The sequence below is a fragment of the Acipenser ruthenus genome, chromosome 23 (genome assembly GCF_902713425.1).
Source record: "Acipenser ruthenus chromosome 23, fAciRut3.2 maternal haplotype, whole genome shotgun sequence".
Lineage (NCBI taxonomy): Eukaryota > Metazoa > Chordata > Actinopteri > Acipenseriformes > Acipenseridae > Acipenser > Acipenser ruthenus.
In genome coordinates this window covers 24,181,378-24,469,735 of record NC_081211.1, presented here as the reverse complement: position 1 = coordinate 24,469,735, position 288,358 = coordinate 24,181,378, and the positions used below count along the sequence as shown (strand labels likewise).

At 38.0% G+C, this 288,358-nt stretch overlaps 15 protein-coding genes and 1 long non-coding RNA gene across 39 annotated transcripts in view; 8 read left to right on the top strand and 8 right to left on the bottom strand.

Moving 5' to 3' along the window:
- Positions 1-889, top strand: part of LOC117413390 (biorientation of chromosomes in cell division protein 1-like) — a 3,767-nt gene extending 2,878 nt beyond the window's left edge. For all 5 annotated transcript variants that reach the window (XR_004546042.3, XM_034022524.3, XM_034022523.3 and 2 more), the window contains exon 4: positions 1-889. This exon is cut by the window's left edge and continues 320 nt beyond it. The gene's annotated coding sequence lies outside the window, so the exon portion shown is untranslated.
- A 44,507-nt stretch (positions 890-45,396) lies between these two features.
- Positions 45,397-52,238, top strand: LOC131699654 (stanniocalcin-2-like). Its single transcript, XM_058996910.1, has 4 exons — positions 45,397-45,727; positions 48,025-48,167; positions 48,790-49,001; positions 50,281-52,238. The coding sequence occupies exons 1-4, from the start codon at positions 45,568-45,570 to the stop codon at positions 50,696-50,698; spliced, it is 933 nt and encodes a 310-aa protein (XP_058852893.1). The 5' UTR covers positions 45,397-45,567; the 3' UTR covers positions 50,699-52,238.
- A 13,413-nt stretch (positions 52,239-65,651) lies between these two features.
- LOC117973622 (homeobox protein Nkx-2.5-like) lies at positions 65,652-68,185 on the top strand. The gene is made up of 2 exons (XM_034926540.2): positions 65,652-66,106; positions 67,032-68,185. Exons 1-2 carry the CDS (start codon positions 65,806-65,808, stop codon positions 67,628-67,630), a joined length of 900 nt encoding a protein of 299 aa, XP_034782431.2. The 5' UTR covers positions 65,652-65,805; the 3' UTR covers positions 67,631-68,185.
- A 6,064-nt stretch (positions 68,186-74,249) lies between these two features.
- On the bottom strand, positions 74,250-77,890 carry LOC117413033 (vesicle transport protein SEC20-like). The gene is made up of 6 exons (XM_058996913.1): positions 77,733-77,890; positions 77,385-77,477; positions 77,086-77,177; positions 76,658-76,762; positions 75,909-76,027; positions 74,250-75,536 (listed from the first exon to the last, which is right to left on the bottom strand). The coding sequence occupies exons 1-6, from the start codon at positions 77,814-77,816 to the stop codon at positions 75,340-75,342; spliced, it is 690 nt and encodes a 229-aa protein (XP_058852896.1). The 5' UTR covers positions 77,817-77,890; the 3' UTR covers positions 74,250-75,339.
- A 1,023-nt stretch (positions 77,891-78,913) lies between these two features.
- Positions 78,914-100,205, bottom strand: LOC117431437 (CREB3 regulatory factor-like). The gene is made up of 9 exons (XM_034908714.2): positions 99,844-100,205; positions 90,624-90,804; positions 90,087-90,212; positions 88,701-89,793; positions 87,748-87,942; positions 87,417-87,606; positions 86,486-86,559; positions 85,962-86,084; positions 78,914-85,682 (listed from the first exon to the last, which is right to left on the bottom strand). The coding sequence occupies exons 2-9, from the start codon at positions 90,630-90,632 to the stop codon at positions 85,564-85,566; spliced, it is 1,929 nt and encodes a 642-aa protein (XP_034764605.1). The 5' UTR covers positions 90,633-90,804; positions 99,844-100,205; the 3' UTR covers positions 78,914-85,563.
- Positions 100,206-103,861: 3,656 nt separating this feature from the next.
- Positions 103,862-110,480, bottom strand: LOC117412883 (V-type proton ATPase subunit e 1-like). Its single transcript, XM_058996916.1, has 4 exons — positions 110,230-110,480; positions 108,503-108,550; positions 105,736-105,863; positions 103,862-104,278 (listed from the first exon to the last, which is right to left on the bottom strand). The coding sequence occupies exons 1-3, from the start codon at positions 110,331-110,333 to the stop codon at positions 105,770-105,772; spliced, it is 246 nt and encodes an 81-aa protein (XP_058852899.1). The 5' UTR covers positions 110,334-110,480; the 3' UTR covers positions 103,862-104,278; positions 105,736-105,769.
- Positions 110,481-114,234: 3,754 nt separating this feature from the next.
- On the bottom strand, positions 114,235-116,758 carry LOC117413115 (large ribosomal subunit protein uL24). The gene is made up of 4 exons (XM_034021871.3): positions 116,660-116,758; positions 115,403-115,575; positions 114,980-115,120; positions 114,235-114,412 (listed from the first exon to the last, which is right to left on the bottom strand). Exons 2-4 carry the CDS (start codon positions 115,568-115,570, stop codon positions 114,284-114,286), a joined length of 438 nt encoding a protein of 145 aa, XP_033877762.1. The 5' UTR covers positions 115,571-115,575; positions 116,660-116,758; the 3' UTR covers positions 114,235-114,283.
- Positions 116,759-118,275: 1,517 nt separating this feature from the next.
- Positions 118,276-119,783, top strand: LOC117412789 (interleukin-17B-like). Its single transcript, XM_034021361.3, has 3 exons — positions 118,276-118,390; positions 118,711-118,970; positions 119,348-119,783. The coding sequence occupies exons 1-3, from the start codon at positions 118,367-118,369 to the stop codon at positions 119,592-119,594; spliced, it is 531 nt and encodes a 176-aa protein (XP_033877252.2). The 5' UTR covers positions 118,276-118,366; the 3' UTR covers positions 119,595-119,783.
- An 869-nt stretch (positions 119,784-120,652) lies between these two features.
- On the bottom strand, positions 120,653-124,644 carry LOC117413050 (prenylcysteine oxidase-like). 2 transcript variants are annotated; one of them, XM_034021767.3, is made up of 6 exons: positions 124,347-124,644; positions 123,335-123,541; positions 122,871-123,045; positions 122,112-122,323; positions 121,838-121,975; positions 120,653-121,558 (listed from the first exon to the last, which is right to left on the bottom strand). In XM_034021767.3, exons 1-6 carry the CDS (start codon positions 124,459-124,461, stop codon positions 120,903-120,905), a joined length of 1,503 nt encoding a protein of 500 aa, XP_033877658.3. In that variant the 5' UTR covers positions 124,462-124,644; the 3' UTR covers positions 120,653-120,902. The 2 variants fall into 2 exon arrangements, with proteins under 2 accessions (XP_033877658.3, XP_033877657.3); XM_034021766.3 differs by having other exon boundaries at positions 120,653-121,561; positions 124,347-124,643.
- A 1,793-nt stretch (positions 124,645-126,437) lies between these two features.
- Positions 126,438-134,860, bottom strand: LOC117412758 (grpE protein homolog 2, mitochondrial-like). The gene is made up of 4 exons (XM_034021321.3): positions 134,717-134,860; positions 129,514-129,670; positions 129,209-129,290; positions 126,438-128,085 (listed from the first exon to the last, which is right to left on the bottom strand). Exons 1-4 carry the CDS (start codon positions 134,833-134,835, stop codon positions 127,733-127,735), a joined length of 711 nt encoding a protein of 236 aa, XP_033877212.3. The 5' UTR covers positions 134,836-134,860; the 3' UTR covers positions 126,438-127,732.
- Positions 134,861-137,069: 2,209 nt separating this feature from the next.
- LOC131699652 (uncharacterized) lies at positions 137,070-140,281 on the top strand. Its single transcript, XM_058996907.1, has 8 exons — positions 137,070-137,178; positions 137,704-137,843; positions 138,403-138,528; positions 138,789-138,837; positions 139,082-139,189; positions 139,567-139,634; positions 139,917-139,962; positions 140,147-140,281. Exons 1-8 carry the CDS (start codon positions 137,116-137,118, stop codon positions 140,183-140,185), a joined length of 639 nt encoding a protein of 212 aa, XP_058852890.1. The 5' UTR covers positions 137,070-137,115; the 3' UTR covers positions 140,186-140,281.
- Positions 140,199-143,727, top strand: LOC117412896 (uncharacterized). The gene is made up of 6 exons (XM_058996908.1): positions 140,199-140,592; positions 140,837-140,938; positions 141,077-141,218; positions 141,310-141,408; positions 142,055-142,204; positions 142,648-143,727. The coding sequence occupies exons 1-6, from the start codon at positions 140,381-140,383 to the stop codon at positions 142,810-142,812; spliced, it is 870 nt and encodes a 289-aa protein (XP_058852891.1). The 5' UTR covers positions 140,199-140,380; the 3' UTR covers positions 142,813-143,727.
- A 98-nt stretch (positions 143,728-143,825) lies between these two features.
- On the bottom strand, positions 143,826-181,465 carry LOC117413094 (actin filament-associated protein 1-like 1). Of its 4 annotated transcripts, none has more exons than XM_034908479.2 (19): positions 180,435-181,465; positions 162,154-162,282; positions 161,484-161,567; positions 161,117-161,208; positions 160,288-160,399; positions 158,127-158,225; positions 157,605-157,816; positions 156,850-157,029; positions 155,999-156,091; positions 155,267-155,360; positions 154,498-154,653; positions 153,562-153,773; positions 152,357-152,502; positions 151,857-151,935; positions 149,783-149,894; positions 148,369-148,533; positions 146,339-146,514; positions 145,620-145,748; positions 143,826-145,373 (listed from the first exon to the last, which is right to left on the bottom strand). In XM_034908479.2, exons 1-19 carry the CDS (start codon positions 180,448-180,450, stop codon positions 145,347-145,349), a joined length of 2,313 nt encoding a protein of 770 aa, XP_034764370.2. In that variant the 5' UTR covers positions 180,451-181,465; the 3' UTR covers positions 143,826-145,346. The 4 variants fall into 4 exon arrangements, with proteins under 4 accessions (XP_034764370.2, XP_034764368.2, XP_034764369.2 ...); XM_034908477.2 differs by lacking the exon at positions 180,435-181,465 and adding an exon at positions 167,951-168,114; XM_034908478.2 differs by lacking the exon at positions 180,435-181,465 and adding an exon at positions 167,951-168,114 and having other exon boundaries at positions 161,117-161,205.
- A 139-nt stretch (positions 181,466-181,604) lies between these two features.
- On the bottom strand, positions 181,605-261,550 carry LOC117413095 (actin-binding LIM protein 3-like). Of its 11 annotated transcripts, none has more exons than XM_058996895.1 (22): positions 260,902-261,549; positions 243,086-243,226; positions 226,253-226,436; positions 212,992-213,107; positions 209,343-209,469; positions 208,272-208,365; positions 204,400-204,487; positions 200,384-200,442; positions 200,085-200,156; positions 199,107-199,262; positions 198,109-198,138; positions 197,254-197,383; positions 195,563-195,661; positions 194,266-194,316; positions 190,290-190,451; positions 189,671-189,735; positions 189,170-189,323; positions 185,258-185,287; positions 184,801-184,859; positions 184,060-184,120; positions 183,016-183,764; positions 181,605-182,621 (listed from the first exon to the last, which is right to left on the bottom strand). In XM_058996895.1, the coding sequence occupies exons 1-21, from the start codon at positions 260,912-260,914 to the stop codon at positions 183,673-183,675; spliced, it is 1,983 nt and encodes a 660-aa protein (XP_058852878.1). In that variant the 5' UTR covers positions 260,915-261,549; the 3' UTR covers positions 181,605-182,621; positions 183,016-183,672. The 11 variants fall into 11 exon arrangements, with proteins under 11 accessions (XP_058852878.1, XP_058852881.1, XP_058852883.1 ...); XM_058996898.1 differs by having other exon boundaries at positions 190,290-190,427; XM_058996900.1 differs by having other exon boundaries at positions 190,290-190,409.
- LOC131699653 (uncharacterized) lies at positions 259,778-262,627 on the top strand. Its single transcript, XR_009308243.1, has 2 exons — positions 259,778-260,248; positions 262,416-262,627. It is a non-coding gene; the product is annotated as an uncharacterized LOC131699653 (long non-coding RNA).
- A 3,063-nt stretch (positions 262,628-265,690) lies between these two features.
- On the top strand, positions 265,691-281,092 carry LOC117412743 (SH3 domain and tetratricopeptide repeat-containing protein 2-like). 6 transcript variants are annotated; one of them, XM_034021299.3, is made up of 18 exons: positions 265,691-266,060; positions 269,820-269,876; positions 270,671-270,769; positions 271,245-271,372; positions 271,481-271,586; positions 272,122-272,265; positions 272,985-273,177; positions 273,891-273,964; positions 274,227-274,422; positions 274,832-274,965; positions 275,643-275,693; positions 275,971-277,683; positions 277,876-278,056; positions 278,462-278,612; positions 278,820-278,942; positions 279,623-279,773; positions 279,998-280,188; positions 280,330-281,092. In XM_034021299.3, exons 1-18 carry the CDS (start codon positions 266,042-266,044, stop codon positions 280,537-280,539), a joined length of 3,921 nt encoding a protein of 1,306 aa, XP_033877190.3. In that variant the 5' UTR covers positions 265,691-266,041; the 3' UTR covers positions 280,540-281,092. The 6 variants fall into 6 exon arrangements, with proteins under 6 accessions (XP_033877190.3, XP_058852875.1, XP_058852876.1 ...); XM_058996892.1 differs by having other exon boundaries at positions 265,691-266,123; XM_058996890.1 differs by lacking the exon at positions 265,691-266,060 and adding an exon at positions 268,191-268,635 and having other exon boundaries at positions 275,974-277,683.
- Positions 281,093-288,358: the final 7,266 nt, after the last annotated feature.

The following is a 288,358-nucleotide window of genomic DNA, read 5'->3' as shown; positions in this document are numbered from 1 at the left end:
GTTTACTCAAACTTTCTAACCCTCATTTTTTGCTGCTAAATGGAAAATTGCACTTAACTTTAATACTGTCCCTCAATTGGAAAAATATAATACTGTAGCCAAATAGTTTATGCAGTGGCTTTAAAATGTGTAAGAATCTGGCCAGCTGTGTGTGTGTGGGGTTTTTTTTTCCTTTGTTTTTTTAATGCCTTTGGTGTTATGGGATTTTTTGTTTTGCAGAAATACTTTTTTTCAGTTTGTAAAATTTGAATACATCTAGGAAACAAAGAATACTGTCGACATTTTGGACCGACATCACTGTTTGGGATTTTGAAGCGTAAATCAGCAATGGCATGGACGTGATGTAAATAACACATACACGTTTTGGACCATATGATTCTCGTAAAAATCAAAGTTTGCATTTAAAATCTAATATTTCAGCCTGTGTGCTATTTGCTGGTTGTTGAGATGTTTTGTATTACAGACGTGGAAGAGTCATTCAGATCTGGGGTGCAGCTGCCAGCTAACCCATCCTGTGTGGTCCACAGAAAGCTCGATGCTTCTCATGTGTAGCATGAGGGCCATTTGAAGTCATTACTGCATGTCTGACGCTCAGTTCTCAGTATAGGCAATGGGTTAATCTGCTGTAAAGTGTTTTCTATGACTTTAAAGCCTTGGTCAATGTTGATCACAACAATGTAAATGCTTATGTACATTATTGTGAGAAAGAAACAAACTCCTTTTGTAGTAAAACTTTTATTTCAAAATAATAAATGTAATGGTAAATGAAACAGCTTTATTATTGCATATCTGGTACAATTACCAAAAAAACTGATGTGTAGTAGGTTTGGAAATTTTAAATAAAAACTTGAGTACACTAGCTTGGAGTACTCAAATACAGGCAGAGTAACTAGTGCAGTGTTGGTTTTCCTTTTGTATCTGTGCTTGCATGAACAACAGGCTGTACTACCTTACACTAATCAAAATATGTACTAAGAGCAGGCAATTAACAAAGTAAGCCAAAGCCAGTGGGGTAGCAAAGGGGAGTGATTGATATTCTGAACTGTCGAATTACAATTTGTGTGGAACCACAGCCACCCCCCAAAAGAAATACCCTCCCCTTTAGTGTTGCTTGGTTGTAGCCAGCGCATTCTGCCACTTGCTTTCAAGTGAATTGAATCAGTCGCTGCGAAGGTGGGATAGATTAATACATGCATGATGAAAGGGGCGAAACATTTGTTGCATTTCACACAAGCCCCTTTCTAAACAATCACCTCCCAAGTTCCATACAACTTTAAACATATGAGAAATCCATCAACCACAAATGCAGTGGTATCCTAAATATGTTTGTTTCATTCACTATCAAGCCATGCACAATAGTTCTCCATTTTACCCTACAAAAACGGTGACTGTCAAGGATGATGTTACCTTCTGCTATGACATATGGTTATTGAACAGGTTAAATGGGTGTACTGAAAAATAAAACCTAACTATAGGTTCTGTTGATAAGGGCAGTAGTGTGGAGTAGTGGTTAGTGCTCTGGACTCTTGACCGGAGGGTCGTGGGTTCAGTCCCAGGTGGGGACACTGCTGCTGTACCCTTGAGCAAGGTACTTTACCTAGATTGCTCCAGTAAAAACCCAACTGTATAAATGGGTAATTGTATGTAAAAATAACGTAAAAAAAATAATGCAATTGTATGTAAAAATAACGTGATATCTTGTAACAATTGTAAGTCGCCCTAGATAAGGGCATCTGCTAAGAAATAAATAATAATGATAATAATATTAAGGTTTTTATCATATTGCATTCTTCGCATTGCTGAGAGTGTTGGTCTGACCAGACTTGCTCATTTCATCCACTATAAAAATATAGCCTTGAGCTGTTGGCAAAAGTAACTATTACTTTTTGCATTATATTCCATATTATTTAAGTGGTACCTTTAGGACCGTACACTGCCACTTCCTTTAAAAAAATACAGGTTATAAATTTCCTGTTGCATTATCAGTCCCTATTCACAAGACAGTTTTGAATAATGTTTTGTAAGGGACTGTTTTTAAAAGCCTATTTTGATAAATAAAGTTAAAAAAAACAACATTTTGAACTATTTTGGAGGGTTTATATTAGTTTATTCATTTTTTTTTGCTAATCAGAATAAGAAGCTAGTTAGGTTGAATGAAGTGATATATTTGTTTTCTGTTCTAGTTCATTTTGAGTGTTCTACAGTAATTCAAACTGTATTCCAGCACAGTTATGGCTTTTGGAATGAAGTGTCATTGCCAGTAAGCAGTTCCACTGACAGGCAGCCTGTACATCCTGCGTCAATGAGATGTCTGAAGGTTTGGAATAATGTTTTTTTTCATACAGATGTTATATTTCTTCTGCAGTTGTTGCACACGTACATGAGGCTGTCTTAGTTTACCCAAGCGGTTGCAATTACATAGCAAAAGTGGTCAGACAGACTTGTATAAAAAATTGCTTTGTCTTGTCTACAGTATATCCATTCCAGCTGCGGTTATCCACCACTTTCTTGCTCGCAGTACAAGACACTGGCTGAATTTTTAAGCAGAGAAGCAATGCAAAGAAATCCTCAAGAGTAGAAAAACAAAGTTGTACATGGAATATTTTATCAGTGAATATTCAATCAGGTTAAGTGATTTGCTCTGTGGTGTCACCGAAAAATACTTAGTAATGCCAGCTGAAATAAAATCATGCAGACTTATGTAATGTAAAACTATTTTTAAACCGAATCACTTGGACACAACAACAGTGTACAAGATTTCTTACATTTTTTAAGTACATTTAATTTATCTTCTAATTGGTGCATATATGCTGTTAATGGGTTTTCTCTGCATAGAGAAATACAAATCGGGACAGGAGAGGGATATAATATAATTGGCTTTAGTTACACTCTTTCTTTGAACTCTTGGCTAAGGGAATCACAAACAGTAGTCTTCAGTATCTTGAGGCCCCTACTGCATTCATCAGTTTCTAACTAAAATGGAATATCTCCCCTTCGTTTTAACTTCATAGGAATTCGTCGTAACGAGACCAACGTATCCTGACTTTGTGACAGACTCAATTAGCAGGTCTACTCATACCTCATTTTATTATATTACTTTTTGCTTAAGCAAAAAACATGTTATGCTTTCCCACTGCATCTCTGTAGACAAGTCCTGGTATTTGGTCAGACTGAAGCTTTCAAATGTAAAAACAGACCCAATAAAAGGTCCTGAAGAATTCATAATATTATTATTATTTATTTCTTAGCAGACAGGCTTGTCTTGGCAAAATCCAAAGGGGCACATGGTTCGAACAGAAAACCCCCAATGAACTCCCGGTCTTGCTGGATAAAAAATTGATGTTTGCTTTACCTCAAGCATGTTATGTCTTAATGCGTGACCCTAAATTAGCTAGTTCTTACATTCATTTGTCATTATATCTCAAGAATCCCTTATCCAGGTTATCAAACCTGTATATATCCTTGCTGGGGTTCACGTAAGTTACTGACATAGTTTTAACTGTTACAGTCAATTACTGATATTATTGTTTACCACTAGGTGGAGACATTGCTAGCAGAATCAAAACATAAGTGAATGTGATGGAGTTGCCACCTTTTGAGGGATTAAAACCAGGACAGAAGGTTAGCGGTTTAGGCTTAAAAATGTTAGCAGTCTGCAATTTCAGACTTTGTCTGGTAAATTCAGAGTCCTATTTACATATTTACATACAATGAATATAAAAAAATATGTGTGACACACATAAACAAGTGCATCACTGTATCTGAAAGCAACAAACATTTCAAATGTGAGATCCGTTCAAATAATTGCTTTCATTCAACTATCATGGCAAGTCATTTTCGAGCGCTTGGCACCATTAGCTGTACTCCAGGAAGTGGTAGATTTCCTCATGTGCAGCCTGACCACGTAATTGCCTTGAGCTTTCTTAAAAGCAGGCTTGTGGCGAGGTTGTAGCATCGTTCTTGAGATAGAGCTGGTCTCGTTTCGACAGTTAAAAACCCTTGGAAGTAGATCATTTTCCCCATCAGGATTTTTGGGGGTGGGGGGGGGGGGGGGAGGTGATGCATTTGCCTTTGTCTTTCCATGGACACATAAAGACATTGACAAAGACCACTAGTCAAAAAGTTTGTCATAGATTTTTTAAAGTTTATTTTGACATCGATGTGATAAATCATGAACGATTGGGTTATAATGAAATTGAATTTGAGTTGATGAAATGTAATTCTCTAATGCAGGTCGATTAGAAGATTTGGTTGACACCTAGATTGTTGGGGTGAAAGCCTTAGGGTTGGGTATGAGCAATATTAATATTACAGATACAATGGGGTGTTCTGTTGTACTGCAGAAAGAAGTGACCCAGCATTTTACTCACCAAGTGCAAGAACTTTTCTGTTAAATAGGAGTAAGATTCTTGTTTTTGTAATATGTATTTTTATGTTATTATTAGTAGTAGAAGTAGTAGTAGTCATAGTTATTGCTATTATTATTACCATCATGATTAAAGTCATGTATTTATTTACTCAATATAAATCATATACTTAATTGTATTAATCTTGAATTTTCTTTATGAATTAAATTGTTCCTTGGTTCCTAACCAAACAGCTGTATCAAAATTTGCAAGTGTAAACTTAATTTACGTATTAGAACATTAACAGCTGCTGTGATTAGTGACATTGGTCGGGATGCCTTGACTGCAAACATGATAGTACTCTTCATGGTTTCCACACATTAGACTATAATGGAGCCAGTGAGCATGAACTCTTCAGGACAACTGTGCAGTGCTGAATCTGATACTCGCCGATATGTAGGAACTAAACTTTACTCTCAGCACTTGATCCATCGTGATATTAGGTTTCACCACGAGGATCCAGCTATGTGACTCAAACATTCGTTCTGACGTCAGGAGTGCTCCACGGCTATTAAGACATTTTGCTGATGTGCCCCCATCTCTGGAATATGATCCTGTAATATTAAAGCGTGAGAATTTTCAGCTGTCTGGTGTGAAAGCTGGACAAGGGACTCCCCTTAGTACTGTAGATACCATCCAAGAACTTCAGCTTGCGTGATTTCCACTTCATAAAACTGCTGAATGTTTCCTGGATGTTCTTTTCCTTTGAGCTTCCCTCCCAGTAACCCCACATTGATAGAGACAGATTTGTCCATCATATGTTATCGATTTCCTAAATATCTAAGGGCTGTCCCTTATGGTTTCAATGGATCCAGTTATATTTTGCAATACTTCTTTACTTCTTCCACTGAGAAACAGCTGCATAGCAAAGATTACATCAGTGTACAGTTGGCTAATTACAAAGAGACTTCAGATGCAGACTTTGTGGCTGAGACTTGCCTAGAAGTTTGGAAGCTTATAAAGTAGAACGAGAAAGGTTTGTAAGACTGAAATTAAACAGCAATTAAATGCCATCATCAGATTAGTGACGGTGTGCAGTTACCAGTGGGCAATCTCCTGATACATTCCACTATAAATCCAGAGGTTCAATTTCTGTGGTCCTCTTACATTTCTTAAAGCTATATGACTATTACCCTGTATCTCTACACATTTGACCTTTAACATTGTTATAACACTAACAGCAGTCAGACCCCAGGTGGCCAGTCCTCTATGTGTGGAGTGAAACTCAATCTGTTTTAATATGAGGACTGGTTAGTTGGAGTGGTACAGAGAGGATTGGAAAATTGACTTTTCAATGGCATCTGAAGCACTTTAAGCACAGAAAGGCTCCTCATTTACTGTAAATAATCACAATATCTACCTGGATGATGGATTTGTGGTCATCACAATGCAGTATACTGTGCAACATCCATATGATAGTTGTGTAAATCTGGAGTCAAATTTCAACAAACATAAAGCAAATATTAATTAGTCATTTAACACCTCTCAAACTACTACTGTGTCTTAATTCAGTCAGTGACTAATATAAATGTCTAATGACGTGAAATAGGCGGTGGAATATTATTGAATAATAGCATTTACTTTTTTTTTTTTTTGGTTCACCTTAGGTACCGCTCTCGTTCGGTTGATGTTCAACACACAATAAAACTGTTGAACACCAGTTTACCTTGACCCCTCCTGTTATATGGTCTGCATCAAGGATTGCGGTGTATATCTGAAACAACACTAACACAACCAATGTGGAAGTTCAAATGGAAACTGTAACTCTCCACATCATATTTTTTACTTTATGTGAAGAGATACAGTGAAAACGGAGTTATCCGGTCCCCAAATGGAATTGAATGGTTGTGGCTGATTATTCAAGTGTCATTTTATAACCCTGACAGAAGGGTGTTTGTATACATACCTGAATCATCAGTACTAGTAAATAGAAAAGGATACATTTATTTAACTTGTTTGTCTTGGTTCAAGAAACATCGTTGTTGCTTCATTGTTAAACGATATCCTAATCTGATGAGATATTGTAGTTGGGGGTGGAATGTCCTACATCTCACTGAATGTTTTAACAGCAATAGTAAAAACTGGCAAATTATTAGTTGTAGACAGAGTTGTCTGCTACAATAGTCATGCAGCTAATGACAGACCAGCACTATTCATTGTAGCACAAAGCGGTTACATCTCATATAAATGTGGGGTTAACTAAAAAAAAAGAAAAAGAAAAAGAATGCTTTACAGTAGAAAAGTAATTGCATTCAAACTTGTTTTTCCTATCTGGTATTACTTTATAATCCTGTGCTGGGGGTGAGCCCATAGCTATTCATAAAACGTGTGTAAGAAAATATTGGGATTGCTTAATTGTAGCTACTGTGTAATCATGTGGTAATAGTGATGTAACACTACCAGTTATGTATTTGGCCAAGTACATAGTCAGGTAACTGCAGCAATGTAAGCATGTCAAGGCAGCTTCCGCACGTGGTGTGACACACACACTTCAGTACTGACTATTCGTTTTCAAGCTTACTAATCTTTTCTCCCACGGAGTGTTTAGTAACAACCTGATATTTACACTCCACAAATATGGGTAATCCTTCAAAATAATGATTCGGTCTCCACGACTACATCATGAATTCCTTTGAAATAACATATGCTTTCAACCAAATATTTTCCAACGCAACGTTATTTCAGGTTATCTGACCATCAAAGCATTGCCATTGAGATGCACCACAAGGGGGCATCATGTTCTAAGTTAATGTGAACCCCTCTAGCTTTACAACAATGACTATTTCCCCTGTGATTCAACAATGTGTCGTCTGCAAGCTTCTTCACAGAAAAAAACTACTGGGCCACACACGCAGTTGATAAGGGCCATGATTGGCATCATTGTAAAAAGGTTCTAAGGTGGCATTGTGAGAAGTTTACTGCAGTATATCATGGCAAAAGTGTTGTAAAGCACAGTGCAAATTATAGGTTGTTAAAAAATATATATATCCAAAATGCTTAGAAAAGGCAAAAAGGCATGGTTCTGCAAATAGAACATTAGCGTGCAAATGTGACATAATATAGGCCACTTTATCAGTATGGGAGTTCCTAATAAAACAATCAGTACTGTGCAGCTCTATAACTGTATAGAGGGGTATTTGCCATTCCTAAATAAACACAGCGATCCCTGATTTCCTGGTTGATTTTGCAGACGCTGATACTGGTGCTCTGACTTGTCAGAGGCCCACTATCCTGCCCCTTTAAGACACTGATTTAGCTTGGGTTCAGATTATTTTAAATCCAGCTAACTAATCTAGGCCTTACATATGGCATGGCATGTGATATGGGTCAGGTCCGTTGGGCAATTTTGTATCACATATATACACACACACACACACACACACACACTTTTAATGGTTTCTAATAGGGGACATTACAATATAATAGATTATTACTGGTATATATATTTTCACCAACTTGCTTCAAGCTTATCAATGCTACTAGAGTTATAATATGTGAATAATGGTAACGTTCTAGTAACCCTGCATAAACCTGCAGGCAGTGGTGCTGTGTCACCTGACCTCCACTACATTCTACATTTGTTCTTGTCATCTTGTCTGCTTAATTAGATGTGGACGTAACATGCAGCACATTGTTGAATACCTGAAGAATAAGAGAACAAAACATTCCTCATTTCATCCAGCAGCCTCGGGTCTTTAAGTAATAAACTTCCAGCAATCTCTTTTAAAGAATCAAGTAACTATAATAAACTGTTATTAATCTGCAAAATCCCATGCGTCGACCACAAAAACATTCTGTACAGGTCAATGATGGATGACATTAGTAACAGTGTATTCTGGCATCAGAAACTATTGTAATGATAAAAAAAAAAATTAAAAAAATTAAAAAAGGATTTAAAAATGGTGCAGTGAAAGGTGAAGGCGTTGACCAAAACGTTTGTTTACTTGACTTCAAATATGAATTTATGTTTGATTGTTTTAACACATGCATAATGTAACGTGAAAGAATTGACAGGGGTAATTTACTGGTTTCATGAAAGATGGGAGAGATCCCATCCAGCTGTCTTGAGTTTGTGTTCCACACCAGTAAAGAGTCACTGTCAGATTTGACAACGCTTTGCAACCTGCACCAGTGCATATGCTCCTTAAGCTTGAAGTTAAAGCTATTTGGTTTCAACATGTAATTTAACAATACAATAGATTTTACTGCACAAAAACACACACACATTGGTACAATTCCTTTCATTTCTTCCATCCCAAAGTTCTGGCTTGTGGTTTGGGTGTTTTCAAGTTTCTGGTTGTGAACACACTCTCAAACGTGGTTGTGTGGTCACTACCATGCTTTAGCAGATGGTTGAGGAGAGTGAGGTTTGGGTTGCTCAGCCTAACCATGCTTTCATTAGAGTGCAATTTCTGTAGCCTAGTTTTCATTATTCACAAACAATTGAAGCCACCAGCACTTTAGTACCCTTGTAGTAAATGGTTTCAACGGTAGACATAAGACAAAAGTTTTCATGTGCCAACGTACCAAACCCTTCTGAGCAATATTTATGGTAGCTAATCAGACCAAGAACCAATTACACTTACAGCGTGAAGGACACTTCAAACAACAGTTTCTCTGTTTTAAAAAGTAAGTCATGTAAAGATCTTGCACTGGCAGCTTCAATGATGTGTTTTTATGGTTGCTGTTTTCAAGTTCACTGTTAAACCCAGTTGCTGCTGTGCTGGGTCTGGAGGTAAATCCCAATTGAAGCAGATTTTATTTTGGCTGTGTTCATGTTAGCCTCCCACCGTGTGGCCCCTTCACTGCAGTGGTGACATTACTGCAGTAAGGAATGAGAGGTTGCAAGTGAGTGATGTAATATGCAAACTGGGACACTACAATTACATGTTCTGCTCCCAAGCAGTTATCACTCACCTAGATCATTGTTTAACGCAGGGACCTGTAGAAACAGGTTTCAGGAAACTGGAAAGTTGTGAGAGGAACACAGGTGTGTAAAGTAACTAAAGACGTTAAGCAATAGGGCACTCAAAGGGGTGGGTGAATATTAGACAACTAAACCCCTAGGGTGTTAGGAGGCACGAGACATAACCAAGTGCCTGAAATTGGGTTCTGTTTACCAACCAAATCACATGTATTGCTTTAACCCTTTGTGCATTGCACCCTGCAGATTGAAAGTGTATTACAGAATACTGTATCACAGTAAAAAGAAAAGCAAAATGTAGTAAAGCCAGGTGCCCAGTGAGCTGAAGCAGACACCTTCAGGGCTAATCTTTGTCCTCCAGGGACCGGATGATCCCTGACATGCACTCTATTAGAAGAGACTGTATTTATAAAAAGTTTATATAGTCATCATAGTTTATTCTCAACAGGTCCTGAAAACACACCTCTTAATCAGTAATTTCCAAATGTGTATTACAAAAGAACTTAATATCATTACTAGTCATTTTAGAATAGCAGGTTACTTCTATTGTGGGGAGCAGGTCTTAATTCCTGCAGTCTGTTGAAACAAAGTCAGTGCTATTTTTAAGTAGCACTTTGATGCCTGGCAGTTGATTTACAGGTTTTCGAAAAAGCACGAAGCAGTCTCTCAGGTAACCCAATAAGGAGGTGGGTCTCCAAAATGGGGAAAAAGAGAGAACGGCAAAACAGCACAGAAAAGGTTAATAATTGAAAAAGCATGCATGTACAACACCATGCAGTTTAAAACTAGGATACTTGGTCTTTAAGCAGCAAGTATGTACCAGTATGGATGTTGCTGTGTACTTTATCATATAACTTCAGCTTCAGTATCTGTTGTGTGCAGGATAAGAATTGTCAGTTTGGCTTTTGATTACTTAATGCCAACACTTTGGCTTCTGAACTATGTGTTTGTTAAAATGACAGAGAGGCCACTGGTTTATTTACTGTTGTAGTGCACGCTATTAAACCCATATTTAACAACCCAAGAATTCAGAGAACACATCACAATTACAATTCCAGATACATTCAAACTTTACGAGGAAACGGGAGAAGCCAAAAAAAAAAAAAATTCACTCTCTCGGTTTATGTTTAAAATCCCAGAAGATATGTGGTGCATTTTAATGCTACAAATATGTCGTTTTCACCCACCAGTAAGGTTTTTTTGAACATAATTTATCATAATTATATGCATAGTTTGGCAAATTTCAAATTAAACACAGCTGAAAGGAAAGGAGCTGAAGTGGTTGCCAACTTGTATCAAAAAACAGTACATGTTTTACAAAGAGCAGATGTAACACCCTTCGTGAAAGAACAAATTTGTAATTAAAGGGTCACATTTGGAGTAGATAAATATGGCATAATAGCTAGCTTGGCGTGAAATACAAGTATTTCAGTTGAGAGGTTTTGGGTCTGAAGCCATTACTAGTATGCACTGGTTTTAGAATAAAAACACTGTGTAAGTATCACTTTTCTAAGAGGAGACGATGAACAGAAGTGTAAAGAAAATAGGTAGCTTTGTTTCCGTAAAAGGAGTTAATGAAGGTGCAACATTTTTAAACAACGTTGGGTTGACATTTCTGACCATACAGCTTGTATGGCAGTTAAGAGGAGTGGTGGGTTTTGTTAACCATGTGGTTTGATAACTGGCATAAAACATACATACACCAGTATAATGTACTACTTTATAACAAGTTAATCTAGTGCAATAACCAGACATAAAGGAATTAGAGATGGAAATATCCTGAAGCTTAATGTGATTGTGTCAACCAGGATACATTTTTAATGGATGACATTTTAATTAAATCAAGATACTGTTTCTCTTTTTTTCTCACTATTGGTGAAACAAAACTATAATATTCAGCCCAAACAGTTCATGAAATTGGTAAAGGAACACAAACTTTTACACAAACATATTATATATTTAATTTTACAGTTGTCAGTGTAGGTTCATGATGGAATAACCACTGTCTGTAGTTCAGCTAGATTTCCAGGTTGACTGGAAAAAAAAAAACACTGTACTGTATCTAGTCAGTGCAAATACTAAGCTGGGGAAAGGAAAAGCGTTCCACTGTTTTTTCGGGCCGGGTCGGATTAGGGTCTAATAACAAGAATTTTACATGGGGTCGGGTCGGGTAAATAATTGTCAGTTCGTGGTCAGGTCGGGTTGATAATGTAGAGGCTTATATCTGTTTATATATGAATTGATTCCTATCCCACTCATGCATGTCTGTTTACGAGTATCATTGTCTCCCTTCATTGGTCACCTTTTTACATACGTTTTAGAATATCACATTCTCTGCTTTTGGCTTAGGGGGTCAGGAAGGTAGACCAGCAGGGTAAGAAGAGTTGTGCTTCAATCCAAACTGTTAGTAGCTATTTTGGCATGATTAGCAGCAGTTCTCTCAAATTAGTGAGGGATTCAGGTTTCACCTTCGGGCACATGCCTAACACAACTTTCAAAGCAATTTAACAACTCTATTAAACTGAGAATATCGGCAGGCAACTAATGTTGTAACCAACTGTCAGAACTGTATCCAATACTTTGAAGTGCACATGTTATATGTTTGAACAGTCAAATGTAATGCGCTGAAGGGTATGGAAGGCGAGAGCAAGGGGCCAACTTGCGGCAATTACAATCACGCAGCATAACAAATGCAGAAATATTTTCCATATGACTGTTGTTAGGTACTTTGAATAGAATGGAACATGTCGGGCTCCCGAGTGGCGCATCCAGTAAAAGCACTTGCATAGAGTGCCTGATGCGCTCTATAGTCTGGACGTCTCGAGTTCGAGTCCAGGCTATTCCTTTGCCGACCGAGGATGGGAGCTCCCAGGGGGCGGCGCTCAATTGGCTGAGTGCCGCCCGGGGGGAAGGAGGGTTAGGTCGGCCAGGGTGTCCTCGGCTCACCGCGCACCAGCGACCCCTGTAGTCTGGCCGGGCGCCTGCGGGCTTGCCTGTAAACTGCCCAGGAGCTGCGTTGTCCTCCGACGCTGTAGCTCTTGGGTGGCTGCATGGTGAGTCCGCAGTGTGAACAAAAGCGGCCGGCTGACGGCACACGCTTCGGAGGACAGTGTGTGTTCGTCTTCGCCCTCCCGAGTCAGCGCAGGGGTGGTAGCGGTGAGCTGAGCATAATAAAATAATTGGCCATTCCAAATTGGGAGAAAATAATAAAAAATAATTGGCAAAGACTAAATTTATAAAAAAAAAAAAAAGAAAAAAAAAGAATGGAACATGTCATCTTGACCCTTGACCTTATCTCTAGCATACAGTTTCTACCGTTTTACCACACAAGAGGGTGATTGTGAGGAGAACACAATTGCTATGGATCCACTGAGCGGGGGTTCCTCAGGCAGGATGGCTGGTGCCATTGCAAGCCTCCAGCCAAGACAGTAAGCTCATGTGATCTTTCCCTTAAATCTACCCTGCAGACATGACATAGCATTACACATTCCATCTTTATATCATTCAGTCCACCTACAACAAGGTCATGCTACAGAAACGGACCATAATATCATTGCTATTTATAACTTAATACTGTTGAACTCAAAGAAGATATAATTATTGGCATAATTAAATAAACAACGTTGTTTTCACTGTAAATATACCTTGCTGTAAAAGCTATTTAAAGTACAACAGGAATAACAACAGTGAGGTTATAAAGCCTGTCATTTAAATGCAGGCCTGCTGAAATGTTTTGTGGGTTTATGTTGGTATGTCTCCTTAGAAAAACCTGGAGATCCTTAAAAAAAGGGTTTTATAATACAAAAAGGCATTTAACATAATTCTAAAAATAAATAAGGGCATTGTCTTTATAGAGAACAAATCCCTGATCTTATTACCTGTCTGTACTCTTTAAGCAGAATGTATTGCACAGCAATGCACTCTACTCACACTTACTGTAAGCTTATTGAATACAGCCTCCGTCATCATAATTCATTAGGGCCTCGAAATAAACTCTATGTGGTCTATTTAATTCTTGCATAACAAAAACAGATGAATATCTTGACATAACTCGTGGGGGAAATATTGTAAATAATTTGTGTTTTTTTTTTTTTTTAAATAGGTAATTGCAGAGTGATTTCCATGACAACCATAACGAACCTTAGATCCTTGTAGCAAACCCTGCCAGTTGCCAGTTATTTTAAGAAACTATTTAAACAGAATTAGCTCTTTATGTATAATCATAGGCCTTATTTCCCCAGACTATTCCTCGAATATACAGTACATTGTTTTTATGTCCATAGTGACCTATTGTACCAGTGTTGTCTGTTTCCAATAACTTTAAAACCACTGTCACTAATGCTTAACTCATCTATTATATAGAAAACTTTGGGCAGTTAATGCATGGCATTTCAGAGTGCTTAAAGTTTGCTGGAATTACATCATCATAAGATTGAGATTCACAGCAATGCCATGTATATTAAACATTTTGTAATTTTGTAATTACATGATATAGTGTTTTTTTTTTTAATTACATTATATTTTAGGCTTTAGTCAAAAAGACATAACATCACATAATGGCAGATATCACTGGTCTCCTGTTCCAAGTTTAAATGGTTTAAATGCAATTGATGGTCTAAGGTTCAAAGTCAGCATGCACAATGTATGAAAAGGCTCATGTAACAGATTACTATCATAATTCACATTGAAGCTCATAAACTAATCCCTTTAAAAAAAATCACATACCATCTGTACATCTTTTAGCATCCAACTAATTAAATGCTGCAAACATATGCATGTATTAGTTTTTGTTTTGAAAGGAGCTCAAGTCAAGTAGACAAATGTACAGTGTTATGTAAAGGCATTAGTGAAAAATGTGTCTATCTGGCTTTGCTTCTTACAGTTTTACCTCAGAGCTTATGATTGAGTGGTTGAAGATCTGAATAAAAACAATTGTTTGCTTTTCTTGCCCAATGAAAACTCTCCTGCAGGTATATTTTTAGAAATCCCTGTGTTAATGAATACAATGCAAACAGTACCATTATTAAAAAAATACACTTCTGGATCATTAAAGGTAGATTCATTTTTGTAAATGATAATATTAATTTAAAAAAAAACAAAAAAAAACTGCAACCTGAGGCATGGCAATGCGAGTTTTTCAGTTTGTAAGAGACAACAGAGGCTACTTTAATGATCTAAATGGTTACCGATCTTAATACTGATGATCTTAAATGTAATCTGATTTCACAGTATTCAGATTGTATGTAATAATGTTAATAACTAAATCTATAAATCAGCACTGAGGGGAAACCCCAGCTGGATTCATCTGCAGTTAATGAATGGCAGCATATAGCTCTCCCACTGATTAAAATATGAAAGTAGACCCCAGTATATGGGGGGTGTAGTTACACAAGTTGAATTATCCTAATAGTATAATTGTATATATTGGTTAATATATTGTTAATTATCAAATATATTCCAGAATGTATTAAACAATGTATAGTATGTGACTATATTCCAATATAGCTGGGGTCTTTTAAAATCTGGGTTTGAGGCAGGGCGTCAGCAGCAGCTTTCTAAAATGACTGCCACATAATACATTTTATACCAGAACTAGCAGAGGTAGGATCTGTGTTTATTCCATCTCGGGAGTTACCTTGCTGTGTGGGGGATGGGACTGTTTTACTTACCTTTGATTGATATCAGCGCCTGTTAACCCAAGGCAGGTGTGTCCAATCACAGTCCCGGAGGCCCATTCCCCCTCCCAGTTTAACAGGTAAAATGATATCATTAACTACTTCAGTGTCTGGATGGAGGGTTAATTGGTTCAATTAAACAATTTACAACAGACCAGGAGTGGAAGGGCCGACTTTGGACACCCCTGTCCTAAGGTGTTGGTGTAGAATAGATAAGTGGATTAGTGGTTGCTCATATTTTACTAGTCTTCCTGAAGCCCATTAGGAGCTCTGAGGCCTACGTTAACAAGCAAAATAAAAAAAACAACACCAATGCATTTTAAATTAAATTTTATAAGCAAAAAGGACCACTCTCATTGTGAAGCCATTCTAGCGCATATAAAAGCATTAAAAAAAAACTCCCTGCAGTTCTAGTTGAGTCCTTTCCCAGGCCAAGGAACTCTTATTCGTCAGTCAGCATGGTGGCTCCGCAGTCCCAAAACCTCATGGGTCTGCAGTACACACAGTTCCAGCATGAAACCATGTGCAGTTTTAATACTTTTTTTCATGGCTTCTATTGTAAGACTAACCCCTGAGTACCCTCGGAGAAGAAGATCAGCACAGTTCAGCAGAGCATTCCCTCGTTTGTTCTTGCAGAGTGAACGATGACCCTGGCGGTGCGTGTGTCTCACCTGGTGTCTGCACACACTGTTGTTTTTCACTGCTTTCCCCTGGATATTCACGGCAGCGTTACTTGTCCGCAGTCCAGGTGGCAGTCTGAAACGAAATAATAGAAAAATATTGTTTTTTCGTGCGTGGTTCTTGTCATTTTGTGAACTGATAATGCAGATCTACCAGAAAGCAAAGGCTAAGGAGTTCACAAACAACATTGTTTTTATTTATTTATTTATTTTTATTTTATACACGTATACAATGACAACAATGATGGACTTATATAGCACCTTTCACAGCTGAAGCCGTCCCAAAGCGTTTTATAAAAAGAATACCTGAAAAGATTAAAAATGAATTTTCTTTTTTGTCAGCGCTTTTTTATTGATGAGAGTTTACGTTGATTTAAGTTTCAATACCTGTATTATTAAAAGCCTGTTGTCTGCACATTTCAGATGAATTATGTTTAGTCAAACAAAAGTACCTTATTCATTGTCAGCTCATGGGCATGTTAATAATTCATATCTCCACATGAAAGTTCCTCCCAGGCCTGGAGATACAGTTCCTATTCAAGTTAGTCATTGGGGTGAATGTGTCAGCCAGAAGATTAAGAATCAATCTAAAACAGTGCTTCTGCACAGTCACAGGAAATTTACAGAAGGGAATTTTATTGCAGCGTGTTTTTGAGTCAGTGTCCCATGTTTTTGAGTCAGTGTCCCATGTTTTTGGATACCAATCTGTGACAGTGTGCTATTATAACTTTTTGAATTGTTGAGTATTTGTACCAAATCATATTTCATATTACAATTTAATTCCAGATTTGAATCAACAGCAGCAAAACCAGACTGTTTGAATAAAAACATGACCATTATTTTGTAAATGGAGCAGGTATTTTTTTTTTTTTATATTTCTAGTGTGACACTTATTATTGTTTTTAGGATCTTGTTTTACGCAGAGGGATCAGAAATCTATTTATTTACTTGTTAGGCCATATTGCTAATTCGTAAAATAATTATTTTCAGTTGGGCCCTGGCATATTCCCTATACTGTGTATGTATACTTTTTGGGGTCTGTTTGGGGTTTAGTTTGCTTAGTCAGTTGTTTTATTTCTGCTGCTTTAATAACATTTATGATCTGAAGAATTACATAGTAATTTTGCTCTTAGAAAATACATATAGTTATTTAAATGTCTGTTAATTTTGATATGTGCTGTGATTCATTTATTTGTAAGCTAAAGCTGATTTTTGCAACCTTTAGGGCTGATTATTGTAACCGTTCTCTCCGATGCCTCAGTGAATAGGTTGCAGCTGATACAAAATGCCGCAGCAAGAATACTTCCACACACTAAGTCTATTTGCCATATTTCCCCAGTTTTAAGGTCACTACATTGGCTTCCTGTGAAGCAGTGCATTGATTTCAAAACACTGCTCCTCCCTTGCAAGGCTAGTCATGGTTCTGGCCTTGCCTGTCTGCGTCAGTTACTTATTCCCTATAAACCGGCTCCTGCTTTGAGATTGGCAAATGATGGCCTCTTGGTTATTCCAAGAACTCGATTAAAAACCTATGCTTCAAGGGCTTTTCCTTTTCGAGCTCCTTCCCTTTGGAACTCACTTTTAGATTTTATCCGAAATGCTGAGTCGGTCAGTCGTTTTTAATCTAAGCGCAAAACATATCTCTTTCATTTGGCCTTTCACTAGCAAGTAGTGTGGAGCTCTTTTGGTTTCCTGTTTATTTTATTTGTATGCCTCCTGACCTGTGTGTTTCTAAATGCTACGCCTCCTTCCTATACAGTCAAGCCAGGCAGTGCAGGAAATAACAGTCGTGTTAACCTCTAACACTAGAATAATAACCTGGTAATAATAACCTTGCTCTACATTACCACCTCTTGAAATGTAATACTATATGGTGTATTGGTCTCTGTTATTGCATCCAGAATTCACAGCTGATGCTTCACACCACCAGCTTTCTATGTTTTGAAACAGAGTCCTTGTGGTGTCTCAAAGCAACCTAATATTCACTGTACAGCAGCACTGGTTACCCTATTCCACTGCTTTAGAATGATGAGCGTTGCATTTCTTTTAAGGGAGGTCTTATATTTCTGTTAATAGGAGCTTTGGCCACTTAAAAACCTTGCAAACCTTGAAATAATAGCCTGTGTGCTGATTAAAGAGGTCCTGTTGCCAACACGGGTTTGTTGTGTCTTGCTTACTCTGTAAGGTTACCCATTTGATGTCTTTAAACTATTATGATGAAGACGTGTAAATTAAAAAAAATAAAATAAAAAGTGTTGTGAAGAATCCTGATATAGAACTGAAAAAAGAAACTTTTGAAATAGGCAGTGTAAGTATGCTAATGTCATTCATTCGTCTGTGTGTGCATCGGTTGTTTAAACTCAAAGATAATTTTATCATTTATTGTACTGGGTTAATAACACACTTGAATGCCAGTTGAACCGTACTACATGATACAGAATGTGTGTTTCAATGTTTTGTTCTTGTTAACACTAAGATATTGTATTTTTAAACCTTCTACTTCAGTGCACAAAAGAAGAGATTCATGGATCTGATTGTAAACCGCAACCCCACCTTTAACATTTGCTATGTATCCTATACCTTTTCCTAGAACCCTGAAGCAGAAATAAAGGTTACAAGTATTCCAGAGGCTTGCTTCCTGGAATACTGCGCAGTGCCTTGCTTCTGCTGTGATAGGAATGGGGAACACGTGTAGTCATATCAGGGAAGCAAACAATTTAGATTTCTATGGTGTCACCCCCCCCCCCCCCCCCCCCCCCCGCCCACCCACCATACACACACTGGAAAGTGACAGGCAATAAATGAAACATTTGCAGCACATTGTATTCCCACCAGGAGGTAAAGACACACCACAGGGAGCGTTGGTCGTGACTGCACTTCTGCTGCTGTCAGGTCTGCTGGATGAATGTGAATCATGTTTGGAAGAGCTTAAAGCTGTCTTCACATGGACAGCTGCTGCTCTGGCTGTAATGAACTCACTATTTTAACATCGCAACACTGCCTGGCTCCTCGTGTCCTTAATATCATTTTGCATAACCCTATCATTTTCATTGGTTTTCCACACAGCACGACATCAGTAAACTTTGGGCTGTATTTCTAACAATGGCATGGATTTACTACCCTGTTAGTAATATGATTCTGGGAGTTGTTTCTATGAATTAGCCTTAATGTTCAATGTTGACAAATTGTATAAAATATTAACATATTTTCTCATGCTGAAAAAGCATGCAAGTTACTCCCTGTGTATTGTTGTATACGTTTAGTAAAACTGTAATTATAATACCACCACTGTCTCTAATATTACCATTGATTTTCAGAAATGGTCAGATTGTTTTAAACAAGTACAAGTGTATGCTGGAGGCAATTCTTAGTGCAATTGAAAGGTCATTTGTGACTAAAAAGGTCTTATGGCTATAGGAAACCTAGTGCTTGTTTTAACTGGTCTCAGGCAGCCTTCTTGGGATTTGGTTCCCTAATGGATGCAATGTGAGGCATAATTATTTCCCACTCAACTTCTCAGCAATGAAGCTGGATTTGCACCTATTCTTAGCAGTGTGAATTGCTGAGCCCCTAATAGCCAGTGAGGAGGAGAGCTGGGAACAAGCAGTATTGATTTGCTCTGCTTAGTCAGTTCATCAACTCGTATATATATTAAACATCTGGAACTAGGTATACAGTACATCAGATTTCCATTTAAACTACCCTTCCAAGCACTGCATGGCTGACAGTAATGGGAATAATTTGTATTGCTGCCAGCTCAGACTTAGCAGTCACCTGATCTGGCATGGCCCAGAGCCAGGCTCCTATATCACTGTCTTGCTCATCTTTATAAGATTCAAATGTCATCTTCATGCAAGCATACTGTAATGCTCCTTTTAAAGGAGAGGATTACTCCTGTACAGTGCACATGTGACATTGCACAATGGATAGCAGGATGCACTTATTAAACCAACCAATGGGCTGAGATGTAATTGCATTTAAATGTATTGGTCAATTCCTTGTAAGATTTTTAATCTTAGGCAAAACCATGCAAAAGATAGATATGCCCCACTCAGTAAGTCAGCTGCAAAGCATGGCAGTCATTAGGGGAATGCATGATTGACATGCTGTGCATTTAATTGTGACCTTTTCTTTTGTTTAAGCTCGTATCTGATCCGACCTGGAAGACTAACTAAGAAAGCATACAGACTTTCCTTTGAAAAAGTACAGTACCAAATAGAAACACACTTCTCTAGATATATGTAAAAATGTAAGTGTGACATGCAGTCAAACAATTGCAAACAGTCTCCCAGTAAAGTTAGAAAACCCAGTTCCTTGGAAACAGATGATTCCGAATTATTATTGTTATTTGTTTATTTAGCAGACGCCTTTATCCAAGGCGACTTACAGAGACTAGGGTGTGTGAACTATGCATCAGCTGCAGAGTCACTTACAACTACGTCTCACCCGAAAGACAGAGCACAAGGAGGTTAAGTGACTTGCTCAGGGTCACACAGTGAGTCAGTGGCTGAGGTGGGATTTGAACCACAGGACCACACAGCCTTCTATAATCATGTTGGGGGGCGTGTTGGGGCGAATGTTGGGGGGCGTGCAGGAAGTAGAGGAAACTTTTAAGCAACTCTTCCTCTGTTTTCAAGCATTGTTGCTCTACATCTAAATGACTTTAAAACAGAGTACCCTTTCAAATGTTGCACTTACTGTTACATTATATGTGATCTGTTACTGCTGTCTTTCTTAATAACAGTTCAGACAGTTCGGAAATCTGTAATTGTGGATAGCCACACTAATCATCCATGCACAATGCTGACATTTTAGGTTAAAAAACAAACCACAGTAATAATAGGGTAAATATGCTAATTAGAACCCCAGACTCAGAAATAAACATGGCTGAAAAACATAACTAACAATTATGGTTTCCATGCCTAGATGTAGAATTTAAAAGAACTCAATTTTCATGTTGCAGTTTTGAGTTACTGGCTACGTCTTAACATAAACTCACTGAATAATGCTGAATAATGATAGTATAACACCCTAGGATTCTATGTTATGAAAGATGCAATAGTGGTGTTGTTTTGTTGCCATTGTTACTGTAACATGGTGGGATTTGAGAACGGTTTTGTGTACTTTGCAGCTTGGATATTACAGGGTGTATGAATTTCATTTTCTAATGGCTGCAAATCCAAAAATTGCCATGCTAACTCAAGAATTCATGGTCTGCATCTCAACTTCACTTCCAGTACTTAAAATAAGAAACCTGATGTAGATGGGTAAACCAAGGAAGACTACAGTAAACAAAATACAGCATAAGGCAGCTTTGCAGTAAGTATACATTGTTATATGGTTTTACCTGCAGTTCCAAACTAAATGTACACTACAGAACACCTGCCCCCTTGTAATGGCCAATCCATGAGTAACATTACATACAACTTATAGATTTTTATAATAAGCTTTTCAACATTTTAACATTTTGATTGCTTGTTAATAAATGTCCAAATGAGGGGGGAAAAAACTGTTAACACATGCAAAAAAAATGTAACATATTTTATAATATTTAATTTCATCTTAACAAAACAGTAGATTCATGATAGAGGAATTTTTATGAGGAAAAAAAAAACTGTGCCTTCAACATAGACATAGTGTTGACACATGTTAAAATAAAAATATTTTCTAGTCTCTATTTTTAGTAGCTGAAAAAAACTGTTGATATAAATATGCATGCATGTGGATGGTTTAGAACGTGCATTTCACAGCAATGTGGTCTTTGTTACAATGCAGTCTTTCTGCCATGCTGTCCATTATATGGCAGAGGTACAAACCACAGATTAGATCTGCAACATGCAGAGTAACCAAATTAACAATCTCTACCAAAACATCTGATGTTATTTTTTTTTTTTCATGCTCTAAATGGAATGCAATCCTCTTTTTTAAGTTTATTTTTTGCCCGAACCTATCAATTTTATTGAGTACTGGCAACCTTATAGTTCTGAAGTAAACTTTTGTAGCATGTACTTGGTTCCAAGGCACCTTGCCAAAGCTACTAATGCAGATTCGGAGCCAGGACTCGGGAGAATCTTGGCACTGGCCCAGTGTTTTCTTTGGCCAGCTGCAGTGGATTCTCAGCCTGGCAGGACAGCCTCAGCTCTGAAAGTACTGGCAAATGACCTGTGGCCTGTCACACAACAGGGTAATGATTTAGGGCCCAAATTAGGGTTGACACTATACTCTATTTGTTCCACCATATTGGTAGATCATTTGCAACTTAGCATTGGTCAATAACCAGTCGTTTTGTAACGCAATTCTTCAAAGTGGAAAGTATTGGTATAATATGTGGTTTATTATGATATTTATTTTAAAATGTATTTAAGAGAGAGGTCCTAAAATATTTCTGCACACGGAGGACAACTGTACTTGTCATCATAGAGCACTTAAAATGTTGTCTGGAATGGATCTGTGAACGGCCTATGATTTATACTTAGCTCTTTTCGCATTTCAGTTTTGCTCTCAGACCTGAATGGATTTTTAAAAAAGAATATACATGCATTAACTTTTAGTATTTCACTTTCAACACGGAATGTCCCTAAACAAAGAGAATAAACTGTTATTGATGTGTGAGAACAGAAGAGGTAGTGGTGCAGTGCACTTAGGTTCTCATTTTGTGAGGACCGCATTTAATTCAATGTCCCTGTAAATCGTGAGCATGTGGGAGTCTGTAAAATATTGCTTATTGACGCTAGGTCAGCTGCATCACTTTAAGATTATCAGCCCTTCAGACAAAGGGATCTCTATGGGGGCCTTCTTCATAGAGCTGAATGTTTAAATTATCTTTACCATTTATTACACATTACCTATAATTCATCACACAATGATTTTTGTAGGCAATGTGAAAGGAGGTTTTTTTTTTTCTTTCTTTCCTATCACTCATAGGAAAGCATAAAAGAAGAGAAAACAAATTAACAAACACATGGCCTTGATTAACTTATGCATGACATCACACAAGCAAGCATGTGACCAAGATTACCTCAGCTTAGCTTCTGAGATCTGACTAAACCAGAAGGCAACTTGTTATCGGTTTTTAAAATGCTTATAAATCACTTATTATTAAGACCCATCATTTTTTCCATAATATTAGACATATTAAGAAATCCCTTCGTGCCATATAATGGAAACATTGTACCTTTAGATAACCATTCTAGCAAACAGTAAAGTAACGATGTGCTCAAATTGTGGGGTTATGGAACATAAAATATGTATAATAAGCAAAAGATGGGTCTACTAAATGGGGTTGAATGAGATAAAATGGCTATCCTTTTTGGAAAACTAGTGATTACGATGAATTATCAGCAATGAGTTTATTCACAAACAAATGCTTCAGACCTTAGATCATTCCTAGTGCGCAATGTTTGTTCAACTAAAAATGTCTATAAAACCACCGGTAAACCAGCGCGCTCTTGAGAATGAACAAATGACATTAGTGGCAGTACACAGTGCAACACTGGCACTTCTGCTCTCTAAACACGTATTTGTGTTTTATGCTTTTGAATGATAACACAAATGTAAACTGCAGAGTAAATAAAAAGAAAGGATTATGCCATGGCGACAATCTAGGAAAGAAATAGGTTTGTCGTTGACATTTCAGTCAGTGTAGCATTCTTCTTGGTTAACCTTGAAGAAAGCTATAGAGTCGAAAACTGACTGATAGCAAGGCAGCTTTCTATTCAATTCAATGGCTGAGATGCCAATTCATTAGCATGGCGCTCTGTGGGAAATAATCCTGACCACTGTTGTTGAAACAGGTAATTACAATCTGTGTTCTTTGCATTAGCTCCAGCATGTACACTGGCTTGCAAGACAACATGTCATTTTAAGTCACTCTGAATGCTGGGGAATATATGATTTGCGGTTCGCATCCAGCACTTTCCATTGATGTTAATGGAATGGGATGCCAATTAATTACAAAGCCAGCCAAAATGTGATTGAATTCAACCCAAAGATCTCTGGGCTCTTAAGAACATAAGTTTACAAACGAGAGGAGGGCATTCAGCCCATCTTGCTTGTTTGGTTGCTAGTAGCTTATTGATCCCAGAATCTCATCAAGCAGCTTCTTGAGATCTTAGACCTGTGCTCTGGACCAAATCAACACCCAGGACAATATGTATACTACTACAATATTATATTACATGTACCATTGGTAATACAGTGCCTTGCGAAAGTATTCGGCCCCCTTGAACTTTGCGACCTTTTGCCACATTTCAGGCTTCAAACATAAAGATATGAAACTGTAATTTTTTGTGAAGAATCAACAACAAGTGGGACACAATCATGAAGTGGAACGAAATTTATTGGATATTTCAAACTTTTTTAACAAATAAAAAACTGAAAAATTGGGCGTGCAAAATTATTCAGCCCCCTTAAGTTAATACTTTGTAGCGCCACCTTTTGCTGCGATTACAGCTGTAAGTCGCTTGGGGTATGTCTCTATCAGTTTTGCACATCGAGAGACTGAAATTTTTGCCCATTCCTCCTTGCAAAACAGCTCGAGCTCAGTGAGGTTGGATGGAGAGCATTTGTGAACAGCAGTTTTCAGTTCTTTCCACAGATTCTCGATTGGATTCAGGTCTGGACTTTGACTTGGCCATTCTAACACCTGGATATGTTTATTTGTGAACCATTCCATTGTAGATTTTGCTTTATGTTTTGGATCATTGTCTTGTTGGAAGACAAATCTCCGTCCCAGTCTCAGGTCTTTTGCAGACTCCATCAGGTTTTCTTCCAGAATGGTCCTGTATTTGGCTCCATCCATCTTCCCATCAATTTTAACCATCTTCCCTGTCCCTGCTGAAGAAAAGCAGGCCCAAACCATGATGCTGCCACCACCATGTTTGACAGTGGGGATGGTGTGTTCAGGGTGATGAGCTGTGTTGCTTTTACGCCAAACATAACGTTTTGCATTGTTGCCAAAAAGTTCGATTTTGGTTTCATCTGACCAGAGCACCTTCTTCCACATGTTTGGTGTGTCTCCCAGGTGGCTTGTGGCAAACTGTAAACGACACTTTTTATGGATATCTTTAAGAAATGGCTTTCTTCTTGCCACTCTTCCATAAAGGCCAGATTTGTGCAGTATACGACTGATTGTTGTCCTATGGACAGAGTCTCCCACCTCAGCTGTAGATCTCTGCAGTTCATCCAGAGTGATCATGGGCCTCTTGGCTGCATCTCTGATCAGTCTTCTCCTTGTATGAGCTGAAAGTTTAGAGGGACGGCCAGGTCTTGGTAGATTTGCAGTGGTCTGATACTCCTTCCATTTCAATATTATCGCTTGCACAGTGCTCCTTAGGATGTTTAAAGCTTGGGAAATCTTTTTGTATCCAAATCCGGCTTTAAACTTCTCCACAACAGTATCTCGGACCTGCCTGGTGTGTTCCTTGTTCTTCATGATGCTCTCTGCGCTTTAAACGGACCTCTGAGACTATCACAGTGCAGGTGCATTTATACGGAGACTTGATTACACACAGGTGGATTCTATTTATCATCATTAGTCATTTAGGTCAACATTGGATCATTCGGAGATCCTCACTGAACTTCTGGAGAGAGTTTGCTGCACTGAAAGTAAAGGGGCTGAATAATTTTGCACGCCCAATTTTTTCAGTTTTTTATTTGTTAAAAAAGTTTGAAATATCCAATAAATTTCGTTCCACTTCATGATTGTGTCCCACTTGTTGTTGATTCTTCACAAAAAATTACAGTTTCATATCTTTATGTTTGAAGCCTGAAATGTGGCAAAAGGTCGCAAAGTTCAAGGGGGCCGAATACTTTCGCAAGGCACTGTACATCAAAATTAGAATGGAAGATACCAAGAAAAACGTTACCTGTTTTATCATTTATGGTCTGTTGGTTCAAGTGGATATTATCCTTCTTTAGCTACCTTCTCGTTTGTGTTTGGAGTATTTCTTTCTTAATTTTTTTTAAACACATAGGCAATATAAAAGCAATGTTTTTTTGTCCTGCTGCATTGTCTGTTGAGGACATCTGAAATGCATCAGGAAAATTCCACATGTAACATGATTAGTAAGCACCATAAATAAAAGCCAAGGAGGTAGCATGCAATAGCTGGACTTTTATTTGGAACTGGATTTAATTGAGAGTGCTTGTGATTTAAGATTGAAATGGAAAAGTCCATCCACATCTTTCGTGTGAATTGCTCATTTGCTGCATATTTTCCAGAAGACTACAGAAATATAATAGATCTATCAACTAGATACATAACTTAGTTTTTTTTTCTGTTCACATATTTTCAAGTAAATAAAAAGATTTGAAGCAGATCTAGTTAAAGATGCAGCATGACTATAACAGAGAATGAGTGATTGGGTGAGCATCTAATTTGAAGCCTTGGCAAGAAGTTGGGCTGGACAGTGTCCAGGTGTGGACAGATAATAGCCGCCGTTGTTGCCGACAATGATGATTAAAGTAACAGATATCATGCACTTGTGGCAGATCTTTGGTTTGAAGATGCACAAATAGCTTCATCTTCATTCCCATGCTCTTGTCCTAATTGAATGACTCTAACCCAATGTCCCTGCACCACGTCCTCCAGATAATTAAAAAGCAGAACAACATGTACATCCTTGATTCAAGGCCAATCAATATTAGTTCTTATTGAAGCCATCTATGTTTTAATTTAGGCACTTTTGCTATAGACAGAGCAAATCAGATTTAATGTGTTACTGAATTATGTTGTGGAGATCCTGAGACCAATTCAATGTAAAAAAAAATACAGATAAATTATATATAATGCTGTGAACGAGTGTGTGATTCATATTAACACAGATCTATTGAGAGAAACTATAGTGTAGCACATTACCATTACATGGAAAGGATATGGGACAAACAAATTCTGGTACTAAGAATTGTTAAATAAAGAAAATGTGTTGTCTGACAGAAACGTCTGATGTACAGTGACTAGTACTACATTTACAGGCCCAACTAGAAGGGATGCCATTAATCACAATTGTATGGAATTATGCTATGTCTAAAAACATGAATAATGGTAGAGGATATGTGGTTTTTGTTTCCAGACAGATAAGTATTTATTATGGGTTAAAATGAATCTTAAACTAAAACTTAAAGCTCCCCTCACAGACATTTATTTTTTGGCAGAAAGCATGCATATTAAATCTGCCCAGAGGTATTTTAGTAATAAAGCTACCCTGCATCTGTTTAGTCAAATGTACAAACTATTTAGCCTCCACAAGAGAAAAAAATAGTGAAGTGATCATAATGAAGTGCACCCACTGTCTATGAAGTTCAAACAGAGAATTACAAAAATGCTTCTCTGGCCATGCAGTCAAGAAGCATTAGCATAGAATTGTCAAACGCTGTGAGGCCAGTATGAAAGCTGTAGTGATACTTCTGTTCATTGCTTCAAGGGATTTTTCAATGTAGCCTTTAGTTGGTGTGTTCTGAATTGTAAATTAGTCTTTCCTAGTGAAAATGGGAACATGTGAAGAAAACGGAATGTTTATTTATGAGCATAATATTTATAGTTAAATACCTTGTGTGATCTCAAAGAAGTGTCATCAGCACATTTTGTAGTTTATGTTCAGGAGAGGCCCATCACTGGATGGCAGGGGAGGTTTTTCAAGAGGATTGTGGGAGATTGTGGTGAAGCTCACATAGCACATGTCTTCCCCATGTCCAGCTATAGCCATAGTGCAGCCATAGTGCACTTCCCATTTCATAAGCGCTGAAAATATCACAAGCACTCTCACCTATACTGTAAATCTGGTTACATGCAGGTCAAGTTTTCATACACTTTAGCATAGTTCTACTGAAATACTGACATCTTAAAGGAAAGGAGATAACAGCAATGGTCATTTTAAGTCTGGTCATCTTGGGAATAGACACAGTTATTTAAACTTCAAGAAAAACTTTTTAAAAAGTTTCTAAATTGTAGCAGCCAACAATGACTAGCGTTAATTATTGATCACAGAAAATTTGAGTAACTTAATGTGGCCAGATGCTGCAAGTGATCGTCACAGCAGACAGTGTCAATATGATTGCGTTCTTGTGGTTTAGATGACTTTTTCTTGGGGATCCTTTGGGGACTGAGGTGTCCAGTTTTAGAACGGTTGCTGATTTGGAAACTGCAATTGAAGAAGTCTTTGGAACTGATACTGACACTCTTTCTGTATTGATGGACAGCTCCAGCATGTGGCATGGTTTCTTTGAACATTTGTTATAATATCTCAAAGATACTCTGTCACCCTGCAATCCTCACTGAATCATTTCTGAGATCCGAGCAGCCAGCATTCAATAGACGAACATTAAATACAAAATGAGAAGATTACAGTCTATATTTTGTGTGTGTCAACATATATATATATATATATATATATATATATATATATATGGTAACCTTATGTTTGTCACAATGTAATTGGACGTTATGTAGTTAATCACTAGATGACTGGATCAGTATGAGAACATAGGGTATGATTTGGCCAAGGAGGTCAAGACAGAGCCTCCAAGGAAGGGAGGAGAGGATGTGACATCATCCCCAGAAAAGGATCACCTGTTGCAAAGCAGACTGAGAGAAAGGGGAAAGGGCAAACCAATGCAGATAAAAAGCACAAGACAAACCACAGAGATTATTAAACTGGGAGCCTGGTTCGTGACGTGAGGAAGCCAGTGCTCCTCTGCCTCCTGAACCTCACAAAGGCTACAACATAAGTTCCCACAACCTTTAAAGCTTGTCCTTATTTGTTAGCCAAAGCAGACTAATTGTAGGCAAAATTGGATTTCCAGCATCTACAACATGTCTGTCATGTAAAGAATGTCAAAAGTGTTCATTCACTGAGCTCTCTGCTAACACATTATTATTATTTGTTTAATTAATTGTATATGAGGGCAGGTGTATAGAGGTAAGGTATGAAAGTTCCCAATGTCCAGTCCTTGGTCATTGCTGATCAACAGAAAATAGGAGGCACTTTTTTACACAGAGAATTGTGAGGGTCTGGAACCAACTCCCCAGTAATGTTGTTGAAGCTGACACTCTGGGATCCATCAAGAAGCTGCTTGATGAGATTCTGGGATCAATAAGCTACTAACAACCAAACAAGCAAGATGGGCTGAATGGCCTCCTCTTGTTTGTAAACTTGCTTATGTTCTTATGTTCTTAACTCCTTGTTTTATATTCTTTGGCATGCGCTAACTGTTTTATTAACCACTTTTTATTAACTGCGTGATACAACAATTTTAATAACTACATAATAACTAAAGCAATGCTCCGACAACTCATGCACTGAGCATAACCTAATTTAGTGGTACATTAATGGTGACCATCTGTTCTGAATGCAAATATGTCGCCGCAGATATGTGCAAATATCAGGGATTAATCATCTACTCATAACACTGGCCACTTTGAAAACCACAGGCACTCTGTATATTTATTTCCATTATGTGTGGTGGCATTGGCACTCTCATTTGTTACACATTCTAGGCGCTGACTTTCAGCAGATAGCAAACCATATGGGGCCGAAGGCAGCTACTGACACACGTAAAGCTAACCCTGCCAGCAATGCTAATGTTTTTCCACATCACTGAAGACGAAATGGAAACTTCATAAACTTCAGAAAAAAAGAAAATCTTAATTATGTAAATGGTACCCCGTTGCCTTTTATATAAAGGAGAAGTATCCAATAATATCCAATAATGAAAGACATGTCTCTTACCTCTAATATGCATCGGCAGTCTCTAATGGACCCTCTCTGTTCACGGAAGATGTTTAGCTTATTTTTGTTTTGACTTAAAACATTTTTTTTTCTAAATTCTGACGTTCTGGCACAGGTAAAAAGGAACTGCAGTGTTTTACTAACAAGTCAATTTGTTTAATCAAAATGTTCTGTAAGTTTCACTATTGTCCCTTGATGAAATCAATAACCCCAATAACAGAATGATGACATTGAAAAGAAATGTTCTGAAGCGCATGTGCAAAAACCAAGGGGAACCAAAGATTTTGTTTAGTGCGTAAAAACAGATGGAGTTTAAACCCCGATGCTCCAGTTTTAAAACTATACCAGTACAAAAGTGGCCCCGCATGTTATGACAGCAATTGTGTACTTACTACTCACAAAACATTGCAGGTCTTTCTATGCTTTTTTTCTTCCTTTGGGACCTTTTACACTGCATTACAATCCTATATGTACAACGTTTTAAATGACCATGTATGGAACATTTTCAAAGGCAATTCCATCACAGTAGACCTAACCCTGGGTATCTACAGACACTTCTGAATATCAAGCAAAATCTGGACCAAGATGCCATAGGACAGTGAAAGGACAGTGGCAAAGAGCCACTCTGATACAGTTGTGAAGCCAGTGGTGGGAGGTATGCAGGTATAGATCACTTGCAGTTTGCCACAGAATTAGATTCCTACTTACACTACATAATTTCTGAATCTGATGCACTGTGAACAACGTGGTAAGTTTGAGATTAAAAATCCATTTGAAAAGGAAAGCACTACTTTTAACATAGCAGGGTAGGTCAGATACTAAGGCCCTGTGTGCTCATTGCTTAATTATGAAACAAGACCAACACCGTTGTTCTGCTTCCCAGAGACTATTGCCAGGAGAGAATGAACTGGCAAGTTCAATAGGTTCTACATTGCCAAAGTCTTCCTGTGCCCAGCCATTCGTCAGCAGTAGACTGTGAAACAGAGGCAGGCACTCTGCTCCAACAATGACCAGATTGCGTAAGTGAGTTCTCGACAGTTCACAACCAAACTGCCAACTCTGAGGTGCAGACTCAGGAGATTTGATCCACCATCAACCTGATGCATTGTGGATGATCTAAATAAAGCTGTTTTTCAGATCCCTAAATATGACTCTCCCTGGCATTTTTACAAGCTCACATGCACTTTCAGGTGTTAGATTTTGATAACCTCAATGCACACATTTTAATTATCTCAGTGCAATACTTGCCCTGTTGCACTATTTGGACTATTTAAAATGCCGTCAGTTCTCAACCCAGCTGCCAACCTTTCTATAAAGTAATATGTAATGTTATCCCGTTCACCTCAAATGTGCTCATTCGAGGTTGGAAACAAGACTCTTTTGTAAGATAATGTAAAAGGTATGCCTTGATAGATTATACCAGATAACCTTTTCGAAGGCAAAATAAATAAAATGCATGTTTGCTATTTGTGTTTTGCTCATGTACCCTTACTGGGTTTGTGGTTTTTTTTGTTTTTTGTTTTTTTTTTTGCTTTTTTTGTTGGATTTTTTTACTTTTGGTTTTATCTCACCCGGTAATACTTGTCAGGGAAAATATGACATCATTTTGCAAGATTTTAGACATTTTGCATGACTCATCTACTGTAAAATATATGCTAATATTTGTTATACAACTTTTGTAAATAACTTTGGACATAACTATGTTCGAGAACCAGCTTTGGGCTGTTTCCAGATGTTTAGTTTGCCTCTTTGTTAACTTAACGCTTCATATCAGCTTCAGGACGCAGTATTTAGTACTGCCTGATAGAAATGGCTAGCTGTTGTCAATTCCTTCGCTTTTCGGTAAATTTACAGTGACTGCTAAACAAGACTGTTTCATCATATGCCTGTGTGTGAAGATGAACATCTTTTATTCACTAACTGGATTGACATAATCTTTAGAACCTTGTCAGCTGGAACATTAAGAAAAGAAGTGAAAATAACTGTGAAGTAAAAATTTGGTCTGTTGAATACGCTTATCAGAACTCATACAAGCTTCACTGTCGGGTATTATGATATGTATCCCTTTATGTGCTGGAAATGTCTATGTACAAAGCCACAGCTCTCCACCAAGGCTACTGGAATAATTTATAGTTTTGCAAGCAAAGTTACTTTTTTTTTTTATTGCTGCAAACTTGGTGGACAGATACGAATTCACAAAGACACATTCAAATGCAAGTGTAGATTTGTGTTTTATTTTATCCTGGGTTTAAAGGATTAAAGCATTTTGAATAGTGAGAACTGAGTACTTGCAGTATATCCTATACCAGATACCTCTGCCACAAAAAGTACATGTCTTAAGCAGAGATCTGTCTGTACTTTCTGAAATGTACGGTTAAAGTCAATCTCACAGCAGAAGCAGCACTTACTGACTTTTTAAAAAAACAAGACCTTAAAGGAAGAAGTAATGTATATTGAGAAGATCATATGAAGCTATCTAGCACTTAGGATCTCATGTTATTAACTTTTTAGCTGAGTAAAAGCATCACATGGAGTGAGGTTGGAGTGATCTCTTCAATTAACACACTACAGTGCTCCATGTGTATCTCATGAGCTTATAATTAACACATGCTCCCAGCTCATTGAATTGGGCTGAAACCACTCCATGACAGAATGCCACTATTACCAGTTTCTTTCTGTGCCTTTTATAGCATCGATGGGCCCGTAAATTCACCTGAATCATGAAATCACCTCTTTTACAGTTAGTTTACCGAAAGCCAAATTGATTTGAATAGTAATTTTATTTGCTCTTACCAATGTGCTTTTTATTGAGGTTTCACTAAGATTTTTTTTTTTTTTGGCAAGCTGACTGTTTATATAAAGTCTTCCATCTAATTTAATTCGCAGCCTTTGCAACAGTGCCATGTTAACAGAATTACATTTACAAATGCACCAACAAAGCAGGTTTGGATTGGATGAGCAAGCAGATAAATAAATATGCACTGCCTCTTATTGTTTCTCCCTTGTAATTAAATGGAAATACAATGTACAATATCCTCATTCCTGGTCAATCACAGAAGCATACCCTGTGTGAAAGGATATGGCTGTACAGTATAGTGGATACTGTGTAATGAGTCACCCTGTCAAACATCTCAAGTTAAGAACATCTGTTTCTTTTTTATAATACTATACTCTTTATTATATTTATAGTTCAAATTGTATGCAGGGAATCAGAAAGGCTCTTGTGGCACCCTGGCGTCTTAATGATTTTATTAATGCAGTGCTTTGGGAGAAGCATATATTAAAAGTAATGGCTCAAAGCCTGGACAAAATAAAAAAAAACTTGCACTGGCACAATTGAATCTAATTAGATGTTGATATAGCTGGCTCTGGACAATAAGTGATGAAGCCCTGTTACATCTTATTGTCTGAAAAAAAAAAGTGCAATGCTATAAATCAAGTAAAGTGGGTTGTGCAGGGTGAAGATTTCGGTTTCATTGTGGCCACTGAAGCTTTTCAGGGACATGCTGATTTCCATTTGACCCTACCACGTTAGATCCTATGTTGTTCTATTTGTCGACACAGATGGCTGAAATGACCAGGCTGGTATATGAGACACTTACTCTTCGTGAGGGTTGAGTACTGCATCAAAGATTGTTGTGAAATTATTCATGAACACAAAGGATGTTTTAGCCTTTTCATTATGTGAATAGTATTGACTCCTATGTCCTACATGCGGACCGTATTAGATCAGCAGCTGATTTCGTGAACAAGGTCAAACACTGGGCGCAGAGCAACTGACAGTACATTTAAAACATTATAAAACAATTAACTGTCCAGAGATAAAAGTAATAGTAAAAAAAAGTTTTATTTTGCACTGGGACTGTGTTGAAAGCAATTTGAAATCAGTTTGGTTTGCTTCTATTGGCAACAGACCAAGATCAAATTGGCTTGAACTGGGACTGCATGAGCCCCAGTTAGGATTGAGGGCTGTCTCTTCAACTCACTCTCATGGGGAAAGTCACCTAAAGAGGTCTCTGCCAAATGGTGGGTCATCAACTAAATATATTAGATTAATTTATAATTGGGAATCATACTGTACTAAAACAGGATACATATTGGCAATTTCTTTTACTTTTTGTGTAACCTTTCAGACGAGATTGTAGACTGCAGCCCTGGTTTGATATTGGAATGGCCAGACTTGATCACTCCAAATCACTTTGATGGAGGGAGTGATTTAAGTGAATATCGATTGTAAATGATGCTGGAGATTATCAAACAAGTTAAAGCTGCAGCAGAAAAAGCTGTTGATTAGTTAAACAATCAAGTTAGGTGAAGAAACTAATCCCAATGTGTCCCCCTTCATGTTAAAGGAGCATGTCATGCACTATTGGAAATATTAGTGGCAACCTTTTCTACAAGCTTGTCCATGCATATCACTTGTCAAAGCTCGCTTTAATTTAGTGTTGGTGCCATCTCTGTTCCTGGCAACTGCACAAGGTCTTGACCCATGAGTAACCCCACATTATTTACTTGTCACAGTGATTAATCCACTTCCTTTTTCTGAGCTCATGTGCGGTGGGACCAGGTGGAAATAACAGGTGCTTTAATTATCAAAGTGACTTTGGGGAATGTGACCTGTGGTTGGAGAGTGGGGGGGGGGGTGCCTATGGGAGCACAGGTAGTTCTGGAACACTATTTTTCCTCTCTTCTCTTCTGTGACCCTGGCTCTAGGGAAGGAAGATGTTAAATATGAGATCACATGGCAGCTTCCACACTGGCCTTGTGGTGGGCAGATTGAGTTTCATGCCTTCTGTTTTATGGCCTTGGGAAAGCACGCCCCTGCTTTGCTGCATGGGAATCGAATCAAGTCAGCTTTCGCTGCGGCTGGATCCAGTGGTCAGGTGACTGACCCCCTCCCAGTTAACCTTTTACCTGAATGTGTACTTACATAACCATGTGATCTTTCAGTTTACAAAGTCAACAATCTTTAATGCATGATGGAAAGTGTAGTAAAGGGGAAAGTGTGTAAATATATTACAAAATAAGTCACCTTCCTTTAAATTAACCACTATTCTATTATCTGCGATTGTGGGTCTACTGACAGCATTTCTTTTACAGATGTAGTACAAAGTGTATGTCAATTCTGTGTACAATAGCTCATAGATATTCAGTTTCCAGTGTTGGTGGTGTCCAAGTATTTAAATAATACTAATTTTATATTTTCAGCAATAGCAGATGTGTTAATGTAACAGTTATAATTAACTACGCATGTAATAAAGATATTTGTGATTGTGGCTGAAAATTAAGCAAAAACATCTGGCCTGCCTTGAACGTGGTTATGTTTCTCGGCTCAAGCTTTGTGGTTATAGCGATTATTCAAGCTTTAACGGGTATTATATGGAACACAGTTAAAATGTTATATATTTAAACAATAGAGCCCAGGACGTTTGGTAGCTGACTATATCATTATGCTTTTCTAAAGATAGACATCAAATCTTGAAAGTTCCGTGGTCAAAATTGTGTGGTAGTGCCCTGCAATGGGAAAGCTCTGCGGTTTCTAATAGATTTGCTATATTAACCAATACACTGTATTATGCAATGCTTTTTCAATATATTGCCATACATTATGTTTCCCTTTTGTGTATTGTTACAGCACAGCATCAGTGATTTCTTACCATTAGGCATAATGTCTTATTCGCTTACATAATGAAACAAACAAAGGTGTACAAAGAGAGCTCGGCAGTGGTGCTGTTTACATGTAAGTCATTATTTAACCCTGACATAGATATGTTAGCACCGTTGAGCCGGAATCTGCCATTAGCATTGCTTTGAGAGGCCAGGGACAAGGGAAGCGGGAACTGGAAAAGTAACAAGAATAATGAAAGGAACAATAATAATAAAAAAGCAGGACAATTAACTTTGAAAACTAGTTGGAACAAGAAGCAAATAACTTGAAAAAAGCTAACCTCACCCCCAGGGACACTGTGAGGTGCAAGGCATAGCTAGGTTTCAGTGAACACCCAAGAGACTGGATTATACAGGTTTGTACTGCATGTGGGATAGTCATGCAGCCGCTCCTGGTACCCAAGGTATTGCCTCTTCAAGATGTCATTGAGGCCACCATTTTGAATAAAAAGACAAAATGTGAGGGAAACACTAAGATGAACTGTATTTTAAAGTCTGAGGGGCAAGGTTGTATTTACTTAGATTTTGTTTACCGTCTCTATTGAATGGAAGTCACTGTTATTCTTATAAGGTTCTTCATGGATTAGGGCTATCCTATCTCCAAGAACTACTAACTCTGTATATTCCTAGTCGTTCTTTGAGATCAGAAAATGCAGAACCTTTAATAGTTCCAAAAAGTTGTCTTAAAACAGCTGGAATTTTTTGCTGTTGTGCTGCTCGGTTGTGGAGCTCTGTTCCGATTACCATTAGGCAGGCTGAAACACTGGATTCTTTTAAATCAAAATTGAAAACATACTTTTTTTAATGTGCTTTTAAACAATTTGTTATAACTGGAGTGTATTGTATACATGAGCTGTTTTATTTCGTTTTTAACTTTGTACAGCACTCTGGGGTGCCTTGGCGTGAAGGGCGCTATATGAAAATACATTTCAGTTCAGTGTTACTGGTGTAGTGCCTTTCCTTTTGAATTTGTTCACAGCAAAATCAGTCCATTTGTTATTTGTTAATAGCTGAGCTTCTGTAACAGGATCATATAATAACCTGTAAACACGTATGTCACGTTTGATAAAAAATAATTCCATCTTTCTTCAGGTGTATTGTTTTTATTTGAACTCCTAATATGAGGACATGCCCAACATATTACAAATGGTGAAATGTTTGCCAGCCAAAATAGGAAACACTTCAATAAACTACTGGTGAAAATAGCACCAATATACACGGGTGAATGCAAGTCAAAACTGTCTTTTTTTTTTATTGAATTCCTAAAGTCGATTGAAGATGTGTGACCAGCAATTGCCTGAGACCCATAAATGTACATCACCTTTCTAATCAAACTTTTCTATTTTTTGACCACCCATTTCCAGTTGAATGAATCTGAACAACAGTCGTCTGTTTTATAAATGTTATACTGAACATAAATGTTATTTCTAGGTACTGTGGTTGACACAGTTCAGTTGTCTGAAGCCCATCATTGCTTTTTTTTTTCATGCAAAGTCTGTAAACAGGGTGGACGAGTTGGGTCTTTAAATGGATAGCGCTGTCCAAAGTCATCATTCATTGGGGGTTTTATTGCAGTAACTTATGATTCTGACATAAAGATATACAACACACATGTAGAAATGAGAAACATGTACCATTACTGCTTACACGATAGCTGGATATCATTTCCTAACCTAAGACTATTGCGTATCCTGTGCATGTCCGTGTGCGCTGGAGTATGAAGGGTACATGTTTTACATTTTTGATACTAAACTGTCATCTTTTTTGACATTATGGGCTGTATTTCTAAAGCATTAGCACGCTGAAAAATTCACTGTGCTGCAAATTATAATTTTAATCACAATCTTCCTGGTTTCATTTACACTGATTTCATTTAATTACTTGTATACATAAATAGATGATTTTATGCTAACTTTTGTTGAAGAGAACTGCAAGATTTCAATGTAACAGTACCTGGAGACTAGTGCAATACAGGTTCCAGAGCGCTGAAATGTAGTTTTCTCTTTTTAATAGCATATTGTAGCTGTGGTACAGCACAGCAGATCCATTCATTGTTTTGCACTGTATGTTTCTCCAGTGATTCAGCATCCCTGACAGCTTCTTCAGACAGTTCCTGCTTTCTCTCTTCTCATGGTGTTGAAGGACCAGCAACACTGAGCTCTGCAACAAATCAGTTCCTTAAATCAATCACAGCTCTGGGGCTTTCACATTTAAACTGACAATAGAGAAATCAGCTCTTTGATCTACACAGTGCTGGAGAAGGAATTCCTATCCCTGTCATACAATATCAAAGAGTTACTTTTCTCTACTGCTATAGCAAAACGTTGTTATAAGAACATGTGACTCTAAACCTTATAATTACCTTGCAACATGACATGAGGGTTTACACAAGTAATGTGCTAATTAAAATGTTCAAGTGCACGTACACTAGATGCATCCTCTAGTTGAAATATGGCATGTGCTGTAATAATAATAATAATATTACTGAATAACCAGGTGCACCTGTCTCACAGATTCTTAAAGCAAATTCTTCAGAAACAGATTCTCATCCAGGAGCATCTAATCTATGCCTAAATCTAATCCTAACCTTGAATCAAAATGTAACCCCAAACCTTCAAAGTGATTATCTTCAGTCCCCAGCAGTACGATTGAAAGAGGACAGGTGGGTCGCAGGATATGAATTTACAAGACAGTTGCCCACAGGATATTTAGGAATCTACAAGACAGGGTTAACAAGGATTGCTGGGCTTGTTATAGCAGTGAAGAACTTGGAACAGGTTTGAAGATCCGAATATGCAATTTCATGGGAGGGGCTGCGGTGAGATGGTATATGTTTAACGTCAGTCAGTGACGTTAGTCTTTAAATGAATAACCTGCTGTGTATGTATAGAGACAGCCTTGCCAAAATGATGAAATCATGATATAAGGTGCTATATAGAAGGTGTGGCACACAGGAGTGGCTGATTTCTGCATCCTCGTTTTTTCCAGAGGTATTTTCCTCCCATAATCAAGTCTCAACTAAAGTTTGGGCTCAGTAAGGGCCCTAAGAGGTACCATATGCTTCATATCATTGTCTGAGCTCTTCCTATGATATTTGTTAACCTTGATTTATCTTTAAAGTTCTGTAGCTACTAAAACTGTATTTTACTGGGAAGACCCAGATTAATATGTATATTTCTTATTTGTTTTACACAGCTCTTACACAGCTTGTAGAGGTCTAGAGGATCACATGACATGTGCAAGTGACATCATGCATTTGCATACATTACACACAGTATAGCTTAAATAATTACATTTCAGGTTATGACAGGTACATAACTTAATACAATATTATAAATGTTACTTAGCAGCCATTTGTGTAGGTGTGATATTATTCATACATTAAAATAAAATCATGCAAGTACTTGCAAAATAGAGTCATTCCAAAGTTATTTCCACACCACCCTCATTCTTTGTCTTTGTGGGGCCCAACTGTAATAAAAGTTTGAAAAGATTTAAATAAATCATCGTGCAGGAGGTACACCCGTGGGCACGGGTCCCATGTAAAAAGTGTATTTGCTGTGAATTCCATAAAAAGTGTATTTGCTGTGAATTCCATAAAAAGTGTATTTGCTGTGAATTCCATGAACATCCATTTCTGCAAGGGTGTCTGGTAAAATGCACAAAGTTCACCAAAACATGCAGACTATATTAATGATCTAAACAGCATCAGAACTCAGTACCACCGCCTTAAAAAGATCAAACCTCATTTCAAACCTCATTTCACTGTACGAGGTTCGAAATCTGAGATTAAAAATAATGCGAGATCAACGTGCATTGAAACCTTGTGATTGCTGTTCTCTTCTTTCACAATCATGTTTTCTGAATGCAATGACGGCACATCATTTTTTAGAGTGAGAATGGGTTATTATAAGTGGGTAAATCAATCACCCGGAGGAAAAAGCTTGATTAACGCAGTTAAGGAGTGACGCTATTTAGATCTGCCATTGATTACCTTATTAAATTAGACGCCGCAATGATGACACAATTGTAAGCCTATTATACTAATTAATGCTAAAGAGCAATTTAGAAGTAGTCGTGCAAGCAACCTTAAGCAGCTTTTCTTTTATTGGTGCTTTATGATTTATGAAGTATTACACGGTTTTAACATGAGGGTTTCAAAGGCTAAGATGACATGTAGGAATGCCGCATAATGGCTATCTGATTGAGAATGTGTCAATGGTTTGAAGTGTATCTAAATGCAGCACCTGAAATAGTCATTGAGTGGCATGAATATCGCTACAAAAAGGATATTGCTGCTCTAGAAAGAGTGCAAAGAAGAGCGACCAGAATTATTCCGGTTTTAAAAGGCATGTCATATGCAGACAGGCTTAAAGAATTGAATCTATTCAGTCTTGAACAAAGGGCGGCGATCTGATTCAAGCATTCAAAATTCTAAAAGGTATTGACAATGTCTTTTTTCGACCTGAAAAAAGAAACAAGGACCAGGGGTCTCTAATGGAGATTAGATAAAGGGGCATTCAGAACAGAAAATAGGAGGCACTTTTTTACACAGAGAATTGTGAGGGTCTGGAACCAACTCCCCTGTAATGTTGTTGAAGCTGACACCCTGGGATCCTTCAAGAAGCTGCTTGATGAGATTCTAGGATCAATAAGCTACTAACAACCAAATGAGCAAGATGGGCCGAATGGCCTCCTCTCGTTTGTAAACTTTCTTATATTCTTATGTTCTTATGTATTTAGCCCTGTTTTTATGGAGGGGTGGAGGATGAATGTTAGTTTGAAGGGACAATGCAAATAAAATAATCTCAGGGACCTTGGGGTCTATTCAATTGCTCTATCGCTGGTAGATCAAAATACTGCCACTGAGATAATATACATACTACCACGGCTATACATTCAAACATGTAACAGCGCATGCATGTCTGTGCATTTCAATATTGGAAATAGCAGGGGGAGTCTTTTTAGTGATTTAAAGGAGGGCAGTGTTTAGACCAGTTGAATACATCCTCTTGTATTTTGTGTTGCTGTGCGCAAGGTTGAGGTTGAATGTTTGCTCCCAGTTTAACATGGGGAAAGTGGGAAGTGCTGCACAAGTTCACTCGTGAATGCTGTTCCTCCTCGGTGTTCAGCTAACCCAACAACACAGCCAGTAATGTGAAGAGAGTTCGGGTTTATGTATTTCACAGACTCGGCAGATTCACATGGCTTCATAATGTTTAAGCAAATTTAGGTTCAACAGACTACTTTTATCAACGCATTAGAATTTCTGTGGAATGTCATATTCAAGGGATGGATTCCAAGCCAAGCAATATGTGAGGATTTAATTCAAAATAAACAGCAGAAAGGTGACAAGGAACCACCCATGTCAGTACTAGGCTGTGTGTTGCAATGTACATACCCCCAATGCGTATATGTATTTGTAAGGCATGTTAAAATGTGCATTAGATTTGTCTTAATTGGTCTTAATTCACCATCATTTAACATAATTATGTTTTTTTTTTTTATTGTATATGCAAGTGTTTTGTTTTTTTTCCAAAAAATATTAAAAGATAGTAACGCTAAGGAGTCAACTCCCCTGCAAACCTAAATATAATCCTCAACTTGTATGAGAAACATTTATTTTCACTTGCCACAGTGGAGCAGCAGCTGATGTGTCTATAACAGGGAAAACAAACTGCTGCAGTTAAATAGATGTCCAGGTGAGCAATTATGCCCTCTGTATTTAAAATGATATTTATAAAGCAAAATAATATGTGTGGAATTGGGTTATAACAGAGAAGTTTTAGCATTGTAGTTTTATATTGGAAATTGCAGCTGTTATAATTTAAAGTGCTTGCTACTTCTGTGTAGTTACACATACTGTGCATGAATTATAATGTATAATAATGAAATAGTATGCAAAGTGTTTAATCATAACATAAACATACAGCTTGCTGAAAAAATAAAATCAGATAGTTAAAACAATTCAATGCCGTGTATGATTCCTGCTATAAACCCGTCGGTGGGCATACGTCTGTCCGGCTCACTGCTGCAGCAAACTGTGCCATTGTGGGGGCTGTGGGAGCCTGCGGCTTCAGGCCATCGCTGATTGGTCAGCTCTGAGGGTGTGTTCTTCAAGAAGGTTGGATTTTTGTAACTCGAGGGGGCTGGAGAGACATTCCTTTCAGAAAATAAAGCATTCTCTACCACAACCCAGTCACTGCAGCTAAAGGGGACCCGTTCCTAACAAAGAGAAAGCTTTGCATTCCAACTTCAGTGTTTACCTTGCCGTGGTTATGCGGCAGTATAAGTAGACGCCATGCATGCTGAACACCACAATATCTATTTGGATTACTGAGAGACACGTTTAGGTAACAGAACCACCAATACATGTGAATGTGTTAGCAGCGGGTTACAGTGATACAGTACTGCTGAGTTAGTTTTTGTGTAATTTACACACCTGATAAATACATTCTGGATCGCACAAAAAGGATAGTGTGTGTTTGTGATTTGGACAAGATCGTGATTAGGAGTTGTAGCCTACAATACTGTAGTTAATTGTGTTTGTTCGTCAATATGAATATGAGTAGACACAAAGTACTGTACTGCAAACTTACTGGTGTGTGTTCTATTATCGTCATTATTCCGAAACAGATAGTTCAATGTTATATATGTCCCTTACAAAAAAGTACTATACTGCAAGTATACCTGTGCCAAAATAGTTTAGGTATATTATAAGGACTATTATATTATCCTATTTTAGCACAAGTATACTTTAAAACATGTGGGTATAGCGAGATAAATGTACATTATTCTGTACTTGTCTAGATCTCGATTTACCACATAACCTTATGTTTTATTTTGTTATGTATAATTGACTTGGTTTACTGCAACTCATCTGAAGGCAAAAGGTGTCTGGTTGTATCACAATGACATTTGCGACGTCTACAACTTTATGTGAACACGTGTTCAAAATGAACAAAACAGCCATTGCAATGATTGTCCCATCACTGATGTTACTTTTGTCAATGTTACTCTAACGTCAGCTATGTTACTTGCAAATATATTATTCCACAATGTCTTATTTTATGGTTTATAATAACATAACTTGCTTTGTTGATTGACAAAAGGGAAGTGAAAATGACCCATCCCAAATATTATGTGGAAAATATGCTGATAACACATTTCTATAAAAATGTAAGTGCTTCAAAGTGCAGTTTATAGATTCTACAATGTTATTTAAACTAAAAAGTGAGTTCTTTGACAGCAGTTATTTTATATTTCAAGAACTGCATTTCGGCACATGGTAACTGTATAAAACTGTTTGTTTTCAAATGCAAATACCCTGAACACTGTCAAATTTTTACTTGTATATCCTTAACACAGTTGACGCAAAATACAGTTTAAAGCAGGATGTGTGGCTTGTTATTCACAGTTATTAGATTGTATTACCCTTAACATAATGAACAGTTTGCAGAGAGAAAGCTATTTTTATAGCCTGTCCTGTTGTGAATGGGACGTAGTGTTATGCATTGACTGGTCATGGAGTGCCCTGCTTAGCCCGCTCTTGGTGTCACATGACGTCTGATGCTGTATTCTCGTCTTTGTTGGGCGATGTGTTGAGTGGAACAGCTGCCATTCCAAAGAGATGGGTGACGGATGTAACTCATGCCAAGAATGGCAGCGGTGCCCCCTTTTTGTTGCGAACTTGGCAACACTTACTATTGCAGTACAATGAACATAACACATGATGTACCTTTTTCTCAAACATTTTCTGTTACATAAAGAATAACAAACGATCGACTCTTTAGACTGCAGACCACACACACATCGGCGCAGATTCGGGGAGGGGGGGCGAGTGGGTCAAGTCCCACCCACTCTTAGTAGTGGGGGGGACATGGATTTGTCCAGTCCCCACGCCCTTTCACGACTCCTTAACAATATTTTCAAACGGTTTTATGATTCAGATGGTTAACTTGTTTTGTTGGGACGGAACACACCAGATTTTCCACCCCTCCTTATTTTACACAATGAACTAGTCCGAGCCTGTGACCCTGACACGCATCATTGCTTGAACACGTGCCATTGAGAAAATTGATGCCTGCAATAATGTTTTTAATTTTAGAAATGGAAATTCGATTTTGTTTTAGGAAGCTACCTGCAAAACAAGCAAACAAAAAATAGAGTGGAACAAGTAGATGTTGAAAAACTTCCAGAAGTTAGTGAGTTAGGATTTTTTTTGTTTGTTTTGTTTTGTATAAAATATTATAATGAGCTAGAAAATGTTTTGATGAAATGTAGTCTTTCGTTTTGCGAAGGTAATCGCTGAGACGAGTGTAATTTCGACCCGATACACAACTTGTTTCCAACTTGTATTATCTAGCTAGCTAGAACACATATGAAACCTATGCATAGATAGTGGTGATAAACAGTTTAATAACGAACTCTATAAATCAGAGTAGATGTATACAGGGTCGGCTATATCGACTACTTATTGGAAACCTGCTGCCTGCAGATGCGAATAATGAACAAGTTGGTAGCAAATAAATTTAAGCATCGTTTTGCTGCAAAACCCAAAACAGCCTGCGCCATTTACCAATATATACTGATTTTTAACAATAAAACATTGTTTTTCGAACATTTTCAAACCGACTGGTTCACAGGATACCCCTGGTTTAAGGGTGTGCTTTTTCTATGCAAAGGCGTGATAAATGAAACTAATATGTAGTTGTCGTTAAGGCAACAAACAAGTGTGTGTGTGTGTGTGTTGGCAGGGCTGAAATTACAGCGATTAACATTAGGTACATTAAAAACATTTCTTATCGCTACCGTTTCAATACTCGCCATCTGTGTTTATAAGAATTTGTCGTTACGTCATGCCTTATTTTCATAAATTGCCACACGTTTCTTCACCCTCACCTTACAGATATCGGCGCAGCGCGCACACACACACATTGTAAACTACACAAAAAAGAAAAAGGCATATCCCCCTCTATTGTATTTTTTTCTTCATTATTATTCCAGATTGTGCCCTGTACCTCCAAGCAGTTTCCAGATGAAGAGCATTGTCCGGTGGATATGACTAGAGTAATGTTGCTGTGAGATTGCATCATCTTAAATTCAGATTAGGTACTATAGTCGTGCTCATCCATTGAGCAGATAAACCAGTGAATGCGAATCTAGACTTCTGACGTGTGTGTGATCAGGATTCTATAAAAATACATCACCAGCCTGGAGAACCCAAGGTCCAAGGGACAGTTAGAGAATATATTTCCTAAAGGGGTTAAACGTTTAATACCTCCGCATCTGACGAATAGTGTTACACGTCTGGCAGCAAGGTGGTACTGTATATACAGCTGTGGCCAAAAGTTTTGCATTACCTATAATTCTAAGATTGAGACAATTATATATATATATATATATAATATATATATATATATATATATATATATATATATATATTAGCTCAAAGAGCCAGCTGCCCAACGTTTCGATATGTTGTACATATCTTTCTCAAGGGAGCCATATCGTCTCGTAATTTAAGACGTCACAGAAACCCTAGATGGAATTATTTAACTCACTGAAGCACATCTATTCTCTCTCTCTCTCTCTCTCTCTCTCTCTCTCTCTCTCTCTCTCTCTCTCTCTCTCTCTCTCTCTCTCTCTCTCTCTCTCTCTCCACTACTTACCAACACTGTGTAGTTAAAATAACTTGTAGGTATGCATTGACTAGTGAATTGAAATTACAAGGTTTATGAAACCCAGCACTGGATAAGTAAAAAAAAAAAACACAAACTGACTGACTTTCAAATAGTCACACGCCATGCCCGACAGGAATGTGATGGGAACTAGCACATTGTACAACTACTTCCAACAATACAAGTCACTCCGCTTAATAATGCTAAGGCTTTTTTGTTTTTTTAATTTGTGTTTTCTAAAGTTCACTGTTTCCTTATAAAGGCTGCATCGCAACGAGACTTTTACAATGAGCAACAAATCATAGGGAAGGATTGTTGCGCATTGAAGTCTTCGTCTTAATGAAATATTGTTATATATTATATATTGTTATATGTATAAGCAAATGTATATGTACTACACATTATAAAACATTATTGGACAATCAAATTACCAAACAAAGAAGTCTTGTATACAAACATTTGTAAAAAGCTCACCGCCCTCTGACCATAGCTGAGAAAGTTTGGACTTTAAGTATCTTGCGACTGGAGAACTTTCAGATCAGCCACGCCCCTCAAACTTGGATATGGACGCTTCTGTTTGTGATTGGTCAGGAGCCCCGAATGACAACACCTGCTTTACTCCTTCATTCAAACTGACACCAGAGCTCTGGAAATATAGGCAGCATCTCTTACAGTTCCAGTCACTTTTCAGCAATACATTGAACAGCGACCACCTCACAGCTAGCTAATGTAAGCAGTGGTAAATTAAACCTACGCAAAAAAATAAAAATTATAATAATTAAAATTCTGCTAGTTTTAAATCTAAACTATGCAAGCAGAAATGTTGGTTACATTAGCAACAATCCTGCTGATTTTCCCAGTCATTGAGCAAGTGGCGGCGATGGATGTTACAGATCTTCCAGATAACCAGCAAGACAGGGAAAAATTGTCCAGCCAACAAAAAGGACGCCTTTCTCTGCAGAATACAGGTAAGGCGGCTCAAATGCGTGAGTGTAGCGCGTGACAGATGCTGGTGGAAGTATTGTATGCGCTTACACTTGTTTTGCAAAGAGCAAATTGATGTTTTCTAATAGCTTTGTGTCGCTTTAAAAATGCTAAATATTATACAACATATTTGCATAGGCCACTTAAGTTTAAACAAATAGTAATAAAAGAAAACCGATGCCTCGTAAATACACGAGGAAAGCCATTCAGTATCTCAGTAAACTAATAATAGCACAGGCTACGGTTACGGTTGCTTATGTTAAAGGCACAGTAATCTTTTTTAAATACATCTAAACTCTCCCAAACAACCATGGTACTAGTTACTAAGCCAGTATTAAAAAGAAATATCAATAATGCCGAATATCTGATGTATTAACTATTAGTTTGTCAACCGTTCAGTTGATTGTATAGATGGCTGAATCTGGAGACTACAGTTCATCCGCAATACCCAACATGACATAAGGGCACAGTATTACAAGTTTAAAATCTTTGAAAGTGGGCTGAACTTTTTTTCGTGTAATTCATACAATGCGAAATGATGCAATGACCCAAGGACAACTGTGCGCGTCTCATGATTTGATCCCTTTTGTATTGTCTATAGAGGTCCTCCTTGGCTTACACCAACTGGAGCTGTTCCAAAACCCGCAGAATCCATTTGTGAACAAATGAATTAGGATGTAACCATTCGCGTTCCTTCTCCAAACCCTACCAAAACGAGCCGAACTGCACGATTGCTCATTAGAGACTTTTCCCACATGTGAATTACAACACTGTGCAATTCACAGCACGTTGGGGCCAGCTCGTGCGATCCAAGCACATTCCCGTTCAAATGCCAATACAAGCAAAGCGGCTCAGTTTCCAGCACAGAAGAAATTAAAGCTAAACTCTATACTCTCTTTCATAGAGGACCGTTTTGTTGATTAGAAGGATTTTTTTTAATCCAGAAGCCAGCCCAGAAATCCTAATTTTCTTTGGCTGATATTTTACTCTGCTCCTGTCTGTAAAAATATATATTTATAACCTAAAACAAAATCATTATTTTAAACGATTGTGAAATATCTAAATACGTTTCTTCGTTTTTTCTGGAGATTATTTTAGGACTCTTCACCAGGTTTCTTCACCAGGCTCAGAATGAATATTTTTGCGCACAATAAAAACTATAACCTTTTTTTTTTACAGCTGTTTTTTTTTTCTTCTCAAGTTTGGTTTATTTATTATTGTATTTATATAAAATGTAATGAAATCGTATTTAAATTCACATTTACAAATACAAGCACCCCGTCATCCGGTCGCGATTAACCAGTTAGCTCTCCTACAACGATTTACAATCAATTTCCCAAGTCCTTAATTTGAATTTATCTGTGGTCTTGTATCTTACAACGTTTCTCTTAAGGCACTTGAATAGTGTCAGCCGTACACTATCATGGAAAACTGAAAAGTTTCAGCGGTACACTATCAGTGGAAATGTATTGCAATCCTCGTTTCTTTATATCAGTTCAAAATACATGTCATCTACAGAAATGTACAATTAAATACGTTGCGTAATATTTTTGAAACGTTTCGCCATATATAATCAATTTAAGCCATATATCTGTACTGTAGAACAGCAGCATCTTATTAAAAGTATCTAAAACTGTTTTTTTTATCAAAGTGTTGTCTATGTTGCTATATCTTTTATTTTACCACAGTTACAACGGTAGGCTGCAGCAGAGAACACACGGCGTCAGGTGCCATGTGTATGTCATTTCAGATAGGATCTTTCCTCACGCCTTCATCTCTCTCCGACCAACCGTGTTTCTGAAATTAGTGGTTAAGTAGTATTGGTATTGAGCTGCAACAGCTCTCGAGGGCCTTGGACGTCGTTGAAACAAGACAGCAAAGCAAAGTCGTTATAAAGGATGAATAAAATCTGTGTCACGCAAAATTTGTTTAGTTACATGAAATAGTAGTGTATAGATTCTGAAGTTACATTCCAATTCATATATGTTTGAATTTAGTTATGTTACTTACATAGTGCTATATCATGTTGAATATAAATTACCTTCTGGCCCTGGGGTTGGGATAATCTGCTGATGTGCTCAGATATAATCACGGATAAATAACTAGGTAAGTGCCTTGTTATAGGAATAAAACTGTCTGACTTTACAATACATGGTGGCAGGCTAATCAAAGTTCATGATATGAATCCCACAAGTCCTCAAATGAACAGCCTTACGTGAAAGGTATGAGTTTGAATGTATTGGTGAGTATCTAATTGCAACCCTCCTGTCCTTCTTTCTAGCTGAGATACAACACTGCCTGGTCAGTGCTGGCGACGTTGGATGTGGCGTTTTTGAGTGTTTTGAAAACAACTCCTGCGAAATCCAAGGACTGCATGAGATATGCATGAATTTTCTCCACAATGCAGGAAAGTTTGATGCACAGGTAAGCATTTATTACTTTGTTTAGATGTTATTAGGGAGAATTGATAATTGCATGGCACAGACCACAAAGTATACATTGTAATAAGATCAAAGCAAACGTGTTTTATACAGCAGCTACGGTTGGGTGCAGTATAAGCTATGCCAAGTTACAAGGCAGAAAAAAAACATGATGCTCAACTTTTTGTGCATATTCATTGATTCCTTTTTAGGTGTCACTGTCCTCTGCAGCTGTCATCTTCCCCAGTCAGTTGCTAGCTGCTACTGGACCACATCTGTGCCGCTTAGGTGGCTTGAAACAGTGGTCTTTGTTTTTTCTGGTTGCAGCTTGCAGCTGTAGCGTTCTGTCTATCTAACAGCTAAATGTTATATGTTTTATACACTGCAGAGTTTTGTGCTTCTAGCAGTCAATAAAGACCCTGCACTCATACCCGCTTAGCAGCTCCAGCAGTTCACAGTACAGCTTGTTCCATCAGGAATGCTGGGTATCATGAGCCTTCCAGTGCACCTTTCAAGCCATAGGGAGGCTGCCGAGCAATGCCAAGTGAGACCATAGTGAAAATCTTTGCTGTTGATAAAAATGGAAAGTATGAATTGAATTGCATTTTTTTTTTTTATCTTCCCAGGGTAAGTCATTTATCAAAGACGCGCTCAAATGCATGGCTCATGGTCTGAGACAAAAATTTAGCTGCATCAGCCGCAAGTGCCTGGCTATCAAGGAGATGGTGGTTCAGCTGCAGAAAGAGTGCTACCTCAAGCATAACCTGTGCTCAGCAGCGAAGGAGAACGTCATTGTCATGGTCGAGATGATCCACTTTCAAGACCTCATTCTGAAGGGGTAGGCTTCTGACTTACGTCTTGAATGTTTAGAATACAAGTGAGCATGTTGGTCCTTGAGCAGCCATGTAAGCAGGTATGACTGTGTCTATATTCCAGCTCTGATTTTCAGTTCTCTTTGTGAAATGAATACCGGTAAGGAAAATAATGAGCTGAAACAGAAAGGCGGCTGTTGCATTTGTAAGGAAAACACCCTCAAGACATTCAAAACAACCCAAGCGAATGAAGTTAGTTAATTTCCTTCAAAAGAAGACGTGGGATAACTGCCGCGTGTCTGGAACATATCTCCAGAAACGTAACTGCTTGTAGATGTTGACTGAGGTGGTTGTTCTCCACATGTGTTGCGTTGAAGTAACACTTCAAGTTAAATTAACTTCAAGGAGGACTTACAGTTAAACTTCTACTACATCCTCGGGTGCCACACAGCAGAGACTGAATTCAGAGAGAATTGAATTTCAGACATACAATCACAGTGGCATTTCTTGATAATGTAAAACTATAAGGTCTGGTTTCTGGTTGAGAACTAGTGTGTGGTTTCTTTTTCTTGGTATGCAGAGTGTTAAGTGGTAAGTGTATGTGGAGGGCTATTGGGAGTTCTGGACTGGTCAAAAGCATCCTATAACCATAGGCCTATTTCATTCAAAGGGTAGACCACACCATTACCCACAGTTATTTGTCTTATATTGATGTTTATTTTCATCTCACTCCAAAAGAGACACTTCCAGAAACAGGACCACACTCCACGTTTAGGCCACCAAGCATTCCTTCAGAGTGTGGTCTCTTGTTTGAATGATTAAGACCTTGCTCATATGATATCATGAAGGTTTGGGCAGTGGATCTGTCTTGGTTTTTTACTCATAAGCTTGTTTTATTAATGACTGTTGTAGACTGCCCAGTTAGTCAAAAATAATTCACAATGCCAACATTCACCTGGAAAGGCCTCTAGCTATAATACTTTTTTTTATTTAATCAATGCATTAATGATGTCTGAAATAAATAGCACACAGTCTTCTGTACAGAAGACAGTTTCTTCCCTTACTTTAATTTGACGGGGTGCCAGGTTTCTTTAGCGTAATACGGTACATCCGTTTATTCATTTAAATTCTGAAAGAATGTTCACACATGCAAAACCCCGCGTTCGTTTAGCGCTGATAAGTCTTCAACACTGTAACGAGCTTGTAACATGTTTTGTAATTACAGTGCATGTGTTGGATTGATTACGGTCATTAAAAACGAGGTGTTGCGTGATCATTCAACGTGTGTTTCTTTCTTAATTGCAGACCTTACGTGGAGCTGGTGAACATCCTGCTGAGCTGTGGGGAGGAGGTGAAGGAGGCCATCACCCGGAGCGTGCGTGTCCAGTGTGAGCAGAACTGGGGCGCTCTGTGCGACAGCTTGGGCTTCTGTGCGTTCAGCAAGCAGGGAGAGCAGAGTGCAGCAACCAGGGCCCCGGAGAAGAGGCACGGAGAAGGTAGCAATAAGAGTGGCAGTAGAGACCCCGCTGACCCGAGCCATCAGCACCCTGAACCCGAGCGAGACCACACCAGGACCTCCAGAGGAGACAAAGAGAAAGGCAGCAAGGTCCACCTGAACGCTCACACCCGAGTTCGCTCCAGCAGTCCGAGTTCAAGACGTCTCAGCGGGGAAACCGACATCGCAGATGAAGAAGACCCTTTAACGACAGACATCAGGAGGTGAAGGAGAGAGACGCAGACTCCACCAGAACTTTTCAGCATTTTTTTTTTTTTTTTTTTAAACACAAAAACTCAGATTTCCCATCAACGGACATTCCAAAATCATACACAAGAAAGCTTAGGTTATGTGTGGTGCAGTGCGTTATGAATGGCCTGATTATTCTCAATCCATTTCCAGATACTGTAATCTCTTTTCTTTAAAATCATATAACATCTTTCTATTATTATAATATTATTATTATTATTATTATTATTATTATTATTATTATTATTATTATTGTTATTATTTATTTCTTTCTTTACCTTTACATTTTTTTTAAAACTATATGTATCCAAGCGTTGATAGAGCTTTGGTTAATAATGCTGCTTATAGTTAAAAGTTTCTTTAGAATAGTGCAGGTTTGTCAGTAGATGTGTGTCATATATTTTATGTCAGTATATAACTTGAGATCTGTTTGTATATTAATTATATACTTGATTGAATACCAACTTGCACTGGTTTTTAGTCCTGTTTTGGCACATATAACATATAGTGCACAAGGGTACTGGCATAAATAAGAAGCCTCAATTAAACAAAATTGATTTTTTGCCAGAGGAAGAGTTTGAAAATAGTTCAGTACAATAGTTCTACGCTGGCATTTCCCTCCCTTATGTCGCTGTCTGATATTAACACGATCAATTGCAAACAATACATCATTATCAAATGTCATTGAAACCAACCAGTTTTTTGTTTTAATGTTATATTTATTTATTTTTTCGGCATTTCAAATTCAGGGAAACAATCGTCAAAAGGTATATCATAACTGCACACATATTCCATATTACTTTACTTGAAACCTTTTTTTTCTTTTTTTAAAACAAGGTTGTTTTTTGTATAATTGGTAGCACCCCCACACCCCCCTGTCCCAACTAAACCAGAATAAAGTGTCTCTAGAGGTATTTACTGTTCAATACCGGCAAAGTAACGTAACCAATGGATCAGCTTCTGGAATTAGGCTATGCCTTCACGAGGCACTTCATGAGTTCTGTGATTCAAAATGTAATATTTACCAAGGCCATTCCTGGAATTCCGCTGGGAGACGGCAGGAATGTGTTTCTGCTGACACTTGAAACTGCCTTACTGGTATTCTTATGGTCGTTCAAATTTTCTTCCTGTTTTCTGCTTTTATATAAGTTAGCTGTTTTGTAAAGCCAGGCATTTAACCAAGCAACTTAAAAAAAAAAAAAAAAAAAAAAAAATCAGGGTTTTGTGGGTATTTTTGTTTGTGACAACTTTTGTGTGAAGGTTTATGTGTTTGTCTACTGATTCCATTTATTATCTATATTGTAAATATGTATCATTTCTATTTATTGCAGTTTCTTTTGTCCGTTATATAAGTTGTTGGAATTGCGCCCATCCCATCATATTCCATTACCTGTGTTGTATATATTAATGCCACTAGTGAGTTTTGTTAAGCAACCTAATATAATTTTATACAATTCCATAATGTTATTGACAGTGGTGTTATGCATTATTTATTAAACTCTTTCTTTATGTCTAACCAGCTTTAGTAGTTTGTTTAATTTGTACTTGTATTGAATTAGCAACATACATTTCTGTATCTTATTTAGATCTGGACAGCGTAGAATATATATACATTCTACAGTTTTTGGCACTTTGGACGCTGTATATAATTGGTCTTTGAAAAAATCCAGTGTTTCTTTTTTTTTTCTTATTGGTTTGTGACCAGTATTACAGAGTTACTAGTATAGTATACCGTAAAGAAAAATAAAAAAAACTACCAAAGAATGTATAAGCTGGATGTTATTCCAAGCACATCCCATTGGAAAGCATGTGAATGCTATTGGAGGTAACATGAATCTGCAGTTTAATGCACAGAAAAGATCTGCAAAGTGAAATCTTGTGTAGCTGAAGTACCATCTTAATGCTTGGACCCCCTCCAGGCCAGTCTGTCACAATGAGGGGCTCTCTGTGCAGGTCTGACGTGTGAGATCAAATGCTCTCAACCACATCCCTGATGCACTTGAACACACATAAAGCAGTCACAGACTGCTATGAATTCAGCCAGACTGGCACTCTGAATAGAGTACAAGTGTGGTCAGAACATACACTACAAATATATATATATGTGTAATAACCCTGTAAAAGTAAAGAGTAGAGGCACTGGGAACAGCGATGACATCACCTGGGCTGTGCTAGATATCGTTATGTAAATTGTGCTGCTGGCTCTTTAACTCAGCATCAGCCTAAGTTCAACATATCTTGCAAGAGGTAATAAAGTTCCTGGTCTCTACTGTAGTATCACCAATACAGGCATAAGCATGCAGAATGCAATTAACAATGTCGATAATGTACTGCATTGCTTGTCCTATGATTACATTGTTTGGAGACTGCTTGTCCAGCTTTGCTTTATGCACCCGAGCTATCAAACTGCAAACTATTGATTCCCCTTGTCCTGGTTCTACTCTGGTCTTCAAAAAGATTTGGAAGAAAATGTGCCGAATTGTGTGGCACAGTTTTGTTATGTCATTAGAGGCTTCCCCTTCAATATAATCAGAACCATTATTAAAACAGACTCTCAAAGAGTACACTTACTGTAAATGTGCAAATATCTCTCACAAATTATGTCATATACCAATAGAGCATCTCTCTGACACTCCAATCTGATGAATCATCCACAGGTTGCAGGGTGACACGTTGTCGGCAAACATGGATATATGACCATTTAATATATGTTATTCATACCAATTTCAGTAGTAAATTCACAGAGTGTAAAAGCTTGATTGGAGTGAATTATTGTCCCCAGTCTCCGGGGCACTGGACAGGTAATGCTGATAGAAACAAGAGCTGTGACGACCTCTAGTGTTGGCACTCTGTAATAGCAGCAGGCTTCTTTGAAAATAATAAGTGCTGTATATTCTGTAGTGTTATTATTATATGTTTATTTAGCAGACGCATTTATCCAAGGCGACTTACAGAGGCTAGGGGGTGTGAACTATGCATCAGCTACAGAGTCACTTACAACTACGTCTCACCCGAAAGACGGAGCACAAGGAGGTTAAGTGACTTGCTCAGGGTCACACAATGAGTCAGTGGCTGAGGTGGGATTTGAACCGGGGACCTCCTGGTTACAAGCCTGTTTCTTTAATCACTGGACCACACAGCCTATTAAATGTATTATTATTATTATTATTATTATTATTATTATTATTAATTAATTAATTAATTAATTAATTAATTAATTAATTAAAATCGCAAAGATGTTATATGTTCACAAAGATAAAAAGGAATTGGTTATTCTCTTACTCACTGTGTACTAACTGAGGAAGCCTGTGCTGGCTTCCCGAAGCATCAAGGTACAGTAGATGCAAAGGGTTTTGGTGTATGTATGTACTGATACAGACTACTGACGTACATTTGAAGAGAATTATTGCTTTAACTAACAGTCCAATAAGATTGGGTTTTGAGGAAACATATAGATCTATCTTTGATCGCGGTGACATTTGTTTTTCCGGAGACGGAACAGCCGAAACATCAGCTAAATTATCTCATAGACAAAACTAGTGACGCAGGCAAAAAGCTTCAATCGGGCTGATTATCCAACTGGGGAACACTTTCTCCTTGAACCTTTAAATATATTGAGTGATTAAACACTGTACAGTAACATTCGTCTGGTCTGCAGGCACAGCGGTTGAATAAGAGTGTGAAAGCTTGGGTTATGTTTGAATTCTTAGGGCTATGCAATTACAATGCTTGAAAGTCTCAGTTTGGTTCTCTCTCAAAAGACAAGAGCACCAATTCCAATTGTTCCATGGAATGCATCAATTTATGTGTCCCCAAAGATTATTTTGCACAGCTTGATCATTGAAGGTTGTATAAACGTGTCAGTTTACCATTTGTACCAGTGCAAACTTTGCACCATGTTATCGTCAAAAAAAAAAAGCCTAGTTAATATGACATTCAGTCTGATAATGTCCCACTGTTTTTAAAAGGTGGCCTCCGTGTCTATATCAGTTAACCCCAATCATTTGTATAAGTACTGGAAGGATTTGCTCAAAGTCGGCTACTGTGTTATGGGATTAGCACATATGAGCTACAGCTGGGATGTGTGTATAAATAAGGAAAGGTGTGAGTCTGTTTGACTTCATAAAGACGTGGGCAATATAGACAGAGATTGAAAACCAGGAAATGGTTTTAAGTTCTCTAGCTTCTCTATATACCTAAGTTGCCAAAACACACACACACACACACACACACACACACACACACACACACACACACACACACACACACAAACAACAGCGTATGATAAACACACAGCCCACGGTAACCGTAATGTTAAACACATGTGAAGCGGTTCAGGTTCTGTGCAGTGCTACTGTAATTTGCTTGACATGTTTTTCATAAAGAATCAAATGATTACAACAGGCACTGTAAAGGTATCTCAAATACAGCCCAGTGGTCTCAAGTGAATGGACATCTGGCAGGGAATAAGCAGAGAGGGGTTAGCAGAAGGGTATTCTTTTAAAGCAGTCACTTCTAAGAACTCCAGTGTCCTTGGACTGGACGAGCTGGTTAGCGTGTGAGCCAGTAGAGCTCAGGGAATACTCTCAAAGAATGAGAATGAGGGCAAAAGAAAGACCAAAAACATTTGTTCGTTTGTTATCACATTTTCAGGAGCTCAACAGGCAAAAAGAATAGGATTCAATTTTAAATGACAATACAAAAAAAAAAAAAAAAACGGTGCTACAGATAGCTGTTTTTTAATGCAGTGTTACTGTTTTATAATCACACACAGTTGTCATAGTTTTTTTCATTTTTGGTACTTTAATAAAGATGTCATAAGGATATTAACGCCGTAATTAAAATTTAATAGGGCAGGTCATCGAAAGTGTTTTTCAAAAAGGTCGAACTAAATTCTGGCTTGTCACTGTATCACGCTTTAAAAACAACGTTATTTTTCAAAGTGTGTTTCTTGCACCATTTCCTCTGAATGTAGAAAAGGCCTGGTTAATAATGTTCGAAGATATTCTGGTTTTGGAGCCGAGAAGTCATTCTCATGTTTCATACTGTGGTCTCATAATTGTACGCGGCATTCAGTAAAAAAAAAATTGGGGTTAAAATTAGGAAATCATGCTTTGAACCCCACTTTTAAAAAGTAGCAAAAAACAAAACAATGAAGTGCAATTTATGCAGTGCTGTGATTAAATATTTGTAGTTTTTGTTAATTGGTATTTTTTTTTAGAAAAGCATGCCTTAATTAAAATATAATCCTAGCACAAGTTACTGTCAGTGATAAAGAAAAACAAAAGACTATACGAAAAGTTACTGGATTAGTGTGGATTTTTTGTTCTTTCCTTATGGGGTTATGAATTCACAGATTTGGGTTAGTCTTTTTTTCAACTTTGTTTTGTTTCACATACAGAATTACTCAGCCCTGTTCCACCACAGAACAGCCTGACCGACAATAATTTTCTCTTATACGTGTTTCCTTTGTATTCCTGCAGAGCTGAAATGCCACACACGGCTCAGGACACTTGATCCACCCAGACCACTGTCTGGGGAGTGTTCATGCTGACAGATATCTGATCTCTTCTGGCCGGGTACTGTATAGGCTATTTGATCAATTTGTCTTACTTAACGGAAATGTTTTGTCACAGAGAACTTAAACAAATCTCGTTGTATTTATTGTCCAATACGGCCCTGCGCTGTGATGAATCATACCAAGATAAACAGTATTGTAACAGTTTTTATGTCATTGTGGAACTGGGTGCTTTGGATGGGTGAAGATCTCTAGAAAGGGAAATATCACAGGCAACTTCTACCTGTCCCCAATGAATGCAGCTTCCCTTCACAAGCTTGGGTTTACACCAGTACTGTCCTGGAGAAGTACACAGTTTATTATGGTGTTTTGGATACATGTCTGTGGTGGAACCAGCTACCGGAGAACCTCAGGACTGCTCCATCTCTCACTGCCTTCCGCCACCTCCTCAAGACCCCCCTGTTTAAACTACACTTGTAGATCTCTTGATCTGCCCCTCCTACTATGCACTGGTCTTGCCTGACCTCAGCACCGTGTTACTGGATCCTCAGCTAATGCATCATTGCACTACTAATGTATTTGGCATCTGCCAAATAAATAAATAATAATAATAACAGCAAAGCTATTACTTCTGGCTTGGAGGCTTTTTTTGGGTATTTTCAATTTGCATGACCTATTTATCAGCATTATGCCCACAATTACTTCAGGCACTAGGATCAATACCCTACTCTAATCTCTTTTTTTATTTTCTTGGCAGGAGAGGACGTGTAGTTTAAAGACGGCTTAAGGGTAAGACTGTCTCTTTGGAGGATTTAATGTGTTACTTTTATCTGGGCTTAAGGTGTGGAGGACTTGCACGTCTAAGTGCCTTTCTCTTTAAAACATGTCAGGCTTTTTTTCAATCTAAACACTGCCTCCCTTTGAATCGTTAAACGAGACTCGCTTCACTTAAAAATATACAAAGCGACTTGCATGTACTGTTAAACATGTTTGCTTGTATAATTGAAGTACAATCTGGATACCCACCTAATACTTGATGGTAAGCAGGAAATAAGGAAACCTCCCTGTAATTTCATGAAACCAGGCAGTATGCTATCACTGCCAAGTGTGCTAAATTAGGATATCTGTGAGACTCAAGCACCAGAATTGCTGATACTGGTGGCGATGGTCAATAGTTTAGTTGTTTAGAGGGGGTGGGGGTGTAATGTGTTGGGTTTGTTTAATGTGCACTAGATGAAATCAATTTTAAAACACTAAATCATGGATGTAGTTTGTGGACAGACCTGGGGTTATACTTCACCTGATGTGACTCTGGGGTTGTGAGCCATGCACACTAAGAATCAGACTAAAATCAAACATCTCTTGTTATCCAGGAAGCTATTTGACTCACAGGGGGTCATCACCAGCCCTCCCCACTGAGAGTGCAGGCTGAACCCGCGTAGTGTGGCTCAGAACAGGAAACGACATCACAGTCTATCTCTGCATATCACCACCATTCCCAAGCATGGGCTTCATAACGGAAACAATCATTTCAATTGTGGGCTCACCAAGAATGGGTTTTAGCAGAAACCGATCATGAAACAAACTGAAAATTAATATCACAATTAACTAATAGGGAAAATGGTAAAAACTCAACCCAATCATATTGAATTTTTTATATTCCTATTAGAGTGTCCAAAACACTAAACATGTCAGATTTTCTCTTTTACCATAGCTTCTTCTGCCACACTCCCACTTGTTGCCCTGGTGATTCTGGTTTTGAGGCTGCCTTTTGGTATTTACAACTTGCATGTCCAATTTTTCAACACAAGATGTGCAGAATTACTTAGGGCACTAGGATCAATACCCTCCTCTGATCTCTTGTTTCTTTTCTTGGCACAGTTTAAAGAAGGCTTCAGTGTAAGACACGGTCTCTTTGGGAGATTTAGTGTGTTACTTTTATCTGGGTTTAAGTCGTGGATCAGTGACAGGGACTTGCATCCTTAAGTACTTTTCTCTTTTTAAAGACAACAAGAGGGACTGATCACTCCCATCCAACGCTGCAGGACAAGAAGGGAACAGAGCAAACCTTTCTGTGTTTTTTTTTTTTTTCCTGAAGCGACCTAATTCCCACTCTGTCCCCAGGCAATATGCTATCACTGGCTGTTGTGCTAAATTGGGATATCTGATTGTCAGACTCAAGCACCACAACTAGTGATACTGACGGTGTTGGTCAGCAGATTAGAGTGGGTTAGCTGTTTAAAAGGTTGGGTTTGAAAACTGTGTTGGGTTTGTTTAATGTGCACTAGATGATATCCATGTAAAGCACGCAATCTTGGGGCACGTTTAAGGATGTGATGCCACAGTGAGAAGAGGGCTGGGGTTGTACTTTACCTGGTGTGACCCTGGAGCTTTTACCCAATCATGCTACGGGTAAACCTAAAACAACTTCTCTTGTAATCCAAGAAGCTATCAGACTCACAGAGGGTCATCGCATTCTCCCTTCGGAGTGCCTTCTCCTGAAGAAACTCTGAAAACAATTAGGTGAATTATGTTTAAGAGCCACAAAATAAGATGCCATGTTTACAATAAACTCATTCCTTGCCGTTGCTGTTCAAGCATTGATTCCCAGCTTGTTTCACTGGCATCAGCCGCAATGGCTCCGATAATGTGTCTTGTCTGAATCTTTTTTTTGTTTGTTTGTTAACACAATAACAGTGTTTATAGGTTATTTGATTATTATCAATACTGGGGCTGAAGGTGTGCATTATATCAGCAACAATCAACAGTACCAGTAATTAAACACTTGCCTGGACAATAAATGTCATTATGCTGGTGTCTGTCATGTCACTTGGGTTGGGTGACAGTAGTTTTATCTCTATAGGTTTCTGATTGATGAAAGTGCGACGCTCCAAAGCAAATGTTCAAATTGGACGCCTGGTCAAGGACAAGTCCAATGTCCTCTTGAAATCTACAATGCAACATGACTGTTAATACAGCATTGTAATGAGTTTTAAAAACTCCATTGCTACACGTGTTGTCTGCTGTCTCACAGCAGGCAATTGCTAAATACAAGTCTGTACTAGATAGCCCTGGTGGATAGCCTTGTAAGGGAAAATAAATGTGACAGGAGTCACCTGGTGTAATTTTATTTGTATCTTGTTTTTCTTCAAGGTTTCTCTGGGCAATATCCAACAACTGCTAATACTGAACATACATTATTCAAAGATTAACAGCTATCGCCTTACCAAATATTGCCCTCTGTGCTGTGTGTCATGTAAAACCAGCCTGCAAGGATCAGACTTTTTTAATAGAACTAAAAATGACTTCCTTTATGCAAGGCATGTATTTCTCTCCCATTTGATGTTTTAATTTACGGTAATTATATTGGGAGCATCGATAATAATCTAACTGATATCTGTCATATTTATAAAGCGGAAAGAAAAAAAAAACTGTTACCGTATCAACACTTTAAACACCATAGAAAAACATATACTATACACCAGTGAATGCTTTAATTGCATTAAAGGGGGAAAAAGCGCTCTTTCGAAAAGCTTTATAAATGAATAATAATATCTGTCTTGCGCAGATGTAACATGTTTTTTTTTATTTATTTAACGGAGTGATTATAACGTTTGTTCAGGAAAATATGATGCGATAATAAAATGTGTAAATATATTATTATTATTATTATTATTATTATTATTATTATTATTATTATTATTATTATTATTATTATTATTAGATTATTTCTACCAATATATAAGTTTCTTATGACTTTTGAAAAATACAATAAAAATGTATTGTACAAGAAAATAATTCTATCGCAAAAGTAAATCTATATCCCTATTGGCTAGAATAATTACACATTAACCGACGTCACAAGATTAATTTGACTTCTACGAGCATCTTAGTAGTTATGTAAGAGTAGCAGTTTGTTTTTCATTTTTACGCTGCAAACCACAGATCCTTTTTTTTTTTTTAAATACAGGCCTGTCAGTTAATTTATAGTTCGTCAGTTGCATATAAACTTTACCCTAAATAATAAACCCCTATGCAATTTGAATTTCTAAGACCTTGTGCAAACAGCACCATGATGTTTGTTATGAATATAGTCCATAAACCAAATCAGTGTCAGGCATGCTATCAATTACTCTACGCCTGAATGCATACAGGAGCTGCAATGCCGTTTACCACTCTTACCGTGTATTTGTATTGGCGTTTATTAGCTTCCATTAGGCTAATTGCAATGGTTTGACATTAAAGAGCAAACGCAGCGACTGGACAGTGTGATTGACAAGGGCTGAAGAGGGCGGAAAGACACCAGTCTTGGTCCTAATGCGCGTGGCGTCTGTCCGGGCTACACTTGGGGTAGGAACCACCGTAGACAAGTCGAGATAAAATACCACAGCAGATTTCAGCTTCTCACACCGATAATACACACCACACTACTCGCAACAGGAAGTTTTTAAGAATCGCTATCTATCTCTTTATCTGCACTGGAAAATGTGCTGAAGAAAGACAAGTTGTAACAAATGACATAACGCTATACAGCACACGCAGTGTAAGGGTTTGTGTAGCTGACCTTTAGCAGTTTGTACTGTTTGTTAATGCATTCTTTTTTGTAATATATAAAAGTAACGCATGTTTTGTCTTTACAAAAAAGTAGAAAAATGCACACAAACAAAGTTATTTGACAACCAACTGCTTTCTGTCCCTTTTTAAAATACGCAGGCCATGCAGTTCAGTAAGGATAATAATAACCCGTTTTACAAATCGTGCAGCTAACAAATGTAATACACCGATACATACTCTACCCAAGTTTACGCTCTCGTTTACCTATCCTGGATAGAGACTTGAATAAAAGATGGATTCCTAAAAAAGAGAAGCACAATCTGTTTATAAATGCTGAAGAAACGTAAAATAATTTCCAGTAGTTTCGTCTAAGTTTGTATGTTTTGAAGCATTCCTTGGCCAGCTCCCTACAAAAAAAGGCACATTTCTTTTTGGGGACCTCTTTAGGGGGGCAGAAAGTCAGGGTTTGTAATCTGCATTTTGCTCTCTTTTTTTTTTGTAAACAGGCATTTAAATCTACTTTATAAAGCTGGAATATTGTGATCTTTGTTGTCAAAACTTGTTATATTAAGCACCTTCATCGCGTCTAATTGTTTTTAGTATGTTGCTCTCGTGAATTACTTTAGTGAACCATTTTTATATTGTAACTTACTACAGCAAGTGAAAAGCAAACCCATTGTCGTTATTAAACTGTTAATTACATAACACTTTTGCTTTACTTCACAATGGTTACGAATTATAGGTTATTGCAATCATATATAAATTACTAATGAAAACATATATTTTTGGTTTTGGTTATTTTTGGTTACATCTGTAATTAAATAACAGAGCTTGATCAACGCCCTTTTTGTTTTCCTTAATAGAACCCCTATCTACATTTTAACACGGTTCATTGAGGATATGCAAAGCGTGTACAACCGTCCAATACATTACACTATTTTGTTCTACTGCGTAAGAAACGTCATTTTTTTAGTTATTTAGTCACCATTAAGTCTATTTCTATTTTTTTTAAAAGGTCAATAGATTCATTCAAGATTAACACCCATGAAAGTAATTGTTGGTTTTTCCTTTTAAGGGAGCAGCCACGCTTATTTAGACCATTCACGTATTCAGTTGCTCCCGCTCATGGATTTTCTTGACAAAAAGGTTCCAGTTTGTTGTTTTTTTCATTATCTCCGCCCACACACACACACACACACACACAATGCATTGTATTATAAATGAATGCTCTCTCTACCACTTCCAAGAATACAAGTTTACACAATTGTTTCTTAGTATGTGAATGTCACACGCCGACTGCCTTACAGTACAAAATTAAGAACAACTGTTGTGGTTTTGAGCTCAGTAAAATAATACAAGCTTTGGTCGTTTATTCCACCCATCATTAATGCCATGGTCCTAGCTTCAAAATAAAATAAAATAAAATAAATCTACCTTTGTGGTAAATAACGAGCTATTTATTAAAACTGACAGTAAAATAATACTGTTTTTTTTTTAAAAAAAAAATCTCTAATTAAAAGCAAATTGCAAACATGATATTTTTATTTGACCATGTGCTATACGGTAATTCACTGTGTTTTTTTTTCCATGGAAAAATTGTAAATTCTACAAGTTCGTGTCTTAAAATGTATCTATGCAACATACAATCATAGCGAAGAACAAATTGGTTTCCCGTTAGTTCAAATGTCACATTACTTGTTATACAATCGGTTTGCTGCTTACCCCTTTCTTACATAGAATCTATTTGATTTTATTAATACAATAAATTAATGACTATAAAGCAGGTTAAACAAAATAAAAAGGAAATAATTATATATAATATTAAAATAACATATGGAAGAACAGACGAGAAAGCAGTGGAAATTGCATTCCTCAGTAAATAAATTGGTAATTTAAATATGCCTATTTTAAAAATAACAATAATTAAAAATCGGAAAATGAATAAATGTGTTTTAAAAACATCTGTAATATACAAGTTGAAAGAAAGAAAGAAAGAAAGAAAGAAAGAAAGAAAGAAAGAAAGAAAGCAAGCTTGCACAGCGGCATGTGAAACTGTTGAAATAGCAGAATATTGTAAATGAGGGAATGTATTTTTGTTTCAGGGCTGGGCGGTTAACGGGGTCTCCATGGTTCTTGCGAGTCTGCTGCAAGAAAAACTATAAAGATTCATCAATCACCTTGACAAAAAACAGTTTCCCTTAACTTCGCTGCATGTTTACTTTTTTCCAACAATTATTGCTCCAAAGGAGCCCTCTTGTTGATTCAGTAGTCCCAAAAAGTGCTAATGTTCATTTATCAGAGGGTCAATCCCTGGACTAACACTGGCAAATATTCTTTTAAAACTATAAACACCGACCCGAAGTTCAAGACAAAGAACCCATTTGTTCTTCAACTACAGTGCTAAATGTGATGTATTGTTAAAGATAAAAACCGACGATAACACTGTCTGTCTCCAATAACTGTCTCCACACGCATTAATGACATCTCTAATGATAGTTAAGTCCACCTCTCAATGTATATATTACACAGTTTGAAGCAAACACTGCACAATTTAACTCCAAACGCTTAACCTATAAATAGCATCCCCGTCCAGTAGGCATTTTGTCTTAAATTTCACGTTAATTAAAGACATTTTACGTTTATTGATCAATTGTTTACAACACCTTCATTATGTATGTCGATGTTTTTTTTTTTTTGCACTCGCTTCCAATGTGTATGTATGTTTGGACAATTCAAGAAAAAGGATCAAATCAAATAATCGTTATCACTAAAGTTAAAGAAAAACCAAGAAAACGATTATGGAGCTTTTTTTATCTCTTCGTCAGCCGTTAAAGAGGCTTTGGGAATTAGGGGTAAGATATTATTTGTATTTGCTGTCAAATTCTGTGCAGATATTTCTACGGATTTGCATCAATACTACATCAATATTGGCAGTGTTCTGTACCCAAAAGATGCCCCTGCACCAGTGATGAGAACGGCCATCTAACTGCGTGCTATTTCCAATCTATTCTGCATACACTCAGCATATAAATAGGCATCGACAAAAGCTGCTCTAGCGGCAAGAGAGTGAACAAATCCTGGGGTTTGCTGTGCAGTGCTGTGGAATTTGACTTTATATGTAAAAAATACTTAAATGCACAGCAATATTTTCAGTCTTTATGAACAACCATCTATTCTTGTTATTGCGGTCTATAATGTTCACATTATTTGTTTACAAGGCTTGCCATGTTCGGTGGTAGTCATGGTAAGAGTGTATACAGCCGAATACAGCTAATATTTAACTGTACTGCCATTACTGAATTCAATCTCAGGGCCCCGTTCGCAACAAGATATCCGCAAAAGTGGGAAATACAGTGCTATAGTGGGAAGTTTTTAGGCTGCTAGTCTTTTATCTCGTTTCCATTTTTGAGGATTTAAAAATGTTCAATTGGGACGCTATTTGGTTAAAGATGCTCTACTGAATTGGTATACCTTACTTTTATGAAATGTTACAGATGGCATGATCCTCATTCGGAAGGTAGCTACTGTTCATTTTAAACTGGAATTTTAATTGAAACGGATGTTGCTACTTCACGTGATAAGAGTGCCTTATCTCTGACAATAAATGCTATCTGTCCAAGGCGCTAACGCTATCAACCACCTTAAAACCGTTCACTGCGGTAGCTTCTTATGGATATTATGTATATTTAGTATGGGCTGTTATTTAACGTTCCATCAAACGTTTCTTGAAGAACCATTTCTTCTTAAAAATCTGTTATCACATCCAAATAATTAAAAGATCAACTCAACATCTTTCAATTAGAGACAGGTGAGTATGTAACTGCTAGTTTCGGGTTCCCAGAAGTGGCAACCTGTTGTCTCTTCATGTCGATGGCTTCCTCCCAACATGAGTCTGCCCAGTTTCCCCTTATATTTTAAACATACCCCAAAGACTGCTTAGTAAACTAGTACCGTCTCTTCTGGGGATACTGGAGAGCATGCTTAGCTTTTGCAGTATTAACTTCAATCTAGTGCGCAAATATAAGAGCTAAAGAAGTGAAGTGGCCAGGCACTTTCAAGGACTTAGATGCACAAAATCATCCAGACTTGTCATCGAATTTTAATTTGACACGTGAGGAGAAGGTCTGAATGTTTGCTAGTATCTCCCCCAGTAGTTCAATAATGACTGTTTTCAAATGAAAGCTTGTCATTTTCCACTCGTATTCATTGCAATCTATGTTACCGTCAAAATGCAATCGCTCTCTTTAAACATTCAGGAGTAAAAGACACTATAGAATCCGTCTCCGGGAAAGATCATTTGGATGAAGTAATATGGACATAAAACAGACTTACAAAAAAAAAAAATATGAAGATTTATGTTTTAATTAAAGTATATAAAAAAAGGCATTATTGTATTTATATAAAACTGATCTCACACGTTAAGTACATGTCTACATTAATCTGTCCTTTGGAGTAGCTTATGTATATATATATATATATATATATATATATATATATATATATATATATATATATATATATATATATATAGAAGCAGCAACACATTTTTAAATTAATTAAGATTAAAAAAAACCATATAGGGTTTTCTTACTTATGTTACAGGACACTTTTTTATTGAGGCATTCATTACCTTGAAATATTCATGTGACGGATAACAGGATAATACGATTATGAAAACGCTACTATTCCTTTAATAAGTATTGTGGGTTTGATATATACTTTTAAGGTCACCTGCAATTCTGGTTTTGTGATGTCATCATAGAAAATGAGACCAATAGGAAACTATTTACACCTTTTGGGACCACCAAGAACAGACTCAAGCCCCTCCTTTTGGCGCCTGTGCCCAAAAACACATGATCTAGCCCCGCACAACACCGAACAAAGTTTACAGGAAAGATGCACGTTTCTTGAAGACCCTCCTTGTAAGGCACTATTTGGAGTTTAGTGGTTGCTTTGCCGTGTTAATTGCACGAGGATCATTTACTCTCTTCGGGTTTACCAGGGTTTCCTTACCATGTTCCCAAGCCCGATGACGTCAACTCCCTTTTCTGTGAAGGATATATTAAATCTGGAGCAAAACCAAAGTGAAATGGCTTCTCTGGATGTATCATCCTGCATGCTGGCGACATTTAAACAGGAGACGTATACCGAGATTCCGCCGGCAGACTCTCTGTTCAATGAAGATTTCGCTCAGACCAAAGACACCAAAAACACTTGTCTGAACTACGCCGATGCCTTTTATGGCAAAAATTTCTTGGAAATGAATGTCAACAAAGATGCAAAATTGGACACATTTGAGGGAAACAAGAAAAAAGGTAACTATCATTCTTGGTCACAATGTTATTAATATAAATATCTATCTATCTATCTATCTATATATATATATATATATATATATATATATATATATATATATATATATATATATATATATATATATATATATAAAGCATTTAGTGGTTCTACGTTTTTTGGGTACACCAGTAACAATTTCTTGTTTAATAGAATGACAATACACTATTACCGTAGTGTTCATATTGACTATACCAATGATCTGAACTTTTAAATCTGATTTATCTGATGTGATCTTTATTGACCACGATAAACGTATGTCAGATTTAAATGTATGTAAAACTTATCCAGCACAATTTACAAATCATGGATTGTAGTATTTAATACATATGGTGCTTTTTAATGAGAATATAGAGGCCATCAATAACGTATTATTTAAAAGCAGCACGTGTATTATAAAGTAATTAGTACTGTTGTTATTGGGTCACAGGTTTACACTGGCAATACATTCTTTGCTCTTGAAAACTAACTAAATGCAATACACTATGCTGGTTTAAAGTTTTAATTCAGCATTGTTATGTGTTGTTAATTTAAAGTTAGGGCGCATTTATATGACATAGTTTATCAATTTTTCATAAAAACATTAAAATATAAACGCTCCCACACACATAACAGTAGCTTGCAATCAATGGAATACGTATTTATTTAAAGAGAAGAATCGCTTGTGATCAGACGTTTAACATCAACGTACTAGAAGTAGAGAAAATATTAATTGATATTCTGTATCATATAGGTTTTAATTTCTTTCCACAAAATCATCCCCATTAACCCAGTTGCATAGGCATTTTGCCAGCTAAAAAGTAATTGATTTGGACTGATACAGACCACTGAACAATTGTTATTGACTTTAATACATGACTATTAAATAACATATTGTACTTGCTTTAGAAAACAATTCAGCACACAAAGACACCGAGGACGAGGAGAAGGCAGAAGAAACGGATCGCCCAAGACAAAGAAAAAGGAGAAAGCCTCGAGTGCTCTTCTCGCAGGCCCAAGTCTATGAGCTGGAGAGAAGGTTCCAACAACAGAAATATCTTTCTGCCCCCGAGAGGGATCACCTGGCCAGCGTCCTCAAACTCACCTCCACTCAAGTCAAAATCTGGTTCCAGAACAGAAGATACAAATGCAAAAGACAACGGCAGGACCAAACGCTGGAAATGGTTGGGATCCCGCCTCCGAGGCGCATTGCGGTGCCCGTGCTGGTCAGAGATGGCAAACCAGTGGCCACCGCTTACAGTACATCGTATAACGTTGGCATCAACCATTACAATTATAATGCCTACCCTACATTCACCAACTACACCAACCCAACCTGCAACACAAACTATACCTGTAACTATCCAGCTACAGCAATGCAAACCATGCAATCGTCACCAGCCAGCAATAACTACATGAACTTTAGTGTTGGCGACTTCAATAACGTACCGTCTCACTTCCAGCCTGGCAATGGAGTATCTACATTACATGGTATCAGAGCCTGGTAGCTTCTTTTTTTAAGGATAATGGCATTAGTTGTGTTGAAGGAGTTTGTTTAATCCACAGGTTTTCATGCTAGAAAGTACAACAATTGGTATGAACCTAAAAACGGACATTTAAAAAAAAGAAATAATTGTAACTTAAAACTTAAATTGGTGAGAAGTGACAATTAAAGTTTAGATACTTAAAAATCACGAGACAAAAAAAAAAACGCAGAGAAAGAAGGCGCTGTAATTCCGATACATTTAAAAGATTATTCTGATGTGTAACTAGTAGTCTACATTTTGCACTGTCAAATGCATTTGAAAACCATGTATATAAATATGTATTATTGCCCTAAAATGTACAGATACTGTATTTGATTATTTCTGTTGGGATTGTTTGATGAATTGTATGGTTTGGTGTTTTTCAAACGCTGACAGAATAACGTGGGGTGCACTATTAGCTAGAAAGTCAGAGGTTGTCTATTGTACTGTTCTGATGCATATGGGATATTTCATTGACCGACTAAAAACATGACCTAAAATATGTATTGTAAGAAAAGCAAATACAATTTTAAATAAAGCGTGTACTTGTACTTCAAGGCTGTTTCGTTTTGTTTTTCCTTCATATAGAAATGTGGTGCTGTCACATTTAAACTATTATTATTATTATTATTATTATTATTATTATTATTATTATTATTATTATTATTCATACAGTCATTTACAAATACTTAATTAAGAAACAATATTATTTTCAACTAGGTTTAACACTTCTTAAAACATTCGAATTTTGGATGTAATGCTGTTAATAAATAAATACATAAATTAGTAAGTAAATAAAAGTTTCGTTGAATTTATTTTTAACCATTTTTGCTACATTACAAACCACGTTCGTGCAATATTATGTTTTCATCCAAATACACAGAAATAATGAAATAAAACACTAGCAAAAAAAAACAAAACAATCCAAACATCTAGTATTCATGGGCAAGGTGGACTTTATGAACAATAAAAATACAGAATAGTAGTTGTATTAGTTTTACTTTAATTGTTTTACTATGTCTGGGTCACCTCACCTCTTCCGATGTCTTACACATGGATAAAGGAGAAAAGGGTACACTTTACAGAACAAAAATCCATCACTTCTGCTAGGTAGATTGTCAAGCTGCAATGGTAATTAGAGAGGCAGTAATGCGCTTCTGTGCACATAATCGTATAATGTTAAAAATAAAATCATCATTGTTTTTTAACAGGAACTGCCCGACCATATTCATAAAACATTTACATCTAAGTCATGTTACAGAAACAAATGCATGTGTGGGGAGTCAATAATAATCCCGACTTATTTATGTATTTATTTTAACATCAATGTTTTGTTTTCTTCATAGAATTTGTTGTTTTTAACTTCACACCGTGTTAAATGCTTTGTGCGCATGGTCCAGCCATGTAATTCTCTTGGAAAATGTAGAGAGAAGGATTTCACACAAATTTATGGTGCATGGCCCCGAACAAGATCGCGCGACAACCAGGATGTACAGCTATGGCCGAAAGCTGTGCATCACAACAGAATTAACCGATGCTGCTTCATGTCGAATGAAACCTGCTGAATAATATTACATTTACAAATCGGATTGCCGCTTTGTAGTTTTCCATATGCTTAACGAAAAAAAATGACAAAAATGGAAACGTTAATATACTGTACTTGTATTTGGTACTTTATTATTATTATTATTATTATTATTATTATTATTATTATTATTATTATTATTAAGGATATCCATGCACTCTCATTGTGAGCCTGTTGATAAGGAAATCAGAGCAATCTTCAACAGCTTTGACAGAATGTCTATCTGGTGAATCAGTAAACAGGACACGAGACAGGGTGGCGGAGATGTCGGATGACACATCACGCTGGCTCTATGGGGTTTAGCACGTCTGGTGCTCTGAACAACAGAGGTAGAGGCAAGACAAGCGTTTCTGGTTTTGGAACAGTTCTGAACTCTGAAACGACCTAAGTAATTCATTTAATTTGCTATTTATAATAGATAAAGTCCGCTTAAGAGCAATTCAAAGGTGGTCACGCAGGTTGAATTGTTGTAATTAGTGCCTGTGTGAATACATACGATATTAAGGACAGTTATTTTTCTGTTTTATTGCGTTCATTTAATAATTTATGTTACTTCATTTTTTATAATCAAACATAAGAAAAAAAATGATTTCTTAATAATCTCGTTGATTTCAAACTCAGAATTTAGCACATTTTAGCGCAAATTAAATATTGCCATAAATATAACACAGAGGTACTACTTCAAAGTGTACATATCGCGACACGCGGGATATACAGAACATTATAATTTAGGGAGGTTTTAACGGAGTAAACACATAAATAGATCCGAGTATAAAATAACATATTTCTGTAAATCTGAAGATTTGACAAGGACATGGCACTCTTTATATATACTGTTACAAATACAATGCTGCTTCAAACGAAGCATGCATTAAGTCGCATTTTAATCCACGGTTAGCGTACAGACTTGGGGAATTATTCGGTTACTCTTGGGCTGAAACAGTTGAGGAAGATAAAATAAGATTTGATCCCGTTGCCTTGTTTTCCAGATAAACTTGGTCATTCTGAAAAACCTTTTCGAATGGTTAGCCAGTACTGGATGTACTGTAAATAAAAGATACGTGTGATCCTCGACGCGGTCATCTAACGCTATCGATAAACCATCCACACAGGAGCCGGTATACACCTGGTTTAACAGTCACTGTTCAACAGATTATAACAATTTTAATGCATTTTAATTCCAGACTATAAGGCAACAAAAGGTGAACATTTTGAAAGAGGGTGTAGACTCTCTATAGGCACTGTATATTAAACTAACCGTGTTATTCTTAATGGTTTTAATTTACTTAGGCTTTTCCTATGGAGGGAATGTTATTTCTTGGATAAGTTCATTGCCATCTTGGTGATGTCCATCCCCTCTAGGAATGAACTGTGCAGGAAGGACTTTAACTTAGCCTTGGCCAGCAAAGTCACTGGAGCCCACTGAGGCCATCCAGGATGAAGCTGGCCAAAATATCTTTGTAGGGCAACTCACACTGGAGCTGCAGAAGATGAATGGTCCTTGCTACCTCATGGGACCGTCCCTCTTGTACACACGGGGACGTTACAGCTGTCTATAGCTGCAAGAGATGGCCCAACTTAGCAGAAACTTTTTGGGGATGAAAGGAACAAAAAAAAAAACACCACCTCCAGCCATTCTGAATTGGTAGCAAATAGATAGTATTTAGGGCGCCTCTGCATTTCTGAGAGCTGTTGTTTATTAAAATGTATGCCTATTTTGGAAGAGTGGATTTTATCTTTTCATCATTCCTGGCCAATGGATAACATTAAAAAAAATTGGTTTTGTTACATTTATTTTAATCAAATAATTCAACACACCCAAAATAACCACCGTCATATGCTTCATGTCATACTAAATTGTAAAAGTGGCTATTAAAAGCCTTCTTTCAATCTGTTACTAACATATATTAGGTTGTAAAGCATAGCACAAAAATAGTGGCCACCAAGCCACGAGGGCCGAGTTTGTATACTGAACTGTCAGCTGTGTACTTTGTCATTAGTCCCTAAGGCCTCATTTTTCTACGGTGAGTCACGCAAAACACTTCTCTTTGTTTAGGTCTAGCGTTTCAACCTCATAACTACAATTAAAGACATCCTGTTTGCCTCATGTGAGGCTTATTTTCTTAAAAGAATACATCTTGCCACCCTGTTGCTTATGCTATGGTTGACTTTTTGATCCCTAACGATAGAGAAGAAAAGCATGATGATGGACTGTCCTAAACTGTATATCTGTGTGCACAGAATGGCCATAAAAGTGTCACTCTTCTAGGAGTGTCCAGCTACAATATTTTAGAATGCAGAGGTAATAAAAAATACAGGCAACAGCAAGTATGTTAACCAAGAACACTTTTAATGTGCATGTATCTTACTGGGCTTAACCAAACTTCACAACAATTTTTGACAGCTGTCTGTCCTGAAACTAACAACATGATGGCATGGATAAGTTGCAATGGTTTTTGAGACCAGTGTGCATTATCACAAGTCTGAAAATGTATAGGCAAACACTGTGTTAGCATATGGACATCCCTAGAATTAAAAGGGTTAACTACCAGCTGGCATTAATTGTGGATTCAAATACAACATCCTCATGTACAGTATTCAGATTTATTACTGTTGAACACTTCAAACAATAGTTTGAAGTCCAAATTAACAAATATGAGAAGCCTGTTTTTTTTTTTTTTTTTTATATAATAGCGAGGTTATTAATATGAAACAATTAGAAGTGAAAGACTGACAAATCTTTGATACAGTTCCTTTGGGAAAATAACTGTCCGTTGAAAAAACTTCAAAGAAGCGATTTGCAAAAGCAGGGACCAGCTTTGGGCCGAGCTTTCATGTACTTCTATGCCAGATGTCTTTTTTTTTTTTTTTCTTACCAACATGTTTAGATACTACCAGCTGTTCACATCGACACGTTACAGGCCAAATCCCATTACCCTGGCTTCATCTTTTCAGCCCACATTACTCTTGACATGTTGATGGAGTTTAAAGGACAAGAGTCAAGTTGTCGTTGATCTGAAGGTACACGCTGCGAAGGAAGGTGGCAGCTCATTAGCATCACAGATACATGAAAGCGGTTGGGACCTTTTGAATTTTTTAACTAGCTGTATATTTCTGATCTATCATCCATCTGCATGGATTCCAGGCTGGCAAGGCATAGCTGGCCTGACTACCCTTCACTATTAGGGATTTGCATTATTTAAATTATGCATACCAAATACTGCATACGGACGTTATGTGTGGCATGCTTTATCCAAAATGGTCTACCTTCTAAACATTTTGATGAAGGGAAGACTGAAAATTCCTGATACTTTCCATCCTCTCATGGAGATCATTATAAATCAACAAGGCCCTCAAAACATCACATCACTGCTACTGTGCTTGAATTAATGACAGTGAGGAGTTTTGCTTGTATTATTCTGACCCTGTCATTGCTTTTTGAAAAAGAAAAAAGGACCATCCAATGTAAATCAGTAGAGCATGTAAATATAGATTTTGTAGACCCAAAATTCATCTTGCGGGGGGGGGGGGGGGGGGGGGGGGTGCTGTGACAGGGAGGTTCAGCTGTGCTGCTGCTTAGTAAACAAGAGGGCTTGCCCGAAGCTGAGCTGATCAGGAGGTCCTGATTGGCTGGGGGGAGGGGGGAGCATGCCCGGGGAGTCTACGCCTGTTTAAGAATGCAGCAGCGTTGGCGTTCGAGGCTACTGAACGGCCATGGCTACACAGACCAGTGAAAAGCTGCGTTTACATCGAGTAGGAGAGCATGTCAACACCCACTGCTCTGTGTCTGATTCAGTATTATTCAGCGACGACTCACTCAGGTAAAATCGCCCTGTTACAGGTGCATTAGGATAGATATATCTGTCTTTCTTTGTTTAAGGTGGGAACAGACAACAGATTAATACACAGCAGCAGGTGCTTCTAAAATGCATGTCCAGTACAAGTACAGATGTCAGATCACCCTGGACTGAAGTTAACGCATACTAGACTGACCAACATAACAAAATCTGTCACTTTAAACACTTGATCATGAAGGTAAAACTACAAGAAACTTTTCAACAACATTTCTTCATAAAGACAAAGGCATTTCATAAGAAATGTATTGCCTTTAGTTGGCCGAGTAGTTTTTTTTTTATATAGATTTACCTTCATCATGTATTATTACATTTTAAAACTGTTTGCAAATCACAAAACAAATAAACTAGAATGCAATTCCATGATAACTGAACCGTAACTGCATAAACCTATGCTTTAGGCTTGTTTTTTTGTTTGGGAAATGAACTGTGTATAAGAATATTGGTACTGTTCTTCCTTGTAGAGTAACTTTAAAAGCAGAAGTTGAACACACACACACACACACACACACACAGGAAAAACGACCAAGAACCATAATGAAAAGAGCTGTCCACACGCCACAGCTACATTAACACAACTCTCTAACCAACAGTTCTGTTTGATACTGTAGCCTATACATTCTGACAAACACCAATCTATAATGATCCAGTAGCACAGATTCTATAAGAACGGTCACTGAATCCTTAACTATTCTCAGTTTTGAAAAGAAGACATTGTCCCTGTTGTTCTAAAAATAATGAATTGCGTCTGCTGTGCACAGGAGAAAAAAAAAAAAGTTAAAATAATCTGTCTTTCCGGGTCTTATCTCGGAAAAAGACGGGAGCGCATGCCATTTTATCACCAGCGATATGATTAGTACCACAGCCATTTCAGTTTCACACAGCAGCAACTGCTACAGCACACAGGCCTGCATCACTGGCTGACAAATCCTGTTTCGACAAATCTAAAATATTAAGATAGCACATGGAAACACTGCCAATTCTGAGCCACGTCACTTGCCTCATAAGCAAACAAAAGGTCATTCTGCGACTTGAAGAATATTTGAAAAAAAGTACAGCTATTGTTATTGTAATGTTAAACTGCCAAGATACAGCACCCCCATTTATGAACTGTTTTAGACGTTTATCAGCTTTTGAATGAATTTACCATGCAATTCACAACTTTCAACACATACACTTTTCTTTATTTTCAATTCCAACATTTTCCTAAGACATTTGGCTTCGCTTCCCATGCATATTTCTATAGTCCTAGAAAAGGGATATTTCTTGCATGAGGCACATTTCTTAATCTCTAGCCTATATACAGTACAAAGCCAAGGGACCATTACAATAATAAACTGACAAAGCAAATTAAAGGGTAACATTGCCATAAGTTAAAATTGAAACATTTTGAAATATATTATTTACAGATTCACACAGGAATGTAATACAATTAACAATCAAATCATAGAAAGTTAAGACAGTTTTAAACAACTACTGTATCTTCTTGCATGTGGTATTTTTCATGATCATACATGTCATTAAGTGACCGACTGTACTTTTATTGACAATTGCATTGACTATGCACATGAATCACTCTAATTAGCACCCATATCCAAATGTTAATATCTGGTCATAATTCTCCCAATACAGTAAACAAACAGCCCACAAATATTAGTGGTCTGCAATTCTGTAAACTGGAGAAAAAGCAATTTTGTGCTTTCAGAATGATTCAGTTACGTCAGCACTTCAAAAGAATCTTAAGATTAGTTTTTACAGTTATTATAAAGGCATCAGGGATTGTAATTTAGGTAGCAACCCATGATGAAAACACCCAGACAGAGGAAAGGGAGGCCCTACTTTTGTTTTATATTGAAACTCTATACTAAAAAAAAAAAGTTGTGCTGAAGTGGTCAACACAACAATAGATTAAAACTCATTTTTTGAAATTAAAAAAGTGCCATTGTGCGATCTGCTTGCCACAACAATCAACGCACAAATGCATGTTCCCCTCTATCTCAGAGCCATTTCATTAAGTGCTTTTCCCTTGCCATCTGTCTCCTGTACAGGGTAAAACTGGCAAACCCTTAATTAAAAAAAACAAAAAAAAAACAGTGGGTGGTCTATAATAAGCGACAAACTTTCAATAATAATCTTGATGACCAAGTCTAGTTTTACACCAACACCACAGAGAAGACAGTGCTGTGTTAGCAAAGTCCAATTACACTAGCGAGAGAATTTGTTTTGCTGTAGGGTTTTTGTGGGAATTTTTTCTATAGGAATGGGAAGAGCCTTTTTTTCAATATATACACAACTGTGGCCAGAAAGAGAGCTAAGGCTAGGAAGATCAGCAGCTTGTCTGTGAACTCCCTTCGGTTGTACTTTGTGATGAGCTTTCGTCCCAACTGTATTGTTCCAGTCATTGCTTTAAACTCCTCATTCGTTTCCAGCACTGTCCTGGACGAAGTGGCTATGAAAACAAATAATAAAATAAATAAGGAAGCGTCTGTAGATGGACAGATAGACAGGCAGTTGTTCTTAATGAGTTAAACTTCTTTTTAGCGGGTAAGAAATTAATTCAATTAACAGAGCAAATGTGGTACAGTATGTATTTGCATCCAGTGAAAACATTAGCGGTTCACCTTTCAGAATGCTCCACTTTCACACTGCTAATTGCCAGAACTTATAATATCCCTAAAATAGAATTTCTGTCACACGCTTTGCTCCTACGAACACAACAGGAGGCAACAGACAAACCCATGTGGCTGTGTTTCAACAGGATCTAAAGTCTCACTAACATCGTTACCAAGCTGTTCTTCCGTTGCTATGCAGACCGGCTTACCTAACGTTGCCACGGTTTCCTCACTCTGATGGACCTGCTGTGACATCATCCTGCTTATACTCATCAGACTCTCAGTTATAGCACTGGAAGTTTGAGCCAGGCTCTGTTTCGTTGTTTTTCTAAAATAAATAAATGAACGCTGTCATCTCAAGACCACAACTCAGCACCCATAGATTAACATTACCAGTACCAAATTTCTGGTGTAATTTGTATTATGATTTTTAGTCATTTAAACTATATCAAAAACTGTTCATTTCTCCAACTGTACTATCCTTTCCAAGGACAGAAACTGTTTATTATTAACAGATACATAGTTTAATCATCTACATTATTTACAAAGTCACTTCAGATTACAGGGATGGAAATAAGACTCCTATTCCATAGCGCTTTCACCCATTCCAGGTTTTACTACTTGATTAGCCACAGTGTGTATGTAACAAGCTCAGGTGTGTCTTATTAAAGTCATAGTAAAACCAGGAATGGATCAAACTGCTATGCAATGAGAGTCTTAATTCTATCCCTGTATTACATCTATAACTATTTTTTTTATCTATAACTTGAAACAAACAAACAGTTTCAGTTAAATAGATTTTAAATTTGGAACTAAAACTATGAGTTAGCCTAAAGTCAACAAAAAGTCTATACCCAAATAACTTTATCACATTTGTTACTCTCCTCTCCGTGGAGCTCTGCTCTATCAGACAGCCTAAAGGAGCCTGTGATGTTGGGCTACAAACAGCTGGGAATACCTTTGCCTTGCTGAAGAATCCCCACCTTGCAGAAGATCATCCTTTTCTGAGTTATCAATAGCAAGTTTGCAGGACAGGTTTGCCTTCCTCCACGCTGTCTGATTACTTCAAAATACAAAGACAAGGATTTTCAAAGCCATGCCTTTTCTAAATATTAATGTGATTGAAAACTTTATGTATTTCAGTAAAAAAAGAAATTGTAACATGTACCATTTTGTTTAATATACAGCAGGAGTGCCAACCAAGGCTTAAAATCCACATTTAGTAATCCATTTTCATATTAACACAAGCATTATTGATCGGCCCATTCTTCTGATGAATGTCTTTTGGTTCTTTGCTTGAATTTGTGTACTTCAATTTGGAATATGCAGATGTTTTAAAGAGGTGTGCTCTATGCGAAATGCAATTAATGGCACATAATATTGTACCTTAGCATCTGTTTTCGATGCCTCTCCATTTCATTTAATAGAGCCAGCTTATCAGATTCTTTATCCTGTTCTTTAGCCATTTGCTCCAGATCCTGCAAAATTCAATAATTCATTAGATTTGTTTATTTTTATTTTTACAAAATGATCCACCACTGCCCTCAGAACTTGTGTTTTAGTGGGTGGCATTCATAAACATACTTCTATTACATGTAATAAGGACATTTATAATTATATCAAGGCTTTAAGAAAATTAAAAGCAAAATAACGGTATTGACCGGGGTAAAAACATTTATACTTACCTGTATTCTCATTCTGAGCTGATTAATTTTGTCCTTCACGTTTGAATTTAATTCTGTCAGCTCGCTGTGGGGTCCTGTACATTCTCGTATATCCTAGAGTTTTTACAAAAGAATAATACATGAAAACTATAGGCTCCACCACAGACACACTTTAGGTTTAAAATCATATGCCAGTATGCTAATACAAACTGAAATAAAAATAAAAAATAAGATTAGTAAACATGACAATCCGTGTGATAACGATTCGTGTTGACACAAGAAATAACTACATTTATTTTAAATAAAATTATCTACATTCAACATGCACAAGTCAGCCTAAGAAAAGACGATTTAAAGGAAAAGGTTTACCTGAATGAGGGCTTTTATTTCAAGATCGTATTTTATTATTTCTTGGCTACAGATTCGGACGTGGACATCTTGGGAAGCAGCCATATTTGATGACTACGGCACCTCACAGGGATCATACAGAACACAAAAACGTAGTAAATGCGTTTTTTGAAACGCGCTAGTGTGGGTTGGACATGCTGTACAACAGAGAGTCATTACATTCTTTGCCAATTACGCAATGTTCGTCCTTTTAAATCCACGTGAATGCTATATATTCTATTGCACGTATGTATTTAGAATGACATCATGCTGGAGTTCTTGGAACATTGTTATCTGTAGGTCAGTAGGCCATTAAGATATGGCAGCCACCAAGTGGCAAATGTCTCTCAATACAATTTGTCAGAAGGGTGTAATAATAGCTTTTTGTACTTCAGTGAGTTTCCAAGACAGAATTACCTTTTATTAGTGCTTAAGAAGCAAACAAACCAGCCTCATAAAATTAAATGTATGTATGGAAAGTGTTGCGTGACAAAGTCGTGAGAGGTTCAGCATGTAAGGAAGTACAGTACTGCACTGTCCATGTAGTTGAAAAGAAAATAATTCTCATTTAATGCATTATTCCCTGGCATTATTCAGGCTGACAGCTCGTAAGTAGCTAGAGTCTCTGTGGGATACCTCTGAGAAGAAATTGATGGGTTATATATAGGATAAAGCCAGTCAGTGGTGGGAATTGCATAGTAACAAATAAAAAGCACAACATATAATACCCCTGTGTGCATACAATTAAACATTGCTTTACTGTGAACTTGTATTTTATATGCATGTGTATGGGGGTAAATTATTAATCACCTACATTAGCATTAAGATCACAAACTCAAAGGAACAGATTTACTAAGCTTTGTCCATTGCAATACTGTAAGGGATTGCATCGTAAAATGCATGGTGGGCTCCAATAGGTGAAGTCCAACATGGATAAGAGAACATGAGGAACTACCCCTTTACATCTGTAAGTTAAACAGATGCATTGCATAGAAACAAAAGCTAATTAATTAATTAGGTCCCAAAGTTTCATCAAACCCTGTGAAACTGTTAATCCCGGTGGGAATACCTTTCCTTAGTTAATTACATCTGGTTACTTCACTTTTGGTTCTTGTTTAGTAATTCGATAAAAAACATAAACAATAATACCACAGACACCAGAGCTGTTTCTAACATTTATTTATTTTTAAATATTAAAAACAATGATGGAATCAGACTATTATGGTTACAAGCAACTGTAGTATCAGCTTCGGGCCGATACAATGCTGTGAAACAAATCAAATAAAAATAAAAAAAGAAGAGGAGGCACAATTAACAACAGATCTAAACGGATTAAGATCTCGTTCTAATTTCAGCCCATTTCTTTTGAAGACAAACACATTTATTTATTCCAGTGATTTTCTTCTTTCTTTTATTGTGCCTCATATAAACACACAATTATATTTAAAAAAAACAGCACAATATTTAACCAACATAAATGTAATAACTGTTTATAGATCGTGCTCAACAGGCATATATGTGAGCTACATATATAGACACGACTAATATGACCAAGTTATTGTTAGGTTCAGCAGGATATACAACTGCAGATTTGCTTAACATGTCACCAAAGATCTAGAACAGAGCCTTTAGCAATGAAATACAATGTTACACCTGGGGAGTACACACAAAAGAACTACTTAGTTACAAACCCCATGCTAGTCATCTAAATAGTTAAAAGGGGTTAGACCTTTCATAATTATTTGCCGTGAATGTGTAGAATTAACGTTATTTTTTAAAATCAACTTTTTTTATTTTTTTTAAATTCTGAAGGAAGTGTAATTCATTGCAGGGAACTAAATATGTATTATTTGCTCGTAGGTTTATTTATCTCAAAGGTGGCCCCTGGATGCAGGGATCAGACTTGAAGTAAACCCTATTTTACACCATATCTATATTTGCTATAATCTGAGCAAACATGGTTTAAATTTACTGTTTCAACATCATATAAAAAAAATCAGAAGCTCTGAAAATAGGAGCTGTAGCAAATTTAGCACAATAGACTAGATCTAGAGCAAAGCAAGTATCATTTTGCTTTATTGATGCACTGTCAAATGTTTGACATCTTAGAGCTGCAGATCATTCGGTGTCTCTTAGAGATGTGTGTGCTTGTTCACTGAAAAGAACAGCTTAAAGCCAACTGCCAGATAGTTTATGGAATAGTCATGTATGAAATTGAGAGGCACATCGACTGGTTATTTAATGCGACACAAAAGGTGACATTTAATATTGTTCCTTCCATGAGGATACACTCAGCGATAGCATCCGGGCACAAAATCATTTGAATATGATTGGTTAACCCAGCTATGGTCCTCCTTCCTTTTCATACACACACGTCTTTGATGTTATAAAGTACAATAAACAATTAGTAAAAACAACATAAAAATTGGGAAAACGGTATGGCCAAAAAAAAGTAGCAGTGAAGGCAAGTATTCATCAAAATTCAGACTTGTGCAATAAATTACAGATTTAGACCATAACTACAAAAGAAATACAAAATATCGGTGTATAGCAAAAAATAAGTTAACCACAGAACATACAGAGATCTTTAATGAGAAACAAGTTTAAATTATTTTGAATGAAGATCGCAACATTCTTTGGATAGTCTCACTGATTAGTAAACCACACATTCACAAAGCAAATACCGCAGGGCAAAGTTTGCACTAGATTTAAATGCATGTAAAAGGACCAACTAGTAACGTTACAAAATTAGAAAGAATATCTTGTAGGTTTTGATAATATTAAAGAATAACATATTTTAAAACGTCTGAGAATTTGGGATAAAATGTAAAAAAATAAAAATGTTGCACACCTTTTCCTGTAGCAAATGCTTAGTGAATCTGGCACAGTCTTTTTCCAAGATTCGTTGATGGTAGACAACATTCACCTTTCAAGGAAAATTGTGTCTGAACCACAAATGAGAGCCACCTCATTGATTTAAATCTGTCATTAAATGTAAAAACAGTCAGAAACCTTGCACATAATAATAATAATAATAATAATAATAATAATAATAATAATAATAATAATAATCTTCTTAAGCATATAGATTCAATTTTCATTTTAGAAGTAAGGCACCTGATAAAGCAGGCACTTTTTCATTTGTGGGTTTGTTCTGGTTGTTATGTATTTGTATTTCTTAATGACCCAGAAAAAAAGGTGGATTCAATTAAAACAAATATAATATATATAGCTGTGAGGGTGTGTTCAGGGCATGACCTCCTACACCTGGAAGTTCAGCAGACAGGGAAATAAAGCAGGTGATCTGTTTTTTTAAATGAATCCACCTCTCAGTGTAAGCCAATTCGCTGATCATCCTAAACATTACAGCATTCCACCATAAAGAATCAACGCATCTGCAAACATTTATGATGATATTGCCTTTGTTAAATGATTTATCATCAGTTGTTTTATTTGATACATTATCTTTTGAATTTACCAAAATGTAGTACAGTCACACTTGTATTACAGACCACCTGTTCATAAAAGACCTGTCCATACTCACTCCAGTGGTCAATATAAACAGATTTGAATGTAGTAACATGCAGAGGAATTTCAAGTCTGTGAAGCAAACAGGAAACAGCTGCCTTTTTTCAATTTTATTTGGAGAGTTGATTTCTAAAGCAATGTACAGCCTTACTCACAAGAGTAAGGTCTGCATAGTGCACTATCAACAGTAGTTGTGTATACTGTCAGCATTGTTGTCGCAACACTACAAACTGAAACATGAAAGCAAGCCAAAAATAAATCACTTAGAACACATACACATCTCCGGTTTTTATCAATTAAGGATACTTTTTATTTTGAAAAAACTAAACATAAATGTATATGTCTTGTCTCAATGTCAATAGAGGAAGCAGAAAAAAAAAAGTTACTGGTATGGAAGTACAACCATTTCTAGACTGTTTAAATGCCACAGAGTCCCCTGGTAAAATGTAAAGCTGCACAGCTTGCGTTCGTCTTGTTAAAAGTAAAAACCCGCAAGAACACTTTACTAGTGCTGGGGTGACAGCAATAAATATAATGCTGTACACAGCCCATGGCAATTATGTTTGACATATGCCTGATGATTTCTTTATCATTAATAAGACACAACTATTTAATTGATTTAGCATTTTAACCGGCCACCGTGTCTTAACTCAGTACCTTAGAAGCCAGCATAATTTGCCAAAGCAATATATAGTTTCATTTGAACTTTTACTTGCGAAAGGCTAGGAGGTTGGCACGGTATTGGGAGTTTGTTTCTGATTGGTTTCCCCACTGCAAACCTCTTTTACAGTACAGTACAGTTTTTTTTTTCACCATTCACAAGATAAAGCTTCCGTGAATACGCCTGGACACGTTTTTCCTATACAAGAAATAAACGAGAAAGAAAAAAACAACATCTGGAAACATCCAGAACTGACACGTCTACACTGTATATCAGCCTGAAGTACACACAAAGCAGCATCCAGTTTCCATAGGAAAACTACTGAAGACAACTGAAGATACAACTTTAGAACCCAGAAATCGAGGCTCGGCTGCCCGCTTCTAGATTGTCTCCATCGCTGCAGCATTCTGACGAGCCCAGGTTTAGCAGCAAATGGAAGGAATATACAAAATTCTATTCTTTTTTCTTTTTTAAACAAAGTGCTTTTTTTCTAATATATCTATCAATGTAATATAAACTCAACATTTAAAAGATACATTTCAGCTTATTTTATTTATAATGTGAAACACTGCATTCAGGACGGCATAAACTATTTGCATTACACTTACAAAAAAAAGAAAAAAAAAAAAACTACACTTTAAATCAATTCTGGTTTCTGTAAAATGCCAATCTTAAAATACCTCTTACATTAAATAAACATGGACATGTTAACTGAATGATTACTAGTAAGCTAACTGGTAAATTGGTACAGTATATTACTGTAAAAGTTTATAGAATACATTTGGTATCCATTAGCAGGGTCATTTAAATTAGTCTAGTGTTAAATTACCAGCTAAATTAACTGAAAAGCACACAGTTCCTGAAATACAGCATGTAGTAGATTCTGACAATACTATCATTAAAATGTCTTAAGAGAGAGGTCAACTCTGTCAACCTGCTCTTATCAGGCATGTTATATTTATTTTTTCTCCAATTGCTTGTTTCCTGGTACCTGCTCAAAAGCATTTAGGTTTCAATCAATCAGATATAGATCTGAAAACAAATACATAAATTCAAAATAATTGGATGATTTGAGACCTGAACCGCAATTGGCCGATTTGAGTTTGGGACTTTTTGGCCCATGGAAACAAGGATAGCATGAAGCAAGTTAGTGGAATCACTAAACAGACTTATTTCAAGAGAACATCAGCTAAAAGTACAGCTATTGAGCCAATACTCCGTTCCAATTTAAACCTAGCAGTGCCTCTGAACAGACGTTATCCTGCATTTTGCCTGTTATGATTGTCATTTTGACAATAATGTTTACAAAAAAAAAAAAAAAACTAAGATGTGTGAAAAACAAAAACAATTGATTGGCTGATCAACTGAAATGAATTTGCCACACTGCTCGGACTAAAGTAATTTTCACTATCTCTCAATCTACCGTCTTTATCTGGGCTATACCGCTCTGCCTTTTGAACATGAAATATGTCTCTGAAAATAGGATCCCATACATTGAAAATATCATATTACAAAACTGGGCTAAATAATAACGGACATTAATGGTATTTTGGATATTAATGGGATTTTGTTAATAATCTTGTATACGATTGACTTACACAGTACTGTGTTAAGGTTAACTGCAAGCCACATGTTCTAACTGCTATGAACGTCTAAGTTCTGGATTATTATATTTCTACCTCAGTTTATGGCTACAGGCCTTAAAGATGTAATTACTAGTTTACTAATACTTTACTAGCGCTTTTATTCGGTCTTCTACAGACAAAGCTCTCCATCCCAGACATTACATACTCAACCTGACATTTATCTTTCCACTCTCTTCGATGGCAAACCTGTCTTCAGATATTTTAGAAAGCCCAAAGAAACCAGAAACACACTGACCCTACATTATTTCCATGACTCCCTCTTAAAAAAAAATAAAATAAAGCATCCTACTGATTTCAGCACTAAAAACATAGAGATAACCTCAGATATAATACAGTGCAAACACAAAGCAAAAGGTTTTTTTTTTTTTTTTTTGTAGTTAAATATATTTCAAATGGAATAATTTGCTATGTCAACAAAAAGGTATTGGCTACCTATACAAAAATATATAAAGTTGTTAATTTTTTTTTCTTTTTTAACTTTTTCTTTTTTTTTTTTTTAACAGTCTGAAGTAGATTTTTAGAAATGTATACTGCGCAATAATCCGTCAAGTGCTATTTCTGGTAATATTTTACAAGCTAAATAAAAGGTACATTGAAAGCTCCATGTTCTTCTATCCTATTCTTTTCTTTATAAAAAGTCAGTACAATATATACCGCATTTATGTAATTTATAAAGGAAAAAAAAATTCCAAACTCTTTTCCAAACAAACTTGTCTACTTCACAAGCCAACAACAGGAACAGCAACCCTATATAAAGTATGTGTGAATGCTCCTGTAGAGAATTGGACCCAAGCAATGAATTCACAGTTCAATGAATACCCCTGACCCTACTACGTTTTCTACATTCAATACGGTATCAGATAAGCTGTGCAAAACCTTACTTAAACTGGCTATTTGCCATTTTTGTTGCATTCGTCTTTGGTACAAAAAACAAACAATCAAAATATAGTGTGCAAATAGTTTTTTCATGATAAAGTACCAAAAACCAAAAGTTATTTTCAGAGCCATCTTATGATACAATACACAGACTCTGTGGCATATATCTACATTTCCAAATATTCCTATGTACATTCAAAATAGTTTAAAGAGCTAAAATACATTACAAATCCACAAATTACCCATCTGTACTATACATCATCCAGACTTTCTTCTTTTGTAAAAAGCACTTTTCTTAAACTTCTGTATTAAATACAAGGCACAATGAGTATTACTTTGTACATACACATGAAGTTATACATTAAGCTCAAGAATTTAAAACTTTATACACTATACTAGCAAAGTCTACAAAGTCCAAATGTCGTGATTTCAACCAAAGTGTATGGAAGAAAATTAACATTTTGTTCATTTATTCAAGCACTAATATGTGAACTATTAGCTTAACCTCTTTGTTATGGTAGTTTTATGTTCCATCATCTCCTTAACCTCCTTCCCTTTTGTCAGCCCCCAAACATGCTAAAAGGGAATAATGGAACCTTCCATTGCCAAACTCATACTACGTAACTCAGAGTACAAGGCTGATGTTAAACTAGGCGTAGACTTTTTGGCATTTCCTACTCGGCTGGAATCTAAACGGCCAACAAAATCTCCAACTCATCTAAACCACATTCAATTTTTATGCTCCGTCTATGTTGCATTTACTATGTATACTACTAAGAATTTTGGATAGCAATTGCTGTAGGTTTCAGTTCTGTAGCATACCCACCAAAGTGCTGTTTCTTTTTCCCTGGCAGGTATAATTTTTCTTGTTTTCACTTCATACTTTGTAACTAGTGACATTTACAGGCCACATGCACGGAAGGCGAGGAAAACACAGTAAATGTAGAGATCCTGCATTTTTGTTGCACAGTTCTAAATATTACGTTTGTAGATGTATTCCTTGATGTAAATGAACATGCAAAACACTATGAGATTACAGTGTCACATTAATGGCGCGGATGGTTCTCTCTGCCTTGGGCTCTTGTTGGCCCATGGCAACAGGTTACACTTTTGATGTCGGCACGCGGAGTCCCACAAGGCCTCCTGTTGGATCTCCACTGGCCGTCTTCTCCAAAATCTGGTTAACAAAGTCCGACGTCTGCCCACCTACAGGAGGGCTCACTAAAAGACAGAATAAAGGATAAACTGAAATCAAAATGTACAGGTTTCCGACTAACCTGGTTAAAATCTAAACAATTACAGTGCCAATAGCCATGTTTACAGAGGCATGCTATGTAATGGCACCACAGCAATGCCATGGCTACAGCAGGGCTATCATTTAGATATAATCCAGACCTTAACCTGTAAATACCTGATCTGGTGATGTAACGCGATTGCCTTAGTTTATGAATTGGGAACCGGGAAGCTTTCATAGCAGATTCTTGTAAATGTGCTTCTTACCAAGAGTTTCCTTAATGAGCCGGTCAAGTTTCTCAGTCATGCTGGTTCCCTTGTCCTCTCTCAGAATCTGCACTCTGGTCACAATTTCTTGTTTGACAGCATTGATCACAAACAGGAGCTTATCTGCAAATACAAATATTTCACTTTAATACAACCTTTAGACAGCTTTCAGTCATACTCAGATTTATTTATTTGTTTTATGTATTACATTGTGTACCAAACGTTAAAAATGTTTTCCCCAAATTTTATGAATAAAAACAGGATTTGTTACATAATCCTAGATAAAACAGTACACTTTAACTAACACGTAAAATATAACACGCTATAATCAACATTGATAATCGATGGATCATTTTTAAATTAGCATTTCAATTTTGGGTGTTTTCCAACAAAGACAGCATTTAGGATATATAACCACAATAGAATTCTGCATGTTCTAGTACAGTACTCTAAGGTATTTAGACATGCTTAGGTGTAATGCAGTTGTATAAAATTAACTGCTTCCAAAAAAAGAACATATTTACCATATTCTGTATTGAGGCCCCAGAGTTTCACTTTATTGGCCTCATACTGTGCCTTTTTCTTCAGCCGGCAAGCCCTAAGATTAAAAAAAAAAAAAGGAAAAAACACATTGGAGAATTAATGTAGCCAACCCTCTTCCTTTTCTGTTACACAATTAAAATACACTTCCACATGTGTCTACTGTAAGGGCTGTAGATAAAATGTGAATGTATACTGTGTGTGAGCAGTTTCCAAGGGAAGTGAGAGTGTATAACTCGAAATGCAGGACTAGAAACGGTCACTGCCAACAAACAAAAACATATAAAGCACTTTAATTAGTCGCTTTCGACTGTGTGATGGTTGAGATTGGCCTACAGATCAGTTTAGGCGAATGATCAAAAAAAAAAAAAAAAGACTTTTGCATCACAGCTCAAGACAAAAGAATGTGCACTCCAATATAATATCAGATTTTTGCCAAACAGCCTTTTTTTACTGTCTTAAACATTCTGACTTTATCTAAATTCTAAATAAAACAGAACTAGTATATTGTGTTGTTGCCTAGAGGGATTCATAGTTTAGATATACAAGAACTGAAATCAACACTTACGTAAGCATCATGTTGGTCTTGTTAACATTTTTTTTTTACAACGTTAAATTACAGCTACTACCATGAAAAAGTAAGTTAATAAGAAGATTTGCATCCACAGTATGAAGAGTAGCTCAGGCAGAGCCAGACCCATGCGTATCCAATTGTGATATAACTGGATAGCCTTCGTTCGCCTAACCAGAGGCCAGAACAGGTTGTCACGACCTATATTTTGATACCCAAATAACTTTTATTAGGTAACAAACATATTAAGTGTTATGCATATGTACAGGCACCCCCACTATATGCAATGGCCAGGAATACTCTTCACAGAGGATCTTTTCTCTCCAGAGTTTGGGTCTTCTTACCTGGAAGCTAATTTGTTCTTCTCTTTCCGAGAGCGTGGCCTGGCAGTCAGTGGAAGCTCACTGACTGGAGTAAGATCACTGATCACCTTGTTTAGCTTTCTCAACTCATTCCCAATCTGAAGAAGCTTTCTGGGGTTCGGAGTCAGGTCTTCCACATCGGTTCTGCGAGACTTCTTTACAGTGTACTTCCCTGTTTGAATGAGAAGAAACAGAATGAGGCATGCGCTAGACCACCTATCCATTCAACTGATCTTTAAAAATGTAGCATGAAAACGAGATGCACTGTAATGTGATTGGGAATGGCAGTGTATTTTTGTGTTAAAGCCCTCACCGTGGAGGTGCCCGTTCTTCTGGAACATGTTGCTGGGCAGGGTGTCTCGATCCCATTCTGAAGGCTTCAGCATGCGTTCTTGTTTGGAAGGCGTCAGCTGCTCACTGTACTCCCAGAAGTACCTTCTTTTGCCTCTCTTTCTGGATAATCCAGCTGGCACCCCTTTCAGGTCTTCCACTTGATCATTGTCACACCCTGAAATACAAAACAGCAATCCGCTGGTGAGCTTATCGATCAATCATAAATGAACTAAAAAAGAAAATCAATAACTAAGAAAAACACTTGGATTGTCCTCCAAATACATCACCAATAGGGGGAAAAACTTTCTTTGAAATTAAACTTCGAAATAATACAATACAATATACAATACAACATTTAATTCCTTTTCATTTCTACTGCATCTCAAGGTGCAGTAAAATAGTAGTGCTAAAACAGAACATTCTAATTTAAGGGTCTACCAACATGCTTACTTTATTTTGCAGGGCGGGTATGTCATAATAAAGCATAAACTGCAGAAAGATTACGCTGGCAGTTTGTGAATCCAAACTTGATCCTATTTTGTAAACATTATGTTGACCAAGCCATATACAGAGACTATGGTTTACTTATAGAATGATCACACTGCAGTAAATCTTAAAGGCGTACAAGCTGCTGCAGCACATTCAGTCTAAACTGTAAAGCAGTCTGTCTCTCTGTCTTACTAAACAGAAACGGCTGTTAACTGCGAACATAAAACACACAAATGAGCACACATGCACACACACAGACACATACACTTAAATAATTTCAAGATTAATCAAACCATACTACAGCTCCTTAATTTTTTTTTTACTGAAAGAAAACCTGCCTTACCAGATATGCAGGAAGTAAACCTGGCAACACCAAAGCTCTGCTTTGTGTATTTACACAGCACTTTAGCCTCCCTGACATAAATATCTGAAGAACACACATACCTGGTTCAGAGAAGGTATCGCTCATGTCGTCTTTATCATCTGCATAATCCTCCTCTTCCTCTTCCTCCTCATCCTCTTCCTCTTCCTCCTCATTCTCCGAGAGCTCATGCTCGCTCCCAAACCCTTCGTCATGGTCTTCATCTTCCAGCTCCAGCTCTTCAAGATCATCTTCCTCCTCCTCCTCCTCTTCCTCCTCCATCTCTGGTTTGGGCTGCTCCTCCATGCCCTCGTCCGTCACAAAGAGAGAGTAGTTGTGCTCTTCCTTCTTCTGAGACTGGTCCAGCACCAAGGCATTGGTGGGCAGTAGTCCCTGACTCGCACCAGGAGAGGTGAAGAGCTCATGGGTCTCCGCTAGGGGGGTGCTCTTCTCTGGAGTAGCGGCGGTGGCTGCGATCTCTGTGCTCTGCTTTTCAGCTTTCATTTCAGGCACTGCCACTCTGCACTCGCTAAATGAAGAGGCAATGGTGATGCCAGCCTGGGCCTGCGAGGCCTCCGCTGCTGGTCGGAGTGGTGCTGTATTGATCCTGACTTTAGCCTTCCTGACATAGCCCTTGGTATCAGAATGAAAAGATGTGAACTTAGCGCTCTGTATCTGAGTTTTGCTGATGGTCTCTGTGCTGGAGGGTACAGGCCTGGTGGCTTTCTGAAAGCTTTCCGCATCATCTGGAAGGGGGTTTCTCGCAGAAGACGCAGACGAAGTCGGCAGCCTGCTCAGCATTTTCTTCCCACTTAAGGAAGATGCAAGCATATTTGTTTTCTGACTCGGTAGCAGATCAGGGTGATAAAGCAGATCTGAAACAGGCTGGGAATCTTCACTGTTAAGCTGTGCTAAGGTCGGTGTTTTTCCAATGACTTCCTCGTCTTGATAAGGACTAGAAAAATCATCCAGTCCCAGAAAATCCACTTCCTTGGTTCCCCAGATATCACAGCTGGCTAGCTTCGTGTACTTGGTTAAGTCTTCCCAGTATGTATCCCACTGTTCAAAGTTTGAGTTATATGTCGGGTCACTGTCCAGAACTTCTTCTATGTCCTTGCATACCTCAGTTGATAGGACATCACCTCTAGGACTTTGCCTGCAAGCCATTTCTCTGTCCTGAGGGTGAATCAACAATTTTAATTAGTGCAACATTATATAGTAAGTTAGGGTTAGAACAAAAAATGATTATCGTCATATTTTATTAGGGTCGTTTATGTTAAACTGTGTTAAATCTGCAATTGATTTGTTGTAACATGTTATGCATGTTAAGTTCAATGACTAAGTATGAACGTACTACTGTACATGGCAGTCATTAAATTGTTTATAGTCATTTAGAATTGTATTATTTGTTTGGGTAATATGGCCTCATTATGCCATAAACATAAATTCCCTTTTTACTCAGTGCTTACCAGTTCATACATGAAGTCTGGATCGGAACTGCTAGACAACAGGTCTGTGCTGGTCAGTACTTGATCAGAAAAAGTGTGGTTCTCAAAGGCATCCCCAAAAGGAGGTTCCATCTCACCAATGCTAGGCTGGAAAATATTACATATACAGTATACATTAATTAACTGCAAAGATGCATTGAAAACAGATGATTCCACCGGTAAAGGGAACCGGCTGAGCATTAAGCAAATATACTGTTTGTTTTTTAACAAGGATGCTATATATAGTACGCTACTGTTAAGGTTACTACTGTAGTAAATAACAAAGATAATGCAGTTTCAGTTATTCAAGCTTTAACCAGAACAATTTGTTGGACAAACCTTGGAGCAACCAATAACCTAACAATAGCAGGTATTTTCCCTCATTTTAATTCTACTAACATCAGTATTCTACACCGTTACATATAATTAGCCTAGTGGTAAATACTGAACAGCATCTTATTAAAGGTAAAACACCAAAGACAAGACAGATTTGAGCCATTCACAGTCCCAACAGCTTACCTGAGGCATTGCCAAGCCCAGATCCCCTCTGTCTAATTCCAAACTTTTTTGTTGTGTCACGGGGGCCGTCGTTTCCAGCTTTGTTTTAATTAATTAATTCCATCACAACCGGGTAGTTTTCTGTATAGCCTCAATGGCTTGCTAAAGCGTGCTTGTCTGGTCCTCTTCTGTTAATTCTTTTCTATTGTGAAAGAAGAAAGGAATTAAAAAAACAGCACCAAGAGCCAACAAAACATACATTTCTCCTAATTACAGTATCTGCAGCGAGTTTTTGTATTTCTTACAGAATTATTCATTAATGGACAGGGATAGAAAATGGCTGTATATGCAGCAGACAGGAAAAAGGTAATGTTAGTGACTTTCATGAAAGGCGGGGAACACTTTAACTGGCTATAGTACACTATCACTTATGACTAGCTACCAGTATTGCACTACATTTATCACAGTCTGCTGCATAGTCATAGTTTATCATGCAATATTTTTAATTTGGCATATCTGAAGTCATAGTCACAGTTTAGCAATTGCAAAGTTTTTCACTTATTTTAAGGTTCATTTGCCTCGTTTAAGCAGACCCAGACCCAAAAATTATATTTTTAAAGCACTTTCGTGCCGTTTTATTAGTAACAGAAATAAAAGATAACTCCCACATGGACTACTAAACTATACTTTTTTTTTTTTTTTTTTTTTTTAAGTTTCTAACTAGATCGGACGGCTAAGCCGTTTACCGATTAAAATAAAGAAATAAAAACTCTGTTACACACAAACAATAGGTTTCACCTTTGGTTACTGTTATATACCTGCCTGCTGATTACAGGCAGGCGACATCAATTAAATTAACTAACTGCAACACAATAGATAACCTGTTTTTAAATAGAAACCTTTTTTTTACCAGCTACCACCACAGTGTTAGAGATACTGTCTGCAGCATGTACCTTTAGAATACCTCTGAAGTGTTTTATCCCTGCATCAGGGATAACATTAAACCCTTGTTCAAATATCAGCATAATATCATGTATCAGTACAAAACTTAGATGCAGGGGCATTTGTCACACGGTTTAAGGAGTTTAATTGCTGAACACAATTAAAGAAAGCTAATAATTTAGGCTTAAATGTGTACAGTACTGTACCTGTAAGAAGCACTTACAGTTCCTCTAAGCAATTAACCTATTATCATACAAATCTTGACTTAAGATTTGAGAGACCAGGTGATAAGTGTCATACTTTATTCAGCATTGTTTTTTCAGGACCAGAAGGCTTTGTTCCTAAATGATAAGCAACGCTGCACAGCTACATTAAAACAATGTTCACAGCAAAGCACCTGATCAGGGCTAAGGGAAAACTCAGCAACCACACTGCAAACTGCAAGCTGTACACAACAACTAATCACATCTTACAACCCTTTCAGTTTCCTATCAGCCTATTCAGAAGAATGCAGGGGTTTCCGTTCAGCAAGCAATATAAACACTTTGTGCTAGGCTGGACAGGAATAGATGAAGTAAGTGAAAACAAATGACACATACTATACAGTTCCAAAATCATTTTAAACAGCTATTTTTATATTGGAGGTTTCCGCTGTGCTCTTCTTCCCTGCCAGGCACTGGCAGGGAAGAAGCAAATAGGATTCTGGAGTGCAGTTGACCCCACCACAGCAGGAGTGTTCAAATGCTATGTAAATGAATCATTTTTACAGTAGCAGTAGGTAGTGCTGACAAAGCTGGGATGCATTCTCTATGAAATATCTATTTTACAAACACCCCCGGGTTCCAATTAGTGGAGGTTTTGCTATATTATACTGTACTAGAAAGCAGATGGATTCAGCAGAATGAAAAGTGCACTGACTTGTATCACTTTCTGAAATAAAATAAATGGTCAAATCAGCATTCCACCATCAGAGAATGTATCTGAAAGCCAGCTAGAGACAACTACAGCTTATTGGAAAAACTAAATATTGGAGCAACACAGTAAGCCTCATATTGTATTTTTAATAACAGAACATATTTATTTAAATAATTGCCCAGTTTATCAACAGTTCAGTAAAGTGCACTCACAGCCAGACAGCCAGTATTTTGATACAGTCTTTTAACCCTGCCTTGCATACTTATTTTAAATGACTTATCAGTCATCAGGAAGCTTGTGGCGGACATGTACTTTATGAAGTACATGCAAAGTAAGTAACATACTTTCTACTGAAAATGAACTTATTTTTCTAAAAACATATTGTAAGAGAAAGAAAAAAAAGGAATACCCTACAGTATTTTATTAAAAAGACACAAAAGTAGAGTTTGTTACAAATGCTGTCTCAACTATTACAGTAGCTCTTAACTGAAATGTATCACTTACGTTCAGGCAGCTATGGTACACTCTGTACTAAATACAGATGCAAAACCTTTCCTGTTCTGTACAGCATCTTGCCTGCAAACTAAGGTTCGGATTTTAACATAGCACAGTGGTGCTGAAAATTAGGTTTCAGTGTTTGTGATACTACAATCAGGAAACATAAAAATCATTTTTAGACACAACTGCTGAAGTAGTACATGAGATCTCAATAAAAAGAGGCTTGTTTACCTCCAATCTTTGAGGTAAATGTACTGTAAGCCTTAATAATGGTTCCAAGATGCATTTGTGACAAGGTCCTTAAATTGCAATCCTGAGTTACAATCCAATAATAACAGATGGAAGAATTTAATTTCCTGCTTTCCTTTGAACTCCTGGGCTCTTTTTAAGACCTATGAAGTACTATGAAAATGCATCCAATATGCATTAGAAGTGTTTGAATTTTCTAAACTTCAAGAGGCCGAATTTAAAGCAAGTGTACATTTATACCTGAACCTAAATTTAACAAGCAAAAAATAACTTCATTCCTGGTAGGGGCAGTCAAACTGTTACTAAGGGTAATTTCTTGTTAGTTGTACTTCATTAAAATAGTTTAATTCCCTTAAGGGAGAAAACTGAATTTGCTTTATATTAAAAAAAAAAAAAAAAAAAAAAAAAAAAAAAAAGAAATCAGGCCTCAAGTCTACAAAAAGTATACAGCAATGTACCAGAAGAGCATTGAATGAGACTGTGTCCTGTTGGTTCCACTGAGAGAAAGGGAGCATCTAATATGCTATTTCCTGAATGCCTGAGAGATCCAGGAAGAGAGCCAACAAGGAGCACTGCTGGGAAGGCTGAGCTTTCTACAGACTCAGGGCCTGAATTTCAAAAGCCAATCAGTTCTCAACATATCCCTGGAGGAGAAAGCTGCCAACCTACTGTATGTTACCAGACTAAAAACCAAGCATAAAAAAATATTATAAATGTTACATAACAAATGCTTTTGGATCCTTTTTTTCTTTAAATGAAGAGAAAACATGTCGCACAGCCATGAGGTATAATGTGAAACTGTTAGTAAATAACAATTAACTTAAATGTACAGTACTGTACAGTAGAGCTTTGTTTTCATAAATGCAAAAGCAGTCTTGCTAATCACGATGAACAGGTCAGATTCTGCAGAGCTGCGGCCTGGTACAGCAGAACTGTCACGCAGTACTACTGGTAACCCTCAGGCTTGGGAGAAGCACAGCAGGGTACTGGAGGCACGAGATCCGAGCTGATGCTGAACTAGACTGATGTACTCTAATGGCGTGTGCACAAGATGATGCTGCAACATCACAACACAACAAACTGCACTATTATTCTAAAATCTTCTATTTAAGGCTTGACAAGTTTACAATGCATGGGGAAAGCTGTTAAAACTTATCTTCACAGCTCTTTCCTTTGAACCCAGTAAAACTATAGCCAATAGCCAAATCAGCCTTCTCTTGCTGACAACAGCAGATGTGGGAGGGTTCTCTTGCAACCCTTTGTGACACTAAGTTTAAATGGCTGGTTACAATATTGAAAAAATGTGGATTCTTAAACTAATGCACCCCCACGTCTGTATGATGTTTCAGAATACTTGTACAGTACGTGTGTTTCATGGTTGCTCACATTGTTTTGATTTTGGTGATCAATGGCAATAAAAACACTCACTTGCTATTGCACATACTGTACAGTAATATGTCTTGCCTTTTGTCACAGTTTAAAATAAAGCAAGGCATGGCATAAATCTGCAGCCTCCTCCCACATGAATTCCAGGCTACATTTTCACTCAAATATGAAATCCCTCCACCTAAAACACACTGGACCATTTAACACGTATTTATTGAAAATGGTCTTTGTGAGAAAACAGACCAAGATCTGACTCGGTCCTGTTTTAGGAAGAAGCAGTCTGTCAATGCCTAGAGCCTGCGACAATGTGTCTTGCCTTTCGATTGTGATCTACAGTACCACTTAAACTTCACGTAATGTATCCTTTCTGCATTATTTCTTAAACATGCACTAATGCCGATGTCAGCCAATGGTTCCACTTGCCTTAAACAAGCATCTCCGGCAAAGCAAACACAGCTTGCAGTCCTGTGTGATTTTACTGCCTGAGAGATGAGTATTGCTTCAGTGTTATCAACAGGAAGTGCTGTAGAGTGGTTTGGTTTGCATTTGAAAAGGAAGTGTGTTTTGGGGGAGTTAGTATACTAGGAACAGACAACTTCTGTAATAATCCTGAATTATTAGGCAACTAATCACATATGAATGAAGGTACAGGTTAATATCTGGTTTCAGTATTAATTTAAATGCGGACATAAAGTACGCACACATGTAACAGCTAGCATTCTGTTCTTATCCACATTGTGCAGGTTTGGTGCTTCCAAATGTCTGGTCTAATTTTGGATTCACTTACGTAACTACTGTGGTACAGATTTACTTTTTTTCTGTACATTGTTAGGAAATTCACCTAAATGTCACATTCGTTCTTCTGTGTTCCTACATAGTTTAGTCAGTGGTCATTCTTGACCATGCAATCAATAAGTAATCTTATTGAAATTCTGTTCATCTCTTCAGATAACCTGCTTGCCACTGCTGGAATGAGCTAGTATAAGTAAGAGTTGATTACTTTGCTCCAACACAGAGGTTTGACTGGGATAAGGGGAAAAACTGATGAGGATTCGACGTTTCAGGGTGATAAAATCACTCAAGAATCACCTTGGCATATTATTGATGTACTGCATAATGTTGCTATACAGTTACTTAATTAGGATCATAGAGCTTATACAATTATAGGCAATAGGTGTTTGTTGTGTAGCTTGTGTTTGGGACCACTTCATATAGGCCCTTCCTGTAAATTACATGCCATCTAACAAAAATAAACACAGCCCACCATGCACCATCATCTCATACTTCCAAAGATCAGCATCTGTGCCTTTTCATTGCATAGTCTTCAAAATGCTGTTTATAACACCAATTATTCTACTTGGCAATTTCATTATCTGGGACACACAGAGTGATTTTCTCTGTCAATGTAACAGTACCACCTGCTACTGTACACCACAATAACAATCTTTTCAAATTCAGCACTCAGGACCACAGTTTGCCAGATGTCTGTGTTTTCTATTTATATTCAGTGAAAATCATCTGACAGCGACTGGAATCATTTCTTATATACAGTACTGTGCAAAAGTTTTAGGCAGGTGTGAAAAAATGCTGTAAAGTAAGAATGCTTTCAAAAATAGACATGTTAATAGATTATATTTATCAATTAACTAAATGCAAAGTGAGTGAACAGAAGAAAAATCTAAATCAAATCCATATTTGGTGTGACCACCCTTTGCCTTCAAAACAGCATCAATTCTTCTAGACACACTTGCACAAAGTCAGGGATTTTGTAGGCATATAGTCAGGTGTATGATTAAACAATTATACCAAACAGGTGCTAATGATCATCAATTCAATATGTAGGTTGAAACACAATCATTAACTGAAACAGAAACAGCTGTGTAGGAGGAATAAAACTGGGTGAGGAACAGCCAAACTCAGCGAACAAGGTGAGGTTGCTGAAGACAGTTTACTGACAAAAGTCATACACCATGGCAAGACTGAGCACAGCAACAAGACACAAGGTAGTTATACTGCATCAGCAAGGTCTCTCCCAGGCAGAAATTTCAAGGCAGACAGGGGTTTCCAGATGTGCTGTCCAAGGTCTTTTGAAGAAGCACAAAGAAACGGGCAACGTTGAGGACCGTAGACGCAGTGGTCGGCCAAGGAAACAGCAGATGAAAGACACATCATGCTTACTTCCCTTCGCAATCGGAAGATGTCCAGCAGTGCCATCAGCTCAGAATTGGCAGAAAACAGTGGGATCCTGGTACACCCATCTACTGTCCGGAGAAGTCTGGTCAGAAGTGGCCTTCATGGAAGACTTGCGGCCAAAAAGCCATACCTCCGATGTGGAAACAAGGCCAAGCGACTCAACTATGCACGAAAACATAGGAACTGGGGTGCAGAAAAATAGCAGCAGGTGCTCTGGACTGATGAGTCAAAATTTGAATATTTGGCTGTAGCAGAAGGCAGTTTGTTCGCCGAAGGGCTGGACAGCGGTACACGAATGAGTGTCTGCAGGCAACAGTGAAGCTTGGTGGAGGTTCCTTGCAAGTTTGGGGCTGCATTTCTGCAAATGGAGTTGGGGATTTGGTCAGAATTAATGGCCTCCTCAATGCTGAGAAGTACAGGCAGATACTTATCCATCATGCAATACCATCAGGGAGGCATCTGATTGGCCCCAAATTTATTCTGCAGCATGACAACGACCCCAAACATACACCGAAAGTCATTAAGAACTATCTTCAGCGTAAAGAAGAACAAGGAGTCCTGGAAGTGATGGTATGGCCCCCACAGAGCCCTGATCTCAACATCATCGAGTCTGTCTGGGATTACATGAAGAGAGAGAAGCAACTGAGGCTGCCTAAATCCACAGAACTGTGGTTAGTTCTCCAAGATGTTTGGGCCAACCTACCTGCCGAGTTCCTTCAAAAACTGTGTGCAAGTGTACCTAGAAGAATTGATGCTGTTTTGAAGGCAAAGGGTGGTCACACCAAATATTGATTTGATGTAGATTTTTCTTCTGTTCACTCACTTTGCATTTTGTTAATTGATAAATATAAACTATTAACATGTCTATTTTCGAAAGCATTCTTACTTTACAGCATTTTTTCACACCTGCCTAAAACTTTTGCACAGTACTGTATGTGAGGTGAAAGGACAGAGACTTGTGTCCCTTAATTCAGAAATGTATAATAAATGTGCAGGCTTAAGATTACTCAATTAAAAAAAATATATATTATATGAAAATATGTCCTTTATTTTGTCTGCTACTAATAGTCCTGAAAACAGCCTTGTCGGGTTATCTGTAAAAACCCATACAAGTTCTACAGGATCTGCGGTCTGTGAACGATTCTCTCCAAGCATGTGTCAACCATTTAAATTGCACAAACCTTTTATCAGCTGATCATATTAAAAATATAAACAGGTGCTGAATCTCAGTGCACAAGTTACCTACATTTTCACTTCTCTTAAGCATATTTACCATTACAATGTATAGCAATTGTAAGTATACTGAAAATAAAAAAACTTAACATAAAACCATTATGAACAAAGAACTACAGTAAACTGCAGAACTATCAATTCCTGAACAAGCAGTGTTGCCAAATCAGAGATTCCCTATCCAGATCTAGAGACTTTACGTTACTGTTCAGGGAAATCTGGAGGTAAAAAAAAAAAAATAATAATGGGCACAGTTTTTTGGGGGGTTTTTTGGTACAAACTTGCAGCTTGTACGTATGCGTGAAAATGCTGCTAAGAGGGTGTATTTTTTTCTCTCACAGTATCAGCGATCTTTCCCAAGGTTTATCAGTACTTGAATCTGCTCTGGTAATTTCTAACGTGAAAAACGCTACTTACACACAACTCTGCACCATTTAAAGCCCTGACCTACAAAACACTGCATCTTGCATTATGCTCGTCCGGCTCAGTGTACTGTGTCATTATCAACATTAATGTCATTACTTTGCTTGGATTGCCAGCCGTCACTTTGTAACCTTTTTTGTATTAACTGTGGATAATAAACAACATTATTTGATGCCCACGGTGTATTTTTGGTACAGTCTACCCCCCTACTCTGCTCTGACCAAACGACACTCTCCAATTGTGAACACCAACATGGCCTCCAAACCAAAACAAAAACAAACATCAACCTAACCCAACTGCGCTGAGCACCCGCCCACTCACTCCACCACTATTCGCTCACATCACCCCCAAACGCTTTCTAATCCAGCTCTGATTGGGTCGGCTGTCTTTCAGTTAAAGCAAGTGCACGGCAGGCGACACCCACCCATTTCAGGACGGGCTGAGCCAAAGTAATAACAGAATTTAAAAGGGCCTTTTATTTACATTAAATAATAATAATAAAAAAATACACATACAAACATCTACTGTATTTTACGTGTGCATTTAAAAAAAAAGGGTTTCCACAAATGATGTGCTGACAAAGAGGACTTTGGTTGCTACATAACAATATATAGATAGATCTATGTATTAAAAATCAAATTGATTATATATCTTTTTTGCTAGATCTTTCTATTGACATTTTCGAAAATACCCACAAACCGATTTTAGGGTAATACCAACACATTTCTTTTAAACCTGTAGTACATGTTTTCAAAAGGGGGCGTGTACCGTCAAAATGCTAGAATTAATCGGTAACTTTTGTAATGCTGTATTTATATTTTATGTAAAAAGTTGCAAGACGTTTCGCCTATTTAGAGAAATAAATATGTCCAAATACAATAGACAGTTTCTAATTTATCAAAATCGATTTCCATAAATAATGTTCCTTGATAAAAGAAAAGAAAAAAATAAGTGCAGCATGATCTGCGAAAGAAAATGACTCTATTTTTCTACTAAAGGTACAGGTGACACGGCATCGTTTATTTAAAATATTCACGAAACATGGCATTTTACAGACAACTTTAGCATATTTACATGTCCCAGGTCAGACATTTAAGTTCAGCAGAACTCGTGACTTAAATAAAGGGGATGTAAACCAAACATAACCCAACCACTTCTTCACATCTTAAAATATAACATCACAGTCGGGGAAAACAGAAAAAATGCAAACACAGACATCAAAAATGATATTTTTGGGTGAATAAATGCATTTGGTGTATATTCACTAGGACCTAAATCCCGTCTGTATAACAAGCTATGGCCTCCATGCTTTTTGTGCACTCACTCACTGATTTGTTTACGGTGCTGTTCAGTGATCTTCCCCAAGCGGCAACTTAAAGGAACATTAAATAGCTCTTTTACTCACCCTAAGACTCCCCATAAGGTGATTTAGGTTTGAATTATTCCAGTATTTATATCTTTATTTGCATAAAATGTTCCAATCCTATGCACTCCACGCTTTCTCCCTTTCTGGTTTGTTTTGTTTATCTTCTTCCTGACGGGTTACTGGAAAGCGCGTGACTCCCCCTTCACATGGTACAGAGTCGGCCAATCATAGCGCAGTTGAGTACCCCAGTACTGGGCCAGTATCAGAATCAGCAATCAGTTTGGTTCTCCAGCCTTGACAGGGTACTTAAACTCAGCAGGTAAAAAAAATATACGTGCATTGCAATGTATACGTTAGATGTGTTAACTGCAGTGGAGGTTGGGTTTGTCTATGCGAATGTTAGACAAATTCTTAGACTCACTGTAGTGTCTGTAAAACTAATTTATATGTGAATGTAATTTTTATTTTATTTATATAAGTATGCATGTATCATGCATGCTTGTTTGAATGGTATTTAAGTATGTAAATAAATACATAACAACACAAATATTCATAAAAATAAAAATGCAGCATTATGCAACATATATTTATTATTTCTATTTTTATAGTATCTCATATGAGGCTTGGTGTAAAGGATAAAACTGGTCCTGTCCAGTGACAATGAAAGGATGTTAAAGTGGTGTATATGTATTTGTATTAAGCTTTTTGTTATCCACTTTCAAACCACACAGAGTAATGACAAGTTTCCCAATAATGTAATTTAGCGGCAGACAGGCAAGCAGTTATGTATCTTTCTGGCAAGTGATGAGGTTTCACTGTTTTAAATACCCACTTATCAACTGTCCCTCATTTCAATCTAGTTATTCTGACCTCCCTGGCCCCGCCCACACATCCCTGCTGCTATTCCATTTGACATCACAGTGTTCTGGAACACAGTATGTGGTTTTAGAAAACACTATGTAACACAATTTTTGTTCCTGGGTAGTAAGTGTTATTTCATAATTGCTTATGCCTCAAAAGTATAGAAAATGGCTATTATTCCCCACAAACTTTGCTTTTGTGACCAGACAGTGATATTTTGAAATTTACCTATTTCCAATGAGAAAACAGGCGAATTTGTGTCTTTTCATTCACATAAAGTCAGAAAAAAACAACATATGAATCCAAATTAACATGTATTTATGCTAAAGTAATACAAAAATGACTACAAAAGATTTAGAAGTGAGTAGTTTTTCGAGATTTACGATTATACTGTAAATCACTTTCACGAATCAGCCCCCAAATGTAGTCTCCCATCATGTTCAAAGTCCAGTATATCCTGGTGGAAGCGCTCGCCTTGCTCCTCCGAGTATGCTCCCATGTTCTCCTTGAATTTATCAAGATGAGCATCAAGGATATGGACTTTGAGGGACATCCTACAGCCCATTGTGCCGTAGTTCTTCACCAGAGTCTCAACCAGCTCCACATAGTTTTCGGCCTTGTGATTGCCCAGGAAGCCCCGAACCACTGCGACAAAGCTGTTCCAAGCCGCTTTCTCCTTACTAGTGAGCTTCTTGGGGAATTCATTGCACTCCAGGATCTTCTTTATCTGTGGTCCGACGAAGTCACCGGCTTTGACCTTTGCCTCAGACAGCTTAGGGAAGAAGTCTTGAAGGTACTTGAAGGCTGCCGACTCCTTATCTAGAGCTCTGACAAATTGTTTCATAAGGCCCAATTTGATGTGCAGTGGTGGCATCAGCACCTTCCGGGGGTCCACCAGTGGCTCCCACTTGACGTTGTTCCTCCCCACAGAGAACTCGGTCCGCTGTGGCCAGTCCCGCCTGTGGTAGTGTGCCTTGGTGTCCCTGCTGTCCCAAAGGCAAAGATAGCAGGGAAACTTGGTAAAACCGCCTTAGAGACCCATCAGGAATGCCACCATTGCAGCCTCTTGATGCCATCTCAGAAAAATGCAGATATGTATCCACTTAGGCAGCTGGAACTAAACTGAACTGGTGGGCTTAAGGCCCCTGTATTTATACTACTATTTATATTACTGGAAAGTTCTAGAAAGTTCTAGAAGTTACTCCAAGTTTACTCAGCACTGAATCTATCTGGAATGTTCTGGAAAATAGGTAAATTTCAAAATATCACTGTCCTGGTCACAAAAGCAAAGTTTGTGGGGCATAATAGCCATTTTCTATACTTTTGAGGCATAAGCAATTAGGAAATAACACTTACTACCCAGGAACAAAAAAAAAAAAAAGTTACACGGTGAAATCTATAAAATGCATTTCAATTGATTCAAATGATGTATACTGTGTATGTATGCAATATACAACATGGCATGGGATCTGTCTCGTTACATTTCTCATAAAATCTCATAAAATATCTTGGTATCTTATTCTCTACCATGATGAACACCCCCTGAATATTTCTGCAGTGGTGAGCTCTGGTTTCTAGCAAGTTTCTAGCTGGACCAGTGGTAGTTTGTAATGTGAAACTTTGTAAGAAACTTATCAGGTGCAATGCATCAAGCTTGCTGTAGAGGGAGTACAGCATCCAATCATCTCATTATCCATTGGCACCAATCACTTGGTGGTTTTGAAGTCTAAATTTAAAAAAAAAAGAAAATAAATTAATGTACTGTGTCCTGCCAAGCTTCTGAAATGGGCCAGGTGCAACATGTCTATATACATTTGAGTACAGCAGTAACAAGGCAATATTAAGAAACAGCCTTTTTTACCCTCCCACCTGAAGTTAGCACTGTCAAGCTGACACAGAGTATGCTAAAATAAAAGCCAGCAACGAAAGAGAGATGGCTGCAGTTTATTTGACGATTCTGACCAAGCTTACAGGCTCTTCATACCAACCTTCACCAACACTTATAAAGCATTTTAAAAATGTATATGCTTCTCTCCAATAATAAAACCATCCTAACACTGAAAATAGTAGCCTACACTTTGGTGGAAAAAAAACACCACTGTATTTAATTCTCTAAAGACGAGCACCTTGCCTTTCCATTCATCCTTCTCTTCAGAAGGCTTGCTACTTCACACATTAATCATTTTTTACATCTAATAATGTACTAGCTCCTATTATCCTGACTCAGGAACACACCGGTGTGTCTCAAGGGTTTTCTCATGAATTCAATCCAATAATTTTAAATAATGGAAAGTAATGACATGAAATAAAATAAAGGCAAAATGAAGACAGTGCAGAACAAATTGGCAGCTCCAGCATTTGGTGACCTTATCCAAAACATTGATTTCAACTTGGGATCTCAATGAATAAACTGTAATGAAATTAAATGGAGGGAGAAGGGCAGAGCTAGATAGTCAGACAGAAAGAATGAACAATCCAGTTTATCCATGGTGTAAGTGGAGAAAGAGGTTGGCACAAAGTACAAGAACGCTAACCACGTAAATAAGCAGGCAAGGTAACGTTAATTGCCTTGACTTAAACAAAACCTTGCATTTTTCTTACATTTAGTAATAGCAAAAAAAAAGATCATTCTCTTTTTGTCCTACTTAACAAGTAACAACTGGTAGGGCAAATGTCTTCTATTTTTAATAGCCGAGATGTGCCTTTTTCTAAAGACTTCCAGGGACAGAGTTCAGCAGCAGAGAAGATGTCATTCTCAGGGCACTCACAAGCTTTGTCCCCGATGTTGAAATCAATCTTCACTGATCTTAAACCAAGATCCCGTTTACATTTTAGCCGTGTTGGTTTATTGGTCATCAAATCAAACATACATAAAGCCCACATTTGAATGAGGGTGCATGTGATAAATCTCTATATGCTTTTTGAAATCCTGAAGCAGACCCTAAATTAGTAAACTTCAAGAACAGCTTTTGCTTTTCATTTGTATACAGTACAGCTCAACAGAAAACACTGTATTATAGAAGAAAAGTATACTTAACCAGCATTTTAAGGTACTACAGTGTTCTTCAAGACAGAAGTGGCTACTGTAACTATAACTGCACTATGCCATTCACGATACTATGGGAGAATGAGAAATACATAAACATAAAAATTCAATCATTGAATACATTTTCATTAATGAGTTTCTGAGACCAGATGGAAACACTTTTTTTTTTATTGCTTCTGTGAACAGGTTTTCATGCGAGGACAGAAAGCTGAGGGCGCCGTGACATTTTGAAATACATTCCATATTTGGAAATAAATATTTTAAAAACATGTACATCCATGGCATAGGTTTAACAGAAGACTGCATTTCAGAGGCATAGTGATTAACAGGACACAGAATCCATCATTTACATTAACTAATCTTTTACATCTGATAAAGATTTGTTTCCAAATCCTACAGGGATTATGTTTAAACCTAACAAACTGAACAGAAGGCAGTTATTCTAAATATTTAATGAGGTCACACAGCACTTTCGGTAAGGCATCTGTTATTAAGGACCATTCGCTTGGGTGATAATGTTTTTGAAGTAAGGACCAGAGAGGAGCTCATCCTTGGCAGGACAGGTCTCTGTGGGGGAAAGGAAAAAGAAAAAGTTCATTTCTGTAAACTAACAACTCATCCTACAGTGCAAACTAACCAGAGAACCAAGTTTACTTCCTTTGGTGCACATTATTTACTACTGTTTCTTCATAAACACATTTCAGAACAATCTGAACTTTTTCAACACTACAGACCTTTATACAGGTCTAGAAAACACAGCAGACCAGTAAACTTACCTAATATGTATCTATCTCCCCTTTTCTTCTGTGTAAGACACTTAAACTATAATCAGGTAGCCTAGCGTAATCTTTTTTTTTTATGGAGGTAAATACAGCGTTTATTGGTGTGGTTGGTAAGCCTTATGTACTAACAGGAAGAACAATAGGTGCTTAATTGTATCCAATACTTCTGCACATACTTAAAGCTGTATTAAACACAGCTTCTTGCCTCACGTTAGAGTAACCAGTTTCGTACAAGTCTTTGACTGTGGTGAAGTCCATTTAACCCGCCATCACACTGCAGATTTAGATTGACTCACTGTGCAACAATAGGTTAGGACCCCACCAGAAACATGAAATTCTCTTTGCTGCACATGACTGGTGTCAGGTGGGATCCCAGTACTTCCTCCCAGGGCATGAATCTGCAGTGTGGTGACATGATAAATGGACTTCAGCCAGGTCAAAGAATAATAGCCCTGTGATGATTGCATGTGTGCTGCTGATGCACTTTCATCCTATGGAAATCAACAGCATCTGATTTAATTGTACGATGATCAATTGCAATGGCAGGAACTGGACATTCTACCTGGTCATTTGAAACAGCATGTTAGCTTGAAACAAACTGGTAATGCATGTTTTACTGGTATGTCTCACCGGCTGTGCATTCGGTTAAAACTAAGTCAGACCCTGTGACTTTCTGCAGACAGAAGATAAGAGATTATTTACAGAGAATGAAATACCATGGGAATCTCTTCTAGGAAACTTTTGCAGGATTATTCCGAAATCTCTCTGTCCAGTTCTTTGGACCCTGAGCTCTGCTTCTCTGGCTGTGTGGTGCAGGACCTCAGTGCAGTAGTTGCAAGGCCTCCGTCAGGCACTGGGCAGTAAGCCAGGCCTTTCACCCAATTGAATGGTTATTACTCAGCAGAAAGGAATAAAACTGCTTCACAAATCAGACTGAATGAAGCTTTGTACATCTAAACTGCTTATGATTTCCCTTGTTTTCTCATAACAGCATCAGCTGGGTTAAAATACTGTGTTGTATGAATCCCTCATAAATGGGCCATATTAAAAGAGTTTGCAAGGAACAGATAAAATAAAAATCTTACATAATGTACATTTCAATCACCTGTTGCACTGTGCAACTTTTAATGCAGTATTAACCCTTCAATGTGAACCTACAGTCATGGTCCAAGGTTTCACGGCACCTTTTTGTACAGACTGCTGGACCAATGAATGTCAATGAATTGCATACATGTTTCTCACCTGGTCACAGAGCAGTATTAGAACAGCAATGCATCTAAGGCCAGTGTACTTTAAGGTACCAGATAGTTTCATTTTTCAGTTGTGGCCCAAAAAGAGGATTCAACTGTGATAGGATTGCAATCAGCCAGCTGTAAAAAAAAAAAAAAAAAAAAAAGTTGTTTTATAACTTGTTTAGTTCTCAGACTTCGTTTCCAATACATGCATTCTTAAATGTGAATAAATCAGTCTAACTGTCCAGCAAAATGTTTCAACAAGGCGTTTCCAAGTTTTATTCAAATACAAATAAAAAAAAAAACAGACAAATAGGCAAGAAACTTAAAGCTATGCAATTTCTACGAGGTCAAAAAGATTCCTCAAATGGATTAAAAGGACACTCCTGTTGTGGATTTCTTCAGCTTCCCAGGTTCCAGCTCCCATTCCAGTCTGTTTAATTAGCACAGCTGTCACACTTGGCACACCAGCCTTAAAAACAGAGAGCTCTTTCACAGCGGTCTCCTGCAGAAGCACACTTTCTTTAAGAACGCAACGTGAAGAATTTTCACCAATGCTCAGAGTGTCCTGCCCATATCAATTCCAGTGTGGGTGTATTATAATGTTATCATTTAAGAATGTTACTTTCCAAGTGCTGGTACATAACAGATTATTTTCTTTATTAAGGTTTTGTATTATTCTGTTTTGTTTTACCTATAGTTTTCATGCTATGCATTCTGTTATACAGTGTGTTTTGTAAGCAGCTTCTACATGACCAGTTTAAACTTCCATGCAAACTTCCCAGCAACAGCCAGTGAAAGCCACAGCATTCTCCAATGTGGCACTTCACAGTATATGGTATGGAACATACACGTATTGTCAATCTCTAACAATCACAATAAAACATATTTATATAGTAGAATCTGTTAAAATGAGAGGAATTCTCAGTAGGTTTAGTTTGCTGAAACAAAAAGCTGCTGGATTATTGTATCACTACAGGCTACTGAGCACTGCTACACTCTAAACTGTTACACTGAGAGTGAAGAAGAATCAGCAAACTGGACTGGAATTATGTAATTTCCTCCAAAATGCATTATAAATTTCATAATGTATTGCTTTTTAGATTGTCAAATACGGTATCTGAACGGAAGCTTAGGGAGAATGTATTCAAAATAATCGTTTTGAAATGTAACTAGGGTTAAAACCCATGGAAAAAATATAAAGTGTTAATAGAAGGCTTTCTGTTCTTAATGGTATCAGATTTAATGGGGCCATAAAAACAAGTAACTTGTATTCATTTATCAGTGTTTTAGTGCCATCTAGTGGTACAAACTGCAATATGCAAGTACCAGTATGGCCATCACCATAAGAAGCTAGCATTCTGAAGTACACTGGGATTTACTGTACCAGAAACATGCTGGGATTGGCTAATGAGTCTAATCTTGTTTTTCCTGGACACATGCAGTACCCCTTACTGTAACACTCTTCCGTAAAAATGTGTGCAAACATTATGCTGCATGCACAGCATAACGGGGGAGGGGGGCAGCGAAGAACCAGCTACTGCAGATCCTGATGAAAAAGGTATGGACTTTAAAAATGTGCATAATCCAAACCATCTCCAGGACATCTGTGCCACAGGACTCACTTTGTTTTCAGTATCACACACATCAATAATGTTTTCTCCACAAACAACTGCAATGAGTGAGTGAACCAGACATTACAGGCAAGGGGCCAGCGGTGTCTGGTATAAACCAGAGCAATGCACATTTCAAGGGCAAAACATCAGCAAGTCACACTTCCTTCTGACAAAGGATTTTCCAATGCACTGTATATAAAAGACACATTATTAATACATTATCCTGAAGTAACCACATTTCCTATACCTCCAGTATCTGGAACCTCGTGTTGGTCATTTAAAACCACTGTTCCTTCATTTACATGTAACTTACTGAGAGAGATGGGGAGCTATTCTGCATGGGTCTTATGTTGTTTCTTGGTTCTGGACAGCAATGTTATGCAAGGTTGGAGGTTAAATGGTAAAGTAGGGCGCCTGCGGGCCTGCCTGTAAGTTGCCTGGAGCTGCGTGGTTCTCCGACGCTATAGCTCTGAGGTGGCTGCATGGCGGGCCTGCAGAGTGAATAGAAGCGGACGGCTGACGGAACATGTTTCGGAGGACGCGTGTGTCCATCTACATCTCTCCTGAGTCAGCGCAGGGGTGGCAGGGGTGAGCCGGGTTGAAATAAAAAATAATTGGGCTTTCCAAATTGGGGAGGAAATTAGAAAAAATAATTGCCGATTTCCAAAAAAAAAAAAAAAAAAAAGGGGGGGGGGTAAAGTAGAATGTTGCTCTGTTCCCCAAAACCATAACAACCAACTTTCAGCAGATTTGACCAGAAAACAGAATTGCTTCCCGCTACATTTTCTGATTGGCATAATGAGTTTGATTAAAACCCTGGAAGGCTGCAGCTCTGTAGCAGAAATAAAAATGTTGCCTTAAAATACTTGAATCTGTCCTTGTTTCAACCCGCAGCGCACTACACACTGGAAGTCTACAAGCTGGAGCATTTAGGCAGTTACACAAGACATATTAAGTGACTCTGTTTCATTTTGTTACGAATTTAAGCATTGTAAAAGTCAGACAATTCACCCATCATTGATTAGATGCCAAAGAGAATAACCTCACTGGAAGTCATGCCTCCAGCTGCAACACTCCACTAGCTCAATCAATACCCATCACAACCACACACACCACCCCAAACAACACTGGCTTCTGGAACTGCCGGGCGTTTATACTTACAACAGATAACAGCACACTGCACACGTCACCAGCATTGTGTTGATAACCCTGGAGACAAGGAGAAATAACAATTGAATTCAGAATAATGCATGTCGCTTTCTATCCAGAAAAAAGAGGTCCACAGGTCTGAAGTGTAGGTGTTCTGTAACAGAGCAGGTAACCTCGACTGTATAAACCCACCCGTTTCTATGGGTACAAAATGTTTATTTAAGCAATTATATGTATTATATTCCACCAAATTAAATTGTGTAAGCATTCTGGAGTATTTGACACTGTGCAGGTCCTGTATTTTGAATATACTGTAATGTATGCAGATACTGGACAGATCACTACCCACAGTACTGTATGAAATCAATGCATTTTAGGGCTGATGGTAGTTTCACAAATCAGTAACCAAATTACAACACCATTGCCGTTTCAAGAATTGGAAATATTTATGTCCCTGAGTTTCAATAACACAGGATATGTTATGTGGACTTCTCTTGTTTCTTAGTACCTAATATTACAACTACAGTATAATAATAAAATTATATTGGTGTAATCATATGGTTTAAAAAATATATAATAACTGTCATCTGTGCAAATCCATACAAATAAATGATGTATTTTTCAATTTTGGTCAGGAAACTGGTCAGTGTGGAATTTATTACTGTATGAGGACATTTGAAAACTTAATGGAACATTTATCACATGGCTTTGCAACTAATACATTTCAGCCCACTGACTAATAAATGGTAATGTTTCTTTTTTTAAATGTAGAATCTAAAACATTATAACCATAACTCCTGCTAGACACAACATATCTAACATTTGAAGTAAAAAAAAAGATTTGTTTTACCTGTTAGAATGTGAATAGCATGTATTAGAGTGAATCGCGTTAATTTATTAGTATGGAGTGTTTTAGGATACCCAAGAGAAAACGACTGACTGAAATGTTTTCAAGTGTCAATAAGAAACACAATTTAATACCCTTTTTTCAAATTATGATCATCTATGGGATTTAAAAAAAAAAGTATGTTCGTGTATTAAAACGTTGATTTAATTGTTCGAGGGAATTGACCAGTTTTAGCTGCTTTACCTTGGTTCTGGACTATTCCATGGTGATGAACAAAATTTAAAATGAGGACCACTAATGTACTGGATCACATGACGTGTTTGTTTTAAAAGACGTTTTCCTAATTTCACAATTGCATTCCACTTCCTAATTATACCCTACGCCATGCAATTTACAGTAAAATACACTCTAAATGTAACAATATTAAGCTTTTCTTTTTCTCTTACAACACAAGACTAAAAACGAAAAGACACTTAAAATAAATTAGTTATTCTACGAATCAAATAACAAAAAGAATAAACAGCCCATGTCACTTACTCAGCATCTGCGTTTAGCATTTACACTTATTCAAAATGTTACAAGTGACGAGTCTGACTAGTCAACACACACTACAGAAGTACAGTAAAAAAAAAAAAAAAAAAAAAAAAACCGACGTACGCACTAACTGTCTGCTGCGCACTCAGTTTAACTTGTTGCTTAAATGCAATGAAAAAGGCTTATTGAGGTTCGACATTCATTTACTTAAAGGAAATAACTTTCATATATAGATAGATAGATAGATAGATAGATAGATAGATAGATAGATAGATAGATAGATAGATAGAGAGACAGAGAGATAGATAGATAGATAGATAGAGAGATAGAGAGATAGATAGATAGATAACAAACTCACCCTCTGTTTGGTCCTTTTGGGATAAACCATGGAATGACACCGCCGACAATTACCCAAAAAACTGTCACTACAATGGCCGAGATCATAAAACTTGCGTACGCCATTTCAGTGCAAATCGGTGACACAAATAACACTTAGTACTACTAGCAGTCGCTTAGTGAGACTTCAAAAAGTCAGAACTTGCTAAACGCAACAGGAACAAACTAAACCAGAAAACACATACCACATGATTCCTTGAAGCCCTGCCCTTCAGTAATTGGATGGTTGCCAGTCCTATCACGTGACAGGGGAACTGTGTTGGGCGTGCACTCAGACATTTTCCACGCAGTCGTTTAATCTCATCTGGTGAGGTTATCCAATTGACTCGAATTCCAGTACCAGAAGAGTATTTACATTGTGTCATGATGTGTTCACGATTTAATAGAGGGCAGTGTATGTCACAGTTGGTCTGGCTGAAATCTGCGTTAAAAAAAACTACAGTAAGCTGTTCTTTCAAGTACCCATCCAGCTGTAACTGGAGCTAACGGGTTTGGTCAGTCTATGTAAAAAGGAAAGACAAGCAGAAAAGCACAAAGTCAAACGAGCACCATGGCATAGGAGTAAAATGCAAAAGAAAAAAAAATACTACACGTACTACCTGTGAAAAACAACCTCTTCAAATATACAGAACAGCTACTAAAGCAATGAATGGCCACTGCAGACGAAATGGATAAACAATGGCATAAACTGAGTGTGAACTACCTAGAAGTGTGAACTACTGGGACGCGTACATAGAAAGTTTCCAAACCCCAATTATAACACTTTCAATAATGTATGATAAACGTTACAATTGTGTGTGTGTGTATATATATATATATATATATATATATATATATATATATATATATATATATATATATATATATATACATATATATATATATATATATATATATATATATATATATATATATATATATATATATATATATATATACACACACACACAGTACTGTGCAAAAGTTTTAGGCAGGTGTGAAAAAATGCTGTAAAGTAAGAATGCTTTAAAAAATAGACATGTTAATAGTTTATATTGATCAATTAACTAAATGCAAAGTTAGTGAACAGAAGAAAAATCTACATCAAATCAATATTTGGTGTGACCACCCTTTGCCTTGAAAACAGCATCAATTCTTCTAGGTACACTTGCACACAGTTTTTGAAGGAACTCGGCAGGTAGGTTGGCTCAAACATCTTGGAGAACTAACCACAGTTCTTCTGTGGATTTAGGCAGCCTCAGTTGCTTCTCTCTCTTCATGTAATCCCAGACAGATTCGATGATGTTGAGATCAGGGCTCTGTGGGGGCCATACCATCACTTCCAGGACTCCTTGTTCTTCTTTACCCTGAAGATAGTTCTTAATGACTTTCGCTGTATGTTTGGGGTCGTTGTCATGCTGCAGAATAAATTTGGGGCCAATCAGATGCCTCCCTGATGGTATTGCATGATGGATATCTGCCTGTACTTCTCAGCATTGAGGAGACCATTAATTCTGACCAAATCCCCAACTCCATTTGCAGAAATGCAGCCCCAAACTTGCAAGGAACCTCCACCATGCTTCACTGTTGCCTGCAGACACTCATTCGTGTACCGCTGTCCAGCCCTTCAGCGAACAAACTGCCTTCTGCTACAGCCAAATATTTCAAATTTTGACTCATCAGTCCAGAGCACCTGCTGTCATTTTTCTGCACCACAGTTCCTGTGCTTTCGTGCATAGTTGAGTAGCTTGGCCTTGTTTCCACGTCGGAGGTATGGCTTTTTGGCTGCAAGTCTTCCATGAAGGCCACTTCTGACCAGACTTCTCCGGACAGTAGATGGGTGTACCAGGGTCCCACTGTTTTCTGCCAATTCTGAGCTGATGGCACTGCTGGACATCTTCCGATTGCGAAGGGAAGTAAGCATTATGTGTCTTTCATCTGCTGCAGTAAGTTTCCTTGGCCGACCACTGCGTCTACGGTCCTCATCGTTGCCCGTTTCTTTGTGCTTCTTCAAAAGAGCTTGGACAGCACATCTGGAAAACCCTGTCTGCCTTGAAATTTCTGCCTGGGAGAGACCTTGCTGATGCAGTATAACTACCTTGTGTCTTGTTGCTGTGCTCAGTCTTGCCATGGTGTATGACTTTTGACAGTAAACTGTCTTCAGCAACCTCACCTTGTTCGCTGAGTTTGGCTGTTCCTCACCCAGTTCTATTCCTCCTACACAGCTGTTTCTGTTTCAGTTAATGATTGTGTTTCAACCTACATATTGAATTGATGATCATTAGCACCTGTTTGGTATAATTGTTTAATCATACACCTGACTATATGCCTACAAAAATCCCTGACTTTGTGCAAGTGTACCTAGAAGAATTGATGCTGTTTTGAAGGCAAAGGGTGGTCACACCAAATATGGATTTGATTTAGATTTTTCTTCTGTTCACTCACTTTGCATTTAGTTAATTGATAAATATAATCTATTAACATGTCTATTTTTGAAAGCATTCTTACTTTACAGCATTTTTTCACACCTGCCTAAAACTTTTGCACAGTACTGTATATATATATATATATATATATATATATATATATATATATATATATATATAATATGTGTGTGTGTGACATAGAAAAAGTTTACATTAGGATAAGTGGTTCTCATGAAATCCAGTATGTAAAAGTATAAGGTGTGACATACATAATAAAAGCAATAAATAATAAGAACAATAAAATGACATAGAGACCAGAACCATGAAGACAGAGCAACTAATCAAGTCCTCAGGTACAGGTTACCCGAACTCCCTCTAAATTATTGAAAGGAAACCATACCCTTAGTGTGCCCAGCGATCCATACTACAATTTTAAGACTTCAGAGGAGGAAAATACTTCCCTTTCTCATTAAGTGCGCACGCTCAATAATTACCATTTTTGTTCCCCTGTAGTATAGTCCTTTTTGGTTACAGAATTGTTCACTCAAGTTGGTTAGTGTAATCTGGGTTAACATGCCTTAAATTAGTATTGGTCTGGAAGCAGCACATCAAACTCTTTCAAAAACTGCTGATGTATACAAAGTATTACTTTACACAATGTAACAAAGATCCTTGACACAATTCTTGTAGGAAGTATTCCCATATTCACTCTCCTTTTCTAGGAGTGTATAGTCAGGATACTGCCAATCTATGAAACAGTCAGCCATCTTCCCTAAAGCAAGTATGACTCAAGGATCTTGGAACGTGGACAACGAAAATATTTGGTAATAACCGATCTTTAGAAGCTTAAATGTACTTGATGGAAATCTTGGTATTTTGGCATCTTTTGCAAAGACCCCACTGGAATCAGCAATTTACAAGACTATTCCTCAAAGAGAGAAATGGTACCCCCCCAACCCCCCAAAAGCCACCCAATTCTGTTTGACACAAGCTGTTCCTAATAAACAGTTTACTTACAGCACTGTGGGAATGTAATAAAAGGGGAGCTATAAACATATACCTATTGTATGTTCTTCCATAAATATTGTGCAATGCATGAAAGCGGTATTTTATAATTGGGTAAGCAGTTCTTTAGACATGCATACAAAATGTTACATAAATATGTAAAGAAAAATACATTTAAATACCAGATTCTGAACCTCAACCTCCTTAAAGAATTTAACAATGTGTCATCACTTGGTTCCGCAGTAAAGATATTAAGGCATGGCATACATAGGTTAACATCTCTATCGCCAACAGTGATAAGTCCTTGCCACCCGTCATATCGACTTTAAATATGTTACAGAGGATGCCAAGTTACCCATAATCAAAACCGACTGTAGACGTACTACGCATCTGGTGACAACTTACCGACATTGACTTCACTTCAATATAGGCTGTGTGGTTCCCTCAATATGCAAACACCCGAATATCCTTTGTTAGGCACACATGGTTTACTCACGCACACCCACACACAAGGATTTACATATTTCAAGCAATGCAGTAATAAAAACAGAGCGACATTTGGGATTTTTACAGTCTTTTATTGGTGTTTGTAAAATGTAGATCATTTCACTCCTGCATCTTTTCAATGGTCTCCTCCTTGTACTTGCCCTTCTCCTTGCCATCTTGGCGAGACTTGGCTTTGCGTTCTAAGATCTTCTTACGATCTTTGTCCAGTTTTAGCCTGGTAATCACAACCTAGAAAACAAGGCGAATCAAAGTTTGTAAGCAACTATACCACACAGTATATTCATAACATTTTCTTCTACCATTTAGCCTTTGGAATAGGTGAAAAACCTGCTCAAAAGTTATTTTCAAATCTCAGGTGCAATTAATCCAACTTTAGTCCAAAAATGTTTCTCTTCAACAGGCTCCAATTCAAGCATTTTTTTTTTTTTTTTTTTTTAATAATTTCCGGACAGAAATTTAACACATCGCAAAACATTCAAAACAAATGACATTCTATTTGGAATACTGAAGTATGCAGGATAATCTGTTTACATAGAGGTGTACTCGTCTCTCCCCATTGTGTTTACATGCAGATATCCAGTATACCACGTTCCAGAGTACTTACTGCCTCATACAGGACCAGGGGAAAGACAGGTGTGCAGAATATGGCATTGTTCATACATCGTATTCTGAATATCCAGTTCACAGGAATATGGAATATTTCATTTTACTCTGACTCCTAAATATTCTGGATGAAGGATTGACAGCATGCATGTGCAGTTTCTGGACGTGATCCAGGACAGAGCATCACCATACCTTGCTAGGGTGGATGCCGACGTGCACCGTGGTACCATTGGCCTTTTCACGCTGCACTCGCTCAATGTAGATGACGTACTTTTTCCTGTAGACCTGGACAACCTTGCCAATCTGCTGGCCTTTGTAATGTCCCCGGACGACCTGGAATTCAAAGGAAAAAAAAAAAATCATAGAAATAGATTTGACATTTCTATAAGTTCGCTACTCATTTGTCATACAAGTGCCTATTCATATCTCGCATGGTTCATCACAAGATGTATTATGATGAACCTGCAGATACAGCCAACATTTAAAGATCAAGAGCACACGCCCATGATCAAATGCTCTTGTTTTTATCAATTGTTCAAAAGCAAGACTGGTGCCCCAAACCAAGTACAAGACACATCTGGGTGAATATAATTGAGTTTTGAGATGAACACATACCTGGACCTCATCATCCTTGCGGATAGGCATGGAGCGGACATTGTATTTCTGCCTCAGCTCCTTGGAGAGTGGAGATGACATGATCTTTCTGCGAACATGAGAAGGGGCATTGAAGTGCCTCTTGCGGTTCTTGCTGCGAGACGACGTGACGAAGGGATTCAACTTCATGATGGCTGTGGAAAAATAGGAGGAAGATATTCAGGGACTTTGAGACAAATCCAGAAAGCTGATTCTGCACAGTAGAAAATTATGATACAAGTCAGAAGGGATTAAAATAAGGATTTACAATAAAGAAAGCCAAAAGGACTGATAAACACAAGCTATATGGATAGATCTGAAAGCACAATGTGTATACCAGAAATTAATCAAAACCATTCACAATAAAAAAAAGGAATAACTACACGAATCCCAACTGCAAAGTTTGGCAAGGTGGTTTCAAAGGTAGGCAAGACTATGTAGACAGGTATAATATAAACGCACTCAGAAATAGCTACAGGAATCTCACCACTTAGATCAACGTTAAACGTACAGGTGGAGGTATGCTATACATAGTTATAAAAAGGCAAAAGTACATTGCGATCTGTTTATACAAAATACAGCTTGAATCGACAGTCCATCATGCCAAACACTCCACCAAGGAAAGCAAAAGAGGCACGTTAATGTATATCTTTAAAAAATGTATAAATAACCCAGGCAGTTTACACTGAAACACAATTAGTTATCGCTACCAAATTCACATGACAACACATGTACGGTGATTTATACAACTATGTTCAGTTTTAAAATACATACTGACACTCTGTTACAAGACATTTTTATTCAATGCATTCACATGCTCATATATTTAAAAAAAATAAACAGTTAAATGTTCAACTTATGCCACGAATAAACCACTATATATTACATATATTGTGGAGTATGATTCACCACCAAGGACAGCAATTTTGATGTATGTAATTCAGAAAACACTGGCGACAAGTATGGTTGAAGGGATATTTGTAGGATACATTTAAAAACTCGCACGATATTGAGGAGCCCATGCCTGCTAAAACATGTTACATCTATCTCCCTAGTAAGGCCCGGGCATTTTCTATTAGGTAGCTGTTAATGTTTAATTCGTCACCTCATCCTAATAATGATCTTTTAATACACAGCAGAATGTCTGGTTTCATACACAGTAATTTTACTGGGGTAAGTGTGCCTACTAAACAGATGTTTACGGATATAGCTGTATGAATTATCTCCAGCAGTCCTTACCCTCCTCAACAATCCACTATGGCCGCCGGAAAAGAGAGTTCGCATTCACTTCCGCTGGAATTAGTTGGCGCGCTATTCCCGCGATATTCAATAAAGTGAACGAGAGGTTGATCAACACAGGCATTCAGGGACAGCGCCACCCGCAGGAGCCAGTTTGTCAGTCCTCGTTTTATTTTGACGCCAGTAGCACGGTCACACGAAACATGAACGTTACATTACATCAGCATGCCTATGCAAAAATGCGATTCATAACGTCACAGAACACCTTTAATTAAGAAAAATATGTTCTTGTTATGACCACTGACTATTAAGAAAATGAAAATAACGTAATTGTAATACTCAATATTGTTCAATGTGCTTTTCACACTTAGATTGCATATGTGTACCTGTTAAACCTGGTTTAATAGCTCTCCTTAGGCCCTCCGTCTTTTAACTTGGGTGTTGTAGGCACACCTGTACAGGACCAGAGAAGGACAACAAATTCACATCCTGGTGTGTATCATATCTTACCATATCTAGAAACCAGGTTTAGCAGAGTTCCAGGAAAATATCTTTTAGTATGTAAGTTGACCCTATAAATGTGTTGAATTGATCCTGTACACCCGTATCTAAACTATGGTATGGGGCTTTATGGAGGTCACTGAGTGTAGCCTGTTCTGAAATTTAGACAATTGAAAAATAGTCACAGTTTTGCCTCCAACTTTTGCCAAATGTTTTTTTTTTTTATGTCTTAAGCTAGCAGTTTTTATTGTTCAGAAAGGCTGCGTTGATGAAAAGACCCAAATATATTTTTTGTTACCATAATGGTATCTTGATTAGACCACATCCAATTTTTCAATGGTACAGCTTTGTACTTGTGCCCCCTCCCACCCTTTTAAAGCAGTTTGTAAAGGAACCATACACCACTATAGGTATAAATGCATTGCAAACAAACCATTCTGTTTACGAAGAATTGTGTATTTGTGAGCAGATATCTTTTACAGTATGTCAACACAGGGTGTGCTGAATAAAAGGTTGACACAGACATCATTGTTGATCTAGCTACCAGGACCAAGCAATAAAGCAATTGTTTTATTGGAATTGTACTGTGCTGAACTGCAATATATTTGTACTGGCTTTGCAGCAATGTTTGAACTATGTGGTTTTGATGAATTGAAAATATGTATTGAAACAACTGTTTTTTTTTTTAAGAATTAAGTAATGGAGATATGAAAGGGAGTTATAAAAGAACCATTTGGGTCGCTTCAGATGTAGGGCGTGGAAGGAAAAACCACAGGAAAAGCATAGTAAAACTGGTGTAAACATTTATAATAAGTTTGTCATTTAATTTTACAAAGATTCTTTCAAAACTTGTGTTTATACAATCGTTTAATTATATTTATGCAGTCTTGAGCCCTAAAAAGCCAGCTACCTTTATCATAGACTATAATTCCTTTTGGCAAACAACTAACAGTGTTCCCACTGTGGGAAACCAACATTCTATTGTGAACAATAACTGGTCTGTAGGTGAGGTTCTGTGAAAACAATGTAGCAACCCTTTGCAAACAACAATGCAGTAAATATAAAAAGGTAATTGTCATTTTTCAGAACACACGTGGTCTGGGGGATTAGTTAGATACATATATATTTATTGCTACTGGTTCTATCGTCCATTTCACTGCTCTACCAGTCTGCAGCCATCAGGCATCCTAATCAGCTGCCACTGAGATGGCCAACAGAGATGACCAGCTGGTGAGTGAGTGGATTTGAGCAGTACTCATCATGCATAGGGGTTGATTGAAGTTTGTATTTTAATTGATCTGACCGGAAATTATATTGCATCTTTTATGAAAGGAAAACACATAAAAAGTACCTGTTTGAACACTAAGTGTACAAACAGCGACTTAAATTCACAAGAAATTTCTTTATCTGTAGATTTGCATCAAAAGAAAATGTACATTTCTTTTTATATATATATATATATATATATATATATATATATATATATATATATATATATATATATATATAAGCATTAGAAATGAACTCTAATGAGGTTATTTTTTTTGTAGGTGCTGTGGCTGGTGCTTTCATCAGTCCTTGTCGTTATGGCAACATTGACAGAATCTTTCAAAGGTAAAGATATTAGGAGTGAAAGGAAAGGAAGAGTCAAACATAAATACACAGGGAGCTCGATGGAGGACTATGAGAAGAGCATTAATGACATGGTGATGCAGCTGCAGAACAACTCGGCTCTGTCCGGCAGCAAGTGCGAGATCGATCTGCGGCTGTGGATGTCCAACAGGAGAAGCCTGTCTCCCTGGTCCTACAGGTCAGTGATTATTATCAATATACTAATCAGGGCTTCCAATTATGAAAACATGTCACGACCCCCTTTGGTTCTGGATCATCTCGGTTTTCTTTTACATGGTCCTTTAAGTGGTTTAAGCGCGTTCTGAACAGTTTTTAGAAAGGTGGTCTTACCTGTATAGTTCAACATTGGAGTACTCTGCACCCTGTAATGCCCATTTCTGTATCACATGTGATACCATGCTTAGCCACCCCTCTATAGTTGTATTATTATTTTAAATCCAGCCTCACAAGCCAGAATTTGTCATATGCAGAACATTATATGTTGCCGGACATTGAAAAAATCAAGTGTTTTTGTACAAGAAACGGAATCTAGTTTCGTTTCACTTGTATTTCCAGAGTAAATCGCGATGAGACACGAATCCCAACAGACATACCTGAAGCCCACTGCCTCTGCTCTGGATGCATTAACCCCTTCACAATGCAAGAAGATCGGACGATGACAAGCGTTCCAATCTACACAAAAATCCCTGTGAAAAGACAGTTCTGCGATGGTCCAGAACAAAGGAGGAGAAAGAAGAAATGCAACCGGAAATACAGAACTGCCATGGAGAACATAGCAATTGGCTGTACATGCATCTTTTAAATGAGTAATGCAGGCAACCCAACAGGAAACATAATGACATGCACCCTTGCTTGAAAAAAAACAAAAACCTTAATATTCAAGTGATCTCTATTATCTGATGAAATTAATGTACTCTTCTCAAAGGCTGAATTGTAAAGCTGAATGTTTTAAATGTGTTTAAACAATTCCCTAATTCGATGGTAGCACTGCAGTTTACGTTGTGGTTCTATGCAAGTATTTTAATGGCATAATGGCGCCAACAGATTCAATTCAGGGCATTTCTAGATTGTGTTTGTCTTTTCATTTAAATATCAAACAATAAAAGACTTAAGAACCATTATTTCCATTTTTTCATTTAATAAAATGATATTTGTTAAATTAATACCTGGACCCATACAATACACTAGCTAAACCAGAGTGAACCATTTCTTATGTGAAAATAAAGTTAATTAAATAAATACAAACTTGTTAGGAGCCAAGCATGACTGAATTCAGTTTTCAGGGGCCAAGGAGGCTACATATTTTAGATTTAGTCTTTCGTTTTAAAAGCAGCCTGCAAAGGTACCTTTTGGAATTAAAGTTCCCTTTAAAACATACATACTGTAGTAAGCAACAGCAAACAAAAACATACAGCAATCCTTAGTGCAGAGCAGCTGCAGCACGCCAATTAACATTTGTTTTAATTTTCATAAATGTGTTTCGCTGTTCTCTTAAACCTGTCCTTTTTATTTAAAAGCAAATCTGTGCTGCAATAAAAGAACCCATTGTTTTTTTTCCAGATTTAAAAACAACTTCTGTAACCATAAATTAACAATATCAGTGCTGTATCATTGATTTGAACATCTCTATCAAATATATTACCTTACAGCAGTACACAGCCTCTTATAGCTGTAATATATACTGTAATATACCATGGCGCATGTTTCCAGTTCTAAAACCATCTGTGATATAGTAAAATATACTACATCTGTACTGAAGGAACTGATGTCTGCTCTCCACCGATGAAGCCTTGAGGCAAAACATACATCTGCTTGACATGAACTAACAATCTATTTCAAAATAAATAAATAAATAAAAAGTCTTATGTTTTAAGATCATGATTCATGTAGTCAGGAACCCCGACCAAAACAGTTCATGTGCTTCAATTGTGTGTATATTTCAAGATGATCTAACATCAACGAAATGCAGACTGTGTCAGACAACAAATCATTTCACACACAAGAGAAGCAACTTCTGAAGCAATCTGAAAAGGTTTTTGGATTAACAGCCACTTTATTTCATTATTAATTCTGACGTGAAATGATTCCGTTATTAGCACCCAGCCAGTTGTTAAAGCTCTGTTTTAATCTTGTGAATGAACTCCTTCTGGTCGATCATCTCCAGTTCCCTGTTCCACCGGTGGTAAGCGAGCAAGGCAATATTCTTGGCAGCCACAGAGCTCATCTCCATGGCGCTTGCCGCCCACTCGATGCTGTTGAGGTAGTACATGTTGTCATGGAGAACAATGGATGGCAGGTGCTTAGTTGAGCCATACTGAGGGTAGGCCTGCCAGTCTGTCACCTGGACGGAGTAGTAAGACTTGAAGAGGGTCTTCAGGTCCTTCCTCTCCAGAGGCTGTGGGGAAAATACCTTCCAAATGGCAGCTTCCTGGGGCTGCTTCTTCTTGAAGCCCTTGGAGATGTTGACAGGGCTGACATTCCCCACGCTGTCGAAGAACAGGGCAGGTGCTTCGGTAGTGAGGATGCTGGTGAACGGGAAGAGCTTGGGGTCTGGGTAGCCGAAGTACGAGCAGTTCAGATAGCCGTGCACGATCGAAACCACATTGTGGTGGTACGCTCCGGGGACCTCCGGGATCGGAGGCTCAAAGTTTTCAAAAGTGATGTTGGCCATCCCCTCCTGGAGAGGTGTTGCTATAATGACTATGTCATACATGGCAGAACCTTTCTCCTTTTCTGTTGTGTAACTCACTTGGTACTGGGCTGTGTCTGCTTTGGAAATTAAGAAAAAAAAAATTATATATATATATATATATCTACACACAACAGAAGCTTTTAAAACCTTCAGGTATTACTGCATGGATTTCGTGTATCCACAATACATATTTTAAACTATGACACTACTTATACAGTATGTACACTATGGATTTAGGGAAATAAAGCTGACTGTGCAACACAGAAAGGTATAGCAACATATAACACCACCCCACTGTATTCAAGCAAATCTAATATAGTCACACCGTCCTGCTGCATTTGACTACCACTTACCTGACACAAGTGAAACTGAGGTCACCTGGGCATGGATCAAGTTGGCTTTTGCTTCCTTCAGCAAACCAGAGCAGACTAATTTATTTCCGCCTTCGACAGCCCAAAGATTAGCCTGAGCACCTGCTAAGGACACTGCCCCTGCAGAGAAGAAAGAAAACCGGTACACCAACAAAAAAGATTTAATGTACAGTCAAAACCACACACTATGATCCCTGTTGTTTTCTGCTATCAGTCGGTCAGCCAGTTAGACAATGTCTCTTTCAGTCTTCCATACCTACAAAAGCAGGAATGCTGACAGACTGGCCGTAGTTGACCCTCGTGACTGCTGCGATGACCTCGTCAATGAATCGCTGGGACACGCCAAGCTCCAGCAGGGACTCGGACACTGAGTTCCGCGTCATGTTGATGAACAAGGACCCCCCCAGGGAGTGTAGCAGCTCGTCCACAGTGCTGAATGCATAGCCATGTGCCTGGTACTTGTAGATCCTGTCAGGACAGAGACACACATCATTGCGAGAAGCAAATATGGGAAAATCTCATATGAATTAAGGGCTGGATTAGGTCTGTTATCATGCACAGATGATTACTTCACTGGAAATAACAGTTTGTTTCATTCGCATTCCTGTCACTTATTGGAAAAAAAACAGCATTTGTAAAGCTCACATTTTAGCTTGCAACCACTGATCTTCAGTTTGATTACCCCGCTGACAGACAGTTACTATAGAAAGGTGTTGCATCTTAGCATATTCAACCTGTTTAACCATCCACATTCTTTGATCCAAGAGGCAGAATGCATTTTTCTGTGTTGAACAAAAACTCTCCTGTATTCTCTCAGCAGCAGCTTTATCTGTATGGGAATGTAGTGTCATACTTTCTGTGTAATGCATTGCAGGTTTTATTTTAGCAAAGTAGTTTCTACAATTGTTTTTAAAATCATCCTTAACCACAACCAGAACCAAGCAATATTGCTGATTTCCAGCACGTTGCTCAGTAAACTGAGACATCAGTTTCACTGTGCAGGCCACTTACCTACCTCATGAATTTCTCCATGATCTCCTCGACCCACATCTGCAGGCGGATGAAGCTGATCCCGTAGCGCCACCAGAGCCGGAAGAGGTCCAGCAGGTACCAGTCTGTCTCCTCCAGTAGGAAGTGCTCCCCATTAAACACCGCTGTCTTCCTAGGAAAATTCTTCCTGTACTTGAGCCCTGCAGGGTGATAAACCGCTTCAGCCAAAGTGATAAGTGCTTGGGATCTCCAATCTGCATTATACACTAATCAGAGAGCAGGATTTCTCCCCATTGTGTCTGAATAAATATTTAAAAAGTAATAATTTAACTACACCCACTCAGTTGTGGGTATATGTTAAACTGAAAAGTTGAGCTAAACAGAGCATAAGGGAGGCAGGTATTGCCTGCCTAGGTTAGGGACATAGATTTTACAATATTACGGTACTACATCTTGATGGGTTGAGAATTACCGTAGTGTTTGAATTACCTAGCAGCTTGACAAAGTCCTGCATGTGGAGGTTCAAGGAGTGGATCACTGAGCCTCCAGACTCATACTCCTGATTGTTCACAGTGACGGTAGCCAGGCGGCCACCTACCTTGCCCTTTTCATAAACATGGATCTCCACATCCTGCCCAAAGTGCTGCCGAAGGAAATGGGCGGTTGCTGTACCTCCAATTCCAGCACCAATCACCGCTGTTAAGGGTTAAATACTGTACAGTAAACATACATTTAAAAAAAAGACCATGAACAATCATTTTATTCAGCGTGTTCTACTGTTCTTGTCTTTATTTAGTATAGAGTGTGGCTGTGGTAACATCCTGCTACAGGAAAAGGAACACCAGGGTTAGGGTTTGCAAGGGAGATGTGGCTGTCCCTGAAAATGAAAGAGAACCCGAAGAAAGCATTTGCACCAAATACGGTTCCTTCAGAAAGATTGAACAAAAAGTGTTTCTTGCACAGGCAGCACAGTTAGTGCTGAAGAAAGGGACACAAACCGATTAGAAGAAAACAGTGGACAGGGTAATTGGAGTACAAATAGGCTATATCAGTTAAATCAGAGCGGGTGGAAAGTGTTTGTGAAGGATAAGAAAAAACTTAAAAAGTGAATGTCATGTGCAATCAGCAAGCTGACTGCGATGTCTATGAAACACAGTACATCGTACAGAGCTGGGATATTCCTTAATTAGGAAAGTCATTATTTTAACCAAATATTCAATGCACATAGTAAATGGAATATAGTTTTTCTATTTAATCATTTTGCAATCTTCTTTTGATGCAAACCTGTGTAAACACGATAATAAACAGTCTGTTATTTTTGTTGCAACCCAAATCATAGGGGTTTGCGAACGCATTTATAATAACAAATGCAAAGTGTCATTTATTAATTTATTTTGATTTGCTACGTGTCAGTAAAGTACATTGTGTCTACTCATTATGGGCGCGCGCACTTATGCTTCCTAAAGTTGCAGCACGAAATGTGCATTTGATACATGCATACCTATCTTTGAAGGCGGAGCTCCATCAGCGTGTGCAAATTCCAAATCGCCACAGACTGACATGCACGAAATTAACAAAGCAAAACACCTCAACAGTCGTACTAAACACGGGGACATAATCGCAGTACAACTAAGATTAAAAACAATATGTAAATTATTTATAGTTTAAAGACAATCTTGGACCACTTCTGCATCCACTGCCAATTACACAATTCCTCTTCCGGTTGCTGGTGACTGGGTGAAATGGAACGCACTACGACTAGCACTGAAAAAAGAACAACCGCGTAGCAGTCAGTTCCTGTTGTTCTACGATTCGCGATCAGGTGGTCTTATCAGCCAACTAGTGTTCTACATTTAAAGAGACAGTGGACAAGGTTTGAAGCACAACTGCATAATGTCCGAGATTCAAATCATTGTTGTATATCAGTTTCTGAAGCACATAAGATAACCCAATAACCCAACACAGCAGGTGACTTCACATATGCATGCAATAACATGTAATGCTGATTTTGTGACATAAGGGGTCGCGAATATATCAGTTTAATTAGCCAGTCCTTCACATTCCTAATACCCGCTTTCCTGGGGTGACGTTTGCTAAAATCAAGGTCAGGCACTTTCATTCGAATATACTTCACAGCAAGCGTCTAGGGCCCCTCTATTCTTGTCTTCCATCATCTACTGTATGAATGTGTCCTTCAAGCTATCAATGCTGTTATAGCTAAAGGCGGCCTTCCGACTTTAGAGTCACTTTTAAAAAACAAGTAGTACACTGCGTATTAAAGATATTATTTTTGTAAAAACGTATACAGGAAGGCTGTAGGTATTGCATTATTATAATAGAATACAGGATGATTAGAAATTAGATTTGACTGCTTGTATAACACTCTTTTCTAACAGTTGTGGGCTTAATAAGCTGTTAATGTTCTTAAAATAGAAACTGGAGGAATTGCATGCAAACCAAGACTTGTATTCAATCTTAAATCTGTCTGTACAGGCAAGTGAAAGGGGTGGCTTTTTAAGATGACTTGTACACCCAGTGCTAGCAAAATGGAAACAGAAGAATCTCTAGCCTGCGTAAATTTACAACAAATTGGGGGTGAGTAAAAATGAAAAAAAAAAACCAAAAAAACATTATTCTTTATTGTTTGGCATCAACTTTTATTTACCAACATAAGTAATTCAATATGGTTCTGTTTAAATACAGAAACATTCGCTTTGAAGTTAACTCTCTGATATACATTTTCTGTACAACCATAAACTTTAGGTACATATCATTTAGAAATGTATAAAAATAATTAAATGTGTACAGTAGACACTGGCTGCAAAACATTAAAAAAAAAACTGTAAAGGATACTTGCACTAAGTGCTATTTTGATAACAATCATTTTCAGATAAACAACCATGTACATTTACACCAAAAGGTGAATGTATTCTACTTTAAATCCCATTGGTGTAGAAATGTGAAAGAGATTATTTTTCACTTTGTAACAAATCATCTAGAACTTTTAAAAATAAACTAATAAAAAAAACAGACTGTAAAGCAAAACTAGGAGAAAATGTGTTCGGTGACACTGAATTATTTTCATCTTGATTTAGGGATCGATGTGATTAGCCTACAATATACCCCGACTTGATAAAACAGAGCAAAACTTTTGGACTTTTCATAGCATATCCACTTACTTTTTAGGGCAATCCCAGGATAACGGGTAAGTGGTTAATGCCACGCTGGATGATTCCCCGGTGTTATAACAAACTCTAAATAATCCAGCAGTGGTTTATTCTGGCAGGTTGCTCAAATCAACACCTTACTTTTCTATACAGTAATTATACCTTGCTTAATAACAAATACTAAATCTGAATGTCTTTCAAGCATAAAGCTAAGTCAATTGCATTTCGTGGACATTTCTTTTTTATTTCTTAACATTGTAACAAATACGTATTTACAGAAAGTTTCAGATGGGTTACAGACAAGGCCAAAATAAATATGCACAAAGTTATCTGTAAGCTATGTAGCACAGAATACAGCATTTCCCCTGCAGCAGTCAGTCAGTAATAAATCTGCTGAATGGCATTACTATTGGGTCTAACAGGGATTTCATTTGGGGTATTTTAATCTGCACAAACAAATGTAATACTGTAATGCAAAGTTTATATTACCAAAGCAATAACAAACAGTGCCAGTCACAAAAGTATTATTAAATAGTAAAACAGAATGGAAGATTAACACTTTTACTGAAACATTCTTGTATTAACAAGACAAACTAGCCAACTTGCCGTTTTTCACGCAGGATATGACAGATAACCTCCATGTTGAAGAGAGAACAGTTTTTAAACAACCCGACACTGGTAACCATTTGCGTGGGCAAGTATCAGCCTCCAAAGGAAATACAATGTTTCAATAAACACAACTTTGTTCTTGATGTGCTACAAGCAAATTAAATACAAAATACAAAAAAACAAATGGATTTAACTTTCTTTAATATCCTTGTCTTAAATTGCTCTACTCTACACAACATGTACACATGCATTATCCCATGCACTCATTTAATCTCAGGCCCATACATTATTAGCTGCTTTCAGGGTCAAACTGTAGAACACACCTCGCATCTCTTATCTTTTATGACAATACTAAAATCAAGACTTTTGTTTCCATATGCCTTTTCCAAAAGCAAATATTGAAAACCTCATATGGCGATAGAACTTGTGACGAATCACTCGAAAAATGCTAACGTAACAAACAACTGGTGCTAAATATACAAAGTCACACAATTAAATAATTTGCTGGTATTCCAAACTAGAATAAACCTTTAATTAAGTGACTTGGGGGTTGAATTGATCAACCTAAAAACTGACATAGCAAGCCATAGCTGATTATATAAGCACATTTTATAGCACTGGGGAGAAACCACCCTGGATTGCATCAACCACCTATCTGTGGTTATACTGGGAAAAAAAAATCTGGGAAAAGGGAGATCTACTTAACCACTCAGTGCAGTAACCGTCACAATAAAGATTTAAACTAAACAATTTAAGGATAATTTATAATACTGAAAGTCTTACTTTTGCAAGAGAAAAGTTTGAACTTTCAATTGTGATATGAGTCAATTGTTGAGGGTGAAAATCTCAAACAATTACGGTACCTTGAAAATTGGTAACAAATCCTACATTCTGTGAATGACCAGCAGCAACTAAGTATCAAATAAAAAAATATAAAAGCATAATTTGCAAAATGAAATATATAAAGACTGTACAGGATATTAAGAAGCAAAAGGTGCAATACAAATGTTTGTTTGTTATATTTTTATATATATATAATTAGCTCAGAAGACAGGAAATCATAAGAGGCAATGCCAAGCTGAAGTAGGTCTCAGTTGAAATGGAGTTGCTGTCAATCTTGGGATTCGACTGCTACTCCGACATGTGCGTGCCTAATTGTGCGCCCATGAAGTTGATACCCTTCGTGGGTTACAACCGTTACTGTGCCAGGCTCTGAACCATCGGCTGCTACGTGGCAGACAATTTCATGCTGATAGGGGTCATATTTGCCACCAATGGGCGTCATCTTTTGAAGCCCATGCTTGCCAAACACACTGTGCAACTGCTCTTGAATGAGCAAAAGTCCGTCATAAAGGTTCTTGAGAGTTGGGTTTTGATCACCGAGCTCCTCCTCAGACACACTATCTGTGGACTTCGCCAGCATATCTGCAACTTCTACTAAATCTTTGCAGAAACTCTGGATACCTGCAACAAGACAAATACCAATTATACAGCTGCACCCATGACACAGTAACCATTATACAACCATGTGGATGGCTACTCGCACCCAGTTGATGTATGACCAGAGAACTGCTTACCCACCACCACGTATGCAACAGATGTTATTTAGAATTAATAACCCATGGAATTTCAAATGTCTTCAGCATTCATAGACAGCAGGTGTGTGTGTGAACACCCTTGAGAGACAGCTTGTTCATTCAAATATATTAAGCGATACTAAGCTACTTGTCCAAGCTTGCTGGAGGGCAGTGTATATAGATAGAGACACTAAATAAAAAGCTGTCAAACTAGGAAGTTAATGCTGTCTGACTTTTCTTTGTTGGTTAAATATATAGCTTGGATATTTGCATTGTCATATCTTCTACATTTTCTTCAAATTCTCAAATTAATAAAATTGACACCCAGGTAGTAAAGAAAGACCCAGATCGGGTAATTTTAAACCCGACAGGTACCTGGGTTTCCTGGTACCCGTGCCGACCTCTATTACATATGTATAAAAGCAAAACCCATCCTTCATCATCTTCAGCAAATTCAAAATACCTGCATATTACTAGCATGTACCTGTAAGACACTGCATGAGATCTTCATTTTAGTACAGGTGTATTATTCTGGGTATTTTTGATAACTGATCAGAACAAAAAAATAAATTAAAAAAGTTATAAAAAATAAATAAATTTAAAAACAAGTACTAATGATACAAGGCAATCTTCAACAGAAGAAAAGTGGGACCCGTTACTGTAGATTATTACAAGTGCTAAGAAAGTTGATCTTAAAACTTTGTTACCACTTTAAACTTGTATAATAAATTTCAATTTGCATTTGTACTTTTAAAACAAAGATTACTACCCAAAGGCTTTTTAGCAAATTACATTCAAGATACAACTGAGTAATAGGCTGAAGAGTAGGCCATTCAACACATTCAACATTTTTGTGTGCACTAACAGTATGGAGGTTGTGTATAATGTATTGTTTTGGTACATACAAAAAATAATTAACATTTATTTAATTTGGTCAGCAGCTCTGTGTGTTATGTTCTCAGGGTCCTTCTAACAAACAATTCCAGTATTCAATACAAAACATGTCTTACCAAAGATCTTTGCATCCTCCACAAATTTTTGAGTTCTTCTTCTGACTGTATCAGAATCAGCTAAAGCTTTCTTATATCTCGCCTATAAAAGCAAAGAAGAAAGTGTAACTTCTGACAACGTGCACAGGCAGCAGACCCTTGCAAGTTTCTTTCTCAGGATTGTCTGAACCCAGGATTCGTCTCTTTAGCAGATTCCAACTTTTTCAATTACATTTGGTATAATGTATTTAGGAAGACAGACAACTACTGGTAGAATTAATACAACAAGGAATACAGTTATAATGTTTAATTAATAAAAATCTTACTGTGAGATCTTGAACTTGTTCTTCAAGTTTACTTGCTCTCATTTCGAGCATGCGAACTGTTACAGTTTTCCCTGACTCGTCCTCGGAGTCGTCCACATTGTTCTCGTCCCCAGCGCTTCTCTGATGTGCAGCCGAACTGAACAAGCACTGGGATCCCCTATTGAAAAACAGGGAAAACAAACATTCAGTTCATTTAATCAAACATTGCAACAGGGCACCTGATCTAACAAGACAACTCTCACCAAAGAACAGCATTCTGATACAAGAAATACAGTTCAATCATGGGAAAACATCTGACACCGTTCTGTTTAATGCACAACCAAATAAATAACAATCACCTCGTGCCTTTGTAATTCCTTGTACGCTTACAAATGTGTGACACTCTCTTTACTGTCCAGAAAAAAAAAAACAACTTTGAGGTCACAAGACTAGAGCACAACATTACAGAATGGGTTCAGTTTGCAAGCAACATGGGATAACGGTGTGGTCCAGTTTTTAAAGAAAAGGGCTTGTAACCAGGAGGTCCCCGGTTCAAACACTGGCACAGCCACTGACTCACTGTGTGACCCTGAGCAAGTCACTTCACCTCCTTGTGCTCCATCTTTCAGGTGAGATGTAGTTGTAAGTGACTCTGCAGCTAATGCATAGTTCACACACCCTAGTCTCTGTAAGTCGCCTTGGATAAAGGTGTCTGCTAAATAAACAAATAATAATAATAATAATATCACTACAAAAAAAATAATTCACACCAGTATTAAAAAGGCACTATGGTAAATGAAGAATCAGTAAAGACAATTGATTAATCAATGTCAATTATCAAGAGCAGTTTGCCTGACATTTACAATTAAACTTGTTCTATTATCTAGTGAAAGAGAAGGCAATTCTTTAATCTTAATTCAAAGGCCATTTAAACACCCCAGTTGTTCCCCACTCTTACCTACTTTACATTACACTGGAATGAGAACACTGGGATCACCAGACCCATTTGTAACAAAAAGAACTCTTAATCTTTCAAGGAAAGTAATTTGCACCACCCTGGAGAGCAGAAGGAGGTACCATTATTGACACAAACCCCCCCCCCCCCCAAAAAAAGAACACATTACTGGCAACATGTAGCCTATTAACTTTAAACTGCAGAATTCATTTTCATTAGTAAACTAGCATTACTGTGTGCAGTCATTTAGACCTTAAGCAATAATAAAATGTAAAAAAGCAGTTACATCACAAGTGTGTTTTGTGATCTGGTACTTTTTAAAAGCTGCTGGAAGGATGCCTAATAAAAATGTAATTCTTGTTCTTGCATGTATTTTATAGTCTAAAAATCAGTAACCGCTTGGGTACAGACCATTTTAAGATCATCAGGTTATTGCTAAAATGCCTGTTGGTTGCAAATTCAAACAGAACTCCAATGACAACCCCCTAAAATCTGAGACCATCTATTGATCCATGTCAATGAATGATCTCCGCCTTTCCTGCTGTGAGAGAATGGGCCCTTTTACAATTTAAACAGGCAGACAGATGGCTTCAGGGACCACCAAGGAATAATGAATGGCTTCCCTTTTTGGACCAATAATGTATCAGTCTCTCCATATGTTATATATATAAAAAAAGATAAGATGTCAATACAACTGGCAAAGACCATTAAAGACAATTTAGCAATTACAGTTACCTCTTCCATTTTAACAAGATACAGATTTGCACTAGGCACAAATGCTTCACAGAATAGTAAATGATGTATGCATTTAGCATTGAGAAGCAAATGGAACAACTGATTGATCTCCAGCACGGCTGTGTGAGCACAGGGAATGTTTATTTGTTTGGGGGGAGGTGTGGATGTGCATGAAATACCACCTCTCCCCAAGACCTAAACCAAACCTTCCCAAGTCAATGTGACAAACATTTTGGTTTCCCTTAGCCAGAACAGCCACGATTGCAAAAAGAAAAAAAAAGAAAAAATAACGAACAGCGAGTTTTCTTCAGTCATGGTTACCATCACGTTTAGAAACACTGGCCGGCTTTATCAATCCTTCCACAGCATGTCTCAATTTGAATATCAAACTCAAATACCCTGAAGCCGAATGTTGGCTCATTTCCAGGCTCCTTACAGTCGTACAATTGTAATTATTGTTGCAGTTCATGCATGCAGTAGTCCTTCCTTGTGTGGCTTGTTTTTATGTAGTTAATGCATACCTATTGATTTGGAATTAAGATCATAAACCTTGGCATGAAATGTGTATTAAAAGGAAATCCCAATAGCAGCAGCTGGTGAAATTAGCACAATGATCCTAATACTGAGAACATGCAAATATTTTAGTTAAAGGCTTAAGAATCTTCTTGCATGTAGAGAATTTGCATTGAGTCTTTATACACTTGTCAGCTGTCACTTAGAACACTGCTACTGAAAAAAACTGGGCACCGAACATACGATGTCAGCAATCACAATTTTGAAAACTCACATTTTTAGGCTTTGACCATCTTTACAGAAATTGTAGCAAAACTGTACCCTGTACCCTACTTAACCCCTTAAGAAGCTAAGTGCATTCAAATTGATTCAGCTGAATTCACAATTTAAATAAAATAATGTGGACATATTTTTCAGTACTATGTGTCAGAGCCAGCACACTAGCTCTGTTTGTATGCATTATTGTACAGAAATTATTGGAAAACCAGACCTTGTATCCTCTTGATACTGAGATGTTGTCCTTTTCTGCACGTACAGTGTTCCAGTTCAATAATCACAGGTTTGTGTTTGGCATGTACGCTTATTAATAGTTCACTAATGTTTTGTACATTTGACAGGCTCAAGTACAAAGGACTGCCTGATTGCAGTGTTTCTATGTGCACAGCATAAAACAATTCTTCATCTCATCGAGTTCATTAGAAAAAAAAAAAATCAGTACATGAACCAATACCTTTAACGTTAACGGGCTGATGTAAGTTTACGTGCAAACTGATTTGCGGCTGCAAAAACCCATCTTGCGGTCAAAATTGCAGTTTTGCACGCGCTAACCATGTTTAGCGTCTGTAAAGTGGGACTTTAGTGGCCACTAAAAATGTGCTGTCTGTAAAGAATGGTTTTCACCTGGTGTTCTGCACCCGCTATCAAATTAGCACTTTGCCATCATTAATTAATTTAAATGATATTGAAATGTATTCAAATGAAGAAAAAAAGGCATGGAACTGGTGCAAACCATTGTAGAAGCAATTAATTAAGAGCTGTACGAAACCACACACCTTCAGAGACCTGTCGTTGGCCTCAGGATGGCTGCTGTGGTACACTTCCTGATGCGGCGACGCTTAGCTCTTGTTGAGGACAGGCAGGAAAAGACCCTGCATATTCAAATCCAGCGTCACTTTGTTTGGGATGCTGAAGGATGCGGTGGTAAGGCGTTACAGGTCATCCTTCGGATTTTGCAGCTGCAATTGTTTGCACTGCACCTATCCTTACATCAGCTACTAAATATCGCATTTCCTTTATCACGGGCAATCTGCGACAAAGTGTGACATGGTGAGTGATAAAGGACTGCATATGAGCATGGTGAGCCAGCAATGAGACCCCTGGCTTATACTATTGCAATCAAATTAGTTAATCCATTGTCACAGCAGGTACAGTATATCCCCTGCCATTGTGTCACAATGCCACACAGCAGTATACATTCCATCTGAATTAAAGTAAATAAATGAGGAGGTAGAAGGGGGTTCAAAAATTACCAATTTCTTAACTTTACTGTGGAATCTCTATTTTTAATTTCACTATTTTGATAAGTAGCTCAGGGCCCTCTGCACCCGCCCAGGATGTGTCAGTATAATCAATGAGCTGTCACTTATAAAATGAATGTATCAAAGCAATACATTTAATCACTAACAACTGAAAAAAATTAGAGTCTGCAACAATAATGTATTTATATTGAATTTTCATGTGTCAACTCTGTGTATGAAGCACGAGAAAGACGTCATTCCAAGACTGTTTTAATACTGTACAGGTTGGAACAAAATCGAAATAATTGTAATTACATATAATTTTAAACTTTAAAAACAGAAAGCCATTTAAGGCAAACTTGAAGCAAATTCATTCTTTTACACAAGTTACTGTTATATTTCCACACTTTCTGGATTTCAGCATTCATCTCCACTTTTGTAGTGCAAGGGCAAGCAAGCAGCGTAAGGACTTCGCCTCATTTGGCGCTGTGCCGTCTCAGTCCCCTAGCAAAGCCTACGTGAATAGCAGCCTCAGCGGAATGGATTCCAAAAGGAATGGACTGAAACGCGGCAGACATTTAGTTGTGCCGAGTAAACATTAGACCGCACTTTGAACAAACTGAAAGATACATTATTACATTATCGCTACCTGAATTTGATTTTTCTTTTCTGTTTTATACAGCCGAAAATTGAATCGATGTTTAAAACTACAACAATACACCATTTGAATGTGGCAATACACTGCAACTACTACCGTTATCGCATTTTAAGCCATCATGTGATCTATAATTGTCATGCCAAATTGCCTTATGACAATTAATACTAATAGACAGTAAGACTAGGCTGTGCTACGACATTGAACTTCCAAATCTGTATTGTTAGAAAACGTACAAAATTAAGAACTTGACTGAACTCAGCAAAAATAATAATAATAGCTAAGGTTCGTCCACAATCACCTCAAATATAAATAATCAGACTGTCACCAGTCACACGCCGACAATTTCATTTAACAAAATATCTGACTGTACCTTGGACAACTGCAATCTATGTTAACATTCAAAAACTGACACAACAGGTGTCTTCTGAAATAAGACTAATACAATGTATAGTAATATATACATAAAGCGCCGGTCATCCTCAGAATCTGGGTTACATATTTCGTTGTAATTTGGAGACAAACTTAGGCACACCACAGCCTCAGTCGGAGCGTCAGGCATTCTACATTCATACTACCCTCTTACATAACATACAGATACCTGTGGGTTTAAAATACACCTCATTCAAAGCAGTGACAGACACTTCTTTAAATGTAAATGTTACGTTGTTCTCTCTCAGGTCAACTGCAGACGGCAGTAACACACTGAGCTGCGCAATGCCCGCTGCCTCTCCAGCACTATGAACCATGGAGGAGCATAAATATCTATGTAAACCACGTTTTGTTTCTATCACAAGTTCTACATATTCGTTAAGTAAATTCCTGATAATTGTATAGTGTGTTTCTTACTTGTTAATCCTGGTGGTGTGCGATATTAAACACTTTAAATGATGCAGATTCTCTCCAGCCGCCCGAAGGTAACGCATAGCCATATTCGTAACAACCTTGCTGAGGGCCGCGCAGATCATGTGAACTGTATAACTACAAGACCCATAGGGCATTGCGAGGTATGATAGTACTACAACACCCAGCTGGCACTAGCGTAATATAGAACCAAAAAAGGGGCTTTGACAGAAGCACTGGCAATATATTAAGTCAGACAGGATCATAGATGCTTTAATCATCATTTTGACTGAATCATAAATGTTCATAGACCGTTATTACCACCTCCCCAACCACCCCTCCCCCAAATAAATCAATCACATTAATTTAAATTTTATTCGGAAGTGGATTTTAAAAACATGAGTTGTCTAAGATTTAGTGAACGTGGTTATTCCAACATCAAGAATAACATCCTCACATCCTCTGCTTATCCCAGATCCAAGATAACATCTCAAAAGGAAAAAACAGTTTGACGATATATGAATAAAAGGCAGTGCTGGATTTAATATCCGTAGCGCCGTTTTTGCTTATCAGCAAACCATGAAACTGAAACGTAAACACCAGCGAGTACAACTTGAAAGTGTGTTTACATTCAAGATGATGCAGGCCAAAACACGCACTATGAATGTCTTGTTTAGAACAATTAAACAGTATTACACTCACAGTAGCCAAGTTTGACGTTGTTTAACATAGTTTATATCATATAAACACATTTTATTTGATTTACAGTGAATTATTTATTTATTTATTTATTTATTTATTTATTTTTTAGCATTTTTCAGCACTGGGAAACTCCCCCTATTTTAGATGAATAATTCTCCAGTGCTGTAAAATACTCTAAAATTCCCAGTAGTGTTTAACATTAATATAACTTACAAATGTTATTCCTACGTAATAATTTAAACATTTGTAAGTTCTATTAATTTGTTGCCTTTATTATTTTTAAATGACAGTGTTACTGGCAAATCACATGCATTCCAGTTTTTTTTTTTTTTTGTAACATATATTTATCACACAGTTAACACATATTTAGTTATTAAAACAGTAATGGTGTTGCTGTCAAATGTTTCTGAAAAAATATACCGTTACACGTCCCCACGTAATTTTCTTTTCATTGTTAACATCCTGACAACTTTGTCTTTTCAAAATGGCCGCAAAAGTAACTAGTTAAATGATAAAATAACCACTTTGTGTGTAAAATGTACTTTATTTAGGGTGCTAATGATTAGAGAGGTTTGATTTACAAGTACTTTGAGAAACTGCACACTCAGCTGCTCCAACGTCATCAACTTGTTCCAAGAATGTACATTGCTCTTGAGATCTAGTATACATGAACGCACCTATCAATAATACAACTGTTTGTGTATAAATGTAAATCATTATCCTTCTGTTAACAGAGGCTGTATATCCAACTCAGACAATCCCTGTCAGGAATTCATTCTGGGTGGAATTTTCAAGGGAAGCTGAAGACTAAATAGAAACATATTATGTAATATATATTCATGATACTCAATGAAAAAAAACAATAACAGGAAACGTAAATGAACAATACAAGGTAGTTTCTGGTGGAAGGGAAAATGCTGAATTATGTATCATAAAGGGATTTGTGAAAATGAGGAAATAAACACAGGCAGAAGAAAGCACAGTTCAAGGCAGTAACTGCAGTTTTTGTGTGTCTTGGCACCCATTTATTTAACACAAATTAAACAAAACACAAACAAAACACTGCAAACGCGAGCAACCCTTCAAAATAAACACAATATAACACCCAAGCTACAGCTATCACAGTGTTCCTCACTCTCACTCTCACTCTGTGCCACTGCACTATCCTACAAACTCTCACAAACAAACACTCCTTTGTTCCTTTTCTACCATGTGCCTAGGGGTTTGACAATAAATCATACAATCACCACCTGGCCACATTTCACACTTTTCCACTCAAACATCAGTCACTCAATTAATCTAACAATCAAACAATTTGCTTTATATTGGATGTCATTTCAGAAATACAAACTTTGTTTTCATGGGTGGGGTGGGCTTATATAATGAGGTTCATATTCTCAATGAGCTCTGTGGTTGCATTCTTAGGCTAGTAAAGGGTAGGAAACAAACATATAAAATGTCTTCATGCAGATACCGGTAATACATTGATTAGTTTACATGTTTTTTGTCCTTGTATGAATATTAGGTAGGGGAATTTGTGTGAAAGTTTCTGATGTCATTAAAAAAAAAGGAACCTATCGATTATAGGGAAGCATTCATTCTTATAAAATCGCATGCTGTCATATTGTATTCCTATTTAATGCATTGTTCTGGTATGCTTTCTGCTGTTTTTTTCATGTCTGTTTATTTGCACAGTAACTGAAATGGAAACAAATGCATTTCGAAGCCCGCAAATACTTTTAAAAGGAAGCTTGAAAAAATCACAGGTGAGTCTTTTACCTGCTGTAAATCGAATAAATATACTTAGTCATGTTAAAAATAAATGACTCATTCAGGTTTATAAGTACGTTCTAAATGCTCTAGAACATAGTATTGCTTCTGGCATTGATACACATTTGGAGGCATGTTGTAATGCTCATTGTGTCAGTAATTCATCCTCATTTCTTAAATACTGAGCTTGTCTTTCCTGTAATTTGATCTCTTCAGTCACCCTGCAGACTTGCTTTCCATCTGGACTCCTCTGTTTGGTTCTGATTACCCGTCCGTAACTGTCCACTATCATATGATCACATCAATCAAGGACAGCTCTCATCTGACCAAAAGTCAAAATCCAGATTTTCCCAGGAATCACTTTAATAGCAATATTTAACACTGTGCTTATTGAGCTATAAAGGTGAAGAGTAGGCTACAAAAAGTGATGACTGGAATCATGATACACTTTTTGCAAAATGAAATGAAATCCACTTAACTCAAAATTCTTCTTATTTTTTATCTCTGCTGTTCGATGGCAGAACCTGGATCCATGGAATGACTGTCTGTTCGTTCTTACGACAGAGACACACTATAACCAGGGACAATGCACTCTAGAGTACTTCAAAGACGAGAAACACTTCCTAAGAAACAAACCAGAAGAAAAAATACCAATCCAAATGTAAGTCAATCATATACATTGCATAATGAAACTAAGCAAATCACTGTGAGGCTGCTCAGATCTATTCTTGTATCACAGCAGAATGCTGGTGGTATTGAAGACTCCTTTATTCAGGTACTGCGATGGTTGCTGTCTGTTTGGTTACGTTGTTTTTAAGGAGTAAGTACACCACAATGTAATTTGTATTGCTTGTGTACATTTCCCTTGCTTGGTTATGATATTTGCAATCATTATGAGTGGTTCTGGGTTCTGTTTCTCCAATATTGAGTTCTTATCTTGTTCTCTAAATCTGTCCTTACCTGGCTTGGAGCTGCTTTGAGCTTTTCTGGAGAATCCTAAATGCCAGCACTGAACACTTCTTCATTACATTCAAATCATGTGACTCAGCAGCACCTATTAAAAACACCCCTACAATTCAGCGTCTGGAACTTGATTTCACAGTTATTACATTGTTGTGGGCTACTTTACAAGTGTCCTAACAGTGTAATTTGTATGGTTCTTCATTGAGTTCTATACGTTTTATGATTATAAGTATACCATAGTTTCTTTTTTGTTCAAGAGTTAGAGAGATGGGTAAATGGGAAGCACTGTCACTGGGCAAAGCCAAGGCAGATATGGACTGCGCTTCACCAGTTCTGTACCTGAAAACAACAGAAAAAGAATACTTCCTCATTGCAAAATCCAGGTACGTCTTTATCTGTCACCCTTTCTCTTTGATTTTGTTTTCTTTTTGAAATGTGTACATTTATTTTTGGAACTTGTGAAAGGTGTTGAAAAATCCTCCCTATTTATAGAAAGAAAAGGAAAACTATTACTGACAGCACAACGTGAGCATCCCCATGTCTGATCTGAATGCATCTTCTATTCTGAATAAAATGAATGTTGATTAGGGAAAGGTAGGCATTGGCATTTGTGTCCCACTTTTGTTTTGTTTTTTTCTAAAAGGGAGGAATTGGATGAATGGTATTGCCAGTTACAGGAAGTCTGGAAAAAGGTAAGACTTTTACCATGATTATTCACCAAAGAGTAATAATAATAATAATAATAATAATAATAATAATAATAATAATAATAATACCTTCATGCTATCATTGTTAGTAAAACAATTCACTGTGCTACTCGGAATGTATATTTTATTTTAAATACAATAATGAAACAGGAATACAAGTCAGATAACTCTGTTTACTGAATGCTGTCTCAGTTAGAAAGGTAAAAGATGTCTGCTTTGTTTTTTGAAGCACGTACGCCGCAGTGTCCCAGGGCCTGTGGAAAAGCCTCCTCTGGCTCTGAAACGGTCGGCCCCTGCCTGTGTGCAGAGGGCACACCACCATTCTCCACAACAATATGTAAGCACATTGCTTTCCAGCAAACCTTCTTGTTGAAAAGGTATCCTAGGTTTAACAGCAACAGTTTTATATAAAGCTTTTAGTCACATATAATGCTTTTCACAGCTGAAGCTATACCCAAGCAGCGCAAAAGAAAAAGTGAAAAAAAACACAGTTCAGTAAAAACTGATCACTAAAATAAAAACATAAGAAAATGCTATTTTAAAAAATGCAAGCACTTTGTCCACTGAAATCTAATAGATAATATATTATTTTGATGATGTGTTCTTTCTAAAACTTGGAACCCATTAAAAAATAGCATTTAAAATATACTACATACACCAGTTGAACCAATTTATGGAATATTTTATCACAGTTTTTTTTTTTTATTTATTTAGGAAATCCATCCATGTCAGCTATATGAAATAAAACGCTATGACAAAGAAGATTGTATATTTGATCCAGGGTAAGCTGTCTTACAATAATTATTTTGGTGACACTTCATTTTGATGAGTAGCTCTTTTTTTACAACTACCTTACTAACATTTATAAATGCTGAAAGAAACGTAATAAATGAAATGAGAAATGTTTCAAATAGACGTCTTTCTCAATGTCTTCAATGTTAATTAGACTTAGTATAAAATATTCACATTTTCACTACAAGGGTAGAGGACTGTGGTATTACTGTCATCTATAACTGTTATAAGATATGATTAATTCTCTTCATTACATTTTTTTTTTAACTTAGAGTTCCTGCAGAAAATAACTTTGAGACTGAGGAAGTTCAGCAGCAGGTAAAAAAGCAGAAACAAGTAGTTCAGATGATTTATTTATTACGTATTAATCAGGATTAATGTCCTTCATTTGGTAAGAGAACAACATTTTAAATTAAGAATCAAAATGGATTACTTGTCCATTTTTGTTCTTCATATTTTCAATAAACCAAAGTTAATTGTAAACGTTTTTTTACGCTCCTAGAATGGTAAAAACCAAAGCTCATGCCCCTCATACCTGTGAGTTAGGTCAAGGACAGTGGAATGCAAACCGGAGAGCCCCAATCCAGACTCAGAAAGAACCCTCACAGCCAACCTGAACACGCCAGTGAGCAAAGCGTGGGAGAAGGGCGATGGGGGAAAGATCTACCTGTGCAACTGCTGCGCCTCTTTGATTGCTGTGGCTGCTCCGCTAGACACCACAAGGCAGGACCGCGCGATGAAAAGATTATCAGACAGCGGAATAACTTTTAATATAACAATTCAAGAGAGGGCAGCCGAGGACCATTCTCGTCAATCCTCCAGACAGTCGTGCGCATGTTCCTGCAGTTGTGCAAAAGCTGAGGAAAATGATGAACGAGACGAGGAATACTGCTTCCATCGTGGGGCATCGAATGCATCTAGCAAACCAGATTTTTCAGTCACAAACAGGTACAGTAATGCCCCGTGCGGGAACGGCATACAGCGATATTTTATAAATTGATTAGCGCTCGTTTAATAAGAAATGCATGAAGAAATGTAGCCCTTGTTTGCCCACAAGCAGATATTCTAGATGGGCAAGCAACCATTTCTTAAACAGACCAGTCTGTCAGTTGTGCCAATGCTGAAGTAAGTAATCACTGAAAAACGTGGTATTTATGTGCAGAAATGTTTTTTTTCCTTCATTGTTCTTTAGTGTACTGAAATCCGAACAACAGAGGAGGAGTATAACTCTCAGTCTGCCCACAGAGTTCATACACAACAATATCGCATTCCTCCAAGTCAAAAATAAGATCTGGTAAGAGAAGGTTCACATTCATTCTCCGAAATGACATCCATCCATTCAGGCTGCAGATTGTAGTACAGTCCTGATCTGATTTCTGGAAGGTACAGTGCATTTGGTGATTTGTCTTTGTCCTTTTCTTTTGCACATTAGTATTGCGGGCTGGAGAATGTGGGAAGATCATTATCTTGAGGATACTCTTCATGTTGGAGATGAAGTCTGTCAACTGAACAACATGATCCCACAGAACATAGACCACCTGAAGCTATTCAGCAGGCATTATGCTAAAGAAATGGTACTTTGCATCAACACCAGCAGATAGCTGACCTGCATTTGAGGTTCATGGTAGAGATCACCACATTCACACTTATTTATCCGTTTATTAGAGCTCTTTGGAGATTAGGCGCCTGCCAGAGGCCAGTGTCTTCACCTGTGTTCGGACAGATTGCAGAGAAGACTGGGGGATCCATTTGGACGGGCCCAAGGTAGGAATTAGATATTCTTCATTATAAAAAAAATATGAATTTTACAATCTTTATGCACAATGCAAGGTAAAAAAAAGTATACGGAAATAAAAACAATAAAGGTATTGGAATGTGACACCTGTTTAACATCTTTAGTTCCGCAATCGTATCTCTGTTTTTAAACTTTGCATTATTGTTTGTGACACAACCCCACTGACTGAAAAGGAAGTGTTGCTTCTCATGCAATGGATTTCCAAGAAAGTCATCGGTATAGCTATGGGTGTAGGTGGAACTCCTGGACACTTTCATGGCAAATACAGCTTGAAAAAGAAATCCTGTTTACAGGGTTAAAAAAAAATATAACATATTGTAATCGGCAGTGTTGCGTGATGCACTGCCATTACACTTTGTGACGCCTGTCAGAGACATAAGATTTAATTCCTGTACCCATGAATGCAGAGGAGCCTGGCACTTGCATAATGGTGAGGACCTTTGCTCGTTTACAATATGTTTAAAAAAAAATCACTAGTATTAGTAATAAAAACAGGAAATAATTCAAGTTGTACAGATACAGCATCTCCTTCAATGAACCATGAAGCAGCTTTTGCCCACTGCTTTGATAAGAGCCTCTTCCTGCTGTGTGTTATCGTCCTGTTTGTCGGTACAGATAAGGTACATTACTCCTGGCTCCAGTGCTTCCCAGTGTGGGCTGGACTGTCCAATGGCTGTCACAACTGAAAGCACAGTCCCCTGGTGCATCACTGAGATTAACTTCAAACCCGTCAGCTTGATTCAGGAGGACAAGAGGTCCACCCAGGTTTGTGTTGAACTCTGTAGGAGGCAGGTTATTGAGCAGGGGGAGGATTACAATGAGGATTAGCATTCCCCTTTCTGAGTGTATCCTAAATAAAACATCTATCCTGCAAAGCTTGCTATTTCCTCTAGTACAGTTTACTGCAGTTTACACAGTATGTATTGTAACAGCATTGCAAAATAGAAAAGTGTAGTAAAGAATAATAAAAAACATGGGGAAAGCACGGCCACCTGGTTGATTAAACTAAACTCTAGTGGATACATAGTAAAAGCAGAGTCACCATTTACTGTGTTAACTAAGAGTATTAGAGATAAGGAATGAATTCAAATTCAGGTAGATGTGCACATGAGGTCGATGTAGTACAACAAGTGAACACTAGATGGCATTGAAGAACGCTTGGCACAACACTAAGTATGATTCTGGTTAAACTTTTTTTTTTTTTTCAGAGGCTGTTGAAAAGAATTGATGACGGGACAAAGCTATATCTTGTGCTGCAGCCTCTGGACTTTGTGTGTGAAATGTCCAGGAAGCTGAAGATGATGGCAGACTGGGAGCAGTATGATGCAGACGTGTGTGTAACAGATGGGCTCGTGTATATATCATATTTATAGGCTGGGTTGGAAACAAAGTGGTAAAACAGTCAACCTCAATTTTGCTGCAACATTGAATGGCCTATACTATACCAGTCCTGAATTATTTTTGCCGAGCTGAAGAATGCGATATTCAGTTATATCATTCTGAGTATACATCAGAACAGGACATTTAATTGACCTATATTTACACACTATTATTTTTATTATTATTATTTGTTTATTTAGCAGACGCCTTTATCCAAGGCAACTTACAGAGACTAGGGTGTGTGAACAATGCATCAGCTGCAGAGTCACTTACAATTACGTCTCACTCGAAAGACGGAGCACAAGGAGGTTAAGTGACTTGCTCAGGGTCACACAATCAGTGGCTGAGGTGGGATTTGAACCGGGGACCTCCTGGTTACAAGGCCGTTTCTTTAACCACTGGACCACACTACCTCAGACTGGGACTTAGGTTCCAATGTGATTTACGACAGCATGTTAACACATGGTGCTAAGATGGGACCTTGAGAACTGAAAGGGTTAACTCACATTTTAAACTATTTATAAACTGTATGCACATGCGGAACTAAGGAGTGCTGGAGCCACTGGGGTTAGCCTTGATCAAAAAGTGATCATTATGATGTTGTTTCTTACCTGGTGAACATAGAAATGAACGTTGAGACTGTGAATCGCTTTTGTACCTACTGGAGATACACACTGTCGATCTATTGGTTAATGTTATAACTGTAAAGTAAAAACAGACCGGCAAGCACAAACTAAATATGTCTTACCAGTTTTTTGTCCACTTCCACAAGCATATGTTGAACATTTGTTTTATGAGTGCTGTATTTTGACAACAGTTCTTTTAAGGTAATTTGCAGTCATTTTGCTTAGATTGCAGTACATTAGAGGCACTATATTGCCTCTGCAGATTATGTTTAGAGCACCAGATGAGTGCTGTATTTGGAAACTGGTTTCCTCAGTTCATTAATACCCTATTCTGGTCGTAAAAAAGAATGGGTATCAAGAAAGACACATCTACACAAACGTTAGGGAAAGATAATGCTTCTTTTATTTTCACATTTGTAAACAGTTTCCAAGAGGAATCAACACAGGGAAGCTGGGTGGTCCATCGCCACCTCTAGTTATTGAAAACATCTTTTAAAGTGCATACATTTGAACAAGTAGAAGTTACTGAAACAGAGAAACCAGTTCAATGTAGAAAAGCTGAAAGAATCCGGGTAAGAAGAACTTCTGTTAACAGAGACTTGGAGCTCACAGCTCCTCTACCAGATCTACGCACTTTGAAGCACTCAATATGGAAATGGATTCATACATGAAACGGCCCCAGCAGTGAAACTCAATTTATCAATTCACCTTTGTGTTAATTCATTTACTCTGTTTAGTTCCTTCATGTGTCTAGGAACCTATCTGTATACTCTGGCAGGTCTGGAGAGCATTTTTTTTTTAAAATAATTCCAGGAATACCCATGCTTTCAGTTTTCTGAAGTGCCCTTGCCGTTTTTTTATGATAGAGCAGATGGCAGTCAGTTGAAAGTCCTAACTAGCTTTAGTTTAAGTATTCAACTGCAATATTAGTATTAGTATTAGGTCAGTTCAGATCTACCCGTCACCTTTTAGTAGTTTTAGAAAGTCTATATATCCTGTTATCCTCACATTTAGCCAAAACCTGGAATGGAAAATTTGCAACCTGGCTTTTGGCTTCTTAGTATTTAAGAAAAACTTATCTTAAAGACATACTGTCTGAATATAAAATACACAAGAACACTAATACTCAATGTAAATATCAAAGCAAGAAAAAACTTTTAAAAAAGAAAATCTCTTGGATTTTATCTAAAGTGGTCAGTAAATTCTATAAAAATTAAATAAAAACAATTGTCAATCTTTTTTTTTTTTTTTACAGCATTCTTACAGTCAAAAACATGTACAGCGTGCATTTTGACACACACAGCTGAAATATCTAATTCCTAGTTTCTATCTTCTCTCTATCTCTAGGCTATTTTATTATTAATTACACTCTTAAATTCACAGATAGTGGCAAATTAAAATTTGTAATACAAAATATATGTGAAGTTTGAGGAAATATATTCAATTTAACAAAATAAGTTCTCTTTGGTTTTGCTCAATTAAAGTTTACATAACTCATTTAATTAATGTACTTAATTACTTTCCAAACTTACACTGGGAGGAATTGCTCAGTGTACACTATCAAGCTTTGAAATCTAGGACCCTGTATTCATAAATCATGCTTCTCTTACATTTCAATGCAAGAGTAGCTGAAATATCTGGACACCAATTAAAGAAAGTCCTGCATTATTTTTATATATAAAAGACCCTTTTGTCCGTCTTGCCCTTAGAAATCCCACTGATTGACAAACACCATGGCAGATACTAATCAGTCTTCCTTCTTTTGTTACAAAATGACATAAGGCATTCTGAAAATAGCAAAAGATGAAACTGGAATAGATTCTGAATTTGCATTTCAAAATGCTCTCTACGCTGAATGAAACCTCTCTCAGTTTTGAAGTGCCCACATGACACACAGTCACTTAGGTTCCTCTCTTCATCTCCCATTCCTGTAAACAAAAAAAGAAAGAAACATGAACAGAACAATAACCTAAATGATATATACATATATATATATATATAGAGAGAGAGAGAGAGAGAGAGAGAGAGAGAGAGAGAGAGAGAGAGAGAGAGAGAGAGAGAGAGAGAGATTGATTTTTCAGGGGAAGATCAGGTTAAACCCTTTTTAAAAAAGAAAACCGGACTATATTAGTAAATCACTTAAGAACTTGTTGAATAAATGAATAAATAAATACCTTAGCCTTCTTCATGACACTGCCTTTCCCTGAGGCAGTGATGGACGGGGTGCGCTTTCGGATTTCTGAAGCACAGTTCACTGGAAGGTAAGGCTCTGCGTAGTTGCTCTCACTTTTTGTTCCTGAGCTCTTTGACCAAAAAAAAAAAAAAAATGGATTTCCCATCAACAGCCTGATTAAATCTGTCTATTAAAATAAAGTAATGCATATCCCAGAACCAAGATAAAAACACCTGTACAATCCAAAACAAACTCAAATAAAAATAAAAGTATGCCAGTGACAGACTGGGCTGTACATCACCCATTAGAACTATTAGTATCATGAAGAAGTGTAGTAGATTGCCATGACCATCATCCACTGTATGCACATTTAGGTTTTTTGGATATGTAAAATTCTAATGCGTGACCTGCCTAAGTGCAGATATACGGATGGATGGACAGGCCCACTATATTCACTGTATTGCCTCTGTAATAGGCAGTGCTATGTGATGCACTGCCGTTACGGATGCTGTCCCCTGTCGGTGAGATCAGATGAGGTTAAAAGCTCTAAAACCACAAATGCAGACAAGCCTGGCTCTTGCATTGTGGTTAAGGTGCTTGCTGTTACACCTCTACAGATTACCTTTAGGGCATCAATAGTAACGCACCAGACTCTTTATATATATGGGACTGGATGGAAGTCCTGGGCAGAGGGGACTGTGGGTGTGGAGAGCTGTGTACCTGTGAGCCAGTCGTGTTGTCCCCGGCTGCCCCAAGAGATCCCCCCGCTAATGACTTCTTCAAGTTCTCCTTCACCTCCGTCAGGCTGAGCTCCAGATCCACTCGCTGGCTTTCCTTCTCTCGACACTTCTCTTCCAACTGTGCAATCTTCTCTTCCAGGGCTTTCGATTTCTTACCTAGATCACCCATAAATAAAACAAGTTGTGTAAATTACCAACATACCCCCAGACAGTGATGTAAACACATTACACAAAACAAATGACCATGCACAGGTTCAGCAAAATCCAACAAGTGGTTCCTAAGTGAAACCTTAATAGCCAGCCGGTCTTTGGAGAATGAAAGGAGTGATTCTGTTCTTTGCCATTAGCTGGTGTAACAGTATAGACAAGAGTGTATGGTTTGTATCCACTATTCATGATGACCACCAGAGGGCAGTGTCCCCCTATGAAATCAAACAGTGGCACTCAATTGTGGCCCCTGAGATCCACACCAGTCCATGTTTTTACTCCAAGCAGGTTCTAAAATAGTTCATTGAACCTGCTAAGAGGCAATGAACTAATTTATGACCTGCTTGGATTGAAGACCAGGACTGGAATGGATCTTGAGGGGCAGAATTGAGTACCACTGTTTTAATAAGTGATTTCCCACTTATGCAGAAAGTGGGCGGTTTTTTCTCCTGCTCTTTTACCATCTGAGTGAGTCCTGGCATTTCAGCATTTAAAATATTTAAAATCAAGTCACTAGAGTTAGATAGCATATATAACGCGTACTCAAGTTTAAATGGAACACTTAAAGGATGTGCAGCAAAGCAGAATATCCTTTCGACACCAAAGTAACTGAAGCGAGGAAAGGAAATGGTTCACAGTCCCTACACACAGTAATGAATACCTTAACTTCAAATGCCTTTTCACCTTCAAATACCCTGAGCAACTGAACCAGATACTGAACATGGAAGCAAACTTTAATGGGTGGTTTTCATTTCAATTGTCATAGATTCTCAGCTGTAGATATCTAGTGACCTCAAAAATAATTGTTGATACTACTAGCGCCTGTAAAAAGTTAGGGTTGGTTTTATAAGGAACATTTCTAGCAATTTCCATTTTTTTAACTACAAAGGAATCATAAAATGAGCCTAACCGTACACAAAGAAAGATAATGATTTACTAATATCTTTAAGAAACATAAACATTTCTACAAATGTTCCACATCGTTGATTTACTATTTTAGAACATATTCTGTTAAATATACCGGGTTCCATTGCATTGTGCATTGTATCTTCAATATCAGTTTATAACACATTCTCAGTCTTATGTAGCAATAAAAAATCTCAGGGATTATCACCATTTTAGCAGCAGAAGGCTCTGTTAAGAACAAAATACTTAATGCTACATTGGACTAGCACGTTATTTTCTATTTCTTATCGATTACAGTACACTAAATAACAGCTTCCAAACGCGTAAGTCTGTTGAAATGTCCATTTGGGGATGTAATTAAAAACAGACCTATATAAAAAGAGTATTCTATTAATTAAAGCCACGCTGACTGGTTCTGGAATGCCCGTGCGCTGTAATGAAAAATCATGGGCAGAAAAACCATTTCCACTAGTAATAGCCCTGGCTGCTATTAAGCCTTGACTTGGGTCTGATCATTTACAAACCTGCTTGGTTACTGCAAATACAGAAGATGAGGCACTTTAAGGGTCAAAGGCTGTTCAGGACAAGGAAGCTACATACACAACTCAGTCAAGAAACAGACTCCATAATTCTGGCTTCGCTTGGAGATCCACAGTGACATTTCAGTAGCAGTATCTGACTAGCTTCCAAATGAGGACTGTATTTATGTCCTTTTTTAATTCCAGTTTTGTTACTGTGTTGTATTAATGTATTTGTGTGCGAGGCGCTTTGGGGTCCTTGTGATGGAAGACTGTATTGTATTGTCTTGCATTGTATTGTCTTGTATTGGAGAATATCTGTGTGCAGGTACTCTTCCCATGGTGTTAGATCTGATTGTAGGTGAAGAATATAAAGTACCTGTGGTGCTTTTCAGTGACTCCTTCACTTCTCTCCTCTCCTTGCGCAGCACTACCAGTTCATTTCGAATCACTTCCTTCTGTTTTTCCAACTTCTCCTTCTCACTCAAGTATCTCTTTGCATCTTCTTCAGCGCGGGTCTTCCCATACCTATACTGGTTGGCATCTAGAAAAGAAACACACAAGGAAAGTATAAGCACTTGTTCAGCTGACAACACCAGCTTACAGCAGGCAGGTGTGGCTGGAAGGGATGTGTACAGCCATGGCTTTCCCTGTGCTTATTACTGGAAATGGAGAGAGCAGAACCTAACAGGTTTATCAAAATCCATAATAACCTTAACAACCTACCATGAAAGGTCTCATTGCATTGTATGTGTTTTTCTGATGAGGCACTTAAACATAGTATTTTCTGTAGTATTTGAGGTATTAAATATAGAAAGAAACTCCTATTATTTGTTAAAAACGTCAATTGTCAATACCACCACTTTAACAGCAGATAGCAGTTGTGAGTTTTAGCTCTCAAATTGTCTGGGTGAGTTTATACTGACTACAGTAAACTAGACTGTACATTTAGTTAAAAAAAAAAAAATAAATCCCTATTTCACAGAAGAAAAATCCAAAACCAACATTCAGGAATTATGGGAACTTAAAGCAATACAATATTGGTAATCTACTAAAATACTCAAATGAAAAACTAATTTTAATAAAGTTAGTGGCTTAGTTTAGATGAATCAATTCTGAAACAATTTCATGTGACACTTAAAAACAGTGTGGTCGGGTGAGCTGAATCCCTGTCCTGAGACTAGAAATGGCAATTCTTCCATGTCCCAACCCACCCCACCAATGCTATTGCTCTTCGATGAGTGTGATTGGACTGCCTACTGAGCCACTGACAGCTTAAAACAATGACCGTAAAGAACTCAAGAGGTGAAGGCTCAGGGTGGGGAGGTGGTGTCATTTTATGGTCCCCATAAAACGTAAAGGCATCACTGAAATTTCAATGTTCTTCAAAGAAGGCGTTTGTGGCTTTAACACACTCTAGTAGTTCAATGTTGCTTTCGCATTGAGTTTGCACTCATGCCCTGCAAGAGGAGCCATGGTCATCAGCATTGGGATGAAACCCCATTCCCCATACACACTAGGAGGCGATCACTGGGTGAACCCCCTTTATCCCTTTCCAGTCCTTACCAGAGGATACATTATAAATCTAAAGTTACTCCTAGTGACTGCAAAAAAACCTTCAAATGTACGCAGCACTTGGAATCCATTCAGCTGTAAAAAACGAAGAACTTGAACTATTTAAAAGGAGACTGCATTTGGGAAAAGACTACAAACTAAAATAAAGCTGGGTACTTAAGGCGGAACACCCAGGAGTCTAGCAGGGCTGCAGGACTCCGGTTCATATGAAGTCTTACTTGAGCCGTGGCGTTTTATCTTAACCTGCGGGTCTATCTTGTGGGTCTCTTTACTGGAGAAGGATGAGTGCCGTTTTACTGGAGTCACCGCGGGACGCTTCTGTTCTTCCATCTGGACCATGTTGGAAAAAAAGACAAAACCGTGAGCTTATCCCATCTGAAGTGTTGCTTCTTACAATGTATATGAAATCATAATATTTACATAAGGTTTTGCATATAGAATACTGTACATATTAATGGTAGGGAGGGACAGCAATTAATTCTATTTTTTAAGTACGGTTTCACCTATGACAAAAAATGCAATAGAAGTGTATAGAGTCACCATACAATTCCAACTTGTATTTAATGATAGTAATTTGTCGAAACACAGTGCAGTGAGTAATAATGTACTGTAACTGTGGTACTTTACTGCTTCAATATCAGCCCCAGGAATGTTTTACGGGTGCACACAGCAGGAGGCTGCTTTCTTTTCCCTCAGTTTATAAGCCCCTATTATAAAGCATTGAAAGGCTTGGTTTCTTGGAGGGGCTATCACATGGAAATCAGTGGTCTGTCTGCACACAGCTGCAGAGGGGATAGAGTGACACCTAAACCCTGCACAGCGAGCCCCGTCAGCCTGGGAGAGCGCCCAGCCGTGAGGAGGACGGCTTTGTTTTCCTTGGATTGTTTAAAGAGTCAAGGTGGAGCTTTTCTGCTCTTAAAGTTTTGCTTCTCAACTTACACCTGTCTTTTGCACACATATACAGAGAGTTCATTTTTAATCTCTTCCTTTAAATTGATTCAAAAGTTGTTTTTTTGGACAAAATCCACACAAGTTTCCACTCTTCTCTCCCTGTGGACTGCCTTGGTCCATACTTGATTTCATTTTGTACTCGTTTAACACTGGCCCTGGAAGCCAAGCCTTTTGTTAGTCATAGAGCACCATGGGATATGTTCTGCGTGCAAAGTGTTGTAGCTAATAAAGCCAAATCATTATGCTTTTGATGATGCCAAGGTTGAACTAGGTTTTCAATACATCACGTGGCTATTGGTTCATTTGTCAAGATGCCAACTCTTACAAAAAGTTTACCACAGTAAATACATCACGCCCAGAAGACATCTGCAATGCAGACCAATAACAAACTTGGAGGTTTCTTTATATGCATATAACCCTGAATCAGAAACTTCAAGTGCACCACTTCATCTAGTGCAGAACACAAGAGACAGTATGCAGGGAAAGGGACTGGTGGAACAAACTACTGCATGTTTCTTCATGTGTAACGAGTGACCCCCCATCAGAGGAGTCTGTCCTTGACCATCAAAGGAACATCTGGGGAAGCAGTCAGTAAGTGGAGCAGCCCTCGCTTGACAGGGGATCACATTTTATTGTTAGAAAGTCGAGTGCGACCAGAAGAAATACAATGTTGGGTTTCTTAAAACAAGATTGATTTTGATCTGGAGCAATTGAAATGATTTGTTTACAGGGATGTCCAGCCTCCATTTACAGGCAGGGCTGGGCAGTGGGGGGTGGAGGGTGGGATACACCTTACATGACAGCATATGATTACTTAGCAGTCGTTCTTGAAAGGTGGGTACCAAAGCTCTGTTCACACCCCGATTTCTCCCATGTTTATAGACCACTGAGTGTAGACGTGGAAATGCTGCTGATGATATTGCATGTGTGCTGACACGTTAAATAACAGAGGTTTAAAAAACTAGAAAAAAAAGGTTTTATTGTGTGGTTGAACCGCATACTGTTCTGCTCAACAGATAACCTCACTTCTTAAAACTTTAAATAAGGGAGACCTATTTATTTGGTCCAAATACTTAAGTGTGTAAATTTAAACATGGTTTTGAAGACAGTGGTGGCAATCAATTGGATTTACATTGACAAAATGCTAACTTGGAAAACTGCACATTAATTCTCACGCTGCACCAGCAGAGCGCCCTCTACTGGTAAAGCTTAGAATGCATGGAAATAAATACAAATGTAAAACCTTACAGTTTTCAATGGGTTTCACAACATTCCACATTGAGCTCAAAAGTCAATGAGCTCCTCAACATGTAGTTGCTAAAGGCAGGATTTTAAACTTACCTGGACTTGCTCGTAGGGTACATCATCATACGTCCTGGAGTCAATCACTCCTCCAGGGCTGCAAGAAGAGGTTGCCCAGCTACAGACAGAAGAGGAGTATGGTATCATAGAATATGACATTACTGCATAGGAGAACTAAACAAATCTCCTGAAGTTAAGCTGTATTGCTCACTAGCAAGAAATACAGTGGGTGGCACAGTTCAACCAAACTCCAAATTGTTACTGGCGTACACTGCAGAAATCAATGCCAATGCAAACATTAAATCCAATTGCTCTGCTACTGAACGAGCTGGTGATAGGTGTGTGTCTCTATTGTGCACCACACTGGTACGTCTTACTAACTGCCTGTCCTCTGTCCTAAACAGATTCAATAGAATAATGGCACAACGATGTGGGAGAGTTGACCGGTTAAAGTGGTAGAATTTCCCCTGCTTGCACATGCAGAGACTTCCCCACATAACACAGAGGTTCTGAACGGATTGTTCACTACAAGCACTTACAGGAAGGAATGCCTGACAGCGTCGACAATGTTGCCAATGGTTTCCACATCCACATAGTCATAATGCAGAGACTCCGGATCTGTGGAGGATCCAGTCCCAGCCAAAAGCAGTCCCAGCCACCGGCCCATGTCTTCAGAGCAGCTTGCCTAAAGAATCATAGAACACAGCGGTGTACCGGAATAGAAGACAACAGGCTCTATTCACAAAGCTGCAACTCAGTATAAGAGATTCATGAACGTGTTCTATAGACAGCATTTTACTAATAAATGCAACTTTCTTTAAATAACTTATACATTAAAGATTTGTGAATAGGGTATAATACTTCAAAGCCATAGAATACAGAATGTGAACTGACTTTGAAAGCAGTCTTTCAAAGGGTGGTCGTGTTTATCACATAGGAAATATACACTGGACAATACTAAATCTAAGCTCTTCAAGGCCACAGATGAAAAGGAGCAGGCAGAGGTAAAATGAAATGGCAGGCTTTCAGCAGGCTGTAGAGAAGGTGCACAGTAACAAAGTTTGTACTTTTTTTTCTCTTAATGTGATATGATGTGCTGCCACAGCGCGACGGAGAGAGAAGTTAATGGAGTTTGAGTTTCTGCTCGATAGCGTGCAGGGAAGGGCAACATTTTTTATGAATGGGGACCTTGACATGTCACTTCACAGAAGAGCCTCTTCTACAGATGGGGTGGGGTGTGCTAAAAACTACATGCACAACATCCTGAGTAACTCTGCAGCTCAGTATTCCTCCTTACCTCAAACATTTACAAACGTCTTCATTTTAATTATGAAGCAGTCTTTCAGATAGGAAATTCACTCAAAACAATTGTTCAGCGTTTTATGCTTGTCTAAATAAAAGGCAAATCCCACAGTGGAATTATAATAATGGAATAATAAGGGTTGTTTGTCTTCTCTTTATCTGTATCTTTCATTTGCTTGAGAATGTCATTTGTGTTGCTTTCATGCTGTCATCTAATCATAATGGGATCTTTAATAAAAGAAAGTGCTCAGCTTTTGAGTTCACAAACCCCAGAATGTTCAAATGCCACTTCTTTTAAAGGCTGATATTTGAGGTCTTCATAATGAAACCACATCGTTGTGTCAATGGCATTACATTCTAATTTAATAATAAACCCACACAAATTCAAAGGACATTTTTGAAAAATAAAAACCAAAAACACAGGTACAGCGCTCTCCCGTACCTCCAAGACTGCCACCTCATGGCTGTGGCGCAGCAGTCGGAAAGCGAAGGGGTGCTTGGGGCCTAGTCCGGTTGCCACCTCACAGCCCTGCAGCACGATAGCGTTGACGTGGGTTCGCTGGTCCGACTGGTCCTTGTGGAAATACAGAGTATTCCTTCTCAGACAGACCCAGCGCTCCTTCCAGCACTGGTTCACAAGCACGTTCAGGTAACCTGGAGAAAACATACACATGAGCATCAGTATACTAGAGAGAGGCCCACCCTGGTTTCTTTCCTGCTTGTCCCCCTCAGTGAGAGAGAGACAGGGAGAGGCATCCTGTTTTGTGGATGTTGCTCAATCAGGATTCCAGACCACTTAAAAAAAGGACAAATTCAACATAAGTTATGCCTTTATTTACACAACTTAACTCACCCACTTCTAAATCTAAGTTTCCTTCTTTGAACAAAAAGCATAAAAAAGCTACAAAAAGGCCCCAATCTGTATCAAGTTTCTGAATGTTAATTTACAGAATGAAAAAATATTGAACATATATAAACCTCACAGTTACCAAACCAAGAGTTTAATATTTTCCATTGTTTCACAATTAAACTGATTCACCCATAACTGTATTGTGAGGGTCTGGAACCAACTCCCGAGTAATGTTGTTGAAGCTGAAACCCTGGGATCCTTCAAGAAGCTGCTTGATGAGATTCTGGGATCAATAAGCTACTAACAACCAAACGAGCAAGATGGGCTGAATGGCCTCCTCTCGTTTGTAAACTTTCTTATGTTCTTATGTTCTTATGTTCTATATCATTATAACAGAGAATAGTAATGGAATAATTGCTACTTTTCTTTCTCTCCATAAATACAGTATGATATCATTTCCATTTTTATAATCATATGGATTCCAGATTAAAAAAAGCGAGGGAGGCTAAGTATAGCCCTGGAACCAACCACAGCATGGAACGTCCTCATCAGTGGAAGATGTCTGGGTGTCCTCAGCAGTGGTAGGCTTTTTCTTGGAGAAGCTGATGATCCTTGTGATCTTCCTCCCTGCTGCCCTGCTCATGGAGCCCTTTAATTCAGCCAGGCCACTTCTCTTCCCTTTAACTGCAGTGTACACAACGAGATGAAATAACCACTGACTGGCTGGGATAAACACACCGTTAGGACTGTTTAAGTGTTGAAAACACAACCTCCACACAAACACAGGAACTTAGCTATTAGCTTTTGGAGATATGGTCAGTCTGTCTCGTCATAGCTGTTTTACTGGGGTAATGCTGAGAGGAGGAATGGGATACTGCTGTACAAAACCGTGACATTATAAACTGCACATGTGCACCAGAAAGCTTTTGATGGTACTGCATCTCTTTTACAGGGTCAATCTGGTATGCCACATTGAAAGCATAGCAACGTATAATAAACCATACAAAAGGAGTTGTACTGAGTAGTTTGCTTTGAGAGCGTAACATTGTAACTGGTGGTAAAGCACATAGAATTACTAGTAAGTGACAACACCCTTTTAAAACCTGATCATCCCCTTATGAATAGTTACTGTGCTTCTACTGGCAGCATGGAAAAATAAGCATACAAAATGAGAACTAAAAAATGAAACAAGAATAGTATGACAGCATTACAAGTAAACGGACCCCATACAGGGTCATCTCTCTGTGTTGAGGCTAGTGTAGTCGATGTGCTTGAGAAAGTGCGAGCAGGTTCTTACCATGATCCCTGCCTTCCCTCCTGTTCACCGGGCTGCTATTGTCTCCCGTGACTGCACTGTCCGAGTCCGAGGTCTGTTTATCCACGGATAATCTCTGTGGAAACAGGCAGAGCACCAAACTGTTAGACAGGCTGGAAAAACAAAGTCAGGAAGCCTCGGTCCTGTGTCTGTCTCTACCTTCCCAGGGACTGCCATTGACCACACTGCTCTCTGTACACTTACACTGGGAATAGCAGCCTTCTGTTCTACCTTAGTGGTTTGGATTTGGTTTCAAGGACATATTCATTACCAGTTCTTTACCATTTTTTTTATGCCAGCAAGTCATATCACCAAAATAACGATTGCTTTTTATGTTTAGATCTTAATGGGATATAATACAGAACAGAAGATGTGTTTAGATTTATTTCCCCAGGTCACAGCATGCTCCTTTTCTAAGCTCCCATGGAACAAACTCTTTAATTATCATGTTGAGAAACCCTCAGTGCTTTTGAAACCAGACACAGCATTTCCCAGTCTGTATGGTGCATTGAGACAACATCAGTTACAAGAATCAGAAGCCTTTAGTAAATAGTACAATTATTTACCACAATGAATTATGTGCCTTTGCTGGCATATGGTCATCTATGAATTGCTTAAATATTTGGTCTTTTCCAGCTCTTTCACTTAAAGCATTCCACATGTAAATATACTGTCAACAACAACCATAAATATGCAATCCGCACCACCCATTACCTTGTCCAGTTCTATTTTCCGCAGAATCATCGGTGAGGTTGATCCTTCTAACCCATGAACCCCATTACACTGGCTGCTGACTTCTCTGATCACCTGTAGGAAAGCATATTAAGACATGATCTCTACAAACAAAGAGGAAACAAGTTTACAGCTAATGCTTATAAAACACTGAGTCAGCTATAGCGGTGTAACTGTTGAAATGGTATCTTAGCCATGGGTTTGACACAGTAAAATCCTGTATTGACTCAGCCTGCCTCTTTGTAGACAGTCTGCATGTGTAGGTTTAGCCTTGTATCTGCTAACAGCTTGCACAACCAGACAATAAATGGAAACATGCACGAGGGGACTCAGTGTAAATAAGCACAGGCTCCACTCTATCAGTCATGCTGCCAATGACACAATGAGACACTTCCACAGAGCCAGCCCAGGAGAAGCACATTTTATTTTCTCTTGAATGGGTCTGTTTATGTCAAGCAAGAACGGAAAACAAAAGAGCGAGATTATGGAGCTGACAGGAACGCAAGTGACCGTGTGTTCCGGCTGTGCTCCCCAACAGCCCTGATAAGTAAGAGCCTGTGGCAAATGCTAAGGTTGGGTGTTAAACAGGCAAAACTTCTGTTTATTACTCAAACCGGTTTAAACATTTGTCTTCGTGACTTGCTTTCTTACAGTTCGTGCCTCCGAGTTTATGACTGATAGTTTAAAGTTCTGGATGACTGCCACAGAAGGAACATGCAAGTTCATTAAGTAAGGAACAAGAACCACCAACAAAAGCATAGCTGCAAGCAACAGAGACCAAACAGACATGGTAGGCGATGTGTTAAAGAGCTGCTTAATTGAATCGATGTTACCTTGAGCCACTCGTCAGCCTGCTCCTTGCTCTGCACCGCGAGCACCAGGGCCTCAGAGCCAGGCAGAGAGAAGCGCAGCTCGTGTTTCTTACGTCGCCCGTCTTTTGGAACGTAGATAACGTTACACATGTTCAAGGCCAGGTCCATGTAAGGGCTCTGAACCTTGGAGCTTTTGTAGCACTTAATATAAAGACAAACACGGTATAGTTAGGGATGGAGATTGCAGTCATTTTGTTTTTACTAGAATAAACTGGCTAAATTATTGGGGAATTTCAAAGCACCATGTCATCCGATCTCAGTCTGGCTCTGTACTTCCTGGAGGCACTGTAATGTTTCATTGTAGTAACTGGATAGTAATTTATTTTAACAGCAACTTCATTGAAACCTAATATATTGTGAGTTCCCCGGAACACCATTAAAAAGAAGGTGCTAGTTGTGAAACCCCATTCCCACTCCATTAATACAGTTACGCAAACTCTGTGGTCTGGACATATGTCCACAGAAAATAATCAGTAATAGTAATAAATGTTAGTTATATTTTATTGACCCATTGCATATCAGTTTAAGCCATTCCAGGCTTTACTATAAGCTTAGTAAAACATACTTTATCTTACATCTTTCTGTTATTAAGCTCAAGGGTGACTAAGGTCACGAGAAATGTCTAAGCAATGGGAGCTTCATTTTCTCTTTTCATCCCTGTATGGTATTGTATCACAGTAAAGCCTCCTGACTTATCAATCAAGTTAGGGCCTCACCAGGAGCCTGTTGTCGCGGATGACAGTGAACTGCTTGGCCCACTGTCCGAATCTCTTCTTGCGCAGAAGGAAGGCGCAGATGCGGCAGTCCTTCACCAGGTTCATGGAGTTCTCCTCTGAAGGCCACTGGTGCGTCAGCTGCTGTCCCTTCCCATCCTCCTCCTCCTCGTCATAGGACTCGTACGAGCTGCTCATCGCATCGGAATCGTTGTCTGGTAAAATAAATTATTTCTTATGAGAAATGAGAGAGTAAAATCTGTCTGAATTCTTCGAGCTCAGTGGATCTATCACAGGACTTTTGGGTCTCTCTTATTCTATAAATATGAATGCCGTCACATTATTAAGTTATTTTGTCAAGCAAATAATATTTGCACACATAATAAATGTGTTTTAGTCCCTTGGGAATAAATTATATTTCTTAGAAATATACAGTGATGGCATTTATATATATATATATACCCTGCTCATAACATGGCTCTATACTCAAAGAGGGACTGTGGGTCTGCTACACAGTGCTCTTACATGAGTTCTTCTGTTCCCCATTAATCCTGGTGATTGGATAGTTGTTGTCAGCATCTTCATAGTATCCATCTTCTATTGAGTTTGGTGGGCTGGAACTGCCTGATAGAAAAAAGAGGGTTGAATTAGAAGCTGAACACACTGTAGGATTCGTCAAGGCCTTCATTTGAACTGCCTACCTCAGAGCCCGAATAAACTGGCAAAACAATATTGCTCTTCTGGCAATACAATGTTAGGACAGTTTTATTGTTTATGTGATGATCGGCTGCTATCTCACTGACACCCGCATAGTCGATGTTTATAAAGAGGTAACGCAGTAAAGGACTGGAAGCAAGAAGCCAGTGTAAATGAGAACTGTAGCCCAGCTGGGATACACTGGGGATAAATAACCTTCTTCAAAACAATGTACTTAGCTTAGACTGTAGCTCCTTAAAATAAACAGTGCGACCGTGGAATTCCTTATATGGAATTAGTCTTTGAATATAATACCGTAAAAGTACAAAGCCACCAGCTTGAGCCATTTACGCTTGCAGATATCACTAAAATACTATTTACGTCAAAGTGCACTTTGCACCTTTTTTTTGTGAATGGAAATTCACACTGTTAATAATTACTCACTCCTAATCTTATTTAAAAATCAATGGAACACTGTACAGGATAGGAAAGAAACTCACAGGAAAGCACTCTCAATGGTAAAGACCACAGGCAGTGGTCTTGGCAGTGGAGATTGTGCTTTGTGCTGGCCTGCCAAGTCACACACACACAGTTCACACTAATTCCTGTCATTCTTCCAAGCCTATTGTACCATTAGGACCACCCCATCCTACTTCAATCAAATATACAAACATGCGAGTTGAAGTTAAATATGCATTGAATTAAAGAGCTCCAGCTACAGTTCCTCTGCACTGGCAGGTTGCATTGATGACCTTAGAAACGATTGAGTTAGCCGCTTGTTGAAGTTCTGCTCAATCATCAAAAACGTGTTACTGTGGGAGGCTGCTTGTTTTTTAGCTAGCACAGTCCAAGCACAGTTATGTGGAATTCTGCCAGATACATCAGGGATATAGCCACTTTCTTATTAAGAAATGCCTTAGTGTAAATATTTTCCCTTTTAATGCATTACAATGCACGCTGTGCAGAAATCTTTTCTCTGTAAAATGCATTGAGATGTCTTGGCATGACAGGATGCTACACAGGCTTTCAAATTGGGGTTATTTTCAAATTTGTATTCAGTCATTAATCAACTGGAGCACTGCTCCCAGTCTCAAGTCCCTACCCCTCCATTTGTACCGACTTTGATAAAGTGGAGGGCCTTCAGTCTAGACGACACCTTTCTGCTCTCTTTTCTCTACATAAACCAGTTTGTCATCACAAAATAACAATGGGTGCACAGAAATGTTATGTCTTGAATTAATTTTGGACGGCATAACAAATGGCCATTTTGATATCCTTCTGTAAATTAAAACTGACTTGTAGTTTGGAAATTACTTGCATTGCATAGCCTATATTGTTTGGCTTAAATCAAATTAGACCTTTTCAGTGCACAAAACAATCACATGAATGTAACTGGCACTGTTTCTATCTGGAGTGAACTGTGTTCACCTTTGGGACACTGCCAGTTTTATTTTGCATGTCGAAGCCTGTAAGCGAAGAGTCACCTGCATCAACAGGTCATCAGGCTGAAAGGAAACAGTTGATAGAAAGAGCCAGAGGTCATGTTTTGACTCTGCACAGCCCCTATTTCCTAATGACTGCCTGAACATACATGAGCAGCTTTTATTACAACCTTTAACTCTTAATAGCAGCCCTGTCTTTTACAGACAGCTTTCCTTTTTACCCAAGTCCTTTATTTTACAGGTGTTTCCTGTACCACTCAGCATTCTAATGTAAGTTCAATTCTGCTACGGAAGATACTGTTGTCCACATTGTTACTGAACCCCACCCAAGCTCTGCTTCTGTTAAGATGCGTTCTCATTGACCTTTCTTTCAGCAGTGAAAAGTATATGCCTGTGTTGTAGTCCTAGAGTTTTAAAGAAATCAAGAGCACAGCTTTTCCATAATTCAATCTACTCAACGTTTTGAAGTTAGGCACCCAATTAGAACTCTTTTATTGAGGTAATGCACTAGGCACTTATTCCTGGAGGCGAATCATGTTAGTACTTACTCCTTGAGGTGATAAACTCAGGTGCTTTGCCCGGACCCAGGGGCACTGCCTCCTCATAATAATCCTCAGGAGGTGGGGTGGTGGGCAGTGGAGGAGGTGTATCAGCTGTACTCTACAAAACATTAAGGAAATCAGACAGCAGCAACTGTCACGCCTTACACCAGCCTGCTCATTCAAACAAGCAGGGAACACCAATATTATTAACAGCAATATAACAGAAATGTGCAGATTTCATACAATCTCAATGCAACACACACACACAGTCTGAAACAAGGCAGAACCATGCTGCTGGCGTGATGCCCGTGAATCGTTACGCATGAGTGCACAGGACATCTAGAACTTTTAACACCGAAAATCTTTTTCAAAAGATGTTTTCATCAGGGCTTCTAGTTGAAAATAGTGTCTAAATGCGACTACATGTAAATGTGTTTTTTTCAGTATTCCTATGAGCGTACAGTTGAACATACCAAGTCAGGCCACTTTAATTGGCTCAGTTCACACTGTCTGTGGGGTTAGTTTTAAAAGAGGCACAACACCTGTAAATGTGCAACAAAAGGAAATCTGGATGACTGTATTAGGTCAGCCTCTTCATTAAAAGTCTGACGGAAGCTCTTCAAAATGTAAACCCTTTACAGACAGGTTAAAGACATTCCTGCTTTTACATCCCCCAACAATGGATTGCTGGATCCAGTTGTGTGAAACAAAGGTGACGTGAGTCACTCAGCCATGTACGTCACTCTCCATTTCCATCAAAATAACGAGCCTTTTACAAGCTCTGTATAAAGGGATGCTCTTGAAAAGCTAAGGGCAGTAAAGTACAAGGACCTACTGTCTTGGAAGGTGATGTCTCAGAGGCTTCTGCCTCGCTTTCCTCTTTCTTCTCCTCTGGAGCGTCTTTGAGAGTCCCAATGTTACAATCTGCTTTATTAACCACCATACATGTAAGAGAACATCATTAGAATAAAGAGATGGCTCACTGGAATCAGTGACACTCATTGACTTCCTGTAACATGTGTTTACAGTTTGAACACTCCTGCTGTAACTATTCACCTAAAGAACGCAACACTCTTAATCTTAACATTATTTAATCATATTATTTACTTGAATCCCGCACAGAATTACTTCTATAAAATTTTAATTCACAGAGAACGAAATCTAGAAGTGCCTAATTAATAGAAACTGGTTTCTACACTTACCGATCTCTTCAAATAAAGATTCCACAAAGCTAGTCCCATTCCCATAAGCCGTAGTGTTCATATATATGTAATCTGTTCCATTCACTGCAACAGAACATACACATTGATATAAAATTCAGCACATTCAAATGTAACAGTTTTCGGGGAACACGGCAGGGGAATATACGTTTTGTTCACGAGCGCATTAAACAGAGATAAGGTGGAGAAATATATATATATATATATATATATATATATATATATATATATATATATATATATATATATATATATATATATATATGTTTAGTTTGATTTGATAAAGGCGTCCTCAATAACAAAGACATAAAAAAATCCACATCAGTTTTGTTTGTTGCAGGAATTTATATTTTTCAGCTTAAAGTTCAATGAATTGAGTTCCACACAGTTTCAGAATGTATAGTATGTGAAGTAGCGTGTTAAAAAACGAAGTATCTGTTAAAGACAACCCCTCACACATTCATAATAGATCCTTCATCATTATCAATTCTTCTTGAACAGTAACTTAGAAAGAAACACTGTATGTACCACTTTATGCAGTTTAGAAAATATGTTACTAGGTGTATTTACAGCAGTTCAAATTGTCAGGACATGGTACAGTAGAAGCTTGAGCTATTGTACGTTTAAACACACAGCTGCTGGCCTCACACACCGGAGGATGGCTGGAGTTTCTGCAGGATGTTGCTCACTGCTGTCTTCTTCTCTTTCGTGGTGGTGCTCAGGTATTCATGGTCCAGCAGTTTCAACAGGACACTCAGTTCTGGGATCAGCTGTTCTAACACTGAAATAGAAAGAAGACAACATGTTTAACTCTGGATGTCTTCTGCCCCTCTGGAACCCCCCCCCCCCCCCCCCCAAAATAAAACCTCTGTGTGGGGTAGATTCTCCATGAAATACAAAAAAAAAAAAGAATGGCTTCATTAAACAGAGTATTAGGTGGGAGATTCCACATAGGATTGATGCATTAGCCTTTTCATCTCTGGAGGACAAGGTTCAGATCTGGCTTAGGTCTCAGGTTTGAATCTGACCATCCTCCCAATATGCAAACAAATTACTTTGTTACACTGTGATGTCTATTTATTCTCTTGATAGCTCTGGGCTTTTTTTGAGACTTGCCCCCAGTTACTGTCTGCTGAAACTGTGGTCACAATTTGCTGCAGTTCATTGATTTCCCTGCAAAACATTTTTAATACAGAGCATCACGCTAGCATTCCCATTTAAAGTATTGAATACCCCTGTGCAATGCAATGTTACACTCAATGTATAGCAGATGTTGCTTACATAAACTTGAAGACAGCTATCCACCCCGGCCTGCACTCACATGCTTCCATTAGTTCTGTTTGCCAATACCTCCCTCGGAGTTCACTGAAGCATGCTGCTGAGCAATAGGCTAACAACACTAGCCAAGCTCCCTGCAGGGAGACACCCTCTATTTCAATAATTTACATTACCTCTTGCACCAGTGACCAAAGCTCTACCACTCCCACCAACTGGAGGCATTTGTTTGTAGAGCTAAAATGTCTGTTTCCTGTTAAATTGTGAAAGGCAGTCAGTTGGGATACACTATCTAGTATAGGATGACTATGTAGGAAGATTAAGACTGACTAGGCATTGAGTTTCCACGTGGCTGGTCACCATTACTGTACTCATTCTAAGCACTATTTTTACTTTGAAGTATATACTACCAGTACAGTCCTGTAAATGTGTTTCAGTTGGCCTACTAACACAATATGAAATCCCATGTTTTGAGCCTAGTGCGGATAGAATATGACTACTTCACAACAACATTGAGACATAGGGTGTGTGTCCCAATATTGCCAATTCTTGTTGGTGATAAGTGTAAAATAATTAAAGAAAGATTCTGAATATCTTGTGGGCTATGGACATCTGGATATCTTGGCTCAGTATTCCAAGCAAACTCTTCCAAGCAAAATCTAATTTCCAAGCAAACTCTAATTCCTATATCTTAATCCTTTAAGCGGGTTGTCATGCTGTGCAAGGAGAAAATTGATTTCATTAACTAATCAGAACAAATAAATACATAAATGAAATGGTACTAAACTCTTTAAAAAGAGACAACACTGAAAGAAGAAGAACAAATATATATATTCCAGTTTATTTGAACAGCTTATCCAGTTGGTGCATATCTTTCAATTAATCCAATTAGGCCTGGTCTTCTTTATGACTTGGGGGCACACATGTTGTTATATATATATATATATATATATATATATATATATATATATATATATATATATATATATATATATATAAACAGTCTGAAGTCTAGCCAAAGAGATATACCCTTGTGCAATGCATTAGCGAGATTATTTTGAATAAACATTGCATTGACTTTTGTTTGTCACTGGTTTCAAATTGCCATTCCTAAGATGTTCAGAAAGTCTCACATTTCAACTTTGCAGTACATGGGGCCATTCAGCTGTAGTGGTTAAAAAGGGAAATATTTCTACCAGTATAACCTAACTGCTGATGGAGAAATTGTCCTGTTGCTTATGCAAGTCTCAGTTTTCTCAGTCTAAAAGTGTGATGTGTTTGATATCGTGGAAGAGCGCAACATCACAGTGTGACATCTGAAAGTCTGCGGCTATTTGCTGACTAAGAGATTTCAAATTAAAAGCATAAGGGGCTGCAAAACTACATGTCTAAAGTTTATTTTATGCTCCCCCCTTTGTATGGGTCTGGAGCAGAAACGAGTGATTCTTTTAATACACCTTTGCTTGAAAGCACACTTTTTCCCATTTAAAGGCTATTAGTTACTGAAATGTTGGTCATGTACTTTGTGCGGGCACACCACTCACAGTGAGAATCTGTGGTACAGACACAAGCTTTTGCACGTCAAAATATGTATTCAATCCATAACTTTAAACACTAAATAATAAATGGTAAACAATAATACAGTTTGCAACTGTAGACTATGTAATTACTTCTAAATGACTTGCTTATCTTAGAAAATTACAATTTAGTTGGCAATATTCAGCTTCAGTAAGACAGCATATCCAATTTCATGGTACCAGACATGGTAACAAAAATGGACTGTTTGTTACAAACCCATCTGCTGGATAAACAGCTACTTCCATAACTAATTGGCATTTCCATTTATTACCCTAGCTGAAAACAATTTGCAAACTGCTATGCCCAGAAAAAAACGTGCAATACAAAGTAAAAACAAAAGGTAATTCTTTGATTTACTTTACGTTTGTGAATTAAGATTTAAAAAAAAATATATATATGCTTTTTGCAAAACATTATATTTGTGGATATAATACATGGCATGGGAAAGAATAACACCTAGTGCTGCATTTAGAAATACTAACAGAAACTTAAATTCAATGACAAACGTTTTGACTAGAAGTCGACTAGACGAAATGTGTCTGTCACCTAACCGCGAGCTTACAACACCTCTGTTGATAAATAAGGTAGGTTTTATCAGCTGAAGAAAAAGAAAGTCTTAAAAAGAGATAAAAACAGTTAACTTCTTGTCTGTTCCTCTGAACTTTAGACCTGCTGGAGGCCTGCTTATCTGACAGAGCTACACTGTGCAGATGAGGAGCTCTCAGTGTAGAGCAGAGATGAGGAGACTGTGTGGGTGTGTAACACACCTTTTAACACACTCTTAAAATAAAGTGTCACGAAGAAGAAGGAATAACTGGACGCCCAAGAAACACTTTAAAGTCCAGTACAAAACTCACCATTTATCCTCATGCAAGTGCACTGACCACTGCAATAGCTGCCTGGGGAGTGGGCCTCAAGAGAATAATGCTCCTGCACATATTTTTTTTCTTACTAGTTTTGTCAACTTTAAATCAGTAAATCTGTCCATTTTTATGCTGAAAGCAGGAATAACCCTAAAAACACTTAGTGGCCTGCATTACACATCATGGTGGCTGTGCCTCAGTCTGAACACATGGTGCCGAAAGACACAGAGATTGTTTGAGTTGTAAATTCTCATTATCTGGCTCTTAAGTATCTGGTGGAATTGGGTATTTCACAAGCCTTCATGCTGCAACCTTTCAGACAGACTAAAGTTGGTTTAAATGTGCCAAAGTTGTGTAAAGTTTTGAAAAATTAGAAGGGACAAAGAAATTGTCCATTTCCAAGTATCAGCCTTTTTTTTTTTTAGAGATATCTGACCTGCTTTGGACAGAGATAAAAACTCAGAAAGTATATCTTTCTTGAGCATATTCCAGACATACCACCACACTGCCCCCTCCTTCCCTGCCCACAGGCTTTTTTTTTGTTTTGTATACACTGAAGTAACTCAACCTGGACTTTTCCTGGCTCATAAAAATGTCCCATTGGGTAAATACGTGGAATATAGCCATCCTACATACTGTCTATATGGGTTTGTATTATTCGGCCTGGAGGTGTATTCCATAAAGAGGATTAATAACAAAGATGTATTTTGTCTGTCAGCAAACTGTGGTTGCATGCATTGGTAACACATTGCTCATGAAGATCTTTTCCATATGTGAGGAGAAATTGAACAGGGGGATTAAAAAGAGACCTTATAAGATTGGATTTTAATAAAGGAACACCTGAATTTCAAGCTTTCCCGGGCCAAAAACGATCTTCCGGGGTTTGCACATCATAAAGTGAAGAACAACCAGCTGAGCAAGCTTGCTCACACAGACAGGGCCTCACAGCACCAGGAGCACGGTGGGTGTGCACCCCAGTCACAGGGTTAACTACGTGTATGGCTTTATTAGCCTTAGCTCCGGTGACTAATGCAGTACAGCAGCAGGTTGTGCTGTAACATACAGAAAGCTATTAGTGGGAGAGCACCTCAGAGATTTCAGTCATGCTGATAAGTGATAAGTGTCAGTGGACTGAATCTATAAAAAACAGATCCTTATCCCTGGTAACCTTTGCTACACACCTTCACCAGAGGCCCCAAGTAATATCCCTACACACCTCAAGGAGAACTGAGGGGGAAATTAGGGCCCATAATGTTTAAAAAAAAACATGATAAATTTGAGGGTCTCATCTAAATTTTGACTGGACTGTCAGACACATTTCTGTAAGGGATTATAAGCTGCCAGAATCAGGCCCCAACAGAGATGCCTGGAAGACAAAATACCCTAGCGCTAAGTTGGGTGGTCTGTGTGGAAGACTCACTAGCAGGCCTGCCCCCCCTATGGACACATGATTAGCTTCAGCCTCCACTGCTGTCAGCTCTTTTTCTTTTGTATTTGTTTTTTTGCAACACAGCAAGAATAGTTGTTTTCTTTAAATCAAAAAGCAGCCCAATCCTTGACAACAGAAAAATAATAACATGTCTACTGAAAGACAAAGCCCTGCTTTTGAAAGGGTCACTAGTGAGGTGGTGGTGTTGAGTTACATTACCCCCTTTAACGTTTGAAATATCTTAAAACAAATGTACACATGACATCACTTAACTGATTTATGGAACTTAACTTGCATCCCTAAACTTTTAAGCACAAGGGATTACTGGAATCCCAAAACATGAGTCTAAACTTATAAAACCAGGACAAAACTAGCATTGCTAGTATGTATACTGTAATGCTCTTTAGCCATTTTTAACATTGTAGCAATATTTAATAGATTATACAGTAGGTACTAACGAAGCAAGGAGCTCCTTGCCTAAACGGTTCTGCCAATATTGTGTATCTGCTGTAGAAACACAGGCTAAAGAAATATCAGACACCTTGTGAAGGTTTTCAAGCAGCACCTCCATCTCAAAATAAAAGTTTGGTGCATTTTATTGTTAATCCTCGTCAGCAGAATGTTTAAAATGAGGCATTACAAAACATTCAAAATGATTAATTACAAACCTAAAAAATAACTACTATTCACTTTTCAAAACGGTTAGCAAGTACGTTCTTTTGGTTGAAATTTAACCGGCTTTAGTTACTTTTTCACAAGTAGGCGTGGAATCTGTTAAATCACTGAATGACAAAGCTTTCACTGTCAGGATTATTCAGAGTGCCTCACACTTACACAAGACGACAGCAGTGCGATGCACAGGCAATGTGTTTTTAGAGTGTGTGCTATTACCAACAGCTCCGAACACAACAAGGAAGACAGCAGGGGGAATTAAAGACAAATAACAAAAGAGAAAAATCAACCACAGTACTTCAGCTTTTCCTTTCTGCCTTTACCTTACCAGATGTTTAGGATTCTGAATAATGTATTGACAAAGTCTTCAAAGTATGCACATAAGAAAACAACTGCTCTATAATGCGATCATAAATAAACCACCAATGAAACTACAAAGTTCTTGCAGTAATGTGTCTCACTGTCCATCCTGCAATGAATAAGGATGAGCAATGAGCATCATACCTCTCATAAAAATGTACAGCACACTCTTCAGTTGTATGAATCGGATACAAACAGAGCTAGTTAGAAAAAAGTTTGCTCACACAAGTTTGCCAGTAAAACATACTGTGGTAAGTCAAACTCATACTTACCACTAACAGCTGATGTGTAAGAAAAACTGACCATTTTCCCCCCAAAAATGTGGTCACCAAAACACGCAATTTAATCCAAGCAGCCGACTGTAGTTTCTCTGCAGACAGCTGGAAGCTCACACATGGAATCCCTCCTGGCTCTCTGGTTATCAGCCTGGGTCTCACACAGCTCTTTGTACCTCCTCCTGGAGAGAATCAATGTACTGTGCTATCTCAGAATACCACCTCTGTCATGGGCTTAATTAGTGCCTCAGGTTCCATAGGCTTTCTGTTCACATGTAAAGGGACTTAGCCGAGGGGCGTGGCCTCAGCTTAGGTGTTAGTTTGCACCTTGGTGCCATGCGCTCTGCACTTTTTGTCAACACAGAGATTCCTGTTTCTATAATAAAGAATGTTAGGATACCCCCCCCCCCATTTGTAATAGAACTTTACAAATCCACTTGCAACATTTGCACCTCTTTTTTTTAAAAAAACTGAACTTTTTCAAAACCAAATATCCCATTGATTTTACGAAAATACCCAGGATGCTGGTGACATTAAAAAAAAAAAGTGTAATTATTTTAAATCATAAATGAGCTGATATGCCTCTTAAATGGTTAGGAACATTTTAGGCTGCGAGACTACCTTAAGGTTCAGTTAGTAATACAGCAATACACTTTAGAATATTTCAGTATTTTAAATATTTTTCTTTAATCGGACATTTACATTTATGTCAAAATGTAGTCTTTATTTGCCATATTTGTGTGATTTTTTCTACAGATAAATACGAAAATGTAACTCCAAAACAAATTAACAAAATGCAGAAAGTGCTTCATGTATAGAACTGCATGGAGACGGACTAATATGTGGACAGGGATGAGGGAAAACATGAAGTAATGGAAAGAAGGTTTAAAAAGGAAAGAACTGAAAACCATCAAACCACAGCTTTCATTTCTGCAGTGAGCGAGTAGTGACTCATGTCCAGAGACACGCGTACAGTCGTTCTCACAGCAGTCTTGTGCAGGTGGACTGTGAAACTGAGCCCTTGAGTCTTAGGTTTGAACACCGCCCCCCACACTGCTGGTACAACAGCATGACTCTGTGTGCAGACAAGAACTGTTTTACTGCAAGAACATTACAGTATCACACTTTTAAATGCCATTTGTGGTTGATAAAATAACTAGGCTTGTTTGTATGCCTCGCAGAGCTCATAATGCGCTAAATGAATTTGCTTTTGCAATCCTATGGAATGCGGAACTGTGTCAGGGTGGCCCGAGTGGTCACGATCAGGCAGGAAACACACAACCGATTCATTCCATTTGAAGCACAGGATGCTGCACATTATTATTAAAGTTAATTCAAATAAAACAAAAGAAAGAGCACAAGCCCCCTTACCGCAGGCTTTTTAAAGAAAATAAACACTTTACTAGCAAAGTCTAAACGCATACAAGCATCTATGCCCTTTTATAATCCAATGCCTTTTGCAGGTGGATTGATTAATCCTTAATTGATTAATTGTATTGCCAATCAAAGGCTCCAGTTTCCTCCATTCCAGCCACATTCTCACATGGCTTGAATGGAGGGAGTCAGGGATACATTTTCCTGCAGGGAACCCCATCCCTGTGGAATTAAACCAAATCTACTGATCATGTGACCGGAGAACCTCACCCTGCCACACCAACCCCTTCCAACTGTCTCGTCCTTGATGTGGGGCAAACGTTTACGTTCACTTTGAAAACAAAGTTTAAAACATTCTGCTTATAAACACTGTGTTTTATTTCCTGAAACTTTTGTCTCTTATTCATTTTATTATTTTATATTAAATAACTTTTCATAGCATCAGTTTGGGTGCACATATTTTTGCAATTATATATGACCACAACAGAATGTTCCAGTGTGTAGAGACTTTTTTTTATAATAAATAAAACCCTCCACTTTTTCTATTGAAACAACAAAGCAAACAGTAACATTGCAGCTATGCCAACCTGCTGGATTCTAACCCTCCAAGTCATATAAAAGCCTGACCCTTTAACCCATGAAGCATGCCTCAGAATGCTTTTCTTTTTCATGGTTGTTGATGGATTTATGTTATTGAGGAAACACAACTGCATCTTCTTTAAAATGCATCACCCTTCCGTTTCCAGAAACAGGTCAGGGCAACTGCTTTGCAGACTCGCCTGGGAGCTGAAATGGCTTTTTCAAAGCTAAGCTCGGTCAGTATAAAAGTCTCTCTTAGGATGAGCTACAGAGCTATATCAACAGGCCTCAGTTCATCTTGTGTGGGAATAAGGACGAGAGCACCATGTTTTAACCATGTCTTTATTGTGCATTAGTTTGTAAACGTGTAAACACTTTCTTTTAAGTAGCATTAATACAGTGTAATGCAGTGACAAAGGGCTCTGCTTTCAACAGTACTAATTAAGTGAGATCAAAAGTGATGTTACAGTTGTATTTGCAATGTATACCGTTTGTTTCAGAGTCCTTTTAAAGCAATACTACTTCATACAGTTCGGACAGCAATTGCATCCCCACGTTGTTAGTTCAACTTTAATTTCCAGATTTCAATGGGCCTCTTTGCTTTGCTATCAACATCAATGCTGAGAAGACATTCCTCTGTTGTTTTTAACTTTTGCAAATCCTACAAAACCAATATGATTGGATTTGCTGGCACTTCCGCCAATGATGTCATCGGGTGCAACGCCACAACACTGGATCGTAGGTCAAATTTCCATTCATTATTTATTTTAAAAGAACAAAGCTCAAAACAAAGCAGTGCTGTGTAAAATGGAGTTTGTTATTACAGTGTGATTGAAACAGAGTTACCTTCATTTTGAATTCAAAATATATTGTATTGTGTTCAATATGGACCCTGCAATTGCACAGTCATTAAGGCACAATAGGAATGGATTTCAAACTATTAATGATTCATAATTCTATTGTTTGTATTTAAATACTACTTTTAGAAAGGCTATTTAAAAATGAACATCAAAAGGATGAAGTTTCACACCAGAAGGCACAAGACTAAGCAGCTCAAATTCTTTTCTATAGCTAGTGAGTTTCAATAACAGTTTAAGAAGGCCCCCCCCCCCCCCCACCGAAGCTTATTAATTTCACAGCTGGTGAGTATTGGGTGTAAAGAACATGTGTGCACTTTTAAACTTTTAGACAGGAAACAGTTCCCTTAAAAAAATGGTAGGTGAATTCATATACTCTATGGCTTAGGATGTGTTGATATTATTTTAGCACTAACCACACAATAAAATAAAACCATTCGACTAATGCAGGAAAGAGACTTCCATTGTCTTTGTTTAAACCCGCTGGCCTCGCAGAGAGGGTATTAAATAACCCCAAAGCCACTCCCTGCCGAGTCAGGCCAACATTATCACCTCAGAGTTTCCGAGTTGTCCCTGTTCCCATGGACCACCCTACACCTTGGGCTGGCCCCCTCCCTAGTAGCGAGGGTCACCCTGTCAGCTGCCAGGGCCCTGCAGTCCCTCAGGTCAGTGACGACAGCACAGGAAACACTGCCCGTGATCACCTTACAGTGTAAGTCACTAGCATGATTAAACACATCGACCTCTGACCTTCCATCTACTGTTCCCCGTTCTCACTGAACTGACCATGTTCACTTCTACACACTCCTGCCGCAGCAAAATACAATTTTCTTTTTCTTACCCTGGGATTCCTTCGCTGAGTTCTCTGTCTCTTGGGATTTGTATCTCATTATAGAAACAGGGTTGTTTCAGCTGTTTGTTTATATTAACCTCCCTTGCGGGACCAAGGGGTCACGCACTCTCCAGTTTTATAAAAATTGATACTTAATTAAAAAAGATAATTAACTTTCCCTATTCTCTTGGGATAAGCTATTTTGATTACCTTGGTAAATCTTTAAATGAGTCCTCATCCCTACCATCTATCTGAGTATTTGTGCAATAAATGAACTGGTAACTTTAAAGTTTCTGCCACTGATTCACAATTTATTCAAATGGAATCCCACTGGAATGCATACTGTATGCCTGGTGATGCTAGGTGAAGACAATGGCTGTGATGACTGTGGCAGGTGGTGAGAGGAACCGTGCACAGGAAGTAGAATGACCACACGTACTGGGTAAGTTCTTGATAGCCATTTTGGCATCTCTCCTCACTGATAAACACCCGCCGGACACAATGCACAATAAAAACAAGAAACACAAAGCAGCAGGGAACAATAACGTTTGTAACTGAACCTTTACACTCATTACGGGACAGTAAGTACAGTACAAATGGAGGGTTCTGTACAAACATAGTCTTTATTATAATAAAAAACAAAATGTTCTGACTGCGCTCCACTTGCCCGGTCAGGTCACATCTGTCTATTCTGGCATGGCCCGGGGTCAACACAGCTCCCCACAGAAGATTAAGGTGTGTTTCAGGAAAAGCAAACACTCAGTGCTCTAAGAAAAACAAGAAAGCAAATGAAAATGTTCTTTTTTTTAGACGGGTTTCCAATACACATTAACATATGTCCCGTTGAAGATTATCTATTCTTTGCTGTATCAAAAATTGTGGTTAAACATTTAATGGATTGGTTAGCTAGTGATGTGCATTCAAAGATAAGACTAACCAGAGAGTATTCATGAAATGTTAACCAAACAAAAACTCAAAATTCTATGCAGCTTTCAAGGTGGTCAGAATAACATGCCTTGGAGTACTAAGTATCTCAGCTCAGGAATGATATGAATCGTGTTTGAGCTTAGTCAGAACTGGCTGAGGGCCACAGTCTCCTGTACATGGGTAAGAAGAAAACAGGTCAGCCTGTGGATGTATAGTTTATGCAACACACCAGTTCCTTTATGGAGCTAGGGAATTCCCTTTGTGCCACATTCCCCCACGGAAGCTTTCCAGTGTGGGTAATTGCTCATCAGGGACGGAATTCGACAACCCAAACAAATTTCACTAAATCCAGACTAAAGGGGCAAAATGTGCTGACCTTTATCTGGATTCCATCCATGTTAGATACATTAATTTTGTGTCTTTGCTGTCCCACATTGTCAGACAAGAACCGAGTAGAGTTAAGATATATAGTACAGTCTAGATCTAGAAAAAGGATATAGACTACAGCTGTGTTTTCCTGTCGCCCCCGACGACAACTTCTATCAACAGGCCCTTCTGCTTCCTTTCCGTACTCTACACCAGCATCGTTTCTTAAACTGCTTTCCTAAAGACTAGGCTGCATTTCAGTCAAAACCCAAACAGAACCTTCGAAACAGTGATCCACACGTTACATAACTGTTCTGTGTGGTGACCAGACAAGTCTTAATAAGTCATGCTACTTTTAGGAGATCCTTGCTTCCTTCTACATTGACCCTTGCTGGTGGAGCTCTGGCTGTGCAGGAAGCAACACAAATTGTTACATTAAACCAGAATACACGACTGCAGTTTCTCTGCTGTATTAAATAATCATGATCCTCCTGATTAGAAAAACAGGGGCTTAATTCCAATCACTCTTGTGTTCCAGGACAAGTGAAAGAAATCAGTCAATAGTATGCAGTAACAATGTTCTGTTGCTCTATTACTTTTGTAACATACTTTAAGGGTAGTTTGTTAGTGAGCAGATGATGCCTGCAATGCTGGGTACACTGTATCTCAATGAAAACGTGCCTTATTAATCCAATATTGCTTCTGGAACTGCAGCCCTGGAATCATGTCAGCCCACCCCCCACTCCCCATTTCTATGTCTACAAGGCAAGTGGAATGTCATAAATTCATCAAGACCAACAGATCTGAATGTACAGGACACAAGGCTCATCCGCTACAAGTGTGTATGTGGCATCCTTCCTCTGCTGGGACCAGATACAACGTTAAGCAGTCATTTCCAAAGCGACAATTGCTGTTTATGACTGGAAATGACGAACCGGATCCAGCAATACAACTGGGCTGAGAAGCGCATTTCCTTAAAAGTTCATTGAGGTGCGTTTGCCAAAAGACAATCACAGTACTGCACAGTGTGCCAGAGCCTGAATGTACTAAGAGAGTCTGGGTTTAAAGACAAAGAATGACAACTGAAACAGGAGATAAAGTATTGCACAAATATCTGATTAATAATGTGTTTAAAAAATGTACATTGCTCAACATCAATTAGATTTTTTTTTTGCAAGAACTTAAAACTTAAAAAAAAATATCCCGGGAAAGCCTTTTCATGACTAAAAACTTAATTCAATTTTGCCACATAGTTTATAGATTTTCCACGGTCTTTGAGACAAGAGGGTTCTGAGCTGTTGTACACCTGCTCGTCCGCTTACCAGCTTTGATGTTGATTTGTGTTTCTACAAAGGAGGGGCTGCCCTTTGAAGTTCCTTTCTGTTTCAAGGTCCTGAGACCCACACCACCACACATGAGGCTTCAAAAGCTGTTGTTACTTGAAAGAATGACGTTAGTTTAGCTAATCAAATGTTTCCACATTATTACTGCAGTTATTAATAGCACTAGTATGCATGGGGAACACGAGGCACATAGCAGCTTGCACACTGTGAAGGTGCTCCAAGCCGTTTTCACAATGGGGTTATACAGTAAGCAAGCACAATTACAGGTATCTAACTACTCTTGAACACAGTGTTAAATGTGGTCTTTACTATCCATATGTAGTGTAGAAGTCCCTTATTAGTAAAGTTCAACAAAGTTCAGCAAACCCTTTTTATTTTGATCTGCACTAGGGGAGAACAAAACAGACAAATTAGATTGGAAATGAATCTTTCCAGCCCTGATAAAATCCCATTTAAGATCAATGATCCGCTCTGTACTCTTCCATTACTGCCTCTTTGATTTCCACTCCCAACTTTATGAAAGAAGTGACTCAAGGCGCTTAAACAATGAGGGTCTTCAGCCTTCAGTCATTTCTCATCTAGCATATCTTAAAACTAGTCAGAGTGCTGTATGATTTCATTGGGCAGCTATGTGTCGGAGCAGCGTTGATTTTTTGCAAGTGAATTCCAGTCTTCGGGATACAGTCAGTGATTTGTACAAAGCTTTCTCCATTGTTGTGTGATTAAGAGTAGCTGCTTTGTCCAGATTCATGAATTATATTTTTAGAACACTACTGCTGCCTCCTAATATTTAATGAGCCAGTAAGCAATTGTATTAAGCTTATTGTGAAGCGACACAGTATCAAGGGACAGTTTGATTTTAGAGAGGATTAGAAGTTTATTCTTGTTTTTTTAAAGCACTGTTAAACTTTAAGATATCGCTTATAAAAAAACTATCTTTAAAAAAGTTTGGTGAATAGGGCCCACTAAAATACCGCCACACCACCACCACTAGAAATGTCTAAAGAAAATGTTCTCACTTATCTTTTCATAGCGGGACCATAGACCAAACAGCGGAACACACTACCATAAGTCAGTGGCAGGCCACACTGCTGCCGTCGCTTACATTTGAGAAATTCGATCCGACAGGTTTAGGCCTTGTAAAATAAACACTCATGCTGTTTTTTTTAGCTGCCGGTGTTTCGCTATGCTAACATTAAATAAGCACGTTGATGTGTTACTATTTCAGTCACATGTCAGTACATTCACTGGGGGATAAACGGCGGGCTAACAGTGGAGGCTGAAGGGAATAAAATGCTAACTTTAAAAACTAGAAATAAACAAACCATCAATGTAAGGGCTTCCGTCTACACCTATGGTGTTTTGTTACAGCTGTGTAACATTAACGGTTTGTTTTTCCTTTTAGAAGAAAACATTGCAGACTTTGCACAGGATCAAAAGCACACGCCTGATAAAAAAAAAGAGTTTAGGTCTTGCAAGACTATTACAGGGCTGAGCCACAAGAATATTTCCCAGTTCTCCAAGGTCAGCCACTAGTTCCCAAAAGACTGGGATTAGCACAGCCCTCAGAATGAGATGTGTATCTACCCCCTCTACCGCATTACAATTATTTTCTTAAAAAAAAACTAAAAAGTGCAACATAGACCACAATATACCATATTTTGCATGAATATCTATCTGATAAGGATAAGGAAACAAGTTGTCAATTGTCTTGGTTAGAAATGATAGAACTATTAAAATGTTTTATTTAAATAAGTGATACACAGGCCTTTTATACATTCCGTTGCTTGAGACTTGCACTTCACACTAGACCTGTCTTGCCAATTGCAGCATTTATTAACATATGTGTAGGCGGAATAAAAAACAAATATGTAGAATACTTTAAAGTTATTTGTGCCTTGCTAATGGTTTCCATTTATTGAATGTTAACAAACCACACGATTTTCAGAAAGAACTATAAATGTAAGCTTGTGATGTATTGGATCTGTCTCACTGGACATCTATTCTCCAAGCAATTCCCTCCCCCACCAAATAATGTTTTGTTATTTATTTGGACAATGTTTGTAGGGAGTATAAAAGGGTATTGCCTCTGCTCCAACAAGCACAATATAATATGTGGTTGTTTCCAAATTCAGGTTTTTCTTGGTTACCATCAGGTTTTAGGAAGGAAATATAGTCATCCTGGAGAACAATGGAGAAGGAACAATACGGGATTATCCTGGCATGGGGTCAGGCATTTTCTGGTGATGCTGTTTCCTTTGCATTTTCCACCAATCAGATAACAGATGTGGGGAGAACCTTCATGCACCTCTTTGAAGCGCTTTCCAATTCCACACTCTCATTCGTTCATTGGTACCCCATGCCATACCCACAGCCCAGTCAGCAATAAAGGCAGGTTTAACTCTTTAACCACCAACATATTTCTGCAGGTTTTAGACAAATCTCATCATTCCAGTCCACAAATGGTAATTAGTGTCTGTCTGGAAACAAGCAACAATAGTCAATAAATGTTATAAATCAGCACCATTTTTTCAACAGAAATTATTTTAGTGGCAGATGGTTCCTGAATGCAGGGAACAGAGTTGATAACCCTTCCTTAAGTAATCTGAATTCATTTTACTCTAGAACTTGTTGGACAAATAGACCTTGCATCACTATTAGGGTGCTTTTATTTTGAGAATAAGACTGGATTAAAATAGATTAAACCTTGTGAGGCATCGACAAACAACCCAATGTTAATTTCAGGCTAATGAGTTGAATCGGAGGGTGTTTATTATAATAATGTAAATATAAGGGGGGGGGGGGGATATTTATCTAAACCTAATTAATTTCCTATTCCTTTGTACTCCTAAAAATACATTTCAGTTGCTAAAAAAACCTCACAAACATTTGTTAGACTGATTATTTTTTCCTGTTGTTCGTACAAATAGAACGGACGGACCTAGATTGTTTCCAGGATGGGAGCAGAAGAGGAAGTTTTTCTTTCAGCAATAAACAGTGTCCTTCACCTGCCGCATTGGAGGGAAACATCTACGTGAATGTGGCCTCAGAGGAAGGAGCCGAAGGGGATCTGGATAATCTAAAGAACACACATGTGTCTGTGTAGAGTCCCCAGGAGGTACAGCAGCAAGGCTAGGAATCCCTGAGAGGGGGAATAATACTCTCTTTGCACAGCCCCACCCTGGAAACTCATACAACTCGGGAAAACTGCAGTGGAAACTCCAATGGTTCCTCATGCTGGACAGTATTTCTGTGTAGTTTGAAACCCAGTCCACTAGAAAGTATGTTAGTGGTCAAGGGCAATATGTTCCCCCTTTTCCCCCCAAAGGTAATATAAATCGAGTGAACTGTGAAACTGCAGGAGTGTGATTTGTTTGGGTTAATTATACAAACCAAATACCTCAAATCAGTGAAATTAAACCCAGGAGGTTTTTTTTTATAATGCGTGAAATCGTCTGATCTACATCAAATCATTTTAACATCATTTATAGCTCTTGTCCGTGACAGAGATAGCCAGAGATATGACAGATGTCACTTTCAGCGGGTGAAATTCCATGCCTATCTTTAGAGATGGTCACTTCTGATATCTATGAAATCCAGCTTTGAAGATAAAATATCAACATTTGTTCCCCTTCGCGTACCAGTTAGATGTGCCTTCATCCCAAAAGTGTTTCATTATTGAAACAAAGCACTCCTATTAACCACACATTGGACATCGCTGGAAATGAATGTTACTTTTGGTTTCCCTCCCCTTGTCAACAGTACACACATCTGTTTGATGTAATGTTTATGGCAGCTAAATCTTGTCAACAGACTTGAGTTAAAACTGAAGGCATGCTAATGCCTGTGTGTGTTTCTGTGTACAGGAAGGACGTGGGATCTTGACATCACAAACCTCTCCAAATTACACAAGTACATCAGTAAAACAGGTATGTTCGTAGATTATCATGACCTACTGCAGCCACAGTATGAACATGTTCAAACTGAAGTGTGACATACAGGTAGTGACCAACAGAAAGACAATTCGGATACCTTGTGCTGATGAATGTATTAACCAAGTTTCATCACATGGTTCTCTACATATCTGTACAATTATAAAGCAGGGGTGTCCAATCACAGTACTGAAGAACCATTCCACTCCAGGTTTAACAGGTACAGTGATATAACGAACTACTTCAGGTCTGGATGGAGGTTTAATTGGTTCAATTAGATGATTTAGAACAGGGTTGGAACAAAGACCAGGAGTGGGAGGGCCAACTCTGGTCACCCCTGTTCTAAAGTGTGACACGTGTGCATTCACTATGTCCCCATTGCTGGGGATATGCATATGTGGTGCCTTCCTTAAGGAGTAGAAGAAACAGAGTCTTTAAAGTCCTAATGAAATACCAAGGGGTTTAGAGATGCCATCCTTATACAGTCAGAATTCATGTAATATAAACAGTGTTGTGTATAAGAACGGAGTCCAGCTATCAGTCGTGTATTTATAAATTTATAAGGGCAGCAGTGTCGAGTAGTGGTTAGGGCTCTGGACTCTTGACTGGAGGGTTGTGGGTTCAATCCCCAGTGGGGGACACTGCTGTTATACCCTTGAGCAAGGTACTTTACCTAGATTGCTCCACTAAAAACCCAACTGTATAAATGGGTAATTGTATGTAAAAAATAATGTGATATCTATATAATGTGAAATAATGTATAATGTGATATCTTGTAACAATTGTAAGTCGCCCTGGATAAGGGCGTCTGCTAAGAAATAAATAATAATAATAATAAAAGCCACTGCTTTGTTGTACACAGTAGACAACTTGGATTATCTCAGTGCAGACACTCCAATGTAATATAGAATTGCTTTGTATTGCATCCGGCCTATTCATTTTTTATTTTTCTTCTTCTTCAAATCTGATCAGTTTTATTTAATTGCTTTTTACTACACCATTAAAGTGTTGTTTCCAGGTAAATACATCAATGCCGTTTCTAATTTTTTTTTATATACAGTATATATATATAACTGCCAATTTGATGAAATAAAATGAAAAAGCAAAAGTAAAACATATCCTATGGGCCAGATGCTGTTTAAGTTACTTTTTTGAAATACATTTTTTTTTAATGCTGTTTCCTGTGCTCTTGGACCACAGAGTAACTCTGAACTAATACCCTGCTGGTTTATACTGTAAGTAAAATTGTGCCTGTAGATATTGGAACAGGCAGGGTATAATTTAGGTCTCCAATTGCATGGCAGTTTGAGCAATTCCAGGTTTTTAAGTAAAAGTTGCCTACATAAAAATAAAAATAAAATCATGGTGTGTCTGATTAAGCTAAGAATAAAGGCTAGAACTGCTGTGCAATTAGAGTTGTAAATGATTCCCTTTAGTGCTAAAAATAAGTTTGATAACAGCCCCAGGTGCCTAAGGCATTTTGTATGGAAGGCATACAAAGGTTTCAAGAGCTAAGACAGGACTCTTGTGAAGTAAAAATCTGACCTGACCATATAAGATGATGCTGAACATATCTATTGGTGTACCAATTTTTTGGCATAATGACTTAAAACAGGACTTGAATACTTGAAAACGTTTAAATGTGTATCTATTTTGATACAAAATGCATTTACAAGTGCCAGCCACATCATTTTTCAACGTGTTTTAATTTGAACTTTAAATAATTTACATTTTAAATACCAGCACAGGGTTTTTAATTTTTACTGCATTCACTTCCCACCAAAAGTTGAACAGGTACATAAATCATACGACACGATAAGTAAAACAAATACAACAATACTTACAGTCTCAGTAATTGAAATGAAGCACTGTCATTTTATCTTAGAAAAAACGCGACACCATTTTAAATTCAATTACTGTAGTTAATGTATTTATTGTTTAAACTTGTAGCTCCATTTTTTATTCTATTTTGTTCTATAGCATGCATGCTGAGAGTCAAACCGTGGCATACAGAAACCACGTTTTTAATTGAATTTGTTGTCAACCTCCCCCGAGCACTCAACAGCTGGGCACCGCAATTGTCACCAGCCCCAATATGTTTTCAAGTGAATGAAATAGATTGCATCACACGCATCTCTTCGTATTAATCACGTTAAGCAAATTCATTTCAACACTTTGCATCATTCTGCAATCACAATGATGACAGTACAGGACACAGAAAAAAAAATAAAAAGACACTCGAGACAGCACGCTGGTGTTCAAGGTACTCACCACTGTCGTATTCCATTTCAATGTGCCGAATTTTCCAAAAACAAACTGCAGTTTGTTTTCAGTTTTGTCCGGAGTTCATAATAAAAGATACATGCCTGCGAACAGCAACTGATACAGTGGACATGATGTACAGTGACTCCTAATTCCTATTTCCTCAGCTGAAACTTCCTCTGGGTCCTAGTGTTCTTTACACGTCCATCATCTCAGGGAATTGTTTATTACCCAAAGCAATAACTCGTCTTGAAATAAACAAACGCATAAAAAATACATTTGGAATAGTAGGTAACTATTTAGCCGTCTATTGTAACAACATGTAAATGAATTGTAAAACACTACCTCAGATTTGATCTCCTTTTGGGAAGTCCATTGCAGGACATGTATTCACATATTCAAACATAGCAACAGATTCAGTCAAACAGACAGCAGTGCTATACTAATGCACATGGCTAATATATTTATAGCAGTCTGGTTGTTTTGTATGGAAGTGTCATAAAGGCCATATTAGAAAATATTTGGTTTTTCAGGATTGATGTTGAAGTGTTCGGGGCTGACGATGGGTACATTATCCGTAAATATATCAGAAGACAGGTATTTTTTTTAAAAATTACATTTCAAGGCTTTACACATGAAAACCAGTTTATTTAAACGGCATATTTATTTATACATAGTATGTTGATACAGTACTGACAGATAAATAAAGTAACTAGGTGCTGTAGATCATTACAAAAAAGAAAAAAATACAATTTAAAAATTCCCTCTTAATTACCAGAAGTTATTTATAACACAGGTGCACCACACCAACAAAAAAGCGCAAGGATACCTGCAGCTTACTGTAGCTGTGCAATTTGTGCTGCCCTCAAACAATCCACAACCATTAATGGCATCAATTAACAACCGACATTGGTGTTAATATCATATGATATAAGCAAAAGTGTCCCTGTTAACATATTCCTGGGACTGGATACAATAAAATAAAACAAAAGGCCAGCAAATGTAGCTTGACAGATTACATTTCGTTTTGCGTCAGTACATCCTAGAGTCATCCAAAACTAAAACGAAGAATACAAACTTCTTTTTAAATGCAAGAAAAAAAACACAACCTCCCTCTAACATTATAAACTATGAGGAAGGGGTTAGGAGGAGTTCCAGTCAGGCAAAAAAAAAGTAGTCTTTAGAAACAGAAGCAAAACCATTTAAAAAATAAAATATAAAACCAAAAAACTTTTTTTCTGAAAGCATTGGTAACTTGCAAAAAAAAAAGAAAAATACAAGGCAACCTACAATCCACTCACGTAAAGATCCCCAGTATGGGTACTTGGGTTGCATGCCCTGTGGTACACCAGAGCCACCATACAGCACAGTGTTTCAACGCATGACAATCCTGGAGACCTTAATACATTCTCTTATGTGCCACTGCTTTGTGACAATCATTTTCAATGGGTTGAAACATGTGTATGGTGAAGGTATGAGCCACAAAAACATGGCGCTAAAGCTGTATAATTTACAAATAACACATTCAAAACATTATTGAAACAATTCATTTAATGTGCTCCATTGGAATAACAAGGTTTTAGGGAAAGGGTTATGGAATTGTTAAAAACACGTGATGCTTATAACCTGACCGAACACGCAGACACACACACACACACACACACACACAAATATGAATTAAAATATATATAATGCCAATATATTTTTGTGAGACGTTTCTGTTAAAATGCATTACATTTCTTGAAAGGTAAAAAGTGATGCTGCATTTTTCACTCTGAAACAGTCAGATACACTGGCTGATATGTTATTAATATTCTAGTCATACAGCTTGCTGCTATGCAGATGCAACCCATAGGAAAAAGCCCAAATGCTACAATATCTATTTAGCTCTTTAGAGAATTGGGAAGACATATTTGCAAAGGGCAGAATCTATAAGTAGAATACAAAAAAAAGTTCAATACATTTGCAAAGGGGGGGTTTAAAACAGTGTTGCATTCTGGCTGTAACTTTGTTCACTGTTTCGTCTTGATGAATCCCTTCTCTTAAGAGTATAAGGTATTAAACACAATAATGTGTTTGCTTTTAAAACAGCCGTGCTTGTTTCTTCAGCTCATTCCTCTTCCACAAGGCCAAGCGGTCAAAGTCTGTGATTGTCATTCCAAACACATGGTAGAACTCTTCTGGAGACAAATGGCGCTAAAAATATTTAAAAAAACGGAAAAAAAACATTGTTTTTAATGTTTGTAATGGTAAAAATAATGATTCCCTAATCTTCACATAAAAAAACAATCACAAATACAGAATAAAGTGTAAAAATAAAAAAAGTATAGTTAGTATATTGAAAATAAACAATACAGTATTCAATTCCATATGTTTATGTTAGAATAATAAACCTCATTTTAAGATGTATACATGTGTATCAAGAAATGCAAATACATACATATTTATTCACATGTACTGTTCATCTTAGTTGTTGAGCTCCCCCAATAGTATTGAGCAATCACTGCTGCTTCTTAAAATGCTTATCACATGTGGAACCTCTTATTGGGCAGGTTAAACCTGGAGGAGATGAGTGCATGTGCTTGCTCACCTCTAACCTGGCTCTGTCTACTTCTTTTGGCAGCCTGTTTCGCCCCCTGGTGGTTACTAATAGCGCTTCATAAGAATAAATCTTGAGAAAGACAAGAGAGGCATGTTAATAATGGTGGCTACCTCAAATGGGAACGACACATCCCAAGTGAAGGCTTACATGAAAACCTGAATCCTGGTTTCGTAATTACCATGGGCTTTGCCATTTCTAGCTTCTATTGTCAACAGTATTCAACAGCACACATCTTCCAAACCTCTTCACTGACCTGTGTTTTTATAGGCAGTTCTGCCAATGCAGTGGCGATTTTTCTGTCTTCATTGCTCAGGTATGTAACGTACTTTTAAAATACTGTTATTTATTTGTACAATATTTAAAATAAATTAACAGCCACACATAAGAAATGTGTTCTGACATCAACTTCACCTGTACTGAGCATATCACATAACCAGACTGGCCCTGGGAATTCATTTGAACTATGGCATCACTGTCCTTATAGCAACTTTATACAATTATCAAACAGCAAAGCATACAACAACTGTGATAAAGAGAGCTGGTGGTTTTGTTATGCAGTGTCAGCATTACTACTGTAATATTAGCTGGTGCATTTAAAACACCTCCTCCTTCAGCAAAGCCACAACCCCCAATATCCAAGGGAACTCATTTCTTTTGATGAATCAGGGTTTTTATGAATGCCACCTTGTTGATAGCTGATAGCGGGCGTTTCCAAACAGGAGCGCTTACCTTGTATTCTGCAGAATGAAAAAATATAAAAGAAGAACATTGAAAAATATAAACCTCATTAGCTTTACTATAGCGGTCCGTTCAGAGTATAAGATGAAGGGTTAAATGTGCCCTTTTAATCTAGTTTTAGCTGGAAAAATAGTTTAGAATCTAACTGCCAGTTATATGAATAATTATTTTAATGGACCAATACTGTGCTTATGTAAATATATTATTTCTTGTAAATATACAATACGGTACTTCAAAACATGTAGCAGCCTACTTATGCAGCACATACACTACATTCTATATGCCAAAGCTTACCTCTCATTCCCCAGTTCACTGCATTGCTGCTGTCGTACTGGAAGTAATCAGCACTCTGCGGCTAAAACAACAAGAAAACAAGAAAAATAAATGAGGCGCACATGAATACAAAATCCCAAAAGCAGTCATGTGTTCTTCTTTCTGTTAACAGCTTCCCAGAACAATAAACTGTTATCAGATGCCAGACTCCTGTCTGTAATTGATTTTTTAAAAACAGCATTCTTCACTTTCGAATTATCTTTGAGGGACATCTTTAAGAAGGCTTAAGAGGTAGCAGATTGACGACATGTGATGGTAAATGCTGTTAGTCCTTCAACATCAAACAAGGGTTGTACGATAAACAGCCTGGATACTAAAACGATAAACTTAGATCACAAGGCTGATTGATTTCCATGCAAGTCTGGTGCATAAGACTTGCATACCAAGACAAATGGGAATCCTTTTAAATATTACTCATATTTTACAATGCACAGCATGGCTTTAACTACACTTACCTTAAGATTTAAGTTTCATTATGGAGCAGCTACCATCATAGCATACCAAATAACAAACACTATGATAACCACATACGAGTATGTTATGCCATTCTAAGCAAGAATGTTCTGAAGGTTTGTATCTGTTATTTGCTGCTGTTGTTGTTTCTTTGTAATGGGTGTAACCTTAGCATTGCATTGCGGTGTAAACTTAGCGTGAATAGCCTGTTGTATAGACAAGTAAATCCTAAGGACACACTAGCCTTACCCGGTGTAAGCCATTTTTCCCATAACCAGGTAAAGAGGCTGACTTGGAAATAACAGAATCTGGAAAAAAAAAATATATTGCAAATAAATAAAACAGTAAGTATCTGACAACTTGATGATCAAATTAACTTTCATAGCATTATTATTGAGATTATTTGACAGAAAAGCACTTGCTTCACACCAGTTGACTGAAACACATGAAGTTCTTTCAAAAGCCAGCAGGGGGCGCATGCCATTGCATGTAACACACTCCTTTATAGCATCTTAACTCTGTCACCATATGAAAAAAATTATACTTTATAATGCAATCATTCTTGTCTGTCAGCTGTAGATGTATCGTCTATTTTACATTTAAGCCACATTTTTATATTTATCACAGAACACAATTTAAGTACCCTATAACCAAGAGGTTCAAAAATAGCGAGACCCCCCCCCCCAAAAAATAATAATATACTCACCGCTATCAGCTGTGTAGTGAGACCGGGGAGCTGAAATTAGAAACAGGAGAGAATCCACTAATTAGAAAATCAGTCAAACAGCATCTCTGATTCCTATCACTGGAATTATAGCTCCTGCATTAGCAACAACATCAGCCATAAACTCGTATTGACCATCTCATGAACAAAACAAAACCAAAAAAAAACTATACACTAAATCAGAGACTGTTAACAATCCCTGTTAACTACAGCATGTTCAGATGCAACTGCTGGGTAGTGTAATTACAATGCATGTCTAGGGATGTGAACTGCAAGCACAAATGCAGGGCAGCAGTGTGGAGTAGTGGTCAGGGCTCTCGACTCATGACCGGAGGGTCGTGGGTTCAATCCCCAGTGGGGGACACTGCTGCTGTACCCTTGAGCAAGATACTTTACCTAGATTGCTCCAGTAAAAACCCAACTGTATAAATGGGTAATTGTATGTAAAAATAATGTGATATCTTGTAACAATTGTAAGTTGCCCTGGATAAGGGCGTCTGCTAAGAAATAAATAATAATAAATGCAATTACAGTTTAATGGTCCTAAATTGCAAGGCACTTATTTTATAGCTGAATGCAGTTTCAGGGCAGTTTTTAGCATTTCACTTGTTGTTTTGCTAAAAGAAAAAGCTAGCTCTGTCTTAATATTTCAGAACGATATTGCAATGATCATATCTACTGAATACTAGGGCCATTTTACAGTAGCTGTGTAATATCCACGCATTATTGTGCACATTCCTCTTGGAATCAGCAAGGGAAACATTTAGACTGACTTGCAAGTCTTTCAGGGATTTAGTTGATTTTGAAAGTGAGATGTGTGAATAGACACTCTGCAGCACCTGCATTGACCCCACCCTGGTGTGCTGTCCCCTAGCACTGAATCATCACAGAAAAATACATTCCAGCAAGGAATACTTGCAAAGAAAAATCCATAAAAAACAGAGCAGTGACCCATCAGATTTCTCCTCCTGTTATATTTTGCCCTGGGAAAGTTAACACTAATTCAGTCAGATACTGTACTCAAGCAAGAAGAGAAATGATAAATGCAATGCATTTGCACCTCCTCATCCCCTCCAACTTCCTTTTAAACGCCTATCCAAGCTCTGACATTTCCTCCTCCTTGCATCTTATTGATTTTCCTTATAACAAAATAAATGGGTTCATAAAACATTTAGAAGTGAAATCCATGAACGCGTCCTGTCTTGCACGCTGCATGGCTCTGCTAGAGAGTGTCAATTCCCCGTGCATTTGAGAGCAATGCCCTAGGTATTTCAGCAGCATGCACATTATTGTCCAGTTAGTGCAGTCTGCACACACAGCCCTGTGCTGGCAGCTGTGTTGGCACTGCCAAGTTTCCTGGAGCGAGGGGAGCCGCAGTCTTTCAGCACATCACTGTCATGTTTCTTCAGCAGCCATTGTTCACTGACTTGGCAGCCACCAGTAAAGATTTTCCATTAAACAGTAACCGGTATAAAGTGGTGTAATATTTATGTCTCCTTTATCTATCTATTATCTGTATCGAAAGACTAATTTGAGCAAATTGGGGACAGGTAATTATTTGCAAATGTCTGAATAAATATACACATTCCGTCGACTTGTATTTCTCTGTTTGGATACAGCTATAAACCTCCAACTTTACAGAGATGAACACTGTCGTCCAAGATCTCCTAGGGCCGTATTTTCAGAACGTTTCCTAGGCTCTTTAATTAAGTCCTATTTTTTTAAAGGAGAAAGGAAACCATAATTAAAATACATAACTTGTTTGATTTGTGTTTTACCTCTTAAAAAAATAAGAGTTCATTAAAGACTGGAGTAAAATATGGCCCCTAATCTGGCAAAAAGTGACTTGTGTTTCAAGAAATTCCTGTACGTGTCTGAGGCTTCTAAGTCACGGCACAGACAGCACAGCCAAAGCAGAGAGGGCATGTCTCCAGTGATGATTTAACTGTTTCTCCCCTGCTCCCAGTAGAGACATTAATTCTAATGAATGGGTAAGCCTTGCTCAGAAAAACACACTAGCTCATTAGCCTCATCTATAAAATATGCTGAAGAGTGGGATGGCAAGGGGAGAGAGAGAGAGAGAGAGAGAGAGAGAGAGAGAGAGAGAGAGAGAGAGAGAGAGAGAGAGAGAGAGAGAGAACAGGGAGTATGAAGGATACTGCAAGAGAGGAAAATTGAGTGAGGGGAGAGACAGAGAGAAAGGAACGATGTGAGTAAATCCTGTGAGAGAAATGTATGTAGAAAAAAGCAGAATGAGCCGCACTTGTATCTAACAAATATTTCTAAGACACTTTATTTATAATTATGGACACACTTCAAAATACAGGTACATTAACTACATGCAGAGCATTTACTGCATGCACTTAGCACACAATTATGTGACTGTGTGGCTGGAACTGCATACATTAACCACACATACTAAATATTTAAGGTACTTTCCTGATCATATCGTTTAGCTGTAAATAGATGTATTAAACAATGTAACAAAAGTGTAAGTACAGTGCAGCTACAGTGCAGTGATTGGCGTGTACTTTGAGGTGTGTCCACAATTTCTGATGTCACCTTTCCTCTGAGTTGAGAAAGGGTTTGGCACTCGCTGTACCCTTTCCTGCAGTGAGTGTGCCTTTCCAGCAAGGTGAAGGTGACTCTGGCACTGTGGCTGTCACGGTGCTAATGCTTCAGCCACAGGAAGCTGGGGAGCTTGGGTTATCTACCGTACCCACTCATTAGAAACCTGAGCTCTCAAGGGTTACACAGCCCTGACGAATCGATTAGCCCACTGGCGTCAAGTCAGAAACCTGAATGCTAGGAAGAAATGCAGCAAACCTGCATTTATTATTTAACATGCTTTTCCCGAACAAAGTCTTTACAAATGTCTATGTTAAGCCAATTGTAATGCTTATAAAAAACAAAATACATACACATACCAACTCCCCATGAAGATCACTGTCAGTGCTTTTAATTTGGAGGCAATTAGTAGGTCCCCAATTATGATGGATTTACTGGCAACAAGCTCTGTTGCATTAGCATTATTCACGTCTTTCTTCGTGTGTGATTTTAAAGTTTGAATGATCAAAGCCTTGGAGAGGTTTCTATATCTGCCCTTCTTCCAAACGAGGCTGAGGCATCTGCTTTGCAGACTTGCTGACTCTTGTATGTCCCCTAACATTTCCACAGCTAAGGAAATCCTCCACAAAAATGTCTGTTTCCATAACAGCTGCAGATCAAAAGAACGGATTCTATCATCACACTGCAGCTCTGCAAATATAGACACGGGTAGTAGGATGGGATTGTGTGCAGGGGTTTAGGGAATGAAGTCATACTGTTTTCCATTCCAGGTGGTCATGTGTAGGGGTTGCTTTAGGGTCCGTGCAGCAATAACTACTTTATTAGAAAAAAAAGTATTTCATAGTGCTGGGGTGAACGTGGGGTTTTCTTTCATGTTTGAATATTCTTTTAAATGCAATTGAATTTTCACACTGTTTTTCATTTTGAAATAGCTCAGAAAAATTCATAATCAGTAACTTATTACAGTAAAGCAGTCTCAAGAGGGAAATAAAACTGATACCCGGTCAATTACCTTATAAACAGCAGAGAAATGCTTCTATACAGCCGATATTTATTTCAGAGGTAATATATGCATTGGTTATCCTTTCATGGTAAGTTTTTCATACAGTTGTTTATATATTCCGTTATAGGAAGGAATTCAAACATGATCATTGTTGCCTCCAAATAATTTTGAAGCAGTGTTTGTTTGAATATTTGTCCCAGCAGTATTAATTAACACAAGACGATTTGTATCCAAGATTATGACACATACAATAAGAATAGGCCGGAAGCCCAACAAATCCAATACAGACTGAAGTAGTTCTGTTCAGTGACACAGTTCCTTACATCCATTCATTGACGGCTCATATCCGATGCTCTGCAGGGTCTCCTTGCTGCCGCTGCGGGAGTTGCGAGCGCTGGCCCAGGGGTCGTTGTCATAGGAACCGGAGCGCGCCTTCATCTCTTCCTTCAGAATCATTCTGCCGATGCTACTCTGGATCTGTAACCGGTCGGAACACAAAAAGAGGGAAACCTTGTAGTCCTGGCAGGTTCACAATCCTGGCATGAATTATAATTGTTTTTTTTTTTCACAGAAATGAGGTAATAGACAACCCAAATATATTAGAATGTGAGCTTTAAAAGAACAGAACTCACCCAAAACGTGAGCCTAAAACCATATGGTAACTAATGAAATACGACTGGATTGTAGGATCTGATGAGGCCTTGTGACTTTCACTAGGCAGCATGGCAGAAAAAGCTATGCAATGCAACAAATGAATACAGCGCACTGAAAATAGAGAGCACTGAAATAGTAGGAATGACAGAAGTAAAACAGTATGGACATACCCTGTGGAGGCTGTGATCCCAGCCATCCTCCTCTCCTCCCGATGAGAATCTCCGAGCTCTTGGGGCTGGCGAGACAGAAGGAGTAGGTCAAGTCTAGGGCAGCTCCTTGACATGCATGTATATGAAGTTTACATGCAGATTACAGTTGAACATCTGAAATCCTTGATAGAACCTGCACGTAACCTCAATCAAGCTGGGTTCATTTTCAAATTGGGGTATATGTACATTACTAATTGTAAATCATATTAGATAGATATAGAACTAGTCACAGTTCTACTGGTCACTGGTCACAGGCTCTACTGTAATAATATTAAATGCTTTAACTGTTATTTATCATCGTCTTTTATTCCAGTGTAAGCACATTACTGTATCTGTTTCCTTACATACAAAAGTTGTGCAAACAGCACATTACTAGGGGCTGTTGTATCAAAATAAATAAATGCATAAAATAAAAAAATAACACTTAAGAGAAGAAAACCATCTTGAAAATGATTCTGAACTGGTCAGCTCAAAGCATGAAAAACTACAGAAATGAAAAGTTACATAAAGTGCACAAGCAGCAGATTTTCATACGTGTTCCAGCCACGATAGCAGATTAAAAAATAAATCAGAGCTGTACCTTTTGGAGAACCCGAGTAATGATAGTAGTCTGATTCAGATTGCTCATAGTGGTGTGGAGAGTAGGCAGCTGGGAGTTTGGAATACTGAAAAATATCCTCGCTGGTCTTGCTTTTCGTTCCTGCAAAGTGGTGGTTGTCTGTGTGGAGAGACGGGGAACAACCTTTACAGCTCCGAGATGCACAAGAAAGAGAACAAAAGCCACTGTCAAAAAACACTGCAGTAAGACCTTCACCTTCAAGTGTCATCTGTCACAAAGAAACAATCCTAGGATCTTCCTATCGCAATTCACTGATATTCTAATGGATCAGGAGGACTACACATGAGGCTGCCTGCAATACCATGGCAACACCTTGTCACCAAATTAAATACTTTGTAATAACACATGTGTAGTATAGGCAGGTACTAAGTAAATACAAATGTTACTACATTGTACCACCTAAAACTTTGCCAAATTATATTGCCAACGAATATAGATATTACACTTCTGAAACTATCATATTGGTCTTCAGTAGAGAAGCTTGTAACCCAATTAGGATGCATTGCCCTGTTTGGCCAGGTTGTGAGGTGTTTATGATTTGCACCTTTGCACTCTTCTTTTCCAGTTTTGCAGGCCACAGAAATACCTTACTCACACAGCCTAAATAATGCAACATCAATATTTGATGAAAACATGATTGTGAATGAAGTGATTATTTAGGTAACTGAACAGCACATTATAAAAATAGATAAACCTAACAATGTCCACACTAACAAATTACAAACGCTTAGCTTTTATATTTTAATGTTTGGAAGTATATATGTAAGCCACCAGGTTATCATTTTCCTATCATATGCCATAATTTTACATTTGCCATAGCCATCCAACAAAACTGTTGGAATCTCAGGAAGCACATTTCATAAAGTGAATGAATTATTAGAAATTGACTTCATTACTTATTACAGTGTACCAAGAATCACAGATGTACCAACTCATCAAAACATGTTTGATTTAAAAAGATAAAAATACATTGAACTGCTAAGCTGAGGGAACACAAAGCCACTTTGTGGCTGGGAACTTGGTTTCAGGAGACTAGGTTTCAGGACACTGCATGGCACACCAGGGGAGACTTGGGGTTTGATACAGCAAAGTTGCCTCAGACTAGGTCTCCCGGTCTCCTGGAACCAGGTTTCAAGCCACTGTTCCTGAAAAAGTGACTTTGTGTTCCCTCAACTTTACTTTGTTTCTGACTAGAAGTCACCAATAGTACAATAAAAACTGCGTTGATAAATTATAATTTCATGTCTGTCTGCCATTACTGTATCAAATAAACATGGTTTATAATTGTTATATCTTTCAGAACTTAGCACTGAAATTCCTAATCACCCCTTCAAAAGAGGCTCCAGTTACAATGACAGCAACATGCTGAACTGGACACTGCCTGATATATGTGCCGCAGTGCCTCTCCTCAACACAGGGCAGGTTAAGTGAATGATATAGGGCAGAATACAGCCCAAGGCAACCAGCGACCCTTTATCCTGCTTGCAAACTGTAACAGCAGTTACCCGCTGATCCAACTATGTTTAATTTCTGTTTACTTTAGTGCTCAGAGGACAGTGTGATCTACTTTATGGCTGCTGAATAGAGATGTAGGGGGGCTGTTAGAAGCTATATAGACCTAAGAGTAATTGTACAAGGTAAGGAAATTGCCTATAAAAAAATAAAACAAATACAAATTAGAATACCAAGGCCCTTGAAACGTATTTCTCAGTTTTACAACGTGAATGGACAGAGCTTGGGTAGCTGCTTGTAAAAAGCTAAACAAAAATGCCAGGTGTCTTTGAGCTATTCAATATTTGCAAATGAATTGCTCATTTAGTAGGTTACGTTTACTGATCTCACTTGACCCACCACTCAAAAGAGCCTCCCTTAAGGAAAACCTAGCATTAGAAACGGTTTCAGTATTTGAATTCAACATCACTAAACATCAGACACCTAGCACACAACACAAGGGCGTGATTTACAAAAATAAAAAGTGCAGAAGGGATCCGTGGAGTCAGTGTCAGCGAGTCAGGGCTACATATCTATACCGTATTCAAAATGAAATCCCTACAGTTTGATATCTGGAACACAGACGTACTGAACAAAGTGGTACTTACAGAAGCAGACAGGTGACCAGGGAAGGTACAGTATAGCAGGAAGGTAGAGGAAAAAGAATATGTGGCAAGAAAAAAAAACAACAGAGAAGGGAAGATTAGAACTATCTCCAAAGGAAAACACAGTAAGAAAATACGGGTTGCAAATGGCAGGGGTACTACAGACCCATAGCCAAGAGGGTGCTGATGGGATTCAGTACCTACTGTTAACTTTTAAACAAATAAACACATTCACAACTAAATACACGGAGGTCATATTGTGACCAGGTCCTGAATTACAGGAACCTGGATGTACATGTATGATTTTTAACTATTTCATATTTGCAATGAACCCAATACTCTTTTTATGATAATTCGGGGGGGGGGGGTTCTTTTTTTTAAACAAGTGGTTTAATGCTGTAAGCACTGACTATGAATGTACTTGAAGCTACAATTAGCGTCAGCATAATACATAAATGCGACCAATTAACTTGCAGTCAATGTGTGAGGAGTCACCCCTCATTTCCCTCCCTTTTCAGACCCCCTTTCCCGGGCATCACAAAATGGCTACAGGCCTGTACTACAAGTTTCAACTAGTCTGCAGAAGACTGCTAGACTTCTGGTGTTCAGCACACAACAACATGCACAGAAGGATAAAGTTGCATACACCCACTTTTTTTTCACTATATTGTTCTTTGCCTTTTAGAGGATCATTTTTGCATATATATATATTTTAAACATGGGCCTGTATATCTCAAATATAATAATAATAATAATAATAATAATAATAATAATAATAATAATAATAATAATAATAATAATGCTCCAAAAAGGGATCAATGCATCTTTAACTCATTTAAAAGCTGACATACACGCACAGCAGTTGAATCTACTGTTCAGCCAACATGCTGAAGTTCACTGACAGTTTCTTATTTGCACAGTCACATCCTTCTTCAATGATATGGGTGGAGATTTCAAAAAACATTTGATCTTTTCTAGGTACTGTAGATTAAAGTTTAAGACCAAGGTATAGTTACCCCCCGCCCCCCCAGCAAGTTCTGGATACTCTCTGGAGGTCTGAAACCCACAGACCTTTATTATATATATATATATATATATATATATATATATATATATATATATATATATATATATATATATATATATATAAAAAGATTTCCTCTCTGCCATTTCCTTTGGTTATCCAACTGACGAAAACCTGGACAAAATGCAGCAAGTTGCTGCCACCTGTGGCTAATAAAATGCACGTTTATCTTAGAGTGCCTACAGATGGGACTGATTTTAAGATGCTGTAACCAAATTCACTTCGACCCTAGGGTTTGTATTCAAAGGAATACACACACCATTGGGTGTCCAAGGTTTGAAAAGAATCTCTCTTTACGTTAAGCCTTTCTCAAGGATTAAATACTTTAAATCTAATGCAAAGAATCCATTAATCTTACATGAAGAGTATTGCCATTCGCTATTCCTTTCCCCTCACCAATTAACGACACTCCCTAATAACTGGCATGATTCAAAGCCAATCATGGAGGCCTCTTTCTATCCTTTGACCCTTTCCTCTATGAATATAGCAGACTCTGTAGCAAACTGAAGAGGGAAAACATTGCGTATGCTGTTCAAGCAGCTATGCTTTTTATTTCGACTGGCATTTATAAGATTTGTGAGGGAAGAAAAGCACACAATTACACCTGTAATTGCCATCAACCCTCAAAGAAGGCTCCTTGATTGCTTCCTGCTGTCACACATTTATAAAGTGTTGGGGGTTCACTGTCAAACGCACGCAATACTTTCAAAAGCAGGAACGAGGTCCCACAGGCTACAGCAAGCGGTACAAACAATACCATATCTCTTATAGATGGGGGGTTTCCTGTAGATGTTTGGTTCTGCTGCTGCTGTAGACAGAAAGAGAAACAAGAAGTGAAATATCGAGGCGAGTGGAGGTCAGGTCAAGAAGTTTCTAGAGCGCTCCCTGTCAAGAGGCAGGCTTCTCAAGTTAGGAAGGAAAGTGGAATTCATTGAAAGTCAGGAAAGCTCAAAACCTTTTGTCTTTTTCGTGTCATTCTAAGCTTAGATTTTTTTTTTTTTTTTTTTTTACCAACCACTGTTTACAGATTTCCTAAAATATTGCTTATGGTAGGGTCAAGAGTCAACAAGAATTCCCCTTTCCTTCCTGGATCTCAACAAGATCTTGAAAGCACAGGTACAACAGGAGTGTGCACTGGGATTATCACAATAAGAAGGCTCTTGTTCCATTGAATTTGAGAATCAATCTGAAGAAAGGGCTTTTGAAACCAGGGAGCTATTTTCTGCAAGCAGACGAGGGAATCCTGGTGTCAGATGAAACAATCTGTGATTTCCACACAGAATAATTTATAGGCATAATGCTTTACATCTGTAGACTGCTGTTAGCTCCTGGGGAGGGCATAAGTACCATCCATAACTGGGGACGAGTCTCCCCAGAGCAGGGTCTCTGCACCTGTATGTACAGGAGGCATGTATCCATCTATGCAAGTAGCTGCATAGAAATAAATCAAGCTGTAATCAAAATAGCACATCAAATCAACTGACTAAGGATCTATTTGTCAGGTTAAAAAAAATTCAAACTTTTTTTTTTCAGAATTAGAAATTCTTCCATAACTACAACCACCAAATCGTTAACAAACAACTATAATAACCTGTTGATGAATGAAAGCTCATCCACTTGGATTCAAAATGTTAATACCTATCTGACACAAACACACATTTTTATATGAGTCTGTATGAATCTGTATGTAAACACTTCTGCTGTATGAATCCATATGCATCAAGGAAGTCCACAACATGGCAAAGTAAAAAAAAAGAATCAAATACAAATAAAGGTCATTGTACTGCAAAAGCAAGGAAAGGCATGGTCCTGACATTTTAGCAGTGACTTCTGTCAGCTTCACCTTACAAGTCTGCTTCTTAAAAGCCATCTGAATACTAGAAAGAGACCAGAGATCGAGACAAGCAGAGGCAAAGCAGATTGAGAAGGCCAGCAGCTCAAACAGAAAGCAAAGAGACTTGTCATTGCCAACAGCAGAGGAATCCCTAATGTAATGATACCATATGAGGTGTTGAGCCTTGAGGGGTTCAATGCAAATAAAAGTGGAGGCCTACCTGGCACATGGAAATGTTTAGGAGCTTGGTACGTGGTGGGAGTGGAAGACTTGACATCGGCCTGGCTGTAATATGGAGAGCTTCTGCCACTTTCAGTGCCTACAGAGGAGCCCCAGAAAGCATCAGAAAGCACTTCATCTAATTGCAGTATCCAGGCATTATGCATTGAGCAGAATAAGAAGTAGATGCATAGAGTACCAAATCTTTTAATCCACAAAAAAATGGCATGGCTATTTTCTGGTTCAAAGTTCATATTTTAATGGAAACTCTTAATGTACTGTACAGATTAATGGAGATGATTGGTTTCTAACAGAGCATGAGACATGGAGGTCAAGTCACATTGAATATTAATGCTCATTCCAAGATACATTGATTGGGTTTCTGCATCTGCTTTCCCCACATTCCGAACCTCAATAAAGTCTGTGTGGACAACACCGTTGACAGCATACTTCACGTAGCATATCACGCTGGGTCTCCTGTTTATACCGAAAGTTCACAGTTAAACCATGGTGATGATTAAATTAAGAGATTCAAATTATAATTCAATGTCTCAAAATAATGCAAAATCGGCATGACGGGGAGATGAAGGGTTTCAGTCCTCAGTGACTGTTTTGTAAGCATCATGAAAGTTTGTTCAGAACTGCTACACCCCGTTAGAAAATGGACTTTGCCTGCATTTTTTTAAATGCAAGCTTGTGAATGTGAGAGTATATCTGTAAATTTTCTTTAAGCACTCGCCCACTGGACTACTGAGACACAGACATCCACTAGTCCTCATCAGTTTTAATTTGCCTCAGGCGAACGTTAGTTTCTAACCCTAAGTATGTGATGGAAGAACCTGGAATTAAAGAAATGTAGTAATAAATGTGATCAAGGAACTTCATGAGTCAGTACAGAGGTGCAACATTGAAAGATGTTATGGTTGTGATAGTGAAAGTCTTTCGATACAGAGGACAGATGGGACACTTTGAGCAAGTCTTGTACTTTCTGAGAGATTGCTCTTGAAAAACATCCAAGACCAAAACAGTTCTTTGGTGCTGCATTGTCAGACTTGTGATAGATTTTCATTTTAGGGCCTAGGATTAGAAGATGTAGATGCAGTAATTCCTAAGCCCAGATATGGAAATATGGCACAAGTTTGGCTGTGCAGCACCAAGGAGTACATATTTTGGAAAACAGGTAATCAAAAATAGCTTTGGTCCTTGGTTTGTTCTTGAAGTGTCCCCAGTCTCCACCACTCAAGCAAACCACAACATGGTCCTTTTGCTTCCAACAGGGAAATGTGAGGACCACAAGATTTATGCATTACATCCATACTGGGAATTCCTTTCCACATTCTCCTTCTTGAGCAATGAAAGTCAATGTACCCAATGTACCCAATGTTGTGTGAGATTTAGGAACTTCACCTGTGGTTGTGGGGGATATTACTGACTAGTAGGCTCTAACATAACAGATCAATAACCTCTAAAAGACCAATCAGAGTCCTCCCAGTTATGAGTGTGATATTGCAGCACCTTATATGTGAGACTGCACGAATTTAGTGGGGCAATGGGAGCGAAGGTTCGTATGGGTGGGGTGGGCTTTTGCTGTTGCAGCTGCTTTAGCTGCTTAAGATGCATTTGCTGTGAATGGGATTTACTCCAAAATCTCTACAAAAGAATGGCATGTCCCTGCCTGTGAGCCTGCCTTACCTGATGGGTAATAGTGATGAGGAGAGCGAGGCAGAGTGGGTGACATTCCCTGACGACTGTAACTCGGGGAGTCTATGTATCCGGGGCTGGATGCCCTTCTCTGTCTCAGATCAATACTGTCATAAATGTCCTGGCAGGAGAAACAGCCATGTTTTCACATTCAGTGTTACAGTGCATATCATCAGGGTCATTTTCAACACTGCACATCAAATAAACTTACAAACCTACAAAAGCTTTCACCATTGTACGACCTGGGTGTCAGTAACATCAATTTGACATGCTTATTATATTTGTCTGCTTTCATATTCATATTTTGTATAGCAATAACTATTACATCTGTCTTAAAAGATACAGTCACATTAGAGCATCTTGTCAGAGAATTACAGTGAATCTGCATTTTCAAGAAATCAAGATTATAGTTAGATGGGTGAGCTGGAACTTCTGCTCTTAAATGCGACCCATGCGTAGCAACACCAGCTAATACTTAAATGAACTGCACAAGCTATAACAGCATGTAACATATCACCATTTAACTAAACAAGTGATGCTTTGGTAAGAGCACTCAATTTGTATAGTTTCGAGTTTAGATACAGTTAATCTGGTCTGGAAGAGTTTAGATTAAATGTATTTAACACTCCCCAGGGTGTAAGAAATTCCTTTTTTGGTTCAAACAAATTGCATGAGCCTGAGACAGCTCCTTATGTGATAAAGCTCCCTCTCAAAGCAAATATTCTCCAAGAGATTCACTGTAAGCCCACTGAGTCTAAGTAGGCACGACTGAGGATTCATTGATAATTGCCCACGAACTAGGACTTCATGTTCACATGTTATTTTGAAAGAGTAAATGGTAAGTACCTGTGAGTATGGTGAAAGGGTTCCCAGAGACTGCAAGTAACAGCATAAGAAATGAAACAGGAGTCAGGACCAGTTCACACAATGCAATCCATGCCTTTAAAGTAATCACAGCCTGCCACACATTGCCAGAATTCACAGCACTAAGTAAAGTCACAGCTTGCAAAAGCACTGGTTGCTGACGTTCTATCATAACATTTGGACACCCTGATTCTTGCTGACACAAGTGTATCTGTGGATCTCTTCAGTTCAATTAAGAATAAAGCACCTGCAGAGTTATTTAAAGTGGCTTAAAATTGCATTGCGGCACTGTTTGTACAAAAGTGTAGTTTATGTTATGTACTTGTTAAGGTATGAATTCATTGTTTGGATTGTTTTTTATCGTTCCAAAAAATTGTTCTGTAGGCAAGATGCATGACGTATGGGTTTGAGCGAGCTGTCCTCGCAGAATTCCAAACATGACAAAAGGTAAAAGATACAACAACTGTACAAATGTCACACAGTGCGCAAACAAGCAAAACAAGTATACGTTAAAATGCCCTCATTACAATACAGCTGTAGTTACAGTACATTTATCACACTCTAAACAGAAAAGCCAGAGTTTACATTGAATACCTAGGGCTCCATTCAATTATATTTTAAGCAAGGAAAAGGCGTATGGGGAATTTATAAGTGAAGGAGGAGAAATATTCAATTGGAATTAATGCACAGTATCTTGTTTGCTTGGTGTGTTGTACGAAATGCTTTTTCCCCAGTTAAATCTTGAATCATTAGTCACAGATAACATACTCTGCCCATCTTTATTACCAGTTATGTAATGCCAGTGGCATAGAGTTAGAGATGTTCAGCGTGGCACGCAAGACTATCTTTTAGAGAATTACTCACTGGAGTATCACTGACCACCATGACCACTCTATGTTCCTGCATTACATTACTGAAGGAACAGACAACAGCGATCAACAGACAAAGCACATTTAAGTTTAGTTTCTGGGTCTCGGTACCTCCCCATAGCTGTATCTTTCTAGCGTGTCATCTGAGGTGTATCTGTGATAGGGCTCATAGGAAATGAGATCGGGCCGCTGAACGTCATATATAGCTTTAACCTTAGGAAGAGCAGCGAGATCTTTGTACTTAAGGATCTCGTTTTCCACCTTTGCCTAGAGAGGACACAAAGAAGAGGGATGAAAGGAATTACAGTACAGGCTGAAGGTCAAATACGTATCCTTTATAAATAAAAGATAACATGGAAAGGAAAAGCCAAATGAGCAGATGGAGATCTGTGAGATGACCAACGGCGATGACTGGACCACCGACACAGATTCTTTTCAAAAGCAAGAAGCACAACATCTTGTGGATCCCCCTACCCAAGGCATGTCTAAACTGCTCTTAATAGAAAGCCGGTAAAGTGAAAGATACAAAGGAGAAGATTTCTGTTTTTAGATGTTCCTTCTTTGAGTTTCATATCTGTTTATATATAACTTCCATAGGCTAATCTGTACTTTCCTTTTCTCGTTCTGGGACAATATGCTTCCACAGTCACAGTGAAAAGCTGTAGGCTTTATATAAAGAGTTTATAAAGGAGAACTGATGTCACCTTCCTGCCTGGAGGAAAAAGACAAAAATCCAGTAACTATATCAGGAAAAACTGCACTAAAATAACACCCAGAATAGAAAGGTAATGAAAAATCTTAGGACATGGAATCCACCAGTGTGCTTTTTGCTCTTTCATGTTAGTGGTGCTGATGGCAAGCGAACAACAATAAGCACATATAATGCTCTTCAATTTGAAACAGCATTGGCTTATATTAGCAGATTTTGATTCGTTCAGTGGCAAAGCAGAAAGGTAATGAACTTCTGAGCAGGAAGAATGGGAACATAGAAATCACACACTGTATTGATCAAGACAATGCAATCAGTACGCAAGGTCCTTACAACACTAGATGCAATGAGAATGTATGCATTCAGCGGTAGTTACTCACGCAAATGACACGGTTCGGAGAGCCAATGCTGGACCCAGGTGGAGAAATTGAGGTTTCAGAAGTACGTCTGTGCTGTAAGACCAAACAAGCATTGTGTAAATTCCCCTCAGCCTAAGGGAAGCTAACCTCTGAGTACAAACTGAAATAGAATCAATGAAATGAAATAACTCCTGTCACCAAAAGGATGTGATCGTATGTAAGTATGTTTTACTGTTTGTGTAAACAACAGCATAACTATAATGTGCTTTTGTTTTTTTACAGTTTTCTTATATCTATTAAAACGGCAAAACAATTCTTACCTTGAGTTTCCTCTCAGTCCTCGCAGCCTGTTTACACTGTGGGTGCCAAACCGCAGATCCTAAATCAGCAAAAACACAACTTCAAACATACTATATACAGTAGACATGATTATTTAACTATCAAGCCATGGAATACTGATAGTCAGGAGAAATTCATTTACACTCTCAATTTCAAAGGTATTACAACATAACACCAGAGCACTTAACAACAGCAGCAGTCACCCTTGTCCATAAGGATACAAATCTCTTTTAAATAATTCACTACAGTTTATGTGTTTGAACTTTATCACCTATATATTTAATTTAAATTTCACATTTCAATTACACTTAAAAAGAACAGTGATGATTAGATATTAGTATTAATTTATAAATTATTTATTAGCACCTTTTCTCACCACGACTTAAACATGTTAGTCCTTCACTAATATGATTTCGGCTAATTTAAAGTACTCCCCAAGAGACTCAAAATTTGATTTAAAATGATGTGGCACAGGCAACTCTTTTTTTTACCACTTACTGCAATACAAGAACCATGTATATCTCATGCTTTAAGCAATATCTACTGTACAAGAAAAAAAACTGTGTAGAATTTGTAACACTGCCAAGTATCCTACTGTTCTCAAATACCTGTATTTACCTTTTGTATCCTATATTGCGGTATTTCATATGGCTGCCCTTGTGAAGCTGATTTAGCGTTATGTCAAGTGATTAATGATGGCATGTACAGTTACAACAGACAGTGCCGGAGCTGATATAGGGGTCAGGTTATGAGTCTAAAAGTCCAATAACTCACAGCAGACAAATGGGACAGTGAGCTATGAGTTGCACCTTGAAAGCATGTTTGGGTATTTGTACAGATAATATTGTGTAAAGGGAAAACAAAACTGTACAGTATACTGTATGTACTGGCCCAGTGTAAATTTGGAGCATCTTTAGTCGTAGGCCTTTGGGGAGTATTTTCTAAGCTGCTGTGGAGAGAGTTGCATGAGATGATATTAAACCTATAAATTGTTTTAAAAAAATAAACAGAAGGGAATAACGCTGTCAGGCATTTTTTAAATCCACAGGACCATGTATATGATATGGGGAATATTTTCTTACCACTGGCACGCCGCATGATTCAGTTATTCTTTAGTCTGGTTGCTAAAAACTAGGCCAGGAACATGCTGTGACGTTGCCAGGTCACTTGCCCCGCAATGCAGAGATTTAAATATCCCTGTTCACTGTGTGTCATCACTCTTACTGCTGTGGAGTTCAGCTGCTAACAAACCTACGCAGAGATACAAGATTCATATCCCTGTTCACTGTGCATCATCATACTTACTGCAGAGGATTCAGCTCCTAACAAACTTACACAGAGGTACAAGATTCATGGGGCCGCTCTCAGAATTAAAAAAATGATCATGTTTATTTGGAAGTGTGCTCACGATACAGTAATATAGAAAGGACATTCATTCTTAGTGCCAAACAAAAAATCAAACCAGCATGCCTGTCCACATGACCTCTTTGTTCGCTGCCTAACACGCTTAACCATCTGCTGTACTGCCTTTGCTTTCATATAAAAAGATGTATCTCAGTCTCACTTTCCATTGTCATAACACTGTCATTAGATATATATATCCACCATGGGCAGCCAGACGGGATTGATTCAAAGAGATTAGTCTGCAAGGCGTTAACTCTGTCCCTCGAGGGCTTTATTACCCTTGGGAAATTTTGCTAACAGTATTTCAGTTAACAGAATTGCTGACATAATAACGTAATGAATGTCCATCTAATAGTCTTCTGTATCCTTTATACCCATGGGCATTTCCTCTGCTACCCCCCACCACCAGCATCAATGTAAGTGGTATTTGAGAGGATGTAGCTGGCTGACACTTTCAGCTCGGATCTTATTAATGTTTCTACAGTCTTTGCCTAAACGACTGGAACTTATTTGACATATCCTTGTCTTAAATTAAAAAATAAATTATACAATTCAACAATTCTCCTGACCGCTCCACCAGTGACAGCTGGCTCTGTGCTTCATTAAAGAGATTACCATAGTAAAAGCACAGCAAAGTGTAATAAAGCATAGTGAAAGCACAGTAAAGCATAGGTAAGCATTGTAAAGCCCAAAGTGGTACGGCCAACGCATTTTAAAACGACATGGTAAATCATGGTAAACTATGGCAAAAGTATTTGGAAACTGCAAAAATACTGTGCAAATTTATCAGGGTAGACTTTTATAAGGGAATCCATAATGAGCGTATTGCAAGGGCTGGGAAGCTCACAGATGCATCCACCATGCAGACCAGGTATCAGAGCCTTGTTGCGGAATAGGGAACTGTTCTGAGGACATGCAGTACAATGTTAACAGTACTATGTCAAAAATAAGCAACTCTCGTTTTTAAAATGGGTAAAACAAATTCACATGGTTGTATCGCTCAATAATTGTATTCCCAGTCTGTATGTTCTACAATACTGTTATATCCTGCACTCTACCTCTATTTCAATGCTCCATCTTTCACACGATTCAGTACTCTCACAGCACTAGCTGAAGAGAAGCATATGTTGTACTCAACAAATCCAATATGTCAACTGGGTATCTTGCGGCTAGTCTTATATTTACAATCATGTTCTATGAGTTACAGCTCTGTGAAAAGGAACATTTTAATTTATCTGCTCCTAGGCAAGTATTAGGTGCTCACTTGGGCAGCCATTCTGCACAGTAATTATCCATTTGTCATGACTTTGCAGCAAATGCTTATGACTTTAAGCATTGCAGTCATTTTTTATGTGTAATTATATATTTATAAAATCATATATAAGGAGAACTGCAGTTTAAAATGATATAATGACATCAGAATGCATTCTCTTAACTCTGTTCAACATTATACCAGAGATGGGAGAGGTGATTTACAACAAAGCGTGGAAGAATTTGGGGGCACACATAGAAGTCTCTATAATACATATGAATGCATATTTCAGGTGCTGCAGCAAGGGTAGGGCTGCCATAAGAGACACACAGTGGTCTCCAGTAAAAGCACTGCTTGAAGTGCAGCATGATCCATGCAAGTGTGTTTGAATCCCACGCGTTGCTGATCTTGACTCGGGGCCCACAGGGAGCGCTGCATTGGGCTTTGCACTCCCGTAGGGTTCGAGGTGATAATCATATGTGGCTAGTTCACTACATCACATTCGCCAATGAGTCCAGGTGGAGACTTCCCTAGGCTGGGTCCTGGCTGGCCCCTAGGGTTCAGTACCATGGTAATATCTGATTTCATATTGTCATGACCGCTTATTTTTAATACCTTTTATTGCTGATGAGGTACACCTGTATTATACTGCAGTGTTAACAGATGCCACAAAATGATACAGAATAATTTGATAGTAAAATAAATGAGACTTTACTGTGTTTAAATGGCTCTCATCCTCCCCCATTTTAAATGTATCATCCGCCAGCTATTGCCATTTGAATCAATATTGATGGCTAGTAGTTTTTAGATGCTGTGTTTGAATGGCTACCTTATGAGCCACATCACAGTGCTGGCAATTTGAAATTATGCTTCGGAGGCAACTCGTAACAACATTAATTTGCTATGAAACCGAATGTGGATTAGAGATGGAAGGATACATCAGACAAAGACCTGTATTCTCCCCGGAATATTGCTTCTATAAAATTATTTGAACTTCTGCTCTTGGGTTTCAATTCTCAGAATTTAGATTTACAATCTCCATCACCATTACAACTCATAGCTGGGGTTGTCTACCTTATGAACGTCATCAATCATATATCCTGTATCAACCTTTTAGTGGTTTAATTTTTCATAGTAATGAATAGTTTGTCCAATAGCCTGTGGCCTTTGGATAACCCTGTGTGCAAACTGTTGCAATTATCCAATGTGTTTTACTTAAACTTTAATCCAAACCCATCGTTACAAAGGGCGCTATCCAAAATCTTATACAAAAACTCAAAAATGCTTATAGTGTAACAACCTTATATATGAAAACTCTCAGAACAGAGCAAATCAGCTTACCTGTGAGATACATCTCTTCCCCTTCTGTAAACATCATATTGCAGCGAGCACATCTCGCACATGTTGGGTGGTAGTGCTTTCCACCAGCCTATAAAAAACAGGGAACATGTCATGACATCTACAAGAACATCATGGAACTAAATATTTAGCTTCTTAAAACCTAAATACTTCAGATAGCGGTTTCCACAAGCTGTTAAAAAGAATGGCACCTACTGTACCAGCTTTATTCTGTGCTGAAAGTATGAAGTATTATTAATTAATGGTTGTTTTGTTCATCTTCTTCAAGTATATGCTGGAAACAAGAATGAGCATGGTTAGAATCTAAAACCACTTTTGGGGAGAATTTATATTTAAAAATCAATTTGGTGTCATTTTCTTCTTCTCCTGTCTCTACAAAACTTGTCACAGGAGAAGGTGGATTAGCATCTGAGGAACAGAAAACCTTGCCTTGTTTATCTTCAGTCTATTTCAGCAAAAAAACACATGCATTTTTCATTTGCCAGTTCACAGACTTCCTAAAAGTTGACTTTTTTCATGTCTTCTGATTCTTAATGGCATTTATGCTGCTGACAAGCACACATGATGTACTGCTGTGCTCAACAATGCCACACTTTCTGCTTTTAAACGGCTCTCATATTCATATTATTGAATTTCTCAGCTGTTGCAATTTGAATCAGTATAGATGGCGAGTAGTTTTGGATGCTGTATTTGAATGGCTATTGTATAAGCCACATCGCAGTGATGGCTATTTGAAACACATTTACTGTAACTGTATTCCCATCTGATTGTGCATTTCCAGTTTTCAATATTCACCCTGGAGAGAACTCGTAACAACATTGATTTGCTGGGAAAATAAATGTGGATGAGAGATGGAAGGAGACTTCAAAGACAAAGACTTTTGCCCTCACTGGAATAGTGCTTCTTTCAAATGATTTGCCGCCCCTGGGTCTTTATAACTCAGTTGTGGGGTCCACCAAAGGTGTTTTACAATGAGTATTATTTGTCTAGAATTTGTGCTAAAAAAATATTTAGTCCTGTTTCCATTTAAAGAATTGAATACTTTTTGGATTAAAACAGATAAAGGCAGGTCTGGGTTATCTTTCCTTTTTGTTTGCCCTGTCTGATTTTAACCAGGGTGATTCCAGAGGTATAGGAATTAAATAGTGTAGTGTCTCTATATCTGGATATCTTTCTTATATATATATATATATATATATATATATATATATATATATATATATATATATATATATATACATATATATATATATATCTTTTGGCTGTCTCTTGCATTTTTCATGAAGTCAAACAGGCTAGCACCAGGTTTGGATGCGCTGATGTGCCCAGCCATCCATCTGAAAACTCCAGGGAGTGTTCTGAGCAAGTATGGGCTGTCATTTCAGTGTCAGCTTGATGTTTATAAATAATCATTACTGCGGCATGGAAGAAATTGCTTGTCATCTGTTATCCCAATACATGGTCAGGGAAGCTATATATTTACAAGCAGGGCACTGGAAATGAATGCCGTTCACTTCTGTTTGGATGGCTTCATTATTGCACAAGAATGGCACATTATGGGACATTAAGATTAGCGCACCCATCTGTGCCAGCAAGCTAGCAACAGCAGCTCCATCTCTGCTTTAAATCAAACCAGTCTTCACATCTGCAAAACTCTTCACATACTCTAAAACAAATGTTATTGACTAGCACAATGATGTCATTCCATCATTCCAAGAATAATCTGCAATAAGAATTATTGGTGATGCTACATTTAGAGTTAATGAAAGCACAATAAACCTCCCGGAATTAGAAAACCTGACAGTAAGCAAAAGTAATGAAAAAATGTAATAGAGTTATTAATGTAGCATTTCCCTTGGCTAATGAGACCACACATCACACATGGCTCCGCAGGGACCCAAAATGGGAGGGGCTTATTGTTGACTAAATTACTAAACTGGAGTGTTCTTTTCAAAATAATTTGATGGAATTTGTAATTGTCTTCTGCTTGAATATGTTTGAAAGTCCCAATGGTCAACTGTGAAACACCAATAAGGGTTTCCCTGAGAAAATGTACCACCGGGGGCACATTCATAGGTTTTCTAGGCAGGGACACTGTGCTATATCACAATACTTTTTTTTTTTTCAATACAAATACAAGTTTCAACTGTACTGAATTGTTTCCCTTCCTCCTCAGAAGCACTAAAAGCACTTGAGAACTTTTTGTTTAACGAAACCAAAGGCAGCAGATGAGAACTGCTACAGTCTCTCTGGAGGGAGGTTCACCCGGCAGATTTCGCAGAACTTGATTCAGTACAACAGACTGATAAAGAGAAAGACAGAGTGATTTCCTAGTCCCTTGTTCCCAATCAAGGCAGTTGCTTTCCTCACCAGCAGCTGAGTTTTTGAGTTTGAGTGCCTATAATGAGGCGGTCTGACAGATACTCCTCTCTGTAGTATCCAACAGATGCCCATAATCAGGAAAAAAAAAGTGAGCCAGCACTTCATTCAAGAGCATTTTATCTTTTAACCTTTATAACGTCATGACAGTCCCTCACTCTAATACATACAGAAAATACAAAGGGAATTATAGCAAGGTCAGGGAACTGCTCTGAGCAAACTGCAAAATTACATTAGGATTGACAGGATTACTAGATTTTTCTTAAAGAAAAATTAGAAATAATCCTGAGCCTTTGCTGGCCATCTAATAAAAGGTACAAACCATTCACCGTAGAAACTGAGGAAATTCACCCATTCTTGCCAGAAACCATCCTGCCCCAGACATCTCTCCAGCTTTGGAGCTGGACATGCAAAGAGCTCAGAGGATGTAAATTAAGGGTGTGGTGCCTCAATTAAGTGACAATCAAATATCAGGCACAGCCAAAAGGTCATTCCTTCTTTTCTATGTTGAATAAATTATTGCAATTTAAAAAGATCCCCGGCCCCTCTGGGTATTAGTGCAGAAACACATCTGTCCTGTGTATACAAGGTCGTTCAAAAGGAAGGAAGGAATTCTTTCTTCTTGCAGGACAGGCATTTACACATGTATTAAATGGACAGGTGGAGATGTTGCAGTGTTATTATATCATATTATACAGTATAATAACCATGTATACAGTGTTAATGAATTCCTAAAAAATATAATCCCTGAGAGCCCTTTAAAACATATCATTATTCTGAATAATTAGAAAGGAAATCTATTTGGCATTATTGCCTGATTGTACTTGAAGAGTTTAACAAAAGAACATAACTGAACCCTACAATGTGTTCTACACAACATCAACATGACAAAGCATATTGAACGTATATATCTTCATCTGTGAAAAGAAAGCAAGGGCCCAGTTGTGTTTCCATGACAACTGAATGAGGTTTAAGAGTCCCAGGTTTGATTTTTGGAAAATCTAAAACTCAGCGCTGTAGGGGAGACACTGATTGGATCCCTTCAGAAAGAGCAGTTTTGCCAGAATCTAAGATAATCTACATCTTCGTGGAGGAGAGCAGAACATGTACCACTGCAAAAGGTCAAGCAAAACCAAACACAGAGTCTTAACCCAAATCAACACATTGCCTTCTCACACTAACGTTTATGAAGAACAGTGAATTCTTGTTAATTTAGATAAAACATACAGTAAACACACAGGACTGACCTCCAGAAGGAAATGAAGGATATAAGAAGTAATAAGAACGATTTGGTATTGGAATGAAGTGTCATAGCCATATTAACTAATATTAATTAACTCCACAGTCTTCCAGTCTGTGTCACTGTAGAACAGCGATAGCATTACATGGGCAGTACGACAGAACAGGAGGAAAGAACACTCCAGAACAGAAACCAAACCAAGAAAACCACTGTGAAGTGTTGCAAGGTTACTTACCTCTAATACTCTTCCACTTATATATCTATCGCAGGTCTCACATTTAATTCCGAACTGGGAATGGTAATCGGACTCACAGTATGGAACGCCATCCCTGGGGAGAACAAAACACAGCTCTGTTTGGTAAACGAAACTTAACTCTTCAGTGTCTCTACAGGATTCAAATAAGATGCTGTTTCTATTGAATATTGAATTCATTAAAACGATCAGTGTTATTAGTGCTGCATTACTTTCTGATTATTACCCGGAAGCTGTTTAGGAACAGTATTTGATGACGTGTAGTTTATATTGGCTTATCTTGAAAAATACAGTGAATATGGGTGGATATAACAAAAAGCTACAATACATCAACGTGATTTTTTATGCTAGTCCTTTTTGTTTATTTTTAGTTGTGTTAATGCGGAACAGCACTGTACTGTGCTATAGTGAACAGATGCATAATTATAACCCACCTCGTATTAGAAGACGAATGAAAACGTAATTATAAAACATGAACTGTTTATTATGATTCCTGTGTTGCATCCTTCAAAATGGCATTTACTTTAGCTGCTGTCTCATTCCTTCCTCAAACCTAAGGCAAGTGCTCTGACTGGCTCTGTGCAAACACAGTGCTACTAGCTGGTAATTATTTTGTGAGAGCCTCCGGCCGCTGAGATCAAATCTTTAGATTTTTCTGCAGCATGCTGAACTACAGAGAATATTATTGATTTTTTTTCTTCTCTAGGACTGAAAGACACACATCAAAATGAATCTTTTCTGTGACTCAAAATAATCTTTTTTTTATTTTTTAAATAAGACATATTTTTAAAGCTATAGTCATAAAATCTAAGGCTATGCAAACAGCTGTATTTATAAATCATTAGTATAGCAGTACGTGGATAGATTTGGTAATGCTTCATTCATTTAATGACTAGGTTCCAAGTACAGGGATACCATTACAGGGCATTCCTATTAAATATTATATTTTTCATTTACAAATGCCCCCTGTTCGCAGCTAAGTAGAGGGCTCAGCATGCCTGGAAGTTCTGCTCGTTTGTCTACAAACATGTTCCTGAAAGCCAGTATACATACTTGCTGATGTACTCTCCTGTCAACACAATTCCACATGTCTGGCACTTGAAACAGCTCACATGCCACTGTTTCTCCAACGCTAATAGGGACTGTCCTTGTTTGATCTCCTCTTTACACCCAGCACAATCTATAAAAACCAAAAAAGAGAGACAGACCCGTGCAAATCAATTCAACAGAGCATCATGAATACATGATTAAAGGTTAGCGTTTGAGATGATATTAACTGCAGTGAATTTTCTTTGGGAGGGTTACAGAGCTATTTGTTTTCATTGTGCTGAAGTTTCGCTCAATACAGAGTGAGCTTCCCCCAGAGACATGCAAGCATGGGCTGCCAGTGCAGAACTGGGGGAGAATCACACTGCAGTGAAGGAAACATAACCGCTCTATAACACACTCCTCTAACTCTGTGTTACCCTTTCCTTATCAACAACTCTAAATGTGGAAAACACATTCCATATGAATTCCACTTTAACGGCTGTGATTGAGTGCATGTGCTCCCATCATCTCAGTTATCATTACAGCCATTGGAACTGATATTGAACATATTCCTTGAGCCACTGTATTCATATGAATCTGCAGACAATACTGTTTAAACGGCACAGTGATATTTTAAAGTGGTACAATGAGCATCTTGCAAACAGCAGAGCAGAGTTCATACTACAGCTGTTTAACTGCACTGTAGCTACATCATTGCTGCTGTCTCCAGTACATAGTAACTGCAATTCAAACCAGTATTATACTCAGCTGCACAAGTGCAAGAGTACATTGCATCCCTGTGTGTCAGTCTAAAATCCTATGACTGGAGTGTGCTGTATACAGTGCATTGCTAGGTAACATAAATGCTCTCATTTAGCCCCAAGGCAAAGTAAAACTGTGACATACATTACTGGGCTACAGCAGATGACTATTGACCTAACTGTAGTTAGTAATAGCAGGGCATTGACTGCATGGCACATAATTAGTGTTGGAATATGACCTGGCTCAGCCCTTGCTCTTTCCAATGTAGTGTAACAGCACCAGAAAAGGCGTCTGTCATTCAATCAATGAAACAAAAAACAAGTAGTCAGGCTCGCAGTAATCCCTGTGTGCCGACTCAATATGTTATGTACGAGATAGAGGTATTGAAAGGACTTCTCATGTGAAGGTGGTAAAAGGGCCATCAACATACAAACCCCCTCCTTTAGATGTCATGCATGTCCCCATTGAGATAAATAAAGCCTGGGTATGTTTGTTAGACATATAAAGAGGTACTGTTTTACACCTAGTCCCATTCTGCATTTTCTGAATCATCACTGTATCTTAAAGTGATCCCTTATGATGTCCTTCAACGGTTACATTGCTTTTTTGAGTTGTTATTCTTTTACTGGTGTTTGTCCTTTAGAAAAAAAACGATGCCATCTTGTTTTGTAAAGAACTGATTATCCTGGTACAGTGAAAAGCATCTCAATAATACAAGCTCAAGTCACGGCCATGCACAAAGCAGAAAAAGAGGACGAACTAGATATAAACTTGCCCGCACGCTGATAAAAAAAGCCAGCTCAAATGCTGTTTGTGTGTACTACTCCCAACCATAATAGTGAAATGTATTATATCACACACAAAGCTACTTTTAAAAGAAGATGTTTACAATGGGTTATAATACCTAAAGTCTAGTCACTTTAGGCAGAAGCAATTCTATTATAAAAACAATCAAAGCTTGCGATTTCCCTTGAAATGATGCTGGTGCTTTTTTAACCCTGAATTTTCCCAACACACACATCCTGTACATTGTATATTTACCAAACTGCCTTCCTTTCCAGTTACAGTGCGCCAGAATAGACACACGGAACAGGAAGCACATGGACTCCAGATCATTGTTATTACTTCCAATTAAAATCAATCATTGCAATGTTTATATACAAAGGTACAGATCCCATGCAGGGACGATGTCCGGAGCTCGATATTCAACGCCACAAAGCAGGAATCAGCATATCAAAAGGAAGCAGCAGGGTAATACAATTAAGCCGTGTCTTAAAGGACTCAGTACAGCCACAGTGTACAAACATTGTGTCTGCAATCGTCTAATATTACTGTATTTACAGTAGAAATAATTGTGTTGTTATGAACTTAGCACAGTATTTGGGTTCCTGAGTAAGCATGAACCTAGTGTATTCATGTACAGTACCCTATATTCTGGTGTATGCTGGCCATTGTGGAAACAAATGGTAGTTATATTCTCATTCTCTTCTACATGGACTAGTGTTGCTACTTGCTAAGCTTAGTTTCTTTAGGGTCGCTAATATTTTCCTGGCATATCTTTCAACTGTATCAAATCTGCACCAATTTGGGTCTCATATCAGCTTTAAATTCTACATTTAAAATGTGCTATTCCTGGAGCCTTTCGTGATATCTTTGTCTGAGAAAGCTCATTGCAAACTGGATTCTGCTGAAAGTCTTGAATTATTGAATTATTAGGGTAAATGATTAGATTCAAGATTTTAGTGCAGGAAATGAAGTGTGCTGAGTGTGAGAGACCGATGCTGTCAAAGACTCCTGGGCTCTTGACAAATTTCTCCTCAGCTGCTGCCAGCAATGAGACGATCGCCATTTCACTGAACAAGCAAACCACATTTCCTCCTGATAGTCTTGTCTGTGCCAAACTGCATTTTATTGCAATCAGAGAAGTACTGAATATGTCAGCAGGTATTCCATTTGGAATAACGCTGCGTTAAAAGCATTTCAGAAACACTGCAAGAACTTATTTTAATCTAATAGTGAGACTTTGTTTGTTGTGGTTTGTATTTTTTTTTGGTCAAGGTCAACCAAGTCTTATCAACTTGTATCATACAACACTCTATACAATATTCCTGTATTGACAGCATTATATTGCCTATACTATATCTCTGTATTCCTAACACATCAGAACATAAGGATACATTTCATTTATGTATATACTGTAGTACATTGTCTGAATTCAAAAGGAGTTTATTAATAGCATGAGGGCTGCAATACCCCTCATTCACAATAGGCATCCTGTTCATGGCTACAGATCACTAGATTATTGATGTTTTTTACAAATAATTGAACAGTTAATTAAAAGGTATGACAGAAAGCTTTTAAATTGTATTCTTTTAGCCACCACTGCCTTAAATCCACATGAATTTGCTACATGTCAGTTTATTGCAAGGGTCATTGATTAAATGACAGCTGCAAGCCATTCGTCATCATCACCCACTTTCTAGAGAGTCTCGTTTATCCCCCCTACCTAAACTGTGCTTTCAGACTGCAAGGCTTTTTGTTGCTCTATTTTGTGGTTCGTTTCTTCAACAAAGCTGTAGTTTACACTTTCAGAAATGTGTTCAGTATAATACAACTGCAAACCGACAAACTTATGAAAAGAGTGTGAATTGAAAGTGTTTTAGAACACCCCTGACTACTATAAATTTACTATACTGACTGCCCTGTGAGCCAACTATTTATGGATGCAAGTTTCTTTTTAATCACAATCACGGTTATTTGGATATTTTGAACCACAGTACATGGGTCTTTATTTCTGCATTGCTTAGAAAATCCCTCGCTCTACTCCTCCAATACTGAAATAAAATATGTGGCCTAACCTCCCAGTTCTGTCACTCTCCCTGTTACTGAACATTTAAAGCTCAATACTTACGGCTTGGTCCGTGAATCTTCACAGGTTCATTGCTGCTGGCCAGGATATGAGAGCACTGCTGGCAAACACAGCCTTTTCCACTGAAAGTCACTCTGTCTCCAATGGGGAAAGCTTTCCTGTAACACAACAACAAAAAAAAAGGGGAATTTCATGTTAATCTAGGAGTTACCTCAAACAGTATTACCATTTTAGATTCCCCAGCACAGATTTGGTATACTGGGATTACATACCTGTGTTTGCATCTTTAAAGATTTCTGACAGACAAACAAACCAACTACTTATCGTGTTTGCCTGACACAGCACTGACGTCTAGATAGTACTAAATAATTAAAAGGATTTCATATGAATAAATGTTTTTCTTCCTATGAGTGGGCTAAAAGTGGTTCTTCATAATACTTAATGAAGCAGTACATTTCAAATCATGCTGTCCAATAGCAAATTACAAGAGCCTATTTGTTATCCATTAGGGTGCAAAGGAATCTTCTCCAACAAACGCAAAAAGACCCTTTAATTAGGCAACAAGCCACAAGAAGACATTGTCGCTCGGTTTCCAACAGACTAGTTTAGCGGCATTTGAACATACTGTAATGTGTTGCTGACATGGAAAATGATTGCCATTCTTTGAAAGAAGAAAGGATAACTATAGTAAGACAAAAACAAAGCATTTTCTGCCCAACCCACGCACAGCTTTTAGAATGACAGAATGGGAGCTGGGGTATTCTTTATAAAGACTGTTTAGAAAAGTGACTGTCACTGAATGTGCAGAGGAGAGAGACAAACCCATACACTCAGTCACCATGCAAACGCTCTTCCAGTTTGGAAAGTGCGAATCTTCTTGTTTATAAACTGTCTATAACACCAACGTCACAATCACGATTACCAATCTTTTGTCATTCTTACACTATACATGAACTATTCTTACACATTCATATGCTCATAGATCTATTAATAGACTGAGTGAGAGTGAGTTTTGGGGTTTTTTAGGGTGAAGAGTTTGATATAAAAGCTGTAACTGTGTCTGTTTCTTCCCCCCACCAATGTGAAGCAGCATAATGCATTTCAGATCACAAAGGCATTCAGAAGTTATAAGCCTCACAAACTTTCATTGAAACTAACACTGAAAACATATAAAAACAGAATATGCAAACCGCAGCTTGCACACATAAATATACCAGTAGTGCAAGTTGTTTATCTAAAGTTTTTTAGATTTTTCTTTAGCTTTTCATCTATAGTGACAGAAACCACAGCTAATTATATGAAATTTCAGTTCTAAAAATAGCACCCGGCATATTTATAGTTTGGCCACAAGGGTGATGAACTGATATGTCTTTTCTGAGGAGGTGTGTGGGTAATGATCATTTTTCAGGCACAGTGCAGCGTACAGACGACATACAATCCTGTAGTCTATTTGTGGTGATGTACAGTACAAGGAAACTTCTCAGTGACTATAGATATCATAGCACTGCTATAAATCTGCCAGCTGACATTTTCTTATATGGATATGACTACTGTATTTAAGTGTTGCTACCACTAAGCTACTGTAAGTTATTACTGCTGTAGGGGCTTGGGTGGATTGCCAGAACAATGCAGGTAGATTCCAAAGGCTTTATATGGGAGAGCACATGCTACATGTACAGAGACAAGGTTAATGTGAAGCTTCTATTGCTTGCTTACACATTTCACCCACATTTCTCGTTCACTCACGTCGTATATCTCCCTACACAGATTAATGCGCTGATATGGGAACTCCCACAGTACAATTCTAAAGCAAATACAATTTAAAGGTGCAGACAATAATTTTAAACAGTGTAATGGTTATACATAATTCCTTCTATCATGTAGTAGCTGTGATTTCCAATACCCTTCCTGTAATGTTGAACAGCATCAGTAATTGCGGTCCCACTTAATCACTGGAATTTAATGTTCAGTCCTGTTCTCTTATTAAGGTTTTGGCAAAAAAAGTTAGGTTGAAACATCTCCATAAATAATTAAAAAGAACACATTGCTCTAAAATGCTGCCAAAAAAACAGCGATTGAAAACAGAGAAATACGCAGTGATGTGAAAGATGGCCATCAAAATGTACAAACTGTTATGCTCCAATTACATGTTTGGAACTCAGAATGGCAGTACTAGATTATTATTATTATTATTATTATTATTATTATTATTATTATTATTATTATTATTATTATTACTGAGTTTTATTCAAAAAGAGAATCTGTATGGATATCTATCAAATGAGTCTACAAAAAATAACAGCTTTTTATAAGTCATGATAAATGTTAGATCAGTACTGTAGAGTCGAAGGAGTTCCACAGATGAGGAGTATTTTTGGTCCATTTGCTGAACCAGACAAAATAGGGTAGCATGGTGGTTTATAAGGCTGGAACATATTTCAAGTACTCACTGAACCACCTCATGTTGTTTTCAGGGCTGGGATGTTATTCACAGACCTACTCACTACAAAATGATGCCTAGTTTGTCCAGTTTGACAGATGGACCAAAAACAGCATTTGTTTGTTTTCACGGCTCAGCCTTGGCACAGCAGAACATTTTAAGGATGGCTGAACCCCAACACCAGCTTGCTTATACTCGTTACTTTCAGTGACATACACTGCATGCTTGTGAATCTAAAGTCCTGCACAGTACACACTTCCTGTTAGCCAGCACCATCTAGTACACAACTGTGCAGTACAATAGGTAGCTTGATCCAGAATAGCTGAACACTAGATGGCGCTGGCTTTTACTTCTATAAAGACATGTTGGCTATATATGGCTATGAGGCAACTGAACTGACACACCTGAACTCTTGACAGACTGAATAATATACTGTATGGATATCTATCTACTGTATGGCAATCACAGTGTTGGTGCCACAGGCAGAGAGAACGCTCCTTGACTGATTTCAATACACTGCCTCACCACAGCTCAAGACTCTTCCACTTAATGAAAGGCTGCTGGGTGACTGAACCCAAAAGGGAAAAGGCCAGGCCTAAACAGAAATGAGCCTTATAAGGAGTCAAATTAGGGATAGGGGAACAGTTCATCTAGCTCAAGCAGTAAGAGCCCCCCTGTTCATACAGAATGTCCTGGTTCAATCCTGCTGCCAACGTGCAGTGTCATTTCATTAAACAACTAGTCAGCTCCCTGCTGGTTTGACTCTCAGTACACCACATGTGGTATGGGGATGATGATACGTCTAATATGTGGTGTGGTGATGATGATAAGCCTAATATGTGGTATGGGGATGATGATAAGTCTAATATGTGGTATGGGGATGATGATAAGTCTAATATGTGGTATGGGGATGATGATAAGTCTAATATGTGGTGTGGTGATGATGATAAGTCTAATATGTGGTATGGGGATGATGATAAGTCTAATATGTGGTGTGGTGATGATGATAAGTCTAATATGTGGTATGGTGATGATGATAAGTCTAATATGTGGTATGGGGATGATGATAAGTCTAATATGTGGTATGGGGATGATGATAAGTCTAATATGTGGTATGGGGATGATGATAAGTCTAATATGTGGTATGGGGATGATGATAAGTCTAATATGTGGTATGGGGATGATGATAAGTCTAATATGTGGTGTGGTGATGATGATAAGTCTAATATGTGGTATGGGGATGATGATAAGTCTAATATGTGGTATGGGGATGATGATAAGTCTAATATGTGGTGTGGTGATGATGATAAGTCTAATATGTGGTATGGTGATGATGATAAGTCTAATATGTGGTATGGTGATGATGATAAGTCTAATATGTGGTATGGGGATGATGATAAGTCTAATATGTGGTATGGGTATGATGATAAGTCTAATATGTGGTATGGGGATGATGATAAGTCTAATATGTGGTATGGTGATGATGATAAGTCTAATATGTGGTAGGGGATGATGATAAGTCTATGTAGTTTTGTGTTTATTATTTCTTTGACTCTGTGTCTACATCATAGATGGGCAACCTTGACTTTTGCTGACCACGCCTTACTTCCAACTATGTTATCAATTGTTTAATTGAAACAATTAAACCTCCACCCAGGTCCTAAAACAAGTACTTTGTTAATAAAACAGGATCCAGGATCAAAGTCGTCCATTCCTGGTTTATGTGTAATTAGACTAGACATCTTCCCACCGCTTTTTGGCGTTTGAAAGGTCATAAGGGTCTATGTTCAACTGCCAGGAAGCAGAATCCTGAAATCACAAGGAATCACTTATAATAATTTTTATCTCCAGGTTAACCATGATTCTGAAGCACTCTTTCTGTTTAGAGGTGGGAACTAGTCTTGATTATCTGAAATAAATACATCCTACAAAATACTGTTACAGTGCACAATTGAAAACGTTACTTTCCGGTGAATGGAATGGTTTCAGTGGGAGGGGGGTCGCTGAGGATCATTGAGAGGGCTTGGTGGAGGGGTGCTTACATAGGCTCCAATGCTGCAGCATCTGTGACTTCAAACAGAATAGTTATAATAATACCAGGAGATAAACCTATTTTCTCTTTATCATCTGTGCTAATTGATCTCCACCTGAAGCGTATGTGTTTATGCAAATAAAAATATAACCTAATTAAATAATCCTCAATTACAAACTGTGCTAAATTGCAATCCTATCCAAATTAAAGGGGCACACACTAAGGGAAGGATGATACAATAATGAAACTATCTACAAATCGAATTATTTTTGCAAATCCTTAATTTAAGATTCCAAAATACATTTAATAAATCCCATTCAAGTGTTTGTAGTTAGGATGGGATGATTAACTGCATTTTCCGGGTTCCGAATTGTTATCTCACTGCAGTCAGCAAAGAATGCATTAGCCTTTGCCAGCGGATGTCTTTTCTTGACTCTCCTCTCCCTCTCAGAGTATTGCATTTCCATCTTTCAGTCAGTCAGTCAGTCAATACCGATGGAGACAGCACACTCTGAGTCTGGTTACTGGCACCATGACGAGAGGATCAAAGCTGAACACTGTTTTACACCAGGTGGCTGTGCAGGATGGTTACTCCTCAACATTACATTGCACATCTCTCTCTCTCTCTCTCTCTCTCTCTCTCTCTCTCTCTCTCTCTCTCTCTCTCTCTCTCCCACACACCATCCGCAGCCAAATGGTTGGCAGTGATCTCTCACAAGTCGTTTTCTTGGCAGTTTTTCCTGCAAAGGCTGGGGTCTTTTTTAACTGAGAAGTTACTTCTCTGGGAATGATTTGGCTGATTATCCCAACTCCTCCACAGCTGGTCTCTTGTTTCTTGCCAGCCTTTCCCAAATCTCCAAGAGGCACCATTCCAATACATGTTATTGGTTGATCCTTGCTGTATCCAAAACATCAAAGGTGGATATCAGGACGTTCCTTTTATGTACATGGGAAAGTTATGATGATGTCATGTTTAAGACCTAGTTCAAACAAATATAATTAAAGATTAGGGGAAGGCTGTCTTATTTTGTGGCATTGCAATAAAGGGGATTTCATCTACTGTATGTCTATGATTATATGCTTTTATAATCTCATGCAACAAATATCATTTTTCTTTATCTCTGTATTTTTTTAATACTGAGTTTTAATAATTTACTTATATATTCTTTTTTTTTTTATAATGAAAACAGTCAATCGTAGGATATATAGTAATGATATAATGCATTGGTGAGATTGCACAGTACTTGCGTCCAGTTCTGGTCACCACAGTACCAAAGGGACAGTTCAGTGAAGAGCAATCCCAGGGTTTAAAAGAATTGAGCTATAAAGATATTGGCTCTTGGATTTCGGAGTTTCATAAAGACATATGTGGCTCTTCTGGCTTTGCAAAATACTGTACTACTGAGCAGATGGAGTCATGTGTTGAAATGTCATGATGAACGATCATTAATATTTAGCATTCAGTAGTTGCAAAGTAAATAGATTTATATGAAAACCAATTTGAGGCAGACACCTCTGGGACTAACTATAGCATGTGTTACCTGAAGCTTGGCATTAGGATCTTCAGCTTTTATGAAAGGGTGTTGAGTTTCCATGACTTCATTTCTCTGTTCCTCTGAAAACTGCAAGTTCTATAGATTGAAATTTCTATATTGCTGCTGAGGTTTTCAGCTCTTATTTTTTTTTCTTTTGTTTGTGGAGCATTCTCCTTGTTTGTAGAAATGAGCAATAGTTATGAGTGTAGAGTACAGAGCAAGAGTGATGGCACTGGAAGCTAAAGTTCCCTTTCAATAGAGCACAACAGACCCAGAGCTCCCTGTTAGGGGATGAGCAAGCAGTTAAAGGGATGGTTTATATCATCCCTTGTATTTATTATTAGCTTGTAATTTTTTTTATCCAATTGCGAAACAGCTGAGCCACCGTGTCCTCAATTAATGGACAGTCCTGAGCAGTCTGCTTGATAACTTTGTATCTGACAGCGCTACCGGAGATCCTTTATTACAGCTATTATCATGCTATTAGTATATTGTAATGAATGGTCTGTGTCAAAGTTGCAGCACACTAAAAAGAACATACATCATACACAGTAATATCTGCTTTCTGTACCAGCAATCAGGACCAAAGCAAGGAACATACTTGCAACACTATTAGTAAATCAGTGCAATACCTTTTGTTATGGCTGTCTGAACTTTTAAGCAATCAAATCAAATTGGCATTGAATGCAGATGATTTTTTAATGTTTCCTATAATTTCTGGGAAGCTGAGAAGCAGCAAACAGAATGCCAGTCTGTCTGGCGTGAATGAAAATCTACCCACAACTTTCATTTAGTTAACCAGAACAACATGGTATGCAAAACTTTTTGTAACAAACCGTTCTGAAGTATAAGTCTTTAATACCACATAAATCAGCCCCATTTTACTGAAGTTAAAACAGTGGTTGTGCTGTATTTAGGACTGACACGATTTCATAAATCCATCCAGTTATTGAAATAATATAAAAACTCTAATATAGTACAGTGATGCACTTTTTATTCTGTGCTTTTATTCACAAGTCTCTATCTAACCCCAAGCATTTCAGATGTAAATTCAATCACATTGTTATCATTCACCTTCCTGTTCCATTTTATTCTCTAAAATGTTCTTCCTGGATTTTTCGGCATGATTTTCCTGTGTGTTGATCCTTCATGGATTTGACTGTGTGTTCTCATGAGTCGTGGTTCACTTTGATCCAATCTAACACGACATGCTGGTAGAGTGATTGTGAAGTTGCTTTTCTAACCCTGTATAGAGTACATCAGTTCCTGGATATAGTCTAGTTATGCAAATGACTTGCCCTAATTCTGTGGAGAGAAAAACGCCTCCTACTACCTGTTATAGACTGTTCTTCTTTTCACTTTAGTATTCTCTCAATCAAGAAGGATTTTTTCAGGAGAAAGGTTTTCTTGTGATAGAATACAAAACAAGTATCAGTTATGCGACATTACAGTTTAATGGTGTAAATGCTATGTAATAACAAAATCAACGTATTTGGAATTTAGCATCAGTTTCAGTAATTGCACTTTAATTACATATTCTTCCATACATATTTTCAGTAATATATTCTTAACCTCAACAAAAATAAATAACCCAAACTATCATCAACCGCTGGGACTGGCCAACTGGAAAAGGCTAGGTTCATCTCTAGGTCACCTCTAGCCAAAAGGTTTGTGTTTGAATCAAATTGACTTATTAAGTAAACCCCAGCCCTCCACGCACTTTCTTACTCAAGTATTAAATCTTTATACATGTACCACTGCTCTTGAGGACTTCACAGTGATCCCCCATGGTCTGGACTGCCTCCTACCTTCTCACTTGGACCTCATGAAGTTTTGGAGGTGGGTACGTTGTTTACTGTGCCTAAACAATCAACCCAACCTCCAATTACAGGGCATTACCGTCTGGTAGTTGACCGTATCAGGGAGGTCTAAGGTTAACTACCAAGGTAATGCTGGATACTCGGGGTTTTATTGCAATTCAAAACGCTATTGTTATGTTAATCTCTAATTTGCAGGTTTATTTCCCTTTTCAAAGTTTTGCATTCTTTCTGTTTTGCTTTTTTAAAGCCAGATGTTGTATCTGGAAGTTCTGCCTTCAACTCCCATGTGGCACTGCTCTGCAATGGGGTTCCTGATTGGTAGATTAAAGTTCAGAGTTTTCTAACAATGAATAAGGACAATTGGGAATCTAATTGATTTTTTATTTATTTTTTTACCCATTTTTTAAACCCATTTTTAAATGGGAACTTTACAACCCTGAGCCTGGTTTGTAAGCCTTGAAAACAAGCTCATGTCCCGAGATCCACAGTCCAGATAATGTACTTGAGAAGATCCATTATCACATGATCACTTTAGTCAAATCAAAGCCAGGTCTCTCTGGGGGAATTTTCTGAGCACTAGAATTTACAGCATGTCCACATTCCATTCTTCCTCTGTGCTTATATGTAAAGAGCGTTTACTGCATGCATCCACCACTCTACAAACATGATTAGTATCTGCAGTATCTGCAACCACAGAGACATTTTTATCAAGCACTGTGATACCCATGTATGCCCAGTAAGACTGTGGGAAATGTAAGCCATAAGGAGCCTCTTTTGGGATAGATGGCCTTGAGTCACTTGGTTGTCATTTTCACCACAACACAGGTATTGCTGCAGAACACTTAATGGAAAGCTAAACGAATGCATTATAAAAGCTGAGCTATTTCAATCTTAGGTTGGTATTTGTTTATTTTATGAGATGGGAATCCTAATTCAGCAAGTGGTTGCCTTTATTACAGTAACACAGCTGTGCAGCCATGCTGAATTATTTACTTTACTGCCGTGTCTCTTGAAGTTGCCTGAAAATCCTTAAGGATGGATTATTCTAGTTTAAATGGCTCAAATACTAATTGCTTTAAGCTTACTAATGTTACCAGCAATGATTTGAAACCCAGGGACTTTTTGACCCAGGAGATGCTTCACTAAGGTAAAGCTTGAATAATGTGCTGGCAGTCCGCCCAGCTATCTACAATGATTGCCTCTACACGTCGCAGGTTTGTTAATGCAAAATCATTATCTCAAATGTGTTTAATGTTTTTGGAAACCTTTCCTGCATGCTAGTTATGCCACTACAATCAATCTCATTACCCACCCCTAATTGAAAGTTCCAGAATGAAACTGAAGCAAAGTATCTTTACAAAGCAAAGGTGCGGCAATCATTTTTCTTTTGAGGTACAGTAGTGTCATCTTATGAAAGCTTACTTGAGATTGCCTCTCATCTAAAAACCTGATTTTGCAAAGAATTCCATAAGGGCAAGGATGTTATCTGCAATACAGACCTGGTCAATTCTAATGCAAGATTATTTCCTGATGCATATTCTTTCTGTAATTTTCAGTACACAGACAAATAATAAATATGTTTGTCAGTGCAGAAATGGTAATGGTGTCCATGGCTGTCACTGATGTCCCAGGGAGAGGCGGTATCTAAATGGCACATAGCAGTGAGCTGATTCCTATAGGACTCAGCCCACTGACAGGCTGACACATACAAGTCGAGATATAACAGAACAGCACCATGAACTACACTTCTCTGACTGGAGGTGAGAATTCGGGGTGGTGTATTTAGCTGTGTCAAATTGGTTGCATCTGACAATGGGACTGAGAGACCACATTTTTTAAAATCTTGCAAGTTACCAGTACATTTTCTCTACAATAAAGAGTACAGAAAATGTACTGGTAACTTGCAAGATTAAAAAAAAAAATAATAATATAAAAAAGATTGGCTTGCTCAATTGAAAGGATCCTACAATTTATTTTGTTACTGTCTGTATTACACATTGTGTTACGCTTGTTCTAACAGCTGTTGGCCCTTGGGAAGCTAACGTGGTGAAGTCAAAACTGAACTAAATTAAGTAAATAATGCAAATGAAAGGAATGCAATGTGCCAGGCAGTCTAAGATATCCACAAAGTATTTAATCCAGGTTTTTTTTTTTTAAAGCTTGAAATAACTCAGGAGGTTTAAAAAGCTAGTTCTGGAACATTAGCTGTTTGTTTTTGCTTTTACTTATGGTGCGCTGGGGTAAATGCTTTGAGAATCTCTCCCCATGCGTCTGAATTATTTGCTAACCACCCGGATGAGTGCGCTTTCTGAATGAGAAAACCACTGCAATGAGAGGCAAGTGATTCAATTACCTTTTTAGCAGGGGAAATGGATGCAATACATGGGTTAACACATGCAACGAGAAACACTAGTTATTTGCATTGCATTAGAAAATAATGAAGGCAATTTGCAAATATTTGTAAAACTTGTACACTAGCTGCAGTGGACAGTTTACCACATGAGCATTTCCCAACACATTTCCCCCCCCCCCATTTAACCAGTTAATTGGATTGTGCTGGCAAAGCTGTGAGGCAGCTGCTATTCCTGTGAACTTTTACAAGAGGGGTGGTTGTGCTGGGAGCCACTGACAAGTTCAGATGGGTCCAGTGATGTTTTCTTTGGCCACGCGTCACATTGTAAAGTGGTAGTTTCCCAAGCTTTTCCCCAAGATAATACTGATGTTGGCATGTACTGTGTTTCACCATGGCTGACCACCTTTTGACCATGCGTGACTATACTTCTAGTCAACAAGTCGAATTTTCATTACTATAGATCTGTGCTAACATCAAGTTAACATCAAGTTGCATGTATATTTTAGACCAGATACTGACTGAATCCAACAACTGGTACTATCATGCTGACAAACTAAAAGAAGAGGATCCACTGTCAACTTCTTGGGCCAGCATTGCCATATAAAGTGACCATTCTAAAACTGGATATTGCAATGCCAATCTGTGCCTTCTGAAAGTTCAGTACGTGCAGTATCTCTGACAGCGGTTTCACTTACAGAGCAATTGTCTGGTAACTACTATGTAGTTTATATAACTATTAGGTGATTAGTTTAATGTTACTTGACTAGTTTTTAATGTTACTTATTATTAGTTTATTTGGCAGACACCTTTATCCAAGGCGACTTACAGGTGTTACACGGCAATATAAGGTTACAGTGCAAAAACAATATTTAAATAAAGTATAGTTTAAAGTAAGAGCAAATACTACTAGAATACAATATGAGATATGAAGTAACAAGTTAGGATTAAGACACTTTTTATCTACAATGACATACTAATAGTGTTACTTAACTAGTTAATAATTGCTGTTAAGGTGTAACAAAGTTAAGATTAGACTCCATGGTGTCTGTATCTACATAGCGTACAGACAGGGAGTCATTGAGCATACATGCGCCTGGAAAGAAAAGAAGCCTGAAAGCCATTTGAAATGCATTCCAGAGTAACAGCAAAGCTATTGGTGGCCCACCACAAAGCGATGTCTCAATGACTTCCAGAGGCTTCAATACTTCCTTTACAGTGATGAATAGAACTAGCAAATGAGCAACATTTTCATACTCCTCATTGCAAAATGATGTGTTCCAAACAAGCTCTCCAGCACATGGGACTGTAACCCAGCAGCATTGTGTTTAACTTCCTTTCCATAAGGGGCTCATTCTAACACACTGTGACCAGTCCTGCTTTAGTTTAGATGATGTCCAGACAAATATAGGAACAGCTGTTCCTCCTAAAACACCCAAAATAGACACACAGCTGCACCGTGGCCATAAAATCCTTTATAGTATCTTCTTCTTTACAAACGTTGTATACGATTTCCTTTAAAAAAATAAAAAATACTACATCCGGCATGTGACTGAGAAACATTTTACTAGAATGGGTTGCATCATGCACAAAGTAGCTGGTACTTTCCCTTTCCAAATGACACTCAAAGGCAGCACAGTGGAACTACAATGATGACAATGCAACATTGGGATAATGGTAGCACAAGGGTATGAGCCACTGGGAGTATTGCACCACAATGGAAACATTTTCTATTTTGACATACAAACGGTAGTACAGTGGTACGATATGAACACAGGTGATCTTATTACAGGACTTCCTCAGGGTTATACCCTGGTACTATAATGATATTTCAAGTGGTATTTTTTACCCTTTTCTGTCAGGATGCTATATCTACATATTTGGGTTCTGTGTACATACGAAGACTACTAACTGTATAGTGGTTGTACTCTGGACAGAAATCTTTAATTTCTCATTTTACTCTTTGACTGATGCATCCTTTCTAATCTGCTTTGGTCTCAGTGTGTTTAACTGAGGTGTAATTTAGTTTTCAAGGAAAAACAATGATGATGAATGTAAGCAGTGAAAGCAGCAGCATTGTAATATCTCTCTGTTTTAAATGCACCACTTAATCATGACAGTAAGGACACCGAGATCACTCTGATATTTCTGCCCCCATTACGATATACCTGACTTCCATCTTTTAAAAAAAAAAAAAAAATCATACAAGCTGGCAGTTATATATTTATATTACGTTAAAGGACATTCAAGTTTACTGGTACTTTAAAAAGCAACATAGAAGTCCTTGAGAAATGTGAGGATGGCACCTCCATTCTTGATAGTCCCTTGATGTCCAGACACATAATATGTCTCAATATTGTAAAGTAGTTACTGTTACACTGGTTATACATTCAGTGTGTTTGTGGGTGTGTGTGAGTTTGTACCCTAGATGTACAGAATAATAGGACTTTGTGCATGAGTAAGTACAAAAAAAATAGCCATATTGTACTCTGTTCTAACAAATGCATGTACATTCATCTTTTGTGACGTGCGAGGCACTGAATTTGATTAAGTGTTTTCACAGGGAATAACATGAAAACCTCTTGCTTTAATGTTATCAAAGCAATAAAGCATGTGCTTAACAACCCACCATCAAAACCTAGGACAAAGAGCGTATACCCCAAACCTCTGGAAATTACATTGGCTGCTTCATAAATAACCTACACTCATGCATAAACCTGTTCAATTAATAAAAGGTCATAACACCGATGAAATATTGGAATAATTGACACTTCACATCTGTATAGCATATCACAGTTCATTTCCCCTTTGGTGTAATATTACAGTTTGAATGTAAGAAATATAAAGCAAACAATTTGGACGATACGATGATTTGAAAAGTCTTGACAGATCAATTAATCTCCTTCTAATACGATACCGAGCTAATGCAACTACTGCTACATCAAGGTTATGATTACCGGCATCTGAATTTAAATCAATCGAATAAACCACCAGCGTTCTCCTGTTACTCCCAGAAACCCAAATGAAGAGTTGAAACTACATTTCAGTCAAACCCTATGCTCAGCAAATATGACATTGTTTAAAAAATGCATAAAGATTTGAATTGTTTCTGATTAGACGTCTTACCTGCAGATGCTGCAGACGAAGCACTTAGGGTGATAGGTCCTGCCTAAAGCTGAGACCACCTCCCCAGTGATGAAGTTCCCACAGCTGTCACACCGTGTCCCATACAGCCGCTGGTAGTCCGAAGTGCAGATGTACTCCCCGTTCTTCTGGAAGAAGCCTGATGTGGCCAGATCACATCCGCACACTGCAGAACACACAAAGAGCTCTGTTAGTATTTTATTGGTTCTTTTTTTAATTAGGAACCTAATGAAAAAAATATACAGCCACACGTATATTTTATTTCCTTTGTGGTCTTAACTTCATCTATTGGTATTTGGAGGGTGGCAAAACATTTTCCAATATGAAGGATGTCATTCATCACGAGGATTTGTGTGCCCCTGTGAAATTGTAATTCTGTTTTCAAGACATTTTCATCTACTGAAGCCCTTTTGGAGAAAAAATAGATCATATTAGGCATTTAATGCAATAACATATACTGTACAGTACAGGTCTTGACGTTAGCGCCCTCTATTACCCCTGGTGCCTGTCCAAGAATCTAGTTTATCCATCATTTGATGCCTCCACCTGCAAAATATAATTCCTCGAATATTTGTTTGTTTTATAACAAGACCTACTTTAGATGTGACATAACCTGTAGTATTCATGCTTACAAAGGATTATTTTATCAACATTTCGTGCAAAGGTAGTTGCTGGAAATCAACCAAAAAAGCTAGTACTAAACATGCAGTATTTTGCAATTGGTCCAAGAGTTGGTACATTTTCTACCTTAACATTGCTGTCTTATTAAAACGCCTAGTGTTTTGCCCCCGCTTGTCAGCCAAGCTGGAAATGCAGCATTCTTTTGAAAGGAGATCCTTTCTGAGCAGAGAGAGTGATGGGAACTTGGCAGCCAGGCAGACACCTGTCAGACAGGTGCTAGGCAGTGTAAGCTGGAACCTTTCATCAGGAACACATTACCCTGGCAATACACAAGACCTAAGCACTGGCAATCAGCAGCACTCTACAGTACATCCTGGGACATGGAGAAGTAGATTGAAGCAGGTATTCCTGTGGGAGGCTTCCCAACCCCCTGGAGTTTCTGAAGTGTATAAATCAGTAGTATAATCCTTATACAAGTTTACCACAGTAGAATGGCACACGAACTTTGCAGTTTTTAATATGCTTTATCATAACTCTCTGAGCGTGACAATGCTTACAATACCTATACTTTACGATGCTCACACTGCTTTTTATTCACTTTGCTATGGTTTTACTATGTAAAAGTGAACGTTTTGTATCACCTTTGCTTTTAGACAGTCTTACAGAATTAAACAAAGATTCAAATTGTACCGGTATGTATAACTTCATCTGACCGACTGTGTTTTTCTAATTTAAGATGCAATGGGTAATGTACTGCATTTTCACACATTGTCAATATGGATGACACAGTAATAGGAAACCTAATTATTTCTTAAATTAGAAATGTCGAAGCGAGACCTCAAATCCCAAATGCCCTCAAGGACTGAGAGTACCAAAGACTGAAAGTACTAATTAGACTCCAAGATTAGAAAGAAGCACAGGAAATGAAAAGCCAACCGTTTAAAATGTGATTTGTTTATTTTAAATGCATCAGCAAGGTGTGAATAGTAGTCAGGTAGTTATTACATAATGCTTTTCTTGGAAACTGTTCAATTTTGAGATCATTCTCAGATGCTGTACTGCCCCTGTAGATGGTGCTGTAATACATAAGTACATTTATTTTCTAAAGATGACAGCTATTTATAGTGCATATGTTCACAAAGATGAACTCTGTTTTAAAAACAATCCAAGGAACTGCACGTTACCTTGAAACAGACCTCATGGTGCGTTGTTAACTACAGGAGCAGCGGTATCTTCAGCACTGGTTTTGAGGTGGTTGTGTACTGCACTTGTGGTTTCTAAGCTGGTATATAATTATATGTTGGAAGATTGCTTCTTTCTAATCAGGTCCCCACTACAGTACTGATATGTTCAACTTCTGAGGCTGAGCATTTGCTGTAGAAAGAAGGTTTGAAGAGTATTCTAGGATTTACTTATTTTTTTAATTTCATTCTATAAGGAAAACTCAAATGTTTGGCTCTGGATTATCATTTATTTTTGTTTTTGTTTTGGACCAGCTTACCCATCTCCAAAACCAGCACCATGTCTCCTGAACCTTACATTGACCAGCTGAAAACTAGCAAACCACCAGCTCTGACCAGGATACACCAGTGCTGGTCATTGCTGTGATTTCCATCAGGGCTAAACAGCATTTCAATTACAATTGAATCAACTCCAATACGTGTACTGTAATAGGATCACTGTAATTTATGACCTTAAATGACATGCCACAATACTTTTCATTTTTAATATTTCGTTTTATCCGACAACCCACATTAAGCACTCATGAGCCAGGAAATACATAATAATGAAGTACATTTACTGTACTAATGTACTAATGCCTGTGTAATGCATACAGCCACAGATTAAATACAGAGCAAAACAGAGAGGAAAATCCAAAGCAAGGTATGTCTAAAGTACTGAAATGACAAAACAAAACAGACTTCATTCACATACTGTACTTCATGTGTGTTTTTTGTTCTATACGAAAATACTGTTACATTATTGTATCTGGGTGTTACAGAAACTGGGCTGGCAAATAAAAAGCCTCTGGCATTTAGCAATCAAGTTGAAAGCCCATTACATGCAGTGCAGTACAGTGACTTGGCAGCACAATACAGGACATTTACAACTTTTTATTGTTTTGCCTGGAACCAGCTATTACTGTATTAAAATGGGAAATAGAAGCAAAGTAGTATTTTCTATGTAATGCATCCAGTTGGTATTTGCTTTTGATTTCAATACTGAATTAATCAGTGAGAACAAAACAGAAAAAGAATCAAAGGAAGTCACTGGGTTATGTTTTAGCAGAATGCTGACAGGTTAAGAGATCAGAAAACTATTTAAACACCATTATATGTGCCATAAGTCACATGCTTTCTTTACAAATCTTTTTTTTTTAAATTTAGATGACAGCATCTTGGGTCCTATTCTGAATTTTATGTATCATTTATTATAGTTTCAAATCCAAACACTTTATTTAAAATGACTGACTGCATCCAATAATACAAACAAACAAACAAACAAAAAACATTATTTATTACACCACTGCACTTGCAAACACCACAAAATTAATTCCACATGGTCCCATGCGAAACCACAAAGCACATTTGGCACTGAGTGGGGAACAAGAAATATTTTGCAGAACAGGGATATGAAGATATATGAGTTTAATTTCACTCAATGCATTTTCCATGCTTTTTGCTCAGGGTAGCGCAGAACCTTACACTGAGCTATTGTTCTGAGTGGCTCAGGGGAAACCTGCAAATTCTGCTCCCCGATCTGTAAAGTGATATTCTAAAACACTTTGTAAATAAAATCAATTTACTCACTGATTGGGTTAGACAGAAACATAGAAACTGTGTTAATATGTAACACACACTGCCCCACACGTAACATGGTTGTATTGTAAAGAGAATCCTTGACACGTATTCTGATACAGATTATACTGTATATAAACTGTGCTGTTGCAAGTCTGTATCAATCATGATAGGATAGAGCAATAATAGTTTGAATGGCTGGTTACTGTAAATACTGTACAGAATATCTGCTATGTGCTATTCTTTTCTATATTGTGTCCCTTTTTCACTGAGATCACCAACCATCTTTTTAAACCACCACAGAACACACGTGTGACCAGATAAATACATCTTTCGACTCTCTGAATTCTCTTCCTGCTTGAATAATAGAAATGACAGGGTGCTGGATCAATGGTGGAAGCAAAGATAATGCAGGTTAACTGGATACTGGCCAGAGAGATTTTTAAAAAGCATGTCACATGTTTAATAACCTGTTTTATTTGTAATGGAATGCTATGTTTTGGCTGCATACTAATTTGGGTTGAAAAAAGGGCCATCATCTTAATACATCCTTCCTGGTTGACTGTATTTCAGAGCCTTGAATCATGGCCTCAGCTTGCAGTTGCTATAGAGAACTTGCTGGTTGCCCTGGCGACTGCTGGCCTTCATTTGTACAGCTGAGGCAGGTGATTTCTCTGTGCTTCTATTGCTGCCTTAAAAGCACCTATCATATATGTTGAAATGCAAGTTTGTGCTTAAATGAAATGAAGGACAGGGAATCCCATGCATGTAATTGTATTACCAGTGGTCTGGAAGTGGTGATAACACACCTCTCTATTCTAATCTCAGGGACAATGTGAAGTGTACCATTTCAGATACTGTTTTTCACTGGAGTGCACATGCGGTATAATACTGCATGCTTACCAAACAGCACTCTATGTATTATAATGCATTATCATTTAATGGCATATTTTAAGTGCACCATGTCCTAAACAACGAATCACAAACTACTAAACCATTAAGTACTATTTACTCCTCAAACAAAACAGTTCTGCAGCAATGCAGCAGCTACATTAACTACCAGCTACGACACATTACCTAATGAAGGGACACCCTAAATTAAATATGCTTTTAAGTTCTGCCATGTGAAATGACACAGCATGTTTACTTAAACTCCCTGCAAAGCTGCTGGTAAGACATCCAACATCTGAAATGTCTGTGGGTTTGTGTGTGTGTGTGCTGGGTTTGAATGGGGCCCATAGCACACTTAGATATATTCATCGCCAGCCCACAGATGCAATTAAAATGCTTGGCTGCAGAAAGGATTTTCCACCTCTTAATGATAGACTTTTTATCGTGTTTATGTACAAACTCCTTATGACTGCAGAAATGGCCTTGAGCTTTTAAGATAAGCTATGAAAAGCAGGACCGCTGATTTAATTTGGCTATTTTCGTGATCCACATCTTAGAGCTCTTTAAAGTGTCAGACAAAATATTTCCCAAAAATTGAATATTAAAACGCGCATCAGCATTTAACACTTAGACCATGAAAATCTTGCTTCTCGTCTAAATTCTTTCAGTCTGCACACATTTGAAATGTTTTATACCAACAAATTATGCTAAACAGAGGGGAGCTTATTCATCTGATCATCCAGTGAGCTGGAACTTATCCTACAGACAGCCTGAAATCCTGTCACTGCAGAAATGTTCTCTGTGTCCTGAACTGAATTGAATCAATCTTTTTGAATGAGGAATTTAAGTGTACGGATCAAATACATTCTGCAACTTACCTGGCAGAACTAAGTGCAAGGGAAACAACAGGTCAAGAAAGCTTTATGTTAGCCCTTTAAGCTTCATAATAAAGCACAGTGCAAAGTGGTTTGGAAGGTAACCAGATTGCTATGCTGTATAGCTTGACCAGTACTCTGAACAGCTTAACAAAAAGATTACTGTACTGTACTGTACTGTATACACATTCTAACTTGGACATCCTTAACTGTGTATCAAATCTAAGGAGCAACTAAGGCCACAAGGTTCTGTAATTAAAATATTGTAGAGCAGCCTTGTGATTAAAGATGCTGACAGGAAGCAAGCAGACACATCCACTGACTTTAGTAAATACAAATGCAGAAGCTTGGGCAAAAGCAAATGAAAATGCTAGATTACTTCCAAACAGCATGTACCACTGCCTGTATGGGTGTGGTTTGCCAGTCCTGTAGTACTTCCTGCAGGACACAGCGTCAATAGTGAGAAACTGAGTGTCTGCCTGCCGCTTTCACCTGTACACAAAACAAACACGTCAGACTATTTCCTGAAAGTGCTGATACTAACGGCTGGTTTCACAGGCTCAAATCTTAGCCTACCGTGTAAGATTGCATTAGCATCAAAATGTGGAATTTTATTAGGGGCAGTTACATCAGGTAAAACCTATCTTGTACAAGGCAGATGATAAATAAGCATCTTTGGTTTGTGGGTATTTTGTGTGATGCAAAATGTGTTAATTAAAAAAAAAGATTCACCACCTACAGCTTACTGAAAAATATCTTTGCTTCTTGGATTTAAAATGTAAAACTAATCTAGAAATCACAAAAACCCACAAAGGAGATTAGATGATATGCAAAAATAAATAAATAAATAAATAAAATAACCTCTTGAAGACTGCATTATATACATGTATTTAGTAAAGGATCTCCTCATAAAAACATGAGGAGCTTTATTCATGCAGGGCCACAATGCACTCTCCAGTGGTATTAATGGGATAGGCAGCAGGTTCATGATCTTTGCATTCCAAATGAAGTTCATTAAATCTACATAACTGCACTTTCCTGTAACAACATTGCCACTGCTAGCCTAGCAATACATCACCCAGGGAGAATGAGGGGAACAGCCAGCAGGAGATTCTCTCCACAGCCTGAGACCTCTGTTACTTATAAATCAAAGTAATCACTGTGTAGGTGTGTACATAGTTCAGATCATTTTATCTTACAGGTTACTGGGTAATAATACAACGGTTATGTTATTATTTGAAAGTTAAATCATTTGTGGGTTTTTACTTCTTTATGGGGATAAAGAGTAATTAAAAAAAATAAAAATAAAAGGACTGCTGCCTTCAAACATGCAGCCCATTTTCATGTCATTGAAGCTCAGCGAGGTTGGGCCATGGATATGTGACCTGCAAAGAAATTCATGGCTGAAGTGTATGAAATGATGGCATTATCTCAGTAGGGGACAATCTTCCTTCTCTTCCAGGGCTCAATCAGCGCTGCAGCTGATGTCAGGGGTCATTATACTGTAAGGAGTGCTGTCCTTCTAAATCCCAAGGCAGATCCATACATTCCCCTACCCTGGTTGAATCAGTTCCCTCAGTTCCCCTATATCGCAAAAAAGATGCTGATTTACAGATTCATCTCATCAGCATCATTCAATCTGATCCAGACTTCTAGATGATTGGCTGGCGATTCATGAAGGTTTAGACTTTAATTGAAAATCCTGTGTCTGACCTTGAGCATCCAAGCATAACAAATATAAGTCTGAGCACGAACAAGACCTGTCATTAGCAATGATAATACAATGGAAAGTGTACTGCAGAAACAACAGGTCCCAGTTTTTTTGTGGGGGGGGGGGGGGGGTTCTGCTAAAAGGTCTGATTCGACCGTCTTTTCCTTTGAAGGTTGCTGCAGGTTTGGTCTAGTCAATATTTTATTCATGGACTGAAATACTGCCGGTTAGTCATGCATGAAAGTGCTTAAACTGGCAATAAGAAACCATGATAAAAGGGACAAAATGGTTTTGGTCCTGTTGATAGAATTCAGTATTGCAGCAATCAGATGACAGAAAAGCAGAGTGAACTTGTGAGGTTTGTCAGTGTAATTATGTCACTTAGTATGTCACTGACTCACCAGCATCATTTTAATAAAGTACAATCGATGTCTCCAAGATTTGGAAATTGTTAGTAGTTCATCCCCACCTTTACTACCCTCAACATTATACAATAAGGGGGTCTGGGGACAATGTGTGCCATGCAAGTTTTTTTTTCTTACAGCAAGGCTTGTACATTTAACTACAAAATCAACAAATAGCCACTACATATATTAAATTACAAGGGATTCCTTTCCAAATACGAAATCCAAAACATGCCTCCCTCCCAAGACATGGATCTATAGATACATCTTGTTCACAGCTTCTAACCTTGATTACCTTTACAAAACACTGTACCTGAATAATAAGAAGGCTAAGTTATTATCTGGTCTAATTTTATTAGCATCTGCCAGTCACTCACACATAGTTGCTAAGGAGACAAGAACTTTGTGGTCATTCTCTGAGCCCTACCCTCTCCCAGCAAAGCTTCTGAAACTGCTTGGGAATTTGTCAGCTGTAGCGAAGTTCAGCAATTAAAAAGCATCCCAGTCTAATTATAGAATAATTATCCTTCCCTTGCTGAAATCACAATTGCACAACTGGCAGAGTTGCAGGTTAGGATTGATCTTTGCTGGTTAGAATTTAACTGAGGTTAAACTATACATTTATCATCCTAGTCTTACACCTGCATCTGAATATTCCTAGCTTCATGCTGTGCTGTTTATCAAGCCAAGCCATCAAACCCTATTCATAGTCTGAATTAAATAAAGGTAAATGCAATTCTGGCACATACAAGAATGGAGAAGTAACTGGTGCATGTTTTACATGGTTGGACTGCTCAGATGAATATACCGTAGTGTGCCTTCTGCAACGTCGGCATGCTTTCTTTGTGTCTCAAAGAGAATATATTCTCTATGTTGGAGGACTGGTTTCCATGGCAAAAGCTGATGATTTACCATCATTACTTAAGTGAAGGGAATTAAATAGCCTAAAACTAGTATTTAAAACTATGAAGGGGTTAACAGCCCATTAGTTATACAGTACTTACAGTATTAGTATTAGTTCAGAGGTCGCTTGGGAAACAATCCCCTTACTCCAATGAAGAAGTTACATACCTTTCCATGTCTCTATTCCAGTAACCAGACCTGTTTTTTGTATAATTATTAATATTCTGCTTATTATGATAATATTCTGCTTATTACTATTATTATGAATCATACCCCATTTACCCCATTCATTAAACATATTTGACCTGTATTTGTGGGCTTAATCCCAACAGCCGGTGTGCAAGCAATTTGGTTTCTCAGTCTGCTTATTTGAACGTGTACATCCTTATGAAGTTAAGGACCCATGTAAACATCCGTTGTACAAATCAGTACAAATGTTTTACAGACCAACCAAGATTCTGTTTACAGCCTGCGGAATATTTCTTAATGGAACAAAGGAGCCGTTTAACGTATTGTTTTGGACCATTAGATTTAATGACTTTCTGCTGAGGCAAGTATATAATAGTGCCAAAGAAATATCCACAATACCACTCCTCGCCTACCTTACTGTTGAATCAGAGGACTTAGATTTGCTATCAGACATAGTGATGCTTCTTAATCTTTGCCACTAAAGCAACAGTTTTTGGTGTTGACAGATATCATGTCCCATAAAACGTATGCCAACCACATATCTTGTTGTTTGATATAAAAAGGGGTTGCCATGGATATTATGTTTGTAATTATTTCTGAGAGGGTGCATGAGACTGGCTTTCTTATTAACGGTGGATACTGCCCCACTCTTCAGACAACTAGAATGGAATTCAATATACTGAGTGGGGATTCACATTAAAAAAAATGAAAGCTTACAGAAAACGTGACTACTCCCATAAGGAGAAGAAACACAAGAAGATTACTTCTGCCTCCGTTATATTTGTGAATTTACTGCATGGACCTTATTTAGTTTTACAAATTACCATATGAACTGGCTAGACTTTATATTACACAACGGAAGGATTCCAAGACAGTGGTTAGCTGTTTCTATAATACTGGATTGAACAGCCCCAATCTATCCAAAGTGAAATTAAAAAAAAGCTTATGATGTCACTGAATCTGGGTCCAGGGGAACGAAAAGCAATTCGATAACCCTCCATAATACTGCCAGCACACTTGATCCTAATGTAGCCCACACCCTGCAGACAGTCAGGCACTCTGAAATGTGATAATAACACTAATCTGTGCAATTAGAATAAAAAGAGGCTACGTTTCTATTGCCTGTATGAATGCTGATGTGTGGTACCTCGGGTCGTTTCCCACTGCCTCTTGTTCATCCCTTTCTGGTTCAATGGGATGAATCTTAAGATACCTTAGACACCTCAATGAGCATCTTGATATCACTGCCAATCCCAGCACCTCAGATTGTTATAGGTTGTTTCATTCTTGACATGATCTGGGTCTGTATTCAGTGGTAGCTGGGACTTCAGATGCTGCAGCAGCAGATATTAAAAAATAATGAGTGAGCCAATTTAACTGAGGTTCTTATCAAAGTGCTTGGATTGAAAAGCTTCTGATTCATAACTCATAGAGGCATCATCTAATTTGTTCACTTCTTGAACTTTTGTGCACTTCTTGAGCTTAGGGGCTGAATATAACAAAAGAAACCAGGAGAATATATCTTGTCAAAACTTTGGATGTTAAAGTTGCTAAGATAGAATTCCAATATAAGATGTCACAGCTGTATTTATGAATCGTGACAATTGAAATGTAAGTATTGTGATCACTTGCATGCATACTTCCTACAGTTTGCCAATTGACTTTTGTGTAATAAATACCATACATGTTGCATCGTTTCTCATCAAGTTTTCCTGAAAAAAAAACTTCAGTCATAAATGGTCATTTTGACTCATCTAGTCAACAAATCAGTCACAAGTGTCACATGTACTCTTGTGCATATCTTAATGTTACATATTGTGATAAGAGTCATTTTGTGATGTAGGTGTATCTGTACTCATCTGGTAACAGAATAAGGAGGCATCCTAAATTTCCCACCCACTCTATGTCTTTGGTATCAGAAAGACAACGCACCCTCCACTGGCAAGATATCGAGTCCTAATTACTTTGCTAATTCTGCCAACTAAGAGCAATGGATTAGTCCTATCACCTTCTTAAGAGTCCATATAGGGACATCCACGATGTAGCAGCTGGCATGCTATTTTAAAAAAGTACTTAAATCTGCCAGACTTGTCAGAGACCTAACTGACTTCACCCTTTGCAGACAGACAGCATCCCTAGCTCAAGAAACAAGATAATTTACTGTATTACTGTATTACTGTATTACATCCCATTCTGTAGTTTTCTGTCCAGTACCAAACAATTCCAGCACATAATCATTAATCTAATTGTATGCTAATTAATGACAGTAGGGGTTAGTTGCACAGGTTTTAAAGGAAGGTAAATGGTTTAATGTTTTCTTAACTGTGTGAAACATGAACGGCGGCTAACTTAAGCCCATTTTCAAATCATGTGCTTTGCATTCATTGACATTTTGAATCCCGCTCTGGACTTTTAAGATTGGCTCATAAAAAAAAGACTATTCATGATGTCGCTGGGGAACTGGGCTGATCATATTTGATGGGCCATTTTACACACCCAATTAAATCTAGGAACGAATACCCGGTCGGTCTCAGGCATTTTAATGAGTCTCTTCCCTCTAAGCACATCCTTCCAAATCAGAAATGGACATGTTAAATAAAGACGGATCCCATTAATAAATCAGTAATAAACCACAACACAATAATTCACACTTTACAATAAGGGACTGCTGATGCATTATTGTTGGTTTTCGGGCTGATAATGAATAAGTGTGGATGATTATTATATAGATGTGTATCCCTATGCAGCTGTTACAACATCTTGCATTGCTGTATTGACTTGTATGGTTCACTTAATAATTGCAAATGCAGCAGATACTTTAAAAAGAATATTTAAAAATATTGTACCGATTTTCTATTCTCAATTCAATTAATACATGCCAGTTAATAGTCTTGCCATTCGGTTTAATCCTGTATGAGAACCTGTTTATTAACTAAACTACTTTCTATTTATAGTTGCTGACACAGAGAAATCCTAAGATGTACAAACACAGAGACATGCTGAATCAATTTGAGGGATTTTTTCTTCTCCAAATTGCTTTGATTTGACTAGAAATGCATTCAAGCAGAAATTCCAAAATAACTTCCGAAATAACCACTGCTATGACAGAAGTTCATTAGGAAGGATGCCCTTTGAAAGCACACAGTTTAAAGAAGTACTGTATCATTTAACAGCCGATAAAATAGTTTATAATAAGCATTGCTTGGATTAATTCCTTTTCTATCATCATGTATTTCGTTTTTCATGCAGCAGGTACAGTACGCTGTGTGTTGTCAAAATGGGCATCAGAAACTGCCCATATAAAATTTACCATGGTAAATAGCAAAGTGTAATAAAGCATAGTGAAAGCATTGTAAAGAATAGCGAGGTATGGTAAAGCACATTATTTAACATGGTAAATGTGTAGTATAACCATTGGAAAAACATGGGGGGAAACTGCAAAAATACTGTGGTAAACTTTTCTAAGGGTGTGTTCAGTGTACTTTCATACTAAAAAAAAACTAGTAAAATGATTTAACAACTGCGTTTCAACAATAAGTCTTTATTAATGTCTTCTTGGATTTTGAGAACAAGGTAACTGTTGCATGTACCCTTATATAGGTTTACTGTATTGTAGAAGCATGGTGAAAACATGGTGGATCACATGACAGCTTGATGGCTAACCAATACGTTTGGCAAAGCAATGGGTCAACCATGATAAAGAACAGTAAATGCATAGAACAAGCTTGGGAAATTCATGGGAAAACTGCAACATTTCCAAGGTAAACTATTAAAAGAGTAAAGTCCCTAGTATTTCTATACTAAATTGCATCAGGCTGCTTTAGGAGTGAAAAGGTTAGGTGTCTATTTGATTGACAATTTGACATATTTTAATAACTGCTTTTCTAAACGAGTAGTGAGCTAATTTAGTTTGATCTAAAATGATCTCATCCCTGTGGATTTATCAACATATATATACACAGTAAGTGCTACCAGATGTTCAATATCAGTAATCTGTTACACAGAAGTATTTTTGACGTAAACCATTAGAGCTCAGCTTGTTATTTAATAGTGGCAGGATTGGCAAATACATGAAGGTATTTGTGTAGAAACATCTGTTTAGATGTTTTTAAAATATAATTCTCATGTTGCTGATGACCTTAGTGGACATAACGACATTCAGTATTTCATCCCTTAAGCACAAAAATAATTTTCCCTGAAAATCACAGCTGTTTTGGGGTGTTTCATTTGGCAATCTACCTGAAATATGTATTTTAATGATGTTTGAACAATGCTGATGACAGACCAAAAAATCCCTTAATGTCCCTTAACATTAATATAGTTCTAATATAGTCTATGCAACATGTGACAATGACCACAGCTTAAACAAAAGAGCTTGTGGAACTTGACTCTGGTGCTTTCATCATGACAAGCTTGAAATCGTCTGATCATCATTACAAATAATAGTCAAGTTATAACAAACATCCATCAGTATGACACAAGTCTTGCTAATAGGTCCCTTATCGGTTAATAGCAAGCTCTGATCCGCAGGGTGCACTCCATTCATTAAAGTAAAAAGTCAATGAGGCACTTGCAGCGTGAAACTACTGAGAAATCGAGAGAAATTGATAATATCTAATGAACCTCCAATTTCTGCTGTTAAATACAAAAAATGCTGACAGATACTGCAGGTTGAGTTACTAATCTGTTTCTGAAAAGTATGTACCTATGAGATAAATACTAGCTAAATAGGTTTGTAGCAGTCCCACTGAGTTTTATACTTGTATTGAATATTTTAATGATCTAACAGAGAGAGAGAGAGAGAGAGAGAGAGAGAGAGAGAGAGAGAGAGAGAGAGAGAGAGAGAGAGAGAGAGAGAGAGAGAGAGAGAGAGAGAGAGAGAGAGAGAGAGAGAGAATGCAGCAGTATTTAGACCCCAGGTCATTGTTTTAGGAGATGTCTAGCACCGTTTTTGGCAAAATATTTTGTCTGACTGAGTGGTAAAAATGACTTTTACGTACCATTTTGTTGTTTGTAATAAGTGTGTAATACTTCAGAACAGCAAACTACAGAACCCTTTACACAATCTAGTTGTGCAGTTTTTTTGAAAACGGTATGATTTTGTGGTCAGTCAAATAAATCTGTAAGAATCGATTTAGACTATATACAGTAGTAGATTTGTTTTACATTTCTATAGTTTTTGTTTACATGGGAGAAGCTTGCAAACCTACAAGATTCATAAAACTTTCATGTGGATTTGACTTGTCTGACAGTAATTCCGAAATAATTGCTATGAGAAAACTCTAGTGAGAATAATTTTCCACTTGTGGGAGGAAGCGAAGCAGCTGCAAGACAATGTGCCTTCACATGAGACATGTACCAAAACATATGAAACATTGACAGCAATTACGTGAAGTTGAATCTGTGGCCTTCAGAACTTCGTCTTCTGCCCAGCCTTCTTTGTCTAGGGTATTGATTAATTCAGTTTACTGTACATCGATTAGAAAAAACAGACTCAACAGCACTGCAAACAAAAACAAAAAAAAGTCATAATGCCACAACTGTTAATCCCATGAAATTCTATTGGGATTGTTTATGAATCTGTGGTCTTTATTTAAGAGTGTTTCCATTTCCTATCACAGTCTTACGGTCCACAGCTCTCATCTAGCGATGTGGAGGGATGTAACTTCCAGGAATGAAGGATGGCAGTAATCCTCCTCATAAACCTCTTACTTCTAACACAGCAGCCTGGGATTGATGAGGATCTGTCTGCTTTCTAAATGTTGAACATTTTCTCTTGAGATTTTTTTTTTCAAGCACATAAGCACTAAGTAGAAGAGACCTGCACCGTGGAGTCATCTGGAACCCAATTGTTAACTTAATCCTAACCTTAAAGTCACTGTCAGATTGCAAAATTGCTTTTCAATCCACCGGTGTGGCGATTGAAATAATATTTCTCCAAATAATTGGTGCTATTGAAAGTGTGGACGTTCCCGGAGCATTTACAGTAGAAAATCGTCACCCTGCAGAAGAGACATAACCAGCCATTATTAGTCTCTCCCTATCTCTCTATTAAACCCACAATGTCTCGGCTTCCTTGAGTTGCATCTACCGCAATGAAAACATGAACGTACGGTATATTTTGCCTACAGCCTTATATACCTGTCCTTATCAATGTCTGTACTATAAAAAAAGGATAAATACACAGCACCCCCCCATTTGCATTTGCTAGACAATGAAAAGGAAACGTTAGATTTGTTTAACTTTCATTTCCACAGCTCCTCATGCCAAACGCTTAAATAAATATGTACAGTATGCATGTTTAAAGAGAAAGGAAGAATGCTACATAATTGGGAAAGCAATACTTGCAATGAGTTTTGCAAGAGCCAGAATTTAGCTTTCAGTTTGCCTGGATGTCATCCAAGAACATTGCAAACATTTTCAAGTTAATATTGATTGTCCCATTGTTCCCCGTATCAAACTTCACAACAAAAGTCTTACTGTTCCTTGACATTTTTGAGAAATTTGTAACAACATAGGATTTGACAAGGGTTGGCACATTCCAACCAAAAATGAACAGTCAACGCTTTATCACAAAATTGCACAATAAAAATGAATTGTTCAAAACAATATTTATTGTTTTAAAAATATAATATTGCATATGATCATTTCTTACTTTTTGTAAGTGACTGATGAATTTTAGAAGACTTCCTCTGTAAAATACATGCATTTTTGGTGCTGTGTTTGAAAGTTTGTGGGTCCATTACATTAACTATTTTATGTTAATGTACTCCATTTTCCAGTACTTACATTAGAATAATTGTTTAAAGGGGGGGAAAAAAACCCAGAAATCATTGTGACACCACTGTATCACATAACCAGTCTCATACTGATTTGTGTATTGTTTAGTTTAGTTATCCTTTTCAATACCTGTACATTTCTGCAATGTACCACTTTATCATGAGAAACAATTTTCCGATTTCATATGACTCAGCTGTAGTCAGCAAAACATTCTCAATGCATGAACTATACTTGTTTGGCTCAAAAGCAAATTAAATGAAAAACATTTTCAACCGAATGCAATTGGACACCACACTTCAATACTTTAGTACTGCATCTTGCAATAGTTTGAAACAGAGTGCCAATATAATGCATCTGTAGGTTTTCAAAACAAACCCCATGGTTTTCACTTATCTCAAAATAGCCTGAGACTCTAAGCCTATGTTGAAAGTATTTATGGTTTTGTGTAATTACATATGCATAACATTTGGCTCTGAATTTGAGGATACATCCTGTTTATTGGCAGCGTAGAATATGTATTTGAGACGTATTTTCATAGTGTTTCTTTTAGTTTTTAATTTACAAGGATATCATTTGTGGCGCGCGTATAGCACTTTACTGACCCATCTGTACAACAGGCACAAGAAAATTAGATTCATGTACTCATATTTCCAGTTTAGGGAAATATTCTGATGTGGTGCTGATGTCCTATTTTACTGTGATGTACTACACTACAAAAACCATTTTCAAAACACTGTTCCTTATAGCAAATGACAGGCTCCTAGACAGTGCAATTCTGCCTCATGACGCAGGCATGCAAATACCCAGTGCACCCCAAACACCAAGTGACCCAGAAGTAAAGTGGTGAAGTTCCTGGAGCCGAGCAACAGCTCCACCAGTTAGAGCTCCAGGATGCAGCTCATTCCCATCTCCGGGGAGGTGAAGAGAGAGGGAGGGTGGTGAAGAGCAAGTGTTAGACAGCAAAAAAACAAGTGAATGATACTGAATGTGTGGAGGAAGAGGATGAATGTCGTTATAGACAGCCACTGAACCGCAAAGCTTCCGAAGAATTGAAGCTGTCTGTATCTACCCTGGCTTTAGAATGGTGTGGTTTGAGGTGTATGACACATAACAGCGTGAACGGCTTGCTGAACTACTGAAGAGAAATAGGCTTGTGTGGCAGGTGACATTCAGTTAATTATCAGGACTTTATTCACATGCTATAGCAGAAGCGCTTCCTCCCTAGGTGGGTAGAGTTGCCGTTGCCAGGAGACGAATTCTTATTGGCCAGCTAAATGTTGCTGAAAATAAACCCTTCCCAGGAGGAGATGTCACCAGACATGGTTTCCACAGCAACCCCCCCCCCCCCCACCCCTCCATGCAGCTATAGCAATACCTTTAGAGGCGTTTTACTATTTCAGCTACAACCAGTTGAGAATTTACCAATACCTAAGCAGAAAGACAAACAACTGACAATCAGATTTTAGTCCTTACATGAAATATTTAAATGGTCATCAATGTAAATGTTTCCATTTTTATGACGTGAAAATGTTATCCAAGTGCCGTTTGTTGTCATTTTGTTACATATAGTATACTGAAGTAGGCTAATGTTTTCTCACTGTAGTATTTATTTGTAGGGTAATTAAAATGAAGAGTGTTCTTACCTTGGCAGGTAAAGCACTTGACATGGAAGTGGGTGTGCTGCACTCTCACCACTTCCCCCTTGCAGACGTCTCGGCACCTGTAACACTGAATCACTGAGGAGCCATGGCCCGCGCTGTACGAGTTGTGTTGATAGGGAACTGCTGGAAACAAGAGGATGAATTAGTTAGAGCAAGGTTAGGAACTAGAGGCTGGTCAATGTACTGGTAAACGAGGAGAGTACACATTACCACAGTTGTTAAAATGTACGCCGTTTCATTTTCAATTTATTGAAAAGCACTGAAAGAAGAATCTCCTGGGAAGACGGTTTTTGAAAAATAAAGAAAGAAAGAAAGAAAGAAAGAAAGAAAGAAAGAAACACTCCTGAAATGTCAGAAGTGTAAAACTCAATGTAGTTAACATGTACCTTAGGTGTTATTTGCATAGATGCTCAGTAGCACCGTAGGAGAGGACTTGCCGCAACAGAGTTACAGGCTCAATTTTGAAACCTGATGGGAATCGATGCTTTTGTGTTCTGAACTCTCCATCATGACTCCCAACCCCTATGTTATTTATTATTATTGTTATTCTTTTTTTACTTCTGGGTGAATAAATAACATTATAAAAATCAAGGACAATTCAAAAGAGAAGCATGTTATTTACTGCATGTGGCAATGCGCCCCGCCCCTGTGTGCATTTGTGTGTGTTGTGTTGTATGTTGCGTGTGTAAATGTTGGTGTATAGATTGGTACACGGGATATAAACGGGTCTGTGTTTCACGTGTGTTTAAATTGTATATTTGTATTTAGGCACGGGATTGCACATCACGCACGTGCATTTAAAATATAATATGTGAACACGGGGTTTCACGTAATGAATTCACGTGCTGGGATTCAAGTGAGTAATTAATTAGTAATTGAATCCCAGCACAACAGTATATATAGATGCACGTTTCTTGCACTAAGGGTTGGGTGTTCGGAAGAGGAGAACGGGTGAGAGAGAGAGGAGAGTTAAAATAAGTAAAATCATTAAACGTAAAGATAAGTTTGTTTGTACTCACCGTGTCTGTCTGTCTGTCCGTGCACCGTTTGTTTAGTGTTAGTCCGTTTTGTATGTCTATTTATTTTGGCGTGTAGTGCCGTGTCCCGTGTTTTGTGCTGTTTTCAACCCTTTTATTTGTTAATAAACGCTGAGTGCAGCCATTGCACTCAGCTCATCATCAACCACTGTCTTTGTTTTGAATTCCTGTCTGGTCTGACGCCACCCACTCTGGCCGTCTTTGTGACACGTGGTGTCAGAAGAGGGATAGCCGCGCCTCCAAGCGTCAGACCAGGAGGGGTTTTGGATTAAAAAAAAAAAAAAAAAAAAAAAAAAAAAAAAAGATTACAAATATTGTTTTGGGGGAAAAAAACAAAACAAAAAAAAATCAATGGCAGAAGACGCCATCAAACTGCGGGGCTGGTTCCTGGAGAATGCTGGGCTGGAGGCCCAGTCTCTGCCCATAGTCGTCCAGGCCCTGTGGATGATGGACAGTGAGAGATGGGAGGCCTATCAGGAGGAACACACCCCAAACACCTTGGAGGAAGGTGTGGAGTTTGTCCTCAGCTACCTGGAGGCAACCATAAATGGAACAGCAGCCCAGGTAGCAGGACCACCAGCAGAGGAGTACCTGCTGTCCCCATCTCCACCAGCAGAGGGTGAGTACCTGCTGTCCCCATCTCCACCAGCAGAGGGTGAGTACCTGCTGTCCCCATCTCCACCAGCAGAGGGTGAATGCCTGCTGGTTTTGCCTTCACAGCCCAAATGGGAGGAGCCCGAACGTCCTACGCCTGAGTGGGAGGAGCCCGAACGTCCTACGCCTGAGTGGGAGGAGCCCGAACGTCCTACGCCTGAGTGGGAGGAGCCCGAACGTCCTACGCCTGAGTGGGAGGAGCCCGAAGGTCCTACGCCTGAGTGGGAGGAGCCCGAAAGTCCTACGCTTGAGTGGGAGGAGCCCGAACGTCCACAGCCCAAGAGGGGGGAGTCGGTGCGTCCACAGCCCAAAAGGGAGGAGTCGGTGCGTCCACAGCCCAAAAGGGAGGAGTCGGTGCGTCCACAGCCCAAAAGGGAGGAGTCGGTGCGTCCACAGCCCAAAGGGAGGCAAGTCGGGGCTTCCACAGCCCTGGGACCCAAGCCACCAGCAGAGGGAAAATGCCTGCTGGTTCAGCCCCAAGAGCCGGAAGGGGAGGGGTTACAGGCTCAACCCCCTGAAAATTTTTTGGGGGGAGAAGGGCAGGATGCTGGTGTCCCCCAGCAGCCTCTCGCTATGCTGCTGAAGGCAGCACGGTGCGCACATGCCCAGCCGCCACAGCAGAGGGAGCCAGCACCGCCAGGAGCAGAGGAGCAGGAGCTGCCTCTGCCTCCGCCACCACCACCGCAAGGAGCAGAGGAGCTGGAGCTGCCTCTGCCTCCACCACCGCCAGGAGCAGAGGAGCTGGAACTGCCTCTGCCTCCGCCACCGCCTGGAGCAGAGGAGCTGGAGCTGCCTCTGCTGCCCGTACCTCCGCAGGGAGTACGGTGGCCGGAGCCCCAGAAAGGGGAGCTGCCGGCCACGAAGAAGGGGGATGAGGTCTGGAGACCACTTTCCCCAGCAGCAGTTTCGCTGCAGGAGTTCTTGTGGCCGGAGCCCCACAGGAGGGAGCTGCCGGCTATGAAGAAGGGGGAGGTCGGGGGACCACCTGCCCCCGCAGCTTTTTCGCTGCAGGACGGGACCAACAGGCTGTCAGCCGTGCCACTACCGGCAGGGGTGCTGACAGCATGGCCAGCCATGGGCCCACTGAAGCCTCCCTTCCCAGCCCGAGACTTTGTCCTGGACTGCTGGGTTTTTAAGGGGGGAGGTGGCCGTTGAGGCCATGTGTGCTGCGCACAAGGGGGGGTATATGTGGCAATGCGCCCCGCCCCTGTGTGCATTTGTGTGTGTTGTGTTGTATGTTGCGTGTGTAAATGTTGGTGTATAGATTGGTACACGGGATATAAACGGGTCTGTGTTTCACGTGTGTTTAAATTGTATATTTGTATTTAGGCACGGGATTGCACATCACGCACGTGCATTTAAAATATAATATGTGAACACGGGGTTTCACGTAATGAATTCACGTGCTGGGATTCAAGTGAGTAATTAATTAGTAATTGAATCCCAGCACAACAGTATATATAGATGCACGTTTCTTGCACTAAGGGTTGGGTGTTCGGAAGAGGAGAACGGGTGAGAGAGAGAGGAGAGTTAAAATAAGTAAAATCATTAAACGTAAAGATAAGTTTGTTTGTACTCACCGTGTCTGTCTGTCTGTCCGTGCACCGTTTGTTTAGTGTTAGTCCGTTTTGTATGTCTATTTATTTTGGCGTGTAGTGCCGTGTCCCGTGTTTTGTGCTGTTTTCAACCCTTTTATTTGTTAATAAACGCTGAGTGCAGCCATTGCACTCAGCTCATCATCAACCACTGTCTTTGTTTTGAATTCCTGTCTGGTCTGACGCCACCCACTCTGGCCGTCTTTGTGACACTGCACCATTTCCATCTAAACTGTTTTCTCTGGCCTGAGATCACTGAATTCACAACCTACCATTATAAATCTGCCAATCCTTTTAGCCTTGATCCTACACTGCAGTAAAAAAGATGATGTTCGGCCTTGTGGTGCATGTGCAAACCAAGGTCACAAAGCAAGGTGAAATGGGGCAGCACACAGTGTACACAAGCTTATCTCCCTTACTTAGAGATGCAACTGGAATGAAGAGCAATTTTCCTATTGATCTGTGTATCAGTCAAGGGCCATCATAGCTTCATGTGCAATTGATTTGGGGCATAATTATATTACAGAAAAAAGACAAAGGAAATCCTGTTACTACTGTCTACCGTATGCTTAAATTGTTCCTTCAGGGTCCACACAGAAAGGCCAGTACAGGTAAATCACTTTTTCATTTTTTCAACTATTGTACGTGTTTATCTTTCATGAGGATTCCTAATAAGACACGCTGATTGGTATTGGTTTAGTCTGTTTAGGCTAAGCTTTATTCAAGTTAAATGTGCAGCTCAACTGCGTGCTGACAGGCGTGCTGATGGGCTGTCTCGGAGCTGTCAGGGAGCTCATCCCGAAGAACAGCGTTTCAGCATGTACAAATCTGCACTAGCTGGAATTACTTTTTAACTGCCTGGCTCTTGCCAATTTTACATTCTTTAAAGATTTGCGTGACACAACCCATTAAACAAAACAAAACAAATAAAACCACACAATTTGAAAATACAGCATGCAGGTCAAATGTCCCATTTCTGTCAATCTGTGATAAGTCGCATTTCAAGACCAACACCGAAATGGCTATAAGTACTACTAAATCCTCAGGTATGGACAGATCTTACCTCGACAGACAAGTATAGTATGTTAAAAATAGCTGTATATATTTTACCTGATCTTCTAAGATGTTAAATAGTTTTCTACTTACTTAGGACATAATACAGCATGTCCACGTTTGGGTATGTCTCCATTTTAATGGTACCCTCTTCAGTCACTGTATTTTATAAATGATTTGGGATTATACTTATTGGTGCCTGGACCTACAATGTGTGATGCCTCCACTTTAAATGTTTTCTAGGTACCATCTCCAAAAAAAAAAAAAAAAATGTTTGGGATTCAAGGGGTTACAACTGAACACCGGATTCTGAGCTTTACTGAAGAAGAGAGAAAAAACTCTTGATTAAAACGCACACTCTGAAACCACAACCCACTGACCTGCAGAGCTACATAAGTGTTATCAAAGGAAAAGGAAGAAAAAATAAAACCCACCATGAGCCAGTAAGAGCTACACAGGCCTTAATTAACATGCCATAGTCTTCAGAGATCTATCCACATCCTGTGTGGTGGAAAACAGGATGGGTAAATGATGATACTGCGGCTATAGACAGTCCACATGCTATCATTGCCTGCTGTATACTGTATATGTGTTGCTTATCTTAAGATATCTTTGCTATGGGGAAGACAGCAGAGAAAAGAAAAATCAATAGGGTTTCAGACAATCTATCTGTTCTGCTGTCTTACAGTACCGGCCCAATAGCATAGTGGTTAACCCAAACACCTCTGGATTTGAAGGAAATCATGGTTTCAAAACCCACCCAAGACAGATTCAGTCTAGACGTTGGTAGCAAGAGAAAACCTTGAAAGGAGGCAAGATACATGTCTTGTTGGTAGATATACCTTCTTGAGTAGAATACATCAGTATTGTGGAGAGTTAGCTACACTTTGTCCTTATAAAAGTCAAGTAAATTCACATGTTTTCCACATGCTTCTACTACCCATTCATCATGCTTTACTCAGCGCTGAATGATAAAGTATGCTATGTACCACGTTATATTGGTGCATTGCTACAGTACAGAACAAGCACTTTTGATTTAATTATGCATTGGTATGTTTTTATACTGAACAGTTTCTTTAGCAGAAGGAAGCACAACAGAAGACAGCGTCCATTGGACTAGAATTGAGTCATGTAAGTAATGCATGATCGCTTTAACTGAGTGTTACTGATAACATGTGTTAGACACTAGCAGAAAATTATAAAACTAAATTACATTGCATGTTGCCAGTATTTCAGGAGATTCTCAGATTCCCAGCTGAATTACATGCCAACTTCATTGCTTCATTGCTGGAATGAATATGGCACAGTAACTGGTACAATAGCTGCAGTTTGCCTGTCTAGCCCAAGTACATGTTTTAATCTGATCACAGGCCCCAGAACTGTATACAGCATTTCTACAATTTAAACTTGTGTGACCATCATTTCTTTCAATGAAATACTTGCACATAACTTTTCTTTCTTTCTTTCTTTCTTTCTTTCTTTCTTTCTTTCTTTCTTTCTTTCTTTCTTTACAATACTGTTCCTCAACAAAACAGCAGACTTCTGTTGATTCAATATGCAGGGGCACGTGGCAGTTGGCTTGGGGGCAATCTAATTATAGAGTATAATCCAGTTATAATTTAAGTCGAATTAAAGGTCTCTCAGAGAACGGGGACGAGGGATCTGGGCCTGCGGTAAGCCATCTCCAGCACAAAGCCCAGTAGCCTCACCACAGAGCCTTCAATAAACATCAGTGTTTGCAAATCACTGTACTGGCTTAACTATAATAAGATAAAGCACTCCAGATGCTTTACACTTAAATGGTAGCTTTGAGGTCATATAAACATAGTGCCGAATGATTTCCATACTGCAGAAAAGGTTTGCCCCAGTGCAGAGTTTACACAAAAAAAGGGATTGGGGGGAGTCTTACAGAACAAGAAACTAATGTTCAATTTAGGGTATCTGACAGAGGGTTACCAGGGATTACAAACTACTTTTTTTAATCCAATAGGTTTTCCAGTCATTAAATATACTGTACAGTAATCGTAAATTGTCTATTGTTTTTAAATAGTATAATTACACAGTAAGCAACTCTCCCGTGTATGCTGTAAGTCCTCTCTGACATATTTCTATGTATGTGCAGTCCAAAACAACTAGTAACTGGTGCACTCAGGTACTAACAGAAGGGGGGATCTGTGGGGCGGAGCAGTCAGTAGTGAGGATTGCTTGGTTACTTTGGTATCAAGTGCTTGGCCTTGATTTGAAAGGTATCAGTGATGTGCATGCCTTGAACAAATGCCAGCAACCCCAGGATGCATCTGCATAAAGTAAAAGGCCCTGCCCTGGCTCTGGAGCCGACACAAACAAGGTGTATTAGAGGCAGAGTGGCAGCGAATAGGACGGAGGCTAAGAGCACTGGCAGTGAACTGGATCTCAGGCCAGGGATGTCTCAACAACGTCTACATGTATAAAGTGAACAATCCAGAGCTGATGGGCTTCATAGCCTGGAGGGCAGAGACCCCGTGCTTCAGCAGAAAAGCAGTGAATCTCTGGCACAGATCCTGCCGCTTAAGAGGATTGCACCAGCGGTATCCAGAAATCCATTAAGACTCAGGGAATTCAGCTTTGACGCACCTCATTTGCACAAAGTGGTGTGGGGACGGCCATACAATAGAATGCAGCAAAGATTCACTATGTAGTAATCACACAACATTTTCTTCTTAAGGACCCTAGTAACCCTATTTATAGTGAGATTGAGCCAGTTAAGAATATGTATTGGAATTTTGCCAGGATGTTGGCAACTTAATAATACAAATGTATTATATCATACAACTCCCATGTGGTACAATATTATAGTTACAGGAATTTAATCTTTGTGTTGGTACAGTAGGTATAAATAACAATTTATTATGTTTCAATCAGCAATAGAATTGACACAGCAGAATGGCGGTAGCACAAACTGGGCTGAGCTTGTCTTTTAGTCATTTGACATAAGAAACACCCAGCAGTACTATTCAATTGATGCTAAGTGAATAGAGGTCAAATGAATAGATTGCTTGAATAAGACCCTCTGGGGTCATTTAATAATTTGATATTATACTGTAAGGAATCCATGGTCACAGACAAAGTAATTTGCATTTATTACACATTTACAGAGATGTTTGGCTCCCCAAAGCTAAATTTAGTGACTTCCATGTATACATAACACGTGCAAAAGAGGATTGAATTGGATTGAGTTTATCTTTTCTAACCCAGGCCACGGCTGTGTCCTTACAGACAAAGTGAAAAGCAAGGCTGCTCTGGCAGGACAGTTTTGGCTTGACTTGACCAGATGAATCAAACACTGTGTCTCAGTTTGCTAGGAATACGCAATAACCTCTATAATCTTCTCTCATTTCTAACTGTGTAGGTATCTTAAACAGGACAACCAGAGGCCAAGTGTGCTGTTTCAGATGAAAACAACCTGTGCCATTTCTGCCCACAGGAACCTAAGACAGGTAAACCATTCCGTTTGGATTGTTGCTCCTTAATCCTGTTATGGGAGACCACAAAATCACTGGCAAGGGAAATCGAGTCAATTACCCAGTAACAACACAGTCTTCGGTCAATGGAGTCCACATTGAAACACATTCCTCAAACCCACTTGTTAAAAACAACAGCCTTATAAAACAAATATCACAATGAAGCTTTGGTGTGCACGTCACTGATTATTTTATTTAACCATGAAAGCATCTCAAATTATTAAGGCATTTAATGCACAATCATAGAGATATGTTTTTCAAAACACATTTTTTTTCTTCTAAAAGCACATACAGTATGTGTATTACTTAGAGGCTTTGCTGTCTATACATTAAGCTCATATTTTTAGTAATAGCATTTTCTTCTTTTCATTCTGATTATATTACAGAAAAATGAGATTGGATGCATGATTTTGAAGCCAGTATTGAACTGTATTTCACCATATGATTTCACATATGTATTTATACTGCAACTTTATGTCCCAAACAGTTTTCACCTACTAAAGGAAATTGAACTGAATGAAAGGATAATAAGTCTGAAATCTGATGCTGATTCTAAAATGTTCGTAAACCGGCAAGATCTATTAGTATCAAAATTGATAATGTGGGATTAGAGCGGACAGGCTTGCCTGAGGCCTTGTCTGTACAAACTCCTGACAGCATGGAACAACCACACCAGGTTAGTGGTAAAAAAGTGCCTTGATAGTGGTATCATTACACCATTCATATACAAACAAAGGGCATTTTGTACAGAGAAACAAAAAATCAGTACTTGAAATCTCTCACTAGCTTTAATTGCATTCGCTGTATTCAATACACTGTGATGAAAGTTGAAGTATCACAGATTCAGTACTATACAATAACATGGCACTCCATATGACAGCAAATGGCAATAAAAGCATGATTTCTATGTATGCTTCATATCCAGGTTTTTCAGAGCTCTGTAAAGTAGCTGTTCACTGGAATGTTTCCAAAGCGAGTCAGTGAGATGACATTCTCAGGTCCCGGTGTCATTGTTTCAGTGACAGGAGTACAAGCCAGCTGTTCTCCCCATATTACTGCTGATGAAAGCCAAAGGACTGTCAAGCACTGAAGACTTCCTTTCATCTGCAGGCCAGGTACAGTACTAGAAGGAATTTTAAACCCTTCTTCTTCTCCTTAAAAACTCTTTCAAACATGTTTTTTGACTGACGCCATTTATTGCATTCCAGCTTCCCTACCATGTTAGTTATATAAACAAGAAATAATAGAGTGTTGCAACTCTCTGACACTAATCCCCGAGTGTTAAGCTTGTCTCTGCTTGGCATAAATAGTCACCTAGCAGAGGTGCTTCAAAACAGTTCATGTTGTCATTTTTGATCAAGTTCCCACTTCATATTAAATATACTCCTTTAGCTTAACCTGCTTAAACCTCAGCTGCAGCCTCCCAATTCAGCTTCAAGCTTGATTGCAATCTGCAGTTTTATTCTGCTGAGCAGTAGGAGAATATATATCTTAGAAAGACACTGACATTTGCTGTGGGTGTTTCCAGTGCTGCTAAATCACACTGTTTGTATGCAAAGGCTAAATCTCCTAAAAACATTTTTAAGCTCTGTTCGTCAGGGCCCAAAACACAGCTCTTGTTCATGCCAGCATCCCGGGCTTGCCTCAGAACTAACGAGGTTTCCGTTTCAGTCCATTAACAAGTGGCAGGCCATCATTTAGCAATTTAACTGAAGAGTTAATTAACTTAACGCTCTATTGCCCGTTTAAGACAAAATACACAATTTTGGGTGGAGTTTCAAAGCTGCAGGGTCCCTCAATTGTGTCCACTTTCCCACTAAAAATAAACTACTGCTGTGATATGCACTATTCAATAGTTAGCCTGCACTGTCCTTTATCAGAAAGCCATCAGAAAAAGTTTACTATAGTAAAAGCATAGCAAAGTGTAATAAAGCACAGTGCAAACATGGTACAACACAGATAAGCATTGCAAATCAAAGCATATTAATAAACATGACCATGGTAAACTATGGTAAATGCATAATATAACCATGGGGAAAGCATGGTAAGACTGCAAAAATACCTTGCAAAAATACTGTGGTAAGGTTTTATAAAGGTAGCTGCAGTCCAGTTTCTTTAAATTGACACTGTAGGGGTGCAATCAGATTACCTTCACTACAAAATTGATAGTCTACAACATTCGTTTATTTTTTTTATTTTTTCAGGTAATAGGTGTTACACAATTAAAGATGAATTGTTGTTTGATTCTTTCTTTTAAAAGTCTTCGTTCTTGGGTTGTCATGAAATAAACTGGTCAGTGAGAAAACAACAAACCAGAGATTACGCAACTGTGCACAGGAAAAGATAAGTTGTTTTTAAGGGAAAACATGAGCCACAGCGTGCCCATAAGTCATTTCATTCCCTTCAGTCAAACACAAGCCAAAGATTAACGAGTTTCAGGAAGCAGGCATATAACAGTGCAGTGATAACAACTGCCTGGGTTCATGCAATCTCAGAGTCACTTTGTTAAATTAGTATTTTTCCCACCACTACTGGCATTTTCCTCCAGAAAGGTAAAAAGGTGAACCCTGTAATACTTAATGCCGTTCAAACAGACTTGAAGAGAAAAGCTCCTTTTGCAGTATATAAACTAGACTAGTTATTAGCACGATTGTTAACCTTCTTGTATTGATGAAAGAACTAGAAGTTGACCTCGGTGAAACAGTTAACTCTCCTGATGCCTGACTTCCCTGAATACATCACATATCAGTGCCTGGATTCATGATATATACAGGTTTTACCATTCAACAGAAAATCACAATACACAATTTTAATTGATGACAGGTAATACTGTTTAAACCCTTATACAAGTTTACCATAGTAAAAGCATAGCAAAGTGTAATAAAGCATAGTGAAAGCATGGTTCAGCATAGGAGAGCATTGTAAATAATACTGAGGTATGGTAAAGCATATTAATAAACATGGCAAACCAGGATACACTTTGGTAAATCCATAGTATAACCATGGGAAAAGCATGGGGGGAAATGCAAGACATGGAGGTAAACTGTTATAAGGGAACTGTTAACATTTAAAGAAGCAGTGTCCGTGTTGTGGTTAAAACAACCTTCTTACACCATTTGATTTGCTCCATGTGAGTATAGCATTCGGTACTTGCTTCTACCAGAAAGATAACAGAAACAATAAGGTGGGTCTTGTGGGAAACTGTTAAAACCAGGTCATTACTGGGATTTCCTACTGTCTCCTCCTTGTCTCACCTCTCATTCATAGTCATTTAAAACACAAAGCACCTTAAACATGGGAATACTTTCATAGGGTATCCTTCAAACTGAAAATGTACAGGAGTAAAAATGAAATAGAAAGAATGGAAACCTAGATCATTGGAACATGTATTTAGTGTGCTCTAGTAAAAACACTGAATGTAACACAAAGTGCTCCATTGAAAAATGGCACGGATGCTTTAGTGTGAGTAAGAAGGACATTTTATGCTCCCAGACATTTTTGCTTGAATGCCCTTGCTAGTAGTTTAATGACACAGCGAGAAGAGTACAACTTTCAGAACCAGACACTTCACTGGAACAGAAAGGATCAAGTGGAAAGTATCAAGTTAAACATGACAGCTGGGTTTCCACGGTGACGCTGACATTACAGAGTACAGGCAAGTCTCGCTGCTTCCTGCTGTGGCAATGGTTGTAACACTCACCAGCATCTTCAGGGCACAGTAAATACTGTAAGTGGCAGTTCATATTAATAAGGGATGGGTAAGATTAGCAGCTCTGGAATGTACAGTATCTAAATTACTAATTTACAAATGGAAATTATAATTATATGGAACTGCCCTTTTTTGTAGTTAAAGGTCAACTAGGTGTGGGTGGGAAAATACAAAATGAATGATCCAAACCTGTGTGTTCTTGTTGTTGTTTAGATTCACTTTATATAATATTCTGTTTCTGTCATCACATCCTGGTTTAAAGTTGAAAGTGCCCCTATGGCAATAATTTAACTCTTAGAATCATGTCTAACTTCCAAGAACATATATTGCAAAAGACTTAACCATTCACCTGTCACCCTGCACCACGTAAGAAATATGACATTTGTTCTGCGTGGTATTTAATACATCCACCCAAAGCAGAGTGTTGGGATATAAGAGGTACTTGGAGATTGGACGTGATTCTGAGAGCACTTTTGAGGCCACCTGGGTGCTTTCAATGTCTTTAAAAAAAAAAAAAAGTTTTAAAAGGTCACCATGTTGTGATGACTGAAAGAGATAATCATACAAAGTAAAGAATACATCCATTAAGATAACTGATGTCTCACGGCCATACCAAATTGCTCTTGAATAGTCAATAGGAACATTACAAGCCAGAGGTGCTGATGTGTGACCTGCTGGCAACTGTCTGTAGAATGTGATGAAGATTCCATGCCCTCTAACCTCCAGGACATGGGTCTCACCTAACAAACACAAGAACTGCTCAGAAGTGACCAAGCTGCACGCACACGGCTTGTATCTCTAAAAGGCTGGTGAAGCAGCCAATGGAAACATTTCATTTTTGCAGTCTATGCTGTTTATTTGGAGATTTATTCATCCGCTGACCTGGCAGTGACCTGCTGCTAATCCCACAGAAAAGGGCCAACTGTTCTGTAGTTAGAAACTGTATCACAAGCAATGGCTCTGAGTTCCTCCCCACTGCAGGATGGGCTCACAATGTTGCAATAATATGTAACTCCAGATTCACAACCCACTGTGCATACAAGGATGATTCTTGGACGCCGGCCACCCATTGTTTGACCAAAGCTTTGTTTCAGTCTACAACGGAGGATGCAGCCAGCAAGTAATGGACCTCCCTGATCACTTCAGCAAATCAGGTCCCCTGTGTTCATTAACCCTTGGTAGAGGCCATTAAAGCTTACAGAGCTTTAAAACTTGACATTCTCAGTATACCGACAGCTTTGTTTCAAGCAGTCGGATATAAAAGCATATTTAAAAGACATAAAACATTCCCTTCTAAATGAATTGCTTTTGGCTTGCGACACAAATACACGTCACTGCGGCAGTATCTAGCAGGAAATGTCAGACCTACATGATTAAAAGTAGCAAAGTTTTTTAACCCTTTCCTCAACAACTTTTGAACAAACTAGAAACTGGATTGCAAAGACTATCCAGCAACTATTATTATGTCTTCAAACACAATGAATTATTCTGAATGCGTCTGTTTTCACACACCCTGATAAGCATTAATTCTGTAGTAGCAAGGTTGTAATTGCAGTCCTAAGAATAGTGCTAACCAGGCTTTTAACCAGCTGTCACGACCCTGCAAAGCAACCAGCAAACACAGGTTCCATGAACTGTCTGATGTTACACAGACTTGAAACTTTGAAGTTAACCAAAGATTACTCTGCTTCACGTTTTTAACAAGACATGGTTTGTAGACTTTTCAGGTAGCTGGCTGATATTTTTTCAGCATGTTTATTTTCAGTTTTTAGCCTAGGGACACCTGAATGCTCATCATTAAAAATAACCCTTTCTGACACTGTCAGTACTGCCTCCTAGACATAGCCCTTAAAGAACCATTACTCACTAGTCTAGCATGGACATAATGTAAGAACACATTCTTATTTACCCAGCGGCGTGTAAACTTGGATGCAATTGATACTGCGGTGACTAACAAAACTATAACCCCAAAAACATGTAACAGCAGATTGTATTTATTCTGCTATGGGCATGAATCTGCATTCTAGTGTAAAACCTGAATTCACTGTTTAAGAAAACACTTCCCACTTCAAAGCAAAAGGTCAGCCTTTTATAAACACAGTAAAATTAGTCAGCGATTCAGTTTGAACAGTATGTCTGTTTGTTTTCTGTTGTTGCTTTTCATTTTGCATGTGAAGTAAATACTAAAACACATCCAACTATCTGGCAGTTGGTGCAGTTTGAACGTTTGGTTAAAATTATTTTGGGGTGTGAATATCATGGATCTGTTTTCCATCCACAGTCAACATTTAATTTTGTAAAAAAAAAAAAAAAAAAAAAAAAAAAAAGTTAAAACAAATGAAAAGAGGTGCTACTGTGCTACATGAGCAATGGGCCCCATTTTCCACTGTGCTGTAATGATGAAAACGTATTTAATTTAGATAGCATTTGTTTGAATATTGCATGTCCTGTAAATGGAAACATATAACTTAAATACAAGGAGCATTGTATTCTGCTGCACAGAATAACCTGAAGGAGAATTCCTCTGAAGGAATTCAAAAGCTTAAAAAAATGCAAAGCATTTCCCTCTTAACAATATGACTACCGGTATTCAAACACAGAAAGCAATCCAGGTACACAGCATACAGTCCTATATTCTGGTGTAGTGTTCGCCATCGCTGTATCAGATGACTTTTTTTGACAAGAATTAACCAGTCATGTCACAGGTTGGGCAGGACAAACAGGACCAGGTGCATTTTTGTGGCAGTGCAGAGCTACTGCAATGGTACACTCCCCTCTCCTTCCTGCTGTTCCGTCTAATTCTCTTTATTTATTTGTATGTTTGATTCTGTTTTTTTATGAAAGGTAAAGCTCTCTCAGTACATGTCAATCCTGATATGTGGAGCAGCCCAGTCTTTAAAACAACGGCATAAAAATAACAAGGGGAAATGTAAGTCAGAGAGATTCTTTCTGCTATCCAGGTTCACAAACGGTTCATCATCTTCAATCACCCTGCAGATACTGAGGGGGCGTCCCCGGTGCCTGTGTGGTTGCTGCTGGGTGTCTGCTATAATCCTGGTCCAGCCTTGTCTAGTCCATACAGTGTCTATTATTCAATCACCCTGCAGATACTGAGGGGGCGTCCCCGGTGCCTGTGTGGTTGCTGCTGGGTGTCTGCTATAATCCTGGTCCAGCCTTGTCTAGTCAGTACAGTGTCTATTAGTCACTCTTACAGGTCAATAAAAAGAGTCCATCTTCCCACTAAGAAGTGGTGGCCCATTGATTATATGCCGCTGTTTTGTTTGTCTGTTTTGTAGTTCCACAAGGAAACTCTTGGAACTACTGATTTGAATAAACACTGGGAAAGTGGCACAGGTGCGGAAAGACGGTCCACGTGCTTAACCTGGTGCAGAAAGACAAGCCGATGTAAAACTGCCCTACATTCCAAACACATTAAAAAATGTTCCCTTTGTGCTGTTGCTCTAACCCTAACCCTGACCCTGACCCTAATGAAGAACTGATTTGAATCTTCAGCTCCGTATTCAAATTCTCTCAGCTGGCTTGTCGGTGAAAGCCTGCACCGTCTTTCTAAACATATTCCGGAAAAGCAACAGGCAAATACAGAAACAGGATGCGCTCGTGACGACATACTGTACCTTCCTACCATGTTTATACATGCAAACAAAGATAAACACTACAACTAAAACTACTACTACTACTACTACTACTACCAATGACACCAATATGTATTTATTGGTAACTGTACTGTATAGAGAAGGGATGGTATGAATATTATACACTCAAATGATCAATTATCAAATGAAGGTTTATATACCCTCTTTTAACAGAATTACACTCTTTAAATGCAGATCCTAAGTTCAAGTGCAAAATGAATCTTAAACAGTATCCCTCCTGTAAAAAGAAGCTTGGTAGATGTATATAAAAAGCTTGATATGTATCGGTTAACATGAATCCAGACCCAGATCCCGTTTACATTGTTCAGTAGGTTGGAGGTTTAAGGAATGGTATTTTTAAGCGAACATTTTTAGAATGTAATGTTCCACCCAGCATCAGATAACGCGTGGTCAGGTGAACAGCTCTTGACTGCCAACTCTTTATTAATTAACCCTGATATTCCTGCTCGTTTTTTTAGGCTGTGTTTCATGCACAATGATAAGGAGTATAATAAAGGACAGAAACATTTCCCCTTAGAACTAGCTTAAGGCTGCTGTTCACTGTTAAAAATAAAAATAAAAATAATTTATTTCTTAGCAGACGCCCTTATCCAGGGCGACTTACAAGATATCACATTATTTTTACATACAATTACCCATTTATACAGTTGGGTTTTTTTTTTTTTACTGGAGCAATCTAGGTAAAGTACCTTGCTCAAGGGTACAGCAGCAGTGTCCCCACCAGGGATTGAACCCATGACCCTCTGGTCAAGAGTCCAGAGCCCTAACCACTACTGATACAGTAAATAATGGTATGAACTACACACAGCGTTTAGGGACCTGTGAACTGTAATGGAGTATTGAATACCACTGATGCAATGGTATTGCTATTTCAAAAATAATCTTTCAAAGGAGCCTAAGGCTGCATTCCAGAATCTGGATGTATACAAATTCATTTAAACAGTTTCTTACAAGCACGACCGCATCCTATGAGATGGGTATCCATGTGTAGCTCATAGAAAACAAAGAGGGGTGCGGCAGTGCACTGTGTCCTGGGAACCCATCTTGAGATGAGCTACAGCTTAATCATACCTCAAGGCATGTGTTCTCTTCTCCATGAAGCATGCATAAAACAATACTGGCCATGTATTAGAAATCAAAATATAGCTGGATATGAAAGAAAGGAATTGATCCACACTGCACACTTGATCAGCTATTTATTTTTAAGCTACAGAACACCAAACTTCATTGTCCATTGCTCATTATATCCGATTTGTCGTGCAAGCTAATTGGCAACTGGTGTGTCCAAGGGTATTTTTACTTGCTTGTCTGGGATAATCGCGTGCAGTCTTACACAGTTTAAATTAAAGACAGCCTGAAACTCTACCCAGCCTCACACTTGGTGGTTCCCCAACAGCTGTGACTGTGGAATTCCAGCAGTCTGGGGCAGGACGAGTTTTAGCAAGTGTTGTGTTGTACAGTCACTGGGATACACAGCTATTGCAGCTAAGATACGCTGCAAATGAGCTCAAATTAGCAGTGCTGAGTTTGATCAGGGAACACATAGTCTGTATTTAAAGACCACATAGTTTGTGGTAAAAGATATCCTTAGAATTCAAAACGCATTTTGTATAACTGTGAATTTACAAAATCTACAGCAAAAGTGGTGATTAATGCAACACTGAACAGTGTCAAGAGACTAAAATATTTCCAACGCAGTGACTTCCTACATATTTATAGAGTAAAATGTAGCATTTTAGAGACATTAGGCTAGGGCATTCAAGTTAATCTGAAGACCAGAAAATGAAAGATGTAACTTAACTGATATGAGATATTGAGTTCCTACTGAGTACAATTCTTTGGAAGATTAGACTAATACATACATGAAAGACAGGGAAAGGACATTCCTCCTCAAGCTGTCAGAATGGCCTTAAACACTGAGCGGTGAGTTTATTTATGTGTTGATGTGAGGGGGTTGGCTGTAATTCATTAATAATTGGGTTATTATCAATCCATATTGAGGAAATCAGCAAGTAAAAGCATGCTTAACATTATAACCATACATTAACTTAAGTACTCCGCAAGCATTATCCCTTGAGCAAATCATGCTGGATGTTATTAAAAAAAGATTTATGGCATGTTGATACAGAACCAGTAGGTGGTACATGTCAGTGCTGCAAAGTAACTGGCAACAATCCATCACAAAACTAGCACTTAATTAATTAATTTATTTGCTTGTCTGTTTGTTTGTTTGTTTGGTGAAAATACTTTAAGCACCTTTATCATCGAATTCAAGTGGCTCAGGTTATTTGAATACACCGGGGTCTAGGATGAAAACGAAATCACGTGTAATGGATGTTAGCACAACCTTTTTGCATTATATAATCAATACACGCAGATTCCATTCGTACCCTAACCCTAAATGAAACTGATTTCTGCACAGTTCGTTTACATAAGTGGAAATCACATTTGAAATAATATCCGTGTCCATGCATGGTTTCGTCTGCGAACCCCTAAACCTCGCGTGCATGCTACCACACCGTCTCACGTTACAGAATCCAGAAGATCGGCAAAGTAGCACAAATCAATGTACTTACCACGGGTGCTCATGGTGCATAGAATTGTATTCTCCTCCGATAGAAGGAAACCCAATCTATTTGCTGAGAAATAGGTCTAGGTCTGGAACAGTAATTTAAAATAAATGTATTTCCTTGTTAGCTTTGGGGTTGATAATATTACTCATTGAATAACTCCCTTTTTTTCCACTGGATATTGAAAAGCTGGGAAATTCCACTCGCGATACGTTCCCTTTCTTCTTCACTGTCTCCCGAATTGCCTGGCTCTCCTGCTAATGGGACAAGGTCAGAGCTGGGAATGGAATCCGGTATTTAGGGTGTTCCCCTCAGAAGAAGCAGTTTACAATACCCTGACAGATCTGCTGGGGGGGTTCCTCGAAATACTGATGATTGCGATGGAAGTGCTATGCTATGCAGTCACATCCCTTCTCCAGCTTTCTTCGTATTCTGAAAACCCAGAGCTATTGGTCTATAGCTGGCACCCTTAGAACTGAGCGCCCATAATACAGTACTGCCTGCACTGATCCCATAATCTTCTTAAGAGACGTCAGAGCCAGCAGTGACCTGACATGTAAACACTGACTGCCATGTGTACGTAAAAGTATGTCAAGCTTAATGCATACTACCGAGGTCATGTAAGACGAAAGATGCACTGACTGTAAGCTATGTTCAGCGCTCACGGGTGTTTTTCATTCAAATTGTGTTTTGTGCTGCAGAATAAGCAACACACTGCCACCTGCTGGATTTCTTAATTATTTAATTGGCGTTAAAGAAGCCTCCAATACCCCCCACCCGATATAATAATTTTTGCTTAAGAATTCACGTGTAAAATTTAGCTGACGGTATGTGGTTACTTCTTTACTGCACCCTCTTTTAACACGCTAATGTACGCGATAGTGTGTTGTATTGACTGTATAGATTAACATATTCTGGGCAGATTTTTAATTGCAATGCAATCTCCCTGCACACTAAAGGTAGCATCAGTTGAGTTACCAATATATGAATACAAAAATACAAAATAACAACATCCCCACAACCTCTAACTTTACATTTCATTTATTATTTTAAAAAATGTGGGCAGCTACTTATTTGTTCAAAAGGGCGATGCCTCAAGAACAGGGATTCTGAATAAGTATATAAAAACAGTAGGATAGGGGCAGGGAAACGCTCCTATCTCCAGTGGAAACTAGTCTGCGAAACAAGGAGCGCCTTATTATTTGATGAAATAGGAAAATGCAATCTTAAAGATTAAGGAACAAAAAAAATTCAAACCACTCTAGCCCTGGGGCAAAATTCTTCCTTGGGCATTTTTGAAGCGGTTAATTAGGAACTGTAGGCTCTGAACTTAGCTAACAATGAGTGTGATTTTTCAGAGAACTTGTAGGTTCTCCAATGGTATGGCACTCTTAGCAAATCCCAGCAATGGCCAGCACTGGTATAAAAAGGGGTCAAGGCTGGTTGAACTGGCTTCAGACTCTTCATATAGGAATGCTGGTTATGCTACTGTGTGTATTTGAATAGCATTCTTGTTTTAGAAGGCAGTGCTGTCTTAATGAAGATATCTGGAGCAGCCATTCAGGAGAAGCAGGGCAACCATAGCCTGTGTACAGCATGTCTTGGGAATGTTTATCAACTCCACCATTTAGAAGACTTTACTGGTCACTCTACATTTCTTGTTTTTATTCCTCTGGAGGGGTCGAATGCCCTTTCATGTATTTGTATGAATAAAGTATCACATTTATGATTTCATTGTTGTATGTCTATTTTCTAACTACTGACAGAAGTTTCGTTAGTATATTGAGATGTTTGATTTGGACTAGCATGAAAAACTGTTAAAGCTTTCTGGCTTACTTCCAGTTCATTTTTACTTAGAGTCTTTAACTTAAGTTAAAGAGTCGATAAGCTATGCAGAATTTCCCTTGTTTTTCCCTCATAAGATATGGAAGATATTTATACACTGTATCATGTTACGTTTCTGCCCTCTTGTGGATATAGCATAAATAGCAGTTACTCAAAAAACACATTAACATCATTGTACAGATTGAAATCTTGACTAGTTCAGGGGTGGCCAAGCATTTTTCACCTAGTCCCCTGGGCCGAGATTGAGACATTAGCTGTTCAAGACAAGCAAAGCAAATCATTCTCATGAGCAGTTCTTAATAATAGTACTAACGAGGCAGTTTAAATATGCCCTCACCATATACAAAATTGAATAATAATAATAATAATAATAATAATAATAATAATAATAATAATAATAATAATAAAGGCCTGTTGCTTCAGACTTGCAATTGCAATCCTTTGGAGAAAGCTCTTATTTTTGTAGCACATCCTACACTCCTGCACTGAACTGAGAGGAAAACAGAACAATTGAGGGATATGGGGAACAATTGACTGAGACATTAAGCTTTCATATCTGGGGATGCAATCTTTCTCAAGCTGCAATTAAAATGAAGTTGGTGGTCTTGTGAGTTGGGGTTAAGATATATATACAGTATATATATATATATATTCAGATATTTGTCTACTGTCAAGTTATTCAGTGTTGGTCTGGAACCCAAGCATATTTGAGACTTTGAAAACAAAACACTGTAATAACTGGAACGCAGCACGCTAAAGCGTCCTGACCAACTACAACGTAAACATAATACATAATAAGGAGATACTGTATAGTACAAATGTCACTTTCTTCTCCTGAAGATGTGTCTGTGCTCAAATATGCTTCAGTATTCTGACTAAAATTAGAACTCAGCTCAAAAGCGAATATTCTAGAATGTCCCTGTCTGGTGATTTTCCTGATGTAGTTTGATTGGTGTTCAGTTACATCATAATTCCATAGCAAGTGTGCAAGCGAGTTTGACTCCAGCCAAATGCTGCTATATAAAGAGGCCTCTTTATTACAGCTGGCAACACCCAAATAGATATTCTGGTGCATTGGTTATTTTTAGAGCTTTTTTATTTCGATGTTCTGTGTCATTTATAAAAAAAAAACTTTTTCATTTAACAAACTTTACACTGTTATGTAACTAAATTACTGACCGTTTTATGTCAAAATAGCTTGTGTTCTAAACTATTGCCCACCTTTTATTCAGTTCTAATTTAATGCTGTGTTTAAAACAGTAATTGAAATTAGAATTTTACAAATGTTAGTTAATCGAGTATGACCAGCTTACCACATTGTTATCAATAGTATACAATATGTCTGTTCAATAAGATGAAATAGATGATCTGTTTTACAGAATCTAATAAAATACAAAGAACTACATTGATAGAACAGATGTTATGCCCATGATATAACATTCTGTCATAACTGATTATGAAATCCTGGCCATTAGAAATGAAGGAAATGAGTGTTACCCATAATGTGTTTGGATTGTAAAATATTATAGGCAATCAGGCAGTGGACTTGACTTGTTTAGACAGCAACTCGTCAGCAAACCAAGGACATTATGGCCATTAGAGCAAACACATATCTGTCAGTCACATGGTGAAGCTGTGTTGTTAGAGCAGTGAATGGCTTTTGTAACAGAGTAGCAAACCAACAGAATACAAAAGGGCCTCTCATTGTCGCAGGCTGGGCCTTTGGAGTGCTCTTACTGAGAAACAAAAGGCAAATGAAAAGGTAAACAATCGCTCTCATATTGACGACCTACAAAAGAGCGACCGTGTTGTGTGTATGAGCTTCCTGCAGAAAAATATCTGGAATGAGAAACCAGCTTTCCTGTACTCTGTCAATTAATTTCAAAATCCATTTTCAATAATTATTTTACCCATAGGGTCTATGCATTGCACAGAAACCCAGTGGAGGCAACTGTGCAGTATAAGGCCCAACGTACTTGGTGAATAAACAAGTGCTTTTCTGTGTGTTGAAGACACATACCAGTATTGCTTATTTTTATTCATGGAATACACATTTGTAAGGAACAACACTAGATAAAATAAAAAAATACATTGAACTTGCTTGCCCTTTATATTGAATCACTTCCAGTTCAGTAGGTCACAAGGCCTGTAGCTAGCACAGGAAGTGATTTTGTACCAGGAAGCAGCAGAACCAACCCAAGGAAGTGCTGTTTGTCCCTGTAGTGCTAAATCTACTGTACATACTGTGGATGTATATTCTTACCTATTTTTAGCATATATTCCTTATGCTAAAAATAGGTAAGAATATACATCTTAAATTATACTGCTTTAATAAGTTGGTAGTATCCCATACTGCAAGAGATAAAACAATTAACGAAAGAATGAGTAAGTTGTCACTTTAAATTTCTTATTGCAGAACATCTTACCTTGAGGTCCTGCCTCTTTCGTTTTCACACACTGCATTGTGCTCTCTGCCCAACTTCCCTCTGCAACTTCAAGAACAAAGGTTACCTTGACATACACTCCCATTGAAGTGTGACAGTTAACTGTCTCTCCTTCAGAAATGACATGCTTCCTGCTCCAAAGCTCTTTTATCTCCTAGACTGTGCTGTACAAAAGCAGGCAGGGATGGTGACATTGCCTAACAGCACTTAGACCCTGTGTGACTGGCAAATATTCATTTAGAATGCAATATCGGATCAAGAAAGACACAAAATCATTTAGAATGCAATATTGGATCAAGAAAGACACAAAAAAAGACACAGTAAAAAGAAAACAAAAATGTTTTCAGTACACAAAAAGTGAACCAGCAGTGGAGTTCACATACCAGCTGAACTTGCACAGCTACTGGCTCTGACCAGACTGAAGAGGCTAGCTTTGGAATTTCGAACAGGGGGGTATTTCTATGACAAACACACACCTTACATATCGCATTTGAACCGCACTGAGTTAGCAGGTTAACATTCATGTCTTAGTTGGCAATATCACCTGCAGTGTTTTTAATAAGTCACATTTTGCTGACCCCACGGCTCCTTAACTTGCTAAGGAAACCAGTCTTGTGAAAGATAAGGCTAAGGCATTCCTTTCTGAGCAGAGGGAGGGGTTTAACAGAATCAAAGCAATGCTTACAACTCATTCTCACAGGAGGCCTGCCCCAGTGACAGGCAGTACCTTACATACTGAACACAGGCAGTGTACAGCAAAATAGAAAGAACATTTTCAGTCTCAATCTCAACAGGATATTGTTTTGCTACCAAACTGAAACTCAGCAGAGAGTAAACAGAGAAGCGCTTTAACATTCATGAACAAGGAAGAAAGAGGTTAGTTTTAGTTTTTGTTTTTGTTGTGCGTAACAGTGGACCTCATTTGCTTCTGAAATGCAGGTAAGTGGTGGTGTGTTGTCCTTTACGGTTATAATATTGTCTAGAAACATTCTTTTACGTTTGAAAAATGGTGTTTTAGTTTATGAATCACTGGCCAGTGAAAATGCTCATGAAAAGCACCACAACGGACTTAAATGAAGCAGTAGCTTAACTTTTATTTTTGGTAATGAGTTGTACCTGTCGCATTACTACTGCCCTCAAGCTCTTCTCTGAGGGTTAAATCTAAACTTAGTTCAGCGAGTCCAACTCATATTACGACCTCTCCTGGTCAAAATGATATCCATACTGTGTGTATTTCAACTGCTGCCAGCATGCTTTAGCAATAAATAGGTAGCTCTTGTAACATGTCTTGCCTTCCTACCATTACTCTATAGATGTTTTATAGCTTATGGAGGTGTATGATATCTTAGATAGCATTCTTTTGTTATTCAAATGTATTATTGACAAAAATGTTATTCTACAAATTGTGTTTGCAATGATGCACAACACCGGTGCTAAACAAGGGGTGTGATCCAGTCAATGGTTCAAGTAGCGTCTGAATAAACACGTTCTTATGCAAATGACATAAGTTCAATCACAGATATATTGATGAACAGATCAAATGCATAATAGTATACAGTATTTATGTTCTTCAAAATCATGTATTACTGTTTCAGCGCTCCTGGTTTGATAAATGTGTTATAAAGTCAACAGCAGAAAGTATTTTAAAGTACCTTTGTGAAAGTCTCTTAGGAAGCCTGAGTAAGGTGGCATTCCTGTAAATAGCCTAGTACTAAACTTTACAGTAAATACTCTATAGATTGACAACCTTAATATTTGCTGCTGTGTATCAATCAGTGAGGAATGGTAAAGCACAGCCCAGCACAATAAACAAACTTACTGTGCAAATTGACCATGATAAAACCATCCAGTATAGTGATAATAACAGTTTGTGCCATAGAGCTGTGGAAAGGGTGAACCTGCCAATGAGAGAAATGAATTCCCCTTTATGTCTGTTCCCTGAAGAAGTAAGATACTGTATGTAGAAAAAATAGTCACAGTTATTCTACTTTATATGCAGCTTGTTGAACTAGTTTTGTCCTCGTTTTTTATTTTTAGCGAGGAATGGCTGAAGTGTGGGTGTCATGGCTTTGTGTCGAGGCAGCATCTTACCAGCTAATTGGATTATTTTGAATTCTTCTTTCACGACTCTTGTAAACATGTTCGAGAAGGAAAAGCTTGTATTGGGCTTGGTTGTGTACCAAGACTTCCTGTTACTGCTGCTACTGCTAGTGAAGCACATTTAACAGTGTTTGAGGGAGGGCAGTCAGTTTAGATAAATAAACTGTTTAAAAATGATGATTCAGAGGTGGTTACATGTTTCTCTGGTGTCTATCACAGAATTAAGACACGTGCTGTGAATATAAAAATAAGATGCTACTCTTCATCACTTAGATTGCCTCCAGACCCAGTCCATGTGCAAGCTATTTAGATATATAAAAACTTCAATGCAACACTGTTTAACTTGCACATGTACGGTAGATTGATGGCTTAAAAGACCCAGGAGAGCATATCATGGCTTGAGGATATGAATTGTGCATGAATATGTATTGCATGTATCTTGTTATTACAATGTGTTACACGTATACATTTTAATAGTCTGCATTGATTGAAAATGTTACTAGGATCTGATTTAATCTTTTCTCCCCAGGCTATTGGAGAATTCCTTATAAAGACTAGATCTCGCTTTATATTGAAAGGGTTTGACTGTAATAACATAATATCGTTAACAGCATAATATACTTCAAAATGTCATACTTTTACATAAGTTTACACTTCTAATAATTGTCAGAACCAATGATACTGCAGAGAAACGCAGTTATACATTTAGGCAAACAGTGTGTCTTTCCCTTTTTGTTTTTATAGATTTACTATTTATTAAGCAAATTAAAATCATTATTGGTATGTGTAGTATAGTGTGTTATTAATGCTTAATTACAGGGACGTAACATATATATATATATATATATATATATATATATATATATATATATATATATATATATATTTCTAGACTTTTCTTTTGGTTGTACACAGATAACAACATCTTATCTGGGAAAAGTCTGGAATATATATTACACAGTACAGTATGTTACATTACAGTACTTGATCTATTTACTGTATATTATTGGTTTGTCTTACTAGGAACACATACTGAAAGAAGAGTGCAATGATTGATTTCTGTAGTGAACGCTGTTATTTGTTAAATAAGAAAAAGGAAAGCAAAATATGCCAGGCATGTGAGTTATGATGCTCACAACAGCACTGGCACACTGGGGTACTGACCAACCTACACTGGCATTATTATCTGCAAAGCATGCATTGTGCATTCAGCAATGTTGCGTGAATATTCAGATCTGCTTGTCTGGAGAGCTCAGCACTGCGCTTGTTGAATTAACCTTGGACACCATTTTCTGTAAAAACATGGCTTTCTTCTGCAATGTCTCTTTGGTGAGGAACTTCTTGCTTTCAGGTTGGTTTGTTGGTTTTCTTCAACCACTCTTATCTTTTACAGAGGGGGGGAACATGCATTGCAACTTCAGCTTCTTCTTTCAACCTAAGTCATCTTTTTAACAACCTAATTACACCGATAGAAGAAGAATACTTTCTCTAAGGAAATTAACCAATGAGCAATCACTGCCTGAAGTCAGTTTGGGCCAGATTTACTAAAGCTTTTCTCCTAGTTTCCTACTTTCTTTTTTTCTTTAGTGGAAAAAATGATTTTTTGTTACAGAAGGGCAGCTACTGCATCAGCGTTCAGTGTTGCTAGTTTAGCATTAACATTAATGTGCTCTTGAGTAAAATAAAGTTGTTTCAGATAAAATGAAACGTTGTGTTTCAAAGCAATTTACAGAGTTGTTGTTTTATGTTCATTTTGTACTATGTGACCTCCAAGGCTGGCTGCCTATCTAATATTAGTCGAGAGGCTGTTATAACTGCTCTATATCCTGATGTTCCGTCTCAATCTCAAGACATGCCTTACCCTGTTGGGTCTTCAAACTACAGGTCAGAGCCTCCCTAAACTGTAAAGACAATAAGAAGTGTTTTCTCATAGCCTGCACTTTCCCAGTGCTAGAGAAACGTTTCTCATTAACTGGGTAACCAGCACTTTCCATTTACCTGGAGAACCACACAACCATAGGAAACGTTTCCCTTTTCTCTAGTGTATATCAGGTATAGCAACTTAAATTATATTCCCACATGAGAAATACAGAGCCATTTTTTTAGGCTACACTACTATAATTGTTACAAAGGACAAAGGATTAAAATGTTTACTTCAAAGTGCATTTTCACCATTTTTTAAAAACAAAACTAGACACAAACTCAGAAGTGCTTCGGATGAGATGTAAAACTGAGGTCCTATTGTAAGTGACTCTGCAGCAGCAGTTGTGATGCATAGTTCACCCGCTAATCTCTGTAAGTCGCAAAAGTGTCTGCTAAATTACTAATTAATAATAATACAAATAATCAAATGACACCTCATAAATACCTTGAAATATGTCTCAATGCACTGAGTACCAGCAACTATAGTGTTACAGTATAAAACACATTTCAATGATTAAACATGGAATATGTAGGCAATTGATCTTAAGCATGGACATTCTCCAGCATGGAAGAGCAAGCTTTAGAGATGCAGTTGTCTTTTTCTTTTCATAGTGTGTAGATCAGCTGGTGCCAATGAAGACTTCACAGAGGAAGACGACATGACAACAGGTACAGCACCAGAGAACAGACAACAGCATTTAACTGAATGACTAGAGCATACGTGTTATTGCATCTATTAACCATCCACTACCTCCCACCAAGCACTATAACTGGGGCAGGAAAGAGCAAGGGATGCTTTTCACAATGGAATGAAGAGAACTGAATTACCACACTGATGCAGCTGGCGGGTATTTTCAGACCTTGTTTGTAGCAGTTCCTGTTTTCATGTTGATCACAGCTAATAATAACATAACGCATTTCGCAAATGTTTTGAACTGAATCAAAGTGCCAAATTTGTAATGTTTAACCGTGTAATGTCAAAGATTGTGTTTTTTTTTTTAAACAGCTGTGGTTTTGATTGTAGAGAAAAAATATATTTTTATTAGCCATTTATGTGGCTGATGAATATAGTTTAGGATTTTATGCTGTGGCAACAGGTGGTGCATTCCATTGATATGAACAGCAGTTTCAGAGATCAAAGATCACAGACATAAATTACAGTTATATTACTTTAATGACTATATTACACGAGGATCTCAAAGCAAGGTGCACGTTGATTTCTCTTTACAGTTGTAATCAAATAAAACCCCACAGATAGTGTATGATAAATAAAATGTAGTTCTCATGAAAGATAAAGGGTGTTGATTTTCTTGTGTGCTGAGTGGGATTTGAACTTTGGACTCCGCAGGTAAAAAGGTACGAGAAGCTAATTAACTACCCTGCAGCTCCTTCAACAATTTTGACCAAACTCCAATGCCATGACTTGATCCGGTACATAAACATGTTCTGGAATTTTGTTTCAGGAAATCTGGGGCCTCTAATGGAACCCCATCCGCCAGAAAGCTCTTCGGACAATGAGGAAGAAACAGTGTCCCTCGCAGCGGGGCAAGAATTCTCCACAGGTACGATGCACAAAGGAGAATGAAGTTGTTCTGCTTAAGCCACTGTTAAGGCCTTCGGAAAAATCACAAAATCAAATTCATGATACATTTGAAAATACTTAAAAAATATATAGAATAGGGTATGGTATAAGTAAATACTTCTTAAAACATCATCCACAGCTTTGGCTACGAAAGACTAGCACTATAAACAAGCTTTTTAAAACAAAACAGACTTACTGTTGATATTATAAAATAAAAGATTAAATAACCTTGGGTCATATACAGGACCTCAGCTAAGACAATCATTTGGGTTGTTATTATTATGAGGAATTCAGAGGCTTTGACAAGAATGCATGCTGTAGAAATCCTGACATGTTTATGGTTCATTTAAGGCAGATTTAGCTTCAGCTTTAACTTAAAACAAAAACACACACAACAACAGTTGAATTCACAGATACTGGCCAAGGGTAAGATGTGTCTGTATTATGTCTCCTAGATGTGCAGCTCACATTTTGTGTGATGAGACGGTCATGTGGGCTTCAGGATTCAGCCCTGCAGGAGGGGGTCAGAACGAGGCTGAGGATTGTTGAGAGCAGTGGTCAGGAAATACCTGAGCTGTTCAAGGTGAGATACTGTACAGCTCATGCTGATAAGGTTAACAGTACAATAAAGCTTGCACATTGTAAACCTTTATAATGACTATTAAAATTATATCTACTTGCTTCTTCACAGGGTTTGTCAGCTAGGCTGGTATCTGTTCACATTGAAAGAGACTGCTTTTCCATCACCTTCAAGACAGTAGAAGAGATCTGGAAGTTCTCAACGTATCTTGTGCTAGGTAGAAGGACGTTCCTTGTAGAGTATCTGGCTGATATTTGAATCGTTTATTAACCATGTTACACTGTAGTTTACTCATGGTTCATCCATGAGTTATCAACTTCGTTTACCATTCCAAGACAATGCTGACCAAACCCTGTTCAAATCATATAGAGGACCAGCCACTGCTATACCATGAGGGAACATGAAACAACCATGGTCACCTATGGTGGCTCTTACTGAATGTAGGTCTGATAATTAAAATACGCTTTGACTAACTTTTACAGATAAAAAAAATAAGTTATTTTAAGAACTACATTAAATGCCACAGTCTAGTTTTAATTGCAGTCTGGCTACACTGTACAGTATTTGTACCATTTTAGGGCACTTTCATTGCTGTTCATTATAGTTTTACCTGAGCAGTGGACAGTTGTAGGGTTTAAAGGTGAATGCTTATATAATCATATTATTGTACAGCAGTATTAATGTAAAGGAAGTATGTTTATGTGTCTCTGGTCTCACTGAGTTATTGTAAGCCTCTATTGACATTTTATCAGGACATGTTGCCCGCTGTTTGGAGAACTTTCTGTTTGACCAGTCTTTCTGGTTGAATGAAGCCCTTGTAGATGATGTGGAGATCAGTGTGACACTAAATCAAGAACATCTTGCAACAGTGTACCTGGGGCTGCTTCTGCAGGAAGGTGAGCGGGAACACACTGTGCAACTGTATCTTTAATATGATTATATTATCATGAATATTCCCTCAGACATAACGTATTGATTGCATTTAAAATATAACATGCATCTGTATAGTCCAATTAGTTAAAATAACCAATTCACATGAGAGCATGAAGACATTCAATTATTCTCTGCTTACTAATTAAGGATTAATCAGGCCTAATTAACATTGCCTTATGCAGCACATACAGACATAGATATTCCAGTAATTATAGGTGAATACAAAATCAACACATTCATATTCAATAGTTTGTGGATACTAATTGATAATAAATTACCACTTCATTGGTGGGTATTTCAATAAAGAGCTGCCATTAAAAAAAACACAGAAACAACACAAGGAAATGATTTGTGTACATTATTTAAACTCTCTGATGTATTCTATTCATTCTTCACACCCTTTCTTAAATCAGATGGTGTGCAATACAGGATTATTTTTGGTAATTTCCCATGTAACACAATATAATACACTGTAATGTTGTCGCTGAACCTTAAAATGACAGAGGGATATTGGAGTTGGTTAACTAAGCTCATATACATCCTCTGGAGACTGGTCTGTCAACTGCTGGCTAGGAAGGGAGGATTGTCAGGGAACGAGTCACCAGACTACACAATCGTTTTAGTTAAAAATAAAATAAAAATAAATAAATAAACAAAAAACGGTTTGTTTTTGTTCACGTAGGGACATTCTTTGCCAAAGCCCTGTGCCCCATTACAAACCCTGACGATGATGACCTGTGTATCAAAAAGAACGACCTGGTCATGGTGAAGAACGTTGGTCAGGATTCGTTTTGGGAAGGCATGTTGCTCTCTTCAGGGCGACATGACTTAGTGCCAGTGTCAGCCATGCAACCCCTTCCTTACCCTTTTCACCAGTAAGCCACTGTATTTTCACAACCATTATTCTAAGATATTAAGATTATATATATATATATACACATATATATATATATATATATATATATATATATATATATATATATATATATATACACACATGGATGATGGCTATATTTGCTTCCTGAGCCATTAAAAAAAGACATAATACCACAGTAGTGACGTCAAAAAGTCATAATTCCTCTAGAGGAAAATATACTTGAACTTTGACCCATTCGACTCCTTGAGACCATCACTTTCAATCACTCGAGAACACCCACAGTACAGAACTGTTCATTAATGAGCAACAAAATGAGAATATGTTAAAAAAAAAAAAATGTAAAGCTGGTACATTCATATCTCAGAGAAACTGGAGAGGAACAGGAAATTAAAACAAGGTAAAGGCAATCATCCAAATAAAGCTGAAGCACTAACAGATAATAACATAGTATGTACAGCACTGAAACACTATGTTTAAAAAAACCAGCTGTACTGCTGAACCTCGTTTTCTTTAATATTAGCATCACATGTGTGTGCATATATATATATATATATATATATATATATATATATATATATATATATATATATATATATATATATATATATATATATATAGACACACACACTTACACATACATACAAGGCAATTTGACTTACCTGGATAACAGTGTTTCAGGCTGTTTTACTTCCTCTTGTTGTTTTTGTTCAGGTGGTTCCTCAAGACATACCCAGGAAGTGCTGGTAGTCCATCCCCCGGCAAATGCCTGTTTGACCACGCCATTGGTAAATTACCCTTTTCTATAGCTCATTAGCTGTCCTTTATGTTTCCAAGTGTCTTGCACAAATGACTTGGAAGTAGACAGCGAAGCATTAAATTGTGTTGAAAATATGTCTTTGGCAGTAAGATCCCTTGCTACTAACCCTATGATGTCAAAAATGATACCATTTTGTTTTGTATGTATGTTTTGTATTGGATTGTAGGTCTAAATGCTCCAATACTCACTTATTTAACACTGTGCTTCTTTTTATCATCTGCCTTGTTTAGGTAAAGGCACCTGTGTTGCTGTAGTGGATAACAATTCAAAAGGGACGGATGAACTCAATTTTAACAAAGGGGAGCAGTTAGAAATTGTTGGCTTCCTTCTCTCTGGGCTGGAGTGGTTTGTAGGAAGATGTGTCTCCAGTGGAAAAACAGGATTTGTCCGAACAATACATGTGAAACCAGAGAGTTTTAAACCACTGTAAGCAGATTAACTCTGATTTTAAAGCCTTAAAAAATGGTGTCCTGCTCCCTGACAGATGTTTAATTTGAAATATGCCTGTGTACATTTTAAAAGTCGATCTTGGGTCTCCTTATTCCGGATCAACGCTAATGACAGACGCTCTTGTCTATGTGTTGAATTCTTGTCCCACAGGTATTATCCTTAAGGATTTTAAGGATCACGTCCCTTTTTTTGAGCCGACCCTGTTCAATTAACTCTTTGAAAACGGTTGATTGTGAAACAAGTTCAGTTTAGTTTTTTCTAGTTTCTAGTTTAGTTACTGTTTACTAACATTTTATTTTGTAATTATGTGTATTTACAAATGAACTACTTGTACTCTGTGTGTTGTGTTTGTGGTAATAATGCCGATTTTGTTATTCTGTTTTAGAGATACACATTTAGTCTTTCTGAGTGAAGAAGAGAAAGCATTACTAACCATGTTAGACCCCAGCAATGAACAATGTTACGATACTCTCTTGAACAACCTTGCAAAAACTGACATCAATACAGTTTACAGACTAGGTGAGCCACACAGCAGTTGATACGTTTTGAAGAAAAGTACTGGCAGTAGAGTTCACCTATGCTCCACTTCTTTTAGCTCAGTGAGCAGAGTGAAGAGTTTCTACTTAATATACAGAGTAATACTATCTCTGGGGCAGCAGTGTGGAGTAGTGGTTAGGGCTCGGGACTCTTGACCGGAGGGTCGTGGGTTCAATCCCCGGTGGGTACACTGCTGCTGTACCCTTGAGCAAGGTACTTTACCTAGATTGCTCCAGTAAAAAAACCCAACTGTATAAATGGGTAATTGTATGTAAAAATAATGTGGTATCTTGTAACAATTGTAAGTCGCCCTGGATAAGGGCGTCAGCTAAGAAATAAATAATAATATAAATGCCATTCTAATTAATTAACAATTGAGTTTTAGTTATTTTTATATTACACACACACCATTGCAGATGAATAGTATGTAAGCATTCAAAGCCGACTGTAGCCATTGAGCTGCAATTTCTGTTTCAGTACAGTATTTTTCTTATGGAAGTTTCCTGAAACTTATAAATAAAATAAACATGATACATTGATAGATGTAAAGTAAAACATATGTTACATCTTACACATAACATTACTAATTTAAATGTTTAAAACTGTGTTGTATGCTATGCAGTATGTCACATTTTAAAATTCTGTCTGTATTTCTGCAGATAAATTGGTAAAATCCGAATTTCCAGATCTTAAGAACAAATCACAGCTTGGTAAGTTAAATGTATGCATTTGTTCCAAAAGAAAATCTGAAAAGATGAATAAGTTTCTCGGTGAAAGCTAATCAATGTCCTCTTCTTTAAGGACATTGATTAGGGTAAGTATGTATGGGTCAATTTCTGTAAGATATATAATTCAGGTAGAAGACCAGTGGACCCCCAAGGTCTACAGAAGCATGCAAATTAAACTCTAAACGCAGGTGCTGTGACATGTATTTTTATTCTGTCACTTTCTAAAAACATTACATCATTATGTCTTCATTTCTTTCAGAAGAAATGAGTTTGGATGGGTTCACAGAAAGCTCCGTGTTAGAAAGATATGAAACGGTCCCCACTGAGCACTCGCCCGAGCAAACTGACTCAAAATCTCAGTGCTCAAACAAAGACATTACATGCCTTACATTCAGCTCTGAAGATACATTCAAGGAAATGGATGAACTTGAAGAGGATCCAAAATTCTTTGTAGATCTTAACACCTGGGATACAGAGGACTCTGAATTTTTTGAACCAATTCTGACGTTCCTAAATGAAGATCATTATGTTTCACACTACCAGAGCCTCTATGACATCTCCTTTTCCTTTCTGAATTCCACCTTCTATGGATTTTCAGAAGAGGGTGAGCTAGTTCAGTATCTGGAGAATGCAAGGGAATGGGCAAAGAAAAGCAGAATGAACTGGGCTCTTAGGAGGATCTGTTTTCTTTTGGGTAGGCTTTGTGCAAAAAAGGTGAAGTTCTCACAGGCTAGGGTTTACTTTGAAGAATCACTTGGTGTCACGGGCTGTGGGTTTGCTGACACATTTCTGTTAACTGCCCTCTACATAAACCTTGCAGCTATCTACTTGAAACAAAATATGAAAGAAAAGCTGGAAGTGATTTTGGAAAAAGCCAACTCACTGTTCCTTTGCCTTCCTCAACACCTCTTCAGCTCCTTGAATGAGTTTGAAGTTCTACAGCTTGTCCTTAAGAAAGCGATTATGACAAGTGATATGCACTTAGAGGCCCGGACCTGTTTTCTTGTCATGACCCTCTTCTTAAAACTTGGAAGGACGGAAGGAGCCTTGCCCTTTGTGGAACGTCTGCAGTTTCTCTCACTTAGCATCTCTGCCCAAACCACAGTTTCCCCTGTGGACCTGAATTGGATGCTGAGCACACTCTACTATGACAAGTACCTGCCACATATGTCTTTGGGGTCATTAAGACTTGCTTCAGATCAAAGACGGTCCCTTCATGCTACTCTTCAGAATGTGGACCGGTTTATTCAAAATGCCATTAGACTCAATGCACAATGGGCAGGAGATAACTCACCTCTCCCAGCACAAATAACAATTTACCTCAAGCAAGCTTTAGCTATTGCAAGCCAAAGTGGTGACATACAGGCCCAAAGAGACCTGTGTCTGAGTTTGGTCAATGTATATCAACATTATAGAGTTTTTGACGGCGCAGTAGAGTATGCTGAAAGAGCTATAGAGACCGGGAGACAAATCAATGAAGAAGAGGCTTTTAAAGCTTCACTGTTGTTGGCCTGGTTGCTCATTTGTAATGAACAAGTGGAAAAGGCCTCAGATATACTGGCGTCTCTCCTCAAATCTCTGGATGAAACGGACAGTTCTACACAAAGAGGGGTTGTTCACAATCTCCTGGCCATTTGCTTACGGAAAGAGAATAGGATCAAGGAGGCAGCTGGTAACTTGTACTGGGCACTGAAAAAGTCTCAAGAAACTGGAAACAAAAGAAATCAAGCACTCACACTGGCTAACTTCGGCTACCTAGCGCTTTCCATTAGGGCCTACGTTCTGGCTGAGGGTTACCTCCTCAAGTCACTTCAGCTCTTTTCAGAACTCCTTGACAGCTCCACAGATGCAGACCACGTGCAGGCTTGTCTCTTGCTTGGGCAGTGCTACATTGAGACAAAGCGGACTGAGGATGGGAGGCTGTGCTATGAAACAGCCCTTCTAATAGCTATGAGTGCCAGGAATCTACACAGTGAGTACAGTATAGGATTTGAAAACAAACAAAAAAAAAAGATATGAAATAGTCTTGCTTAAAACTGCATGCATAATAATTGTTCAAACAGTGTGGTAAAAATGATTTTTAAGTGACATGAATTGCATAGTAATTAGTTGAATATTAATTACAATTTCTTACTTAAAACAAATCTTTTTACTTTTTCTGTAGGTCAGCTGCATGCTGCTAAATCGCTCAGCTGTTTTTATGAGAAGGTTTTGCCCAGACTCGGACAGTGTATTATATATTATGAACACTGTGTGTCACTGTCGAGACAGCTGAAGGATAAAAGGCTGGAAGGAGAGCTTTTAGAAACTCTGAGCAAACTCTATTCATCACTGAAAACAGAAAAGTAAGGTCCTCTTTTTAAATTTTTTACATCATTTTTGGGACCGCTTTAAAATGATCCACCCTAATACTATTATAGTGGTATAATGTTCTTCAGCCTCAGTAGTAGTCTATTACGGTACTATATTCATACTTTCTAAATAATGCACGATAACCACATTTCACAATTTGCAAATGTAATTGTTTTATGTTTATATTTAAAGATAGGGCCCACAAACGAATACCTTTTTTTTTCAAATAATAAAAGCTATATAGTTGTTTTTTTTGCAAAGTAACTGTTTAATGTATATATATATATATATATATATATATATATATATATATATATATATATATATATATATATACATACATACTGTATGTGTATATATATATAATTACAATTAAAACAAGTGGTGCTGTATTTCAGAGCCTGTAGAAAGTCCTTAGATTACACCAAGCAGAGCCTCAGAATTTTCATTGACCTGGGAAAGAAAGACAAAGAAGCTGAAAGCTGGCTTCAGGCAGGGAGAATCTACTACATGATACGAGAAAATGAACTGGTGGAGATGTATCTACAGGTACTGAACTTAAAAACTGTGACATGACAAATAATCTCAGAGAAACAGGATCATTATTAAAGTATCTGTAAGTAAAACAAATCATAACGTAAACTGTTCCCACCTGCACTTCCCTACCCAGTCGTTTGCTGTCAGATTTGTTTTTTTCTCAGTGTGGAATACACAATCAGCAATGTCATTTTGTTTGGATGCTTTTTCTTACGAAAGGCAGCTATCGAGACGGCTCAGAGGATGAATGATTCACAGTTTGTCATGAGGATGTATGAAGAAGCTGGGGATGTCTTTTATAAAGGGAATGGACACAGAGAAGCTGCAATAGCTTTCTACAGGGTAATCTTTGCATTGTAACTTATCAGAGTACTATATCTATACACCACAAATGAAATAGGTGCTTCTATAATAATGGGGTTTAGTATCACTGCTCTTTCATCTTTGTCAGAATGATGTAAAGCTTGAGTCACTTTCAGTGTAACCCTATTACTGAGAAAGGAAAGGGCATCATTGTTTTGTGTGGGGACTGATTCACTTCCATTTCCCTCTGAGCACCAGTCCTTCCTAACCAATGGAATACCATCTTGAACTGGGATTTAAACTGAGCTCAAGCCATGGTGTGGTGATTGATTAAACTAGTAACAGAAACAGTAATAGTGCAGACAGGTCTTCAGAATTTCTTTTAATCTCAAATAGGAGAGAAGTAATTTAAACAGGCTACTAAGCTAAATATATACAGTAAGCTGAAGTTATTTCTGTGCTCTTTGATAAGATTCTCTATAAAATGAACTTGACCTTGGCAAAATATTGTGCGTTTGGAAGTGTTTGGAAACTAGGAGCCATCTATTCAAAGTATTAACTCCAGTATTCATTAATTTTTAAGGACTGTTCATTTTATGGAATTAGAACCAATCAACTAAGTTGTACACTATTCTTTGTTATTCAGTTTTGTTAAAAAAAACAAAACAACAACATTCAATTTTCTGTTCAAATGAAAATATGCCTCATGGCTTTTACAGGATGGAGCTGTCCCCCTTTCCAGAAGTACTGGCGATGCAGATTCAGAATTACGCCTAATTAATAAACTTACAGAACTAGAAACAAACTTGAAGCACTATGACGATGCTCTGCAATACGCCACTCTTGCTGTGAGACTAAGTGTATCTACAGGTAAGTGTGAGTCTCCGTTCAGAAACACGTACCATTTTACAAAAACATGATTGATCAAATGAGATCAAATCCACTGTGGATGAAAGGAGCAATATCAAGTTCCCAGCAAATCCAATGCAACACGGAGGTGATTTCCACCAAAGCAGCAAGCCTGTTATGCAGGCTCCTCCATTTACACATGTCATGGAATAAAAAAGTTAAACACATGCATTTACTTTTTCAAGGTGACCAGTTGAAAGAGCGGATTGCATTCCATCGCCTGGCAAGTGTACATTATTCTCTCCAGCAGTACGAAATGGCTGAGAATTACTATCTGAAAGCTCTTTCCTTGAGCCCGTTGCAGTGTGTCAAAGAGGCCAGGTACTTTGTTAAAGTCTATTACAGACTAGGGGATTTAACTCTGCACAAACTAGAGGTAAGACAAACACGCTTGGTTACAATTCTTTGTCACATAGCTTTTATTTTTAGGTCTGGGTCACATGTTTATGTATGTACATTTTTTATTTTTTTATTTTCAATGATTGACAATTTTCAGATCTTTTTGTATTGTTTTTAGGATGCCTTGGATGCATCAGGTTACTTTAACCTGGCCCTGGCTGCAGCACTTGAAGAACTTGAGAACAAAGAAGCGCTTTACATCATTTACATAAAGCTTGCAGAGATACATGCTAGTCACGTGCCAGATGAGAAGCTCCACAGCTTTTTCATGAGCAATGCACAAGCTCTCAGGAAAGAACCGGCCCCAGACACAGACACATTCTGCTAACAATACAAACTGTGATGCTTTAAGGGCTGTACATGTTTTGAAATATACAGTTCAGTCTGGTTCACATTGTACAGTACATAGTGTTATGGTAAAAAGAACTAGACTTTTTTTTTATTGAGTGGGTCATGCACTATGGAACAACGGCTCATGTACCAAAATATCTTTGTTTCTTTATCTTGTGAATACAGCCAGTAATTGTTATGTAGTAACTTGTTTTGTACGTGAACAGACATTCTGTGTCATGTTTGTCCAAACTTGCACCATCTACTGCTTGTCAACAATTTTAATCGGAGTTGGTAGAGTCCAACTCAAAGATGTGTTTTATAAGGACTTGGAAACACAAACTCAAACTTGAAAATAATAAAATAATTTTTTTTTTCTTCAGTCTTTAATTAAGTCTTTAATTAAGCCCTTTCCCCATTGTTCTCTCAATAAATCTTGTTGTAAATATCTACCTATGGGTCAGAGCTGTACTGTGAACCCTGCAGTGCTTCTAATGTAAAGTATGTGAAAATGGAATGTACAGTGTGTAAATAAAGTTATTATCACATTACACCAGTGACTCGGAATCACATGGAACTGCTCTGATTGGATGTTAACCATACTGTTAATGTGTGAATATGCTATTGGAGAAGGGTGGAAGAAATTGAACTGTTGGCACTGCATCTCACATTGAATGTGTTTGATTTACTGCTACGCATTCTAAACCAGCTAGGATGGATAATTTTAGTCTTTTCAATGCCAATGAAATTGATAGAATGTATTTGTTTCTAAAAAAAAAAAAAAAAAAACAATTCATGAAGTAATTTCTCAGAGTCTTGTAATTTATTATTCCAAAGTTCCTTTACTTGTAGCTTCTAGTAGAAAGCCTGCAGCTGTGCCTTGTCACAAGAACACAGATAGATCTATCACCTCCTCTTTAAATGAGGTTTATGTAAGGAAAACTGTAAAGCGCTGTGCATTAACTCCAGGGAAAAGGGCAAATCTACAAGCTAACGAAAAATGTAGGTCCCCAGCTGTCACTATGGACTGTAATAAGATTGTTGTATCCTAGGACCATAACACACATGTAAGAGTGATGTACAATAATGCTTTCTTTTGGAATAATAACTTGATCCCTGACTGAATAAGCACATTTGTCATATACAGACATACTTACACTTAGCTGAATGTAAGAGACCTATGTGTGTCCTTTTAGTTTTTTAACAGCACCACTGTTGCTATGCTTCACAAAGTATGAGTTTAATAGACAGTTTAATAGAAAGGGGCTGGTGGCTTGCTTTTTCTCTGCATTGCATGTGTTCTCCAGCAGAGGGCAATATATGACTGGTTTATACAGCGTGTTCTGTGTTATCCAGTCAATATTCATTCCACCTCATTATCTGATAAAGAAGCATAAATAGCTCTCCACTCAATGTGGGTCTGTACCGATAGCACAGCATGCTTTGTTTGATGTGGTGTCATTCTATTTTATTTATTTATTCTTCCTTAACCCAGAAAAAAGGCTGCCACCTCCTGGCAATAGGACCAGCATCAGGGACCATTAGTCACGATTGTACTACAGTAAATGATGGTAAATGTATGGCAATGTGTAGTAAACCAAAGGCAAGAATGACAAAGCACTGTAGACACAAAGTATAAAGTAGGAAAGGAATGGTTTGCTCTGTACCAGTATCAAAACTCTGCTTCGTTAGCAAGGCATGGCATGTGTGGATGTATGCCAATCGACTTTATGCTAGCCCTGTGTAGTATAGTATTAGTTGTTTATGTTTTAATGAGTAAATAATGTAAAATAGCTTTATGTATCTGCACCTCAGGGACTGTAGTAGAAACACTTTTTATAGTTCAAAATAGAAACAGTTAAATACCACAATGAATGTAAAAACGTTACCCTCAAGGGAACTTTGAATTCAGTATAAGCATGCCTACCAGAGAACCAGGAACGAAGGGTGCTAATTATTCTGAAGAAAATAGCAATTTTTATACAAGAAAATGAGGATATTTTACTTAACAGTATAACGAAGAGCCAGTCAACACCATCTGTGCATCTTCACCAGAGTTCACAAAATTGCAAATAAATTGAAAATGTTCCACTTCTCTAGGCAATGATTTCCGTCTTGGCTGAACATACAGTTCACTGTCTTGTTGTCTACTGAATAGTAAAAACAATCTGTAAAACTAACTCCCATCTTGTTCCAGTATCAAACTGAAGCTGCTGCAAAAATCACCTTCGATGAGTACAGCAAGAACTAGGAGGAAAACAGTTCATTTTAAAAGCCTGTTTCACAGAGCTCCCTTCCAGAGCTTACTGAGAGCTCAGGTGGCATCTGATTTTAAATATATGCAACAAGAAAATGTTGCTGTATTATAACAGCCCTGACAGGAATGACATCAGTAAATGTACAGTGGTTATACCCAGGCACAATGAAGGAAACAATAACTACCTTCCTGCCATTTAGAACAGAATACGCACAGTCGATTCTTACCTGACCTTCCCCTGCACTCTCCTGTATTGGGCTGCTGCAGTACAGGATCTGCATCTGCACTTTGGCTTCGAAAAAACAATAAAAGCTTTTATCCCTTTTTTTCTTTCTTGACTGAAATGGAATTCTGCAATTATTTTTTATGGCACCAAACAAGCACAGCCCAGGCTGCTGGTACTTCAGCTCAACTTTAGAAAGGACTTCGTCTCAGTTGGGTTATTGGTAATTCTACATGGTCCCATTAACATATTTTGTAACCAATTTATGGAGCGACATAATAAATATCCTAACTGTGCTTTGGAAAATGGTTAATTAGTATGTATATTTATGAATGACAAACAGACCTTAGAGGGATTTATAATGACTTAATTAAGTGCAAGTAAAACTAAAAGGGGTGACTAATAGCTACATTTAAACTGTTACAGCAAAACGTTATAGTGAAAACAGAAAGCCAGTAATCAAAACAGAAATAACTTAAGCTGACTAGAGCCCAAAAAATGTCCTGCCCCATTAGCTATCACTAGACCACAAAGAATATTTGAAAAAGCTGAATCAAATGGATTAAAATGGAGTGAATAAGTCAAATGGGGAGAAAAAAAAGAAGCTTTGTCACCCAGAGCTCCAGACTATCACAAGTTGACTTCCAGAGAAAGTACTGTGCCATCATATCTCCCTTATCTGTTTGTATGATTCAAACAGTTTTTTTTAGCTTTTAGATACAGTAAGCCCTTGTTAAGTTGCTTTGACTATGAGTTCAGGATCTGTGCTTCAGTTCTCTTTGCCTGCCACAGACATACGTAATGTACTATGCAGGCTTGAAAATGCAAAGTATCTTAATATAACTAAGCCCCATATGAAAAGCAGTGTACTCTTTTGAAAAACAATAGGAAACTTCATCCAAAATGGCAGATCAGTGGCTGGTGCTAGCACTTGCTTCCAACAAAACAAACGCAGATCAGGCCTCCAGGTATGTTACATTTGACTATGGCACGAAACTAGAAATGAAGAAAGCACGTAAAGCACATTAAAACAGACTTATCAAAGAAGGGAAATACAAACCACCACGGTGTGCATGTGAGACTGTGTACACTGTGGTTTTGGGGACTGCGACACAGCCTTCAATTCAATTATTAACTATCGTCTCATTTCTAATGTCACAAATTAGATGCAGAAAACATTCCATTTTTTTTCCACATGGCTTGTAAATTCCTTTATAGTGTAGTTAGCTGCTCAGCAGCCATTTACTGTATAGCTTTATTACCGCCAGAAGCTATGGTATGCGTACACATATCGTACAAAACAACCAAACAAACAAACAAAAAAGCCTGGAATACAACATTCAAATACATTTAAATTTGTTTGTATAAATAGCCTTTTCCCTGCTTGTATAAAGATAACACAGTGTCAGTAACCACACCATGGATTTTTTTTTTTTATCAGCCGTAACAGAGACTCATTGTCACAGTACAGTAGCTGGGTTAGTTTAGTTCTGGACTGCTAATACATTAAGAGTGTGCATGAATGTTTACTTGCATGTATAGATACATGGTGCAGGTTTACAATTTGAAATGTTACTTGGTTGCAGAAAAGCTGGTAAATCTGACCAAGTTACCAGAATATCAAAAGAACCATACACAAGTAAAATGGGAAAACAACAAAAGAAACAGCAGATAGGGTATTTCAGTTTGTTAAAAACTACTGTGTGTATTTATGATACGCAAGAAAGTGAAGATTCTTCTGAACTACTTTTACTGTATGTATCCTACAGTATATCGGTGTACTGAAATTAAAATACAAGTTAAGATTAAGAAAGAAAAAACATTGATATTCTCCATAAATTAAAAAATTTAATATTTGAACAGCTTTTGAATGGTTGAAGTGCATGTACTCCCTTATAAATGGTTCTTGTAGTAAAAGCATAAGTCCAATAAAGCATATTGAAAGCATGGTAAAGCACAGGTAAGCATTGTAAAGAATAGTGAGGTATGGTAAAGCATATAACATGGCAAACTATGGTAATTGCACAGTATATCCATGGGTAAAGCAGAATTACAAAACATAAGGGCAACTCAGGGTCAAGCATTTCACACTTGTGAAACATTCCCCTGACAATGCACTGTACTTACATGTTGTTAGACTGGGGGAAATGTGGATAACGGATCACACATTGAAAAAATACCTGTTAAAAAAAAACAAAAAAAAACAGCTGCTTTAGCTCCTGTACAGTACCAGGTTCAGCCAGTGACAGACTTACCCCTATTAACACTTCAGATAAAGCTCAGTTATCTGTTCTTCCTTTGATTTCACGATAATGCTTTAACTTTATTTATATACTTGCATTTGTGATGTCTGTAGTCAAATAAATTGGATTTTGAACTCAGACAAAGAGGCTTTAACATAAATGAATTTGTTTTCAAGAGAAATTTGTTTTTTCCTTTTGAAAATAAAACATACATTTTTTTATTAAATACAGTCCTGAAACCACCTTAATGTGCTCTTAATAAACTATTTATCCTTTATGAAATGCAAACATTTTGTAATTCGAGCAAACCTTTCATGCACCTTCATTGTTCTGTTAGATTGCATTATTCAGCAGCCCAGCTTCAGCAACCCAGACGAAATTGGAAATTAAATGAGTATTGCCTACAGTATGTGACTTGAATTTGCTTTCTGGTTCCAGTGCAATAATAAGTGCAGTGACTTTACCAACTCAGAATCAGTCGCAATTTGGAGTTCATTTCAGCTCCTTACCTTTACTTGTCCATATACATTATCTATCAAAAGTTAACAACCAATCATTTGTACTGTACAACAACCCAGGTTAGACCAGGTTCCAAACTTACATATACATCACATGCTTTTCTTAAAATGATGTCACACCTCCCGTGTGTGGCCGGCTCATTCCCTTCCTCGTTTTTGTGCATATTGCTTTCCAGTTTATCTTCCTTGCCCCAAAACAACACACATGGTCACAGTCAGTCAACAGATTCATCTGACGGCCATTTTCATTTATGAAAATAATTCAAGCAAGTATTTTTATAGACACTTTTAAGATAAAAATAAAAATGCCATATGAACCTAATCAATTAAAAGTTAAATGTGCTGGGCACAATGCAAAAGTGCTGATAAAAACGTAGAAAGCAGTTTGCATAAGTGCAAAATTATCAAATGTGTCTGTAGCCTTATACACCAGTTTTGTAATTTAGTATCATTATTATTATTATTTATTTCTTAGCAGACGCCCTTATCCAGGGCGACTTACAATTGTTACAAGATATCACATTATACATCATTTCACATTATACAGATATCACATTATTTTACATACAATTACCCATTTATACAGTTGGGTTTTTACTGGAGCAATCTAGGTAAAGTACCTTGCTCAAGGGTACAACAGCAGTGTCCCCCACTGGGGATTGAACCCACAACCCTCCGGTCAAGAGTCCAGAGCCCTAACCACTACTCCACACTGCTGCCATGTCATGTTTAGTCTCATAAGCCACTTCAAAAGGCCATATGCTGTTATTATGGTAATTATAATTAACTACTCACGTTATCTGATTCAGAAAAGTACGATCGTTTTTCTACTTGTATGGTATATCTACTGTAATATTGATTTTCTTGATGGGGATCAGTCATTCAAAACTCCTCTGTTCAGACACCATGCACAGCCATATATACACTGTTCAATGGCCCAGTGCGACAGCAGAAACACATTACCAAATAGACCTGTCTTTTGAGATGCATAAAAGCATTTCTTTTACTTATTGTAATAATGGTTGCTAGACTTTTTTCATTTTCTAAACTCTAGAGTTGCACATGGATCAAAGCCAGCTTTCATAATGTAATGTATTAAGGCTGCACTGCACAACACGACAGTCCCCACTTAAAGATCATATACCTGTATGGGGGTCTTGTTTAGAAAATGGAAAACCACACATTATTTTCCAGTATCTCTAGAAGATATTGTGAATGCTCCCTTTGTAGAAAAATGCGCGCTTTGCTATAAGATAGCCATAAGAGTGGGCAGACCAGCAAGGCAAGATAAATGGCCTGGCATGTGGAGCTGGACAGTCCTTTATTGGATTGCAATTGACATGGTTTAACTTCTGAGGAGCTCTGGAGATACCAAATGGATTAGCTGTTTTAACAAAATCTGCCTTGAGTTCAATTACAGAACAAAAAATGTTAATGATCAAGAGACTTGTGTTAGTCTAATGGGAATCCGATTGGTAAACTGGCTGGAGCAGCTGCAGGCAGCAGCATCTCTTCTCAATGACATATATAGATATATGATACAAGTTTACAATTTTAAATGCTACTTGGTTCCAGCAAATCTGGTAAATTTGACCTAGTTGCCAGAATATCAAAAGAACCTAAAGTAAAATATCAAAACAGCAAAAGAACCCCCCAAATGGACTACTGAAATTAAAATAGATACTTAAGATGAAGAAAAAACAATAACGCCTAACAGTCAGCTGTTCAGAATCATTCTTGTTACCCAAAATGGTACCGTATACTACAATTGTGTAATCTGAGACCAGAGGCTTATCATAAAAGATGTTGAGCACCCATTGCATCGGTCAATAAGGTGAACTCCCTGGAAAATAGGTTGACTGAAAGACATGCATTGTGCAGATGTGCTGGCTAACTAAAACATCAATCTTGATATTATTAATTGAAAACCAGAAACAGGTTAATGTATTATGCATACAAAAACTGGTTAGTATAATGAGAACTGTAGTAAAACCTTTTGACACTAATAAATCACCCACGAATTCTAAATAATGCAGTCATTTGAAATAGTGCTGCCTATGAATGTGAAATATAAAGTAAATGTAGATTTTAATGAAAGCTTCTTTGCTGTTCCCTGAGCTGCAGAGGTCATGTCCACGGTCAAGATTATCATCTTCCTAAATAATAAGGACTCTAATAATAAGGATTTGGTTGTGCTGTTTCTATACAGTGGTTGGATCTGTCATATTCCATTTTCTCTTCACCAGTGCACAGAGGGCATTCTGTTATGTTAACTTGCTGTTTGTAGTTACATAGAAATAAAACACTTGATGTATTTACACAATACAATTGTAATGAGATATCTCAGTGAGTGAAACAGCGTTGTGTTTGGGTTCTATTCACAGTACACACTGTGCAGGCACAGCAGCTGTACTGTTTGATGCCCTTTGCATTTCTAATGGAATTGGTTCCTTTATAGGTGCATCATGAAATAAAACGATCAATTGTTACATCGGAATGTTACAGTTATTCTGCAGTTTTTCACAATCACCAAAAAGTATTCAAATAAAAATGCCTTCAACCAAGTGTCAAATACA

Excerpts from the sequence above, each read along its gene's own strand:
- LOC117412896 (XM_058996908.1), top strand. The coding sequence starts at position 140,381 with ATGAAAAGATTATCAGACAGCGGAATAACTTTTAATATAACAATTCAA. Across the intron at positions 140,593-140,836 it reads GATTTTTCAGTCACAAACAG|TGTACTGAAATCCGAACAAC; the intron begins GTACAGTAATGC and ends ATTGTTCTTTAG. Across the intron at positions 141,219-141,309 it reads GGCATTATGCTAAAGAAATG|AGCTCTTTGGAGATTAGGCG; the intron begins GTACTTTGCATC and ends TCCGTTTATTAG.
- LOC117412789 (XM_034021361.3), top strand. The coding sequence starts at position 118,367 with ATGGCCAACAGAGATGACCAGCTG. Across the intron at positions 118,391-118,710 it reads CCAACAGAGATGACCAGCTG|GTGCTGTGGCTGGTGCTTTC; the intron begins GTGAGTGAGTGG and ends TTTTTTTTGTAG. Across the intron at positions 118,971-119,347 it reads CTGTCTCCCTGGTCCTACAG|AGTAAATCGCGATGAGACAC; the intron begins GTCAGTGATTAT and ends TTGTATTTCCAG.
- LOC117413033 (XM_058996913.1), bottom strand. The coding sequence starts at position 77,816 with ATGGCTGCTTCCCAAGATGTCCACGTCCGAATCTGTAGCCAAGAAATA. Across the intron at positions 77,178-77,384 it reads AGCTCAGAATGAGAATACAG|GATCTGGAGCAAATGGCTAA; the intron begins GTAAGTATAAAT and ends TGAATTTTGCAG. Across the intron at positions 76,763-77,085 it reads CATCGAAAACAGATGCTAAG|TAATCAGACAGCGTGGAGGA; the intron begins GTACAATATTAT and ends TGTATTTTGAAG.
- LOC117413094 (XM_034908477.2), bottom strand. The coding sequence starts at position 167,984 with ATGGTCAGTTTTTCTTACACATCAGCTGTTAGTG. Across the intron at positions 160,400-161,116 it reads AGACATCACCTTCCAAGACA|AGTACAGCTGATACACCTCC; the intron begins GTAGGTCCTTGT and ends AATGTTTTGTAG. Across the intron at positions 156,092-156,849 it reads AGGCTGACGAGTGGCTCAAG|GTGATCAGAGAAGTCAGCAG; the intron begins GTAACATCGATT and ends GCTTTCCTACAG.
- LOC117412743 (XM_034926556.2), top strand. The coding sequence starts at position 268,410 with ATGATGCTCACAACAGCACTGGCACACTGGGGTACTGACCAACCTACA. Across the intron at positions 268,636-269,819 it reads GAGGAACTTCTTGCTTTCAG|TGTGTAGATCAGCTGGTGCC; the intron begins GTTGGTTTGTTG and ends TTCTTTTCATAG. Across the intron at positions 271,587-272,121 it reads CTCAACGTATCTTGTGCTAG|GACATGTTGCCCGCTGTTTG; the intron begins GTAGAAGGACGT and ends ACATTTTATCAG.
- LOC117413115 (XM_034021871.3), bottom strand. The coding sequence starts at position 115,570 with ATGAAGTTGAATCCCTTCGTCACGTCGTCTCGCAGCAAGAACCGCAAG. Across the intron at positions 115,121-115,402 it reads GCAAGGATGATGAGGTCCAG|GTCGTCCGGGGACATTACAA; the intron begins GTATGTGTTCAT and ends TTTGAATTCCAG. Across the intron at positions 114,413-114,979 it reads TCGGCATCCACCCTAGCAAG|GTTGTGATTACCAGGCTAAA; the intron begins GTATGGTGATGC and ends CTTGTTTTCTAG.
- LOC131699654 (XM_058996910.1), top strand. The coding sequence starts at position 45,568 with ATGCAAGCAGAAATGTTGGTTACATTAGCAACAATCCTGCTGATTTTC. Across the intron at positions 45,728-48,024 it reads CCTTTCTCTGCAGAATACAG|CTGAGATACAACACTGCCTG; the intron begins GTAAGGCGGCTC and ends CCTTCTTTCTAG. Across the intron at positions 49,002-50,280 it reads CAAGACCTCATTCTGAAGGG|ACCTTACGTGGAGCTGGTGA; the intron begins GTAGGCTTCTGA and ends TCTTAATTGCAG.
- LOC117973622 (XM_034926540.2), top strand. The coding sequence starts at position 65,806 with ATGTTCCCAAGCCCGATGACGTCAACTCCCTTTTCTGTGAAGGATATA. Across the intron at positions 66,107-67,031 it reads TGAGGGAAACAAGAAAAAAG|AAAACAATTCAGCACACAAA; the intron begins GTAACTATCATT and ends TACTTGCTTTAG.
- LOC117413050 (XM_034021766.3), bottom strand. The coding sequence starts at position 124,461 with ATGTCCCCGTGTTTAGTACGACTGTTGAGGTGTTTTGCTTTGTTAATT. Across the intron at positions 122,324-122,870 it reads ATCATGGAGAAATTCATGAG|GATCTACAAGTACCAGGCAC; the intron begins GTAGGTAAGTGG and ends CTGTCCTGACAG. Across the intron at positions 121,562-121,837 it reads CTCAGTTTCACTTGTGTCAG|CAGACACAGCCCAGTACCAA; the intron begins GTAAGTGGTAGT and ends TAATTTCCAAAG.
- LOC117412883 (XM_058996916.1), bottom strand. The coding sequence starts at position 110,333 with ATGGCGTACGCAAGTTTTATGATCTCGGCCATTGTAGTGACAGTTTTT. Across the intron at positions 108,551-110,229 it reads CCAAAAGGACCAAACAGAGG|GGTTATCAACACAATGCTGG; the intron begins GTGAGTTTGTTA and ends CCTTGTCTCCAG. Across the intron at positions 105,864-108,502 it reads GCAGTGTGCTGTTATCTGTT|CTGGCTGATTGCAATCCTAT; the intron begins GTAAGTATAAAC and ends TTTTTTTTACAG.
- LOC117413095 (XM_058996895.1), bottom strand. Across the intron at positions 204,488-208,271 it reads TAAGTGGAAGAGTATTAGAG|GCTGGTGGAAAGCACTACCA; the intron begins GTAAGTAACCTT and ends TGTTTTTTATAG. Across the intron at positions 195,662-197,253 it reads TCATCACTATTACCCATCAG|GCACTGAAAGTGGCAGAAGC; the intron begins GTAAGGCAGGCT and ends GCTCCTCTGTAG.
- LOC117431437 (XM_034908714.2), bottom strand. Across the intron at positions 87,607-87,747 it reads GAAGAACGGGCACCTCCACG|GGAAGTACACTGTAAAGAAG; the intron begins GTGAGGGCTTTA and ends TCATTCAAACAG. Across the intron at positions 86,560-87,416 it reads AAGAACAAATTAGCTTCCAG|GGCTTGCCGGCTGAAGAAAA; the intron begins GTAAGAAGACCC and ends TTTTAATCTTAG.
- LOC117412758 (XM_034021321.3), bottom strand. The coding sequence starts at position 134,835 with ATGATCTGCGCGGCCCTCAGCAAGGTTGTTACGAATATGGCTATGCGT. Across the intron at positions 129,671-134,716 it reads CACACCACCAGGATTAACAA|GGGATCCCAGTGCTTGTTCA; the intron begins GTAAGAAACACA and ends GTTTTTCAATAG. Across the intron at positions 129,291-129,513 it reads AACAAGTTCAAGATCTCACA|GCGAGATATAAGAAAGCTTT; the intron begins GTAAGATTTTTA and ends TTGCTTTTATAG.
- LOC131699652 (XM_058996907.1), top strand. The coding sequence starts at position 137,116 with ATGGAAACAAATGCATTTCGAAGCCCGCAAATACTTTTAAAAGGAAGC. Across the intron at positions 137,179-137,703 it reads GAAGCTTGAAAAAATCACAG|AACCTGGATCCATGGAATGA; the intron begins GTGAGTCTTTTA and ends GTTCGATGGCAG. Across the intron at positions 137,844-138,402 it reads GAAAAAATACCAATCCAAAT|AGTTAGAGAGATGGGTAAAT; the intron begins GTAAGTCAATCA and ends TTTTTGTTCAAG.